General features: G+C 39.5%; 5 protein-coding genes across 9 annotated transcripts; 2 read left to right on the plus strand and 3 right to left on the minus strand.

Annotated features, from left to right (window-relative positions):
* Window positions 1-7,999: 7,999 nt before the first annotated feature.
* Window positions 8,000-217,461, minus strand: LOC135698531 (sodium/potassium-transporting ATPase subunit beta-1-interacting protein-like). 2 transcript variants are annotated; one of them, XM_065218551.1, is made up of 7 exons: window positions 216,216-217,461; window positions 89,414-89,551; window positions 83,108-83,188; window positions 62,993-63,190; window positions 62,698-62,758; window positions 29,939-29,993; window positions 8,000-8,136 (listed from the first exon to the last, which is right to left on the minus strand). In XM_065218551.1, the coding sequence occupies exons 1-7, from the start codon at window positions 216,267-216,269 to the stop codon at window positions 8,124-8,126; spliced, it is 600 nt and encodes a 199-aa protein (XP_065074623.1). In that variant the 5' UTR covers window positions 216,270-217,461; the 3' UTR covers window positions 8,000-8,123. The 2 variants fall into 2 exon arrangements, with proteins under 2 accessions (XP_065074623.1, XP_065074622.1); XM_065218550.1 differs by lacking the exon at window positions 8,000-8,136 and having other exon boundaries at window positions 28,025-29,993.
* A 10,882-nt stretch (window positions 217,462-228,343) lies between these two features.
* On the minus strand, window positions 228,344-230,024 carry LOC135698517 (spermine oxidase-like). Its single transcript, XM_065218526.1, has 4 exons — window positions 229,794-230,024; window positions 229,516-229,737; window positions 229,244-229,463; window positions 228,344-229,183 (listed from the first exon to the last, which is right to left on the minus strand). Exons 1-4 carry the CDS (start codon window positions 229,964-229,966, stop codon window positions 228,353-228,355), a joined length of 1,446 nt encoding a protein of 481 aa, XP_065074598.1. The 5' UTR covers window positions 229,967-230,024; the 3' UTR covers window positions 228,344-228,352.
* A 13,706-nt stretch (window positions 230,025-243,730) lies between these two features.
* On the plus strand, window positions 243,731-247,825 carry LOC135698518 (spermine oxidase-like). The gene is made up of 3 exons (XM_065218528.1): window positions 243,731-244,379; window positions 246,954-247,516; window positions 247,573-247,825. The coding sequence occupies exons 1-3, from the start codon at window positions 243,765-243,767 to the stop codon at window positions 247,808-247,810; spliced, it is 1,416 nt and encodes a 471-aa protein (XP_065074600.1). The 5' UTR covers window positions 243,731-243,764; the 3' UTR covers window positions 247,811-247,825.
* A 616-nt stretch (window positions 247,826-248,441) lies between these two features.
* LOC135698534 (RING finger domain and kelch repeat-containing protein DDB_G0271372-like) lies at window positions 248,442-257,612 on the minus strand. 4 transcript variants are annotated; one of them, XM_065218555.1, is made up of 8 exons: window positions 256,941-257,612; window positions 251,749-252,041; window positions 251,354-251,685; window positions 250,933-251,055; window positions 250,743-250,855; window positions 250,613-250,657; window positions 250,153-250,497; window positions 248,442-250,034 (listed from the first exon to the last, which is right to left on the minus strand). In XM_065218555.1, the coding sequence occupies exons 1-8, from the start codon at window positions 257,071-257,073 to the stop codon at window positions 249,919-249,921; spliced, it is 1,500 nt and encodes a 499-aa protein (XP_065074627.1). In that variant the 5' UTR covers window positions 257,074-257,612; the 3' UTR covers window positions 248,442-249,918. The 4 variants fall into 4 exon arrangements, with proteins under 4 accessions (XP_065074627.1, XP_065074628.1, XP_065074630.1 ...); XM_065218556.1 differs by having other exon boundaries at window positions 249,840-250,034; window positions 250,153-250,494; XM_065218558.1 differs by lacking the exon at window positions 250,613-250,657 and having other exon boundaries at window positions 249,840-250,034; window positions 250,153-250,494.
* A 12,241-nt stretch (window positions 257,613-269,853) lies between these two features.
* Strump (WASH complex subunit strump) lies at window positions 269,854-273,867 on the plus strand. Its single transcript, XM_065218533.1, has 6 exons — window positions 269,854-270,084; window positions 270,147-270,441; window positions 270,504-270,993; window positions 271,050-272,670; window positions 272,729-273,553; window positions 273,618-273,867. The coding sequence occupies exons 1-6, from the start codon at window positions 269,960-269,962 to the stop codon at window positions 273,769-273,771; spliced, it is 3,510 nt and encodes a 1,169-aa protein (XP_065074605.1). The 5' UTR covers window positions 269,854-269,959; the 3' UTR covers window positions 273,772-273,867.
* Window positions 273,868-288,358: the final 14,491 nt, after the last annotated feature.

Genomic DNA, 288,358 nt, shown 5'->3' on the forward strand with positions numbered 1-288,358 from the left:
TGTGCGGACGAGTTCAGAAGTTTCAATACCACTATATTTTTCATTGATCTTTAAAATTAAAAAAAAAAAAAAAATTTCACTAAATTTGGTTGCAATTTAAGATCACACGATTGAAAATACGCCCGAAAATAAATCGCGTAAAAACAGAATTGAGTGTATTCAAATTCGCAAAAACGCAGTATACTCGTAAACTGAGTAAAACTTTCCTCGATATTCCTTATCTTTGAGCCTATTTTACTCACTAACTGAGTAAACCCACTTTTTGCAATTTTGAGTCTAATTCGACGCAATTTTGAGCTACTCTCATCGGCCGTGTAAACTAGACGCATCAAATTCATACGATCTGTAATCACGAAGTCCATGGATCGAATCCTGGCAGCATCTTTTTTTCGATCAGTAAAATTATCATACGACTGCCATATGACTATTATAATCGTAAAATACCTAGATACTAAAATCAATAAAATAATCGTATAAAATACTATCGATTAGTTCGCTCAGCGTTGTGCTGCTGATTGGCATTACAGTCGTTTGGCATAATGGTCATTTATCATAATAGTTATTTAGCAAAATGAAGTGTAGCATGGTTATTTTAGTACAGTCAACACTCGACATTCTGTAACTCGATGGATGAGGTTTAAATAATTCAAGCAATAGTGGAAAAATTGCCAAAACCTAACAAGAACCGCATATCAGCAGAGATGCTCAAAGCTGACCCCATGCTATCCGCACAAATGTTGCATCAACTATTCTGTAATATCTGGGACACCGCGACTTTTCCGGCCGACTGGATTCAGGGCATCTTAGTGAAGGTCCCAAAGAAGGGGGATCTGACTGTGTGCGACAAAAGGCGAGGCATATCATGTTACTGTGTATTGTTCTCAAAGTTCTGTGCAAAGTTATCCTGAATCGGATACAGGAGAAGATCGACGCGACTCTCCGATGGCAGCAGGCAGGATTCCGTCCGGAAGATCTTGTGTGGACCATATTGTCACGCTCCGCATCATCCTGGAGCAGGTCAATAAATTCCAAGAGTCCCTTTATTTGGTATTCATTGACTACGAAAAAGCTTTCGACCGTCTCAATCACGAGAATCTGTGGGGCGCCCTGAGACGCAAGGGAGTCCCGGATAAAATCGTCAACCTCATCGAAGCGCAGTATGAGGCTTTCACGTGCAGAGTTCTGCATAACGGAGCCTTGTCCGACCCTATCCGGGTAGTCGCTGGTGTGAGACAAGGATGTATACTATCACCGCTACTGTTTCTCATCGTAATCGACGAGATCATGGTAGGTGCAATTGACCGTGTACCGAACCGTGGGCTGCTTTGGCAGCCTATCACCATGGAGCATCTCAACGACTTCGATTTGGCTGATGAGGTTGCTCTACTAGCACAACGGCGCTCTGATATGCAGAGTAAGCTCAATGACCTAGCCGAACGCTCCTCTGCGGCGGGTCTCACCATCAACGTCAACAAGACCAAATCGTTGGATATCAACACGGGCAACCCTTCCAACTTTACGGTAGCGGGGCAAGCACTGGAGAAGGTCGAAAGTTTCCAATATCTTGGCAGCCAAATAGCGTCGGACGGCGAGACCAAGAGCGACATAGGTGCACGAATCAAGAAGGCTAGGGCTGCCTTTGCGAGTTTAAGAAACGTATGGAGATCCAACCAGATAAGTCAACACACCAAAATCCGAATTTTCAACTCGAACGTGAAATCTATGTTTTTATACGCCAGCGAGACGTGGTGTGTATCAGCGGAGAACACTCAAAAGCTGCAGGTCTTCATCAACCGATGCCTGCGGCATATAATTCGTGCCTGGTGGCCTCAAAACTGGATCTCGAATGCCGAGCTCCATCGTCGATGTCATCAGAAGCCGATAGCAACAGAAATTCGAGAGCGAAAGTGGAGGTGGGTCGGCCACACACTTCGACGGGGCGGAAACGAAATCTGCAAGCAAGCGCTGGATTGGAATCCGGCAGGACATTGCAGCAGAGGTAGACCCAGGGGCTCATGGCGGCGGAGCCTCAATAAGGAAATTAAGCAAGTCGATAGGAATCTGACCTGTGCCCAGATCAAGGCAAAAGCGAGCATCCGCCCAGGATGGAAGTCTTTCACGTTGGCCCTTTGCACCGCTGGTGGTGCACAGGACCCTTAAGTAAGTAAGTAACAAGAACCAGAACCTTATATTACCATATCCAATTTTAAGCTAAATTACGTCAGCAATAGATCAATGCACGGTCCCTTACCTTACTTTTTGTTTCCTATCATTTTGCCTCTGAGTAAAAGAGATGGCAACGAATGGGAGGTAAATCAAACCATCCAAAACTGTCAAGATTTACGGGTGAGAGAAGAGTGCGGCACATCGGCCCTTTTTTGCATTTTTGGGGCAATCTAGTTTCAGATGCATTCAGCAATAGTCAGCATTGAGTGCAATTGTTCGTATTGACTGCATCCGGATAGGGGGCATCTTGCGAGTACACTAGATTTTCGCTAGGAGAAAGACCTTTAACTGAAATGTGTTTTAACTGGGAGCCTGATCACTGAAACTTGCGGCTCTTTTCTGTCTAAACTGTGCAATAGACTTCTCTGAAAGCCTAAGTGTTAGTGCAACCAGTGTTGGGAAAATATCAAAAGATCAATCTCACCAATGAGTATAATATCATATTACAAAGGCAGTTTTTCATGAAAAAAAGGGATGAATTTTATATCTTTATAGCTTTTTATAACATAGCGTTATCGTTGATCGCTTGTCATTTTGAGATATTTTCGAGATTCCTTGCTGGCAGCAGTAGCTTTGTATTTGCAATCTGTGAAGAGTAAAGAGAGATAGCAAACTAGTCTTTCTCTTTCTAAGAAAACGATGTGCAACAGAATCATTTTGGAATTGAGTCAACTCAAAGCTACAATTTAACATGTTGTGAATAATCTCGAAATATCAAAGGAGCTTGTAAAATCATTATCATGCTTGATATTTTATTACAATATCACGCGTGGAAATGAGGATTATGCCATCACTGAGTGCAACACCAAATGGATAGCTCTAAGTATGAGTACAGAAACGATTGTATGTACACGGTTTCTTGCACTTCGCTGACGATTGTCGTGTTGATGTGTGTGTCCATGTACATTAACTGATGCAAATTATGACATTTTCGCTCCATAGTGCTCAAACGGTTCCAAATCTGGTCCTGATTATGCTCCCAACATTTGAACCCATTTGGTAAGAAATTGACTTGGCTCAAACAATTTAAAGTTTATATGGAAATTACTATAAGATAACCAAACTTTTTGGTTAATTGTCTTTTAGTATATTGCATTTTTTTTTCCATATTGCATTATTAAGTAGTTCTATAGATATTCTTATTGGAAATTTTCTTAGCTACAACTTTAAATAGTTATTAATTGTTTAAGAGATTGATATTGTTTTTTGTGCAACACTGTATTCTGCACTGTGCCGCCTTTTCTACCCCGATAAAGTTTATCAGCTGTTCATCGCTGTGTGTTGTTGTTTACTTATTGCTCAGTAAGTTTGTGTGCACAAAGTGCATTTTTTTTTTTTACAAAATTATCATACGAGGCACAAATGGTGCACTATTCCCAACCTATCAGTAAGGAAGTTGGCGAAAATGGAGGAAGTAAGTATTAGAGAAGTCCAAACCGCCATCTGGAAGTTTGGAGGTTTGGTTACATTCGAGGACACATCGAAATCTGGCCGTAAACCAGGACCGGTGGACCGAATAGTGGACCAGAAGATCAACAAGCTTTCGTCAATAAGAAAAGTGCCTCTGTTCGAGATTTGGTCAAAATACCTCGCCGCAAAAAAACTGAAAACATCGAAGAGTAACGTCCAACATGCCAATGCAAGAAACGTGCTATACGATAGCTTACTATGTGAAAAATTGTTATTGACGATGAAGCATACGTCAAATTTGACTACAAGACGCTTCGCGGAGACCAATACTACACAGTCCTTGATGGTTAGGAAGTTGACCATGCCGATAAGGCAATTTGTAACGTAACAAAAAATGGTAAGAAGGCCATGGTTTGGAAAGCGATATGTAAGTCTGGTAAGTTGTCAAAAAAGCCATTTGTGACGAAGGAAACGATGAACACAGAAATTTACATTCGGGAGTGTTTGAATCGGCGTCTGCGTCCGATGATCCGTCAACATGATGGCCTAGTACTATTTTGGTCCGATTTGGTGTCAATGCACTACTCGAAAGACACGGTAGCTTGATACAAAGCAAACAATGTGCAATGCGTGCCAAAAGAGATGAATCTTCCGAATTGTCCGGAGGCCCGGTCAATCGAAACTTTTTGGGCCCTTTCCAAGCGATATCTACGGAAACACTTTAAGGCAGCGAATTCAATCGAAGAATTTGAAAAAGACTGGACAAAGGTGGTCAAAATTATCACCAAGGAATCTGTGCTGAAGCTCATGGACAGTGTTAAATCAAAAGTTTGCTCCTTGTCATACGATTAAAGGAACTGCGGATTATTTTCATCCAATTGAAAGAGAAAATTGCAGAAAACATATATATGAAATACAAATTTAAGTTAACGGTGTTTTATTCCAATAATAAACTTGCTTATACTTTCTGGTACACCCTATAGTAGCCATGAGTTTAGTGCTCTATTCCACGCGTCAGAAACACCAATATTACCTGCTGAACAGTTGATTAAGCAAAATCATAAGACATCAGTGACTTGAATTCCTTACATTTTATCAAAAAGTTGTGAATTGTTAGATAGATATGAACAACAAATTTGGTTTTCCTAAAGTTATTTCCATATAAACTTCAAATGGTTTGTGCCAAGTCAGTTTCTTACCAAATGAGTTCAAATTTTGGAAGGCTAATCAGGACCCGATTTGGAACCGTTTGAGCACAGTGGAGTAAATATTTCAAATTTGGTTTCAGTCTAATGCACATACACGAAGTGCAAAAAGATACTCGCTGTACATTAGACTGATGCAAAATTTGAAATTTTCGCTCCACAGTTCTTAAACGGTTCCAAATTGGATCCTGCTTAGCCTCCCAAAATTTGAACTACTTTAGTAAGAAATTGACTTGGCACAAACCATTTCAAGTTTATATGGGAATTACTATGGGAAAACTTATGTTTTTGTTGATATCTATCTAACAATTCACCACATCACTGTGCTTTTAAAAATGATAGCAGTGATTGTAGAAAATTCAGCTACAACTTTGTTGAAAACCAGTTTTCAATCAAATGCACGGAACAAAAGTTATTAATGATTCAAGTCACTGACGTCTTATGATTATGCTCATTCAACTGTTCAGCAGGCAACATTGGTGTTTCTGGTGAGAAGAATAGAGCACAAATATCATGGCTACTATGTGACACTGCAGAATACAGTGTTGCTAACAGAACGGCTGCTTGATCATGCCATAAGATTATCAATATCTTAAACAATTAATAACTATTTAATTTGACATTTGGCTGAAAAATGATATTCCTCAAAGTTGTACCTTAGAAAAATTCCCGTAAGAATAGTTATAGAACTTTTCAAAAAAGCAATAGGAAAATGTGTAGAAGACAATGAACAAAAAGTTTGGTTTTCCCATAGTAATTTCCATATAAACGAATGATTTGTGCCAAGTCAGTTTCTTACCAAAATGAGTTTAAATTTTGGGAGGCTTTTTTTTTCCTTTGGTTTGTTTTTTTTCCGTCGATCTTGTTTTCCGTGCTGAGCACCAATGCTACCGACGTGCCAGGAAGGCAGCTCTCACACCTGGACCCTACCTATCGACCCATCAACTCATGAACCGGGGACCAACGGCTTTACTTCCCATCCGAAGGAAGGCGTGATCAGAGATGTTATGCCTCAGAACATCCCGGCGGCGCCGACTGGGATTGAACCCAGGCCTGCTGGGGTGAGAGGTAATCACGCTTACCACTACACCACCGGCGCCGTTAAATTTTGGGAGGCTAATCAGGACCTGATTTGAATCCGTTTGAGCACTGTGGAGCGAAAATTTAAAATTTTGCATCAGTCTACTGTACATATACTATCGCTTTTACACTTATACATAGAGAGCGCCGCATTTGGTGCACTAGTACTTAGGCATTCAGAGATATCTATAGAGTTATCTGTGTTGTTTCATTCAGTGGATAACGCAGAACAGCTTCAGGTATAATGTTCCTTAAAATTATGCCAAATGACGGTTGTATGGCAAACGGAGTAGACCTTGTCCAACCATATGTCAGAAATGTGCGTTCCATCATTAGTCATTTTTAGCACATCCATTATAGGGAGCAATGGTGTTGATATAACCTCACTTCAAACTGTGCACCATCTTTCATTGACCTAAAATAAAGCTCATGAAGTTTTTTTTTAATAAAATGATAACAGATATTCAGTCAGATAGGCTATTGTATTCAATTTTTCAATCGATTCGAGTGATAATTTAGATGTATTCACTACTACTACCCTGATATAGAAAGTAATTAGGTTTCGGACTCTCTAGTTTCGTTTTTATCATAAAATTTACATCGGAGAATATTTCGCTCAAATATGTGATTATAAAATTTTCGAAACTTTTGCTATACCTGCTCCATTGTATGAACGATTTGACGAGTTTGTTCATATAATATAACCGAAGAATGTTTTATTCCATGTTCCAATTCTCTAGTTCACCTTGTAAAATTATTTGGAAGCATCATTCTAGTTCAACAGTTATTACTGTTGTAAAGTTAACCATTTTCAGTGCGTGAAAATATTCACAGTGCTTTCGTATTATTTCATATTGCTTCGTGAAGTTCATGCTCTCAATCCATACGATTTCCAGTCAGTGTTAGTTACTTAAACTATTTATGTACATTACACGGAGAGATAACAAGTTAAGTTCTCCTTCTATCAGATCATTGCGTAAAATTGTTGCACTATCTACACAAAACTCAACGGAGTAGTAGGACGGATTGATACGTATTTTGCTTACAAAGCTATAGCCTAAGTTCCCAGGTTTGAGATAGATTCCAGTCCATTAGGAGGGATATGTTAGTCCCGCACAGTTCCCGCAGTTGTGTATTTCTCTCATTATTTACATAGTGGTCTCCGAATCCGGTGGCGTATGGTAGTTCAGATTGTACGCCGGGGGTCCACTGTTAAGGAACTGCATCGCCCGAATACTTTCCCGTGAAACCGACCTTCGATTGGGCAGCTGAGGGATAGCCAAGGGATCGCTCATTGTGTCCACCATGGTGGCTTGCTGATGTTGATGTTGATGTTGTTGTTGATGTTGCTGTTGCTGTTGTTGGTGGGGTTGTACTTGCTGCTGATTGGTCAGGCTAGCGAATACGTTCTCTCCCGTTGCACCGGGCTGAGAGATGTTCATATTGCCTACAGTTGAGTACGAACTTAGCGGACGGGTTCCGTGGAAGTTCGAATAACTGGAACGCACGGAAGGTGGCCGGTTGCTTGTGTAGTATTCGTCATTCAACTCGGGACTGTGGTTCAGATTCGTGGTCGAATGCTGATAGGTAGGATTGGAATGGCCACCGATTCCTGCGGGGTTTGCTGATGTCCAGGATGTTTGCTGCTGTAGCAATGGCGAAGAGGAATTCATATTGTAATAAATTGGATCAATTGGACTACCATCGGGCAGGGTAGGAGTGTGAGTGTTGTGCCGTGGTGGGTGATTGAATGTGTTGAGATTGTTTGGTCCGCCTTGACTGAAATTGTTCAACATGGAAGCCGCTGTTTGGCCCATGATGTAATCGTTGTTCAGTGACTTGAGATTAGATTCCGTCAGTTCGGAGTTCTTACTGTGCACAAACTGAGGGAAGGTTTTGGTTAGGGTCATTGTTCCAGCACTCTGCTGGTTCATCAGCTTAGTAACCGGGTTTTGGTGTACTTTCCGGCGGGAGTTTCTCACGCTGCTTCGATTGTTGGAGTGACTTCGCCGGCTGGTCGTACTTTGGCGGCCGGTAGTGCCCCGTTGCATCACAGATCGTCGCTTGACACGACGTGGGGTCATCGGTTTGGGACTGAGCGATGGACCCCGGAGATCATCATCGTCGTGGGCTCCTCGAATCGCGTCCACCGGGCGGGTGAATTCGATTGAGTAGAGCGATTGACGGTGTTTGGATTTTTTGCTACTTCTGCTGGCTGTGGGTCGCAGATCGAACGCGCCGTGGTTCCGGAAAAGAAAGAGACCAGGGAGAGAAAAAATCGGGGGACAGAAAGAAAATTGCCGAATTAGTAATCGGAGATTGATTATTTACATTTTATTAGGCTGTGGAATAACAGTAACGCTAGCATTAAGTGTTTATCTCATGATTCGGCGAGTAACCCGAGCGACTTGAGATGCAGATTTATCGGAGCAAGTACGTGTTTTTATTGTTTCCCTTAGACCAACTATCATGTTCAATAAATTACCAATCACAGTTAAATAAGACAGGTGTTTTTTTCGATGTTCCAGATCCTCCGGTGGACCGAACTATTGAGTTTCAGATACAGATACAGATCTTAATCGATTTCCGTAGAATGATAATATTTTTTTTGATCTTCCGGAAATTTAGTCTGTCTCCTTAGGAGTGCGCATCTATCTCAGTAGTCCAACGATACTGGTTGGAACAAGGCGATTAATGCCAAGTAATCTTTTATAGAATGAATTTTAGACGCTTGCTTCGAGGTCATAATGTTTACTGATCGTATGAATATCATTCGTCTAGTTTACTGAGTATAGTGACCGTGAGTGTATCAATTACCGCTCATTGGTGTCAAATCTTCTATTTTTCAAATTCCATTTGTATCTAATGTGGCTACTGTTTTATTTTCTACCCCTCTTAGACCATGATTCACTAATATTTGGCTATTTATATTTCTCGACTAACAATACAAACCACAGCTCACCTACGCAAACAAACAACACTATCGGATAGGGAAAAAATCCCCTACTCGACGGTGTTGTTGTTTTGGCAAGATAAGCTTCGGTTTGCGGAAAAAAAACATTACAAGTTTTGCTTGAAAAAGCTGATATTATATTGTTGGACGAGATTTCCAATATCGCACTTTTTAAGCACCAGTGAGCGGTTATTACTTGGTGATTACTTGGTACACTGATGGTATTCAAAAAGAGCAAAAAAGAGTGAGTAGAGGAAAAATCTACACTTCGGCCTAATCGCCCATTCGCCTATCGAGTACAGAACATCAAATATATCGTTTGGTACGATGCTTCTATTCAATAGCTGCAAGATGGCTCAGCTCTGGTACTATTTTCGGGCCCAAGCTAATCGATGCACCCCTCGAAACATAGGAAAATCCACGAACCCCTCATTTTATCTGTCAAACTTTCATAGCGAATCAAAACAAACATAGTGTAGTACTAGAATTTCGACTAGAATGGGGTACGTTAATCGATTTGCTTGGGACCAATAGGCTAGTCAAGTAGTGAGTTAATTTAAAATCGTTAGTTTCCACCACTTGGTTCAGCTGCAGTACCCTGTGGTTGTTGTTGATAATATGCCCGGTCATGGGATCTTGCTGAACAGCAAATTACTTAGTGTCGTCATGCGGGACCACTGATCCCACCAAAACCTCCTCTGCCATGAATCAAACTTTCGAAACTGAGCAAGGCTTTATAATTGACTAATTGGTAGGTCACCCATCGCACCAGGTCCTTTTGAGCCGAACTAGTGCAACATAAGAGTGCATATTGGATCGTTGATGATGGGGGTTACTCACGAAATAGAATGTAATTGCATTTCTGATTGCATTTATCTGTCGTTTACTGTTTCGCTAAGACAGTCGTATATCGAACCAGATCTGATGGAATATTTGGAGTTAATACGTATCGACATCCCCCAGCAGTACTGGGACTTGTATGGACATCCCTACACACTACGAAAAACTCGTATAAATTTCGGTTTCCTGTGACTGACACATGTAAGTGGCCCTTTTGTCATAAGAATCAGTTGAAAGCAACGAGAAAATCAATTCAATCAAACGTTTTCTTCATCGAGTTGCTTATCTTTCGATTTGAGAAAACTTTATTTTACATTAAATGTTTATTTACGTTCCATGATTTACGTCCAATATGGATTACGTCTCTTTTTTTTCCTTGATTTGTTTTCCGTCGATCTTGTTTTCCGTGCTGAGCACCAATGCTACCGACGGCAGGAAGGCAGCTCCCACACCTGGGGATTACGTCTCTTGTAAAAGTAATTATTTCTAAGTGTGTGGATTTCCCATAAGTCCATACCTATTGAAACCAATTGAAACTTATGGGATATTTCGGTGGAGTGAATGGATAGTACGCAGTCCGCCATATTTCACGCACAGTCTGACGTTTGCTTATGGATTTTACCATAGGAGTAAAGAGCTACAGAGTCGCCGTCAACTCCAATTTGGGCAGACATGCCAAATTTCAGTGCAACTTATACTGTCTTAAGTTTTGTTTTAATAGCTGATTGTTATTGACGTGTTTGACATCATGTTGAGTATGGATAAAAACGATTTTCGTTCTCTCATAAAACATCATTTTTTGAGAGGCAAAAGCGGAGGAATCAAAAGAAAAATGGATAAATATTATGGGGCTAATGCTCCGTCAGATTACACCGTCAAATATTGGTTTCGAGAGTTTCGTGGTGGCCGCAACACCGCTACCTAACAAGTCCACAGTGGCAGGCCCTCCGATGCGGTTACAGAGGATAATGTCAAAAAATACATGAAATGGTTTTGGCTGACCGGAAAGTGAAGGTGCGTGAGCTAGCAGATACCGCAAAGATTAGTACTGAGCGCACACGCTATATTTTGAGCGAGATTCTGCATATGAAAAAGTTATCCTGCCGCTGGGTGCCACGCAAGCTCACTCCTGACCAAAAACACGAACGCGAGAGCATTTCGAAAGAGTGTTTGGACTTGCTGATGCGGAATCCGGCGGACTTTTGGCGTCGATTGGTAACTGTCAGGCTTACCAAAAGCTCAATCAAGAGTCATCAATAAGCTGAGCTCCAGCATATTTTGATGATGATATATTTTGCTCTCACAGAGCTGAACTTGATGCTCAAGCTGGGCCAAAGATATCTAATTAACAAGATATCCCACTAATCAATTCCTCATACAAGGCATATAATTACCAGCCGTATGTGATCGCAGTGCCATCTGTTGAGTGCACATTGAAACTGTTGGGAGTTCCCCGCCAACTTCACCACCTGGGCTCAATAACTGACAGGTGTCAGCATGATAGATGTCAATGCGGACGTTGATGATCAGCCGAGGAAAGAGGACGATATCATCCTCGAAGTCATCATCATTATATCAACAATCAATACGAAACTAACAATTTTAAATTGGCTCACTACTTGACTAGCCTATTGGTCCCAAGCAAACGATTAATCTACCCCTTTCTAGTCAAAATTCTAGTACTACACAATGTTTGTTTTGATTCGCTATGAAAGTTTGACAGGTAAAATGAGGGGTTATTGGTTTTTCCTATGTTTCGAGGGGTGAATCGATTAGCTTGGGACCGAAGAGAGTACCAGAGCTGAGCCAAAAAGTTGAGCACGTTTCTTCGGGACCTTCTGGTCTTAGAGTTACCTCTATGATTATATTGCGATAGCAAGATTCTTACTTGTTTGTGATTGTTCCGATTTTCAATCATTACCACTTTATACGCAACAGAAACACTTGAGAAAACAATCACACATCCAAGCGCGCATCATGATGTGCTTGTCATATGTTTTGCTTTCGAGCGAACGAGTTTCCAATATACCACCGGTATCAGTAAGATGCAAATCTCTAATAGTAATTGATGATTTACGGAGCTGGTGCTCAAAAGAATCTTAATAAGCAAAGAAGTAAACATGGGAAAAGCATTCACTCTCTCTAAAGAATTATTCCAACACAAACGCAAACGGAAGTAGCCGAAGCTGAATGAAGACGATGAGTGATGAAACCGCTTCGTGTTTTGATTTGCGCTGTACCGTCCGCTCAGTTGTGTGGGTTCGTACATGTATAGATGTTGGTGTGCGTGTTTTCTTCCAACGCTGCAGTTCAACGTTGTCTCGTCACAAACCGTTTGGCGCTGTTAGCTGTCTCTAAAAAATCGTGCTGCGTTGGCCAAAGAAGACGGCATATTTTATTACGTTTAGCAATGATTTCGATACGTTGCATTTCCAGTGACTGGGGTGTTGGAATAATTCTTTAGAGAGAGTGAATGCTTTTCCCATGTTTACTTCTTTGCTTATTAAGATTCTTTTGAGCACCAGCTCCGCAAATCATCAATTACTATTAGAGATTTGCATCTTACTGATACCGGTGGTATATTGGAAACTCTTTCGCTCGAAAGCAAAACATATGACAAGCACATCATGATGCGCGCTTGGATGTGTGATTGTTTTCTCAAGTGTTTCTGTTGCGTATAAAGTGGTAATGATTGAAAATCGGAACAATCACAAACAAGTAAGAATCTTGCTATCGCAATATAATGATGATGACTTCGAGGATGATATCGTCCTCTTTCCTCGGCTGATCATCAACGTCCGCATTGACATCTATCATGCTGACACCTGTCAGTTATTGAGCCCAGGTGGTGAAGTTGGCGGGGAACTCCCAACAGTTTCAATGTGCACTCCACAGATGGCAGTGCGATCACATACGGCTGGTAATTATATGCCTTGTATGAGGAATTGATATTGGGATATCTTGTTAATTAGATATCTTTGCTTTTAACAATATCTCAAAAGTTTGTTTCTCTTTATCACGGTACGTACGGAAAGGTGAATAGATTTGGAAGCCATCAGTAATAAAAACATTCCAATTGGTGCTAAACTACGCAAGATTAAGAAAGACTAAGTGCGGGTTGTGCTTAATAGGCCGAAAATGGGGTAGTTAACCTATGCATAAAATTTGATTTGCGTTTCGGCGACATCTTGCAACCAACTGAAGGTTATGAGGCGGCGGAACAACCAAACGTAAACAGTGGCTTTAAACAATTATTCCTCGAAAATCAAAGCACATCCAAGCAATCTAACATCATCATCTGATAGAGCAAACTTCTTTTATTGAATGGCAATATTAGTTTACGTGGTAGTATTTTGATTCTCGAGAATTTTATGTTTAAAGCAATTGCTGACGTTGGATTGTTCCGCCTATTTCAATTGTTGGCCCAGAAAGATTTTCGAGCTACCGTGTGTGCAGCGACAAGGGATAATCCATAAACGGAGTAAAGTGCTTTTACTTGTTTTCCCTCGTATATTCTTAGTCAGAAATATAATTTCGTTTATCCACTCATAAAGCACTTAGCGGAAAAAAACGATCAAAGATTTTTACGACTGAGTTTGAGTAACCCAAAAAGTGGTCCCCAAGTAAAACAAAAACATCAATCTCTCAAAATGTTACGTTCTCTGGGAATGGTCCTATAGTCCATTGAATGTATTGTTCTGTATCAAAATATTGAATGGAAGAACCGGGCATCAATCAAAGGCCGTGCGTGCTCTCTCCGAATGCATAACGATGCTCTATATTTACGGTTTCACCGAGTCCATCCCGAAGTTCAAAATGTTGTTTGGTGAGCAGAGCCGATGTAAATCACGATTCACTCAAGAAAGAACCGCGCATCACTCATCGTGATGCATGTTTGTGGAAGTCCAGCTTGAGCATCAATCTGAGCTCGAGCTCTTTTGCGCTCTTTGGATTTGACATCATTGCTCTTAATATGTGAGGGATGAACTAGCTCACGATGAATGAGCTGAGCATCTATGGGGCATAATCTGAGCTCGAGGAGTTTTGGAAAGCCTGGTAACTGTTGATGAAACCTGGATCCACTATTACACCCCAGAGAACAGAATGAGTGCCCGGCAATGTACTGAAGCCGGCACGAGTGCTCCGAAACGGCCGAGGGAGGCTCGATGGGTCGGAAGGGTTATGGCGTCGGATTTCTGGGATTGTCATGGCATACTCTTCGTGGACTACCTCAAAAAAGGAAAAACCATCAACAGCGAGTATTACCATAGAGGTAACTCTAAGACTAGAAGGTCCCGAAATAACGTGCCCAACTTTTTGGCTCAGCTCTGGTACTCTCTTCGGTCCCAAGCTAATCGATTCACCCCTCGAAACATAGGAAAAACCAATAACCCCTCATTTTATCTGTCAAACTTTCATAGCGAATCAAAACAAACATGGCGTAGTACTAGAATTTCGACTAGAATGGGGTACGTTAATCGTTTGCTTGGGACCAATAGGCTAGTCAAGTAGTGAGCCAATTTAAAGTCGTTAGTTTCGTATTGGTATTACTGTGCATAACTGTGCATTATTGAAGGCCAAAATCGCTGCAAAACGGCCTCACATGAGCGAAAAAAAAAAATGTTTTTGCAAGACAATGCGCCGGCGCACAAGAGCATCGCAACCACGGCTAAAATCAATGACTTACGGCTCCAATTGCTTCCGCATCCACCGTATTCACCCGATTTGGCTCTCTCAGACTATTATCTCTTCCCAAACCTCAAAAGATGGCTCATCAATAAAAAAAATCAGCTTAAGTGAGGAAATCATCGACGCCGCGGAGGAGTATTTTGCAGACCTTAAAAATTACTTTTCAGACGGGATCATGAAGTTGGAAAATCGCAGGAATAAGTGTATCGGGCTAAATGGGGGCTATATTGAATAACATTAAAAAAAAACAAAAAATTTCATTCCCAATGAGGTTACTTTTCACCCCACCTAGTATATGGGAAACGTAAAGAAAATATTCACCACAAATTTACATATTGTTTAATCGTTGCCTATCGTTCATATACCTGAGAACAAGATTTGGCAAACCACCCGGAAGAAAATAACCATACAATTACCATAAAATAAAATACAATTACAACAATGGATCTTATTATGCGTACATAGTACACGAAATTTTAACATATTGTTGTACAAAACAGTAAGAGTTTTCAACAATATTTTTATTCTGTTGTGCAGCCGGTGACTGACAAAATGGCCTTAGCTAGTTTTGTCTGCTTCTAATCTGTGCTCAATCAGCCAGCTGTTCTATACAAAGGACTTCAAAAACTATTTCTCTTCAAAGCTTTGAAACTAGAGAAATGTTTTGACCAAGTTAACACAATTGAATAGATTAATAGGTAGATCACTGTTAAATCAAAATTTTGTTGCAGAATGCATTCAAAAAGCCAGTCACAAAATTTTTATGTTATTGAGTTTTCAACAATAGAACAACAATGGCTGGTAAATGGCTCAAGTTTGTTCGGGAAAAAGTGATTTTTCTTATGGTTAAGATATATAACGACCCCCTTGTTCTATTGTATATTCTCCCATTTACCATACATTATATTGTAGAAACAATACATTCTATTGTAATTTTATCGTTGTGGAGAATACGATTTATTGTAATTACAATAAACTCTATTGTATAATACATTTAATTGTACCTTTACGGGCATACAGTATAACTTTTCCGAAGACTGCAAATTGATTTGATTACTGTGTAAAAAGTTTTTAACAATTTAGCTTAATCTTTTAAATTTGTCAAAACTCTTAACGGAATCCCTTTATAATTTGTATCCCCCGTTATAATTGCTTATCTTTTTACAGATACGCGTATTTCGTCTACTACTTGCAGACTTCATCAGTGCCAAGTACTCAACACCACTGAAGAATCCATCTTTTATCTACGAGCTATATACTAATCAATCGGTACTAAAAATCACCAGGTATCCACTGCCATGTCACAATTTACCTAACCAGGTACCTAAATTTAGTCTCCAACAGGTACAGGGGTTACTCAAAATAACTAGGATACTCAAATTTTTGGTCCAATTTGGAGTATTGTAACTTCGTCAAAAATGATCCGATTTTAAATCTTCCAAGAGCATTTGACTGGAAAACTAATATTGTTCTACGGTGTAGCCACGGCTTGCCTAACTTGCTAAATTTTTGGTGAAATTTTATATACGATGCTGGTTAAATATAAATATTTTTAGTAAATACCACAAAAGAAGAACCATTTCTAAAGCGAATCATATGCCAAGAACTAAAATTGGTCTATAATCAACCGAGATATGGTCATTTCCCTGGAATCGGTTGTGGTGAAGGGTTCTGAATGCGGGCAGATCATTTAATCACTCAAAACATGCCGTGCGATAGCTCATTCTTCATGGTTTCTCGTAAATAGACTTTTGATAAACTTTAAATGCATCATTGACCATATTGGCCACTCTCGGAACATCCAGTATGCCCCCGGGGGAACCTGGAGCAGGGGACAATGGCATTTTTACACCAAAACATGCCGTGCGACAGCTCATTCTTCATGGTTTTTAAAGATTAGGCATTCATTAAAATTCAAATGGATCAGTGACCACATTGGCAGCTCTCGGAATCACGAGATACCCCCGGGGGAACCTGTAGTAGGGGGCAATTGTATTTTTACTCCAAAACATACCGTGCGACAGCTCTTTCTTCATAGATTTTCATGAATATTCTTTCTATAGACTTAAAGTGAATCATTTACCACATTGGCCGGTCTCAGAACCACTGGGATGCCCCGAGAGAACCTGTAACAGGGGACAATTTCGTTTTAATTCAAAAACGTGCCGTGCGACAGCTCTTTCTTCATGGATTTTCATGAATATGCTTCACTTTTTCACAATTATCTTTTCATACATTGATTTCTCGCAAAAACTTTGTTCTAGACACTTTTAGAACTTTTGATAACGCACCCGAACTTTTGATAGTACCTTAATTGCCGAAGCAATTAAGGTGCTATCTCCTTTGTTTGAAGAGTTATGGCAGTTTTTTGCATAAACATACGACTTTTTTTTTAAATTAAATTAAATGCTTTAAACAAAAATCGCTCTCGCAGTTTTCCCACCGTTATTGAACAAAATAATGATCTTTCAAATGGAATTAAAAACTTGAAAATCGGTTTGCTCCTTTTAGAGATATTGACAATTGAAAAATGCCAGTTTTTTTTAAAAGAAATCGCCTTTAACTTTCCAATGAAAAAAGATATCAACTTGGTTGCTTGAGCAAAAATATTTGACATTGAAAGTTCTAAAAGTGTCTAGAACATTTGTTCTACGAGAAATGAACGTATGAAAAGATATTCAAAGAACCCCAATTTTTCTGGGACCACCCTAACTTGCTTGTTTAAAAAAAATCATAACTCATGAACCATAAGAGATTGAAGTTTGGTGACTTGAGCAAAGGTGCCGCAAATTGATTGTTCTGCAACTTTCTATAACATTGCACTGGTCTATCTCACATAATAAAAAAGTTCACATTTTCAATTCACCAATTTTATGGACCACCCTAATTTCACTAACATAAAAAAAATTGGCCAAAAATATGAAGTAACTTTCCGTAAGACACCATATGCCTAAAATCAACGGTTTTAGCGCAAACATTTTTGTCTTCCAAAATACGGCTTTGGGACCATTGTGCAATGGTTGGCAATGTTTTTGTCGAAATTCACCGCTACCCGTTTTAAACTCAGGCTTCCGGAAATCTCACGCGTACGCAAATGCGACAGCGAGCTGTGAGACGGAGTGTCGCATGACTCTCAAATCCATGGTGTGCTACATTAATTGTACAAAAGAGAGACCACAACGATGCGCGCGACAAGCTACACGCTCTCAACAAATTCGAGGGTTTCAATTTTGTTTTGTCTCATCGCATTGCTCTCTCAATGCGACGCATGTATTCAATCAAATGCGACTGTTTCATTGAAACATCTCAATGCGCTCTCACGCGGTCCCATCATATGTGATGTTGTCGGGTGACGAGAGAAGGGACTGCAAGGGTTTGTTCACAGAAGACTTGTGTGCCCTTTTCACATGTGCCTTTTGAAATGGGGTGAAGTTTTTAGATGGTTCCAGAAATATCTTCTAGTATAGATTCAAGCAGGCTCAACACATGGTTCCAGAGATATACTGGAATCACCGTAAGATCACCACTCATGCTCCTAGGAAGACGCAATTGCTTGTCGAAAGGATACTAAAGGAAGGTAAAGGAAGACTCCGTGAGCAGTGGATGGCAACCTTACGGTAGTTGGGATACCGTTAGCATGTTAGCACCCCAAATAATACCGGAATATCTCTGGAACTATGTGTCCTTCAACAAGTCCTTATGCGGAAATCTTCTAAAATACATTTTTTGGAAGCCTCTGAAGCTTTCAGCCCATTTGGTGGAAAAATATGGTCGGCGTTAAGTCAGAAAGGACTAAGTAGCAAAATAAAACCAAAAAATTAGTTAATGATATCATAAGATCAAGAATTCCCTCAGCTACAGTTCACTGTTTCAGCCAGATTTGAAAAATTAGAGTAGCAAGAGAAAACGGTCAAATGATTTGTCCCATTACATAAGACACAATATTGAACAGCCAACTTTAAATTCGTTTATCTCGAAATCAAATAAAATGTCACAGTTCGGTCTGACTATCATATCAACACGCTAGTAATGATCGAACTTAATAAGATTAATAAGAATAATATTTTTATTTTGTCTGGCTTGAGTGAATACTATTTTTAGGGATTATTTTAAACGCAGAAGTGTACTTTGCTGCAAAAACGTTGGTGGTGACTTCTCATTACATACACACAATTCTACACTTAAAAATTAACCAAGTTTAACATGTTGTGAATTTGTTCTGTTATGATCAATTGAGCTGAAATTTTGACTCAAAACTTGCTTTTCCATTGACCTTAGTCCGATCAGCTATGCACAAATTTTAATTTTATTGTCACCTTCCAGCAGGTGCTTCAATTTTTTTTTTATTTCTTACACGTGAAATACAACATATTTGTAGTTTTGCGTCAAAATTTCAGCTCAATTGATCATAACAGAACACATTTACAACATGTTAAACTTGGCTATTTTGTATGAAAACTACCTTTGTCCGATTAACTTTGCACCAGAGTGTACGTAGGTACGAAATGCTGGATTAATGTTAATGTAATAAATTTAGGAAAAAGTTATGTCATATCTGTATTACGGATTGTTGTTAAGCTTCTTGCTTCAGGAATTGTATTGAATACCTGTCAACCAACAAAACTTACTACGGCAGCATCTGAATTCTTCAGATGTGTTAGTGCTCATAGGATAGTTCATACCAGCCACCATGATGCTGAAACAATCAATTTGCGATAACAGATTTCCAAAAAGTTCTAGTGTTAGTACCTTGGACCCTCGGTGAAATTGAAAAAAAGCATATTAACGAGCAAATAAACCACAACTTGATTGTACACTTCGCTTACTAAAGCCACATCTCTTCCTTCGTTCGTCATGAATGGGCTATTTTTCAAGTTAATCCTTTAATCAACGAAGATTGCCGCTAGAAAAACTTTGTTGGTCATAGCCATCTGACACCTCTTCTCCACGTTCGATAAGAGTGTAGTAGCTAGGTCGCTTTCCATCGTTTTCAAAACAAAACAACACTTTTCCCACATCAAGAACACGAGTTGGTCTTCCAGTTGAGTTTGTTATTTCGATGTCGCATTGAAACGTCGCTTAGCGACGTCTCATTGCGAAAAGCGCATGAGCTTCGGCTCACGCGACGTCACATGATACTCGTTCTCATGAAACGCATATATCCGGAAATGTGCTGTGCTTACAAAACAGTGCGACACACAGACATTATGAGAATGCGAGATGCGACAAAACTGAAGAGAGAGAACAGAGTGCTACAAATCTCTTACGCATGAGACTGCTATGACTATGAGACTATTCGTATTGCGTCTCGCATACGGTAGCGCGAGCACTGGAAGCCTGTTTTAAATCCTCAGTTACTGGTGTAAAGCGAACCCCACACGTATCAATATATTGACGCGAAGGGGAATTATTGACATTAATATTGACGATGTGAATACAGAAATATTGTCAATATCGATGTATTGACGTCAATATTGAATGTATTGACAATACGATTATTGTCAATAAAAGCCATCGTGTAGGGTCCACTTAAGAGTTGTCGAAGTACGCCTAAAATGATCCCTTGTTCTTTTATCGGTTACTGCTGGAATTGTTTTTTTTCTTGATACCCATTAAGTCTAGCATTTAAAAAATAAATGTGAGCTATTTCCTTTGATTTGGCTGTATCGCTAAGAGGAAGAGTTTGCATCCTGTGAACCATGTGATGAAAAGCGGCCATTTTGTGTTGATGGGAATGGTTTGAAGTGCTTGGTATTACTCTCTTTGTGTTTGTTGGTTTTCTATAGATTTCGAAATCGAACGAAGACGTTTCCCGGATGATAAGAAGATCTAAGTAGGGGAGTTTGCCGTCTCTCTCTTCTTCGTGAGTATCTGTCAGAAGATAAGCAATTATAACGGAATCCACACTCAAAGCTCTTTATTTTAGAAATAATTGTAATGTCCCCCAGTTTCCTTTGGCGTATTTTTTGTTCAAACTCTTTTGCAAAACATATATTTTTCGAAAACGGAACTTATGCTTTTGTACATATTCCAACACTGGATTATTCGTCAGCCACCGCAAAAAAAAAAATAATTCTCGCGTTACATTTGAAAAGGTCTATCAACTTTTCTAAACTAAACTTTTAATGCCTCTTCCGCGCGAATCGAAGCTCGCCTATGCAAACCAATAATACCATCGGGTAGGAGAAATTCTTCAATTTCGAACGCGCGAAACTGGCCTTACAAGTTTTGTTTAGAAAAGCTGATATTTCGTTTTCAAATGTTGCGATAAAAATCATGTTAACAAACTTCACTTCGTAATAGAATCTTTGCATTTTAATCACAGATTACTTGGAAAAAATCAACAAAATATAGCAAAATATGTAATTAGAAAACTGATTTCATAGATTATGGATCCTCCTATTCTGAAAATCTTTGGGAGGTATTTGTTTCTGTAATGAATATATTGTTGGAAAATATTCAGGTTCACAATCTTTCACGCCCCTCTCCCCTTTGGAGCATGACATAATACATGCATGACTCCTTAACGGTATTCTGAATGTCGATATCTGCCTATCCTATATTATGAATTGACAAATTGTGTATCTTGACGAAGTTATCACTAACGGGTTATTTTATATGGATAGCTGCCATAACGAATTTTTAATAATTATTGTAGCACTGCAAAAACTATTTCTGTTTTCCACGATGGTGATGATGGATTTTTAATAGGTATTTGATTTAATAGTAAATTTAAAAAAAAGTAGTCTACAAAGGTTTGAGCCACGCGCTTATTATGGATATAAAGTACTGAATTTAAAATTTGATAAAAATGCAATTTTGAAGCTTATTTGGAAGATACCTTCAGTGAGTAGTAAGTTTTCTGGCAAATTTTGGGTGTTCGTGAGTATTCCTGACATTGTTGAAAATTATGATAGCATCAGATTGCGGGGTTGCAGTGTAATAGGATGCTTTGTTGATTGTTCATTAACTCTTGATTGCTTATAATACTTATGAATATTTTAGGTGGACAAAAAGGCGAACTAAGAGATGGACGCCTGAGATTTTTCACATTTATATCGCTGTGAAGCAACTGTAAACTCTAGAGGGAATTTATATCTTCGATTTTGTTTGCAAACCTGGTTAAATTGTCATATTTAATTATCTTAAAGATAAATCGTCCAGCTCAAACCTTTGTAGGGGTAAGAGGTGGGACCATCATCATCATCATATCCTTGATGGTCCCTTTGATATCGATATATGGGGAGCAGAGCGAGAGATACAGCAATGAAAACCATCTAGTTTCAGCGTTTATTTGAGAGAGGTAAATTTCTTCTTCCTCCCGAATGTTCTACACGCAGTCAAAAATCCCAAAATACAAGCAAGAAAAGGGAAACTGTCGAATCATGAATACTTTTGCCCAATAATCGAAGCCAATTTGCGGCCCGATGAGCTATGGCTATGATGCTAGTCGTGTTACTCAAGCCTTACGGACAATTCAACACACACGTGGGAATACACATGTTTTCAGGTCCGACCACAAAACAGTTGCTTTCCGAATTCCGAACCTTCTTTCTGCTCTTGCTCAATTTCGGACCATGAGATAAACACTTTTTTCTTTCAATCTTTACCAGTAGCCTCTGATTGGTGTGAAATGGGGAACACGAGGTGTGTGAAATGGTGTGGGACAATGCAGGAAACGGGGGAGGGATGGTCAATGTTAGTGGATTCGTTAGTACTAGTTTTAGCACACTGTTACCTGTTACAATTATGTAATACCTACGGTTAATTTGGTTAAAAGTAAAGTTATTGTAAGTACCTTGAAGCCTCCATCTAGAGTTGAGTAGTTGTGGTAGTAATTAAAGTGGTGGTAGTAGCGTGAAAACACCCATGTACATACAACTCGGTACAATCAAAACAACAATGATACGCAAAGTGTAGGCTGTGATCTAACTCTCTAATAATTAACCAACCTCATATTCATTTTTTAGAGAGTTTCCACAGAAATGGCCATCGTGCAATTTACTTCGGTGATAACAACCAAACCAACATTCGACAACCATAATGTCGATAGGAGTAGACAACAAAAGTGAAACCTTTTTCGAACGGAGAGGAAATGAAACAACAAGGTATGTGTGTATGTAAAAAAGAATGAAAATGAACGAACTCTTTATTTGTTTCACTTGGCAAAGGTTGATGATCTCTTCTCTGCGATTTGTTTTATTTTCGTTCATCTTTCTTTTTTTATGATTTCTATTCGAATCGCTTCTCATCTTACACAAATTGATCCTAAAAAAAATCGAACAAACTTACACAACATCTTCATCACTGAGTTCGCTAACCATATACCGATGTGACTTAAGTAAAAAGGTCTCTAAATTAGCTCTAAATGCGCAATTTTAGGCTCACGTGGCGGAGTGAGCTGTATGTCAGTTTTATTTTGATTTCGTAACTTGAGTTGCAAGTGTTTGATTAACCTCACTTTGTACGCCAATTTGTTTTTAAGGGGAAACCAAAAGTGCTTGTCATGCACTCCCTAATGCTATTCGTTTGTTTAGACTTTGGTTTGAAATCTACACCTCGTCGCCAATAAATATAACCTAAACGATCTCTCGTGAGGAGGATAAAACTAATTAGTTATCACTACTGATTAAACAGTTCTCAACTACTATACTCTAACTGTAACAATAATGTTAATCTATTACAATAGTAAAAATGAACATTCAACTACAACATATGCGCAGTGGTTTAACTACTGGATTAGTTCTACAATGCTATTATTTATTTATTGAACTATCGTATTTCAATCTCTCGCTAGACAGTTTGAACTGCATTTTTGATCTTGCAAAAATGTTTGTATCAAAACGATAGTAATACGTAAGGAACATCGAACATTTCTGTTACAAAAATAATCATATAAAGTAGTCGCTTTTGGTGCCATACGATGAAACGTTCTGCTGCGTTTTGGGATGATGAAATAGTGACAGGATATTTTTAGCTCCCCGCATTTGAAGCCCTCTCCCAGGTGTTTCTATTTTGGCTACGTCAAACGCACAATGCAGCCACTTCAAACGCCTCCGGCTGATGTACGATTCTAATTAATTATTGATACATATGGGAATAGCGCGGAAACTAACGAAGGCGGGGGGGAAAGTTTCTAATATGTATCGATATTATTCTGGTGCATGCGAATGCCACAAATTATTGTGACCACCACCAGCGCGGTTCATCACCATGTGGGGTTCATGTTCATGGGTTCCAGTTAAAGCGCTAAGGCGACTCGATGACGACACAAACGACACCGGATATGAAATATGCACAAGCAACCGGCACGACTGTCAACAGAATGCAGTTCAATTCAATAGCAGTTGAGTATCGATGGGTAGCTAAACAAGTAGCTGTTTGATTGGTTTTCATTGCAGGAGTTTATACAGTATAGATGGATCTCGAGATTTGAATTTTAGCACTGAAAATGTAAGTTGCCCAAAATTGAATATGTCGTGACTTAAAATTTTATTTACATCAGGTAGCGCAACAGTACCGTATGCGTGATAATGTTTGCACCATCGTACAACTAAGGTTCCCGTTTCACCTGTGCATACAATGCCTTGGTTTTCTTTGCATGCACGTAACCTATAGCTCATACCGTAGTAGGCAGTGTATAAAACAAAATGATTTACTTAGTTTGACAGTTGCACCATGACGAAGTGGCAGCGTATTCGTGATTTTTCCCACGCGCAAATGTCATAAAAAGACATTTCAATCGCCGTGGGAGTGTCCCGGTGGACCGTCAAAAGGGTTTTAAACCGGGAAAAGAAAGGACAACTATCTGCGAAGGTGGCCACAGGTCGTCCGAGGTCAGCTTGGGTTCCGCGGGTTATCGCTGCTATCAAAAGGAAGATTAGGGTGAATCCAGTGCGTTCAATAAGGAAAATGACAAAGGAACACGGGATCAGTGACTTTACGGCGAAATCGAGGGCACGTAAAAAAAAATTACATGATTACCAACCGCATCCGGGAGCTACGAGTCGAACGATGCAAGAAAATCTTGAACTTCCTTACGCGAAAAAATCCGGTAATCCTGTTCACCGACGAGAGCATGTTTAGCGTCGATCCCGTATCAGATTCCAGAATCGACCGGTATATTAGTTCTCTTCCGGTAAAAGACGTGGCCGACGAGCACAAGAACGTGTATCTGACCAAGCATCCTGCTAGCGTTATGGTGTTTGTCAAGGTCAACTCGGAGATCTACATCGGGATTTTAAGTAAGTATGTTCTTCCGTGGAACAAAAAACAGTACGGTCCGAAGCCAAATGTTGTATTTCAACAAAATGGGGCTCCGTGCCACACCTCGAACCGCACTCAGAAGTGGTTGCAGGAACATCTTCCGTTCTGGGCGAAGGATATGTGGCCGCCATCCAGCCTCGATCTTAATCCGCTGGATCACTCAATATGGCGCGTCATGAAGGCCAAGGCCTGTTCTAAACGTCACCCGAGTACAGCAAGCCTCAGACAAATATTGACCCGTACCTGGAGAGAAATGGATCCAGACTACATTATTAGAAACTGCGGAAAAGCGTGTGGAGGCCGTAATTGCAGCAAGTGGAAACTCGATCGATGATTAACATAGTTTAAGACTCTGAGAAACATCCCCCTTTAAATAAATAAAAAAAAACTCGAAAACAAAATTTTTGAGAATTTTTTTAATTTTGAAATTGTTTAATGGTGCAAACATTATCACGCATAGGATAATTGATTTTTAAATGCATAATAATGTTTGTTAAAGGATAATTTTTGAAAGAGGGTTTGAGTAATTACTTTTATAACAATAATTCATTTTGCTATACAGTGATCAAATTCAAATCCTTATCCTCTAATTAAAAAAAAAAATCATGAAAAAATGCTGTGATTTTTTTTTATATAGTAGAGACTAGAGAGGGTCCAGTATCAGAGAGGAGCGGATTCAAACAAACTACGTTGGCAACCTATGCCTAGGCAATTTCTAGAAACACTGCCAATGCAATCAAGATAGGCGCTGCTCGATTGGCTTTGGATTGACAGTTCGTTTGGCTCAAAATCAGCGAGTCCGCTCTTCTCTTATACTAGACCCTCTCTAGTAGAGACCTCAAGGAATGTGTAAACATTATAAAAGGGTTAGGTTGTTCTAAATGTTGATGCATTAGAAGTATTTGTTCAATTATGACTATCACAAATCGACTTTTTTCTAAAATCTCATCGGGCTACCTCTAAATTCCGTTTTTCAAAGTTGCCGCCATACAAAAGCTTTTTTTGTAACACCCTTAGCTATCACTTGGAGAGTGAGCCTCCAGATTTCCAGTCAAAGTGTTATTTTAGGCCACCCTCATGTGCATCCATCACACTTAGATTATTTCAAAGATTTCTGTGAAATTTTACCGAAATCTCAACAGCTGAACGTTCGGCAAACAGTTCGATGATTTTTCACAAATTTCTTATCAACCAGTGAGATTTGGTGAAATTTGAGCAATACTTGGATTTTTGGTAAGCAAATGAATAGGACCGTACATTTGCCCATGCAACATTTAAAATTCTCCGGCAAATTTAGATTATAACCAAATTCGTTCAAATTTTGCACAGTTGTTGGGGACCTCAAGGCGCGTGGAAAGAGCAGTTTGGATCGGGGGTTCTAAAGTTAACCCACCCTAGTGTCCACTCTGTACTTCACTGTATTTATAATAACATATGTAGAAATTTTTACAATTATTATATCAAAATTTAACAGCATATACGAAATTTACGAGTGTGCTAAGTCGCTTGTTGGATCAACACGTAACGGTTGAGCGTCACTTATTACCGATCAACGAATTAGGAAAATCGTATCAATTTAAGATTTAGTATAAGTTGTTTTATTACGAGGTTCACTGCTGTGATCAAGGTTGCAAATACGCATTTCAGCTAAAATAATGTTTTTCGGAATAATAAAACCAAAAGATGGTATGATGACATGTTTTACTTGTAACTTACAAGAAGAGGTTACACAGTATGCGTTTAAAACGTAAAACCTGTAAATTTTGCTTGAAATTGTTTAATGGTGCAAACATTATCACGCATAGGATAATTGATTTTTAAATGCATAATAATGTTTGTTAAAGGATAATTTTTGAAAGAGGGTTTGAGTAATTACTTTTATAACAATAATTCATTTTGCTATACAGTGATCAAATTCAAATCCTTATCCTCTAATTTAAAAAAAAAATCATGAAAAAATGCTGTGATTTTTTTTCATATAGTAGAGACTAGAGAGGGTCCAGTATCAGAGAGGAGCGGATTCAAACAAACTACGTTGGCAACCTATGCCTAGGCAATTTCTAGAAACACTGCCAATGCAATCAAGATAGGCGCTGCTCGATTGGCTTTGGATTGACAGTTCGTTTGGCTCAAAATCAGCGAGTCCGCTCTTCTCTTATACTAGACCCTCTCTAGTAGAGACCTCAAGGAATGTGTAAACATTATAAAAGGGTTAGGTTGTTCTAAATGTTGATGCATTAGAAGTATTTGTTCAATTATGACTATCACAAATCGACTTTTTTCTAAAATCTCATCGGGCTACCTCTAAATTCCGTTTTTCAAAGTTGCCGCCATACAAAAGCTTTTTTTGTAACACCCTTAGCTATCAATTGGAGAGTGAGCCTCCAGATTTCCAGTCAAAGTGTTATTTTAGGCCACCCTCATGTGCATCCATCACACTTAGATTATTTCAAAGATTTCTGTGAAATTTTACCGAAATCTCAACAGCTGAACGTTCAGCAAACAGTTCGATGATTTTTCACAAATTTCTTATCAACCAGTGAGATTTGGTGAAATTTGAGCAATACTTGGATTTTTGGTAAGCAAATGAATAGGACCGTACATTTGCCCATGCAACATTTAAAATTCTCCGGCAAATTTAGATTATAACCAAATTCGTTCAAATTTTGCACAGTTGTTGGGGACCTCAAGGCGCGTTGAAAGAGCAGTTTGGATCGGGGGTTCTAAAGTTAACCCACCCTAGTGTCCACTCTGTACTTCACTGTATTTATAATAACATATGTAGAAATTTTTACAATTATTATATCAAAATTTAACAGCATATACGAAATTTACGAGTGTGCTAAGTCGCTTGTTGGATCAACACGTAACGGTTGAGCGTCACTTATTACCGATCAACGAATTAGGAAAATCGTATCAATTTAAGATTTAGTATAAGTTGTTTTATTACGAGGTTCACTGCTGTGATCAAGGTTGCAAATACGCATTTCAGCTAAAATAATGTTTTTCGGAATAATAAAACCAAAAGATGGTATGATGACATGTTTTACTTGTAACTTACAAGAAGAGGTTACACAGTATGCGTTTAAAACGTAAAACCTGTAAATTTTGCTTTCTATGAGTCACAATCAGTGATTTGCTGATCGCTGAGTGAGTGAGTGAGTGAGTGAGTGTGTGAAAAATCGCTGATTGTGACTCTAATGAAGTGAAATAAACAGGTTTAAAATGTCAAACACATTCTTTGCAACCTCTTATTGTCTCTTACCTATTCAAAATATGATCATAGCATCTAATTATTTCATAATTGAACAAAACATTGTTTTAGCTGAAATGAGTATTTGCAACCTTGGCTATGATCCGAAAGGCCATATTCATTTTTAAATATTACTGAGGACGAAGGATCACATTACATCCATCCATCAGGAACTTTTATTAAAACAAACAAATTTTTATTGAATTCAACTTATTAGATTTAGCATAATTCAAACTGAACTGACTTTTGATTATAGAATATCCAATGCTGCGTAGATCGAAATCAATTACGTTTTCTAAATGTCGAACAATTACACCGTTACCGTCTACCGTCGAATTCACTATTGATAAACCCTTCGATTTTCACGTCATCACCAGTATGCCTCTTGCCGCCGCCGCTAAACTAATTTAACAATCAATCTTGTATGTCCAATCACCCACTCCCCATGGTCTGTCTACAGCCGACATCGGACGTAGACCCACCGGCGCCCCCTGTCACTATTTCATCATTACCATCTAAAAAGCGGTCAGAAAAGCAGCAGTATTAAACAGTTAAGGAAAAACAAAAATCAGGCAAGGCTTTGGAACTTCCTAATTGCCGGGATGTTCCATAATCACATAGTCCGGATAGGCTCCGTTATTGCTGCAGAACGACCGCGGGCGCTGTTGGTACTGGCCACGTGCGCCTCCGTGGTGGTGGTGGTGATGGTGTCTTCGAGAGCGGTGCGATAATCGATCCTGGGATTTGGCCCGATGCATCACCATCGCCGGATAACCACTCCCGCTGGCCGACGAAACCGACGGGGGAGGCGGAGGGTAATTGTTATTTTCGTGCCCCGGGTAGCCGGGAGGCCCCCCCGCAAAGTCGCGAATTTGATCGCAGTACTTGGGGCTCATGACACGGGGGTTATTGTTGTTATTGTTATTAATTAGGTTCACATTGTTCCGCCGCGCAATTCGGTTCAAGTTCGGCGAACGCGTTACGTACTGGTATGGCATCCGATAGTTTTCGCTGTTGCCGCTCTCGAAATTCTGTTGTTGCTGGTGCTGGTGCTGCTGGTGGTGGAAGTGTAACTGTGGCAGGGGTGGCACTGGTGGTGGTATCGGTTGTACTTGCTGTGGCTGTGGCTTAGTACCTATCCTGTGCTGGTGAGCACTACTAAAATCAGGTCGTGTCCCGTGGGGGAAATTTCGTTCAAAAGCTATCGCGTTGTTCTCGTTCATTGGTGTCGTCGTTGTGCTACTGCTGTTGTTGCCTCCACCGCCGCCGCCAATGCTGTTACTCGTCGATGAAACCGAGGGATGCCGTTTCAGCGGCGTCGAAAGGGCTAGTTGCTGCGAGGAGCCGGTAATCAGATGGCTACTATCGTCATCGTCTTCAGCTCGTGAATCACAATCGCCATCGCGATAGTATCGACTGGAGACGTTGTTGAAGGGATTGCTGATACCGAAGTTATTGCGACAGGAGGAGCTCTTTGGAATGAAGAAGGTATCGTCCTCGTTCGGGATCATGCTCTCATCCTGCTGCTGCTGCTGCTGCTGCTGTTGGGTAACGTCAGTGTACCGAATACTGACACTACTGCTATTTTTCCGCAGTTGTCCGCTGCGGGTTTTGCTAAAGCTAGAATTTCGACTGAGCGGATGTGGAAGTGGCTGTTGATGGAGTGGCACGTGCTGTTCGTGTGTCTGTCCACCGAGTGCAGATGGAGGCCTGCCATTGCCGATGCTACCGTTCCCATTGCAATTGGTGAACGTCGATGACGGTGATGATGATGACGACAGTAGGGTGTTAGTGTTTGAGGATGAGTTGGGATTCTTGTTATCGTGACCGTTAATCGACTTGAGCACAACACCGAGCTTAGCGCTAGTGTTACTGAGGCAATGGGAACTATTGCTGTTATGATGGTTGGCGGTGATGACGGTGGCGGCTAATGGCGCAGATTTGGCAGCTATAGCTGACTTCAGCTGCGTCGAGTTGGCGCTATTCGTGGTTGGTAAACTAGTATAGCTCACGTACATTGGATGCACGGCCGTGTGCTGTGGACTTTTCGCATCGCCACCCATAAAGTCGACTGCGGGAAAAGAGAGAAATTATTCCACACATGAGTCCCACTGAGGCTGATGGAGCTGGTTTTGCGGGAAAGCCGTTCGACAAAATTTCACCCTTTTCTCATCACACAAAGCGAGGTAAAACAGCGTTGGATTAAGTAATCATATTTATAATTGAATATTTAAAATGGAAAATATAATCTAAGCCAACACTGGTTTGCCTTCGCTTGTGAGCAGGAAATCGTGCCGAGCGGTGAAAAACAATTTTATTGGGATTTTTTTTTTTCAAGGGTTATGTTCAATACTCGAACCAGGGGGCAACATTCTTTCACACATATAGAGCTATTCGGTTGTGGGGCGGTTCATGTGCGTGCGGTTGTGATTGAAAGGCGAACTAATGCAATAATCTGATTGCCACGAACTTAAACGGTAATGTGGCTGGTTGGGTCGTTTTTTGAACGCAATTTTGTGGTTTAAGCGAGCGAAAATAAAGACGCGGTGGCATGTTGTTGAGGGTCTCTAACGTTTTGAGTGGCGGGAAAAAAAGGTGATCCGATAGCATGATATAGAAGGGTGGGATAATGGGAGTGGATTGCTGGAGCTTCGTTTGCTGTACAAATCAATAAACTGGTGGAACGAATTGTGGCGTACTCGTGATTGGTAAGTGGTACTTTCCGAGGAAAGGCCGCATGCCGATGTGTAGTACACTGAAAACAAAACTAACTCAGGGAGTGAGTCACTTTTACTCATTCGTATGGAGAGATTTCTAAAAGCGTAGATCACTCAGCGCAAGAGTAACTTACACTTTTGGAAATTTATCCATACGAATGAGTAAAAATGACTCACTCTCTGAGCAAGATTCATTTTCAGTGTACAGTGTGATTGATGAAATGTGGAGCATTAAAGTAGCGCCGAATTTGTTGTAATTTCAAGCAATTCCCAATACAACTGCAACGAAGCAGAAAATTGAGCACGGAACCAATAATGCCTCGTTTATCAAGATTAGAACAAACCGTGTGCTTCTCTACGCTTAGTCGTATCGACTACCTATGTGTGTATGCACTGCCGATGTGCTTGCCTATGTTTATTTATGTGCTGTTTGTGAGCGATTTTGAGAGTGGTATTATGCTGACATTTTTTAACCTTCGTTCCCTTTTTATATTGTGGATCTTGAAAGTTCTACAGCAGCTGTCAAGGCCCACGCACATTAGATCCGGATCGGACGCATTGCGGCAAAGTTACAGCTAAATCTATTGTCTAACTGTCAAATTTACGTCAACGCAACGCAAACGGATCTAATGTTCTACCAGTATGAAAATGAGCTGAATACTGAAAAAAACATAGTGTGCATTGACAAACTTGAAGTATTTTAGCTATTGATTCTTTGAAGCCTTGTTATTCTACAATGCACGACGTGTAAATATTTACATCATTGACAAATCTCAGGTAATCATTACATTTTGATCTTTAAAAACAACGCGAATGAAAAAAAAAAATGGTGGGGTTGTGTACAAGATACGACCGCATGGTTGACGTAGACTGTGTTGAGATGTTTAGTGAACTTCTTGTAACTTTTTCTTGATATTGATTTAAAATACAGTGGAAGTAACTTATTGCGCCAATTTACTACATTGCACACCTCAATGCCGATCACATCTCCGTTGAACATTTGATATGGATAACACGTTTAACCAAACGTGGAAAATCGTTCACAAGCATGTATTGCACATCCCAGCCCAAGTAACATTGTAAGTTTTATTAAGGTTTTAAAGCACTCAGTAAGTCTAAATCATGGTCTACAATACCCTCATAAAACCCAATTTTTTACTTGGAAGGTAACCAATAAGCCCGCTAATTTGGATTGATTTTGTTATATAAAGCTAACATACGACTAATAGAGGGCTTTGGCGCATTATTACTCGGATTATTACTAAGCAGGCTTGTTGATTACTTGGGATTGCCCCCTCACTTTCTTTCCAACAGAATATTCGAAAATTTGATTTTCAGAGTTGTGCTTTCACCAATTAGAAAGTTTGGTCCATGTTCAATATTTAATCATAATTTGCTACTTCAAGCAATAAAAAATTCGTCCATCCAAGCAGGATTATAATTCTAAATGTTCATTGGATAGCTTAACGTAGGAATTTATCCGCCTCTTAAGCACCTCATGAGGAACTAGAACTACAAGTATTCAGAAATATATCTCTTAACTTTTTGCCATTCTTGCATTTACACTAAGACGCTCCAACCCATTTTCAGAGGTTCAATTTTTGGTGGACCGAACTAGACACAGCGCCACCCAGAAATGCGCTAATCCACTTGGTGCATGAATTTTGTAACAAACAACAATGTACAACAATCTACGTTAAGATGCAAATGAATTTTTACCGTTCCTCTGGATCCCACTTCAACACAGGGACGGCCCAAAATCATCAAAATTCAGTTCGCTAAGCAGAATCTCACGAACACTAGCGTGTAAATTCATAGGAATTTGACAGTTCTTACAGAAATGCATCTGTAATTTGTATACAACATCCAAAGTCTCTCCTTTTTAAATATTCTGCACAAAAACTACTTTCTAAGCCCCGCCCCTGACAGGATTTCCCGCCGTGTTTTATGAATGGGGCGTGACAGAGGTAGGGGTTTGTTATATAAAAATAACATTTGTCGCGTTTCATATTATTTGAACGGGACCGAAAACAGTCTCAATAACTCTTTCTGTAAAATATTTGTGGTCCTGAAAAGGACCAATTGTTCGATCTCCACAAATTCCACATCCTCTCCACCCCATCGTTGGTTGTCATCAAGGTGATCACGCTGAATGCAGCTATTTTACCACACTGTCCGTCCGATGCGAAAATGAGCGGATTCACAACAGCAGCGCTATAGCCTGACTGCGGTAATGTTCAGCAGAGGCAGAGGGAAAAATTCCTCCTTTTTCTGATTTGCTCCTACTTCTGCTTGTCACGCCGTCCGAAGCTTTAATGAGCGGAGGAACAACAGCAGAGCTCTTATATAGTTTTACAGATTCAAGCAAAACGATGCGCAACCAAATGGTACTCGATTATGACGACTTGGTTTGGGGAGAACGTTTATTTCATTGAAACAGTGATAAAATTATCACTTTTTTTTGCACATTTTTCAACGATTAAAAAAAATGGAAAGCATTTATTGCAGATTGTGAGAGTTATTTCCTATCGATTGGTGTATTCGGATTTTAATTTCATCTAAAAATGACAAAGTTATAAGCGTTCAAAACTTTACATCTTTTCGTGACGGTTGCAATTTTAGATTTTCGATTTACCCCCAGTACCTTCTCGTAACACGTAGTCTACGTCAAAAGAGACTTACTGCGTCAGGATCTGTCATGGTTACCGGAGTTTTTGTCAAAAAACGTAAATATTTACGCTGTGCGCAGCTAAGAATTCGACGCTGCGGTGGATCTTCAAGCATCACAAAATAAAACTGATGATCGGATTAAAAATCGAAGAAAAATAAAGTTTGTGTGTAGTTTTATAGCGTTACAGCTGTGCCATCCTAGATTTGCATCATTTAGATAGAATAAAAAAAAGAGTTAACATATTTTAAGTACAAAGTGATGCAGTTGATAACCAGATCACAGTAGGCTGCGCTTAAAAGCTGACGTGTTTTTCTTTTGCTGCGTATTTTTCGTAAGCGAATTAAACACTTTTTGGCTTTTAATTTGTTAATTTGTGTGCTGAAATTTAGTTTCAAGTGTTCATAAAATCATTTAGTGATATATCGTGTATTGCCTGTGTTTGCTTCAAGTGGGTCGTTGACCTTGAATCTAACCTCCAAAATATACAACGCAGCTTCAGTTCCATTGTTCGGTGTCGATTTTCATTGCCTCCCGGGAGCCCGGTTCTCCGAGATAGGATGCTACACTTTCTGCGTGTAGTTCTATTGAGAGATCGGTCAGGTTAGTGAATTAGCCCGGGAACGTGTTGATAATGTGTTCGTCGCGAGTTTTGGTGGTGATTCGGTGGCCGACGTTGCCGTGAATCAACAAGTTTTCCGCTTGCAAAAGTGCTCGGCTGCTGGTATCTCGCCGGCGTTGGAGATTGCGAGCAATATGAAAGATACCTCGTTGGATACCCCCAAGACTGGACGGGTGGCAGTTGGTGGCCGCGAACTATTCCTGGGGAAAGCACTAGACGCAAACCACCTCCCAGATGACCATGGCAATGCAAGAAAATTTGTGTTCGTTAAAGGAAGTATTACGACAAAGGTACATCACGGAATGAGATGCAAAGCTAAGAGAAAATCAAAATTACGGAACCCATGGATTGGATGATCAAATTAACATGGTGAGACCAGTCCAAATACATTTTTCAATTTAAAAAAACATAAACTATATAGGTATGTGCCAGGTTTGAAAAGAATATTTTCGAACCTGGAAGCGTGTATGTAATACCAATATCCATTTGATAACGGTGATGCATACATGTGGGGCTTATTGTAAGTGAAAGTAACCTCGGAATGGGCGTGACTCTCCAGACATTCTGAAATGGGTTGCTGGATCTGCAATAGAGCTATCACTTTCTAACTCCCGGACTAAAGCTGTCTACCGGACTAAGCATGTACAATGACCATAAATGCGAAATTGTAGAGAGAGTTCTTCCATAATAACACTGCCGGCCAGTGGGGGTTAGAGGGAATACACACACACAAAGTAATGCAATCGATAATCGAGCTGACAATGCAACCACCGTTCAACCTTGCCAATCATTCCTAAAAATATACCGGAAGTTCATCCTATATTCTAGCCTGCAATCTAGTTAAATTAGGCAAACCGGATAAGTTTATACAGCGATCCTTGAGCGATGCAACTATCCTCAACACGTTCAAAGCCGTCAACCTAGCAGGTCAACGAAAAACAGTTCATGTTGTCCTTAAACGGACAATAAACGATATTTTTTACTCTCAAACTATCAAAATATATTTCTGAGCAAAATGCTTGGCATTTGGGACGAACAGAGTTCTTTGATATCCGCAGAACCTCACATAAAAGATAAAAAAATTAGGTTTAAGAATCAGATATAATTCCGGTTGTGATTACATATTAGCGTCAAATATGCCCGAACCCATGCCAGAAGGTGTCTGAGAAAAAATATTTCAAATAGATCTGAATTTTATAACACTTTAGAGTCTACATTTCATTTAATAATATGTTTTTATGACAGCTGCGGTTCTGCATTCTTCTTGTTTCTGAAAAATCAATGAATGCTAAGATTTCTGTGAACTGGCAATATCCCGATGAAAGTATTTATTTTAATCTTAGTTTCAGAGTGAAGAAGTTTCTAAAAGTTTTGCAAATCCCGAGATTTATAAAAATAGCAAAGATTTTTTTCAAATGTTTTTCTTTGATTATTTTGTGATTTTTTGAAACAAGCTGTATTAAATTTGGTAGAAAATTAAGATCAATTGAATTGATAAAATAGAATTGAGGGTACATCTAAATTATCCACAAATAAGCATATATTTAATAAATGCTGTATTACAGTGCAAAATGCTAAATAAAACGTGTTGTCGAGTTATGAGCTGAGAAAAACTCATTTAGATCGGTAGATGTACCTTTATTCGTCTGTTTGCTGTGATCCTATTAATTAATTTATTAAAAGCATTATAAACGTTGATTGTCTTCTCGATTCAACACCAGAAATTTCATCGACTAACAAACTAAATATGTGTAAATTGCACATACATTGACGCTTTGATTCGACTGTTTTCAATTGATTTATTAACATGCTTTATTATTAGATTTCATTGCATTGCTTTACAATATTGCTGAATAAAGGTGAATTAAGTCAGCATAATAGCTCTAATATCATTATGTCTTCATGTTTTAATCGCATGCTTTGTAAATGCTTTATAAACGACTTGTAAGATTCATTATTTCACAACACTGATTCAGCCTAACAATCAGACGGTTTCCGCTTTCCAAGTAGAAGGTCACGAGTTCAATCCCAAGTTCAACCCTTTTTTATTTGTGTTCTACGCCTAATTAATTTAAATCGTAATAATAGATCACTCACGACAACGAATTCTTAATTAAAACTAACTCAGCATCCTTTATTTTGGAATTGCAGAGGTGAAGAGGTAGCAATACTGGGCAGATCTTGAACATGCATGCAGTTTTGGTGTTATAAGCGAAAAATTTGTGTTGCTTCTCAGTAATAAACTTAAGAAGACGCATTCACCCCGACGGCTAATTTGAAGTGAAAACTTGAATTTAACGAAGTTTCTCCTTTTCCTTCTTGGTATTAGGCCGTGAAAGTTGAGTGAAATTTGGATCATTCTCATCATCTGTGAGCATATCAAATTGGTTGCTCAAATAAATTTCATCAGAAGGGGGATCAAGAGATTACCGTTTTCTTTTGCGTTTAGGTGGTAGAAGAAAGTTTCTCCAAATCGACTTCCAAGTAGATTACTATAAGAATCCTAAGGAACGAATTGTAATTTCCAAATCGATATTCAAGCAGGATTTCCTCGGGTAGGGTCCAAACAAGGATCGAAGAGGAATAAGAATCGAACACGGTAGAACATTTGTAGATAATATTTAGCACTGATAAGTGCTGTTTAAATTTGTTGCAGCTTTAGATAGCAGTAACACTTCCTTCAGAAAAATGCAAATAGATAAGGAATTCGGTTCAGATTCAGACTCGATTCAGAATTCGGATCTCGAAATTTTATGTGTTTCAGAATCTTAAATTGTTTAGCTCCAAAGCTCCAGGCTTCTAAACAATTAAATCTTAAAACTTCAAAGTTTTTGAAAGTGCTAAACTTTTAAAATTACCAGATAGTAGTTAACCGCTATCGTTGAAATGCGAAACTGTTCGGTTAAAATAAAAATAAAAAAGAAAATATATGCTGAACTTGTACATGCTTTGTTTCGTAAACCCCATTGAGTCGTATAAAAAAATGCTCGATTTTATTGACTCCTTACGTGTAACGATAAATTCATATTTCGCCAATATTTTCAGTCGTTCAAAAATTAAAAAAAAAAACTACAAGGGACAGCCCTATGGGGTTGTACGCAATGGTGACGTAGGACTACGTACAATGGAATTTGAGCGGGGTTCTCTCTGTTGATACTCTTTAGTATGACGCGCTTGACATAGATGACCCACAGCGACTCACGAAGAGCTACTGATTCCGGTCAATAGCGGTGCGGCTTCTTCCTCCTTCTATGGATGCTCATGTGGGCTGCAGCTCGCTGCTTGCAGGCAGTCTTTCGTTGTGTATTGGAGAACACCACCACTCACCACGCGGTGATTGAATAAACACCGTTTGGTGAGACTGGATGGAATTCAACTTTGAAATCAGTTTTAGGGAAAAAAAAATATCATAGCAGCAGTGCACATTCGTGCAATTTTTAATAGTGACATTTTGAAAAATTATAAGGTCGTAAATTTTTACAGGTGCGTAGAAATATTTCTGATCGATTGGTGATAAAATTATTGAAATTCTTCTCGGGGCAGCTGAGTTATTAATGTTCAAAATCTTTCATAATTTTGTTACATGTTCCATTTTCGGTTTTCACAAAGTGTACCCTAATATAAAAATCACAGGCGTAGTCCTATTTAAAAATAATGAATCCTGTAAAATAATCGTAGTATTTATGAACTGAAACAAGTCGCACGACCAGTAGTTATTTGGTTTCATTTCAAAATGTATCCATTTATTCAGTTGGACCCTTTAAAGACCTGTCTGAAATTGGATGTGGTATCTCCATTAGATTATCTCCTCTTATGTAACGAAAATCTGGTTCATTCCGAAATTCATGTGGATTCGGTTATCCCAAAGCTTTGTATTCGTCGAATAAAAGCTTCTTTCTTCGTTTTTCTATGCCCTTCCACACATGTATCGATGGAGGCTATGGAGAATCGGAGAAGTTTTTGCCGGTCGGCAGTTTACGGTACTAGGAAGCCGTAAATTTTAGGTTTATGACCGCGAACCTATCACGCAGCGGGAGCGTACATGAACAGATACATACATATATAAACGAAGGATGATAAGCAACATAGACTGTGGTATCTATACAACTGCGAATGTTTAGTGTTGTGCTTCTTCGAAATTGATAGTGCTGAGATTCATCATAACCTTGTGTGTATGTTACTGACAGGGTCTGTTTCGCTATGCTGAAGAGGGTCGAATTCTCTCAGTCTTCCATTGTATTAGGCAGAAAATCACTGCGAGTCACATTGTCTAGTAGCTAAACGGTAGTTTAAAAACTGACAGATACAAAAGATAGGGAATTTCAATAGGGAAGGTTTTCTGTCGTAAGTATCAATTTTCACAGCTTAGCCGTAGTTTAAGAGCGAATGCTATAAAAACCAATTACCAGCATTGACCCTCTTCCAGCATCGCATATAATGGTAGTGCAATACGGTACGACACTGAGTAGGAAGTTCCTTCGCAGCGCATAAGACAAGTGGATAATTTACGCTTGGAAATGCTCTGAATCACAACATTATATAGGAAAGTACATTGTAAAGGGTCATTCTGTCGCCTTCTAGAAGTGCCACTGACGAGAAGAACAAACACAAAGAATAAACCGATTCTCATAAACGACCTTTTTCAGCTTCAGTTCCCTGGAACCGATGAAGGATAGCTAATATCAGTAAATGAGTTCACTAAGCCCCATAAAAAGATAACGATAGTACCAACATATAAAACGCATCATCGGTTTTGCTTGCCTTATTGCTCCACACAAGGCATCATCATCAGAAGATCCAAATTGTCGTTACCCGCGGAACATCCCATCTCAACGATAAATTGCAGTCTGCTGGAGGAGTAGGCACATCGTGATCTCGAGTGCGAAAAACGGCCTTGTGCACCGGAAGTCAATGTCATCTCATCTCTCATCTTGTCGTCGTCGTACGTCTCAAAGCGTGTCGTTCTTCATCTTCTACGTCTCCCTCCGAACTGGAAATCAGAGGTAGAGCTAGTGGCAAAGATCGATGTTGAATGGAGGGAATTTGTAATGAAATGAGTGTGTACACATGTTGTGCATACCTTCATGCGTGCTACTTTTGCCTTCAAGGCAGGCGGCAGTGCATCTTCGTCGGTTGTGGTTGCATCGGAATCTTCGTTTTTCTTCAATTATCTGCTTATGGAAGTGTTGTTCAGCCTTCGCTGAACAAAACGATCTTTTAACGCATAGTGGGAAATGGCGCACAGTGTACTGCCGATGACGATGGTAAACCGACATTTTGCAAACACAGTTATATTGCAATAGTAATTTCTCTACCATGAAGAAGGGATCTCTCTTCAGGCTAGAAGCCTTGAAACATGTTATAACAATTGATAACATCAAGATAGCATGACACGAATTCCAAAAAACTAATGTGGTAAAGTGTCATAAGTAAATAAATAAATAATAATAATCAAGATAGCGTATTAATATGTTAGAACTCCCTGGTCTGAACTAATAATTAGTCTAGTCTGGAATGCCGGTACTGAAGTAAAGGGTTGTGTTTAGTCTTTTTATATCTGCAACTATGATCATATCCAAAAGTGAAACAAATACCCTTCATAATGCTTCCAATAAATTAGTGATCTTCTAGTAAAATTTTACATAATATTTTATTGAAATTTTCTTTTCTTTTTACATATTATTTTTGTTACATTCAATTAGCATACGATGCAAGAGATTCAATATTAGTTTTGGCGTAAAATATTTTTTTTCGTTTCATTTATTAGCTTTCAGTTAATTTTGAAGCGTTTTAATTTTGGTTTTATTTTTATTGTGATCTGTTAGATTACCCAGCTGGGTTTGAAGTTTTGAAGCTAATGCATGTCCATAGGTCTAATAGAAAGATAGGTAGAAAAAAGTGTATCTTGAAGAATAGCTGCGTGAAATACTTTTGTGAGAATATCTTGTTGAGACCATGATTAAGACTTGTAGAACGCTTTAAAACCTCCATAAAACTTGCAATGTTACTTGAGTGTAGTCACGTTTGGTCTGCAGGCAATATTTTATTTGATGTTTAGGAGTAAATTCGCTCATTCTGGTTAGATCCTTCCTTTTTGTTTGTTTACATTTTATTTAAAACAGGATTGGAATTGAAATTGAGGAGCCCGGCTAGCTTGACCGCTACCGCTTTTGCTTACTGAGTTTCTAGAAGATCGTGGGTTTGTTCCCAAGCTCCTCCATAACAAAACAATTACTGTGGTCGCATCGCCTGCTTATGCGAATCAATCTCCTACCCAACTATCCAACTCCGTAGCATCTATGGAAGCGTCGGTGAGTCGATGGCCTTCCGTTAAGTAAATGTTACATCAACAATATCCTTCCTTTCCCCGTAACGGAGAAGATGGGCGTGGCCGGTAATGATGATTGCCATGCTTTTCCTATTCCGAATTCTGATTGGAGAGCTATTCATTCCCAAATAGTTTTCCTTAAGCAATTAGAATAAGAAAGTTAAAGTAGATACATGACAGTTGCCAGTATGCAACCTACGAATTACTCCGTTACAAACGCAACACAACGCAACGCAACATCGTGTAAAGTTATAAAATATTTCATTAGTCCCCTCATTCACTAATGTATGGGTTAGGTAAAGGAGTGTGCGTTTGACCAATACTGTCGCATTAATGGCTCTTCGCTCAATTTCAACTTCTATTCAATTTTAACACTTCCGCACTCTAGCGGAACTATCAACCTAGCCTCGTCCAACCTTTCGCTAGCTAATAAATTATCACACTAAAGCCTCATGTTGATATTAGTATAGCATTTCAAACAAACTCTGAACATCGTAAATTTTACGTATGAAGTTGGTAACACAAAAACACTTTGAATGTTCATTAAATATTACAAATAGGTATTTTTTTTTTCTTTCCTTTATTTAACGTCGGTCTCTGTTCCGCAATGTAGTGCCAATCACCGACGGACATCGATTGCCATACATTGACGGCAATCGAATGTGCAGGAAGGCAGCTTGCATACCTCCCAAGTAACAATTTCGGTTTCATCAGGGTTCTGTAGACCGTGTTTTAGACTTGTAGAACGCTTTAAAACCTCGATAAAACTTGCAATGTTACTTGGGATATCACACCCATTCAACAACACAATGGGCCGAGACCAACGGCTTTACAGAAATTTTTAGGCCTCAGAAAAATCCCACCGACCTCGGCTGGGATTGAACCTAGACCCATTGGGGTGAGAAAGCAGTCACGCTTACCACTACACCACCGGTGCCGGCTCAAATAGGTAATAATCCGACTCATTTTTTGAGTTCCGTTTACTCAAATTCGCAAAAAACGCAGGTCATTCTGTAGCAGGCTATGTCATGTTATTAAGAAGTTGAAGACGTCATATATCTTACTACCAAAAATTTTCCTCGATTTTCCTCAAAAATCTGCTCGAATATGAAGAAAATCGAAGGTAATTTTACTCAGACTGCATTTTTTTTATTTACAGTAAACGGACTTCAAAAAATGTGTCAGATTCAACAACTTGAGACATTTAAAATATTAATTTTATAAACTGCGGAAAATTCTCAAGATTCAGGGGATTTGAGTAATTTTCGAGATCTTGAACTTGACTTTGACGGGGCTCAGGGACTTGGACATAATTGTTCATGCAAATTTCTCCTTCCAAGAAATATGAGTAGTTATCTCAAATTTTAGTCGGATTCAACAATAAGGACCCAATTTTGTCAGTTCCCTTTTTGAAAATCTTTTCTATGAAACCCATGCACTTTTTCAGTGGTCTTATTGCACCAAAGTATACCTTAAACGTCCATCTTAAAGATAAATGGGAAAGATTTGGAATTACGGATATGTGAAATTATTGATGCTCGGAGCGGCCCACAAAATCGCGTACTGTATCTCAAATAATTCCTTTAACCTGTTGAAATTAGAGAAGGTCTAGTATAAGAGCGGAGCAAGAGCCAAACGATCCTTCAAAAACCAAATAAAAAAGGTGGTGATATATTGTTCGTACATTGATTCGCGTGAGATTTCCCGGCCATCTTAAATTGAGATTTAGAAAAGCTGTAGTATCTTGTAGGATTTGTAATAGATCAATATACGACATATGAGAATAGAAATAAAGGTCCTGAATATCCAATCCATCCCCAAATTTGAGAGTTCAGTGAAGCCCGGATTAGATGTTTAACTCAATGGTCGTTGCCAATCTAGTCACATATTTACTGAATATCTTTTTTTGCTATAATCTCATGCTCAATCATAATAGCATTATGGCACTAGGGGTATCCCACTCTAAACATTAGTTCTAAGAGACATTACATATTTTCCAATCGCTTATTAGTATTCTCAAGTATTTTTAAGTATTTTAAATCTAGCCTTATGTTCATCATAGTGACCGGTTGCTATTGCAGTTGTTTGTTGTTGTATCTCACAGAAATGTGTTGGTAGCAGTGATGCAAAATATCATGACACTCACGTGACACTCGCCTACGCTTCAACCGACATTCGCTGACAGAACGTTTTGTCACGCAGTGAGAGGTTGAGCCATGGCAAACAACAATCACCAGCAGGGTTACTTCCACTCACTTGCTATAAAAAGATGTTTTTCGGAATTATGAAATCGTAAAAAAGTATAATGCTAATTAGTACTTGTTAGTTACAAGAAGAGGTTATGAAGTATATGTTTGACACATAAAATCTGTCAATATTGCTTTCAGTGCGTCACAATCAGCGATTTTACGACTCGTGAGCGCTCACTCAGAGTGAACGCTCACGAATCATAAGATCGCTGATTGTGACGCTCTGATTTTATGAATCAAACACATACTTTACACCCTCTTCCTGTTACTTAAAAGTAGAACATACCATTATAACATCTAATGATTGTATAATTCCGAAAAATATTTTTTTTATAGCGAGTGAGTGGAAGCAACCCTGATCACCAGTAATGGTCGCTGCTTACAAGCAAAACGTTACACTCGCTGCTGATGATGAAAAGCACAACGAAAACAGTGAAGACTTCTGCAGTACGATCATGAGAAAAAGCGAAATGAAAACAATGTCTACGCATTCCAAGTTCGTTTCGGCAGGCGCGGCTGTGTGAGTTCCAAACAAAGCAGGAAAAATTAAACGGAAGCTGTTGGGCTCACTCACCAACACACTCACATAAGTAAGCAAAGCAGCAACTGCTTCAAAACGAGCACAGATGAGTGTTGTGATTGTCGGGAATGACCAGATCGGTGATGGATTACAACCGAAGACGACATTCACCAGTTGCTTTTCACTTCTTTCGTCAACTTGATGGATGGTCATGGAGAGAGCTTCGACGAGCACATTGATAGAAATGTACAAAGCGTTACTACCATCAGCTGTTTGACGATCGTGATTGTGATAGGCCGCAACTCTGGCCACGAGAATAACGAGGATAGATAGAGAGATAGAAGAGCCGTCACGGAAAGTCCCAAAGCACGCGACCGGCTTGAGAACCAAGTCGAGGGTTCAAAAACGGAGTGAGAATAGTAAAGAAAAGAGACCAGAAGGAAGCTGGGTGAAGCAGTGGATGTGGAAGGACCAACCACGCTGAAGAACAAGATTATCTAAACAAAAAATACAGTGGGAGTTTGTTGTGTGGATTAGATATTTGAGTATTTTCTTGGCCGCAATATTCAAACGCGTATGCCGACCCTGAGGCAGTTTAGAGCGGGGTCTCAATAGTGCTGGGCAGGGAGTACCCCACCTGTTACAAAGTTTAGAATGACATCAGAATTTACATGGCGACGAAGAAACGCAAATTGTAGGTTTATTGATCTAATTTTCGTCCTACTAAGCATAACCCGCGCTTTACCTTGTTTTTTAACGGGTTTGAACAAAAATGGAGTATTTCTGTCAAAGATGGCTTCTACATTTATTCACCTTTCCATATTGAGATATTGTTAAAATCTAACAATGCTTCTTGATTCTAAATTCATTCTAAGAGTTTCAATTCCGTCCTATCGCATTGAAACTCCATTAGATTTTCTTCGTCCTACGGATAAACGTAGAAAAAGGGGATTCTCGCTAGGAATGCTTCTTTGGTTTTGAGAACAATGAGCGTAAATATTCATGCAATGCGCTCTAATTGGATTTATGTTGTAGCTTATGAACTAACGCATCGGAACAAACCTATTATTGATTTGTGCGTGGTGAAAACATTGATATTATTGATCTTTTCTGATCGACGAAGTAGTGCTCTACCGTATCTCACATTTCTCCTTCTGTCTGTTGTTCCTTTTTGATGGTGAAAGAGTTAGAACTGTCAATGTCCGTAAATATGGAAAGGATGCGGAGCATTGTTGGCACTGTTGCCGTGCATTAATCTGTTGTATTCCAAGTTGATTCAGGATTGTTTCTACTTCAAAGTGATTTTCACTCGTCGTTGTTATTGAATTTGAGTGGATATAACCGAATTGAATCAATCGTCAAATTCTAATTGTAGCAGGATTTAGGGATTAATTACTTTGTTATTCATCACTAGATGTTGTCTTAGCTTCTATTCCAAAATCGCCTTTAATCATTGTCGCAGAAATGCACATTTTAACGTAAAGCCATTTAATGACCTTTTCTGGAATAGCTAACATCAAAATCGCAGATATCTAACTAATTTAATGGATTTAAAATTATAACGAAATCGACTAAGTTAATAGATGTTGAAGTCAACTGAGCAGTTCCAGGCCAAATAGCGAGAAAATATTAAAATTTCAGATTTTACCTCTCAGAAACTTCACATAACTGTCCGCTAGGGCCAATGAACAAAGTTTGGGTAGGAATCTGAGCATTTGGATTTTTATTTAATTTTTCAGGAAAAGTATCAAGTATGCAATATTAACTGTTCTTGCAATTTCAAATACAATTTCAAGATCTTGAAACATAGAAAACCGGTAATATCCAGAATGTTGAGAGCCCGAGACTCAATTAAATACCAAAATCAAGCATTTTTGTAGCAAAAGTTTAAAAATTTCCTTTCCGTTACAATTGATTGATCATTTTTGATAAATTGAATTATTTAACCACTTTATTGCAAGTCACAGCACACAAAATTTCCGATTCTTGACCACATTTGACCACTGCACTGTGTTACAGGATGCGAATTTAACAAGAAGGTAGTCGTATTGCATTTGAATTCTGTTTTAGGTGTTTGTCTTCCAGAATGTTTTGTTTGCTTTAAGGTGAATCGCTGTGTAATCCTCATTTCTGACAAATCGAACTTATCATCTTGAAATTTCTAGAGCACAAAACTAAACTCTTACAAAACTATACTACAGTGGAACCAGGAAGATTAAATTTCATGAACGATTTCACAACAGTGTCCGAGATTTGTGCTCAAGAAAAATTGAAGTGGTAGGGCAAAACAGGCCATTTATGGACTCTTCAAGGAATCGCATTAAAATCTTTTTTGAAGAAAACATTGATTCTATTTCTCTAAAGAAGTTTGTCAGAATTTGTACGTCGTCTTTAAGAAACTTTTAGAATTGGTTAAAAATAAAGTTAATTAAGTCAATTTCTCTTGACAATCGCGAAATATGAACGGTTTTCTTAAAAAAAAAAACCTTTTGCTCAGCATGGGATGGATAGAAGAAAGCCCAGCTTCATCCGGTACTGTCAGATAGTAATATGTGATTAATGTTGCTCCGCGTAGGATAGATACACAAGAACTATAAAGTTATCATTTGTAAGGGCACAACCTGAAGTGCATTGTGTATGAATTATGTAATCGATATTTCACAAAGACCTATTTTTTTTTCAGAAAGTACCCTAGTATGATTACATTTGCAAAAATCACCATCATAGCGCCCCTCGGTGGTTCTTTGTACAAACAGCAAAAAAAAATGTAAGTTTGTTAGTTTAGTTATTTTTTGCTTTTAAAATCGAGATGAAAGTGCATCGCTGTGCTTAGAAAATGAAGCTCTTTCAGATGATGAAAACCAATAATTTTGTCAAAATTTAAGAACCCAATTCAAATTCATGCAGGTAGTTGGTTTATCTCTTAAGGTTTCCCAGAGTTTGAGTGCAGCAGAAAAATGAATTTTATTAGCACTACTCACGGACCACCCTAATGGATCGAGGTAGGCCGTGCATTGGATCTGACGTGTTTTGTTTATGCAGCTGCTTTATTTTTCGCGAATTTTAATGACTGTTTAATGAAAATTTAGTAGGAAAATTGAAAAACTCCTTCAACTGAAACATATTTAATAATTTCGTGTGTAAGTGCTCGGTTGTTACAAAAATAGGAACGAACGGATTTTTAGACAACCACGAGTGGACAAACCGGTGGGAGATCGAAGAGTGCTGTGCTTGTAGATGGAAGCGAAAAAACTTTCCTCCCGTATATTTTTGGATTGTGCGTTGCTCCGGATTTTTTTTTAACATATGTGGATTGTATCAGACGGCCAAGAGGTATTTCAATACTACATTCGGGACATTCCGTGTAAGCTCTACCACAAACAGGAGCGAACCGTCTACAATTGCGACTTCCCCTCTAACACATCAAGCCAGCTTGTTAGTTTCACTTGGCCAGATTTAATGAGTTCGTTCCATTTTGTCCTTTATAATATTTTCATACTTAATTTTTGAGTACTAGTACTAGTACTAGCGATACTACAAACATTTCCAACTCATTAAATACGCGTCAATGAAGCAATACCGCTTGATTGAAAGTTCCAGTACATTATTAATGATTCCCACATTGAAATGTATTCGAGCGTTGAAATGGGCTTTTGGAGTTGCGATAGAGCTGTCACCTTGTAACTCCCGGATTTAAGCTTCTTGCAATTATTTATATAAAAGATTGAGGATTCTATCCATGATGCCACTGTCAGTCAGTGGGAGTTAGATAGTAAATACGCACACACACACTACTCAAGGACCACCCTTATTTTTACAACGGTCAAAGGAAAGAGCTTTTTAAGCAAAAACCATTTTCTCTGAGACATCAAACTTAGAACAAAAGCACTAGAACTTTTGTCTCTCCAAATTCCCATCCGGGACCACAGTGCACTATGCACTGTGAAGCGATGGGATAACAGCAATGCCATCAAATTTCGACAGAACGTCAACCCCAAATTAATCGTCTGATTCCTAATTAAACTAACCAACTTATTGCTCTTTTCCATCCAGCTATCTTAATCGGAAAATCCATCGTTAAAACACACTGTCCACACGACTTCTTGTTCTTAAGTCGAAGCTACACATTTCACAAATGAGGCCAGCTACCTCCACTCACCGGGTGGTTGATGTATGCTCGGGATCAAGACGCGACATATTCTTCAACGATGCACAATCAAGCAGATGACTAATAGGCACGTCGGGATCCACTACTGTGGCAGAGCAGAGCAGCTCTAAATTCGTTCTGTCAGAAGTGGCGCACAGGAAGTTATGCTGTGTAGGAAAGCAGACGACGGTAACGGTGCTCAGAGGGGCCATACATATTTACGCAATTGCCCTGCCATGAATATTTGAATTTTATATCCGCTGGCGAATAAAAAAAAAAGGAAAGTCGGGAGCATCGCATCATTCAATCTATAACGGCGGAGATAGACGATGTTTTCAATTATTAATCTTTATCATCATCTTTGTTTCGTGCAGCGAATCCGTAGTTGGTGATTTCCGGGATTCAAATATTTGGGTATGGGTGTAGGCACGGCAAGGATAAGTGCGCAACAGTTTGGCTTGAGACTGGGTACCGCCTTAAAAGCGGATCAAAGCAATTTTTCAATTTAAAAGCATCCTGATATTAGCAGTGTGGCCAATGGTGGATTAGTTGAGTTCATTGGTAAGGATTTTTTTTTAGTTATGGATTGTGGATCCCCGTTCCATTTGTGCGTACTCCAGAAGGTTAGTAAATTCGATCAAATAATTTCAACCAAATACAATTGAATCGATCGAAGATGGAGTTGAAAGCAAATTTAATACTATTGAGGAAGCGGGAGGGATTGAGAGGAATATAAAATGAAAAACGGAAACCGTCTGGCATCTTTTTTTATCTTATTATTATACCCATCAAAATGGGATTGAGATGAGATTGAGATCATCGGGAATATTTGAATGATGAATTAAATTGATATTTATGGGGCCTGAAATAGAATACAGGAAAAATTTCAGTGTTGTTGAATGAGCCTTAAAAATTATTACTCGACGCAGATTTAGCCAAAAAAATAAACTTCTTGGTAATATGCTAGAGTATTTTTAATGAGAAAATTGTTTCCATCACATCCACATCATAGCCAAAAAATGTGCTGATTGATGCAGGTTCCGGAAAATGTTAAAATTTTGTGAGGTTTTTGGCGAATTACTTTAGGAAATTTTAAAATTTCAGTAATATTACTCAACCTTTCTGGTGATCCAAAAGTTTTCAAAATTGAATATGTTCAACAAGCTTATTTCAAGAGATTGAAATGTGTAAAAAGAAAAATTTATGAAATGATGAAACATCACTAGCTCAATTGCCATTCCCAAGTTTTATCGAGATTTTAAAGCGTTCTAAAGTCTAAATTATGGTCTACAGTGCCCTCATGAAACCAAAAATATTACTTGGGTTTGCAGCAAAGGATCATATTTTTGGAATCGAACTAAGAAGTGGCTGACATAATTCCAATCAACTTTTCCAAAATGAAGCACCGTAAAAAGAGAACATAAACCTACTAACGCATTGCAGAGCTTGTTAAAGAGTATTATTTCCGTGGACCGGGCCGTTCCATTTTTCGAATCTGCAAAACCTGGATGTAACGTTGCTGGCTTCTGAAGCGTATAGTGCACTAAAAATGTCCATTATTCTTGTTCATTCGCTATTTTTGTGTGCAAAACATCACGTAGCGCCGTTCGTAGTGGAGACCCGTACTCTAAAGAAAAATAAAAAAACAAGCTGCATCTAGGTAGTGGAATGAAGCTAGTCTCTGGTTGTTGGGCTGGCGGTTAGCGAAGAACGGTGTGAAAGAACCATGAGAAGCCATTGCCCGGTTGAGGAACAATTAAAAACTCACAATAATAGGATAAACCCAATGCAAACAGTGTGGTGCTGGTGGCACGATGTATAACAAGGGCCATTCCTTGCAAAGACAAAGTCCTAAACTGGAGATGCCTAACCAAGTGAGCATGTATTGCTGCAAGTCCATTGCATTTTTTTTAGGAGGATTATCTAGTTGGAATCTGCCACTTTCATGGGTTGAAGCTAATGGAACGGCTTTGTTGGGAATAGTCATCGTACTGTGTGCAGATTTATTGAACCGAAAGGTAAAGTGTATGTTTTGGTTACGAAAATGTATATTTTTTGGACACCGTCGTAGCGCCATGTTTGTTGTGATTCTTATTATAATATTTTTTCACGTCTGGGATTCTGAATTTTAGCTTAGCCCAAGATATAATTATTTTTGAGTTCTAATTTCTTGGATTTTTTTAAATGTTTTATAGCGTGAATTGCTGAAGATCTTAAGGATTCTGACACTGAAGATATATTTTGAATTAATCAAAATCCATATAATTTTAAAGTCTCAAGCACTTTTTTTTTAGATCGCAATTAATATTTTGCGAAGAAGCTATGACTTGACGGTTCAAGACAGAGTAAAATTCCCGGGAATCGTATGTAGGTCATTCCTGTCATTCCAGATCCCTCTCGACTACGACCCTGGATTTCCAAGATTAAAAAAAAACTTCTTTCAGAAGAGATTTCTCCACAACCAAATAAGCTATTCGTGATCTTAGAACGTCAATTTGAAGGTTTTTTTAATGGAGATTCTTATAGGTGTACCCATATTTTGTTTTTGTTATAGTAACTAAAGTAAACAGGATGATTACCGGTAGGTATCAAAATCGTCAAAAAATGGCATATTATCACCATGGGCGGGTTTTTTATTTCCTACTATTTTGAGCTCAAATTTTCACCACATTTTCAAAAATCTTTCTATTCGAAATGTTTTGAAGGGCAAATGATTTGGACAAATAGTTTTTGATATATGACTAGATGAGTGAGTGGTATTTTTGTGCTTTTCTGGTGGAATCAATGCTTTTTTTTTCTATTCTTAGAAGCAGAATATGACAGTTACGTTCATGAATGGAAAGTGTATTTTCAACAAATGAATCGAACTAGCTTAACTGGAATTGGGAAACGTGATTTTTGATGAAATTAGCGGTATTTGAATAAAAAAAATATTTTTTAAATAACGTAATTTTTATAAACCCCCGCCCCCTCGAATAGAACAGAAATCCTGGCGCCACCATTGCATTGGCTTAGCTAGAAAACGTAACGGTTTCTGTGACCAATAATATGTCATTCAGGCTTACTATTACCATAGAGGTAACTCTAAGACTAGAAGGTCCCGAAATAACGTGCTCAACTTTTTGGCTCAGCTCTGGTACTCTCTTCGGTCCCAAGCTAATTGATTCACCCCTCGAAACATAGGAAAAACCAATAACCCCTCATTTTATCTGTCAAACTTTCATAGCGAATCAAAACAAACATTACGTAGTACTAGAATTTCGACTAGAATAGGGTACGTTAATCGTTTGCTTGGGACCAATAGGCTACTAAAGTAGTGAGCCAATTTAAAATCGTTAGTTTCGTATTGATTGTTGCTATTACTGCCCATAAATGAGAAATTGGCTAATATGCCATTTTTGTCCAAATCGAGTAAATGGTGTTGCTTGATAGGTGATACTCTTGTTAAGTCACCACTGCATAAAATTGCCAAAACAAAATGATTTGCGAGGATAACGACTTGAAAAACTAGATGGCTAATGTGCAATATAAATGATAAATTGTCTAATGCGCATGATGAGTCCAAACATTACTTGTTGGTAGAGGAAACTTCCTTCACCACGAAATAGACAATCTACGGTCTTCACATTTTACCAATGTTCGTAGCACCTCTGATAGCGATGGCTTTGCTTTAACCTCGTTTGTCTGCTCAGAGCAGCAAATGACGATCGATATAATTATTTACATCATCGTTTTGAATGATTTGTGTTATGGGGCTGAACCAATACCAGATGCATTTCAATTTAAGATGACAATCATTCTGCAGAGAGCATTACGTATTCCAACTGAAGGCCCTATCCCTTCTCATAACAATGTTCATCCTGTATTCGAGAGGAAAATTATCTGATTTCAAAAAACCTTCATCCGGTTGCAGCTATCATTCGAAAAGGCGATTTCGATGTTTCGATTTGAATGGTCTGAGGTTTCATTCGGACGAAAGACGGTGTTTTGGTACGGTGGTAAGCGGAAATATTATGAGACGATTTGGCAACGTGTTTTGTTTACAAAAGCTGCAAACACTTGCCGCGGAGGAAACTGTGTCAGTTTTGTGCGTGACTTTATCATTGTCTACGCTACGAGTTTGTTTACGTTGTTTGAATTCTCAGCGAATTGATGAACTATGTTTCCTTAAATTTCGAATAACATTTAAGGAATATGAAGTACATTGCCGTGTTTTGCCCTAATCGCGGTCGTGGAAATGCAACGAAGTATAACAATGTGAGAATTTTACGGTTTCCGAAAAAAACGCTGAACTGGAGTTTTGTGGACTACCGTCGGATTTTTTCCTAGTTCATTCTATGCGTTTGTGCAGTGTATATTACAATGATAATTATTTTGTAGTATCTAGTTAAAATGTACTGCTTCGAGCACACGCAATTGTATTTTGGTAAAAAAGGTGGGAAAGTTCTGAAGCTGTCTGGAGCGATCCCGGTTCATCAGCACCAAATGCATGTTGTGCGAAAATCATTCCGTGATTTGACATCGCAGTGCTTTTGACCAACAATATCAAAAACTCTTTGATGTTAACATACGCATTTTACTTTAATTTATTTCACCCCGATTACAATACTTTTCAACTGAAGCATTCAGGCAAACGATAAACATGCTCGTTTGGCCCACATTTTGACAGTTATCGCTGCTCGATTGGCTCAAAATGGCCGCTTCCGCGAATCTCTACATCATGGTGATACAGCTTTGTCATTATATAGGCGAGGAGGTCGCGGGGGGGAAAAGTGCGGTTTTAGTGCAAATTGTAAACAAACTCGGTCGCTGTCCCATACAAAAATCCAACATGGCTGAATCATGAATTTGACACATTAGAACACCTATATGTAGTCACCTTGCTCTACATATTGAGCTTTTTGACGTTTAATCGGTGCACACTAATGCATCATTTAAATGAAAGGAGTGCGAGCAAGAGGGAAACAGATTAGTGGGAAAACAAACCATCCATTCATCCCTGTGTACTAGATAGAGAAAGACTATTAAACAGCAAAAAGGTCTATATGAGATTACTAGTCTATACCAGAGACGATGTTTAATAAGAGACGCACGAAGAATGAAACAAAAAGTTCCAATCAAACCGTCAAAAGCGGTTCCAATCGAGCAATGTAAATAAACACGAGCAAAAAGCGTGGAGCATTGAAAAAAAAAATTTTGAAATGTAAATAATAATAATTAATGCAATTGGCTACTATTTGACAAATAAAACACAAGTTGTTTATATTTCATCAATTCCAAAAAGCAAATATTAAAAAAAATACAAAGCCGCTGATCGACTGTCAAGTTTTTAATCACTATAAAGTCAAAACATTTTGAACCTATCATCTAGTTTTATGTGAACATCGTGATAGTCTTCAAAAATAGTGATTTGCAATAGCATCAGGTAGCTAACTAGGCTGGAATATTATTGTTATTCACCAGCTGTATTCTCGTTATGTTCTCACGAAATATGCGCTCCAGTACAACGAAAAACATACATATACACAGAGGCCCTGTAATGTTGATCAAGACGTTTCCGGTGTAATCTTTCAAGGTAGTGAATTTGGTGAAAGACTTCAAAAAAAGGGTTTCTCGATTACTTTTTTAAATTGTAGACAATGCATTTGATCGTCGGTTTGGCGTAAGTGATAGCTCACCCACTCATACTAACACCACTAGTTATGGTTATGGTACCGTGGATCCCCGCTAATCTGAACGACACCTCATTTATATTAACGGGGTTCATTTATAATTTGAACTTTTAGTTTTTTTCCTCAGCGTGTTTCTGGTTGCCTTATTTGCTGTTTTGTTTTGATTCTGCGTTCCGTTGTTCCTTTTCGCTTTACTCCGTTCCATGTGCAAAATGACGTTTAGGTAATTTTTAGTTTGCACGCCGTGCAGATAAGCGGGGTTCAAATTAAAAAGTGTTCAGATTAAAACCGGTCATATTACCGGGGGTTCACGGTAGTTATGGTAGTGTTAGCATGCGTGAACGAGCTACCAGTTAAGCCAAAACAACGAGCAAATACATTGTTTACAAAAGCAAATACGTCCCTTCGAAAAAGTAATAAAGATTTCATTCATACAGGGTAGGAAGCATGAATCGCAGATTGCATAATTTAGCGCAACGCTCTTTAAAATATTCCCTCCAATGTGGTATATTCGGTTTAACTCAGTGTTGCCAAAAATTAATTATTCAAATACTTCGTTTGAACAGGCCTTTTTAATGTACCACCAACGTAGAGGGCACCACGCGAGTTCGAGAGGAAACGTCAACCAAACCATTTGTTTACATCAGAAAAAATGATTTTTCACAACGCAAATTAAAGCATTTTTCATTGAACATCTTGCCAATTTCCATTATTAATTGTCTTATTTTACGATTTTCCACACATCTGAACTGATTTGCACCAAAACTATTCACACAAAAGAAATCCGGAAGATTATAACTACTAAGGAACTATTGCAATTTTACATTTTTCTCAACAAAAATATTCCCGAACCTTTGCAAAAATGATACAGAATTAAATTTTTCAACTATAGATCAAGTTTTCGAGCATCTCAGATAAATAATTTTTTCGGGAAAAGTGAAAAAGTGTTCCGCTTCCAATGTCTCACGGCAAACATTTCTGCTCACACTCTTTTTGACGTTCTCATATTCACCACCAGAGGTTGAATCGATCGCTTAGTTTCTATTAAAACGGCGGCCTACCCAACTAACAATTTTAGCTGCAGATTAGCTTATACAGCCAAAAATTGGCTTATACAGCTAATTTTTGCCTGTATAAGCTAGTCTGAAGCTAAAATTGTTTGTTGGGTATAAGGTCTTTTTAATGCACCACCAAAGTAGAGTGCACCCCGTGAGTTCGAGAGCAAACGTCAACAAAACCGTTTGTTTACATCAGAATAAGGATTTTTACAACGCAAATTAAAGCATTTTTCGTTCAACATCTTGCCAATTTACATCGGTAATTGTTTTATAGTAAAATTTTCCACAGATCCGAACCAACTTGCACCTAAACTATTAACACACAAAAAATCCGGAAGATCATAACCACTAAGGCACTATTCTAATGTTTCATTTTTCTCAACAAAAATAATCTTCAACACTAGCAGGATTTATGCAAAAACGATACAGAATTGAATTTTTCAACTGTATATCAAGTTTTGGAGCATCTCAGACGAATCAATTTATCAGCAAAAGTGAAAAAGTGTTCCGCTTCCTACAGGCCAGTGACAAGGCCTATACCAACAGCAGCGTTTGACAGTAGGCAGCATGTCCCGGGCTCAAAACGTTTATTTTGCTGTGCTGGGCCCGCTGTCATGGTATAATATATTGCCTACACGGTAAGAAAAAAGTACCCAACGGCCAGTTCACTTTTACGTACTTTTGACTAGTTTGTCTCCTTTTCTCCTTCTAATGTTGTCAAAAACGGAGGAGCAAAACCACCCAACAGGGGTTCTAAAGTGTGGGAGCTCAACGTTGAGTATAATCATATTTACCTACTGTTGGGTACAACTAACTTACTTTTGGTTAAAAAGCCAGTGGAAAATTCCATACGAACTGCACACAAGTAAATGAAAATTACTTAGACCCGCTTTACCTACTTTTGGGTTCCTGCACTATAGTGCCGAGATGAGTGAAAAGAACATAATTTTGGGTACTTTTTTCTAACCGTGTACGCGCCTGCCACTGGGCTGGCTTCCTATGTCTCACGGCAGAAATAGGCGAATCCAATAGAAACTAAGCGATCGTTTCAGCCTCTGGTGGTAAATAAGGGAACCATCAAAAGAGTGATGAGTGCTGAAATGTTCGCCGTGAAGCATAAGAAGAGGAAAATGTTTTTTACCTTTTCTGATTAATTTATCTATCGCAGGTGCTTGTAATCATCATCCACATGGAATATTTTATTTTCTGTATCGATTTTGGAGTGATCTAGCTGGTGCTTCACATATTTTTGTTAAGAAAAGTGAAGATTTATAAAACTATGCACGATGGAAATATGCAAGATACGCATAACAATATGCGTTAATTTGAGATGTTAAAAATGTCATTTTGATGTAAAAAAACGGTTTGGTTGACGTTTCCTCTCATAATCGCCTAGCTCACTCTACATTGGTGGTGCACAGAAACAGCCTTTTTATGCTCACAACACTCTTTTTGACGTTCTCATATTCACCACCGGAGGTTGAATCGATCGCTTAATTTATATTAAAAAGGCGTATAGTAGTTCAAATTCCAGAGTTTGAATAATAAATTATTGAAAAAAAGTTCAAAATAGTGCGAAACGATCATTATTATGGATGATACATGCAGGCTTCCGGAAATCTCACGCGTGCACAAATGCGACAGCGAGCTGTGAGACGGAGCGTCGCATGACTCTCAAATCCATGGTGTGCTACATTATTGTACAAAAGAGAGATCAGAACGATGCGCGCGACAAGCAACACGCTCTCAACAAATTCGAGCGTTTCAATTTTTGTTTGTCTCATCGCATTGCTCTCTCAATGCGACGCATGTATTCAATCACATGCGACTGTTTCATTGAAACATCTCAATGCGCTCTCTCAGGGCGCCATCGCCGTGCGCTGTTTCGCATGCATTGACTCTCGCGGTCCCATCATAAGTGATGTTGTCGGGTGACGAGATAAGGGACTGCAAGGGTTTGTTCACAGAAGACTTGTGGCCCTTTGCACATGTGGATTTTGAAATGGGGTAAAGTTTTTAGATGGTTCCAGAAATATCTTCTAGTATAGATTCAAGCAGACTCAACTCATGGTTCCAGAGATATACTGGAATCACCGTAAGATCACCACTAATGATCCTAGAAAGACGCAATTGCTTGTCGAAAGGATGCTAAAGGAAGGTAAAGGAAGGCTACGTGAGCGGTGGATGGCAACCTTACGGTAGTTGGGATACCGTTAGCATGTTAGCACCCAAATAATACCGGAATATCTGTGGAACTATGTGTCCTTCAACAAGTCCTTATGCGGAAATCTTCTAAAATACATTTTTTGGAAGCCTCTGAAGCTTCAGCCCATTTGGTGGAAAAATAAACAAGTTATTGCGCATTTGCACCAAACTAAACTCAGAATCCCTCAGAATACTTTTACTCAGACCAGTAAAAATATAAATGGACGATTTTGAATGTAAAACAGCACTATACTATACAAGATTATATGGTCGGCCTTAAGTCAGAAGGGACTAAGTTGCAAAATAAAAACAAAAAATGAGTTAATGATATCATAAGATCAAGAATTCCCTCAGCTACATTTCAATTTTTCAGCCAGATTTGAAAAATTAGAGTAGCACGAGAAAACGGTCAAATGATTTTTCCCATTACATAAGACACAATATTGAACAGCCAACTTTAAATTCGTTTTTCTTAAAATCAAATAAAATTCACATTTCGGTCTGACGTGACCGATCATATCAACACGCTAGTAATGATAGAACTCTGAAGATTAATATTTTTTTTTTGTCTGGCTTGAGTGAACACTATTTTAAGGGATTATTTTCAACGCAGAAGTGTGCTTTGCTGCAAAAACGTTGGTGGTGACTTCTCATTACATACACACAAGTCTGCACTTAAAAATTAACCAAGTTTAACATGTTGTAAATGTGTTCTGTCAGATCAATTGAGTTGAAATTTTTGACACAAAACTTGCTTTTCCATTGAGCTTTGTCCGATCAGCTATGCACAAATTTTATTTTTATTGTCACCTCCCAGCAGGTGCTTCAAAAAATTTGGTATTTCTTACGCGTGAAATTCAACATATTTGTAGTTTTGCGTCAAAATTTCAGCCCAATTGATCATAACAGAACACATTTATAACATGTTAAACTTGGCTAGTTCGTATGAAAACGACCTTTGTCCGATCAACTTTGCACCACAGTGTACGTAGGTACGAAATGCTGGATTAAGGTTAAAGTAATAAATTTAGGAACAATTTGTGTCGTATCTGTATTACGGATTGTTGCTAAGCTTCTTGCTTAAGGAATTGTATTGAATACCTGTCAATCAACAAAACATACTACGGCAGCAAATGAATTCTTCAGATGTGTTAGCGCTCACAGGATAGTTCATATCAGCCACCATGATGCTGAATTGAAACAATCAATTTGCGACGACAGATTTCTAAATAGTCTTAGTCTTAGTACCGTGGACCCTCGGTGAAATTAAAAAAAAAGCATATTAACGAGCAAATAAACCACAACTTGATTGTACATTTCACTTACCAAAGCCACATCTCTTACTTCGTTCGTTATGAATGGGCTATTTTTCAAGTTAATCCTTTAATCAACGAAAATTGCCGCTAGGAAAACTTTGTTGGTCATAACCATCCGACATCTCTTCTCCATGTTCGATAAGAGTGTAGTAGCTAGGTCGCTTTCCATCGTTTCCAAAACAAAACAACACTTTTCCCACATCAAGAACACGAGTTGGTCTTCCAGTTGAGTTTGTTATTTCGATGTCGCATTGAAACGTCGCTTAGCGACGTCTCATTGCGAAAAGCGCATGAGCTTCGGCTCACGCGACGTCGCATGATACTCGTTCTCATGAAACGCATACATCCGGAAATGTGCTGTGCTTACAAAACAGTGCGACACACAGACATTATGAGAATGTGAGATGTGACAAAACTGAAGAGAGAGAAACAGAGTGCTACAAATCTCTTGCGCATGAGACTGCTATGATTATGAGACTATTCGTATTGCGTCTCGCATACGGTAGCGCGCGCACTGGAAGCCTGGATACATGTAAGAAATTTGTCGAATAACGTAATGTTATGTTGATTTCCATTGAAAGATAATAAAAATGCGTTTTTTGATCCACCGATATTATTTAGGCTATGTTTTGTATGATTGCAGATTCTGATCCCGAAATCGACGTCCAAGTCAGTCAACTGGATGTACTGGATTATGTTGGGGACTCCGTGCTAGCGGATTTAGAGATCTGAGCTGGCGGATATTGTGTACCTGAGCTACATCAGTAGATCAGAAGTAAAGCAAAAATTAAATGTAAACTTTGGGACTTATATTCAACAAAGTCTGCTTCAACAAAATGATGGAAACATATCAGCTGTGTCCCTGATCCGTAAAAAGAGGCAACCTTTCTCCACTGCACGATTTTTTTGCTCCTCGAATTCGGAACCCGAAAAAGTTCAAATTTGTTCTCGTTCTGCAACATCCATGAAAATGTTAAGCGGTGGAACTTGTGTTTACGTAGTCTCAAAAAGTAACTATTTTCCTGATTGCAAGCGGTGATATCATTGAAGTCATTTATCATTTTGAAGTAGGCCACTTTTCCTACAATTTGACAAGCTAACGTACAAAACAAGACAAAATTTAAATTTAAAAAGTGAAAATTCTTATGTGAGTCACGTTTGACAGAAGTTTACATTTTTATCACCACTACGACATCAGCGCCACGGGTGGCCGGTGGTTGGTTGGATTTCACTATACCGATACTACCGAAACGATCAAAAAAGACAAAATAGCTTAGTTGGGCGTGCAACCAGATTTACTTTTATTCTATCCGCGCATCTCTTATAAAACATCGTATCTGGTCTATACAAGGTGTGGAGTTGAAGGGCTGAATGTGCTGGTGCACTTCATTTGTAACTCGACTTTCATTCCACTTTGCACGATTCGTTTCTTTAGTTCGCCCAATCACCTTTTCAGTGACGTCATTACGTTTGTTTCGATCAGCGTTATGAACTTTAATATGGATTATAGAATTTCTGTATGTTACCAAAATTTATGAATTTTCTTCCACTAAATGTTGAGATAATTGATTGATTACTTTCCGGCGACTTTAGAAAAGAATAGAAACAAGCGCAATCATCATGCAAACATAGCTAGGACTTGTTTTACTTCATAATTCGCAAAGTTGCTTTTGAGTGTTATGACGTCGTCAACATCGTCTCCGGCATTGTTTACATTTTTCCCTCTACCAACGCAGGGCTAGAGAGGGCTAGATCTCCACACCATGCATAGGCCAGGCTGAGCTGTATACGCGAGTGCAGTGTTCTTTTCATCTCCACACTTTACCTTACACTGAGAAGAATAGCAACTATAGTCCAATGGACAGGGTGATTCAGAATAACTGTCACCGATTTCACAAATATGCAATTCTTAATGGGTAGAAATATGTTCAAGTATTTTTGTTTTAAAGTGTATACAAATATTATTTTGTATTGATAGTAGGATTTGGAATTTCAATCGTTTTCGAGTTCAAGCAGCCATGGACATGAAAATAGAGCATGTCTTAAATCTGTATAAATTCGTGTGTTATCTTTTAGGAACTGAAATCTCTTCGAAAGAATGAAACATTTATTTTTCGCATCATCATAGAGGTAAAAAGGAACCATGCTTGAAAAATCCGTTCAATATCAGTGCTTAGACGCATCGCCAGGGCTCCAAAAGTTCTAGAACTAAAATGTGCGTGCCAGCTATGGTTCATTTTCGTGAAAAATGTGGCTGGTAATTAAAGGTAAAGGGAGAGAGATTTGAATTAAAGTATGATAAGTTGAAGGTTCTATTACATATAGTTTATCTGAAATATACTGATATAAAACAATCATAGAAGTTTTCAATCGTTATGACCATTTTTAAAAGTGACAATTATTCCGAATCACCCTATAGTTGTAGAATTAACCGATTATTCTGAGATTAGAATTCAATGGTAATTATCCTCAAGAAAACGATTGAAGGCGATTTTTTCAAGATACTGGGACTTGGAAATATGTTTTCAAAGCTAGATGCGTCTGCGAGTTTTATTTCATGAGTCAGATGATAAAGACGAATGATTTTTCAAATCTAACTTTAATGACCTATTTGACCTAGTGATTCCTTCAGTTTAACCATAATCGATCCAGTAATTTCAATCTGGTTACGTCCTCGATTGTGAATTGTTATGTTAAGGACCCTTTGCAAAATATATGTTTAGAGTGGTCAAAATATGTTTCAGGTCCTATTTGATTATTTGAATAAGTTTTCTGAAATTGTGTGAAGGAATGTCCAAAATACAGCATATACCCTATTTATCAAGTGCACTCAGTGTCCGTATTAAATCTCAGCATTACCAGCCGTAGACGAACGCTTGAATGGAGCCTGCTATCAAATTCCATCTACATTCATGAACTGCTGCTCCACGGAGTCTGATTTGATTTGGGCTTATACAGGCCATAAGGCGTCGCATGACATTCAAAGCTGAGCTGAGGTTGGAACGCAGAATCACGTCGAAAATGGCACCCAGTAAAAAGTAAGAACTCCGTTGCACAGTGGGGCGACTTTATACAAAAACCGGTCGCAATGGTTTTTTTTTGACGTAGGACTACGTCTGTGTTTTCTATATTGGGATACACTTTGTGAAAACCGAAAATGGAATATGCATATTGAACGTTGATAACTCAGCTGCCCCTGAACCAATTTCAATAATTTTATCACCAATCGATCAGAAATATTTCTACGCTTTCGACTGCTGAAACTATTAAAAAAGTGGTAATAGTCAAGCATTGTCCAAAAGCGTCGAAATAACTAACAAATTCACCAATAACGTACATGCATATGCTGTTACTCCAACACAGTCATCGTTGAGAAACGGGAATCGTTTCTAGACCAAACATGTCATTTTTGGCGCTCTAGATCAAGACAAAATCGACACCCTAGAGTGGCTCCTAAATATAACCGCTAACAATGGATCTTCATGAAAATAGTCCATTTTAACACAGAAGCACAAACTTGAGCAAAATGTAGAACGGATATTTAGAAAGGTCATGAAATACTCCTTCACACAGTACAAACCCCATATTGACGCAATTGGGTGCATTTTAGTCATACATGTCTAAACATTATTTTCAATTTACAAAAGCTTTTAACGGATTTAAAGTCATGTAGTTATATAAAGATATAGCTTTCTAGCTTCTTTAAAGATGAGTCATGAGTCATTGAAATGATTAAATTAAATGGTTTATTAAATGGATTAAATGGTTTATTAAATGGATTAAATGGTTTATTAAATGGATTAAATGGTTTAAAATTTACAGGTTTTCAAAGAATTTTCATCTGCACTGCTTTACAAAAAATTGCACATGCATTTAAAATCTATCAGCGAATCTGGAAAAAAAATAATGAAAAATAATTTTCATTTCGACCGGCTTTGACCCCACTGTGCGTCGCTCCATGTCCATATGTTAGTGCAAATTCAAAAAGCAAAACTTGGTCAAATATCCATTCCCAGTAGATAGCGGTGAAATTGAAGCAGCTCGAGGGTAACCGCATTTGTTGCGCTATTCCAATTTTGGTGGAAAGTTTAAAGTTCGTTGAAGGTTTTGAACATTATTGAATTACGTAGGTAAATCCAATTATATTGCATCCACGTGTACAGAGAAAAAGCAATGATTCCGTATGCCACAAGACGATTGCACCGCGATCAGCAGTTGTTCTAACCTGGGGTGAATCAACGCTGGCTGTAAGGGAAATGTGGGGCAGCACGATTTTTCGCGCCACCCCATTTGGTGCCTAAACAGCTACAGGTAAGACAAAGAAAGCATAACAAGCTAGGGTTTTTTTCAATCGAGGTCGGGGGTAAAAACGTGCTGGACTGGAGCTGGGAGTACGCTCCACAGACGTGGTTTGCAAATTTCATGCTTCACAGGTTGAAATATCTGCAGACCAGATTTTGGCTCACAAGACAGCTCACGGGATGCCCCGGAGGGCCATGTGTTCGTGATGGAATGAAAACGCGGTGTTTTTTTATTCCTAAAGAGAGTGCAGCGTACAGCTGAAAGTTAATAATTTAATAAGACGCGAGAGAAATTATTCCTCAATTTAACGTTGCTGTTTTAGAATTATTACACTCTACCGGCGCTACTTTTACGATGTTAATGGTTTAAATGCAAATGAGTTTATATAGAGGTGTAATGAACTACGTGGTGCAAGGTTAATGAGGATATGAGGCACAGTTGGAATAAGGTTGAAAGAGGATTTTTTTTTTCTTCTGAAGCTTGTACTAACGCTAAAATCGACTCCTTAACATTGCTTCCCCCTGTGCCTCGGTAGAAGAAAGTCTAATGAGTAAGGAAAATTACGATACCAATGAGCCCACCATAGTTCTACCAAATGACAAAGTAGTGACGAATGTTAGATTTCCTAAGGGGAAACAACCGTGAAGAACCGTTGTGAAAAGGAATTAATGAAAAAGGAATTTAAATCATCCAAAGTACTGATTATCAACGAACCTAAGTAAAACAAAGGTATGGAAGAAGAAGAAGAAGAAAAAGTCCAAGGACAAAAATGAGTTGCTGTTTGTGCTTTTTGGGTGACGAAAAATCGCTGAATTATAAATGAATGAATGAGGAGCGAAAATCGAAAGGGAACAAAAGACAGAATCAAATCAAGCGGATTTGTTTTTTTCAGAGTCGTGGGCAAAAGAGAACGGGATGGAAAGGGATGCGGATATAAGCGAGGATTCGGTTTCAGAACTTCGACTACTTACAGCTATCGTCCTCGTCCAGATACGTATGCCCCAGGCAGATGGCTCCAAAGAAACCGAGTAGCTGAAATGATGGAAGCAGACCGTGAGAAAAAAAGGATGAGCAAGCGAAAAATTACTGTATCCGAGCGAGAGCAAGACAATGTTAATCCTACCGGGAGGAAAAAGTTTTTCTTTTGACGCTGAAACAATACTCGGCTGCGATAAGGGCAGATTGGAAACATCTAGGCTTTCACGGTGGTTGTTGGTATAGTTGGAACAACTTTTCCGGGTGGAAATTAACGAAAGGGTCACTTACCGCCAGCGCACATTGCACACCGGAGTGGGCAACTTCCACTATGTGGTAGTCCAGCAGGCAGCCATCCACCCGCTCGGGCCTCACCGGCCGGTACGGATCCTCCGAGGTGATGTTCATCGGGTAGGTCGGCTTGCAGCCGTAGACGTTCACCTCGAACCATGACACGCTGCCGGTTCCTAAATTTAATAAGTCACTATCCTGAAATCGAACGAAAAAAGGATGGTTAGGTGTATGCGAAGACAATGGTTTTATGCAAAAATGGAGTAATTTTAAAATGGAAAATATTTTGTTTGAATTGATAGTACTGAGCAGAGCAACATTTTAAGCAGTGTTTTGATTCACTGTGATTTTACCTGTCAGGATGTAATATTTTTTGTTTATATTAAATTTTTTGAATTGGGTTGTTTAATTTCGAAAAACGTACCGGTTTTTATAAATCAGAATAAAAGAGCTTCGTGTTCTGAACATAACGACATTCAGACATTCATCTCGATTTTCAAATCAACATTATATTTATTGACATTAAATCTATTAGTTGACAGCTCGGTCCTACACTGAAACAAATCAACATGTACGGTTTATTTGATCCATCTTATAACATAGCCAGATGGTTTATTAATTATATGGGATGATTAATAGATTCCATTTGATTATCAGTTAAAAGCTGCGACTGCGATATGGAATGATTTTTATCGTTATTTCGTATACTAAGTACATGGCATTCCTTCGATTTGAAAGTCTTTAGCGATGGGTAAGATGTATATGAATATTGTTCGATATATTTTACATTGAAGAACTGTTGATATGCGAAGGGACGAAAGTTTCCATTCATTGAATGGATTTCAATACCTAAAGTTTACTTCATAATTTAGATTGTTTTGAATAATTTCGCGCATGCCGATATCATCCGATTTCATCCACTTTTCATACACTCAACAAATTCCACACGTTTGATCGAAGTGTTTAAACACTTGATTTTTTAAATGTACAATCACATATATGTATTTTAAGTGTATTTCACCTTGGTATACACGTTAATTTATAGTGTTTCCACCTTTGAAATGTTGAAAATCTTTCACTATCCATTCAAGTGTATTGCACATTGAATCACGCTACTGTTCAAAACAGATGGATTTAAAGTGTTTTGCATTTCAACGCGATGTGAATTGCTTGCTCAGAAAGGTATACATCGAAAACAAGAGTTGTGACTTTATCCTATCAACCCGCCTCATATATAAGAACAACCGTGGCACAGTGAGATCGAATCTCAAATCAGACCCATTAAAAAGATATGTGAAAGCTGTGGCCTCTGGCAGTTTTGTTTATATATTTGTCGATTCATTTTTAGAGTCGGTAAAGTAGAAGTCAATAAAGTAGAATATTGTAGAATATTGAACTATGATGTGCAAAGCTATTTATATCACCAAATGAGGCACATAGAATCCAAGTGTGTCACAATTCAAATTCATAGTGTTCAGGCATGATTCATAGCATAAGACTCGGTATAAGATTCACACATGAAATGGATGTGTTTCACAATAAGCGCATAATTAAGTGTGAGACACATGATGATAACGTTTGGAATTTTTTGAGTGTAGATAATCTTGAATTATCGAACTGTTCATATGAATTTTAGTGTGTATTACGGTGTGACTGTCTGTCACTTTCTTGATAGAGCCTCAGATCGCTCATAGTTCCATCGAACCCACCCACCTTTTTTTACACAGCAAAAAAAATGTAATATCGATCAATGTAATTCAAGCTGATGTATGAAATAATGATGTAATAGCAAAAAGCAGATACAATATTACATCAATGGATGTAATTTTGTTCGCAAAATCGATGTACATCGCACAACGTTATATTACACAACCGATGGATTGACCTGGTTGCAGCAGTTTGGATGTAATATTCAACAACTTTTTTTTCTGTGTACATTGAAGATCCCCAATTCGGTCAATCGCAATTGCATGGAACTGTAGTTTGGCAATAAAGTTCTTGGTGAGGAAAACTTGCTAATTATATTTGGTTATTCCACGAAATCATCACACTCGCCGGTTTCATCCCACAGTTGAGTCCACATGAGAATTGCAATGGTATTCGTCAAAGCACAGCGAAAGTAAAATGATTCATGATGAATGGCATGGACATTATCGCGGACTAAATAAGACCGGATTAGAGATCTAGCAGATTGCGTTTCTCAGTGTCATACCATCTTCTTCTACGGCCCATAAACCCCGATCGTGCCAACCCTTTCGAACCCTTACCCAACCCGTAAAAAAAGAACGATACAGGTACAATGAAATGTTTTGTAACTATACAATAGAATTTATTGTACTTAAAATAAATTGTATTGTCAACAACGATAAAATAACCATAGAATTTATAGTTAGAATAGAATCTATTGTAAATGAGGAAATCTACAATATAACAAGGGGGCTGTTATGTATCTTAACCGTACAGAAAATCACTTTTTCCCGAATAAACTTGAGTCATTTACCATTAATTTTATTGTTTTTCTATTGTTGGAAATTCATGCTCTATGGAACATATTGTAGATCTATTTTAATAACAATATTTTAAATTTACTTGTAGCATATACATACAATAGGATCCATTGTTAACAATAGATTTTGTTGTGATTTTATATTATTTTATGGTAATTGTATGGTTATTTTTTTCCGGGAAACCATTCCCCGATTGATAAACCAGAGCCGTCTTCCTACATTATGCTCCCGGTTTTCTTCCTGCTCCGCGCTTGTGATCCAATGTCAACCGGTCCTTTAACCTTATTAGTACTCTTGAGACGGTTGAACTACAGATTTGCAGCATTTTTTTTCCCAAAAGCACGATGGGACAGCTCCGGATTTGCCATGTGAGCATACAATATTTGTTTCCGCGTCTCCACTTGACTCACTTCCATCTTGGCCGCAACAAAACACACACAATGACGCAAATCACAGGATCACAACAAACTTCAAAGAGAAACTGTGCAAAATTTGGTTAATTTTTGTCCAGCGTGAAAAAAGTTACATCCAGTTGTAAGTATTGCAATAATTCCGTGATCACCATTTAAATAGTTCTAATTTCTTCGCCAAGTTATCAGTTGAATAAACATCGTATTCATGAATAAACTGTTTACTTCAGTGAACTGTGATAAAATTTATTGCACGAAGTCCTTGGTTCACTACCCAAACCTAGATGAAACATTCAAACAAATTCAAGATAAAACGCTATTTGTTTTGGATTATTGATCACCATTAATTTCATTGGACAGCGGTGGATGGCTGCTCATGAGTGCTACTGGTTTTGAAACAAACAGTTTGTAAGCCATACAATATTATATGACCTCCTTCTACCTTCGTAGTACCGAATTTGTGAATGAAAAGTTATTTCAGCAGATTCGTAGAGCTATTTCCTATCGACCGCTGTATTTGGATTTCAATTTAATCTATAAATGACAAAGTTATAAGCGTTCAAAACCTAACACCTTTCGTGACGGTCGCAATTTTTGATTTTCGATTTATCACCTGAACCTTCCCGTAAGAGGTAAAAAAAAACACGGGCAGGCCAGTAAATCTGAGTAGCTACGCAGTAAAAGAGCAAGATTTAAGGAGCATTTCATCGATTGGGTGTCCATAGCTGCTGCACTTTATGATGCCATAACGCTGGAAGACTACCTTTTCGTGGTGCGTTACTGGTATAAGATAAGATCTACCACATAGGAGCAGTTGCACGTAGACTCGCAAATCGTTTCAGATCCATGTTTTTAGAATTACTTGTAATTTTTTACAGATGTTTATTACTGCCCAACATGTCATTTCACAGCTTTGTTTCCTTATAAACGTATAAACGACTAACTTCTGGAAAAAAGGGCTCATGTAAAATTGAACCGCATAAATACAAAAACACATATCTCCAGAACGATTTCTAGATAAAGCTGGAATTAAGGCGTAACAGCTTTTGTAAACAATGACTTCTATCGACGATTTCTAGGAATTCAAGGCACGTACACGCAGACCAACCTAACCATCGGATAGGGGAAGTCTTTCCCTACCCGATGAGGATGTTGGTTTGCGTGGGCGAGCCTTGAATTTCTAGAAATCATCAAGAGAAGACATTGTTTACAAAAGCTGTTAGGCCCTAATTCCAGCTCTATCTAGTTTTGTTTGATTGAGATGGTGTCTTCGGTGAAGTTGTGTGCATTGTGTCTTTCTAGAAAGAATATACACTGAAAAAAATAATTGTGTTCTTTGGTATAATTTTGAAAATTATGTAAAAAATAAAAAAAAATCTCAAATTGCATACCTATTAAAATAATTGGTTTTTTTTTTTAAATAAAGTTGAAGCTCAGGTAACGTGTGAACTACTGAAAATGTGTTTAAGTTGGACATTTTTTTTCGAAATATGTGGCATTGTACAGCAAAACACGTAGTTGGGAAGGGATAGCTACTCAAAAGTTTTTCAGGTTGGTGAAGGGAACCTGACGCTTCGATGAAAAAATAATAATAGTCAAGCGCTTCGAGGCAGTGTTCCTCTGCACACATGCTTGGCATGCACAGTTGTACACATCAACTGCTCATTTGTTAATAACTTTTCATTCCGTTTGTGAAATTAGGATCATCGTTTTCAATAGACTTGCAAAGAGTAGGTATATCTTAACATTTAAATCAATACCAATGATTTTTTACACTTAAAGTCCGAGATGTGCAATGAGCATTTTTCACTTCAGATTTGAAACGCAAAAACAAATACAGTTTATTATAAGAATTACAATTTATTTTTTACGTATCTATAACAAGTTTAAACCCTATTATATATACTGATTCTAAGAGAACTATGTTTCCGCCCACTGTTTGCAAATTTATTAGCAAATGAGCAGTTCGTGACCAAAAGTGTGTATTCCAAGCATGTCTGCACACACCCAAAAGGACAAAAAGACATTTGCAACGGCGGCCAAGTAAGGGAATTTACGTATTCTCTGCAACCTAAGCAGTGACCATCTTTCCATAGCCTTTTTCTCTAAGGAACGCACACATATGCAGTATTGGTTTGTATACAATCGGTTGCTGCCAGCTGCTCTAACAATTTCAACCGAAATAATTGTCAAAAACTGTTTTGAAACGCATTTCCAAAGCTCCGATCTTCTCTAGTGAGAGTGACTATTGTGGGCAACCTTTCTATTTGAGCTGCGTGTTAAACAGCTGTGTTTTCATCGGCAACTCGAAATCAGTAGCATTTTGTAGTGCGTGTGTTTCATTTCAAGAAAACCCTGCTAGCTTTTTCTCAGTGGTAAAAATATAATCAAATTGAAGCTGAAAGCGTAAAGAATCGTTTGAATGCATTCAGCGAAGTGTTTTCGTAAGAAGATCCAGTGAAATAAGCGTTTAAATTTGGGATGCCGAAAAAAGTCTGTAATGCTGAAGCCGTCATTTAACCTATATTAAAAAGTGGAAAGCCTTTGTCGAGAAGTGGATGCATCGCTTTAAACAACATAAGAACGTCGTTAACCTTCCAGATCGCTTTACAACAGGTAAAGGGACCAAAAAGTACGTGAAATGGATCGTGACCATGTTTGCAAATAATTCTACCTTGTCTTTGCGCCAAGGACAATCAAAATTTAAGCAGAAAGATTTGGAAATATTGCACGTGACTTTTCGTGAGCGTGCAAATAATTTGAAATGGCGTAGTAGGGGAAATGGATGTATGCCTAAATGCCCCTAATTTAGGCCCATACATAAATTCAGCAATCGACTAAATGTTCAATAGCGACCAAAAATATCCATTAGTACCGTCCCAATGACGCGTTCATCTAGATAAAATTGATAAATAGCAGATTTTTAGCGATGGGCCCAAACTTAGATCCATAGGCCAACATTAGAGCCATTTCCCCTACTTATAAGAAACTATTATCATCCGAAAAACACATCGCGAAATGGCTTGCCTGGGCACAGGAGAACATTGATCGCGACTGGAGTAACGTAGCTTTCTCCGACGAAGCTTCTGTTTGGGGTTTTGTGATCACACCAGGGGCCTGGTGCTTCTCCCCAACCCAGTTCGTCCAGCGTACCGTGCAACATCCAATCGAAGTTAATCTTTGGGGTTGCTTCTCGAAAAAGGGTTTTGGCATGTTGCGTTGCACCTGTTTACCGAGAACCTGAATGCTCCCAGGATGGTAAAAATTTATGAGATAGCTTTGCTACCGACTGCCAAACGTCAATTTATTACAAAAAAACGAGGACTGGATCCTGCAGGAGGACAATGATCCTAAACACCGTAGTCGGCTCTGCACAGCCTGGAAACTGGAAAATGACATCGTCACAATCGCCTGATGCTAGTCCAATTGAAAACGTCTGGGCCTACATCAAGCACATGCTTAGAGGAAAATGTGTCTTCAATTTGAAGCAGCTATGTCGACAAATTCGATGCATTTGGAGAGCGCTTTCCACCGAATACGCTGAACAGTTGGTAGAAAGTATGCCTCACAAGTGCCAAGCATTTATTGACGATGGTGGTGGTGATTGGACACGCTATTAATAGTAATGCACATTGCTTCGGAACATGTAAAATGTATCTATGTATAAGAATATTTTTTTAAATAAATATTGCATTAATTACACTGCACACGGTCTTACTTAGTCAGTTAAGTACGACACGTGTAATTTGTTCAATTTTCACCCTTTTGGAATATTATTCGTGGGTGTCTAATCTTGAGAATATTTTTAACGAAAAGCGCAATTAGTTTCCTTGAATCTTGCAAGTTACAGTTCTTCAACCAGACGCTAAAGTAACGAGATAATAAATTATGAGTAAGAGGCCGTATGGGAAAAGTGCATTTTTGGCTTCATACGGCTTTAGCTAGTACCAAAATGAAAACCTATTTTTCTAGAAAAGCACAATACTGCTCCACAACTTCGCCAAAGACACCATTTCGATCAAACAAATCGTTATCATGATAGGTATTTATGAATCAATTGATTTTTGAATAAGCCCTTTTAAAAAGTTAGTCGCGTACAATACTAAGGATCCAAATGTGTAAAGTGAACTGTTGGGGAAAAACAAACAACTGTGCAAAATTTCAACTTAATCGGTAACGGTCGGTTGAAAAAAAAACATCGTTATTTGAAATGGAACCGCTCTCATCGCTAGTTTTTGTCGCTAAGAATACCGATTTTGATTGGTAAGGTCCCCGGTTCATGAGTTGATGGGTCGATAGGTAGGGTCCAGGTGTGGGAGCTACCTTCCTGGCGTCGGTAGCATTGGTGCTCAGCACGGAACAAGATCGACGGAAAATAAACCAAAGGAAAAAAAAACTTATTTCTTTTTCTGCAAGGTTTGGCAACCCGAAATTTTGTGTTTACTTCAAGTGACTTTTAATTTGAGCGACTATCGTCTGCTTCAGTATCCCGGTAAAATGAATACTTTTTTAACCGTATCGGTAGTATCGCTATTCAATGGAAGTATTTGAAGACTCACTTTTTGAAAACTCTGAGTGAATCCAAATATACCACATTGGAGGGTATATTGCACAAAATTATTCAATCTGCGATTGAAGCTTCCTATCATGTATGAGTAAAATCGTTTTTTTGAAGCCTTTCACCAATTTTACTATTTTGAAAAATTACACCGATCTTTGTAACAGAGCCTATGTAGATGTATTTCGTTGTGCTGGAGCAAATATTTCGTGAGAATACAGCTGGTGAATAACAATAATATTCCCTGTCCAATTTCACTTTTCATACGCAAACCTAATTATAATTATTTAAATCTCAACAGTTAACCAGCGTCTGGCTGAAAATCTCCTTAATAAAGACAACCAACCTCAAAAATTAAATTCAACCTCAATCTCAATACTTCCCATGCTTTTTTGTCGTGAAGCGCTTGTGTTTATTTACATTGCTCGATTGGAACTACGTTTGACGGTTCGATTGGAACTTTTGGCTTCAGTCTTCGCGCGTCTCTTATTTAACATCTTTGAGAAGAGCAAGTCAAGGTCCGAAGTAACATTGATCGATTCTCTTCGTCGACTTTCTATTTCGTTAATAGCTTGAGCACAGAACCGTTTCTTGATGTGTTTGTCTTATTAGATGCTAGATAAAAGCTGGTAATGTCTTTAAATGGCCGTGGGGATCAGCGTTGCCAGATATACCGATTTATCTGTATTTATACCGATTTCTGAACTAGATACCGATATACAGATAAGGTTCCTCAGAATACCGATTTTTGAGGTTTTATACCGATTTATACCGATTTTTTTTAAATAATCAAAATGGTTATTGCCTTCCCGCGCTCGAATTTCCGAGAAAATTATTGTGAGAGACTTGTATCTTTGAATTGTTTGAGCCTTTCAAATTCTAAAAAAAATCATCTTTAAAAATGTCTTATGGATTCTCTTTCGATTAATGTTTCAATGTACTCACCGTTTTAGGCTACACATGAATCGATAAACAATCGATGGCTCTTTCTGGTAATTCCAGGAGAATCAGAAAATACTTTTTAAACATTATTAACTTCCTGAATTTTCTTCCAACTTTCCCCTGGAATTTTTTCCCACCTTATATCGTAAATTATTTTTCGATTCCTCTCGGAAACTTTTTTCGACTTCCCTTGGAAGCTTTTTCAGCATTTGCTCGAATGTTTCTTCCATCTTCTCCCGCTAGTTTTTTTTTTTCAACTTTCCCGGAACTTCAGGGATGCTTCCAGATTTTTATTGCGGATCTAGCTGCAGGAACTTTTAAGAAGTTCTAAAACTTCAGAAAAGTCCAGACTTTTGAGTAAGTTTCGATAAATTAAAGAATGTTTCAATAACTTCTGTTAAAATTCTAAATCCGGAAATTTTAGGAAAGTCCAGCTAACTCCAGTGAACTTAAGGAAACATCATAAATATTTTGGATACTTCACAAGTCCAAAGAACTTCTGGAAAAATTTAATGGTTTTCAGGAGATTCCATTAGTTTCAGGAGAATTTAAAAAACTTTAGGAAGCTTCGAGAACATCAGGACAGATCAATAAATTTCAAGGAAATCGCTGTAATTTTAAAGGAGTTCCGAGAAACTCAGGCAATTTCCGAAAACTTCAGCAATGTTCCGAAGGGCTGCAAATTTAAGAAATGTAATTTAGCACATTGTGAGAACATTTTATGGGAAGTTCCGTGCTTATTAATGGCAGTGTCGATGAATTTTAAAAATTAGAAAACGGGAAGATCAGAGAACTTAAATGCTGGTGTAACAATAAATTCAAGAAAGTTGTGCGCTTAAGAAATTTCGCAATCTTCCTATTAACATAATCAGCCCTATTCACTTAAGGAAAATTTAAGAACTTTTAAGGAATTCCGAGGAAAAATGGAATATTTCTAAGTACTTTTCAGGAATGTTCCAAAAACATCAGGGGCATTGCGGAGTCTTCAGGGATGTTTTATGACCATTTGGAAAATTATCTGGGTCATTAGAACATCCCCCAAGAGCTCTTTCTTCCGGAATTATGTCCTTGTTTCTTTCGACTTTCGACTGCTCTGGTTTCCAACTTTCTCCAGATTTTTTTTTTCAATCTGCCTTAGGAAGTTTCTTCCAGTTGTTTTTTTTTTTGTTTGCCTTCTATTGGAAGGTTTTTCCGAGCTTCTTCTGGCTTCTCTAGAAATGGCTCCTTCTGGAATTTCCTTCCGCTTTCCGAAACTTTTCTGCCTTCCTTTGAATGTGAAATCCGATTTTTTTCTAAAAGTTTCTTTAAATTTTCGCCAGAAGTTTCTCAATGTATGTCTTGGAAGTTCCGCAGATGTTTCTCCGACTTCTCTCAGAACTTTCCTCAAATTTCCTCCAGGAGAGCCTCTTTCTTCTTTCGCTGGATGGTGTTTTTAGCTTCCTCCAGAAGCTAATTCAAACATTCCCCGGAGTTTTCTTCCGGAATTTTCCGAACATAGTCCAAAAGTTAAAATTTTCGCTTTAAAAACGGCAAAAACATAAAATTAATTAAAATCGTAATTACCGATAAATACCGATCTTTTAAAACCTTTGATACCGATAAGCTTTAAAACATTCTGGCAACGCTGGTGGGGATGCACAGAGAAAGTCGACGAAGAGAATCTGTCAATATTACAATGGTCAGTATGAAGTATGTATGATTTAACTGTATCGAAAATGAATACCTCATTACTTTTCCATAGTAATGAGATACTACAACATGCACTAAACAAAGCACACGGACATATCACAAAAGATCAATGTTTTGTGGTCGCAGTGAGTAAGACCCGAACAAAGGGGGAAATGCCATATTCATACACATAAAACTGTTTTGTAACTATTTCGTTCCGATGGAAGCCAAAGCTAGCTCTGCTGGCCAAATGCCAGGAAAAATCACTTTTTATCATCGTTTGTTCTGTTGTTATCCCGAAAACTGCATCACACATGCCGCAGACGCATACACTATTTTCCGGTACAGCCATTCTCATCCGATTGCTAAAAGCAATTCATACATGTTCCACAGGATGAATCTGTTGATTTAAATCTAGCACGACGGTTTTCGCTTCATATTTCCTATACGGGTAAACCCTACAAAGCAGTCTAGGTCAGGCCATTCAACCTTTCTCTTTTATTGCCCTTTTTTGTCGTTGCAGCATACTTACACAGCGTCGTACAACTTTCCCAGCTTTCGAGCGAAGTTAATAATTTTTGCTAACATATAGCGAAATTAAATACGTGTCATGATAGGACGGGCACTGGTACTGACCGCTCCGGAGCTGGTGTCACGATTTGACCTTGATCTCAACGGATGGGTAGAAATTCCAGCAACCAGCAATACGTGCGGAATTTCATTTCAGCAGAACTTTCCACTCATCAATAATCAGAATTTATTTGATCGAAACAGCCAAGTGAAGGTTCCAAATGAAATTTTAACTGAAATCACACCATTCAAACTCATTAGACTCTGGCTGAAACTTATCCGTCTAGTGGAAATGGTTGCTGTGGCGCCAAATGCATTAAGCACCAAAGAGTGGTGCACGTAACTTTTACAATAAAGTACTACCTACTACGAATTGAAATTCGTTGATGGCATTTTCCGTTGGGAACGACAAAGTCAAACTTTGGCGCAAACCACTCTTGTATTCAATTTAAAATTAATATTTGACGGTGTCACCCTGCCACGGTCACTTTTCAATTTCGCTGTGCTGCCTTCCATGGGACAAGAATTTTAAAGTGAAAAAAGGTCGAGTAAACATGTTGTGTTGGCAGCGTAGAATAAAACAAAATCAAGAATCAGGATTAACCGTTTTTCTCCGTAATACGCATATTGATCTACCGGGCAGGTATATAGAATCATTGTTACACAGCACAATATCGTTTTTGAAATTATCTACAAACATAAATTAGGCCCTTATTTTGGTTTTTGTTTGTCTCACAGGACAATCTAGATTTTTAAATATATGACAGGCAAATTTCACACGATGAATTTTACCATTTAGTGCGTCAGAGTACCCTTTCGAGTTGACAAACCGATTGGGACACTGGAAATCTAGGAAGGTGGTTACATTCAATTATTCCTAATGTTTCTTCGGGAGGGTGATTTAAAGGCTTGGGCTTAAGTCGTGACATCATTCGCGTGATGAGTAGGCTTATGTCCAACCACTTGCTAGATGCGCATCTCAATAGAATAAACCTCGTGGACAGCAACATCTGTCGGTGTGAAAAGGGTTACGATGATAATGATAATGACGCCACCAGACGCGATTTTTGAATACGTGTTTCTGCAAAAGTCTACATGCAAACCAAAAATCTATTACAATGAATGTTAGTTCCATTTCCTATCATCCTCTGTTCATGAACATCGCAGCGAATGTTAGAAGTTGACCTTACAGGCGATGTAATGGTTTTTTGCCTTTTTTATTTCGTGTTCTGTCTGTGCTTTCACCTACACAAGCAAGCATTTGCCTTGATTTTTATGTATAACATGGTAGAACGACGCACACCCTTGCCTCGAATCTCTCCAGCAGAAAAAGCATACGAAGTCGAGTGTGAGAGGAAAGGAACGCTTCTTGTTTGCTTTTAGGCTATCCTTATTCAGAAGCATGGAGAGAGCAGTGGAGAAAGCACAGGTCTCCCGAGCAAAGCTGAAGATCAAATTGAAATCAAAATTTGCTGTTATGATGTAACTTATTTTGAATACTCCAGTTGATCTCATTTTGGTTGACTTAACGGTTAACACAGCAAAAATGAGAGAAAAATTTTACACTGTTGAAGCAAACGGAAAACTAATCCTGCTTTCAATGAAATCAATTTGATTACTGATTTTGCATTCATAATGTTTAACTGAATACGGGCCTAGAGTAAATGGTTACCATTCATGTTTCTCAAGCTGAAAGACTTGGGCTCCAATCTCACCGCGGGCAAGTCACGAATGACCTAAAATGTGTTAAACAAATCAGATAAACGATAATCATTAGTTCAACGACAGATGAATTTCAATTAAATTTTAAACAAGACGTAAACAGCAGAACTTCAAGTTAAGTTGATTTCATTTAAAACGTCTTGACTGCATAATGAAAGCACAATATGATATCAGACTTATGTCGCAACATTTGAAATCAAAATGAGTTTTCATTATGATAGGAACTGCACACTTTAATATCGATTTGCTTTCATTTTGTTAACCGACTTTGCTCGGGCTGATAATCGCAACGTTCGTGGTTCGAGTCCAGTCCGGCAATTTGAGTCCTATTTTTTTCGACACAACTAATTTACCCCACTAATACACTCTACATTTTTCGGTCTCCAATTTTCTTGCATTGGACCGCAGCTAGGTATATCGCATCCTCGGTTCATGCGGTCTCCACTTACATCCTCTGATGATGAATCCCACATAATTGTAAGCGAATCTTACATCCACCGGTTGGGTGTAGTACAAGAATTGAATTCCTTTGTCTTTTGTCTCTCTTTAATAGTTTTTGTTTGCCTTGTCCTCTCGTCTCGATGAGTTGCCCACTGCACAGTGTGCCAGGAATTAAATCTAGCAGGACAAACATAATAATGCTCTAGGATTGCATCCAATTGAGTTGAAGTCTTCAGTGAAGTTTCTATGACTACTATTTGGTGGATAAAAATAGTTCAAATTTTGGCCGCAAAGATGGCGTTGCAATTTATTTCACAAGATAGATTTGCTGTCTTGAACAAAGTTGTAGAACGTAAAGTTTTATGAAAAGTTGTCGAAGACAAATAAGCTGTACATCTTCAAACAACTGAGATATACAAAGTTTTATAAAATTTGCCTGAAATTCACGTTTGTAGTACTAAATTTTGAATCATTTTTCATTTCCTCCATCGGTACTGATCAATCCAATCTTTCCCAGACCAATACTATTATTTTAAGAGTAGTCAAAAATATATATCACATGAAATTTAAAAAAAATACATGATTTCCTGAATGGATTTTCTAAAAAATGCGCAAGTGAATGCAAAATGTCATCAATTATTCAAAATGTACATCATATACATTTTAATTTTTCCAAATATTTCAGAGGTATATTGAGATATATTTGAGATAAATTTTATTTGAATCAAACAATATAGACGAACTACGGCTCGTACTGAACAAATTCGTGTATTTTTATTCACTTGCAAAAATTTCACTTATTTTTGGGCGATCAGTCGCGTCAGATCTTCACTTAATCGCCAATTGGCAAACGACACTCGTCGATGATTGGCACAAGATTACGGAAAAGAGACTGACGAGCAAAAAAAACAAGTAAGTTCCTCCACTATGGAAACCAGTTCAGGATGTATCAAAAGAGAACACTTTTATTTACATTTACAGCTTTAAAAAAAAAACTCTAAAAACTGAAACTAAATCTTATATATGTATAAAGGGAATTAATCGTTGCAAGTGAGGATTGCAACGATTTTTGCCTGAAATTATTAATTATTTTGTTGGACATTTGTTCTAAAGTCTCAACATTCGAAATTCTATGTACCTCGGTAGTGCTGTACGAGGGAGGCAACTTCAAAATCATCTTCAGAACTTTGTTCTGAATACTTTGAAGTGCTTTTTTTTCTGGTAGTGCAACAACTAGACCATATATTGGTACAGCGTAAAGCATGGCCGGTCTAAAAACTTGTTTAAATATTAGAAGTTTATTCGTCAGGCAAAGTTTGGATTTTCTATTTATAAGAGGATACAAATATTTCATATATTTGTTACAATTGGCTTGAATGCCCTCAATGTGATCTTTAAAAGTTAATTTTTGGTCAAGTACTAATCCAAGATATTTCACTTGGGGTGACCAGGAAATTGGAACTCCGTTCAAAACGAAGCTTTAGGCTTATGTGGAAATATTATAAGTTGAGTTTTGGAAGCGTTGGGAGAAATCTTCCATTTTTGTAAATAAGAAGAGAAAATATCTAAACTTTTCTGCAGTCTGCTGCAAATAACACGAAGACTTCTTCCTTTAGCGGAAATGCCTGTGTCATCAGCGAACAAAGATTTGTGGCAACCCTGAGGCAAATCAGCTAAAATGTTGTTCGAAGTGAAAATGTTGTACAATATAGGCCCAAGAATGCTAATTTTGAACTAATTTCATAATATACAGTGGAAAATTAAACTTTTTCAATTTAGCAATCAAACCTTCATGCCAATGTGTGTCGAATGGTTTTCTATGCCTAGAATAGCAACTCCAGTTGAGCAGCCTTCAGATTTGTTTGAACGATTTAAATTGGTAATTCTTAAGAGTTGATGAGTAAAGGGTGTCCACGATGAAATTGCCACACACAAAATTGATTCGCAAAATTCGAGTTTTCATCCGATTGCCATCAAATTTTCAGGGATTAAGAAATAACTATTAAACTTCATTTTACCATTTTACTCGTATTTTATTTACAGTCCATACGCAAATGCCCGCACCTTGGCCTTAACCCCGGCCATAAGATTCTGCACAACCTGTGAATCAACCGTTTTTTGCATGTAAACCCATACTTTCTTCAGTTCCTCAACTGTCTTCACTACCTTAGGTCGTTTAAGAAGGTGCTGCTTCATAATCGCGCAGTACTTCTCGATGGGGCGGAGCTCCGGAGTGTTGGGAGGGTTGAACATTTTCGGCACGAAATTGACCTTATTGTCCGCATACCACTTCAGCACGTTCTTGGAGTAGTGGCATGAGGCCAAATCCGGCCAGAAGATTGTTGGGACGTTGTGGGCCTTCAGGAGAGGAAGCAGCCGCTTCTGGAGGCACTCTTTTATGTACACCTGTCCGTTCATCGTGTCCTGGGTCACGAAAGGTGCACTCCGCTTCCCGCACGTGCAGATGGCTTGCCAAACCAGGAATTTCTTCGCAAATTTGGACATCTTCTGAGTGCGGACATGCTCCGGAACGCTGAACTTATCCTTGGCCGTGAAAAACAGGTTGCCGGGGATCTGTTTGAAGTCGGCCTTCACATATGTTTCGTCGTCCATGATGCAGCATTCAACTTTCGTCAGCATGTTGAGGTACAACTTCCTGGCACGGGTTTTGGCGGACTTGTTCTGCTTCTCGTCGCGATTACGGGCCTTTTGTACCTTGAACGTTCGAAGCCCAGCCTTAGTTTTGGCCTTCTGGACAAAACTTCGGCTTAGGTGCAGCTTCTTAGCCTCATCCCTAATGGAGGCGTTCGGATTTCGGTTGAAGGCCCCAACTACGCGGTTGTGATTTTTGGTGTTGTACGGAATACTTTTTCCTTCACTTCTGGGCTTTCGATCGGTGGTCATTCCTCGAACCGCTTAATCACTCGCGACACCGTGGAATTCGCGATTCCCAACGTTTTAGCGATGGAACGATGCGAGAGATCCTTGTTCTCGTGATGAATGCGCAAGATTTTATCACGCACGAGCTGTTCTTTCGACTACATTTCCGCGAGTTTTGATCACAGGACTTTAAAACTTGCAGGATGTAAATAATGCACTATGAACTAAATCCACCCAAATTTTCATTAAATTCTACCCAACGGTTAAAAAGTTAGAGCAATTTCATAGTGTGGCAATTTCATCGTGGACACCCTTTAGTTGAATCGAAACTACTCATCTGCGAAAATTGAGTTCTTATTGATGTGCAGCATCGTTATATTTAAAATTATCTTTTCAAAAAATTTACTTATTGAAGAAAGCAAACTTTTTGGCCGATAGCTAAAAGCTTCTGCTGGATTTTTATCCGGCTTCAAAATTGGAACAACTTTTGCGTTTTTCTTTCATCAGGAAAGTATGCCAAAAGGAAAGATCTGTTAAATAATTTTACCAAGAAAGACAAGGTACTCTCTGGGAGTTTTTTGATAAAGAAAATTTCATCATCACCTGGAGCTTTCATATTATGTTTTTTTTTAGTTATAGATCTTAATTCGTCCAAATCAGAACCCCACGAATCATCAAAAATATTTTCCTGAGAGAAAATAGTCAGATAATCCCAAACAACCTGATTCTCAATAAGACTAGTAAGACCCAAACTGAAATTATGGGAACTCTAGAATTGCTTAGCAAGTTTCTGAGCTTTTTCAAAAATTGTGATCAACATTTTACCACCTTTTTTAAGCGCTGGAATAGGCTTTTGAGGTTTTTTCAAAAATTTTGTTAGTTTCCAAAAGGGTTTGGAACTTGGGTGTTTCGAAATTATAAACATTATTTTCAAAAATTTTGTTCATCAGGGCAGAGAATCGCTTTTTAATTTGTTTTTATAAATCCCGCCAGATAACTTTCATAGCAAGATTGCGTGTTCTTTGATATTGTCTCCTACGGACATTTCTAAGACGGATCAAGAGCTGAAGATCGTCGTCTATTATAATTGAATCGAATTTAACCTCGCATTTTGGTACTGAGACAGCTCTTGCTTCAACTATAGAAGAAGTCAGAGATTCATAAGCATAATTAACATCATCTTTGGTTTGCAAAGGAATGTTGGGATCGAGGCTATATTCCATAAATGTTCGATATGGCTCCCAATCAGCTCTATGGTAATTGAAAGTAGAGCTGTTGGGATTGGAAATTATTTCATGAGATATTTCAAACGTTACTGGAAGGTGATCAGAACCGAAATCAGCATGGGTAACCAATTGGCTACAGAGTTGACATGAATCAGTTAAGACCACATCAATAGTCGAGGGATTTCTTGCTGAAGAAAAGCATGTTGGGCTATTTGGATATTGAACCTGCTGCGAGGGCGACCCCGGCGTAGTGGTTAACATCCATACCTCTCACGCCAAAGTCACGAGTTCAAATCACACCCCCGGACAAGTCACGAATGACCCAAGAGTGTTATAATAAAAAAAAAAACAAAAGAACAATCATCAAACAGAATATTACCATTGGAATTGCTTTAAGCATTATTCCATGAGCGGTGTTTTGCATTAAAATCACCAATAATGAAGAATTTAGACCTATGACGGGTAAGTTTCTGAAGGTCACCATTGAAAAAATTCTTTTGCTGGCCTAAGCATTGGTATGGCAAATAGGCAGCTATAAACGCGAGTTGTTCAAATTTTGTTACAACAGAAACTCCTAAAGTTTAAAAAACTTTGGATTCAAATGAAGAAAGGATTTTTGTTTGATACGTCTATCAACAATGATGACAACGCCACCACAGGGTCCATCAAGACGATCATTTCTATTTCATTCTATTACGACTTGGAATCGGTAGTAGATCTTACATCCCGAAACGTACCACGAAAAGGTGATCTACCCACGTTACGGGACAAGGGAAGCAGTTATGGATGAAGATTTGAAGCAGGGGTGATATTTGTACCTACGGATACGAGTGTAGAATTTGTTCCTCACTGATCGTTGTTAACAGCAGAGTAATTTGTACCTGTTCGGAAACGTGGAGCGTTTCCTACCTGTCGCTTAAAACGAGATTGTAGCATCGCTTTACGAGTCTTACATTCCCAAAAATTATATTTGTGATTTTCACCACATTTTGAACATTTAAATTCCTTAGGATCTTCCTTCAAAGGACAGTCGTCCTTTGTGTGAGAGGAGTCACCACAGTTCATGCATTTATCAGGTATGTAGCAATTTTTTGTCCCGTGACCCCATCCCTGGCACTTACGGCACTGGGTGAGGTTTTGGAAATTTCCTCCAGTCTTTCTGAAGTGTTCCCACTTCACTCGGTCATGGAGCATAAAGCTTTTACTAAGGCCTTAAGGTTGTTTAGTTCACTAGACTTGAAGTGAACTAAATAAAAATAATTAGAAATCCCGTTGCGCGAATCGCCAGGACAGGATTTTATTTTCATTTTGATTACTTGGACTGGCACAACTCCAAGTAATGTTGCCAGTTCAGCTTTGATCTGATCCAGGGATTCACCACTGGACAATCATTTCATGACAACCTTGAACACACATTCAGTTCTGGTATCGTAAGTAAAAAATTGAAGTTGCTTCTCAGAAGATACTTGAGAAGACGTTTGAATCCGTCCAAGGTTTCAGCCAAAACATGGCATTCACCAATTTGCAGTGAAAACTTGAATTTCACGAAGATGGAAACATGAAATTGGAAGTGGTTATCACAATAGGGGGAATCTTTTCCTTCTTGGCATTAAGCCGGGAAAGTTTACTAGATTTTTTCCTGGATGATGGATCATTCTCATCATCCGTGAGCAAATCAAATTGATTGCTCAAATTAATTTCATCAGAAGGGGGATCAAGAGATTGCCCTTTTCTTTTGCGCTTTGGCGGCAGTAAATTTTTTATCCAAATCGACTTTCAAGCAGATTACTATAAAAATCTGAAGGATCGAAGAGGAATTTTCCAAATCGATATCCAACAAGGATTACCTCGGATAGGGTCCAAACAAGGATCAAAGAAGAATAAGAGTCAAACAAGGTAGACAATTTACAGGTATATTGAGCACTGAAAAGTGCTGTTTAAATTTGTTGTAGCTTTAGGTAGCAGTAACACTTCCTTCAGAAAAAAGTAAATAGATCCGCACGGCAAGAGAGCACGATGCGGACTGTGAGAAAGCTTAGTAGTAAAGTAGTAAAATTATGTTTATTTCTGTTGATTATGATAGTACATTGATTAAACATTTTAATTTAGACGCGATCCCGGCGTAGTGGTTAGCATCCATACCTCTCACGACAAAGTCACGAGTTCAAATCTCACTCGGACAAGTCACGAATGACCCAAGTGACTATAAAAAACATTTTAATTGATTAGCCTACCTGGCTCTTCATCTTTGTTTAATTTAATATTTGCGTTTTTCAACGAATTTACAGAATACCCCTTTGGGGGTCTGTTTTGTTTGAATTGAAAGAAGTGAAAACCTACCTAACTACGAGTATAACTTAACCTAACGTGCTAGATCACGTATGATCTGATGATTTGATCTCAGACAGATGTCTCTGAACCTTTCCAGGATGAATATTCCCCGTTCTTCTAATGTCTGAATTCCAGCCAGGAGGTGGATCTCGGAATTTCTAGTCCGCGGGGGACGACTATGAGAAAGCGCCTATTAGTTCTAGCCGCATTCATAACGACCACGCGTATCAGATCAATGAATCTGTGCTCCAATGGATTAAATCTCCCACTCGCAACAGCTGTGTTATTTTCACCGAGCTGATCAAACTTTTCCCCGCATCCGTAGATATATGTGACACAAAATTGTTTTTTGCCGAGCAACGAGTTCTGGCAGATGAAGCCAGAAAACACAACAACAGGAAACTTCTCCGAAGAACTAGAGCAAAGATTTTAATTAGATTTTGTTGACAGTATGTACTACCACGCTAGCGAACACAGCTCAAATAGTCGAATCAAGTGAGCATGAGTGCGACGTGCGAGCAAAGGAAATTCCCACTCACAGTCGCTTCCAAAAGAGCACTTTGAGAGGAAATTGGGTAGACTAATGAGAAAGGAGTTGAAGAAAAATGTTGCGAATAAAGAAGCTAGCTAATTGCCAACTTTCATCACTTGGCCACTTCTCATTCCACGGCTCGGCACCGGCGATGGAAGCGAAATGACACTTTCCCGTTCATGGCTCCATAAAGATTCGTGTTCCTAGATTAGCTGCTCAGCACAGTTAGTTAGATGAGTGCTGTTTATCTCAATTTACGCTCTAATCAAGTCAAGAGTGTGCTGAGAGGGTAGTCTTAGATGATATACTGAGATAACAAGATACTTACCCTATCTAAGACTCCTACATTTAAATAGAAACATATTAGGAATACGTTCCATCCTATCCATAAAAGGTTCCATAGTGAGTACTGAAAAGAAAAAGAAAATGACATAAATCGTTACTAAATTACGTAATTGATTGGAAATAATTCAACAAAGTTAAATTTTCCCGGAAATACCGAACATTCTTCTGAGGTATGTAAACAACTTCCGATGAAATTATACGGTAATAACTCTTATATGCAGTCGAGCTCTTGATATTAAAAGCTTTTCCACCATATAATCATGATACACGTTCATAAAACACAACCCACAAGAGAAAGAGAGCTGTATAATAGGGGAGCTTACTCACTACCTTCCTGAAACTTGTTATCCGAAACCATGTGAATCAATTCTCACATTGTTGTGGGCTCCAGTCATAGGTGTAGGCACTGAAGTATCGGAGGTCGGGTATAAAAAAAAACCGGTAGTAACCGCCCACGGCCTACAGCTCAACTCGGTCATAAACGCGGGCACATAGTCTAGGGTACTAACGCGATGAGTTGCAATCTTTTATGACTACCTTGCCACTTGAAATTGAACCCGATAGGCTAGCTGGAAGGGTGGGGTTGGAAACCTCTGAGAACAATTAATAATTCAAACAAAGCAGTTATGTCCCGTAGCTCAGTTGCGTCCATTCACGCAATTTAAAAGTTAGTTGAACCTTTTTGTTTGTGACGTAACACGTATAATAAATGTTATAAAATTAGAAGAAAAATTAAGTGCTTGTTGAATCCAGCAATTTACACTCAGGAGCCATAAAAAACGCATCACCTTTTTTTGACAAATGGTTAAAGGGTGTATTCGTAAAAATAAACGACCAAAAGTCATATCTCCTGAACAACCCTAAATAAAATAAAATTAAGGAAAATTAGTTTAGTGTTATCCAAAACGAAGATGGTCCAGCGCAATTTCAGGTTTTTTGAGCTCATTCTGCATGGAATCTTTATAACATTTCCTCCCAACTTTAAAAATCGTAGACTTCACATATGAAGTAACAAAACACTTTGATTGGATGCAACTCTGAAGTGTCAATTCCAGAAAAGTTAGTATTTTTAATTAGCTAACATAAACATAAACATAACATAAGTTTAGAAATTTCAAAAAGGCACTGTTATTTTGATGTTTTGAATTTTTTTTTTCAATGTGTATTTTAAGTCTGAAAAGGTAAACCAGTTTCCATCAACTTTGTCTCAGACATCATTTCGATCCGACGAGCCTTCTTTTATTGCAAAATATCGAATAGGCCATTTTGAAAATTATTCGAGACTCAAAATGTTCGAATTTCAGCACAAACCTGGATCATTGCCTCTAGCGAACAATTATGCGAGGTAAAATTTAGGTAGGAATTCTGAGAGGTAAAATCTAAAATTTGTTTATTTTCTCGCTATTTTGGTCTGAAACTGCTCAGTAATAAATTTTGGGTGCTACTGAAATTCTAATTTTTTATAAAATGTATCAAATATGGTAGAGAACTACTTCGGCCTAATCGCCCATTTCAAATAAATCCATGATTTCGGCGTTATCAAGTTGATTATGCGTAGGGTACGATACTTCAGGTTAAAAGCTACCGAATGAAGTCAATAAGAACGCGTTATAGGGGAAATTTCTCTAATGTTGGCCTATGGATTTAAGACTGGGCCCATCGCTAAAAATCTGCTATTTATCAATTTTATCTAGATGAACGCGTTATTGGGACGTTACTAATGGATATTTTTGGTTGCTATTGAAAATTTAGTCGATTGCTGAATTTATGTATGGGCCCAAATTAGGGACACTTAGGCCGACATTACCTGCATTTCCCCTATGAATGTTTGCACACATTATTATCAAAAAAAAAAATCGCTCCGACCGAATCAATTTTTATCTTCATCCGATAGGCCAAAGTAAATTCAATAGCGTTTCAATGCGTTAGGCCGAGTTTAGAATCCGAAGGCCAAATGTGGGGTCAAGAAGCTGTGTTAGATTTTTTAACAATAGGGGAAATGGATGTAATGTCCCTAATTTGGGCCCATACATAAATTCAGCAATCGACTAAATTTTCAATAGCTACCAAAAATATCCATTAGTACCGTCCCAATGACGCGTTTATCTAGATAAAATTGATAAATAGCAGATTTTTAGCGATGGGCCCAATCTTAGATTCATAGGCCAACATTAGAGCCATTTCCCCTATTTCAACAATTTTTTAAGCTTCATCAAATCTTACGGCACGTACGGAAAGGTAAATAAATTTAGAAGTCAATTGCGGTAAAAACATTCGATTTTGTGAAAAAATCCACTCGAAAAACAGAGACAAAGCGCAGGTTGTGCTTAGTAGACCCAAAATAAGTTCTAAGCCCTATGACGAGATTTGAAAGTCACTGAATTTTCGGAAGCTCCACCAGTGCACAGTGTTCCAGAATGCAAATTTAGGTGGAATGATATGTTTTGAGCCTGAAATTGAAACTTTAGACTAAAAGTTTCATCTACAAAATTGTTCCTTATAGTTAGGCCCTCACTTTTATGACAATAAATTCTAGGGTGGTTCTTATCATCATTAAAATCAAGAAACTAACTTTTTTGTTTGAATAAATTAAGGTATACATTCTTGGGCAAAGTTATAGCTGAGCTAATTTCAAGTAAACTTTGTATAAAAACTTTTTTGTATCTCTTAAATTGATCGATTTAGAGCTATTTTCTTGAATTGAGTTAGGGCGTCTCTAGTTTTCTTATTTCAAATTTATCAGCAAAGGTGTCTTCAAATAACTTTTAGATCTTTAGAAGGCGCAAATTTTTGCTGCACAAAGCTTGTCAATATACAGTCAAGATTCCTATAGTAAGGTTAATAGGGACCGCACTGTAGGAACCGGCATTACCGAATACACGTAGCATATGGGATAAGAGCTAATTGGGACCAAACACTGATTGTACGGCAATTTGAAGAGATAACCACTACAATAACTTCCTGATGTCTTTTGAGAAGTTATTAAGCAGAAAGTTAGCCACCTTTTGGGACGATTCAGTTTCCGGTAGAACACAAGTCTGGTTCTGTGGAAGATCCGGAATATCCGTAAAAATGGTCAATTCCTGAAACTGATCCTAGAGCTCCGCGGTTTTTTCGAAACCACTCATAAACGTCTTATCAGAATGTATTCGGAGTTGTGACCGGAATATGGGCTCTGAGGACCACGGGATGGTTCACCGGAAGATCCGAAACATCCGTAGAAGTGGTCAATTCATGAAACTGATCCTAGAGCTCCGCAGATTTTTTGAAGCCACTCATAAACGTCTTATCAGAATTAATTCGGAGTTGTGACTGGAATATGGACCCTGGAGACTACAGGATGGTTCACTAGAATATCCGGAACATCCGTAAAAGCGGTCATGAAACTCATCCTAGAGCTTCGAAGATTTTTCGAAACCACTCATATACGTCTTATCAGAATGAATTCGGAGTTTTGACCGGAATATGGACCCTGGGGACCACGGGATGGTTCACCGAAACTTCCAGAACATCCGTAAAAGTGGTCAATGCATAAAACTGATCCTACGCGGTTTTTCCCAAACCACTCATAAACGTCTTATCAGAATGTATTCAGAGTTGTGTCGGGAATATGGACCCTGAGGACTACAGGATGGTTCAATAGAAGATCCGGAACATCCGTAAAAGTGGCCAATTCATGAAACTGAAATTAGGGCTCGACGGTTTTCTAGAAACCACTCATAGACGTTTTGTCACAATAAAATTGGAGTTTTGACCAAACATTTTATACTGGGGACCACGGGATTCTGATAAGACGCCAATGCACTTCTACAGGATCAGAAGGTCTCAAAAGGTCTCAAAAGGTGGCCAACTTTCTGCTTAACAATTTCTCAAAAGACATCAGGAAGTTATCGCTTCAAATTGCCGTTCAATCAGTGTTTGGTCCCAATTAGCTCTTATCCCATATGCTACGTGTATTCGTTAATGCCGGATCGACCATACTATAGTTGCATCAGTACTATAGGAATCCGGCAAGAACGAATCCGTACTATAGGAATCTTGACTGTATTTCGCTGATCAAGAGTTATTGTCGTTTTTCTACTAGGTATGTTATTTTTCAAACTCGTATAAAATCCATTTGAATTTATACATATTTTTTACTATATTTGGGTATACCGTTTTTTATTAGAAGAGATACAGACAACAAATTTTGCTATAAAACATTTGTCTTAAAGAGTTTTAAATGTCTCTAGAAAATGACTTTCACGAGAAATTTGAAATAAAAAAGTTAGTGCTAAAAAACTATTTTTTATCAGGAACACCCTGAGTCAACTCTGAAAAATAAGTTTAAAATGAGAACGTTAAGAGATACAATTTTTTTATCTTCGACAAAGTTGCTTGAAATCAACTTAGCTACAACTTTTTGGAACAACACATGTGTTGCGAACGCCCCTCGTCTGTGAGCCTACCTCCAAATCAACACTTCGGTACCAACTGAACAAGCGAAAGCTGACAAAACGAGATCATGGAGAAGAAAAAAGAGGGCTTATAACAAAGCGGAATTGGTGTGACACGATGTCGAAAAAGATTATCTAAATTTATTTGCCTAATTTTCGCGTATATATTTACATTTAAACTTAAATTTGTTATTCTACACATGCAGTGAGTTGAACAAATAACAGTTTTGTTTATTGAAGTGCTAATTAAAATGAAATTTATTAACCTAAAAATTGTTATAGGTTAAGTTGATTTGCACTCTGCCTTGAGCCGCCTCTAGACAGAAAAGAAAACTATAGTTATTCTGCACAAACCGGTAAATTTGATAACTAAAAGTTTAATTTGAGTATTTCCTAAATTTGATTAATTATATTCAGGATTCCCTAAGCCTAGCGTTACAAAGATTCCATTCCGGGTTAAAAAATGAAAGAAGATTACAAAACGTAAGTAATAAGATCATAGTAAACATTGTATTCTAAAACGCATTTTTTTTTTAGGTTTAGTTTCCTAAAAAAAATATGCGTTTTAGAATATAATGTTTACTATAATAAATACGTTTAAAATTTCGGAGCCAAATTCTCTATTAGTTGCATTAGCAACAACATGTTTTTATTTTGTAAAACAAAAAAAGTTAGTTATTAAAACCCCTAATTTGAGGACCAGAAATTTGAAATAAGAAAACTAGAGCAAAACAACTGTTTTTTTAGAGACACCCTAACTCACTTCAAGAAAATAGCTCTTAATCGGTCAATTTAAGGGATATAAAAAAGTTGCTTGAAAATAGCTCAGCTATAACTTTGCCGAAGAATGAATACCTTAATTTATTCAAACAAAAAAGTTAGATTTTTGATTTTAATGATAATAAGAAACACCCTAGAATTCATTGTCATAAAAATGAGGGCCTAACTATAAGGAACAACTTTGTAGAAGAAACTTTTAATCTAAAGTTTCAATTTCAGACTCAAAACATATCATTCCACCTAAATATGCATTCTGGACCACTGTGCACTGTGCAGGGCTGCACCGGGGAGTTCTAGAGTATCGAATGTTTCAAATAAATTTCAATTTTTCAAAGATTCTAAAATTAGGTTAAACATGCACATGCATGAGGCTCAAAAAGTACCCTTACTCCGGTAAATAACTCTAGAAACTATCAGAATTCCCGTAACATCTGTTATCGAAATTTCTGGTATGTATCTCGAGAAGGTTTAAGAAATTTAATACCATCAGAAACAGCTAGGTATACCGTTGGAACTCTACAAACAATAAAAACTTCGGGAGCTTTCCGTTGCGAAAGCTGGACGGGAAATATGTCATTATATTATGAGCTTTTGGAGGGGGCGACCCCGGCGTAGTGGTTAGCATCCATACCTCTCACGCCAAAGTCACGAGTTCAAATCTCACCCCGAACAAGTCACGAATGACCCAAGAGCGTTAAAGTGACTATGATTAAAAAAAAAAAAAAAAAAGAATGAGCTTTTGGAACTCCAGGCAACTTACTATCGAAACTTCAGCAAATCCAGAACATGAAGAGCACTCGATGCTTCCGAAACTTTCAGTACTCTGCACCCCCTGTTGGAAAAATCTTGCTATGCCAATGCAGACGATAATCCCAATTGGGATAGAAGTTAACAAATACAATACAAAAATACACCACAAAGAAAAGTGATGGCTAGTCATCACCCCGTGATGAACTCCGTGAAATGTCGCGAACTTTTCCAACACTGCTTCGTAGTACGATGCATTAGCAAACTATGTATCCAAGAACTAATACCATGATGATTAACTTAATAACTTATGCTAAATTACTTACCGTTACTAAATATTTTGGACGATATTGATAGGCACCAAAGAATCCAAATATCACAAATATTATATGAAAGAAGTTCACCAAGATCGGTGCCCACATATATCCGAGGAAGTCAAACACCTGTCGCTCGATGATGAATAACTGCAAGCAGAGAAAGCGTAGAAAAGAAAGACATTAGTTATCAAATTATGATCCATTAATTTTCGGCGCTCTCGGTCGATTGCGCCCGCGGCGATAAAGACTTTCCGATAATGGGCGAAATTTACATCAGACAGTTAGTAAGTAGGTAGGCAGTTGATGCTTTTGAACTCGCGATGGCGAACTCGTCACGGAAGCTGCCTAATGGTGGCATGAAAAACGAAGTCAGGCGAATTGATTACCCTGTAATTCAATCGAGGGAAAAATGCTATCAAGCATTTCGTGGTCGGAGACAATTTATCACCGGATGGTAGTAGTGTTAAATGTTAGCCTATATTTAAAATGTGTGTCTAATGGGGTTAAAACAAAACCAACTACATAAAACAGCCATCGATCGACCTATCATTAACTGTTTAATTCGGTTGAGACGAAAAGACGCACGCGAATGGGAACGACGACGTCGAGTTTTTTTTTAAAGTTGTTTATGAAGCGAAACCAGACCCAGCACGATGTCGGTCTGATTTTTAAAGCATAGATAACAGTCACAGCACGCGATAACGAAGGTCAATGGCAGTGTTGAAGCGCAAGCGTGGCAATAGGTCGATTCAAATGTCTGTTTCAATTGGATTGCAGGCTGGTTTATTGAAATTGAAACTTTCGTGGGAACGTATTTTAGATTTTTTTTTTAGATAACAATGTTTGTTGAAGCTTTTCTAATCCTGGTTTGAGAAAGATACTAAATATTATTTCCCTTTACAAACGTAACGGCAATTTCACCCAAAGCAAATACCATTTTACTTTGAATTTTATTGTGTCGAGTAGTAAAACCTTCCCAGTGTAAACCGCAAGCTTATACTCGGTTTCCCACCAGCAGAACTGACTGAACAATTATGACAAAAATAAAATCAACATTTGAAATTTAATTCTCCCATCTGATGTTGCTCGAAACAAGTTTGAACGTTACGTTTTTTGCCGGTTTGTGACATTCTGCTTGCCCCGTGACTTAATTATACACCTCTGGTGTCCAAATCAAACTGTCAGTCTGCGTCCAGCACAATCAGTCGGGTAGGATAGTGTAGACACACAAAAAAAAGGTTGTACTTTAATTAGCCAGATGTAATCCCCGGCACGATTACTGCTTCGTGGGGCTTCCTAGGGTGGGTAGGAAATATCGTTGAGGTGCGATGGTGTGTGTGGATGGATCGGATTATAGAGGATGGCGCCTCGTTCGTTTTAGCGAACGAGAACCTACAAATCATCAACCCGTCAGGTATAAACAATTGAGCGGCGATAATTGTGCCAACTGGTTCATTTGTGCGTGGGAAGGTTTCACACGATTTTATTTCCATAATCCCTCCCGTCCGAACCTACACTTCAGCTGTGAGTGCCATAATGAAGTTGTGGCAAATGGACAGTTTGCTCAAGCCGTGCACGCAACGGATGAAAAGCTTAGGATTACAAATCTGAGTTTGCTGAGTACGATTGCGATGTGATCGACATTTTGAGCTCGGTGTTGCATAATTTAACAACTTCAAGTGAAGACGGGTTATCTGGTTAGTATTAATGTAAGCAAGACGCAAGTAGCATTTTTCAATAAACTGAAACTACATTATGTTGCTCATAATTTTAAATGATAATAATGCCATTAAAATTTGAATGGCTAATATTTAATACAGACCCTCGTCCAAAGGCGTAGTCAGGTTTCGAAACATTATGTGAATGTTCTGAAAGCGAAGCAAAACTTACCTTCATGGTTAGCTTAGCTTAGCTTAGACTGACTGCACATATCAAATGGTTGCTACTCAGTGATTGATCAGAACCAGTGAAATTGTACAATGTATCAATTGAAGGGGGTTGGGAGTGACCTTCCATTCTCATTGTACAAGTTTCCGTAACTCCAAATGAAGATCAATAACGGCGCGGGTGAAACCCTTGCAATCAGGTGGGAGTAGCAAAGTACGGGCTAGGCAAAAATGTGCGTCTATCTTGAACACTGTCGCTTTAATGGCCCTTCGCTCATTTTCAACTTCTATTCAATTTTCATACTGCCGTACTCTAACGGAACTATCCACCTACACTCTTCTAAAGATCATTCTCTAGCTAATAAATCATCACACTAAAGCTTCATGTTAGCATTTCCAACCAACTCAGCAAAGTAATATTATAGCGACCTTTGGGTTTTTTTTTGGGACCGCGTTTACCTCTGCGCCCCCACAAAGGTCACAGGAGGGATATTTTGTTAGTACATTGCGTTCGTTGGATCAGGATTCACCTTGATAAGCGATGCGATCGTAGTTTTGATATAATGTATTGATTTCTTAAATCACCTTGATAAGCGATGCGATCGTAGTTTTGATATAATGTATTGATTTCTGAAATTGACGCGAACAAGACTTTCGATTTTTGGAATGGCTGGAGACCCGGAATCGATCAACTCAGTAATACAACGAGGTTTGGGTGCCAACCCATGATATTCTGCTCAGTAAGCAAAAATGGTTGCCATTTATATCACAACAAGCTACGACCGACGATTTATCAAGCCCGGGTAAAAAGGTATTCAAATAAAATGACGTCCCCGAAAGCAGTTAACAATATTTTTCAAACCGGGTCCAGCATGCGTCAAATTGTAATATACACAGTTAAAAAAAAGTGTAAATTTGCGTTTCTATGATGCACATAAAAGGAGCGTCATACATCGCACAAGTTTACATTACAGATCGTGTAAATTTATGACACATGTTATGAAATATTCCATATATTGTATGCAATTGGCCGGCGCCGGTGGTGTAGTGGTAAGCGTGACTGCTTTCTAACACTCCAATGGGTCTGGGTTCAATCCCCAGCCGAGGTCGGTGGGATTTTTCTGAGGCATAAAAATCTCTGGTCACGTCTTCCTTCGGAAGGGAAGTAAAGCCATTGGTCCCGGCCCATGTGTGTTGTGAATGGGTGCGATATCCTACGCAGGTGTGGAAGCTGCCTTCCTGCACATTCGGTTGCTGTCAATGGATGGCAATCGATGTCCGTCGGTGATTGGCACTAGATTGCGGAACAAAGACCGACGTTAAATAAATAAAAAAAATAAAAAATTGTATGCAACTGTTCTTCTTTGTAAGCAATATTTCTTGCAAGCTGCTAGTTTACGTGAAAAGGAAGTTTACATGCATACATTTTTGCATGCATGGATGTTTACATCACCAGTAAAATTCCGAATTTTTAACTGTGTACTTATTACTTTTTCCGTACCGTTACGCCCGAGTTATAACTGTTACGATTTTCTACGGCCTGGGATAGATCTTAATATCTTTTCCCAGCAAGACCCAAACATGTATTTGAACCTGGGTCTACCGAAAATAACGCTTTTGTATTCCACATCTATCCGACAGATTGCACGCACGTATACAATAAAACATTATTAATCAAACATCAAAATAAACCTTAATACGATTAAAGCGTAGCACACGGATCACACACGACTGAAACGTATATATACAAAAAACTACAAGGGACAGCCCAATGGGGTTGTACGCAATGATGACGTAGGACTACGTGGTATGCTATAATAAATATTTTTGTTAACTGCAGCAGGAGCTTGTGTTTTGTGTAGGAATAGGAAATTTTGCGGGGTTCTCTCTGTTTATACTCTTTAGTATGACTATGATTGCCCTGAAAAGAACCTTTTGATATGAATTTTAGTTGTTTCCAAGTTTGGTTACAAGATTACAACTCTGGAGAGCATTTTGTGTGGTCGTTGGGAGCGTGTGTTTCTAAATATGGCGATGAGTGTGTAAAATATTACGCAATTCCATCCTCCCTATTCGGACGCGCCCGAGGATCGGAGGCGAATGCCACTTCGACTTGTTTCGTCTACTCACTACTCTCTGACGACTGTGCTGGGAAGCAGCATATGCATGTAGGTAATTGGTGGATTTGTTAGTTAATTCGACGCCTTTGGACAAAGCTGGACATTTACCAGTTTTTCAATAGTTTCTTGTTGAAAATCAACATTCGGAAGCATTTTCATCTATGCGTAGCCATATTTCTGATCGATTGGTGATAAAATTATTGAAATTGCACCAGGGGCAGCTGAGTTATTAACGTTCAAAATCTTTCTTAATTTGTTACATGTTCCATTTTCAGTTTTCACAAAGTGTACTCCCATAAAGAAATCAAAGACGTAGTCCTACGTCAAAAATGAAACTAGTACACACCTACAACAGGTGCTGCCAAATCTCGACAGTACACGGCGATAGTGGCAATTCTGCTTCGGTCACTCATTTCAGCCTACTGTCATCGGCAAAGGCAAACCATGTCAATTGTCAGTGACAATCCTGTCAGTGACGAACATGTGTAGATTTTTGTATTAACTAAATTTGTAGCGAAATTAAATTAGGGGAAACAGTCCTATTGTTGCGGTACGCTAGAAGCGTTAGAAGCCTATTGCTGTGTATGGAGGTCTCCATACACAACAATGGGCTCCTAACGCTTCTAACGTATCGCATCAATAGATCTGTTTCCCCTACTTGAGCAAAACAATTACATGGAGCCGTTATAGTGAACATGCTTCTACGTCCTGAACTGCTTGGATAACAATAATGTGACACAGAATGCACGACATTACACTTTTTGTTAGCAGTTGAATCTTTGTCATTGACGAAAAAATGAATGAGATTTTGACGAAGAGTTTTTTGAGGATCAAGTCTGTCAGTGACTATGTGATCAGTGTTCACTCGGCTGTCGACAGAAGCAGACCACTCTCAACGTGTGTCACGCGATCGTCTGTTTACTCGGCAGCAACCATTGTGTGGTCCTGCTCATTGTTCTTCATCAGCAGTTCTTTCAGTTGATGCGTCGTCGACTTTGCAAAGCAACCGTTTCGTGATGAATGTGTGAGTGCTGACCACATTTTGCGTCAATTGCTACAATGGAAGCGCTCTGACCCTCGTTGGCGAATCTGCCATACAAGTAAACCACAGGAAGCGGCTCCCGTTCTGGTATAGGAGGATTATTGTAAAGCGGAAGATAAAATGTTTATTGTGTTGTACCTTTTGACTATAGTTTTAAGATGCATTGTATAGTGAACAAGAATCCTCGGCTCTGTAAACTTAATTCGGTTGAGCCTTATCAAATAAATTAATAATAATAAAAAATAGTGACTATGTGAAAAACAATTTTGTCAATATCGCGCGAAAGTCTGTCAATGACAAGGACTAATCTTAGCACTGTCTACAACAAATCAAAATCTAATCGACCAAGTGCCAATACTGCATGTTCGATGGCTATCGCGACATCAAAGTTTTTTTTTTTTAACTTTACAAACCAATGAACAACATGTGATCGAAGCCAAGCCGCCGAGAAACAAATGAAAATCGTGATGAAATAAAAATTTTAACTAAAACTTACTCACCAAATCACAAACTAGGTGGGGTGAAAAGTGACCTGATTGACCGCCAGAATGCGCTGCTACTGCAAAAAAGGTTATGGTGCCTTGTAGTCCGTTAATATTTAGGCAGACATGGCAAATTTCAGTGCGATACTGTCTTTAGTTTTGTTTTGACAGCTGATTGTTGTTGACGTGTTTAGCATGGCATTCATTATGAATTTAAATCCAAGGTTGCAGAACATATCTTTACAAAGGGGCACAAATTGACAAAGGATAACATTAATATCCTGCGGAGTGTATCTTCGCCTTGGAAACTAGACGTAGCCAGAAAGTTTAGAAATATTTAAACATTGCTTAATAGAGATCAAGGAAACGGATACTCGAGACTCTTTAGCATGCTACCTAAAACCACACATTGTAGTATGCCTCTATCTGGCACTGATGAAGTCTGCAAGTATTAGACGAAATACGCGTATCTGTCAAAAGATAAGCAATTATAACGGAAATAAAAGGAAATAAACCAACACACTCAAAGCTCTTCATCATGTTGAGTATGGATAAAATAGATTTTCGTTCTCTCATAAAACATTATTTTTTTGAGTCGGAAAGGCTATGGCGTCGGTTTTCTGGGATTGTCATGGCATACTCTTCGTGGAATACTTCGAAAAAGGAAAAACCATCAACAGCGAATACTACTGTGTATTATTGAAGCGAATGAAGGCCTCACAGGCCTGCAAAACGGCCTCACATGAAGCGAAAAAAAAAATATTTTTGCAAGACAATGCGCCGGCGCACAAGAGCATCGCAACCACGGCTAAAATCAATGACTTACGGCTCCAATTGCTTCCGCATCCACCGTATTCGATTTGGCTCCCTTAAGCTGGGTTTAGACAGGGCAAGTCAGTTTATCAAGTCAGTTGAATTCAACTGACTTGAACGCGAATTGAACGTGTAAAACAAGTCATTCAACTGACTTGATCAACTCACTTGAATTGAAAAAAGTTGAACCAGGCTCAACTTTTCATGCCAATCGAATTCAACTGAGCTGAACATTTGACTTGCCTAGTCTAAACCCCTAGCTTTAGACTATTATCTCTTCCCAAACCTCAAAAGATGGCTCATCAATAAAAAAATAATCAGCTCTACCCTAGGTTTCCATAAAAATAAATTCTGTACAGCTTGTGACGGTCCTCAGATAGGTTATTAAGTTAAGACATAGAGTTGGAGGTAGCACGTTCGATTGCCGGTTCAGTGTAGATTCTTGCTTCTCAATTTGCTCGATTTCCCTGAGCATAGGCATGTGCATGTAAAGTAGGGTGAGGCTTATTTTTCAAAATCTTTCGGGGACACGTTTTCTCATGTGGAAAATGATTACTAGGGCCAAACGAAGAACATATCCCAAAATGAGCGTTTTTCGTTTTATTTAAAGGTGGCGCCAGAGGCCTAAGTCCAATATATCGAACGAAGCTGATTTTCGAACAAGTCTAGTGCGTTTTTAAGTAAACACGTGATTTAACTTCAACAAGAAAAACCTCACTGACTTGAAGAAAAGTACTATTTTTGATAAGTATTCGTCATAGTGAGATCATATTCGAGAATTGAATTTTATGGATTAATAAAATTTAACACAAATATAATGAACACATTTCTAGATAAACATTTCAAAATGCCCTATCTGCATTGCAATTCTCTTCCGTTAATAACTCAGCTGTCAAAGCTTTCCCTATTGTATTTGACGTTTTGTATGCTAGATAAGAATCTCCTTTATCAAACTATGTTGTAAAATTAGCGCAAAATCTGTTTGCATAGCAGTGGTTATCAAAAGAGATAGTCGATGAAGAGAATCGATCAAAGCAGATAGGACCATTTGAAATGTTCATCGAGATTTAATCATACTCTCTCTCTTCTCTCGCTCTCTCTCTCTCACACTTTCGTGTTCTCGCTCGATCTGTATCGTACTCATACGCTCACTGTATCTAGCACTGCCAAGAATACTGTTTGCGCTAGATCATATTCGTGGGTGTAAGTCCAAACCTTCTATGCCGTATATCTCGAAAATGGTTAAAGATATCGCCAAACGGATAAAATTTTTGCCCTACAGGGTAACGAAATCACGTGTTTACGTAAAAACGCACTACACTTGTTCGAAAATCAGCTTCGTTTCATATATTGGACTTAGGCCTCTGGCGCCACCTCTAAATCTTAACGAAAAACGCTCATTTATGAATATGTTGTGCGTTTGGCCCTAGTAATCATTTTCCACATGAGAAAACGTGTCCCCGAAAGATTTTGAAAAATAAGCCCCACTCTAATGTATAGGTTGTCATAAAAACCTCTCTATTAATAACTGTAACAGCTTCAAAGAACTCTAAGATGGTTAGTGTGACTGCCGCTCCCTCCGAAGGGCCTGGGTTCATTCCCAGTCGGCACCGTCCGGATTTTCTGAGGCATAAAATCTTCGATCCTGCCTTCCTTAGGAAGGGAAGTAAAACTTCCTGGCGTCGGTAGCATTAGTACTCAGTACAGAAAACAAGATCGACGGAAAACAAATCAAGGAAAAGAGAAAAGAAAACTAAGTTGAGAGTAGGGATCGTGTCGTCAAAAGCCAAGAAATAGTAAGTTGGGATTGAGTATTAAATGTTATGAATTAAAGCATTTTGGATATCTGATAATCGCCATTGTGTGAGTTGATCCTAAAAAGGCTATACAATACAACCAGGTGTCATTTTTTACTCTTTCACTTTCTCTCAAACTTCATGCTTAATTGACCATGGTGTATGCTTGCCTCGTGAAACTCACCTTTCCTGTTTTGTAATGCAATTTTACGTTCAACACCATACAAGCGAAGACATCTTTATTTCACAAATGAGAAGGGTCGCTTTCGTTTGCATGGCATGGGTTCGTTCGACGATGTTGCTAATTAATGAGTGCCTAATTGCCAAACATTATCCAGGATGATGACACCGAAGATCATTAGTCCACGAAATGAAGGTCAAAGGAGAATACCATCAATTGGAATGGTTATCGTCTATGCTGACAGTATTACCTATTGTAAATGATTGTTGGCTTTCGACATAAAGTGTCAAACATGGGTGACAAGCGCTTTTCGGCATTCAGATTTAATCGAAATATTGTTCATATTAATTAATCGAACAAAGGAACCTAACAGGTTTCTAAGCTAAAATGCGCACGCACAATAGATGGTAATCAGATAAATTGGTTTTATTGAGCGGATATTCCCTAGAGTTCACACGAAACATGCACGATTAATCCTCAACATCGTCTTTTCCATTCATCGGATGAGCTACTCATCAAGTTGCTATAATCTTTCTTATAATACCTAATTGTATCTATAAACGGTAGCGATGGAGCGGAATGGCCTAGTTTGTCAGTTCACAGTAGCTGAAAAGCAGCTTAACAGCTCAGAAGCAGAAGCAAAGCTCATATCAACGATTCCTCACAACAAGGGCCAGGTATCATAAAAATCTTGTCGTGTTCGTTCAATTATTACAGCTTGTCTTTGATAACCGAACGGCTGGCTCCCGCAAAGAGTCTGTCTAGTATGGCCGTAGATCAACGACTTAGAAGTGGAACAGGCGTGTGAAGAAAGCTGGACGACATGTACAATTATTTAGCTGCTGCTCTCTTTATTTCTTTTTTATTATAATGATAGACCCACAAACACATATTCGAAGGCTCCTGCGCGCAGCATCTTTCTCCTCTAAATAATTAATGGCTATACGGACGCTGCTTGAATGCGCGCTATGGTGGGTCAGGTCTCTTTCTCTATTGGTTCACCATCCGTCGGCTGGGTTAAGTCAACACCATGCACGTAGATCGTATAGCTTCCTCTTCCAGGCATGAGATATAAATTTTATGTCCAAGCAGCTATTGCCGACCGTCATTAATTCATACTCAGAACTCCGGGTTGATTCCTCTATTGAGATCTTGAGATAACCGTCGAGGTAGGGTCTTGGACGTAATTTACGCGCCCACCAGAATTAGCCCAATTACAATTGAATTGAATGCTAAGCAATTCTCGGCATCACTTTGAAACTATTTTTCAGTCTTACACAATTTTTCATGGAAGTAAATTCAACCGAAATGGAGGGGGAATGATGCAATTTAGCTTGATTAAAAGAAATCTGATAAACGTGCGGCGGCTTCCCGGTCAACGAGGCGACATCGCACTCAGCGAAATGCTTGGGTAGCTTTTCGTATCAAATTAATATCAATTGAAAAGGGTGACAATGATGGTGGCTTGCGGAATGGAAGATGACTCGACGACGGTATCGAATTCGGGTTGTTGTCTACTGGAGAGCGGAGAAGCATCAGCGCACATAATGAAAAGAAATGTGTTACAATTTTTTTTTCTCGTTATCGCGTTCGTTGACGTTGGTGTCGACGACAGTGGCCACAAACGGATGCCGCCATCAATACCAACCCGGTTCCATCAGACGAAAGAGCGAAAAACTATTATTGTCGGAATTGATACATACAATGGGTGGCGAATTTCGTTCTTCGGAATGAACTTGAGCATCATTGAGAAAGCTTTGAGTGATGGGTTTTATGGATGGATTAAAACAAAAAGTATAGAGTTACCGACGTTTATCGTACACAGATACTACGTAAGCGTATAAATGATGGGGCTTCTATTAACTAAATAGAAGACAGTGGGTTCAATCCCAGGCCTGTCCGAAAATCCACATTTGTAATTTTGTTACACACTGATTCAATATTGCCGGTACAATTTCTCGTTTCAATTAGTGCTTTCAGAATATAGAGAATTCTGTGTGAGGAGCCGAGCAGAGTGGTCGTATGTGGTTATTAGTCCCGGGGCATGCGTGTGATAATTTTATTAAACTAATTTTTCGCATAATTTTCGGACTTTTTCGGCTGTGATTGAACTTTATAAGATTTAATTTAATTAGATTGAATATTTACTCCAGAGATATGCTAATTAAAGTTTGTTTTAGCTTAAACCTTACCACTACGAAAGCCTGGTTTACTATTAAAGATTTTGGAAAATCTGTCCCCACAACATTCTTTAAGAATTGTTGTACGTGGATTTTCGGAATAGAAGGACATCACAACCAACCGATGTTTCAATGTAAATCATGCGATCGTCCAAATTGGGAAGATACGCATATGGTTGCATGTGATGGCCAGTGTGACTCAATCCGTACAAAGTCGTCCATACATTTGTAAGCAGTGCCAGGAGAAAAATGCAGCATCCCTCCGAGTACTGCGGCCACGTTCAAGGGGTAACCAGTCCACCAAAATGTCTGAAGGGAAGCCATCCAAGACGTCAGAAGTAAAAGTGGCTTCAGACAGAGGAAGTAAACCGCAATCGACTATCCGGAGCACCATTACTAGGTCGTCGGCTGCACAGAAGCAGCTAAAACTGACAGAAGAAGAGGTCAAACTTAAGGAACAAGAGCTCAAGGAGGAAGAAGAACTCCATCAACGCGAGCTCAAAAAAGCACAACGTTAGAGGATGGCGGACAAGGAGCTACGTTCGCGTCAGCTAAAGCTGGAAGTGTACAAACCGCATTTGCTGAAACAGCAGCTTATCCGCAGAGAGTCTCTGGAGAAGAGGACTGAGATCATGTTGCAAATTTCGAAACGTGGTAGCGTAGTGAGTTCCACAGCAATCTCACGTGAAAAAGTTGCGGATTGGTTGAAAACTAATCAACCTTATGGAACGACTGGCGGGAAGGAATTGGTACAAGATGGAACCAACTTCAGATTGGTTCCTCCGGCCCAACAAGAGCTACTGCTCGAAGGAGTCTCTTCGATGTAAGTTCTTGTGCCAACTGGCCGTCCCAAGTAACACCAATTCATAGACTTATGTTGAATAAACTACTATAGACCTTTTTGTCGTCTTACTCTATCTAGCACACATGGGTGAAAGTACGATTTGTTTTCCCACTAATCCACTAAGCAAGAGGCAAATGCTCGCACTCGTTCGATTTAAGTGGTGCAGTAGTGTGCGTCGATTAAACGTCAAAAAGCTCTATACAACCAAAACCAGTCATACAAAGGTAATAGAAACTGTTATAGAACATGTGTGTTGCTTGGCACAAGTTATTGTTTTAAATGTTGGCTTGAATGTTTCATGTGTTGTCATTCCAACAAGGTTCCCAAGGCAGTCTTCAAGGAACGATTTTGGTTCAGTGTTCGAAAATCCCAAAAGCAGCTGTCAGTGACGATTGTCAATTTCGGTTGTGAAATCTGACGCCAGATGCTAATTTTTCTCTGAACTGGCAATATCAAACTCGGAACCTATTCTTCGAGCAAAATGGCCTCCCATCGTACCAGATACGTACCACCCACCGGTTTGTGGTCAGCGACACGATGCAGTATCCATGATACCGCCAAAGCGTCGCAGTCCATGGAACACACCCTTAGGACACAGTTTTTCGGCGGGTCCCGAACCGGTTGTTCCTCAACATGCCTCTCCAATACTTCATCACCATTCGAGAGTCGATGGACAGCAGGATTATCCGAACTCTAATCATGGAAATAGTGACGATGGAGATGTTCATAATCGGACCCCACCACAGCAAAGCCCACCGAGAGTTAGAAATCCTACTTTGCCACGTGGCCACAGTCGGTGCATAATTCATGGTCTTTGATCAACCCTCCGGTACTACGTGATCCTCCGATGCCACGAGATCCTCCGATGCCACGAGATCCTCCGATGCCACGTGATCCTCCATATCCGCGAGATCCACCAGGTGTTCTCGGACTCAATAAGGTGAAGCGGAAATTTGCATACTTTTAAAACTTTTTCGATTAAATTTATTTTGAGTGCAAGGGCACAATCATTTGTATGTATCTTTCTTGCCAAGCTGACCGTAACAACAACAGGCTTGTTGGTTATTGGCATGCCAACTACATATTTTTATTTTGACGTAGGACTTTAAATTTAAAAAAAATCAAAATTCAGACATGTAACGAAAAATCCCAAACAAGGACGCAACGATAGAGCGCAAATCGAACAAGCAAGCTCAATGCTCGGTTGATCGCTCACCTTTTCACCAATGAAAGGAAGGGAGAAGAAAAGCAGTGATAATAAAAACGCTAGCCAAATCGTTTTCTTCGTCACACCATTTTAGCGCCGGACTCTCCCACCCGGTTGAGCCGGTCTGGCGTACACTCCACCATCGACATATTCATCAGCAACATGGGAAACAACAGCTCACTACCTGGGACCCACCAGGAGTTGAGTTCAGACCACTATCCGGTGGTGGCAGATGTAGGCTCATCCGCCAACCGATTCCAAGTTTCCCGACGCAACTACCATCGTGTCAGCTGGGAGCAGTTCCAACACTGTGTCGACTCCACTGTCGACTACGGTGTCCTTCCGGAGACGCCCGAAGACGTTGACCGGTGTCTGCGTTCCATCTAGGAGTCGATATTCCGGGCCAGGGAACAACACGTGCAAGTATCCAGAAAGGTGAGCAATACTCTGAACCTTGATGATGGTGATGATGGTCCCACCTCTTACCCCTACAAAGGTTTGAGCTGGACGATTTATCTTTAAGATAATTGAATATGACATTTTAACCAGGTTGGCAAACAAAATCGAACTGGTTTCAGTTACAGATATAGATTCCCTCTAAAGTTTACAGTTGCTTCACAGCGATATAAATGTGGAAAAGCTCAGGCGTCCACCTCTTAGTTCGCCTTTTTGTCCACCTAAAATATTCATAAGTATTACAAGCAATCAAGAGTTAATGAACAATCAACAAAGCATCCTATTACACTAGTAACCCCGCAATCTGATGCTATCATAATTTTCAGCAATGTCAGGAATGCTCACGAACCCCCAACATTTGCCAGAAAACTTACTACTAACTCAAAGTATCTTCCAAATAAGCTTCAAAATTGCATTTTGTTTATCAAATGTTAAATTCAGTCCTCTATATCCGTAATACGCGCGCGAGGCTCAAACCTTTGTAGACTACTTTTTTTTTTATTAATCTACTATAAAATCATATATTAAAAATCCATCATCACCCTCGTGGCGAACAGAAATAGTTTTTGCAGAGCTACAATAATTATTAAAAAGTCGTTATGACAGCTATCCATATAAAATAATCCGTTAAGAGATAACTTCGTCAAGATACATAATTTGTCAATTCATAAAAAAATCACTGGATAACTGTTCAAAAGACAGTTTTAACGGGTGAAATGCAGTGTCTTTTAAATTCTGTAAGTGTTGCTAAACGTTTGATATGTCTAGGCATCGAATTGAAAACATTTATTCCTTTATAATATAATGAATTTTGTGAAGCACAAGTCAAGAAATGTGGTGTTCTTATTTCAACCGCGTTTCTAGTATTATATCTATGAAAGTCACTTCCTCTTTCAATTCGATCACACAAATATCGAGGCAGCAAACCGTTAACTACTTTAAAAATGAACACAATAGTCAAATATACAATTCTTTGCTTCACCGACAACCATTGTAACATAGAGGTAACTCAAAGACCACTGGGTCCCGAAGAAAATCATTATTATTTTTGGTTCACTCAGTACCAGAACAACGGTCCCAAGCAGTCCCAAGCTATTTCACTCACCCCTGCATGTTCTGCATGAATCCACATCCCTGATGTTATCTGTCAAACTTTCATAGCGAATCAAAACAAACATAGTGTAGTAATAGAATTTCAACTAGAATAGGGTACGTTAATCGTTTGCTTGGGACCAATAGGCTACTAAAGTGGTGAGCCAATTTAAAATCGTTAGTTTCGTATTAATTGTTGATTGTAAGGCGTCTAACATCAAAGTTGAGGAAGTGAATCTATTACATCTCAAAATCAAACGCATTATTTTATTCTGCAAGCGCTGTAATCTCGATATTTGTGTTGCATTGGCCAGAAATAAAATGGATCAAGATGAGGAGAGATGATTGATTTGTATAGCTGTATTTTACTGGCAATAGTTAAATCGTTTTTCAGTCGACATAGAATTCCATACTTCTTGGCAATTTTCTTGATGACATTGTCAATGTGAGAGTTGAACTTAAGTGTGTCATCAATAATCACGCCAAGATATTTAATCTCCCGAACGCGATCAATAGTCTCATCATCAATTACAACAGAGACGTTCTCATTTCCTCGATTCCGCGAAATTACCATAAATTTAGTTTTACTTGTATTCAATTTTAACTGCTTATACTTCAACCATCTACTTAGAGAACGCAAATCTTCATTCAAGTGTAAAACGGCATAATCTAAATCCTTAGCTGCAATGAATAACACAGTATCATCTGCAAAAAGATTAATGTCGCAAAATCGTAAAACACGTCGCAAGTCATTAATATACATAATAAATAACAGGGGCCCTAATACACTTCCCTGGGGCACTCCAAGGGTATTCCCCACGGGACTGGAAACAGAATCATTAAAAACAGTCCGTTGAGTTCTGTCAGACAAATAGCTTTCAAACCATTTATATGCAGTACTCGTAATTCCAAAGCGCTTGATTGATCTTAACAATAAGGGCCTAGAAATTGTTTCAAAAGCGCGTTTAAGATCCAAAAAACAGCAACAATCGTATCTTTACACTCCAAGTTATTTTTTCACTTCGCTAATATCAAATTCAACGCGGTTTCACAAGAATGACCTTCCCGATATCCCGATTGTTCTGGTATCAACAAACTATTACTATTTAAATACTCCAACAGCTGGCCTTTAACAACAAGTTCTAAAAATTTCTCTAATGTGTGCAACATGTTGATGGGACGAAACTCTTCGGCTTTAATCGTTCCAGCAACTTTTTGAATAGGGACCACTAAGGATTCCTTCCAAATTTGTGGCACATGTCCAGTTTGTAATGATTCATTAATAAGGTCCAGCAAGATGTGGCCAATGACATGAAAGCAATCTTGAATAACTCTAGCATTAACATTATCTACTCCAGCCGATTTTCCTAATGAAAAACAAATAACTCTAAGTTCATCTAATGTGATTGGGTGAAAAACTTCAAATCTACAACTACTATTAACTGGCTGTTTTATTTCGTCAGGTTCATCGACCAATTCAATAGATTGATTAATCAATGAAACGCTATCTACGAAATAATCATTAAACTTAGCTGCAATTACTTGTTCTGACTGTTCTAATGTGCCATTAAAAGTTATGAACCGCGGTTTGCAATTACTAGGTTTTAATAAAGATTTCAAAATTTTCCATAACTCTTTGCTGTTGTTTTGATGCTGATCAATCTTCCTTTGAACATATTCACAACGAGTTTTCTTTATCGATTGTGAATACTTATTACGCGCGATTGTGTACCTAGTCCAATGATTGTCATTATTAGATCTACAAAACTTTTTGTACAATTTGTCCCTTTTCCGTTTAAGACGCAAAAGATCCAAATTGTACCAGCTGTTCGAGTTTTTCAAAGAAACAAACTTTTGCTCAACTAGTTGATTGGTACACGTTTTCAAAGCGTTATTAAGAACAGCTGTAGATTCATCTAAGTTACCGGCCGCGAATGGAAAATCCAGGCTTCTCTCAACAAGATTCGAAACAGCTTGCTTCGAATATTTCCTCCAGCACTTCAATTTTACAAAATTATTGTTATCGTTAACATGGTCTAAGACATTAATCACTAAAGTCTCATGATCGGTTATTTTCAAATCAGTATCCGTAACTGAACAAATGGAATCAAAATTGGAATAAACGTGGTCAATTAAAGTTCTACTGTGCCTGGAAATACGCGTATACTCATTTACCGTTTGCTTTAAATTAAAAAACTCAGCTAAACGCTTCAAATGATTCGAATTATGGATAGAATTAACAAAAATCTCATCAAACTTCGTAGCTCCTTCCGAAGGCAATACCAGCGTTCTGGTTTGCGTGTCTTGACCCATTGCAATCATCTTAAAAAAACCATCCAAGCCAGGATGGTGGACCTTAGAAATCAGGATTTTGCTAACAAGATCCGCTCTCTCCCAAGTTGTGCAAAGCCATTCTGGAAACTAATTAACATTCCACCACTGACCCCACTGGACCGTCCCGGCGACCCAGTGGCACATCTGATAACTCCTGAAGAGAAGACTGGCGCGATAGGTCAATACTTCGACAGCTCCCATAATCTCGGACAAAACACCGTCAGCCCTCACGAAGCTGTCTTATATCAAATCATCTAAAAACATCATTCAACAACATCCTTAATCTAGAACTGAAACACTTGAGTTCCAGATTCTACAACCATCTGGCACTGATTTTTAATCTGTGCCTCAGAATTGGCTCCTCGTGTTGGAAGTCAGCTAAAATCATACCCATCCGGAAACCTGGGAAGGATCCGTCCTCTCCTTCAAGTTATCGACCAATCAGCCTTCTTAGGGTTATCAAAACTGTTCGAAAAAGTAGTCTATGACCGGCTCCTAACATCTGCCGAAGAAAACAACTTGTTACTCGAGGAAAGGTTTGGTTTTCGGAAAGGTCGTTCGACCGTCCACCAACTGACTCGAGTAGCAAACATTCTCAGACAGAACAAGTCTGTTTCGAAAACATCTACCATGGCATTGTTGGCCGTTAAAAAAGCGTTCGACAATATCTGGCATGCTGGCCTGTGTTCAAATTGCAGCAGTACGGTCTTCAAATTTTCTTAGTGAAGATAATAAACAACTATCTATAGGACAAGACGTTCCGAGTCTCTCTGAATAGCATCACATCGGTGCCGGGGTTCCACAAGGAAGCATCCTTGGCTCCATCGGTTCAACCTGTTCACCTCCGATATGCCGGCTCTCCCTGATGGCAGATCGTTGTCTCTGTTCGCAGATGACACATCCATCGTCTACAAAGGTAGGGTCATCGGAGCTCTGACTGCCAAACTTCAGAGAGGCCTGGACGTCCTGTCTGAATATTTCAACAGCTGGAAGTTCCGTATCAACGCGGCAAAGACCCAGGTCATCATCTTTCCACACTCTAAATCTCCCAGACTTGTTCCGTCGGAGAATAATAAGATCTGCCTGAACGGCACAGTGGTGGAATGATCGAAAAAGGTAGTCTACCTAGACCTAACATTAGACAGCAAACGTTGACAAAACCAAAACCTAGTGCAACATCTTGATAAGATCGTTGTATCCACTCTTCAACAGGAGGTCTACCCTCCCAAGTAGCATTGCAAGTTTTATCGCGGTTTTAAAGCATTCTACAAGTCTAAATCATGGTCTTCAGAACACTCATAAAACCAAAATTGTTACTTGGGCTGTCCCTGAAAAATAAGCTTGCTGTCTACTAACATATCATCCTTCCCGTAATATAATACGGGATGCCAATCTGGGAGAGTTGCGCAAAAAGCCACCATCTCAAATTACAAAGGATCCAGAATAAGATCCTGAAAATGATCCTCAATAGTCCACCGCGGACTAGAAACTCTGAGGTCCACCACCTGGCTGGTCTTCAAACACTGGAGTTACGGAGAGCTGACTCCATCGCAAGGTTCAGAGATTGCTTTAGGCGATCCGATCAACAGATCATCAGGGATCTGGCACGTTAGGTTAGGTTAAACTAAGTTAGGTAGAATAACAAATTAAAACATTTAGATCAAACATTCTTCACAAAATCAAAAATTTCACCAAACATGAAGAGCCCTTCTGATTAACCTTTTGTTCTGTATTAACAATTGTAAACCACGTAACAAATCACAAATAAGGAACAATTTTATTACTATAGCAACGGACGGATAAGCGTCGGACACGACGTATGAGTGGAACAACACACATCGCACGATTAAGAAGACGACGCAGTGTTGCCACATTATTTCAATTTTTCAATCTGTATTTTCACCGTAAAAAATCTTTTTAATCTGTTTCTGGCTGACAAAAATCTGTATAAATTCTATAGTATTATCTTATTGCTTCTTTTTCTTCGCATTACAAGTTTATTGCAAACCGCATATTAGCTTATTGCGTGCTCTCAACTTAGTGTTCTAGATGCACTTCCACAGTTATTAATTGAGAGTCGATGCCTGTACCATTTTTGCATTGGTATAATTGTGTGGCAAGTCCAATCATACTTCTATGCCCAGGGAAGTCGAGAAATTTTCCAACCCGAAAAATTCCTAGACCGGACCGGGAATTGAACCCAGCCACTTCCAGCATGGTCTTGCTTTGTAGCTGCGCCTTTACCGACTGAACTAAGGGAGGCCCTTATCTTATTGCGGATCGTCGTTAATATACTTTGAATTCATTTGAAGTTCAGAAATAGTTTGTTCATAGTTTAGAATCTTGAAGAATGACTTAAGTTTGCTTTCTAAATAATTAATATATTTAAAAGACCTCGAAATCCTGAATCTCAATTTCTTTGCGTGATTTGTATCGTTTTTAAAAGTTTAAAAATACAAAAAATCAAATCCCAGTAATTATAGACAAACCTGAAAAAAATTAAATGAAGAAACAATCAAATTTTCGTTAAATTTGGTTTTTTAAGTCCGAGATTACAAAAATCTTTGTCCGGTCATTTGTTATTTTTTTACTCAATAATTTTAGAAAATGAAAAAAAAAAGTAGTTATGAAGTATTAGTTGAAAAATGTTATGCTCGATGTTTCATTTTCTCAAATTCTTCTAATCAAAACAAATTTCAACTTTATCTAATTATTTGGCATATTGAAAGGATATTGAATTCGCTAGCTGTTGCTCGAACCATACCTAAGCATTTTTTTGTATTTCTCTATTTGCAATCGTGTTCATATGTTTTGTCTACTTTATTGTATTTTGTCACAACACATAACTTTTATTTGGATGTTTAGTAGAATTGCATAGAATATTCTTTATTTCTGATATTACGCTAGTCAAATGTCAAAATATCCAGTTGGCTGTTCGACTCACAAACTGTTATCAATCAGCTTGTGGGTTGTTAAAACGGTTTGTTTTCCGATTTGACAAATTAAAAAAAAAATCAGTACCTGTCACGATGTGATATGGTCAATTAAACAATAAGAATGAAAAACTAAAATCCATTCTAACGAGCAATCAGAAATCAGAACAGCTGAGCATCAGAAGTCCGACGATTACGAATTAACGAAGATAATAAAATAAAAAGAGACAAATTGGGATTTTGTTAGGTGCTCGTACCTACTCAAAAGGAAGAAAGGATTATGTATGGATATTAATAAATATAATCCATTGTTAAACATATATTCCACTTATTTGAAAAAATCTGAAAAATGTGAATATTTAAAAAAAAATCTGTAATCTGTATGTACAGATATCTGTTTCAAAATGTTGAGAAAAATCTGTATCATTACAGATAAATCTGTATATGTGACATCACTGAGACGAGAGCACCCACATCGACCGGAGGAAAGGCTTCCCGCAATAGGCAGCATGACTAGTCCGCCGTGATCCGCTTGGCATCGACTTGCACTGGTGTGGCCACCATTTGAATAACAGCCGGCCCTTTTCAGGGCCACCAATTCAAAAACGAAAAGAGTTAAGAACTAACTACCCGAGCAAAGTCTGAGATCAAATTGAAATCTAAATTTGATGTTGTGATTTCGCTGATAATGATTACTCAGGTTGCTGTCGTTTTGGTCGTTTTAACGGTTAAAATATCAAAATTGAGAGCAAACAAATTTTCCTGTGACATCACATTGAAAACTATTTCTGCTATCAGTGAGAGCAAACTGAAAACTAAATTTGATATCCATTTTTCCTGTTGATAACAAAACAAGTATTCAATTTGATGTTATGCTAAGGCAATGAAAAGAAACCCGCAACAACATATTTTTGAAGAACAAATTTACAGCAAAATGAAAACAAAATTAGGTATCAAATTTGTCAATTGCGTAAACTGAAATCAAATTATGATTTCAGTTTGATGTTGATATGAAAACTTGATTTCAAATTGCTGTCATTTTGATGCTGGACTTTGCTCGGGTAACCGTCCACTTGCTGCGGTCCTACGTCAAGCTTCCGTTCGTGCCCCTAAGCACAGACCCTTCTACTTTTTTTTAAATGTTTGGACAACTAGAACCAAAGTTATAGAGCAAGTAAAATTCAATAATTTCAAAATGAAGCACCCTAATGTACAGCTATGACTTTATTCCCTTTTTCCTAAGAAGCTCAAATTCATCACCAAAAATAAATGTATGATATCCTGCAGTACGAAGCAGTTGCTTGTTTATAAATGTTTTCGATGTAGAAGCAACCATTTGGATTGACATTGCGGCATGTAACAACCAAACAACGAATAAATCCAGCAGTAACAACATTGGATTAAAACAACACATCAATCAAGCCGGAACTGCGAATATAAATAATCCATCGATTTCTGCTACAAACGAACCAACCGAATCATATTGTCCAACAAGCCTATAGTGAAATAACAAGACAGAGCAACGTTTGAGGAAGAAACGTCTTCTATTGAGTTGATTTTCTCTAGCCCCAAAACAAGAAACAACAAACCGAAGCGACCTCACGAATCAAGACAGACATTGAGACGAATGTCGAAACGGTCGGTTCGATTGCTATATACTGCCATGGAAGTCGGTGCTCGCCTTTTGTGTCGACCATAATGCATTTCGATGAAATGGACATGCTCGAAGGAAATCCAACTCGGACAAGTGGTTTTGGCCTAAAATTATCCAAAAATTGGGCATAATTTGTCTATAATTGGCACGGGGAGGAAGTGTGAAAATATAGGTAGTGGAGTTGCCTCTGGTCAGAGATTGTTTCCTAAGCAAAAGATAAATAACCTTAGATGTGCACCTTAAAAACATCCACTGATCTATTGGTGCTGCTAGTGCTGCTGCGGAAAAAAGAAACTTTCCACTGTGCATCGTTCCCGGCGCAGCACCCCCGTCTGTCTGTGAGCATTTCCACCTTTCGTTTTCGTTTATTTAGATTTGGGATATTGGGTTAATAGAGTTTTATTTTTCCCTGCACCGAGGTGAGTCGGTGTACACTGCCGGCGTAGTGTGTTTTCATGTGGCAGAAGAAGTCAAAATACAATTTTTGCGACGTGCCATCATGAGGAAATCCAACCGGTGTTTTCGAGAGCATCCGTTGAAAAGCACCCACTCTAGGGTGGAGAATGCGTGATGATTTATGATCCATCGCAGACCGAATCATGCTGTATGTTTTTGGGAAAAGTAAACGTGTGGGTTGCTCAACGGTATGGGCCTACATTTGGAAAGTGTTCAAATTAGTAGCTTAGGTAGCTAAGCCTGCTAAATGTCACGATGAATTCCAAGCAAGTGAATGCCGTGCCATACTTCTTCGGAACGTGACTTTGTGACATTATGAATGAGCGTGTGGCAGTTATTATGAGGTATATACTAAAATTTGAAAAACACGGACTTCTTGGTATGGTGTGACCTCTACCTACGCAATAATAGATAAATTGAATCGTAGATCGATCAACTATTTTTTTTGTACATGGAACATTTGAAAATTTACCACTGATTTATAGAACCACATTCCAACCCAATCAACAAACTGAACGCAATTATAAACAACCCTTACTCCACACCTGTTTGTACCTGCAGCTAACCGAAGCGGTCGAATTCATCGTATGGCTGAATATAAACCAAGCTAGAAGCGTAACAGCTCTTCGTTTCTAGTGCTATGGATAAGGGGAAAAAAGTTCTCACAATTCTCACCTTCCTGATGAGGACGCATTCGTTACGGTTCGTCAATACCAGAAACAAAACACCTGAAAATTGAGCTGCTCTTGGAAGCATTCGATTGTTATTCGTTCATGTGGTGGCGTTGTGTTCATTTTCTTATCCTCACTCTATAACTAGGTTGCAATAGGTTACTTCATCTGTACACAATGATTATTAGACCGTAGCGATTCGGTATTCTAGATAGAATAGTGATCATTAGGGTGGGTCAAGTTTGTTAATAGTACACAACCCCCTGCTTCACACTGCTTTTTCGATCTCTATTAAGGTCCCCAACAGGGCTGGCAAATGTCATTTTCAGTTAAAGATCTCACGCGATATTTACAGAAATACTTCTGGCACTATCATCGGATGAGAAAATGATGATAGAGATTTTCTTCAAAATATCATTGATTTGATTGTCACGACAGGATGAGACAGTGTTGTGATCATCGTAATTACTAGCTCATTTTATGCTATTAATGTTACTTGTGCCAAGGATATCTGAATGATATATCAACTCTACCGATAACATACCGTTTCTTGCTTAACCTTCCTAGTGCATTAGGGTCTTTTTTGACCCGGCGTCACTTAAAAAAAGCTGTAATTTTGTAACGAAATATGATAGAGACCTGAAATTTCCTGACTTTCCCTAATTTTCGGAAACAAACATGTTGATGTCAAAAGATGCTCTTAGCGACCTCTGGGAGTGACGCTACAAAAAAAGTGACACATTGTGCATTAGGGTCAAAAAAGACCCAGACTGAAATTCACTCCCAAAAACCCATTTTTGAACCGATTCTTGATTTATTGGCCTCGAATGAAAGATAAAGGGTTATAGAATGGCATCCTTTCCAGGATTTCTCCAATTTGGCCATTTAGGCTACTTGGCACCGGTTCCGATAGGGCACAAAAGGACATTTCCAAAAACCTCATGTACTGGTACCGTCCGACGGCTCAAAATTTATGATTTTTCATCCAGAAGCAACTAGACATCATACCATGAACCAAAAGGTGAATCTGGCAACATTCGGATACCTAGAACCGGTTCCGGCAGGGCCCCAAAAAGGACAATTCCAAAACCTCATGTACTGGTACCGTCCGACGGCTCAAAATTTATGATTTTTCATCCAGAAGTAAATAAACATCATGTCATGGACCAAAAAGTGAATATGGCTACATCCGGATACCCAGAACCAGTTCCGGTAGGGCTCAAAAAGGACAATTCAAAAACCTCATGTACTGGTACCGTCCGACGGCTCAAAATGTACGATTTTTCATCCAGAAGTAAATATACATCATACCATTAACCAAAAGGTGACTCTGGCAACATTCGGATACCCAGAACCGGTTCCGGCAGGACCCCAAAAAGGACAATTCCAAAACCTCATGTATTGGTACCGTCCGACGGCTCAAAATTTATGATTTTTCATCCAGAAGTAAATAGACATCATGTCATGGACCAAAAGGTGAATATGGCCACATCCGGATACCCAGAATCGGTTCTGGTAGGGCTCAAAGAGGACTTTTCATAAACCTCATGTACTGGTATCGTCCGACAGTTCAAATTTATGATGTTTCATCCAGAAGTAAATAGACATCATGCCATGAACCAAAAGGTGGATCTGGCCACATCTGGATACCCAGAACCGGTTCCGGCAGGGCCCCAAAAAGGACAATTCCTAAATCACATGTACTGGTATCGTCCGACGGCTCAAAATTTATGATTTTTCATCCAGAAGTAAATAGACATCATGTCATGGACCAAAAGGTGAATATGGCTACATCCGGATACCCAGAACCGGTTCCGGTAGGGCTCAAAAAGGACCATTCCAAAACCTCATGTATTGGTACCGTCCGACGGCAATGAAACAAGCTGCTCGTCGATAGTAATATTCTCATGCGGTGTGAAGAGTAGCGCTTGTTGACCATTCCATAGATCCCAAAATTCTCTAATAGCGGTTTTCTTCTCACGAGATCGTTCAGCTTTGTCATCAGTTCGGATCATAGCGAAAATGTCTTTGAATCTGCGAGCTGACATTGTTGCCCGGAAGATCGGTCGTCCAAGCATCTCGTGCCATAATGTCTCAACTGGCTCCTTGTTTGACTTGAAAATAGATGACAATATAAGCAAACCCAGAAAAGCATCGAACTCCACCGCATCTATGATTTTTCAATTTTCTCTACATTTTTCAAAACCCTTTTCGTTAGCGTGGCTGATGACGAGAGTGATGAGACTATCATCGAAAGAAGCTTTAAAAGCTTGAACTTCATTGTTCACATGAGCAGTTGCATAGCTCGTTACTCCTGGGCGAGTTCGTAAAATCTCATAAGACCGCTTCCGTCCAACTTTGGAATCCGGCTTCACAATATTTTGTTCCCATCGAGTTCCGTCTTTAGACGTCCACGAGGAATCTTCTTCATCACTTATGGATAATTCGTCATCAGAATCCGAAAATTTTTCAATTGAATCATTTTCAGGTTCAGAATCAACTATTTCGTCATCTGATGAACCAAAATCAAAATCTTCGTTCATGATGAAATTTACCTGAAATAAAAGAAAAACAAGTCTCGTAGAAATAAAGAGAATGTGTTTCGGATTGACTCTCGTTTTCCAGGATTCTTCTTGAGATTACCCACTGAGACAAAGCCTGCTCATTACTGCTTGAGGCCTAAGAGACGAACCAACAAATAGCTCAAAGTCTCTATAATATAGAAAAAAGCCTCGTATCGGAACGTATAAGAATAAGTTATAAAATGTGTTTTAGTTATACAAATTATGTCCAGAGTGTTCCTGCAAGGTGAAGTTAAATCAAAATCATTTTATTTTTCTCACTTGTTTTTATTTATTTTTTTTTTCATTCACAAAAATTGGTCATGTCTACGAAGAAAAGGCAACAGTTTGTTTCGGGATGATAAATTATAACATTTGTACCAAATTTGAAGGTGAACAAAAAGATAATTTCAGTAGTGAAGGCGTACACAGAACATGGTTGCGTTTTTATTGAAAATGGTATTAGGAGTATCAGACTTATGATAAGTCAGTAGGATGCTAGAATTACTTATAGTGGAGCAAAAGTACGAGGCAGCGCACAATGGGCAAAAACTGACCCAGAGTCACACTTATTTCATATCGCTGGTTTCAAAGGGTGTGAGATCCTGTTCTAATGTACAAAAATTGGGGAAAACGAAAACTGCTAGTTTTGTCTTGCAGAGACTACCAAAAGTGCCGATTTCACCCGTTTCTCCCCATTTTCTGATGAAATTAGAAGTTATTTGAGTTCATATGTGACTACCGATTATCTACAGCCATAAAATGCATTGGGTGATATGGTAGTAAGCCGTGCCAATGATTAATTGGGTTGTTTGCTTGCCCAATAAGCCAATTGGCTTTTATAAAAAAAATTGATTCATCAATTTCGATAAATTTTTCAAATAATTAATGTTTGATTTCGATGCCACTTGGCAATTGCCAAGCGGATGTCATACGCGAGGTGTTATTTTTCAAATAAAATGAGGTTTAGGAAAAGTCCTCTTTGAGCCCTACCGGAACCGGTTCTGGGTATCCGAATGTTGCCAGATTCACCCTTTGGTCTATGGTATGATGTCTATATACTTCTGGATGAAAAATCATAAATTTTGAGCCGTCGGACGGTACCAGTACATGAGGTTTTTGAATTCTCCTTTTTGAGCCCTACCGGAACCGGTTTTGGGTATCCGGATGTGGCCATATTCACCTTTTGGTCCATGACATGATGTCTATTTACTTCTGGATGAAGCATCATAAATTTTGAACTGTCGGACGATACCAGTAAATGAGGATTAGGAAAAGTCCTCTTTGAGCCCTACCAGAACCGGTTCTGGGTATCCGGGTGTGGCCATATTCACCTTTTGGGCCATGACATGATGTCTATTAACTTCTGGATGAAAAATCATAAATTTTGAGCCGTCGGACGGTACCAATACATGAGGTTTTTGAATGGTCCTTTTTGAGCCCTACCGGAACCGGTTCTGGGTATCCATATGTAGCCAGATCCCTCTTTCGGTCCATGGCATGACGTCTATTTACTTCTGGATGAAACATCATAAATTTTGGCTGTCGGACGATACCAGTGAATGAGGTTTAGGAAAAGTCCTCTTTGAGCCCTACCGGAACCGGTTCTGGGTATCCGGATGTGGCCATATTCACCTTTTGGTCCATGAAATGATGTCTATTTACTTCTGGATGAAAAATCATGAATTTTGAGCCGTCGGACGGTACCAGTACATGAGGTTTTGGAATTCTCCTTTTTGGGGTCCTGCCGGAACCGATTCTGGGTATCCGGATGTGGCCATATTCACCTTTTGGTCCATGACATGATGTCTATTTACTTCTGGATGAAAAATCATAATTTTTGAGCCGTCGGACGATACCAGTACATGTGATTTAGGAAATGTCCTTTTTGAGCCCTACCGGAACCGGTTCTGGGTATCTGGATGTGGCCATATTCACCTTTTGGTCCATGATATGATTTCTATTTACTTTTGGATGAAAAATCATAAATTTTGAGCCGTCGGACGGTACCAGTACATGAGTTTTTGGAAATGTCCTTTTTGAGCCCTATCGGAACCGGTGCCAGGTAGCCTAAATGGCCAAATTGGAAAAAATCATGGAAAGGATGCCATTTTAGGATCCTTCAGCTTTATTTTGAGGCCACTAGATCAAGAATCGGTTCAAAAATGGATTTTTGGGAGTGAGTTGCAATTTGGGTCTTTTTTGACCCTAATGCACAATGTGTAACTTTTTCCTAATGCATTAGGAAGGTTAAATTCATCTAAATCAATTATAAATGTGGATGTCAAAACCGCTTAAGAATTGTTCTCAGAAGTGCTTGATCATTGAAAAATTAGAAGCAAGCTAATGATAGGTAGTTTCGTCTCAAGCTAGTGAAAGGACCTGTTTTCCAATTGTCACATGACGGCCGTGATATTTACCAGCTATGGTCCCCAACAACTATTTATTTTTCAATCTAAGTCTCAGGTAAAAATTGAACATTTTACGAATTATTGAAAACAAATGAATATTTTCATTCCGTTTCCCATATAAACTTAAGAGTTCTCCCAGATTTCAGATCATAAACAAATTCGTTAAAATTTGGTACAATTGGTGGGGACCTCAATACAGATCGAAAAAGCAGTGGGAGTAGGGGATTATAATTATAAGCTTGACCCACCCTAGTGATTATATTGAAAATTAAATGGGAACTTGTATAATACAGTAACATGCGTATCAGACTGATGCAAAATTTGAAATTTTCGCTCCACAGTGCTCAAACGGTTCCAAATTGGGCCCTGATTAGCCTCCTAGAATTTAAACTCATTTTTGTTAGAAAATGACTTGGCACAAACCATTTGAAGCTTATATGGTTTAGTTTCTGTTCATATCTATCTCAAAATTCACCAGTTCACTCTACTTTAAAAAATGATAGCTGAGCTTGTGGAAAATTTTCTCAGCTACAACTTTGTTCAGGACCACTTTTCGATCAAATGTAACGAACAAAAATTAATAATTACTCAAGTCACTGATGTCTTATGATTATGCTCAATCAACTGTTCAGCAGGCAACATTGGTGTTTAAGGCACGTAAAATAGAGGACAAAAATCATGGCTACCATGTCACACTGCAGAAAACAGTGTTGCCCACAGTTTTTATCTTGCCATAAGATTATCAATCTCTTAAACAATTAATAACTATTTCATTTGACGTTTGGCTGAAAAATGATTTTCTGCTAAGTTGTAGCTGATCAAAATTCCCATAAGAATAGCAATGTAATTTGTTAACAGTACAATATGTAAAAAGAGCAGCCGACAATGAACAAAAAAAAAATGTTTTTTTGTAGTGATTTCCATATGAACTTCAAATGGTTTGTACCAAGCCAGTTTCTTATCAAATGAGTTTAAACTTTCGGAGGCTTATCAGGACCTGATTTGAAACCGTTTGAACACTGTGGAGCGAAAATTTCAAATATTGCATAAGTCTAATGGGTATAGCCAGGTTTATGTTTATGCCAAATATAGCTCAAAATTGGCTCCGCAAAGCAACAGCAAATAAGCCTGGAAAATTAAACGCATTATATAAAAAACAGCTCAAAATTAAAGGTAAGAAGATTTTACGAGACAATTTAAATTTAGATCATTTTTCTGAGTACGTTTTACAGTCATCTCACTATAATGGGTCAGGTTCAATGCGGTAGTCAACTGAAAGTGATCCTCAAATTTATAACGATTATATAAAATAAACAAAAAGTCATTGACCGAGATACTTTAAAAAATCAATTTGTATCGCTTTTCTAAGCTTGCAAAGCCCTAAAACTTACTGAGCAACAAACATACAAAATTTGAAAATTAGTTCGTTTTTTTAATAAATTACTCCAAGCATGAGATGTTGCTATATCTGGAATGTTTTTAATATTCCAGAACCAGTGATTTTGTTTTTTTAATCAAGGATAATGATTTGAAAGTTTGTTTAACCATGGCCTTGATTTCTTTTCCATATTCCAATATCTTAATTAAGCTTTTTCCAAGTTCGAGATTTGAAGACAACTCTATGTTCCTATCAGATACGTGCTGGGCACTCGCGAGTTCCGCTATATGCAGTTGATTTATGTGTTTCTACAAATATCTAGAATACAAATTAATTCCTTTGTCTTTTGTTTTTCTTTATTAGCGTTTGTTTGTTTTGTCCCCTCATCTCGATGAGTCTCATCGTAGTCTACTGGTTACCACACTCAGACAAACTACAGACGAAGATGAATCTAGAACCACACTACTGTTCATATACTAGCGACAAAGCTCTGATGATACAACGAAACCTCACCCCCCAAGTTTCTCCCATGATCCTATCCTTCGACAATGTACCCCTCTAACCTCGGGTAAGCCGTGAGTATTTGACCCAAGTCCTACTAGACCTATAATTACGTAAATTTAGTTACGAAACAATGAATTATCGGCTCCGTAAAGCTAACGCGATTAAGCCTTTCAAATAAACGAACTAGATAAAAAAAGATCTGATGCATTTCAAATGATCCGTATGATTGTAATTCTATCTAATATGCAGGTTTTTTTTGCTTTGCTGTTGTGAGATGCACACGCGCTTAATAGATAGAAACACGAGTGATTATGATTTTGAAGATTTCCTGCAAAAAGGTGAAGAGCGAGGCGAGTAGATGGATTTAGATGCAACAGATGAAAAAAGATTTTCGTAGATTGTGTGAGATTTTTCGACCATTTGAAATCGAGATTTAGATGTTTCGCACCCTTCGGTTTTCCAGGTAGTCGACACCCTGTATTAGCAACTTTCATCAAAATGAAGGCCTTTTTTTATAAGCAACAACTTCATTTTGGAAAATTTCTCGACATCCCTGGGCAAGGAGTCCCAAGTAACCAAAGGTTCTGATAAAAGGTTATTTGTGGCTTAAGCAGCTGGGAAAACGATCGCAGTAGGCCATACTTGAAAGCTGACGTGTTTTTCTTTTGCTGTGTATTTTTCGTCAGTGAATTAAATAATTTGTTAATTTGTGTGCTGAAATTTAGTTTCAAGTGTTCATAAAGTTATCATTTAGTGATATATCGTGTTTTGATTGTGTTTGTCTTGAGTGACTCGGTTGACCTTGAATCCAAAATCTACGACGCAGCTTCAGTTTCATTGTTCGGTGTCGAAAATTGCCTCCCGGGAGCCCGGTTCTCCAAGTTCGGATGCCACATTTTCGACGTGTAGTTCTGTTCTATTGAGATATTCGTCACCGTGGGCGAGTTTGAACCCAGTTCGGTTGGTGAATTAGCCCGGGAACGTGCTGATAATGTGTCCGTCGCGAATTTTAGTAGTGATTCGGTGGCCGACGTTGCCGTGAATCAGCAAGTCGGTGTCGGTGATTGTGAGCAACATGAAAGATGCCTCGCTGGATACGCCCAAGACTGGATGGGTGGTAGCTGGTGGCCGCGAAAGGTTGTGTTCGTTGAAGGAAGTATTACGGCAAAGGTGAATCACGAAATTAGATGAAAACCGTAGAGAAAAACAAAACTACGGAGCCCATGGATTGGATGATAAAATTTACATGGTGAGACCAGCCCAAATACTTTTAACAATTTAAAAAAACGTTAACTAAATACGTGCCAGGATTCAAAAGAACATTTAGAAACTGGAAGTGTGTGTGTGTGTGTAATACTAATATCCAATTGATATATGTAATACATACATGCGGGGCTTATAGTAAGTGAAAGTAACCTCAGAATGCCCGGAAAAAAATAACCATACAATTACCATAAAATAAAATACAGTTACAAGTAAATCTATTGCCAACAATCGATCTTATTGTGTGTATATAGTACACGAAGTTTTAACATATTGTTATTACAATAGATGTACAATACGTCCAATATAGTAAGAGTTTTCAACAATAGAACAACAATACAATTAATGGTAAATGGTTCAAGTTTGTTCGGGAAAAAGTGATTTTTCGTATGGTTAAGATACATAACGACCCCCTTAATCTATTGTATATTCCCCCATTTACCATTGATTCTATTGTAGAAACAATACATTCTATTGTTATTTTATCGTTGTGGAGAATACGATTTACTGTAAATACCATAAACTCTATTGTATGGTTACAATACATTTCATTGTACCTCTACGGTTCTTTTTTTTACGGGTGGGTGTGACTCTCCAGACATTCTGAAATGGGTTGCTCGATCTGCAATTGAACTATCACTTTCTAACTCCAGGACTAAAGCTGTCTACAATGACCATATATGCGACATTGTAGAGAGAGTTCTTCCATAATAACACTGCCGGCCATTGGGGGTTAGATTGAACACACACATTTGTGGCTTAAGCAGCTTGGTTGAAGGTGGTCTATAGAATTTTAAGCAGCCTCATTTTTAAGTCGTTATAAGAACTTGAAAGTTCCGGTACCTTAATTGAAGAGCATTCTGAGCAGCTTTTGGCGGAACTTGAAAGGAACTTTTAAAAATTCGATTAAAACAAAGGTTTTTGTTCTCTACACCAAGGCTATATGTAGTTCGCACTTTTATGAATTCTAAAGTCAGGTCTGTATGAAAGTTATTTCTAAAAGCAGGTATTAATGTGTATTGATTTATCAGCATTAGCAGTAGAATTGGATCTGTTTGAAGAATTAAACCCAGTCATTCTGCGTGAGAACCCCAGCACGAACCGCTACGTCATCATATTTACGTACATTAAATTTTGTTACTGATAAAGACTTATGCGGATTGCTTCATGTAGGCTATGACGGACGTTTTTAGAAAGTTTCAAGTTGCCAGGGAACTTTTAAGATACTTTAAAGTTGCTTAGAAGTTCCGATGGGAAATTGTTCGGAGCTTTGTTGAGGCCATGTTTCCAGCCTTGCCTGAAGTTCCTAAGAAGTGATTAGGGATGCTTTTTGGAACTTTTTTTGAACTTCAAGTTGCTAGGAGTTCGCATCGTGGAGCCTGAAGTTTCTCGTGTGCTTTCTATAGCTTCTCAAGTAGCCAGAATGTTGTGTTGGAACTTTATATGCACTTTATGGATCTTGAAAGTGGGTTTTATCGTTGAATGCGGAACTTTTGGTTGCTTGGGACGAAAGTTCTGTCGGAACCTGGGGGCAAAACAGCATTTGATCATGAGTAATATTTGAGTTTATTTTGAGCAACTCTGAGTAACTCGAGTTGCTCAACATGCGATGCACAGTAACACAGCAACCTTTTTGTGTTTATTACTCAAGTGTCAAAGAAAGACGTTCAACGGTGATCAATATTTCTAAATTCTGCAGCTTCCCATGATCGAAAGGTGAATCCTAATGTAGAGTTGCGTTTTAGTGCAATATCTGTATAAATGAAGAGAGAAAAATGTGGTTTACACTGGATACCCGAGCAAAGTCGGTTAACAAAATGAAAGCAAATCGATATTAAAGTGTGCAGTTGCTATCATAATGAAAACTCATTTTGATTTCAAATGTTGCGACATAAGTCTGATATCATATTGTGCTTTCATTATGCAGTCAACACTTTTTAAATGAAAGCAACTTAACTTAAAGTTCTGCTGTTTACGTCTTGTTTAAAATTTAATTGAAATTTATCTGTCGTTGAACTAATGATTATTGTTTATTTGATTTGTTTAACACATTTTAGGTCATTCGTTACTTGTCCGGGGTGAGATTGGAACCCAAGTCTTTCAGCTTGGGAAACATGAATGGTAACCATTTACTCCAGGCCCGTATTCAGTTGAACATTATGAATGCAAAATCAGTAAACAAATTGATTTCACTGAAAGCAGGATTAGTTTTCCGTTTGCTTCAACAGTGTAAAATGTTGCTCTCATTTTTGCTGTGTTAACCGTTAAGTCAACCAAAATGAGATCAACTGGAGTATTCAAAATAAGCTACATCATAACAGCAAATTTTGATTTCAATTTGATCTTCAGCTTTGCTCGGGTAACCATCCATAGTTCCCATGGCTTTCCTACTTCTTCGTGCCAATCCTTTGTAAGCCGTTTTAATCCGAATCTAGTGCCTGGTGATACGGATACATTTTTCATGCTAGGCCATCTTCGGATATGACATTTATTACCTTATAGCAAACTTCTTAGATTTTGCTTATAAGGAAGATTCATGCTGGGAATTAATTCAATTGATTGAATAACGATTTGTATCCAGAATATAATAGATTTTCGTTTTCGATAGCTCTGATCGATTTCGACTTCGGCTTTTCATGATAAAAACGGTACTGGACGTTCCCCCAGCAACAAATCTCTCTAAGTTGCATGCTCATGGCGAATCGAGCGTAATACAACCACGGAACCATCACTCTGGGATTCCGTTAACAGGGGCGGCGTTGTCAATCGATTAAAGTTCCATCGGAGAACAGCACTTTGGTTCACAGACGATGAAGAATTCGTGGAAATTAATCCCTGGGAATGGCCGATTATATGCACTGAGCTACCAAAAACTGCCGAATTTATGAGAACAAGGAGCGGATTTTGGTGGCGGTGGCCAGCAAGATCACAAAGGAATGACTTGCCTCTCGCGTGGAATACATTTTCGATTAAACGAATGTCAAATGTACACTTAAAACCAAAATAGACAAAAGCAAACAAAAAACAACTGTCAGACTAAGTATAATATTCGCAAATATCACACTTATTAAAATATTTAATATTTCCACCATCGGTATTGATACTGATACTTGGAGCTATTCTTCCCCTAGTTCGGAACTTTATTTGAATTTTATGGAATTTGAAAGTTCTGTCTAAAGTTTCTTTGAACTTGATGAAACTTGAAAGTTCTATCGGAACTTTATTTGAACTTTATGGAACTTGAAAGTGTGTTTTATCGTTGATTGCGGAACTTTTAACTGCTTAGGACGAAAGTTCTGTCGGAACTTTATTTGAATTTTATGGAACTTGAAGGTTCTGTCGGAACTTTATTTGAACTTTTTGGAACTTGGAAGTAAGTTTTATCGTTGAATGCAGAACTTTTGGTTACTTGGGGTATGATTGTATTTGCCACACAATTATACTAATGCAAAAATGGTACAGGCATCAATTTATAGCTGTGGAAGTGCATCATAACACTAAGTTGAGAGCACGCAATAAGCAAATATGCGCAGGGGCGTTTCCTTAACCTCAATCTATCTGTGCACCAACTCTCAAAACATAAACAATTATCAAAATATTGCGAGTAAGCTAGAATACTAAGTGTATTTTTCAACCGATTCGAGTATTAATATGGCATTAAATCTGATTTTGAAAGTTGATGCACAGGTAAAAAGTGAGGTTACGGGACGCCACAGAATATGCTATAAGCAATAAGCTTGAAATGCAAATAAGAAGAATATGCTCTAAAACATGTACAGATGGTTCAAAATGGTAATAAAATCGTCTTATTTTCAATATGCAATAATATCAGGTATGGTCGCAAGCTGACATAGACTATGATTTCACATCGAAAGAATAAAACCACAATAAAATTTTACTCAATAAAACCCATCATTCATATAGATCCCACTTAAAACCTTCAAGGTTGTCAACATGTATTGCCTATCTAGATTTATCAACATTTTCAGGAGCAACTTATGCAGTTATAATACAGCTTTGTGATAGTTATTAAATAGTTGTTATAACTTTCAGGTCAAGAGAAGGTTTTATGCTTTAATTTTTAACAACCACGTGAAGTACGTGATAAAACTTCTATAAAACCTATTCTCCTAAAAGGGGTTTGGATATCTCATTGACCAAGACATGGATTTATAGCAATTATATAGGATTATAGCAATGTAGCATTGTAGGATTATAGCAATGTGATCGTCAGAGAAAGTTTATAATTTAGTTTTATCAACTGCAATAAAGCTTATATAAAACAAAAATGGTTGCTTAGGACATCCACAGAAGAGTTTATGGGTCGTTAATTTTGAACAGTTTATGACACAACTGTATTTGTACTGATGTTGAGCTGATAGAGCCGCAATCACCGATAGAATAATTTTCATTTTCAATCAAATGTTGGGAAGCTGTTGTACTAAAGCCAATATGATTACAAAGGTCCCTTCGATACCTCTGTAAATAATCATATCCTAAAAAATATAAACTGGCCTGACAACGACAACGGTCATATGAGGATTTCACTACCTTCTCAGAGGCATTACTGCTACTGCCCAAAATCAAATCATAGAAACGTAACACAACACAAAAGAGATTCCCGTTAAAGGTCCCTACAGAGTACGCTTCAAACACCCAAAAACCCAAATAGACAGTGTTGTTTTCCGTCCGCTTATAGCAGCCTTTCAACACAACACACACCTACGGAACGGGAAGTTGCGGGGCGGGAGTAGAATGCTTCAATATACCGCCGTCACCGCGAGGCGATCAAAGCCGAAACGGAAAGGAAAAGCATAACAGGTTCTCATCGTATGTATTTCAACATCCTTGCGTTTTACTAGTTTGTGCTTGCTGTTGGTGCACCTGAACCCATATTAAGGCTCGGAACCCTCCCGAAAAAGAACCTAGCAGAAAAAGGAAGGAATTAAGATGATCAACAACAACAAAAGCCGACCGGTCCGGAGCTACCAGTCAACGAAAGAAAAAAAAAACAGGACGAACACGACAGGTGATGCAGTTTTCGATGTCGTGTGTTTCTTGTTTCCACCCCTGACAGGGTTACCTAAATATGTACAAGGTTGTAGTTTGACGTTTTGGTTTGACTGGCCCTTTTTCGCTGACGTAATTTCTTCATGGGCGAAAGCAAGACTTGTTTGTTGTTTTTGACAAAGTAATGCAAAACTTGTTTAAACGTAACAAACAGTTCGGAATAACCCCACTCGAACTAAGTTGATGACCTTTCGCGTGCCAGATTAAGCCATAATTGTGTCGGGACCAGCTGCGCACCGATGCGATGGATCTTAATTTTCCACCAAAAAGCACATTATTAAACAACAGCATGTGGTTTGTTTGAAGTTTCAGCAGCAAAGAATTTCCTACCCGCCTGCTTTCGAAATTTGTTCGGCATAATTTTAATGTTTTTCGCAACCATACCTCGCTGCTACACGGGCTATAAATTGAAACAAACGCCGGTCGGTCTGAAGTTGAAAGCATGTGTATGCGTTTGACTCACCTGAAAAGGGGAAAAGAGAAAGAGAACAAAAGAATTGTCGTTAGAAGTGCTATCTTTGACGGTAATTTGATAAATTGTAATTTAATTATAAAACTTCGGTGCCAAGTACCTCGACTTTAAACGACGAGCATAAGATGAATAATTGCCATGCTCTGATTGTTGTTCTGTTTACTGAATCGACAACTCCTAAGCCTAAGCCGTAGCTGGAATTGGGGTTCTCAGAATGCAGACTCAAACGGAATCGACAAATAAACTAACCTGCGTATGACACATTCGACCATCCTTCGTCCGGACGAGTGAATACTTTCATTCTTATTTGTTTTTCCTCTGCTGTGTATCTTCCAGCGATGTGTGCGGTATTTCAAGGCGAGAAATACCAAACTTATGAGCAATCGTGAAGCTGTTGAAAGCTGCCGCACCGCTAAAGGCAACAAAGACGACCAATTTAAACCATCCAGTTGAGCGATTCTGAAGTGGTTCTCTGGTTAACGGTCATGCGTTTACGTATGTATGTACATATGTAAGTACCCTTTTTTTAATACAATTGAGCATATATGCATCGAATAGCGGGATACAATTGAGGATCTTAATTGACATGTTATGTCACACAATGTTTGCCGGTGCTATGGGGAATACAATGGTCTGTATATAACTTCAAACTTAAAGGCTGATAGGATTACTGTGCACCTATTTTCAGACTTGATTCCTTGAAGCTATTGCTTTTTTTTTCTTCGCTTTCCAAAACTGTATAAAAATCAAAAATCGGTTGAAAAATTATAGAGCTTTTCATGTCATTATGTGGTCACTTTTTAAACTAAACTTAACTAAATCGATTTTTTAACAATAACCTTTAATTTTGGGGTGTTAGGCCGTTTGCAATGCTGTTGTATTTTATATTGACTGTTTCAATTTAAAACTAGAACAGAAACGCACCCTTCGCAATGCTGAGTTTCAGTTTCTTTATTCGAGTACTAGTTTTCACAATATTTGCAACTGCTCGACTATTCTGTTTTATTTATGAGCGGGTTTGAAACACGAATGGAACCGAGGGGGGGCTGCACATCTAAATCTCAGTTCTTGATGCTCAACAAATTTCAAACTAGCGAATCAATCTCGAAAAATCTTCTTTCATTTCTCGCATCTACTTGCAGCATCGCTCATAATTTTGTGCAGGAAATCTTCAGAATCGTCATCAATCTACCAAGCGTGCACGGCCACAGCAAAACACAATCTTTCCTGAATTGTAGATAGAGTCACCCCCCTCGAATGGAACTATGTTTCAAATATCTATGGATATATTTTTGGAGCTTCTAATCGGACAGATGGCAGACGACCAGGAGACAACGAGGTGACGAAAAGAAATCTCATTCTGTTATTGTTCGGAGCAGTGCTGATATAATTCATTTCCTCTACACTCTACTTAGCTAAAAATGAAGACAACCGTAACAGGTAGACCAACTACCTGCATGAATTGTAATGTTGACATAACAGCATTCTCTTGATCAACGCAACCTCTGAGTATCGAAGTCAATATTTGCTTTTCTTCATTCGTGGCTGGATGTTCATTATCACCTCTGTTTTGTCAATATTAATATCCGTCTTCATCTTGGTGGGGCTGATTTTGAGGATCGCATTGCAAAATGATTATTTTCATTTTACACAAATATAGCGCTGAAGAACGTGTCGTGTAGGTTTTTACACACAGATCGATGGCAAATTATTACTTCATGCTGAATTGATGATAATATCTAGGTTTTAGGCTCTGGGATACTGTCATGATGCCCAAAATGAATTTGATTATTTACTTTTGAGGATCGCTTCTGATTTTGACAATTTAGGATTGGATAATCAAGCAGTGGTGAATATCAACATTCGCGTATTCGTTGATGTATAAAGAACTCATTTGTTCGTTTCGCTCGCAAGGATTTTCAAAACAAACGCAATTCATCTACACTGAGTTTTAGCGCTACTCCTTGCTTGTGATGGTAAATGACAAAAACAGACACTGGTTCGGAGTCGACAAATTGATCGAACAAATACTTTTGCTTTACATCATAGACATCTCTCAAGAAACAAGATGGCTCCTAATTTTTACAATATCTTCAATATCTTAGAGATCTACAAAAACTTATCTAGATATTTTTTAAATATTTCTGGTTCATCAATTATTCTGAAGATCTTATACTTTACAATAATTCAAATTGCGTCTCTCTGATATTATGATATATGTTCAGAAATTATTCCAAAGGCCATCAGGTATCAGAGATGTTCATTAAATCCTCAGGATATTTTTTTCATTCCCTTAGGTATTATTCTGAAGGTATTCAACAATTCAAATTGCGTCTCTCATATATTATATTACACCACGTGACTCAGAAATTATACCCATGACCTTCAGGTGATCGGATCTGATCAGATCGACTCTCCAAAAAATTCTATAAATATTATTTGCAATACTTCTGGATGATCAACAATTATTTTGAAGATTTTTAACTGCCCAACATTCAAATACCATCTCTCAGAGATTCTCTAGTGATACCAGGTGTTATTCCAAAGCCCTTCGGGTGTTCTAAGGTGTTCAAACACTTCTCAGGATATTTTCTCAATGCTTCCGGATGATCAAATATCAGAGATAAGCGGCGCCGAAGGTGTAGTGGTAAGCGTGATTGCATCTCACCCCAGCAGGCGTGGGTTCAATCCCAGTCGGCGCCGCCGCGATGTTCTGAGGCATAACATCTCTGATCACGCCGTCCTTCGGAAGGGAAGTAAAGCCGTTGGTCCCCGGTTCATGAGTTGATGGGTCGATAGGTAGGGTCCAGGTGTGGGAGCTGTCTCCCTGGCGTTGGTAGCATTGGTGCTCAGCACGGAAAACAAGATCGACGGTAAACATAAGTGTCTCAGAAATTATTGCAAAGCCTGCAGGTGCTCATAGGTCTCCAATAACTTTCATGCTATTTTTCAATACTTCAGGATAATCAAGGTTTATTCTAAAAATATTCATCTGTCCAACAATTCAAATAACGTCTCTCAGATTTTCTCTCGTGAGGTAGGTATCTCAGAAATTATTGCAAAAACCTTCAGGTGCTCACAGGTCTTTAAAATCTTATCATGATCAGGGTGGCCACTGAACTTTCATTTTGAAATTCCCGGGTTTTGCCCAGGTTCCTAAGTTCAAAATTCAAAAAAAATTTTGGTGTATAAAATTCAGTAAAACAAAACGAAGGTATTCAATTTTTTTTTTTAAACGTGATCAACTGCGAATTTGCGATTATATGTGTGGGTAGGTTATCTTCAGAAATCATTTTTCAAAGCTTAAACTACAAATCAACTAAATGGCTCGCTTTATATATTAAAAAATAAACTATTGATTTTAACGATGTTTGCATCCATTACACATCCGTTTTACATTCATCCCACCATTATGGGTCAGATAATAATAGTTTAGAATGTCAGTCCAACACGTCAGTCAAATGGAAGTGATCCTCAAATGTGAAGTGATTGCATGGACCATATCAAGTACAGGGCTATTACAATATCTTCAAAATTTAATCCGCGATTTCTCAAAAGAAATCAGCGACTTCAAATACTAATTCGCTACAGATAAAAAACTGTTTCCACATCTCTTATAAAATACCATTTGTAATACTACTACATGGCACTTCAAGCTTATTGCCTATAGCATATTAGCTGTTTGCTTGCTCTGAACTTAGTGTTTTGACGCGCTTCCACATTTTATCTAAGAGCCTTCTATGCCTGTACAATCCAATACCCAAGGAAGTCGAGAAATTAAAAATAATAACAATGTATCATCTTCAGTTATTTATGTTTTTAGTAATATAAATCCTGACTATTTAGTGAACATAATTAAACACATTATGAGATTCTAATTAATTAAAGTGGCATAGCTTTTCTAAAACATCATTTTAAAACATTTATGCATTTTCATTTGAAATTGATTAACATTCAAATCCCAATAAAAAATAGGGTGCACAGAATTACCATACAATAAATTAAATTTGCGGTTTACATCTTTAAGAAAAATAATAATTCATAATATGAGTATTTCAAAAGAGTTTTGAAGAAATTTTTAGGGTAAGCCAACGAAAATTCCAAGAAAATTTAATTCTGAATGAAGAATGCTAATATTCTCAGTTCTATCAAAATTTTGTGGAACAGTTGGAATTCTGAGGAGTATTCCAAGGATATTCTGGAGATAATTTTCAGATAGTAAAACAGGGATTTCCAAATAAATTATGAGGAGCATTTCTAAGAATTAATGGGAATTCTGAGTAGAACTAGAAATAAATTCTTATGGTAATGCTGAGGAGAACTTGAGGAGAACGTGATTTGTTCAGGGAATTGCTAGAATTATTAATAATATGATTTGCATTTCAGAGCGAATTCAGAGAGTATTCGGCAGAAGATTTCGAGCGTTCAATAATTCAATTTTTTCACAGTTAGACACAGAATTCAAGATTCAAGGTGTGAAAATCCTGCAGTTTAGGTTTTTAAAGATTCCATGCTTAGAAAATTGTGTGATCCTGGATTAAGAAAAATATTCATGGTTCAGGGTGTTTTATTTAAAATGAAATATTCCGGACATGGAGGGGGACTAACTTCTCCCTTAGCCCCCTCCATGTCCAGAATATTTAACGCAAGAAGTTTTCAAGTTCGTAAAGTAGCAAACATATTTGAAACGCCAAACATTGAAATTTAAGGTTGGGAACTTGAAATTAATCTAACAGCTGAGACAACATTCAGCAAATTTTGGGATTTTGGAACTTTGAAAAATTTCTAGATCTCATTCCGGTTTTTTCTCGATGCATGCCCGGTTGTGCAATATACACTACAATTAGGCATAAAACCGAAAGCCGAAAGCATCACTAGGTTAAATGGGTCATCAAGACAGCAGCATTTTTCCTGGGTCAAATTTGGACCTGTGTTCGAATTCTTCAAAGTTTGTCTATATGTTAACTTTTCCCAGCGTTTATTTCACAATTGTTCTGAAATAAGATTGAGATTCTCTTTGAGAGTTCCTGAAAAAATATATTTATAGAGATTTTCTGCAGATCCATTAAGAAAACATGAAATTCATTTTCAGATTTTCAGATTTTTCTAGGCATTCGCTGAAGATTTCTGCTATAATTATATTCAAATTTCGCTTTAATTATCTTTAGAATTCCCAAGCAATTCACTTCAGAATTGTCTTGAAATTTCATTCATAATTATTTTGGACTTCTCCTCTAAATTATTCTGCAATTTTGTTTATGAATTTCCTTAAAAATCTCTGGAAATTTGTTTCGTGATGACCTTTGGAATTATCCTCGGAATTTCTTTAAATTAACATCAGAATAATTCTCTTTGGAATTGTACGCTCAAAATTCGATTTATTTGGTATTATTCACGTATCTTGGGTTCCTCTTCACAATTGATTTGGAATTTTCCCCAGAGCTATTTCAAAATTCTACTCTGAACTCACACAAGTGACATAGCGTAGCATAGCATAAGCGATTGCACAAATCGTCGGGGGCTATATAATGGTCAACCAATACATTTTGCAGAAAATATTGTGTGTTGCCGTATATAAAGTAAAAGTTATGTGAAAATGTAAACAAAATTAAATTAATACAAAAAGAAAGATCTGCTATAAGCCTGTCTTTCCATGTTTTCGAAGCTGTTTCATGCATCATGCTTGCCAATACTCTCCAGCAAGCGCTTTCTTTTCACACCGAAGCATTGAGACCATTTATCACTCTTTCGCCTGCGTTACTGTATTGTTGTGGAAGCAAACCGCAGGATTCACAGCAGAATGCGCAGACCCTTCACTAGATGCCAGATCTACGGAAATCTCCGTGGATCTACGGATTTTACAAATTTTTGCAGAAATACGGACCCGTAGGCAAAAACTACGGAATTCGGTACAGTTTCTACGAATTTTTTTCTTCAGTGTACGTCTCCCTTCAGAATTGAGTTTTACAATCTAGAGTATAATCTGATTTTGAAGTGAAAAAAGCATAAAGTAGAATATACCCTTGCAACTTGTCAACCGTTTTCTTACTCACTTATCCGCTTTTTGATAGAATAATTTGGCGTTGACGGCGACTCTGTAGCTCTTCCCTCCAATGAAATATCCCGTAAGCAAACGTCAGACTGTGCGTGAAACTTGGCATCTCTTCACTCTGCCGAAAGTTCCCATAATATACTGTCAATCTTTGCTTGAAGAGAAAAGTTTTCGACGGTGCCGTGTGAAGGTGAATAAAAGTCGTGTCGAGACCAGTCTTGTAAGCGGTCACCGTAGTCGACACATGCCTTTGCTTCCGACACTTGCAAAACAAGCTTTCAAATTACAGTACAAAACTAAAATGTCATATGACAGACTCTGTCATACGACACTGTCGCCGAAGGCCGTCACGAATGTATGTATTTTAGTTTTTTTCATAATAAGAGCTGCTAATGTTGTGCTTGTGTGAATTCTGAAAATAGCAAGCAACGATGTCCTATTAATTACATTTCTGAACAGAAATGGTTTAATTTACACCAAATTGAGGAATCAGAACGAAATCACATGTGTCATATGATAGTTATTTGATAATTTTCTTTTTGATCAAATATTGTTCTACCGTTTGCGTTGTGTAACAGAGCCGACGCTCTCTTCCCCGTCAGCTCGATGATGATCAGGCCTTCAACGTTTTCATCAAAAAGCACGTAATCCATAAGTCGTCGTACTTGTCTGGCTTTATAAAGGAAACTACGACTAAAGCGTGGCTTTCTTATTAGGTTACGACACCACTGTACCACCGCTACGGGATCACAATTGATCAGATCGCAAAAGATGGTCTTGAAACCCCTGCAGTGGATCCTCAAATTGAGCTGGAAACCATTGCCGTGGATAATGAGACAGAATTTCTGCTTGGGCAACAGGAAACGCTCCTTTGGAATGAGAACAAATGCCTGGAGATCGCTCCCGCGCAAAACAGGGTTCCTTTGTCATTAATATATGACGAGCACGACGAAGAGATAGCTTTTCCTGCCATATGTTTCGGACATCTACGAAAATTCAAGCCAGGGGTTCGGGTTATTGTCGCTTTATTCATAGTTTGGCGGATAGAATCTCGGGAACCAATTGAGCTATCAAATAGCGGAACCAATCGAGCAAATCACGACCAACAACAGAAAAGAGCACATCAGCTATTGCGAACAAAATTTCGGAAACCGTTTTCTCGTGATTCAAGGCTCGCCTACGCAAACTAACACTATATTTGTGTTGGATAAAGATTCCCCTATCCGATGATGCCGGTAATTTGCGTTCGATTGTCGAGGAAAGAATAAACACCGTTTTGTTTATAAAAGTTAATATGACCTTTTAAATTGTTGATCTACAATATATTGAATTGGTTCCGCTTTTTGAAAGATCGAAATACTACCCGCCAGACTATGAATATAGCGCCTATAGTTCGGGTAACATATTTCATGATTGCATCCGGTGAAATTCGTCGTCAAGACACGCGTGTGGCCAAACCACAACATTTGTTGTATATGACAATAAAAGTTCTTCGCCTTAGAGTTTCCGAAGGCTTGCAATACATTTTTAAGTTCCCGGGGACCGTAAACATCACACGTGTCAATCTTAAGGGCCGCCTTATTAATGGAGCAGTGCATTGAGCGAAATCTATCCTTCTTCAAATCAATACCGAATTCAGTACAGTATTGGCTACAAAGGAAGAGAAATTTGTTCACCATGATGCGACAATTGGGAAAGCTTACGATGTTTCTCACACTCAGTGCAAATGAGATGAAGTGGCCCCATTTGTTGAATCTCCTACATCGATTGTCAGAAGGACACAATGGCAATGACTTAACAGATCCAATCCAGGAATTGACTGCTACTTCATAAAGCTGGTTGACACGATTGAATTTCAGCACCGTGGAAGTCCTCACGCGCACATCTTGCTATGGCTTAACAAGGATCCCCGGGAAGCAATCAGTGCAAGTATGCCAAAAACTACAGGTGCAACAGTATCATGGTATTCATGCCTGTACTACCATCGGCCCTTTTCAGGGCCAACAAGATTTTCCAAAAGAGTTAAATTTCTGAACATGTCCCAACTAAAATTTATATCAAAAGCTTCTTTTCAGGGCAATCATAGTCATACTAAAGAGTATAAACAGATAGAACCCCGCTCAAATTTCTATTCCTACACAAAACACAAGTCCTGCTGCAGTTAACAAATAACATTTACGTAGTCCGACGTCACCATTGCGTACAACCCCAGAGGGCTGTCCCTAGTAGTTTTTCAAAAGTTCTTTCATCGATTTATCATTTAACGTAAAATAACACCTTAGAACTAAAAAAAAATATCACCTTCGACTGAAAAAAATCCGTAGAAATCCGTAGATTTGAATAAGTCTACGGAATTGCATAGAAAAAAATCTGGCATCTCTGGCCTTCAGTGCTCTGATCACCAACACCATCATAGAACGATTAGAAAACCCAACACCTCCGACGCAGGCATTGATCGCTTAACTATGCCACACATTTCTGGTCCGGGAGCACACGCGAAGAAAATAAAACAAGTATGCAGATAGCGACATCTCTTCTGATTCTTGCAAACATGATGAATCACGTTTCTTTCTCAATTCGAAAACTTCCCAGAAAGCGAGAAAACCACCACAATCACACACGCATAACCGTCCGGGAGGCAGAGTGCCAGTGCTAATCAGCCAAATGCAACCGAAAACAATCAAAGCGAACACACACACAAAACAGAGAGCAAACTTAAAACAAAACCTATCCAACGGGTTTCGAAACTCAAATCTCCTCTGAACTCACACAAGTGACATGGACAAAAAGTCTAAAATCATTAAAAGTTTTTTTCCAAAACTCCCTTTGATTTTCTTTAAAAAAAAAACCTTGGTGTTTTCTTAGTCCAGTCCAAAGGTCACGTCACTCTCTGCGCAAATCAAATGGATAGTTACGTCACCACGACGTGATTTTTCTCATTTCTCTAGTGACAAAAGAAAATTCGACTATCGGAATATCCTCCAATGTTTTCCCGATTTGTCATCGAAAATTAAGGGTTTTTTCCCGGTTTTCTTCAAATTCCCGACTTTTCTAGGTTTTCTATATTTCTCGTTTCACTGCTTTGATATATTAGGAGATCTTAGACTTAAGGATTTTTTCCTTCTTCTTTATTATTGAAATGTTAACCAGATGCCTAGTTCATCACATAGTTAAGTAAATGTTAAACTTCAACTATTAATGGTTTTGATTGTACATTTGATCTCTTAAAACTGATCGTCATGTATTGAAATCGTTTGTGGAAATAAAGTTGTTGTTTTACAAAAATAACATATCTTTTAAGCAATCAGAAACCTGCAGATATTATCGAAAAAGATCTGCAAAAACCTGGAAATTTCAAAAAAGTTAATTAAGAAAAATGAGTAGATACCCTACATAAGAACTATCTAACATTTTACTTAAATTGCATTAAATGAATTCACTAGAAAAAAAAGGACGAAAGCATAACAAGCCCGGATAATTTCAAATAGTATTGGTAGATATGAGATGCATAATTAGGTTAACTTTGACATAAAGTTATGTTAACTGTCATAATGCCAAACCTGCAAAATGCGGGTCGATGCTGTGACACAGCCCACCTGTCTCGATGCCATGGTTTTTCTAGATTTCAATTGAATTATTGCATTTAAATTAAATACTGCATTTCCAGATTCCAATTTCAATACATAAGTTTAAAGTGTAAGCATCTTAATCATTCTGTAATGGTAAGCATACTTTAAAATATGATGCTATTAGTAATGGTAAATTGAATAAAACTGGATGCATTCTAAAAAAAAAAACCTGAATATTTCAAACTTCAAATGTTTGGCTGGATGCGTCCAAAAATTGAAAAAAAAAAATCCAGTTTAAACTGAAATGTTGGCACACGATAAAAAGAAAAAGATAATTTTTCCAAAAAAAAACCATGAACTATTCGCGCCATTAAAATAAATTCCGCAATCTTCACAGTCATACAAGTTGGACAGTTCACTGCCTAATGGCAGGTCCCTGCAACAATGAGTGGTATCCTTTACATACATACATACATATATAGATTTTTTCTGCAGATGTTTCATACATATATTGATAAAATAATGGATTCGTGAATTTCCTGATATGAGATGTAAAGAATATTAAGATAAGTTTCTTAATCCAGAACTTATCAAAATAGGTTACTTTAAATATCTTTGGGCTTGAAGAAAATAAATACCTGATAATAATATTTTTTCTATATGCCTCAGTTATTGGATTTTGGTTAATTCTAGACTTATACAGTTTTGTTTGAATACTAGGATTAGCAGAATTTTTTATCTTGTGAATATTAGTTTTGAGTTTTGAACATATTTTGTGTATTTATTATGCTGAAATTTTTTTATGGAAAAGCAAGGCTATTTTACAAAAAAATAATAGGGGCTCTGGCATCCATGCATCTTAAGCTAGAAGTCACGAGCTCAAATCTCATGACCGGACAAGTCACGAATAATCTAAAAGATGTTAAAGTAATTATAATGAACGAAAAAGAACACTGACCCCTCCCTAAAAAAATCCTAACTACGTTCACGCTGACTGTATTGGCCAAACTGGTACAAAGAGTGAGAGCACTCGTTCAGATTCTTTTCTTGAAAGGTAAAAGTAAATAGAAACACCATAAATGTAAATTCACCTACACCTATCACCAAGTCACACGAACCGACATGGCTGTGACCCGTGCGTGCAAATCGGCTGTAGTTGAGTATGGAATTTCATTCATACACAAAATGCTGTAGGCTGATGGTGATGGCCACGACAGCGCGGTAGGACCGCGAAAGCACTGTCAAGGTAACGCTAATACGTGCGATATAAGTGCAAATTGAGCTGTTTTTTTTCATACGTGGCCGCAAAATGTCTAGTATTTGCAGTAAACATAAGTTTCTGCTCACGTGGGCGATATAGCTTCTTCGAGCGAGTGTTTGTTATAGCTCGGCAGCCACAATATGCAACTATAAATATAGCTACGTTGTGATACATAACATAGCAGTCAAATGTTAGCTTTGGGTTCTATTGGCGGCGGAGGCCTACGTTGTGACTACATTACAGGGCTGCGTGCACTTATGGAAATATATGAATGATATAATCGTTAGCCACGCCGTCGTCACAGCAGTAGCAGTCATCGCTGGCGTCGCCGGCGGCGTCCCATTATAGAACACAACGTTCAAATTCTGTATAGGAGAGAAGCTTTTATGAATGTGCCGCCGACAACGAACGGTTGAATCATGTGACAACGGGCCGCACGTACGGATACAATATACATATTCCGGCTCCGATGCGGAAAATGGAATTGCATTCTGAACGTATCTTGCGATTAACATTACTTAGTACCACAGTGGAAGGGTACAGCTTTTCACCACGATTATTTAAGCACAAAATAATAGCCGTGTCATTGGAGAGAATTTAGGTCCTTGTATATTTAAGCTGTACTATGTATGAATTCAAAGCATCATAATGTTGTCTGAAAACGCCATTGTGTAAGACGGAACCGTGGCTTTTATAAGAGAGCTGGTACAAAAGCATATGATGAAGTTGACTAAGCGCATAGAAGTTAACATTTTGTAAACACATCAGCATGAACAAGATGCATGAACATTTCGCTTTGCTGTTGATTGAAAGAAGATTGATGAAGATTTTAAAGATTTAAGATTTTACGACCATCAAAAAATGAGATTGAGATGCGTCGTAGATGCTGGGGCCTTCCTTAGTTCATCGGTTAAGGCGCAGCTATATAGCAAGACCATGGCGGCTGGGTTTGATTCCCAGTCTGGTCTAGGATTTTTTCGGGTTGAACAATTTCTCGATTTTCCTCGATCGAAGAAAAAGGTTCAGGTGCATAAATTTCAAATTCAACAAAAAATCCTGGAGAATCGATTTCACCTATTAATACTATCGCTGCGAACACTGCCTGGCTAATCGTCCGCAAACGTTCAAAGGTTTCAAGACACAAGAGCTGACAGTGATCCTCGTAGGGAGGAAGGTTCATAGGATCATTCCAGGAAAGGTGGTGGAGGGCATTAAACAAACTAATTTATTTTGAGCATTCTCAATCCTCGCTATCCATACTGCTTGCTATGGGCACCAGACCATTGCACCAAATTCCAGGATTAAACGTACTAGAGAGCTGTATAAAGCTTTTAGGCAGACAATATCACGGAACTCGTCGGAAATCTTAAAGATGAAACCGAGTTGCCTGTTGTTACGCAACGAACTTAAATTCACCGTCGCTTCGACGGTCTCGCTCCAGGACCGAAACGTGTCGACCGTAAATTGAAGGCTGCTGCTGAGCCATAATCCAAAAATCATAAAAAATTAATTCCGGGACTGAGCATACATTGCAAAATTCTAATCATGGAATGAAAAATCCGCAGAAATTTCAAGGTTCTGAGGCTTGAAAAAAAATATGGGACTTAAAAAATTAACAAAATCCTTTGCAAAGCAAAAAATAAATAAAAATCTACGACTTTTAAAAAGTATTAAAATCCATAGGGTATCCCAGAAAGTATAAGCACACTTTCAACTCGCCGCCAATTCTACACCGATGAAGTTTATCAGTTGTTCATCGTTGTGTGGCATTTTTTACATATTGCTTAACAAGCTTGTGCGCGCAATGTACATCTTTTTTTTTTTAACAAAATCATCATAATGCGAGGCATTTCCCCGGAAAAGCACAAACAGATCGTCACAAATGGTGCACTATTCCCAACCTATCAGTAGGGAAGTTGGCGAAAATGGAGGAAGTAAGTATCGGAGCAGTCCAAGCCGCCATCCGGAAGTTCAGTGAAGAAGTTATTTTCAAGTACACATCGAAATCTGGCCGTAAACCGTGACCGGTGGACCGAAAAGTGGACCAGAAGATCACCAAGCTTTCGTCAATAAAAAAAAGTGCCTCTGTTCGAGATTTGGCCAAAAAAACTGGGAACATCGAAGAGTAACGTCCAACGTGCCAAGGCTAGAAACGGACTGAAAACGTTCAAGAAGCAGAAGAAGCCGAAACGGGGCTCAGGAACAAGTCGCATCCGTCAAACCGAGGGCTGGGAAGCTATATGTGTGATCATGGACGATGAACATACGTCAAATTTGGCTACAAGACGCTTACTTGAGACCAATACTACACAGCCCGTGATGGTCAGGAAGTTGACGATGCCGAAAAGTCAATTTTTACCGAAAAAAAAAAACTACAAGGGACAGCCCTACGGGGTTGTACGCAATGGTGACGTAGGACTACGTGGTCTTATAAAATAAATGTTATTTGTTAATTACAGCAGTCCCTTGTGTTTTGTGTAGGAACAGGAATTTGAGCGGGGTTCTCTCTGTTTATACTCTTTTTTTTTTTCCTCTGTTCGGGACCAAACACTACTGCGACCAGTAAATTGATCTATTGTAGTGTCCTTAGTTTAGTGCATGTCGTATTACTCCATCATTATTGAGAAATGATAAAGTATTCGATTTTTTTTTGCAGTTGCCACTCTTGCATTTATCGCAAGGATCCGACTCTAATTGAAAGGTCCCGCTATTTATACCCTTCGGAGTGTTGAAACACCCTCCAAAGGCGCGCCCCTTTGTCAGTCAAAATTGGATTCCTTAGCAACAAAATTAAGGTATGACACCGATAATGACCATGCATCAGAACCCTAGTCTTAACCACTTCAAACTAGGGAACAACGAATAGAAGATTAGGAATCACATAGATGAAGACAACTAACTCATTTTTTTTCCTTGTTTCAAGATCATCCTCGGTAGACAAAGCCGAGTCTTGTCACTATCAACAAGGCATAAAAAGTAACAAGGACTAAGATGTGTTCCTTGGATTACTGAAAAATCCTGTTCCCCTAGTTTGAAGTACTCAGGACTAGGAATCGGTGGTAGATCTTACATCCCGTAACGTACTACGAAAAGGTGATCTACCCACGTTACGGGGCTTTATACTCTTTAGTATGACTATGATTGACCTGAACAGAACCTTTTCATATGAATTTTAGTTGGGACATGTTCAGAAATTTAACTCTTTTGGAAAATCTTGGTGGCCCTGAAAAGGGCCGATGGTAGTAGAGGCTTAAAGCCTTTGGAAAATGATGATGACGTGTAGGCAGCTGAATCAGCAAATCGGACCGAACAATCTCATATTCTTCGGTTCAATGATTGGGCACTCGCCCATCTGCTGCTGGACAGGCCTTGAACTGGTCTCTGCGACAGGTTGGAAGGCTGCAGAATATCAGTGTCCATCCAGCTAAAGCTCCTCCTCTGTTTAGTTTTTCTCTTTAAACTCCTTCTCTCAACAAGTTGGTAAACCTTAGCCTTTAGCAGAAAGACGTTTAACACTTTTTTCGACGAATTTATGATCCTGTTTCACGTCATGGTTCTTCTCTATGTCTATTCAGATAAATTAGTACTTTTATTTATTTTCTCTACTGCGCTAAATCAAACGAGTAGAAATAAGAAAGGATGTCGGTTATGCACTCGAATAATTGAACATACGATAAATATTTAATCGACTAGCTGAAAAAATTAACGATTAAATCGAATAATTGAACTTTTAGGCATCCCTAATATGTAAATTTATGGTCTTTCGAAAATGTCGAACAGCAGAACCAAAGAACCAAAAGTGGTGCGATGCTAGTTTTCATTGCTATGACGAGGACTGAATTAAGGGGCTTAGAACCAGAGGGGTGAAAGTAAATTCTCTTCATCGATTTCCTCTTTTGATGACCTTGGCTTCACTAACCTATTTCGCACTATTTCTGGTATGCTTTTCTATCATCCAGAACAACAAACGAATCAATGAAACAGAACGTCGATGAAGAGAATCGATCAAAATCACTTGCACCCCTGCTTCCAAGTTTGGTTACAAAATTACAACTCTGGAGAGCAATTTGGCGATGAGTGTGCAATTGCATCCTCCTTATTCGTACACGTCCGAAGATCGGAGGCGAATGCCACTTCGACTTGTTTCGTCTACTAACGACTCTCTGATGACAGTGTTGAGGAAGCAGCATATGCATGTACGTAATTGGTGGATTTGTTAGTTATTTCAACGCTTTTGGACAATGCTTGACATTTACCACTTTTGCAATAGTTTCTTGTTGAAAGTCAACAGTCAGAAGTATAACTATCGATGCGTAGCAATATTTCTGATAGATTGTATGTATGTATGTATGTAAAGGATACCACTCATTGTTGCAAGGCACAGCCATTAGACAGTGGATCATCCTCCAAGTATGACTTGATCAAGTACGATACCTGGTTGTATTCAATTTACCATTGTAAGAAGGGCCAAAAACGGAGGGGCGGACCCGTAAGCAGATACACTTACGCGCAATCCGCGGGATCAGGAGAATCGCCTTCCAATGATAAAATCCTACAACCCGATGTAGAACAAGCCATCATACGAGGGAACGTCCCAATGAGTGGGGAGAAGAGCCCGCCGTCAATTCACGAAATGTTAATGACAGGGAGTTGGCAATTCCACTCTCCCCATCCAAATCGCTTCAATCCGGTGCCCTGGTGGTCCCATCCCTCCCCTTTGCATTTAATGTGTGTATATATATATATATATTAATATCGGCATTACCCGTTAGATTTTGTCAACACAATTTTGCCTTCTTAGCTTTTCAAAATCTTTGATAAATGCAAATCTTATCATCTGACCTATTCCGCGAGTCGTGCGAATCTCCACCACCAATGAGTCAACAACAGTCACGCACTAGTGGGGTGACTCTCCGTGCAATCAAATGAAGAGTCACCTCACACGAGGCGACCACCGTCACCCTACTAGCGACAGAGAGCCATACTACTCGCAGAACAGGCCTGCAGGTGACGTTTAAAGCTCCACAATTTTACTGAAAATCTAAGAAAATTATTAAACAGAATTTAATAATATAACTGCAGAGCACAAGCAGTTTAAATATACTGAGAACGTGTTGCCAAAATCGAACGGATACTTTATATGTTTATTAATTTATCTTACCTTGATGGACCAACTACTTACCTGTCCTTAATGGCCGTAAGCTCCAATCGGTATTTCCCGGTAAATCCGATCACGATCCTTTACAACATTTGGCCGACACCAACGCGCATCATCGCATCCACTCAGCACTTTCTTCCTCTTCACTAAATTGAAGGGCTTCTAGGGAAACTATTTTCTTGTGGACCGCGTTGCGGTCGGACTTCACTGTTCTTCTCCTTCTTTTTCTCTTTTAACCCCTACTACGAGAAGATGAAACACCTATGTGGCACTCACTCTCCTACTATCGGTTGTCGCTGCATTAAAACCGCTGCCGCTTTCTTTCACCGTTTTCTTTTTGCTTCTCTTTCTACTCTCTTCGTCTCACAGAATTTCACCACCGCTTTACTCGGTATTCCTTTAGGGTGCTCACTCACACACTACTGTTTGCCGCTATATTTTTGGCTTTTTATTTTCCCCGCACTATCAGCTTCTTCTTTTTTTCCCCTTTCCTGCCTTCTCGCACTCAAAATTATCGCTACCGTTCGGCGTGGAATCCACAATTTCCACTCTTAAACGCAGCTACCCTTGCGCTCCCCTCGCACACATATGCACACTGGGCCTCCCCGCATAGACCCTTCGCCCCTTCAGCAGCAATCCTGCCAAAAGCAGTCTCAATCACGCTTTTTCTTTCTTCTTCTATCACCGCCACCGATTGAAACCGTCACGCAAGTTATAGCGCATCACCTGCGGATGTTAACCGCCACCTTATCTTCGTATCACTCCACCAATCCGCCTCCTAATCCGTATTACCGGACCAGCCTTCCGTCGAACACTTTCAGCAATATTTCTGATAGATTGGTGATAAAACTAATGAAATTGGTCTAAACGTTCAAAATCTTTCATATTTTCGTTACATGTTGTATTTTCGGTTTACAAAAAGTGTACCTCACAGACGTAGTCCTTCGTCAAAATTGGTAAGAAGGCCATGGTTTGGCAAGTGATATGAGAGTTTGGCAAGTTGTCAAAGCCATTTGTGACGAAGGAGACGATGAACACTGAAATTTACGTTCGTGAGTGTTTGAATCGGCGTCTGTAGCCCATGATCCGTCAACATGATGGCTCAGTACTATTTTTGTCTGATTTGGTGTCAATGCACTACTCGAAAGACACGGTAGCTTGGTACAAAGCAAACAAAGTGCAATACGTGCTCCAAAATTGTCCGGAGGCCCGGTCAATCGAAACTTATTGGACCCTTTGCAAGGGATATATACGGAAACACTTTAAGGCAACGAATTCAATCGAATAATGTGAAACATACTGGACAAAGTGGCCAAAATTATCGCCAAGAAATCTGTGCTTAAACTCATGGGCAGCGTCAGATCAAAAGTTTGCTCCTTGGCATACGATTAATGAACTGCTGATTATTTTCATCCAATTGAAAGAGAATACTATAGAAAACATACATATGAAATAAAAATTTGAGTTCATTAACATACGTTGTTTTATTCCGATAATAAACTTGTACTTATACTTTGTGGAACATCCTATAAAGGGCGAACACGAAATTATTGCGACACCGAAAATGTCATGCCAATTTTCTTATAATGTTTAGAATCAAACCAAAATTTTAGGGTAGTTTTATACATATATTTACTTCAAAAATCAAAAGAAAAGTTAATCGATGGAGCCTTGAGTGTAAAATTTAACGCATTTTCGCTTGATGCCCTCCATCAAAGTCTTTACAGTGTCATCCGGTACCAGTTTCTCAGTTTTTTTTTTTCATTTTCTTAACATGTCCTTCTCGTCTTTGACTGCCTTCTTACTCTTCCGAAGTTCCCGCTTCATTATTGCCCAGTACTGCTCCACCGGGCGCAGGTCCGGACAGTTTGGCGGATTCATGTCCTATGGAACAAAATGGACAGTTTGGCCTCATACCACTCCAGGACACTTTTAGAATAGTGGCATGATGCCAAATCTGGCCAAAATAGCGGAGCTTCGTCGTGCTGCTGCAAGAACGGCAAAAGGCGCTTCTCGAGGCACTCAGATTTGTAGATCCCGCCATTTACTGTGCCCTTTGTCACGAAAGGCTCACTCCTCAGTCCGCAAGAGCAGATGGCCTGCCAAATGAGATATTTGGAGGCGAACTTCGACATTTTCTTCTTCTTAAATTTGTCGTCCACATCGAACTTGCTCTTGCCGGTAAAAACTCCCACCCCGGAATTTGCTTAAAATCGGCTTTTATATACGTTTCGTCGTCCATCACACAGCAGCCATATTTTGTCAGCATCTTCTCGTAGAGCTTCCGTGCCCGAGTTTCAGCCGTCGATTGTTGTCGCTCATCGCGGTTTGGGAAGTTCTGTACCTTGTATGTATGTAGTCCAGCTCTCTTCTTTGCATTCTGGACGTAGCTCTGCGACATGCCGATCTTTTTAGCCAAATCACGGCTTGAGACGTTGGGATTTGCTTTAATCATCCGCTTCACCTTTCCCTCCGTCTTTTTGTTCTCCGGTCCCGGTTTGCTTCCAGCTCCTTTGCCGTGGTCCAACGTCAACCGCTCCTGGAACCGCTTCAATACTCTGGAGACGGTTGAATGGTGAATGTTCAACATTTTTCCCAACTGCCGGTGCGACAGGTCAGGAAATTCCAGGTGTTTGGAAAAAATTTGTTCTTTCAACTCGCGTTGGTTCACCTCCATTTTCGTTGAATCCAAAAACACGACTTCGAGTTTGACAGCATATACACAATACACATCAATGAGAAAGTGTGCAAAATTTGGTTGATTTTTACCCAATGGTAAAAAAGTTATGCCCTGTTGAATGTGTCGCAATAATTTCGTGTTCGCCCTTTAGGACTCAAATACACCTGCATTTACACGATTGTGGGACTTAGAAAAACATCAAAATCTTTGATATAGAATAGTATTGATTTTTCTTTAAATTTGTATATAAATACAGGCTCAGTCGAATAAACTTTACAGAGCCGATATATTATTTTTCTTCTACAATAAGAATCTTAAAACTAGAGTTAAGGGGGTTTAACCGATTACTCGCAGTCGTCTCGAGGTTAGGGAGTTTTACAATTTAAGGATGGGAAAAGGTTGAGAGGATTACGAATTTCATTTGTTTTAATATGGTAACTATTTCTAAAACACTTACTTAAATCTAAAGAACTGATGATTTCAACATGAGATAAACATGAATACTACAGAAGGAATGTATACACACACACTCTTTCTCGCAAACACATTTATCCTGACAAACATACCAAATTAATTAAGAAAACAAACTATCTACAACCTAAGTTTAATGAATTTCAAAAATTCATATTAGTTTCATATATTCCAAATCACGCCCAGCCAATATATCTCAAACCGGAACATTGGGTTGTCTACCTCGAGTCCGAAGGGAATCATAAAAATGTGATCTGACTCCACGATACTCCGCACAAGACCAAAAGATGTGATCAGCGTCCTGGTAACCTTGTCCACATTCACAGAGATTGCTGTTTCTCAACCCCACACGGAACAAGTGAGTGTTTAGACAATAGTGATTGGACATGAGACGAGACATCACGCGTATGAAATCTCGACTCAAGTCCAACCCTTTGAACCATGCAAACTTCGACACCTTAGGGATAATTGAATGTAGCCATCGTCCCAAGCTCCCTTCACTCCATTGATGTTGCCAGCTAACGAGCGACTGCTGACGGTAAATAGAAAAAAAATCACTATAGGCGATTTGTCGATCATAAATGTCGCCTTCCATAGCGCCCACCTTTGCAAGTGAATCCGCCTTCTCATTGCCCAAAATTGAGCAATGCGAAGGGACCCACGCGAAAGAGCGCACGGATAAAGAACTAAGCAGCTCTCGTATTTTCAAGAGAAAATACGAGAAGTGCCTTACCGGCGTTATGGAACGGATAGCCTCGACAGAACTGAGACTATCCGTAAAAATAAAGTAGTGGTCTGGAAGAAGTGAAGCAATAGTTTCCAAAGTGTAGTGAATTGCTGCCAGTTCAGCCACATACACAGAACAAGGAGCTTCAAGTTTTCGAGAGGCGCTATGAAATTCATTAAATACACCAAAACCAGCGGACTCCTCTATTAGAGATCCATCTGTGAAAAACGTTCTTGCAGAATCAACATGGCCAAACTTTGCAGCGTATAATGACGGAGCAATCATAGGACGATGATGCTCTGGAATTCCGCGGATTTCCTGCGTCATAGATAGATCAAAATTCACTGAATTGCCGAAATCGGAGAAGACTACTCGTTTGGGAATATTTCTTGAAGGGCTGACATCCTGTGTTAAATATAGGTAGTACAAAGTCATAAAACATGTTTGAGGATTTAGCTCCAGAAGCTTTTCAAAGTTTTCGATCACCAGTGGGTTCATTACTGTGCAACGGGTGAGTTTTGAAAATTCTGGATTTTTCCAAGGATTTATGATTGAAAGAAAAATACAAGTTTGTGAAATTTCAAAACATTGCATCATCAAAATAAAGTCAGTTAACAAACTAAAAAATATCAACAGATTCAACAACTCCAATGAATCTACTTTACAAAAATTCCCTAATACTTCCAGGATTGCGCAGGTCTTTTGAGATACCCTGATAATTCCGGGGATTTCCAAGATTGTCCAGTTGCCATCCTGTGAAGGAACACCTTGTGAATCCAATGACGTTTCAATAAGTCGAATGAAATTGAAACTCGGGTGAAGAATTTATTAATCAAGCAGCAGTGATATATTTTTAACAATTTGTGTAATCGGATGATACCGTATCGTATTTAATTCGGCAACATTTTTTTATTAATAACTTTATTATCTTTTTCGGTCACAACAGCACGCAAGGGAGAACCTCCAAATTTTCTCTGCAGTACTTCAACTTTTGAAAGCCCCCTTCTCGTGCATCACCTTGCCTCTCGAGGGAACTACTCAAAGTGTGTCATTGCTGTGTTTCTTCTTCATCCATCATCGCAGACAGTACGTAAATAAAACGAAAATGAAACCCAAACCTTCATCCGCAATCTAGCTCAATATATATATTTACATCTTGGCCCTATAAACCTTGCCAATATTTTTAACTACCTATATTATGCAAACCAGTCGTACACGTCTGCATTTTTGTTTTCCTTCGCAACGCGGGCATCGCGTTCATTTCTGGAGACGACTATCAACTTACGGAGACGTGAATGGACATCGGTTACTTTGTTGCACCCATCTCCAATAGCAACCTGAGCCTTTGTTACCCAATCGTGAGCCATCTGCCGTCGCATATGGGGCAATTGTGCTGACCATCAATAATACAAATACGATCGAATGACGAAAAACAGAATCCTTTAAAACGACGATATCAATAAGTAAGTGCCATACATTCCCATATTTTCAGAAAATGAAGAGCATGAAAGGCACATGTGTCATGGAAGCTATTGCATTTTCCATTTTTTTTTTAAACTGCTTGCTTTTTGTCGATCTCTGGCTGACGATGCAATGCAATGGTGCTGCCCTGTTCTGCCAACAACAGCAACAACATTGACTGTGAACCCAGTCTGCTTGGCACGCAAGAAGGAATATAAATTGGTTTCGCTTTTCCGTTGCTCAGCATTTTACTGGCGATGATGGTTGGGTTGCATTTGTCGATATGTTCATCGTACATATTTACTGCTTATCGGCAAGCAGATGCAAAAAATGCTGATTATAAGTAGCAAGACCAGACGTGTGTTTACTTTTACACGAGTTATGTATCGTGTGCTATTCAATACCCGTTTATCCCTAGCGGACATTCTGCAGATAATGTCATATGCTGTGGATATGTCATTCTAAAAACGTATTTTCAGGATATTGAAGCTATTTTGCTTCGTAGCTTTATGATTTAAAAAAATCGGATCCCATAAAACATAAAAGAACAACGCACTGAGCCATAGCTCGACATTCCGCATTTCCACTCAGACGGGATGCCATACCTAAAGTAAAACCAACATTCCAGGCTACTGCCCGATAGTCCAAAATCACGTTCCCCAATATGCGCAAATTATCCAGACACATAATTCACGGCCAAGCCCCCGGGTTTGGCACAGAACACAAGTGGGCAAACATGTTGTTGTACTTAGGTATAATACTCAGCACGAGTCCCTATCCGAAAGGAAAACTACACTGACTAGGAAAGTGTCACCCCATAACTGGCTTTTCCCCGAGCCCAATTGGATTATATTGATATACGGAAGTGTGGCATCAAATTCGTCCGGTTGTCGTAGTTGTTGGGAAAGCGCTCTACCACACAATGTCGACTATCTGCTTTCCGGTTCTCCCTGTCTGCCCTGTCGGATTGTGACAACTCACGCTACCGCTTTGTGTGGCTGCTATTTGAACGATGTTGAACTCATATTTGCACTAGGTTCTCCTCGTCGCCCATTTAGTCAGCTCAACGACAGATGGCAAACAGGGGACGAAGCCTGGTGCTGCACTGTTGCAATTTTGCCAGTCAAGTCAGAAGAAACTAGAACATTTCTTTGGGCTTATGTTGAAATCGAGCCTGGAGAGTAGGAAAATATACAAAAGTTCGAACAACGACGACAACAGACTTCGGGTAGACCCCGGGTCATTGAAGGACCTGAAGTGTAGTAAATTGCTTCCGCTTCCCGTTTATGATTTGTCCATGCTTGATTGGGGCTGCATGCATGTGCTTGAGTGGCAATACACACTTTCGTTCACTTACGTGAGCCAATGAATGGTATTCATTGGTGAATTCTTTGGAGCCGTCCTTCTTCTGTGGCAAAAAGTGGTACCCATTTAGATAGTGCAGTGACAGAGTTATATAGATCTTCTTGTATTGACTTTTTGAGGTTTCCATTTGTTGCTTGGTCATCTTTATTAACGAGGTTTTCAGCCAAAGGCTGGGTCGTCTCGAGGTTTCCATTGAGTAAGGTTGCATTAGCTATGGTTCTTCTTCTTCCTTGGTTTTATTATGTCCCTACTGAGACTTTACACTATGAGCACTTCCACAGTTATTAATTGAGAGCTTTCTAAGCCTGTACCATTTTAGCATTGGTATTATTGTGTGGCAAGTACAATCATACTCTGTACCCAGGGAAGTCGACAAATTTGTCAACCCAAAAAATTAATAGACCGGACCGGGAATCGAACACAGCTGCCTCCAGCATGGTTATTCTTTATAGCTGCAGCCGGCGTTGCTATTGCTACTAAAAATACTGAATCACCGGACTTTGCACATTGAGAATGCATTACCAATTTCCCAGCTCCTTTAATTTGGTTCTTTGTGATAATTTTGCTGGATCAACAAATACGAACTAGAAACTACGAATTGTACTGTCATCAATGCTCATGTTCATGCTCAACCTCTATCTCTTCTAACGTTTGTCCATTGGACCTTCTGTCTTTCAACCCTCCCCTGTAAATCCTTTGAACTCACCCTAAAATACCTCCTAAGTGGACAGTTTGTCGTGCGATGGAATCGTCTAATGAATGCAAAATCGATTGGAGTTCTCTTGTGGTAGTGGATAAGATGACTATTTAAGGGTTTACAGCTTAGTCTTTGAATAGACAATTTCCGTTCTTGACACAATTCGAGAAATCAGGGGTCTGTAGAACATTGTTGACGGGTTCAGATGACATCCGATGGTGGTGGTCTGATCGATTTCTGGAGCAGGTCTGAAAAACTCTGGAGATAGGTTTAGTACTCTTTTATTACAAGGGAACTTCCCTAGTAGCACACTTGTCACAAACCGGTTGAAGTTTCTGCTATATGACTCAATGTAGTCACAATTGTGGGTTAAAGGATGACATACGGGACTTTGTGAACTAGTAAATTCGAAATTTTAGATGTATCCAGAGAATTTTTATGACAAGAACCCTGAAATTGTGGGTTTGTGAGAGTTTGTGAAAAACACTGGATATAGGGGCAGAATCAGGTAAAATTTGAACAAATTAAGAGAAACAGGTAGAGTTTATGACTATATGAATGAAACAGAAATTCAAAAAATTTTAGGTGCAAATTTTCCCGTGAAGTTTTCGGATTTACCCCCATCTCTTTTTGCCAATGGTGCCGGGGGAATACCCCTCACCATCCCTCCCCAACGGGGGAGTTTGGTAAAGAGAGATGATCAAACCGATTTGTATCTTCCTAAAGTTGTCCTTGCTCGCTTTCTACTCTCTATATGCAATTTTCACACTGCCTTACTCTAACGGAACTATCAATTCTATACTTTCATCTGCTCATCTATCGTGTAAAAATTACCACTTTAGTCTGTTATCTGAAATTAGCATCTTCAACTATAAGAAAAAAAAACTACAAAGGACAGCCCTATGGGGTTGTACGCAATGGTGACGTAGGACTACGTGGTCTTATATAATAAATGGTAATGTGTATCTTTATTCAGTCAGGTATTAATCTGAACCATATTTTAAATATTTTCCTTACCTCATTTTTATATTTTCATTTTCTGTTCTATTTACTATCGTACAGATTTGTCTTGAATCTGATGAAATATTGCTTGGAGCCAATGCCCATGATTGTGCTGGGTAATTAAAATATTTATTCAACAGATTGCGTTCAACGTATAATGGCCGCACCAAGCAGACCGCTCGTAAGTCCACCGAAGGAAAGGCTCCTCTCAAACAGATGGAGGAGTGAAGAAGTCTCATCGATACCGGCCAGGAACTGTCGCTCTGCGTGAGATCTGTCGTTACCAGAAATCGACCGAGATGCTGACTGCAAGTTGCCTTTCAAGCGTCTGGTCCGTGAAATCGCCCAGGACTTCAAGACCGATCTGCGCTTTCAGAGCTCGGCCGTTAATGGCCCTACAGGAATTCAGCGAGGCCTATCTGGTCGGTCTGTTCGCCATCCATGCCAAGCGTGTCACAATTAATTCATGTTCCATATTCGGTTTTCACAATGTAGTGCACAGACGTACTACGTCAAAACCGTACGGTCGTGTCAACCTCTTATTCTTTTTGTCAACATTATTTTCATAAGGCAAATCAACTGATTTCTTATCGCGAACTTTGCTAACGCTGCTTTCGAACATTTAAAAGTTCAATAAAGCATCAAAACCTCTTTCACGTTGGAAATCGATTTGTGGCCCTGAAAAGGGCCGATTGATTGTTTGGATGGTACGAATTTACTTGGAGCTAGTGTACTTGGTGACGGCCTTGGATCCTTCAGAGACAGCGTGCTTGGCCAACTCACCCGGCAGCAGCAGACGGACAGCAGTTTGGATTTCGCGGGAGGTGATCGTTGAGCGTTTGTTGTATTGAGCAGCAGCAATACGTTCGAAGATGTCATTGACGAAGCTGTTCATGATGCTCATGGCCTTCGACGAGACTCCGGTGTCCGGGTGGACCTGCTTCAACACCTTGTAGATGTAGATGGCATAGCTTTCTTTCCTGCGCTGTCTCCTCTTCTTCTTCTCTCCCTTGACGATGACTTTCTGCGCCTTTCTGGACTTCTTGGCGGCCTTTCCACTCGTTTTCGGTGCCATAGTTTAGCTGTTCGCTTCGGAATAACTGATAGTCGTTTCGTTTTGACAGTTAAATGATCTTTATTTCTTGTGTTTGTGTGGTTTACATGTATGAATTTTTCAAGTGACACAGATGCGTCTTTTCAACTTTAGTATAGTGAGATTTTAATTATTATTTACAGTTTCTAGTCCTATCAGGCCTATTTTAAAGTATGACCACCTTGGTGGGATTGGTATGATTTGAATTGGAAAAAGGAGTCTACTTATAACTACTATTTACAACTACAACTAACCTACAACTACTATATACACCTAACCTACTATATACAAATTGCTTATCAAAGCATGTTCTGATAAATTACATTTTTGTGCAAATTTAGTCTTAATTTCGTTAGTTTTGGAATCTATTTTGGCAATGCCTGCCTCTTCATGTAAATTTGTTATTCTAGTGTCGAAAGGACGATCAAGAACCATCCTCAGCACTCTATTCTGAGCGACCTGAATTTTGTTCCTGTGAGTCTGTGCACATGATTTCCACACCGGAGCTGCGTAGAGGATCGCAGGTGCTATGATTTGTTTGTAGACGGCCAGTTTGTTCACCCTTGAGAGGCGGGATCTGCGGCAAATCAGCGGATACAGACACCTAACCAAGGTAGAACACTTGACTACAGTTTTCTCTACATGCGAACGGAAGAGGAGTTTTTCATCGATCAACATCCCGAGATAGGTTACTTCGGCGGACCACTCAACCCTTGTGCCATCCATGATTACAGTACAAGATGGAGCCGGTTTCAGTTTGGGCGATTGCCGATGTAGGAACATGATCGCTTGTGTTTTGGAGGGATTGATTTTAATTTTCCACGTGGTGGCATAATCAGCAAAGGCGTTAAGGCATCGTTGAAGTTTGTTCGTTATTTCGCGAGGCATCCTTCCTTTGACGGCTATTGCGGTATCATCTGCGAACAGGAAGAACACGCAACCGTCTCCAAGGGGAGGAATGTCGGAAGTATAAATGCTGTAAAGCAAGGGGCCCAGCAGACTGCCTTGCGGCACTCCTGCTGGGATGGAAAACGTGTCGGAAAGACAACCATTCAACGATACCTTAAACGACCTTTGCTGAAGGTAGTTACGGGTGATTTTAATCAGATGTAATGGGAAGTTGAAGTTACAAAGCTTGTACACAAGTCCGTCATGCCAAACATTGTCAAACGCCTTTTCAACGTCTAACAAGGCCATGGCTGTGGACTTGGATACAGCTTTGTTACTTCGGATGTTATTCATCACCCGTACTAGCTGATGATTGGTGGAGTGCCCCTTTCTGAATCCAAACTGTTCCGGAAGGAGAATGTTATTTTCCTCGACAAACTTGAGCAAACGATTGAGAATGAGTTTCTCGAACAATTTGCTCAGCGCTGAAAGGAGGCTGATTGGTCTGTAGCTTGAAGGCAATGTTGGATCCTTACCGGGTTTGCGGATTGGTATGATTTTTGCTACTTTCCAGATACTTGGAAAGTAGTGCAGTTCCAAACATCTGTTGAAGATAGCGGTTAAAAGAGACTGCACTTTCATGCTGAGTCTCTTCAAGATCAAGTTAAATATACCGTCAAACCCGGGAGCCTTCATGTTCTTGGTGCATTTCAGCGCTGAGCAAATTTGTTGTACTGTAATCATATCCGCCGGAGGCACGACACAAGGGGAGGCATCTAGGTTTTGAACGCATTGCGCAACCTGATCTTCGAGCGGACTTTGGATATTCGAGCCAAGCAAATGCGATGAAGCGACATGCTCGCCGATCGCATTTGCTTTCTCCTGTGGGGTGATTAAAAGCCGATCGTCATCATTTTCGACTCTGAGAGGTGGAATGGGTTTGGGATGAGTTTTCAGGACCTTGGCTACCTTCCAGAATGGTCTGGAGCGGTCGTCCAGATTCTGGACAACACGCCCGAAACTTTCATTTCGGAGTGAGTCCATTCTGGAAGCAATCTGTCTGTTCAGATCAGCCATTTCACGTTTTTTGCCCAGATCTCCAGTCCTCTGAAACTGGCGTCTACGAACATTTCTCAGGCGAATCAAAAGTTGGGTGTGGGAATCAATGGCAATAAACTTACCCCTCACAGGAACTCGTCGGACGCACGCCTCGTCAGCCACGGTTATGGCTTGGTGGAGTCCCTCCAACGCTCGGTCGATGTCCTCCACGGTGTCAAGCGGCGGGTTGTCGATGATGTGCCTGTCTACCACGTGTCCAAACTGGGCCCAGTTAACGCGATGGTAGTCCTTGCGCAGGCTTGAAGCAGGAGCCACGTTGCAGCCCAGTTCAGCCACCACCGGTTGGTGGTCGGAGCTGAGTTCGTTCAAGGCTACCGGCTTGGACAAGCCGATATTTGTCAGGAACAGGTCTAGCGTCGATGGGTTGCCCGCCGGTGAGATGAATGTTGGTTCATCCGAAAACCAAACGGAATACAGCCCATGCTGTGAGTGGTCGAACAGGAGACGACCGTTCTGGTTCTGCTGGTAGTTCCGCCAGGCCTCATGGCGAGCATTCAGATCTCCTCCAACTACGAAGCGGGAACCGGTACGGGTGATGGTGGACAGGTCCTTCTTGAATTTAGCCGCTAGTCCACTGCTGGCGGCACACTGTCGAGGGCAGTAGACGGCGATGAACTGGACGTATCCAGTCAACGACTCCACCTCCACACCAAGGGCCTCGATGATAGAGGTGCGGATATGGGACAGAGTGTGGTATTTTATTCCTTTCTTGACGACGACCGCAACACCACCCCCCCTGGAGCTGGTGCGATCAAGCCGGATAGTGTTATGGTCAGGCAACCAGAAGCTGTCACCGGACTTTAGATGGGTCTCGGTTAGAAGGCCCACGTCGATGCTGTGCTTGCGGAGGAAGTCGGCAAGCTCAATCTTTTTTGCTCTTACAGAGCAAGCATTCCAGGTGACGATAGTTAGCGGTTTAGACGCCATACTGGATGATGAACTTACCGAGCACTTGGATCTGTTCGGGCTTATTGCGGCACTTACGAAGAGCACCGGACATGTTGACGAAAATTTCCATCAGTTCATCCGCTGTGAACAGATCGGGGTTGTTGTTTTGCGCTGTTGGTTGTCTCCAGAATCCAGGGGGGGATGGAGAGCTTTGACCAGCAGAATCACCGGAAGCTTCTTGAGGGGGGGCGGGTTGCACCCGCGAATTCGCTTGCCTTTGATGGGGAGCACGAAGAGGCGGAAAATCCTCCGTCCTGAATGATGGGGTTTTGTCCTTCTTGCGTCCTGGTTGATTGTTGCTTGACGCCAGCTTTCGGATGCGTTTGAAGTCCTCGCGTTTGGAGCACTGTCTGTCAGAGCCTTGATGTGCACCACCACAGTTAGCGCATTTTATCGCCACGGCTCCATCCGCAGGGCAGTTGGAAGTGGCGTGTTCTTGAGCGCAGTTGCTGCAGCGTGGCTTGATGTTGCAGTTGCGGGTACCGTGTCCAAAATTGAGGCACCTCTGACACTGCGTTACGTCACGATGACCACCACGGTATGGCTCCCACCGTACGATGATGGAGTAGATCGATCGGATGGCTTGTAGCGCATTGAGCGTCACCGTCCCTTTCTGGAAGTGCACCAGGAAAAGACAATCCGGGTACGTCTTCACGTTTTCATCTCTCCTTGTCATTCGGAAGACAGCGATTGGGGCTAGCTTGTACCGGTTGATTTCGGCTTCGACCATCTTGGGGTCGAAGTTTGGTAGGCCCCTGATGACTACCTTGAAGGGCTTCTCACCGGGGATGTCGTGCGTGAAGAATTCCGCCTTGGTATCCTTCAGATATTTCACGGCCACTTCGTACTCCGCTTTGGTTCGGAGCATCACCTTGGTGCCGATCCTGCCGAGCTTATACTCAGCTGCAACGCCCAGCGATGAAAGATCGCCAATCAGCGTGTTGAGTGGGACTTGCTTCACCACCAGTGGAGGAAGCTTCATTTTTGCTGCACTCGGGCTGGCAGCAGTTTCGTTGTCGACGGCGTCACCGAAATCACCAATGACGCTGACGTTCGTCGCGGTGGCATCGTCCCGTCCACTCGCACCATCGGACTGGCCTTGATTTTTCTTCCTCTTCTTAGACCGCTTCACCGTGGCTGAGGTGGGATTCCCTACATCGGTGGGAAGAGTAGCGTACCTATTCGAAATAGGTACACTCAAGCTACCCTCACCGCTGTTCTTCTTCTCCGTTTTCTCTCGGAGCCTGCTCCGGGAGCGCTGTCTTCCCATCACACGAAGCGACCGACACTACTGACGACGCGATTAAACTGCGAATGTTTGGAACAAACTAGAAACTTTAGAACAACTCGACAGAGCGAGCAAAGACCGAACTGTACTGCTTGACGTTCAAGCAGAGAATCTGATCGATAGTCGTTTCGAAGGTGGTGTCTCGTTTTGTGCCCGTAGCATAAGAAGCGAAACTCCTCCCCTTTTCAGTATTTTGCTTCCCACTGTATGTACAGGGTACACTCCCTGTATTAATAATATGCTACTCGACGTAGGTATAAGTATACCCTCGATGAGTGAAATAAACCGACGAATTAGCTCCGCGTTGTGTAGTGACGCTCTCGCTGACCCAGCCATGGGTAAGAAATCGCGCGGTAACGCGAGTGCCGGTTTACCGGGAAAACAGACTCTCCCAGGAGACGGCGCGACCACCGAGCCAGCCCAGAAGAAACAGAAGAAAACCCCATTGCCCATCCCGACAGGCGTTGCGGACCCGCAGCCGGGGCCTCCCGGAACTAAACGACCCAGACCTGAAGACAGCAGCGCCACCGTATCAGCAGCAAAAAAGCTGCTGAGCAACAATCCGTTCTCCGCCCTGCAGAACGGAGCCCAGCCGCAGTCGGACCCTGAGACGGTGCCGAAAAAAGTTAAGTTGCCACCCTTCTATGTGAAGGGCTTCCCTCCCGGGCTATGGGAGCAGCTGGATTTCTACATTAAGCAGGGCCTTCGCTGCACCATTCAACGGTGCACGGAAGGCTACAAACTGATGGTCCCGGCCGAAAAACACTTCAACGCAGTTCAGGCCCTCTTGGACAGAATGAAGCTGGAGTACTTCTCCCACGACATCGAGGCCACCAAGCCGCTGAAAGTGGTGCTGCGCGGGCTCCACGACATGGACACCACCATCTTAATGGACGAGATTAAGGCGAACGGCCTCAAGCCGGTCGAAGTCCACAAGATGACCCGCAGCAAGGCCATCAAGTATCGTGACCAGCTCTACCTGGTCCATCTGGAGAAGAACTCCACAACCGTGAAGGATCTCCAGACGACACGCACACTGTTCCACATCGTAGTGAAGTGGGAGCGGTATAAACCCACCCACCGTGGCGTCACTCAGTGCTCGAACTGCCTATTGTTCGGGCACGGCACCAGGAATTGCCGCATGGCCAGCCGCTGCATCAAATGCGGCAAAAACCACAAGATCGACAACTGCGACAGCATCGAGGAAGCCACTCCCACATGCGCCAACTGCGGTGCCGCCCACAAGGCCACGAGTAAGGCCTGTCCGAAGCGGGCCGAATACGCCGAGATCCGGAAGAAGGCCTCGTCCAACAGCCAGCCCGGTCGCAAGAAGGTTCCAGAAAACAACGCGCAGAACTTTCCTCCGTTATCACCGGTCCAATCACGGCCAATTCCAGTGTTGCCGCCGCTCCCGCTCAACCAACAGTTGGCTGCCGCTGCAGTACCCGGTCAAGCCTCCGGGCCATCGACGGATCCCCCTGCTCCGGGATTGGCCGGTACAACCGGTGAAGCTACAGACGATTCTCCGCTGTCAACGGATGAGATCGTCACACTGTTGGCCCAGGCCATCATCATCAAGCGCACCTGCGCAACAAGAACACAACAGCTCCAAGCTATCATCTCCTTCGTCGCTAATTATGGACCGTGAACCCATAAAGATCGCCAACTGGAACGCTCGCTCCGTAGGGGCGAAAAACATTGAGCTTGCAGACTTCCTCCGCAAGCACGACATTGACGTGGGCCTTCTCACCGAGACCCACCTCAAGACCGGTGACAGCTTCTGGCTGCCCGACCACAGCATTGTCCGGCTTGATCGCACCAGCTCCAGGGGGGGCGGTGTCGCGGTCATCATCAAGAAAGGCATCAAGTACTGCACCCTACCACACTACCGCACTACCATCATCGAGGCCGTCGGCGTTGAGGTGGAAACATCGACCGGAAACGTCCGGTTCATCGTTGTCTACTGCCCCCGGCAATGTACCGTTAGCAATGGTACAGCACAACAGTTCAAGAACGACCTTGCCATCATAACCCACACCAATGCCCGCTTTGTAATCGGAGGGGACCTGAACGCCCGGCACGAGGCCTGGCGGAACTACCAGCAGAACCAGAACGGCCGCCTGCTATTCGACCATTTCCAGCATGGTCTCTATTCCGTCTGGTTTCCGGACGAACCAACCTTCACATCACCGACGGGCAACCCATCGACGCTGGACCTGTTCTTGGCAAACACCAGATTAGCCAAGCCGGTTGCCGTCAACGACCTGAGTTCGGACCACCAACCGGTGCTGACCGAGCTGGGCTACAACGTGGCCCCTGCACCGTGCCAGCGGAAGGACTACCATCGAGTCAACTGGGTCCAGTTTCGACGCGTGGTCGACCGCCACATCGACGACAACCCACCGCTCGACACAGTGGAGGACATCGACCGGGCCCTGGAGGGTCTCCATCAAGCCATATCCGTGGCTGACGAAGAGTGCGTTCGACGAGTTCCTGTGAGGGGTAAGTTTCAAGCAATTGATTCCCACACCAAACTCTTGATTCGGCTCAGAAATGTTCGTAGACGCCAGTTTCAGCGGACTGGGGATCTGCAGCGTAAATACGAAATGGTCGATCTGAATCGGCAGATCGCTTCCAGAATGGTCTCAATCCGGAACGAGAGTTTCGGGCGGCTCGTTCAGAACCTGGACGACCGTTCCAGACCATTCTGGAAGGTTGCCAAGGTGCTGAAGTCTCACCCCAAGCCCATTCCACCACTTAGAGTCAATGACGAACGGCTTATCACCAACGAAGAGAAGGCCAATGCAATTGGGGAGCACATTGCCCAGTCGCATTTGCTTGGCTCTACAATCCCAAGTCCACTCGAGAACCAGGTTGTGCAGTGCGTCCAGACGTTAGATGCCTCCCCTTGTGCCGTCCCTCCAGAAGAACGGATTACAGAGGAACAAATTTGCTCAGCGCTGAAACACAGTACGAACATGAAGGCTCCCGGGTTTGACGGAATATTCAACCTAGAGTTGAAAAATCTCAGCGCGAGGGTGCACTCGCTGCTGGCTGCCATCCTCAACAGATGCTTGGAGCTGCACTACTTTCCAAGCATCTGGAAGGTGGCAAAAATCATCCCGATCCGCAAACCTGGGAAAGACCCTTCACTACCGTCAAGCTACAGACCGATTAGCCTGCTCTCAGCGCTGAGCAAGCTGTTCGAAAAATTGATCCTCAGCCGACTAAACAAGTTTGTGGAGGAACATGACATTCTTCTTCCGGAACAGTTCGGGTTCCGCAAGGGGCATTCCACCAATCATCAGCTAGTGCGGGTGATGAATAACATCCGAAGTAACAAAGCTGTATCCAAGTCCACAGCCATGGCCTTGTTAGACGTCGAAAAGGCGTTTGACAATGTCTGGCACGACGGACTTATATACAAGCTTTGTAACTCCAACTTTCCACCATACCTTGTGAAAATCACCCGTAACTATCTCCAGCAAAGGTCGTTCAGGGTGTCGTTGAATAGTTCCCTTTCGGGACAATTTCCGATCCCAGCAGGTGTTCCGCAAGGGAGTCTGCTGGGACCACTGCTTTACAGCATCTACACGTCGGACATCCCTCCTCTAGGAGACGGTTGCGTGTTCTTTCTGTTTGCAGTTGACACCGCGATAGCCGTCAAGGGTAGGATGCCTCGTGAAATTACGAACAAGCTCCAACGATGCCTTGACACCTTTACTGATTATGCCACCACGTGGAAAATCAAAATCAACGCCTCGAAAACCCAAGCGATCATGTTCCTTCACAGACAATCATTAAAACTTAAACCGTCTCCCTCCTGTACCGTAATAATGGATGGTACAAGGGTCGAGTGGTCCACTGATGTTACTTATCTCGGGATGTTGTTCGATGAGAAGCTCCTGTTCCGCTCGCACATAGAGAAAACCCTAGTTAAGTGCTCCGCCTTGGTTAGGTGTTTGTATCCGCTCATTTGCCGCAGATCCCGCCTCTCAAGGCAAAACAAACTGGCTGTTTACAAACAGATCATAGCCCCCGCGATCTTCTATGCCGCCCCGGTGTGGGAATCGTGCGCTCAGACCCACAGGAACAAAATCCAGGTTGCACAGAATAGAGTGTTGAGGATGATCCTAGATCGTCCATTCGACACAAGAATAGCAGACCTCCATCAAGAGGCAGAAATTCCCAAAGTAGATTCCAAAATTGATGACATGACAACTAAATTTATTCAAAAATGCAATCTTTCTGAACATGCTTTAATAAGCAATTTGTACATAGTAGGTTAAGTGTATATAGTAGAGTAGGTTAGTTTTAAGCTGTCAATAGTAGTATTAAGTAGTTTCTCTTCAAATTCTAAAAACAAAACAAACCAATCCCACCAAGGTGGTCGACCGTGTACTAAGTCGAGGACTAATCCTGTAAAACAAATTTTGAATTTTGCCCATACTTAAAGATGAAGAAAGCAATTAAATCACTTAGTAAAAATGTATATGGTAATCGTCCAAGTTAAACTAAAATAAAGATCATTTAAACTAAACTGAAATAAACCGACCTATCTGGTCGGTCTGTTCGCCATTCACGCCAAGCGTGTCACAATTATGCCAAAGGAAATTCAGCTGGCTCTTCGTATTTGTGGTGAACGCTCTTAATTTTTCCGTCGAAATCTATCAAAATCGGCCCTTTTCAGAGCCACTAAAAGATTCCACAAGAGAGTTGGGAAGGAAATTTCTGCTGCTTACAACTGATCGCATCACAGTGAATCCTGATCTAAAAATTGCAACCAGCAAATGCCCTAGAACCAAAAGCGATGCGATGCTATGACGATGACTGTAAGGGGCTTAGAAGCAGAAGGGTGAAAGCCAATTCACTTTTTCGATTTCCTCTTTTGTTATGACCATAGCTTCCTATTTCGCACTATTTCTGCTATGCTCTTCTATCATCCACAACAATAAACGTATCAATGAATGTGTTTGCCGTCGAGTTAACGTTATCTGACCGTGCACTTCGTAGTTGCTCCTCCGTGAATGATCACAACTAATCCACTTGCACAGAGAACTACATCGATGGGTGCATGGGATAAGCTTTCCATCTTCAATGTACAAGCACATTAATTCATTCTATAGATCAATTCACAGCGCCGGCCACGTCCTCCCGGTCTTTTGGGGAGGGAAGGATGATTAGTTCGACGTCCGGTTGTTACTAGAGACCGCGAATACCTCTACATCTCCACGGCTATCTCGGGAAGGATAGTAGTGTAAGTGAGCTAGGTTATTTTTAGATTAGGATTCACTGTGGTAAGTGATGCGATGGGTTAAAGCAGAATTTGTTCTTTATTTAAATCTAGTGGGGATGGAATAAGGCAAAGTGATTGCAAGGGGGGGGGGATTGAACTCTCTACCTTCTGCTCAGTAAGCAGAATCGGTAACCACTGAACTACAGAACCTCGTCGTAATGCTATATCGACATGTTTCGTCTACTTACTACTCTCTGACGACTGTGTTGGGGAAGCAGCATATGCATGTACGTAATTGGTGGATTTGTTAATTATTTCGATGCTTTTGGACAATGCTTGACATTTACTACTTTTTCAATAGTTTCTTGTTGAACATAAATAGTCAAAAGCATTAATTGATGCGTAAGTGTAGCCCTGATCGATTGGTGATAAAATTATTGAAATTGGTTCAGGGGCAGCTGAGTTATTAACGTTCAAAATCTTTCATAATTTGTTGCATGTTCCATTTTCAGTTTTCACAAAGTGTACCCCCATATAGAAATAAAAGACGTAGTCCTACGTCAAAAGTGAATAAATATTAAGTTAAAACAATAAAAAAATATCATATTTATTGATCAGAAAGATATGAAAGATGTGTATCCGATCTGTCGTTGAATCCGACCCTCTTTGAGAAATATCATAAACTCACAATCCACCATGAGATTTTTTTTAAATGTTAATTTATAACCTTCATTTCCTCACACAGCACTCATTCTTTGAATCGATTTTTTGAAAACCAAACATTTAATAAGATGAATTTAGATTTTGATCGCGAATTGGTTAATAGAATGAATTTCGGGATGTGAAAGATTGAATTTATTAGAAATCTTAAGACAAAATGAGGCGGAGAAAAATTGTCAAAGTCTAGGACAAATTTGTCAAGACAAGCAATTTTAAAGATCTCGAATACAGAAACTTTTGTAAAACTTCAAACATAGGCAAATGTTCATACCTTTGGAGCCTAGACAACTGTTCTAGATCGTAGTCTAAGGAAAATTATCATTATTCTGGAACGAGCAGTGCTGTGTTCCTAAAATTTGAGCTAAGTAGTCGCACCCAATATTGACCTGCGCCCTTAAAATATAAATCTGACTAATATAAAGATGCGCCCGCCTCTTGAAGTCTTAGCAAAATGACGTTATTTCAAATAGTGTATTATCTAGATGATATGGTTTTTCTTGTAAAACATATGAGCACAACAACATCGCACTCTACAGGTGGTGAAGGTGGCATTTATCACACAACAAAAACAACAAAGTGCCCTTGTCCTTACTTCTTGAATTTATTCTTACTTCCTAAAAGTTCCGTCAACATTTTTCAAGAACCATATTTTTTTTTTTAATTATCTCATAATACACTTGACCATTTCTATGAATTTTCCTAAGCATTTGTGGGAAAAAAAATTCCCAAAAATACCCTAAAGTTATGAAGTTTACCAAATCAAACCATAAAGTTTTAAAGAAGTATGGTGATCTTTAAAAAACCTGACCTGAGCTTTTATTAATTTCTCACAACTTCTACCACAATTTTGGCGAAACTTCTATGAACTCCTTTGAATAATTGTTGGTAGTGGTCATTAAGACCTATTAAGAATACGCCCTTGGGATTTTACAAATTATTACAAATTTGGTTTCTTCGTTGCTGTTCAATTTATGCTGGAGGTGGTGGATTTGTGACATCTTGAGTAGTTATGAGTTATGACTACTGTTCAGATAGCACAAATCAGTCTCCAGCAATGCAAAATGGCACATTCCATATGGCTCTCGCACAAAAACTTTAGTTTCGTACAGGAAACTTTTATCTAGGAAACCTCGTTAACCAAACTTTTGCTATTTTTAGCAAACCTGGAATGACCAACTCACGCTACGCACATCTTTGAAATAACAACCAGAGATGATTTGAGATTTGGGCGTAATTACATTTGTAAACAAACACGTCAATCGTCGATTTCTCGTGAATAAAACCTCAAAATCGAAATGTAATAACTCTATCAGGTAGATGATTGATTACTCTGTCATTTGTTGTAGTATGCTTACGATATTGAGCTTTTATTTGTGAGAAATCGGTGATTGGCGCGTTTGTTTACAAAAGCAATTACGCTCAAATCTCAAATCCCTCCGGAAATGGGTTAAGGATCACATAAATTTGTTCTCGAAAAATAAGAATGAATTTAATAAGGAAGATCACGGTCCAATTTTGAATCTCCATTTCCTCACTCTGCAGTCTTTCATCTACCTCGTCTTATTTTAAAAACACAATTTACTAAATGGATATGATATGCATATCGTGAATTGGTGATAAGATCACAAAATTTAGGTACAGAGAATATGGTCAAATTGATAATTTTAGTACAGTCAATTTTAAAGATCTCATTTATAGATGAAGCGACTGTAGTATAGAATTAAGTTTGCCATAAGTATTTTAATAAAAAGATCGTTCTCTCCCAAGTAACAATTTGACAGCCTTTTGACTTACTCTCTGATTAATTGTGGTTTTATAACGGCAATAAGAAATATTTTTAGTTTAAATACAGCATTTAATAGTGTGAAACATTCTTGATTAGTAGTTCAGTTTAGTGTTGTATAAAATCTGACGATGAAGTCAGAAAAAGTCTGGTTTTAAAAATGAATTTGATATAGCACCTTATCCTTTAATAAAACTGTTCAGTAAATCAATCATAAACCTGCTCGGTATTTTTTTTTATTGATGTCCCGACAAAATACTCTATAAAGCTGTTTTATCATTATAAAAGCAGTTATGAAACCGGTCGGTTTCAAACGGGAGCATAAAGCATATATTTTTGGTGTCAATAAAGGGAATCACAAAACCCTTACTGCTTACAAATTCAACTTAAAAGATGGATCCGCCTAGAGAAAGAGCTACAATAAATCGGGTGGCTTTCAAACGCAGAATCACAAAGGAATGCTGAAGGATAGTCGAGTAATAATTCTAGCGATAGTAGGTCGACTGCCGACTGAGGGAAGTGAATGTGGTTCACGAAGCACTGAATGCTGTCAAATTATACGCTTAACATTTATGGGAATGCACAAAATATTGTCGATGGTGTGTTTGTCACGTTCGGAATAAAAAAAGACCAGCTTTCTCCAGAAAACCTTCTCCAGACATGAAACTTCAGAAGCTGTCAGTCAGCTGGAAATTGGCTACCTTTCGAACTATAGCGGCGATTTCATTCGGCAAATGGGTTGACTGTTTTAAAAATCCAAGCAAGTGCACATAAACTTCATCACATCATCCGGGAGAAAGGACACTTTTCGGGAACGATTGGACTTCCACCTGTTCCAAATTATGTGGAAACACTTCGCAAGTAACAATTCTGCAATCATTTGACATCCACTCTGATTTATGATGGTTTTATAATGGCCAATGAACAATCTATTTAGTTTAAATACAGCATTTCACAGTGTAAAACGTTCCTGCTTAGTAGTTCATCTTTTCGCTGTTTTAAAAACCTTGTACAGTCTAGCGTAAAGTCAAAAATTGTCTTGTTTTAAAATTAAATTTAATATAGCTCTCAATCCCACCATAAAACTGTTCTATATCAATCATAAACTTCATTAGCGATTTTTTATTAATGTTTTGATAATATAATCTATAAACGTGTTCTATAATTATAAAAGCAACCATAAAACCAATAGGTTTTAAATGAGAGCAAAAAGCATATATTGTTGCCTTTAAGGCTTTTTAAAGTGTATTATAAAATCTCATATGTTTGCAAACTGAACTTTAAAGATGGATCCTCATAGTGAATAAAAGGGAATCTTAATAGTGAAGGGAAGTCGATTTCAATAATATTTAGTTCTTTAGAAGAACCAGCACGTCCGGCTGAACCGGTACCATCAACGACTGAGCATCTGGTGGAGAAGAGTGAAGTGAGCGTGGTCCTTAAATTCATAAAACATTGTCAAAACAGTCTGAAAACAGACCAGCCTTCTCCAGACCTTGCGAATAGATGACGATCGGAATAACTTGCGTCAGTACAGAGAGCAAACCACTGAAACTGTCAGTTAGCGGACACTAGCTGGTTTCCGATCCATAGCTGCTGTTTTATTCGGCGAAAAGGTCATCTCTTCGAAAAATTCCATTCAACTGTACATTCCTGCATTGTTTGGTGGTGCACTTCCAGAACTATCCGGAAGAAGGGGATTTTTTCGGGAATGATCGAGGTTACAGCTGTGCGAAATGCGAAATGTTGTAAAACAGTATCGCACACTCTCTGAGTAACTGCTTCCAAACCATCGGGAGAGAATCGCCTGGAAGAACGCTGGATCGCACAGCGCAACTATCGAAAGATAAACAAACTTTGACGTTTAACATTTTGTAGGCAACATTGCCGCCATGAATGCTGCCATAAATCTGAACGGGTTAGGACCAAGCAAAATGGCTTTAGATAAATACAATTCAGTCTGCAAGTTTTCTTCATAAAAGCCATTTCAAAACCTTATGAATTTGTTAGAGATTTCTTGAAAGCAAAATAACTTTTTCACAAATGGCCCATGAAAATCAACTTTTATGCCTCCGCCATATTACAATTATTTTTTTTTTGTTTTTTACAATCTTCGATTTTCAATCTATATTTCCTTGTATATAACTTTATTCTAGCCAATTTAGCAATGAGAAAATATTTACAATGCATCATATCATCAATCATGAAAAACAAATATCTCGACTAAGCTTAATGATCGATCTGAAGAATATATATTTTTTTCTTAACGTAAAATAATTAGTAAAATCGATTTTTTTCTTGGGCGGACTCAAGTTTTGCCATGTTTTCACGTGCATTTCACATAAAATTTTATATGGCACCTAAAACTAGGCCACTTCATGAGAACTATTTTATAATTTTGGAAATTCGACAGGATTTTTATACGATCAGTTTATTATAATTATGTTGATAAGATCGGAAGGTATTTATGGATCCTTTTTTATCTTGATTGTTGTTTTTCTAGTGGACTTAGCAAGCGGCTAGGGTAAATGGTTTTAATTGTTGCCAAATAACTTTTATTGTAGCTTAAATACGGTCATACAACCATTTTGCAGTAGATCAATCTTCAAGAGCTTCGAAAATACACCTTTCAGAACCTTCTCCAGGGTGGGCCAACTAGACAGATTCTAGCATCAATGAGGTTTTGGTGGATGCATCAATGGTAGCCTTGACCAGGGTTTTATGAATGTTGTTTTATAGTAGCTTTGTAGTATTTCATTAAACTTAAAATGTTACTTGGGTTCCTGAGTAACTGCTTCCAATTGATGAAAATCACACTTGTCAAGGATGATAGCACAACAAAACTATCGAAAGAAAAACAAATGTTGACGTTTAACATTTTCCAGGCCATTAATGCCGTCATAAAACGAAATGGAATAGGATCACGCAAAATGGCTTCAAATAAAAACAATTCAGTCTGCAATTTATCTTCATTAAAGCCGCAATGAAACGTTTTGCATTTGTTTGCGATTTTATGAAAGCAAAACAGCCTTTTCACAAATAGCCTATTAATGTTTTTGCAATCGCCATATTGATCTTATTCCATTTGTTTTCTTAAAATCTTCGTTTTTCAAGATATTTTTCCTTGAAATTAACTTTATTCTCATCAATTCATCAATTAGCAGTAGTCGAGATCACGGAAATCATTAAATTATCTCGGCTGGGTGTAGTGATTATTATAAAAAATAACTATAATTTATAACCTAAATTAAAAATAATTAGTAGTATTCAACGTTTTTCGAAGGCGGACTTATTTTTTCGATATTCCGATGCACATTTAGATTTTATCTGGCACCTTAAAGTAGGGCACAATATGAGAACTGTTTTGATTATTTGAAAAAAAAAATTCACTGATGAGGAAATGCGGATTTCTACAAATTCATTTTTCGATCAGTTTTTGTTGTTGCAATGAATTAATTAGGGGAAATGTTGGCTTCGGCAATACCTTAACCCATTATCATCAGGGGGTAAACAACGTCCTTGAGAGCTCAATTTTGGTATGTGGATACATTGTGTTTGAGAGCATCTATTGGCCAAATTTGAGTGCTCTAGGACTTTGTTTACCCCTCTGACCATAATAGGTTAAGGTATTGCCGAAGCCAACATTTCCCCTATGTTTTTGTTCATCGGTTAATACTTATGAATTCCTTTTTATCTTGTTCAACTTAAAAAACAAACTTAGCAAGCGCCTAGGACAAATGGCACAATTTTGGTTTTTATGTATGCCAAATTGCTTTTATTGTAGTTAAAATATGGTTCTCAAATGGTTCTCAATGCATTCGTCATATTACCATTCTGCAGGAAGTCAATCTTGAAGTGTCTCGAAAATACATACAGTCTTCAAAACCTTCTTCAGGGTGGGCCAACTAGACGGATTTAGTCTTAATGTGGTGTTGGTGGATGTAATAAAGGCAAAGCTGTCTTGATCAGGATTTTATGAATGTTGTTTGATAGTAGCCTTGTAATACTTCATAAACCATAAAATGTTACTTGGGCTTCTTTGTAGTCGCTATAACGGACTGGTCGATCTTTTTACATTGCTCCCAATAATAGCTTCTTCTGTAACACTTAAAACATAGATTTTTTTTCATAACTCTGAGACCTAGACAACTTGCTAGAGCAGTCTAAGAAAAATATCATTATTATGGAACAAGGAAAATTTTCCCTGATGGAAAGATCACGGACTTAAATAAAAATTTGGATGCGTCTTGATCGTGAAAAATTAGGGATTTAGGGAAACATTTGAGAGTTTTGAAACATTTTGTTTTATTGCTGGAACTTACAAATTCGAGATCTCTAAGGCAAACTTATTGAGTTTTTTTCCTTTGGTTTGTTTTCCGTTGATCTTGTTTTCCTTGCTGAGCACCAATTCTACCGACGCCAGGAAGGCAGCTCTCACACCAGGACCCTACCTATCGACCCATCAACTCGTGAACCGGAGACCAACGGCTTTACTTCCCTTCCGAAGGAAGGCGTGATCAGAGATGTTATGCCTCAGAACATCCCGGCGGCGACGACTGGGATTGAACCCAGGCCTGCTGGGTACTCATCCCATAGTAAGGGGGTTAGATTTAGATTTTGATAAGTTCTTTAGTGAGAATGACACTGATGTAGACTGCACATTGTAGTCGAAATACGTATCTGTCATGGATACCAAAATTAATTAAGTGGAATTAAATGGAAGATAACCTTTTTTGCTGTTTTATTTAAGCATTCCGCTAACAACCCAATTTCATTACTTCAATTTAAATGCTCCTGAAATATAGAAAACATTGAATGACCATACACATGTCTTTATTGGGAAATTTTTTGACTCCGTCTTTCTGGCTTACGGATTAAGAAATAGTGACTTTAGTGACTTTTCGATGAAAAAAGTGAATTTTTAGTGACTGACTTGAAAATAGTGACCAAGGCACTTAAAAGTGACCTGCTACCAGAATTGCAGTTAGTTCCAAACGCAGCAGTGGTGAGCCCATTTTGCAATGCATGCAGGCTAGAGTGATGCAAAATTTGAAATTTTCACTCCACAATACTTAAACGATTCCAAATCGGATCCTGACTAACCTCTCAAAATTTGACCCCATTTGGTGAGAAATTGAGATGGCACAAACCATTTGAAGTTTGTATGGGAATTACTATGGTAAAACCAAGATTTTTGTTCATGTCTATCTAATAATTCACAATATCGGTCTGCTTCAAAAACTTTCAATTGTTCTTGTAGGAAATTTTCCCAGCTACAACTTTGCTCAAGACCACTTTTTGATCAAATGCAAGGATCGAAAGTTATCAATAGTTCAATGCGCTGATGTCTTATGATCATGCTCAATCAACGGCTCAGCAGGCAACATTGGTGTTTCTGGGGCGTTGAATAGGACACAAAAATCATGGCTACTATGTCACACTGCAAAATACAGTGCTGCCTACAGAGCAGCTGCTTGATCATGTAATAAGTTTACCGATCTCTTAAATAATTAATAACTTTTTCCTGTCTCGTTTTACATAGAAACGGTTTTCAGCAAAGTTGTAGCTGAGAATGGGTGTCGAACTGTTTCGCAGCTCAATGTGGAAAAAGACTAGAAGGCAATGAACAAAAAGTTGAGATTTCCCATAGTAATTTACATGTAAACTTCAAATGGCTTGTGCGAAGTCTGTTTCAAACCAAATGAGTTGTAACTTTGGGAGGCTAATCAGGATTCGATTTGAAACCATTTAAGCACTGTGGAACGAAAAAGTCAAATCTTGCATCAGTCTAATGCAGGCCACCATTATTCGCTAACTAGATAGTATAAATCAAAATCACTAAGCATTTGCCGATAAATACTGCGTCGTGTCAGCATTGGATGGTCTCATTTTAATCAAACTTTCATTTGAAAGCTTACACTCAGAGAAAACTCATCCGCTATTTTCTTAACGCCTCAATGAATCACAAAATTGCTCATGCTTTTTGCCATATTCAAAGTAAATCTGCCTGCCTGCTGTATTCTGCTAAAAGCGGGATGGTAAGCGAACAGTTCACGACACTTTTCTCCCCAATCGACGTCGCCATCGTCGGCGTCCGTCGTTGGTGCAACTTTGCTCCCGTTTCCGTTTGATCTTGTCACGCTGCTTTCCTTTTTGAGATGCTGATTGCATAGTACAGTTGCACACAATTACAAGTGAGAGCTCTTCAAAAATACCGCAAAACAATCCTACTCTGAATCGGGTTGATTCCCGAGTTTCTCCTCGGCAGATTCCATTGCATTGTGTAAGTTGTGTGGTTTCATCTTTGTGGCATTCACCAAAGCTGTTGCATTGGGAACTGTAAAAAATATTCACCAAAATTAGAATTTTTTTTGTTTTGAGAATTCGATTATCACCCAAAATTTAGAATCTATTAATCTCATCTGAAAAAAAAATTCAACGATTCATGTTGTTTAGACAGGTTATGAAAAAAGACTTTCAGTGTACCTTGAATGCTTTCGAAAAGTATCACTTACGGGGAAGAACAGGTTGTCTGTTGAAGCTAGTCGTGCAGATGGAAAATATTGCTAGTGCGGAATCCAGGCGACAACTATCAGCAACTAAAATAGAAGCAAAAAACAACAACGTGGAAATGGAATTGCACCGAACCGGTTGATGCCTCTGTCGCACAGTGGAATGAAATCAAAAAAGTGGAACATGGCATTTTGACGTCTTCTAGAATGTTTCTTAAATTTTTAAGCACTTTATTTGTGTGGTGAAAATTTTGTCTTAAGAAGGGTATACCCTAAGATAAATAAAAATAACTTTTTTATGTCTTGTTAAAATCAATGAACATATATGAGGACGTTGTAGATGACATCATTTAAAAAAAACTTTGTCAAAGACAACACTTTTCTATCTCTCAACTGGACGAAGTTATAGGGTCGAAATGGAGTATGGACGGTAGTACCACCATATATAATGTTTTCTTACCATAACTTTTTTGTTACGTCTGGTCTTTTATGTCAAAGATGGATTCCGTCACATGTAAAATTAGTTAGTTTCTACGTGTGTACTGTTACATATACAATTCGTTGGGGAATCCAAGGGGATGTCTAATGAATTTTCTTATGAAGGACCTCAATGTTCTGTTACGTTTTGCTGATTGGCATGACCATTTTTCCAAATATTAACATTAGGATGGGTTCCCCACTGCTTTTTCAGATCCCCAACAACTGGGCAAAATTTGAACGAATTTGGTTATAGTCTCAATTTGTGGGAGAATTTTAAATTTGGTATGGGAAAATGTATGGGAAACAGAACGATCCTATTCATTTGCTTACCAAAAATCCAAATATAGCTCAAATGTCACCAAAACTTGGATTTAGATTGAGAATACTATACCAAACAACTTTGTCGTCAACATTCATTAGGCATCCCCTAGGCAGTTCAGCTTCGAACCTGTTCGGATACGGTTGTGTATAAGTTTATTTCTGTTTTGTGCGTGCGTTCGCTGATTTTGCCAGATTAGCGCTGGCACTCTGCCTCCCGGACGGTTATACGTGTGTGATTGGTGGTTTTCTCGCTTTCCGAGAAGTTTTGGAATCGAAAAAGAAAACGTGATGCATCATGTTTGCAGGCATCAGAAGAAATGTCGCTATCTGCGTTGTTTGTTTTTTTTTTTCTTCGCTTGTGCTCCCGGTACAGAAATTTGTGGCGTCGCGTGTGATAGTTTTTGATTTCAGTTTGTTTACGCGTTGTATGATTTTGTGAGCGGTCGCTTCGTGTTCGCGTCATGGAGCAATCGACTACATTCGACCAGATGATTGATCCCCGTAGGGCGGGTCTATGATCGGAGCTACTACACCAAGCGTGACATAGCTGCTTGCAAGGGATTCAGTTGGACTGATTTGGTGAGATTGTTCCATTTTCTACTTTTGTCTATTTAAACTTAATTTCTATGAATGCGTATCGTTTGGAATCATTTGATTCGGATGAGACTCTTAACTTTTATTTGTTTACATTGTGTTTCAATTGGTATTCTTAAGAACTTCACAAAATAAGGTTTCAATATTTAAATTGAGCACCTCGACTAGCCTGGTGGCTGCCGCTTTTGCTTACTGAGTAGAAGACCGTCGGGGATCCACATTGTAAAGATTCCCTATTTTCAGCTTTTTTACAGGCTGGAGTTGTTGTTTGAACCATTTAGTTTATCAATTTAATTTATCTGTATAACAATTATTCACAAGCATTCTTCCAGGTCAACTCAAGAATAGTTTGATGATGATAAATTTTCCTAATATTCACATTACAGTTATGACCCGATCCTGTCAATCTCTCCGCGCATCAGACTGTTATTTTTCAATAATTCCACATAATTGTAATTTCATACCTTCCTCCTTCAAGATGAATGTTTAAGATACACATACTTTGCTAGCTGACAAAATGGGGTCATTGCTGTATAATTATTCTCTTTTTGCAGCCTTCATTCAGACTGGATCTATTGATTTAAATTATTTGAGTTTTCTTCCAGCTCTTTGATGACGGAACATCACTAGATTTATACTGTAATGATTCACTCTTACAGCTTTCACCCTGGTTTTGTCTGTTGATTTGATTTGTTTGAATTGGTTTTCAGCTCTTTGGTGTTGGCAGTCACGGGCGATCAATTTTGCTCATGCTCATGCTCTAAGTTCATTTTCAGCATTTCGATGATGGAACGTCTTCAGATTTATATTATAATGTGGCTTATTACGGATGTCACATCACGGTGAAAAGTTGTCACTTGTCGTCACGGTGAAGTGATTCCCATTTGATTTGTACGGTAACCACGGCTCTTATTCTGAGTATCACTTTCTTATCACCGTGTAGTGACACCCGTAATAAGGCCCAATGATACACCATTTGGTTTTGGCTTAGGGCAAATCCAAGTATAATGCATGATAACACTGATTCATTTAAAACCATGGTCGCATCACTTATCAAGGTGAATCCTGATCCAACGAACCCAACTTACTAACAAAATCTCCTTTTCTGTGTCTTTTGTTGGAGTGCAGAGGTAAACACGGCCCACAAACAACAAAGGTCACTCTAATATTCCTTCCCTACTCCCACCTGATTGCAAGGAAGTGGCCGGCGCCGTTATTGATCTACAACATATAGAGCCACTGAAACTTGTACAATTGTCACTCCCAGCCCCATTCAGTTGATTCATTGTACAATTTCACTGATTCTGATCAATCACGGAGTGCAGTCAATCTAAGCTAAGCTAGCTATTGGTTATCCTATTTGTATAGTGTTTATAGTACTACATATCTTTCATTATTGACTTTACATCATTTAATATTATTGTAAATTACATTTTATTATACTTAATTCTTAATGTTAGCTATTATGAGCGGCTCCAGGGAAGCATAGTGTCAGCTTGAAAAGAAATCTGAATCGTTCATTATCTGTTTTGTAAAAATCTTGTGTTTATTGGCATGGCATTATAACGCATTTTCAATATTACATTACATTTAAATAAGTATTAACCCGGTTACACACATTTCAGGTCATCCAGGTCTTAAATAAGATGGGATCCGTTCCTTTTATTAACAGTTGTGATATTGCATCATATGCTGAAAATATATGAATTATCGCGTATTTCTGTTGTTCATTACATACCAGGTGAGGGCTTAATCATGTTTTGCCATCTAGTGTTTTGGTTTTGAGATGCTCGATAACCTTAGAGGGATCGGTTTTGCTTAATGAGCAGAACATCATGGGTTTAATCCCAAGCTCACCCACAACATAACACAACACAAACATATCAAGTATCATTCTAGCTAAAAATATTTATTTGCATAATATAACCTGGAAATTTCAGGGTTACATCTTTCTTATTGGGAGCTGAGGAGACATAGAGCTGCATCACATTGAATGTAAAATAATTATTATTTTCATTGCGGAATACCAGTTTTTTTTATCCATATAAATGTATTTTCATTATTACGTATTTTAATGTTCTGATATATTTCATTTCTCCATTACATATGTTTACTATATATATAAATAAATACTGGGTTGGGAGGGAGCATCAGGGTATCATTTGACATGGAACTGGACGATTGGAGTGGTATGACAACCGGAGTCTTGGAGGGAATAAACACTATTATTTTCTTTATCCTACCGATTCGATTGTGATGGTGTGAATTCTACTCCAACAGTTTCATGGAGATTGACTCGCCCTTCTTAACAAACCATCCTGTAGGAAGCTTAATAAGTATTGCGAATTGCGTTATTCGATTTGTTGAATCGTATCGTTGGAAGGAGATTCTTAAATTCCCGTGGATTTCGCGTAAGTGTCTCTGCTTACGGGTCCACCCCCCCGTTTTTGGCCCTTCATACAGCGATATTGTGAATTCAGATCGGTAGCTCAAATTGATCTTGCTATTAAGTGGAGCTGCATACAAGACAAGATCTTCGAAGGGATGGTGGCTACCTTACATACATACATACATACATAACATTCATTAGGCATCCCCTAGGATCCCATATGAATTGTATATGTAACAATATGGTATAAGTTGCTTAACGAAACTACGTGGAGTTAAGCTGCTACTACTTGCTAACCTGCAAGATACACTCCTTAAGGGAAAGCTCACCGGCCCAAAAATAAAAAATATTTTCGGTACGTTTTTATTTTTCTAAAAATATTGGGAAAAATTATCAAACATCCAAGAAAATCAGTTTCTTCCTTAGATTTTTGTCAAAAATTAAATGCAAAAATTTTTTTTCTATCCCATCATGAAAAAAAATTGGACTCTCAGAAAAACCGAAAAGTTGATGTTTTGTGGTTTTTTGAGTCCAACTTTATGCCATAATGACTTATAAAACATGTTTTTGCACGTGAATTTTCTTTAAAAAATTAGAAAAAATGTGATTTTTTTAGATTTTTGATACTTTTTTTTCAATATTTTTAGAAAAATCAAAACGTATTTTTTTTTTCGGAGCGGTCTGCGGAAGAAATGCGGATGTAAATCTTTTAAACGAAGAGATAGCGATTTGCTTTCTTTAGCAAAAATGTGCAATTTCAGAGCAATTTTGTAGAACATTGAAAAAATTGTAAAATTCAAACCAAAAATTTATGGAAAAAAAAAGGAGTTTTAAAGGAGAACTACCGTTTGTACTCCATGTTCACCCTATAACTTTGTCCAGTTGAGAGATAGAAAATTGTCGTTTTTGGCAAAGTTTCTTAAAATGACTTCATCTACAATATCTCCTAAAAAAGTTATATTTTTTATCTGAGTGTATTCCCTCTTAAGCAAAAATGTTTGCCTCTCAAATAAGATACTCAAAAAATAAAGAAGTTTAGTTTAGTTTTTTTTATTAACGAGACTTTCAAAATTCTGCACTCAATAGTCTCGTCGCAAATGTCCCACTTTTTTTTTATTTCGTCCCACTGTGTGTCGTTGTCTCTAATAATGACAACGAACAGAATAGTCTTGCCTAACCCCTTTTATTCCAGTCTCCTCTCGCTGCTATAGACACAGCCGGAAAAAGAAGTCAAAGCACTTTCGAAACTCATAGTGCTTTGTAGAAACAAAAATCGGGATTTTGCAGTTACGCTACAGTGAGCATTAAGTGGCTCTCACTTTGTTTCAACTTTGACTTGTTTCTCGTACGTCATGGAGAATTGAAGGAAAACGGAGAGAAACTGATGTTACAATAATCGCAAAACTTAATAGCTCTGCATAGCATCATCAGAAACCAAAGCTCAACGAAGCAGTGAAAGATCACACTTTCACCGGTTAGTATGTAAGGCACATGATGGGTTTTGTGTGGCGGACGAAGGGAAGCGTCGTGCACGAACACGATGTGATCTGATTCAAGTTCCCCGTGGCAGTCTTCGAGCCGCAGAAAACCGCTTGACCGGGAAGGCTGATTGTGGCGATAAAAGTGAGAAATTTAAAATAACTCTAGTTCAGTAGAAATGCTCAATGAAGTAAAATACAAGGTGTCAGACCAGTTTTGCAATCGAGCATCTCTTATCTGAGCTCCAACAACAGCCAAGTGCCACGAGTCGGCAGGGTGTGCGAGGCGAAAAAAAGGGAAGATCTCAGAAGAAGCAAAAGAGCAACAACCATCCGGCCGTTCCCGGAGTTTAATAATTATCGGCAAATCTACTCTGGATCTTGTTCTTTGGCTCAAGTAGGGCCGGGTTGAGGTATCTACTCACGGTATGGAATCGATCGGCCGAGAACTGGTTTGGCAGCCTGTACCGGAAATGCTTTCGGCGAGTTCGACGTATCTTTCCCTTAGGTCGTCTCCGTTCGCAGCAAGATGCTTGAGCATTCATTCCCAGCCAACCAGAGACTCGGGCTGATCCTGGATGATGCCGGTACAAGCTTCAAGCAAATTATGAACATAAAATAATCAATAATGATTGACTCAACAAGAGAAGGATCATAACATGTCTACAACGTTTCAACTGAAACTTATGCCGATAATAAATGTAGTGTTCCTTTGAGCACTTCCCTAGGTATTATTTAAGACCATTCTAATCCTACAATTACGTTTATTTGTATATTGTAGGTCAAGCTCAGGCCTCAGATATAGCCTAGTCAGTAAAGGCAAGGTATTAGAACCCGTACATATTCTTGACCATAAGCATGATGAACCATGCCGCTCATCGCAAATCGGCTCAATGGAAATGGTAGCAATCACCCTTATTTTCATAATACTGGATAAACTCAACAAATTTGTTCTAGAAAAGTTTGGAAAAACAACCGAACTTAGAAATCAGGTTGGACAGTGAATTTTCATTTTGGTATTCCCGGTTTTTTCCCCCGATGCAAATCTAAAAAAAATCCCGGTCTATAATATTCAGTAAAAAAGAAAATTACCATGAGTGTACCAATTTCCGGTCATAACGTTCACTCCTATGTTAATTCTAATCATCTCATGTAGTCTGTGTTTTGTTTTCTGCTTCTCTGGGGCTATGATAAAGTATACGACAATTCATGGATGTATTACAAAATAAAAAATAAATAAACGATGTTTCATCCATTACATCCGTTTACAGTCACCCCACAATTATGAATCAGCAAACATTTTAATAAACTTTCCCGGCTTAATGCCAAGAAGGAAAATATTCCCCCTATTGTGATAACAACTTCCGATTTCCATGCTCTTCGTATGGAACTTTTGAACTTCGTGAAAGTTAAGTTTTCACCACAAATTGGACGTCGGGGTGAATTCCGTGTATTGGCTGAAACCTTGGACGGATTTAAATGTCTTCTCAAGTATCTTACTGAGAACCAACACAATTTTTTTACTTACGACACCAAAACTGAACGTGTGTTCAAGGTTGTCATGAAAGGACTGCCCAGTGGCGAATCCCTGGATCAGATCAAAGATGAACTGGCAAAATTACTTGGAGTTGTGCCACTCTAAGTAATCAAAAAGAAAATGAAATCCCGTCCTGGCGATTCTCGCAACGGGATTTCTAATGATTTTTATTTAGTTCACTTCAAGTCTAGTGAACTAAACAACCTTAAGGCCTTAGAAAAAGCTAGCCTTATGCTCCATGTCCGAGTGAAGTGGAAACACTTCAGGAAGACTGGAGGAAATTTGCAAAACCTCACTCAGTGCCGTAAGTGCCAGGGATGGGGTCACGGAACTAAAAATTGCTACATGCCAGCTAAATGCATGAATAAGGGTGGCCAGTGACTTTTGCTTTTTGAAATTCCCGGTTTTTCCCGGTTTTCCCAGTTCAAATCTTAAAAATTTCCCGGTACGCATTTTTTAAAACGTGGCCAACTGTAAATTTTCAGTGGTTATTTGTGGGAAAAATGAAAGCCAAATTACAGAAAGTGTTTTTTAAACCTATAGGAAAAATTCAACTCTATGAGTCACTTACTGTATTGAAAACGATTTATTAATCTTTCGAGATACTTTGATAAATCTAATAAAAAGAGGTAGATTTTTATGATCAATACATCTTATGATTTCAAAGCCCTAGAATTTATTGAGTGACAGAGATTAAGGTCACTGGGCCAAATGCTATCTTGATGAATAAGTTATATAATAGGTGAATTGTGAAGAATGGGAGATTAAATTTTAAAAAATGTTTCAGAAAAATGAACCTGGTACAAATGAGAATTAGAGCAAATTGATAGTGATATCGGATAGAGAAGATGTGTATTCACTGAAAAATTATTTACTAAAAAGATAGATTCCCAAGATTCTGGGACTTTGAAATTTGTGTAGGGTCTGAAAATAGAACTTATCTTCAAAATTTGGGATTAATAACAAGCTTCGTGATGCAAGATTTAGAGAAAAAAAATGTTAAAATGTGAAAGTTTGAAAATTTTCCAAGATCACAGATTTGAAAAAAAAATAATATTTATTAAATAGTCGTGCAGTCATAATTGTCAAGGTTCTGAGACTTGGAAGTATTTTAAGAGTTAAAACAAATTACAGAACAATCGATAGAATCCTGCGGACAAACCCTGGAATTTTCAGTAAAATTTAAAAGTATTCAAAGTGTTGATTTCAAAAAACTATTGAGGAGGATCTCACATAGTTTTCGAAGGAGAAGTTCAGATCTGAATTCCAGAATTATTCTGACATGAAGTCCTTAGAAATTGCTAGAAGAATTTGGAGGGATTTCAGTGGAGAAGATTGGAAGTTTTAAATTAAATTATTAGGTAATTTTTGAAGAATCCCAAGAGAATTTAAGAGATGAGAATTCAACAAGAAACAGAGTTCTAAGTGTGTTCTGGCTATAATTTCCACCCTAGTGTGAATGATTCATCAAAGAGCTCCAACAAAATTTATTGCAAAAAAAAAATGCTAAAGAAAGAAATTCTTTAAAATACTCCAAGAAGTTTCTAAATAATTTCAAATTTCGAAAGATTTATGCTAGAGTTAAAAGAAAATTTTGAAAAGGATTTCAATGAAATCAAAGTTCCCGAATAGGTTTAAGTGAATTCTAAAATGGATTCCAAACAATTTCTTGAAGGGGTTTCATGGAAATTCAAAAAAAAAATCAAATGGTAATTATTACGCAGAGCTTTTTCTGGTTAATTTTAAAAGAATTCTATAATAATTCAGAGCAGAATTCCAAATTCATTCTGAAATTTATATCATGAGAATTTATAATAAAATTAAAACCCCGGGAAATAATAGTTCAGTATCAGTTTTTACAAATATTTGTTTCTTAAGTCCAGCATCTTCAATATTTTGTTTTAAGGCTCATGCACTTTACATCTGAAATTGAATCGCAAAAATCCATTTGAAATATTGCTGAGTGATAAAATTATAAAAACAATCAGGCGGGAATCTGGTGTGGGGGGGGGGGGTCAACGGGAGCGCAAGTCAATCCAAAGCCGAGGATAAAGGAAGGGTAATGGCTGAACAGTCTATGCGGACCACTTGAACGCCATGGGAAAAGGAAGGGATTGAAGAAGTCGGTTATTGTGGGGTTTTGAGGAAATGATACATAGTACTAGATTTGTGCTGCAAAATGTAAAGAAACTGAAAATTCATCTTCCACTGATTCATCCTTTCACATATACAGGATGTTTGGTTTCGGATTTTACATATTTTCAGGATAGATAGGGCTCCTAAAGTTATGAAAAAATCCCCATAAAACATACGGTCGGAAATGACTGCTAAGTGAGTTATTCAACATTCTATGTTTTTTTTAATTGCCAACTTTGGTTAGCTTTATTTTTTAAATCTTAATGTGGTTTACTGATTTCAACATACCAAATGAAAGATTAAAGTCTTAACTATCAATGCTCTTTAGTAAAGAACTCAATTAAAGTTAATTATCATACATTAAAATTGAAAAGTATGTGGAGAGTACCAAAACAATTGGTGAAATTTCACACATTTTAGTGTTTTTAAGTTGAAAATTTTCATTACTGTTAATTTAGTTGTTCTACAAAACATTCTCCTTGCAGTTCCCTAGATTTGTGCCTTTGGTAGTAACCTTGTAGGCTTTATGGTTTCTTCGTAATTATTGATTTAAAACAACCATAAAACTTATGACGTTTTCTTAAAATGCGCTATGGTCACTAGACTGATGCAAATTTTGACATTTTCGCTCCACAGTGCTCATACGGTTTTAAATCGGGTTCTGACTAGGCTCCCAAAATTTGAACTCATTCGATAAGAAACTGACTTGACACAAACCATTTGAAGTTTATATGGAAATTACTATGGGAAAACCAAATATTTTTTTCATATCCATCTAATAATTTACTATATTGCTCTGCTTTAAAAAATGATAACTGTGCTCGTAGCAAATTTTTTCAGCTACAATTTTGTCCAAAACCACTTTTCAATATAATGTAAGCATCAAAAGTTTTCAATAATTCAAGCCACTAATGTCTTGTGATTATGCTCAATCAACTGTTCAGCAGGCAACATTGGTGCTTCTGGCGCTTAGAATACGGCACAAAAATCATGGCTACTATGTCACACTGCAAGTTGCTCACAAAACAGCTGCTAGATCATGCCAAAAGATTTTCAATCTCTTAAAAAATTAATAACTATTTTATTTGACGTTTGGCTCAACAACTATATCCTGCTAAGTTGAAGCTGAGAAAATTTTCCATAAGTATAGCTTTTGAATTTTTCAACAGTGCAATATGGAAAAAGGTAAGGAGACAATGAACAAAAAGTTAGGATTTCCCATAGTAATTTCCATATAAACTTCAAATGGTTTGTGCCAAGTCAGTTTCTTATCAAAGGAGTTCAAATATTGGGAGATTTAACAGGACCCGATTTGGAACCGTTTGAGCACTGTGGAGCGAAAATGTTAAAATTTGCATCAGTCTAATGGTAGCCCTATTCGTTCGTACGTTCGGCTGTTGCAGTTGACTACGCACATGCAAATTTGGTAGAATGTTATTGTAAATGTTGAGCTACATTCTTAACTTTCGATTACCGTACATCTCCTGCGCCGAAAGAAAACATCACTGCGGAGATGTTTCGCGGTATCGAATATTGCTCAATCTCAGCAGAACACACAGCGAGAGACACCGAATCGGCGAATTCTGTGAGCGGAAAAGAGAGAAGTGGGTAGTGGTAATAAATCGATGTCCCTTTTATTTCTGGAAGAGTGAAGAGTGTGCAGCTCCGCTGCTTCTGTGTACAGAGAGTCAGAGTCAGTATTTTTTTACTGGATTTTTGGATTACTGACTCGGTTAAAATTCAAACGACTGTTATTCATAAAGATTGGATAAAATCGACAAATTTTATTTTTCATAATTACACGGTGTTAACAGAAGTTAGTCTGTAAATTTTCGAAACACATTTTCTCAACTTTGAATTTTTCACAGATTTTTTAAAATTTTGCTTTTTATTTAAATTTAAAATATACTGACTTTATAAGTGTGTACTAGACTGATGCAAAATTTAAAATCTTCATTCCACAGTGCTCAAACGGTTCCAAATCGGGTCCTGATTAGCCTCCCAAAATTTGAACTTATTTAGTAAGAAACTGACTTGGCACAAACCATTTGAAATTTATATGGAAATTACTATGGGGAATCCAACTTTTTTGTTCATATCCATCTATCAATTCACCATACCACTCTGCTATAGAAAATTATAAATGTGCTTTTAGGAAATTTCCTTAGCTAAAATGTAAGGAACAAAAGTTATTAATGATTCAAGTCACTGATGTCTTATGATTTTGCTCAATCAATTGTTCAGCAGGCAACATTGGTGTTTCTGGCGCGTCGAATAGAGCACAAAAACCAAAGACCACTATGACAAACGCGATCGGTCTGAAGGGATCTTTTGGCTGAATAATGAAAAGCGGGTGGCAGAACATAGAAAGGTTTCAATGCCAACCAATACATGAATCTGTATGATTACAAGCACAGTATGATACATGAGATGTACCTATATTCGAAATTAATAGAAATATTCAAAATGACGATAAAGGCTATATTAAATTTGTGGAGATCCGGGTATTAAACAGGTTGTGATATTCCACACTATTTAATCTAATTTAATCATACATATATTATAATCATCGCTATTATCGGAATTGTGCCCCCACTTCGTATGACTCTTGGAGCCGCCTATGATGATTTATAGATAGATACAAGATTTGACGATCGAGCACCAATAGTTACATTTTTACACCTAGTATAAGGGTGTGACCATAGTGACTGTTTTCGGCAACCAAAATCGAAATGTTAATCTCAACGGGTTTTCTCATCAAAGCACTTTGATTCAAACGATTTCTAAGTCTTACAACATCAATGTGATTATACTTTTACGACTTAGAAAACGCATCTAACCAAGTTTTTTCTTCTAACAATGAATCATACACACTACAAAATGCTGCTGCCGGCGCCGGTGGTGTTGTGGTAAGCGTGACTGCTTTGTAACACCCCAATGGGTCTGGGTTCAATCCCAGCCGAGGTCGGTGGGATTTTTCTGAGGCATAAAAATCTCTGGTCACGTCTTCCTTCGGAAGGGAAGTACAGCCGTTGGTCCCGGCCCATGTGTGTTTGAATGGGTGCGATATCCTACGCAGGTGTGGAAGCTGCCTTCCTGCACATTCGATTGCCGTCAATGGATGGCAATCGATGTCCGTCGGTGATTGGCACTAGATTGCGGAACAGAGACCGACGTTAAATAAAGGAAAGAAGCAAATAGATGCGAAAAATAAAAGAAGATTTCGCTAGTGTGAGAATTTTCGAGCATCTAGAATTAAGATTTACATGTGTCGACCTTGGTCCCTCGGTCTAAAACGCAGTTCAAATGGAAAGGTTGCCGTCAATAGTCACACTCACTTGAGAAGTCGATTGGAATGGATAGAGCACCAGGTAGCAGATGAATGTAAATAAACAAACACTGTATATGTGTGCGTTACACCGAGAAAAAGCCCATATAGATTGACGAGAATACGCAAATTCCCCTAGTAGTATTGTTAACTCCCGACTCTCCAATGCAACGCTAATCAGCACTGACATTTACCATAAAGACCTCTCAACCTACCTGTCAACGGTCTACGATCACGATAACAACTAACCATCCAATTATCCGGAATGAGTGAAGCAATTGCTAAAATCAGATTAATTTGGAAAATATTAGACTGTCACGCACAACCAACCATTTAGGTACGATACAAAACCAGACCCAAGACTCCCCGGAATCTAGTGAACAAAACAGACCAATTTTCCGCAGAGATTTCCATCGACAATGACAATATTGGCATAGTCTGAGACGGTGCGGTGAAACCCTCGCAAAGCATTCCGAGCATCCAAATCAGTTCAGCTGTTGGTCGCGTCACGGCCAGTGCGGCGGCGGTGCCCACTGATCGATAATAACCAGTGTGGCGTGCATGCTCTTGATTGAGTAGCATGATTGCTCCACCTTTCCGTCGCCATGACGTCACACGCCGGTCGTTCGCTCGATATTGAAAATATCCTTGCTAATTTGTATGCACGGCGGTTCATGCTACTCCTAGCGGAGAAAGGATTCGTTTGTTCCGAACTTGAGCTTTTCGGTCGTGAATTCCCAGCGCAAAAAGAGTAACAACAACATCAGCAATAGCACTCGTTCCACTCCAACTAGTCAGCTGTCGATATCGAATGACATGCAATTCGTTTTCTTCCGCTCACGATGCGGCCTAACACGATAAATAGGCATGTCCTTCAGAGAATTTCATCGAACGGCTATCGTCGTGCGATTAGGCTGATTTGGATTTGGGCGCTGCTCACAAACTGTTCACATTTTTCTGATTTGTTGAACTTGTCTAACGGGATCGCAAATTTTACTACGACAAGCACATGTAGCTTGTGGTAGGATATTTTCCGGTAGATAGTAAACTCGAATCGTTTTACTTACAGAGCTTGCGAGTGTTTCGAGACGAAGATAAAAGCATGTCTATTACCATGTGACAGAAGGCTAAATCGATTTACTTTGTCGAGATTTCCAGTAGCTCCTAATGTTCAGTAATTTAGATCCTCGCTGACGCCCTTTCTCGAAATATCACAGCAGTAGAATTTCTTGGTATCGAATTCAATATACAGAACACAAGATAGCGGATAGATACTCTGACGCAGCATAAATCTCGTCCATAATTATCTCCCGGGCAAATCTTAATGAACTTATTAACACACAAGCTGTGCGAGCTGATGCCTCCTGGATGGAAACTGTGTTACGCAATGGCACCAACCCTAGAATGGTGTAAACAGTTTTCCATGGCGATTGCTTCGTCATGTTGTGCGAGTATGAACGTCTAATTTTCGTGAAATGTGTGTCACTTTCATACCATGAGTTTCCATTGAACGATGATGCGATTAAAGAAGACGAGGAATGATTTTGCTACACAAACAAATTTCTCTAAGGTTTGATTTATTACGTCCTCTGCATGTGTTTTATACAACAAGGTTTTTCCAGAATGCGTATTTTTGTATAAAGTCTTCCCGAGATGATTTTCTAGAGGCAATGCATTTGGGGAAATAAACTTTGTTCGAAAAATAAGCTAACAGAAAAATGACAAAATTATATAAAAAACTTTCCGGCGACCACATTACAGAATCTGTTCATGTCGCAAAACATTGCAAAATCTACCTACTTTTCATCCAAATCTGTAACAGAATCTTACATTTCCCAGTTGGAAACAGTTAACAGAATATCTGTACATCTAGCCAGTGATATTTGATTTGTGTTTCATCGGAGAAAGTGGACAATGTTGCAGGTCATCATCAACCAATCCATACGGTATTTTATTCGTGCCTGGTGGTCTCACAACTAGATCTCGAACACAGAGCTTCATGGCTCCATCGTCAAATTCATCAGCAGTTGAAATCAAGAGAAATTCAAGGATGTGAATGAAGGTGAGTCGGGCACACACTACGAAGCGCTAGATTGGAATCTGGCATGATATCGACGCAGAGGCTCATTTCGGAGGAGCTTCAACTAAGAAATCAAGCAGGTCGACAGGGCGCCAGGGCCAGGACAAGGCGAAAACAAGTAATCACCCCGAATGGAAACCTTTCATGGTCCCACTGGATGCGTTCTTGATCTTTGATTCAAAATTTGAATGAGTGATTTATTCAAAGGTTTCTTGTAATTCACCTTATAATTCACCCGGGATAGCTTAGAATTCACCTCATAATGTCCATGGATTTTTTTTCCAAAAATATATCGAAAATCTACTCAAAACTTTCCTTAGCATGAAGTTTTTACAGTAACCTTAGAATTCTTCTTTTAAGTGTATTTGCTCTCAGTTATTGTCGTGACTGGCAACAGTAGTTTTAAGTGTCAATTTGGAAAGAGCATTGTTCCTGTGCACTTTTTTTTTTTTTTTCTCTGTTCGGGACATAACACCACTGCGACCAGTAATTTGATCTATTGTAGTATATCCCGTGTCCTTAGTTTAGTGCATGTCGTATTACTCCATCACTATTGAGAAATGATGAAGTATTCGGTTTTGATACAGTTGTCATTCTTGCCTTCATCGCAAGGAATCGATTCTAACTGAAAGGTTCCGCTATTTATACCCTTCGGAGTTGGAACACCCTCCAAAGGCGCGCCCCTTTGTCAGTCAAAATTGGATTCCTTAACAACAAAAACAAGCTATGACACCGATAATGACCATGCATCAGAACCCTAGTCTTAACCACTTCAAACTAGGGAACAACGATTAGAAGATTAGGAATCACATAGATGAAGACTAACTAACTCATTTTTTCCCTTGTTTCAAGATCATCCTCGGTCCAGGCAACCCGAGGACTTATCACTATCAACAAGGCATAACAAGTACCAAGGACTAAGATGTGTTCCTTTGATTACTGAAAAATCCTGTTCCCCTAGTTTGAAGAAGTTAGGACTAGGAATCGGTGGTAGATCTTACATCCCGTAACGTACCACGAAAAGGTGATCTACCCACGTTCCGGTGCACTTTCAGGGTGTTTACAAGAATCCAATTTTTCAATTCCCGGTATTTTCCCAGTTATGAAAACAGCGCAACTTCAATGGAGTAATAAAATCTGTCATTAAACCGATTCAATACTAGGGGGCCTTATATGATGCCTGCCCTACACGAAATCAACTATCAAAAATCATATAATGTCTTAAAAGCAGAATTACTCTACAATACGTCTACTTTGTAGAAAAAATATTGGAAGGCATTTTAATTACCATGTTGATGACCTAGATCTCCAAAATCTCATGGAATTATCACACAAAATCAAGGAGTAAATGACGAGCCAAAATTTTGCCTGTGTATGTTTGGAAAAGCATATATCAATGCAAGAAACCTGAGGAGAAACGCCGTATTAAATGTTTTTCAAATCATCCTGGTGTTTAGATCTTGAAGTTCTACGAGCCAAATAATATTTTGTGGGACACAAAGATGTGTTTATGATTCTCCAAATTGTTATGGAGATATTCTACAGGTTGATCGAAATCTTGTTCCATGCCCACCCTGAATTTTTAGCCTTTTGCACTTCACGAAGCCTCATAACATCATTTCAGAGGTGTAATCGTATTAAAAAATAACATTCCGGAGATCTGATCTTGAAGTTCTACAGACCCAACAAGATATTCTACGATAACGCGACTTAATGTTAAAACGGGTTGACCTTCGTGGTGGCTCATAATATCATATTTGTTTTATTAGGTTCCCCAAAATGCCTGGAAAGCGTAATGTTTTTTTTTTAGTTTGTTGAGTGTGTCTGATCTCGGACACCTGCATGCTAAGCATGATCGGGCATACATGGAGTTCGAGATCGGGCATTTGTTTATTGGTATTAATCTGCTTCGCTATCTTCAGCTATCTTCGTAACTACCTCGCTCAAGCTTTATACTGAAATACTTCACTCGGAAAACTTTAGCAAAAGAACTTACGCTCCAAGCATAAGCATAAAAAGCATGATTGACCGCCCACGATTGCTGCTCTGTTATTACCAGATCAGCTGCAATTACACAGAAAACCAACATATGATGTTTGGGACTAACATTCATCCTCAATGTGTAAGAACTGGTGATCTAATATTTTTAGCAATACCAGCGCCGGCCATGTCCGAATGCAGATCAACTAGGGAATGGGAAGGAATGTGTTGACGTGGTACTCGCTGTGAAGGAAACCGAGAAATCCTCTGCGCTTCCACGAGAAATCACTGGGATGTTGGATGTGGGGAAAGGTTGCACACGCACACGCAGGGATCGTTTTTGGTAGAGAGATTATAATACACAAACACACACACACGCGCGCGCACTCATCAAATTTCTATTTTTAGATCAGGACCCACACTGTGGTAAGTGATGCGATCGGTGTTAAAGAAGAATTTGTTTTCATTAAAATCTAGTGGGTATAGAATAAGGCAAAGTGAAAAATTGCAAGGAAGGGGACGGGCCTGGGATTGAACTCCCGACCTTCTGCTCAGTAAGCAGAAACGGTAACCACTGAGCTACCGAGCCTCGTCTATCAAAAAAAACTTACGCTCCAATGACAGCCAAAGAAAATTCTAAAAATTAACTCTGAAAGGCAAAATCCAAAAACGTGTTCGCCCCGAGAAAAAGAAGATTAGACAGTAGTGCTTTTGTCGTTGTTTAACACTGTTAAAGGCATGAATGCAATGCTGATGTAAAGTTTTTTTCCCGGCAAATCTAAATTCCTGATTTTTTCCCATATTTTCTGGATAGATGGACAGTTGCACTTTGCTCATTCCCTTCTGGTTACCGGTGGAAGCAAAAATGTGTGGTGTTGAAGTGAAGAATACGATCAAATTCATAGTTCTCAATGGGAGCGCAAGACCCACTTTTCACGAGATTGCAAATTTCGTGAAAGCACTGGATATGAATCCCGTTCAGATGCAAGCAAGTTACCGGATTGCGGAGGAGAAAGCACTTGTCATAAAGTCCTAGTCGGAAGAATCAACGCTGTATGCATGCATGCATTGAGGAATAAACTACGTAGACAGAATTTGAGAAGTTTTAGAGCCTTCTCCTCCTACGTAAACAATCGTCGATACAAGTTATAGTCGGTACAGGCGCAGCTATACGGCAAGATATGATTTTTTTCGGATTTAAAAATGTCTCGACTTCCCTGTGCACAGAGTATGCACCGCAGATTTGACGTAGGATTACGAAAGGTAGTTTTGATGTCACAGATGAAAAAATTAGGCATTTTCGTGCACAAAACGCACAGAATTTTTGGTTTAGTCAATAGATAAAAAATGAAAACCGAATATTGATTGGAGGTATTTCTTTGCTAAATTCTTCCACTCGCGAGATATTCACGATCATTCATATAAATTCGAGATTTTTTTCTATCATCCTGGAGAAGACCTTACGAAATGTTTCTGGTTAATTGACGCATTTGACGTTGTGTTGCTGGGTACATTATCAAAGAGCTTTGTGGGTGATGTGGCTGACAGCAAGGTGAGTGAACGTTCAATGAAAATTAACTCTTAAAAAACAATAATTTATGGTGGTCCTGAAAATAACTGTATGTTGTTTGGAACGAGGGTGATGCGCTGGGTATAGATGGCCCACAGCAACTCACGAAGATAAGATGGACAGAATGGACACTCATGTGGGCTGTAGCTCGCTGCTTGGGGCAGCCTTTCGTTGTGTACTATGTTCAACGCCACACGCCGAAAGCACTGCTGCTGCTGCTGACGACCGACCGGACACCACTACTCACGTTGATTGAATAAGCACCGTTCAGGGAGACCGGATCGAATTCGATTTTGAAATCTGTTTTAGGGAAAGCGCTTTTTGCAGGCAATCGGTGATAGTTTTGATTACTATTGCAACAGTTGGACATTTGTGTAATTTTCAGTAGTGACCTATTGAAAATTAATAAAGTGTTCAATTCAGCAGATTCGCAGCAAAATTTCTAATCGATTGGCTTGTTTTGAATTAAAATCCATCCGCTATTGACAGAGTTATATGTGATCAAAACCTGATCACTTTTCGTAATGTGGTCAATTTTGGTTTTTTGAAATATCACCCGCAATATGTTGTCGAAAGACGTAATCCTACGTCAAAACTGTGAAAGTGCTTAAAGAACGCTCGGTTGAGAGGCGATGTAAAGTCCCAGTGGGGACCTAATAAGTCAAAATAAGATGAAGGGTCGATTGTCATATACCAGTCGACTCAGAGGGCTGGTGGTGCTGTTGCGATATAATAGTAGTAACTTTAGTGACTAAAATTACGGAAATAGTGACCAAATAGTGACTTTTAAATAATAAATAAGTAACCAATAGTGACATTTATATGATGACTCAGAAACTCAAATTAGGATTAATATTGGAATAAACTGTTTTTGTCATGAAACTTAAGATCACATTTCATCAATTCCTCTAATTATATCGAAACTCTCAACGAAATCTCCTATGAAGAGCACTTGAAATGATTTGAATAATTTCCATTTGATTATGTTATATACGATGGCCAGCAAATACCAATTTCCGGATTTTCCCGGAGTTTTTTTTTAATGTTACTAGTTGAGCATTACATAAATTCTGCTTAGAATAATCTTGAACTTCTCCTCTGAATTCTATAGGAAATTCAATTCGCATTCTCCTCCGAATTTCCATGGTATTTCCTCAGAATTCTCAAAACAAAAATCCATTTCAGAATACACTTGAAACTCTTCGAAGAACTCTTTTGAGATTGAACCCTCAAAAGGTGATTCCATTGGAATTCTTCTCGGAATTTATTTCGAACTCTTTAGAGTTCTCTTGACAGTATCCTCAGAAATCATTCCAGAATTCTTTTATAACTATCCGCAGAGATCATCTTTTGATTTCGCGGGATTTACTTGGAATTCTCATCAGAGATCTCTTAACACTCCGAATACGGCGGGTAAAAAACTTTACACCGACTACGAAGCTTCCGAAAACCATAACATAACATAGCCATTTCTTGATGAATCTCAAAAATTACGGTACCTCTAGAATTCCTAGGGTCTGTAGATTATTTTGATTTTAGAAAGACTAAAAATCAGATTGTCTACTTTTTTAAAAAGCGAAAAGAGTCGTTACACGTTTTTTAAAGGTGTGTTTATGAGTTTTGCAAGTGGCTTCCCAACTAACAATTTTAGCTGCAGATTAGCTTATACAGCCAAAAATTGGCTTATACATACAGTTAATTTTTGCCTGTATAAGCTAGTCTGCAACTAAAATTGATTGTTGGGTTAAGGTCTATAATTTTGATCAATGGGCACAAATGTCCATAATTAGCCAGAATGCAGTCATGGTTTAAATATATATGGAACCTGAAGACCACGGAGCGGTCCTTGAAAAATCCTGAACATCCATAAAAGTGGTGAATTCACGAACGTGATCCTATAGCTCCGTGTTTTTTTTTTTCGAAAACATTAGTAAAAGTTGTCAACCCACGAATCTGATCCTTGAGCACCGCGGTTTATTTTTTTTTAAACATTTGGAACTGTGATAGGGGAAATGACGGCTTCGGCATGACAGACTATTTTCGGCAACCCAAATTGAAACACTATTTTCACTGGATTTTCTTACGAAAACACTTTGCTGAATGCATGCAAACGATTCTTTATGCTTTCAGCTTCAATTTGACTATATTTTTACCACTGAGAAAAAGCAATCTAGCAGGGTTTTTTTGAAATGAAACACACGCACTACAGATTTCGAGTTGCCGATAATAGAACAGCAGATTTACATGCAGTTCAAATGGAACGGTTGCCGAAGAAAAACTGGCTGCCGACAATACTCGCTCTCACTAGAGAAGATTGGAGCTTTGTAAAAGCGTTTCAAAACAGTTTTCGACAATTCTTTCGACTGAAATTGTTAGAGCAGCTGGCAGCAAAAGATTGTAAACAAACCAATACTGCATATGTGTGCGTTCCATATAGAAAAAGGCTATAGAAAGAAGGTCGCTGCTTAGGTTGCCGAGAATACGTAAATTCCCCTATAAGATATAATTTGTGATCGTGACATAAACATGGACCCATGGTCATCGAACCATCCTCCGGAAGATCTGGAACCTCCACAAAAGTGTTCAATCTATGAAACTGATCCTGATCCAAGATTATTTATATTAGAAAGAATTTGGGGTCGTGACATAAACAATGACCCAAATGACCTTGGGAGTATCCTCCGGAAGATCCATAAAAGTAGTCCATCCATGAAACTAATTCTAGAGCTCCGCAGTTTGTTTTCAAAAATATTAGGAACTGTGATATAAGAATGAATTTGGGATCGTGACATAAACATGGCCCGGTTGGTTATGGGCATCAGCCAATCAACGATCTTGTTTATATGAAATTCCTAGACATTTTTGTAAACAAAGTGTTCATCATCAGCTGAGGATTTCAAAATGGCTGAAGCTTATCCAAAAATCTTGAATTGAACCAGCTAACTTTAACTGTGTATGTGTGTCCATGCACATTTAGCAATACAGTTGAATTCGTGCAACCTGGTGGTGTGGAGATCTAGCCCTCACGTATGTGTTGGTAGAGGGAAAAATGTAAACATTTAAGAAGACGATTAAAAAAACAAGCTCTAGAATCAGTTTCATGGAATTAGCACTCTTATGAATATTCTCGCGGAGGATAGTCTCATAGCCATCCTTGTCCATGTTTATGTCACGACCCAAAATTATTTCTTATAGGGGAATTTACGTATTCTCGTCAATCTAAGCAGCGTGTGAACTTCTATTAGCGATTTCTCAGCGTCACACACATACATGACAGGTTTGTTTGTTGACATTTATCTGCTTCCTGCTGTTCTACCAATTCCAATCGACAGAATTGATCAAAACGGGTTGAACATGTTTTTACAACGCTCCAAACTTCTCAGGTGAGTGTGACTATTGTCGGCAGCCTCTTTTTCTTCGGCACCCTTTCCATTTGAACTGCGTGTTAACCAGCTGTTCTATTATGGGCAACTCGAAATCAGCCGTATTTTGTAGTGTGTGTATTTCATTTAAAGAAAAATATGGCATAACAGGATTGTACAGTCGTAAAAATGTAATCAGATTGAAGCTGAAAAGGTAAGGAATCTGCTTAATACATTCAGCGAAGAGTTTTGATGGAAAAAAACAGTGAAATTAACGTTTCAACTTCGGTTGCCGAGAACAGTCAATGAGTGCCGAAGCCATAATTTACCCTATCACAGTTTTTAAAAAATTAAAAAAAAAATCTGCGGAGCGCTAGGATCAGTTTTATGGATTTACCACTTTTACATACCAACATATCTTCCAGAGGATGGTCCCATGGCCATCCAGGTCCATGTTTACGTCACGACCTAATTTTTTTTCTCATATCACAGTTCCAAGTGCTTAAAAACTCGCTCTAGTATCAGTTTCATGGATTGGCCACTTTTACGAATGCTCCGGATCTTCCGGAGGACGGTCTCAAGGTCATCCAGGTCCATGTTTATGTCACGACTCCAAATTCATTCTTATATCACACTTCCATGTGTTTTAGAAAAAAACTGCGGAGCTCTAGGATCAGTTTCATGGATGGACCACTTTTACGGATGTTTCAGATTTTTCGGAGGGACCATGTTTATATCACGACCGCAATTTCTTTTTTATATCACAGTTCACGAGTTTTCGGAAAAAAAAAACTGTGGGGCTCTAGTAACAGTTTCATGGATGGACCACTTCTAGGGATGTTCCGGAGCATCCGGAGGACGGTCCAATGGCACTTGCCGTTACACGCTTTTCGGAGGCTTTGTATTCGGAGTGTTAAAAAATGTCCGAACTAGTTTTGAATTCTTATTCGAATTGGACCTAGAATCCTCATCCAATCATCATAGAACTTTCACAATTATATTGGAATTATTTCCAGAATTGTTTCAAAGCTGAATTTTGCATCTTTAATAATTTAAACAATAATCAAAAGCAACGCTCGTATGTGTCAGTCTCAGGGCTGGGATTTTCACCTCCGCTTAAGCCTTCAACCAGGTTTAACTATATGGATAAATTTGGTTTAAGATTTCAGCGAAGGTTAAGAAATCGGCCCTCAGAGCACTTTATTTTACATGAGACTTTCGTAGTCTGTATTTTGGTAGTCTTCTCTGAAATGTCTTGGTGTCATTCCAAGAATTCATTAAAAATTGTCTTAAAGTGTCCTTTGAATTTATTTTAAGTTCTTGATAATTCTTCAAAGACTTCTGAAAATCTAGCACAGACCTTTGAAAAGTTTCCTAGATTTAGAGTTTATTTTTGTAGATAGGAGGTATATTTTCCCAGATTTTTTATCGAAATTGAAGGCGTTTCCCAGTATTTATCCTGGTCAGTGTCTGTTTTTATCATTTATCATCACACGCGAGGAGTAGCGCTTCAACCCAGTGTAGATGAATAGCGTACGTATGGAATATCTTCGCTGTGAAGTACGAGCGGAACGAACAAATAAGTTCTTTATACAGCAACGAATACGCGTTTGCTGATATTCACCACTGCTTGATTATCCAACCCAAAATTGTCAAAATCATAAGTGATCCTCAAAAGCAAAATAATCATATTCATTTTGGGCAAAATGATTATTTTGAATATTGTCGACTCCAGAGCCTAAAACCTCGATATTATCATTAATTCAGCATGTGGCAATAATTTTTTTATCAATCTGAGTATAAAAATCAACAGAATACATTCTATAGCGCTATATTTGTGTAATATGAAAATAATCATATAAGGCTGTCCACGAGACAGTTGCGATCAGCTGACTTTTTTGTTTACCAAGAACTTTTGACAGATCACAGTAGAACTGGCAGTTTATTTTCATATGAATTTCTGCTTTGTTTATGTTCACATTAAGCACCATGAACACCAGATCACTCACACACTCTAGATTTATAGCTGTTAGTTCCACTGAGAAACGTCTCTTGCATCACCTTATTGCATTTGATCCTCAAAAACATCCCCACCAAGATGAAGATGAATATTGAGATATGAGATTGACAACAACTCAGGCGATAATAAACATTCAGCCACGAATGAACAATACTTAGAGGTTGCCTTAATCAAGAGAATGTATTTATGACAAAATTCAAATTCATGCAGGTAGTTGGTCTATCTGTTAAGGTTGTCTTCATTTTCAGCTAAGTTGAGTGTAGAAGGAATGAATTTTTGCGGTTCATTGGTCATCGTGGCTAAAATTGTTAATTTTTCAACAGATATGCATATTTTGTCATAACTACTGTAGATTTCCTTAGTGCCAAGCAGAGTTGCGACCTATCACAATCACGATCGCCAAACAGCTGATGGTAGTAACAATTTGTACATTCCTATCAATGTGCTCGTCGAAGCTCTTTCCATGATCATCCATCAAGTTGACGGAAGAAGTAAAAAGCAACTGGTGAATGTCGTCTTCTGTTGTGATCCATCACCGATCTGGTCATTCCCGACAATCACGACACTCATCTGTGCTCGTTTTGAAGCAGTTGCTGCTTTGCTTGCTTATGTGAGTGTGTTGGTGAGTGAGCCCAACAGCTTCCGTTTCATGTTGCCTGCTTTGTTTGTAACTCACACAGTCGCGCCTGCCGAGACGAACAGCAGCGAGTGTAACGTTTTGCTAGTGAGCACCGACCATTACTGGTGATTGTTGTTTGCCATGGCTCTAACTCTCACTGCGTGACAAAACGATCTGTCAGCGATAGTCGGTTGATGCGAAGACGAGTGTCACGTGAGTGTCATGATATTTTGCATCACTGGTGCCAAGTACTCAATTTAAAAATAATGTTAATATTTTTCCATTTCACTCTATGTTAGTTGTGAAAAAGTGACTATTTTTAGGTAGTGACTTTAGTGACTTTTTGGTGTGAAAAGTGACTTTTTAGTGACTGCCTCCAAACTAGTGTCAACAAAGTCACTAAAAATTGAGCTGCTACCAACCCTTTCAGGTCCACGACATCGGAAAATGTGTGTGTGTGTGTGTGTGTGTGTGTGTGTGTTGTGTGTGTGTGTGTGTGTGTGTGTGTGTGTGTGTGTGTGTGTGTGTGTGTGTGTGTGTGTGTGTGTGTGTGTGTGTGTGTGTGTGTGTGTGTGTGTGTGTTTGTGTGTTTGTGTGTGTGTGTGTGTGTGTGTGTGTTTGTGTGTGTGTAACGAAATAGTGGGACTCATGTTTCTCGGCTGCCACTGAACCGAATTGGACGCCAAATGATAGGTACTAGGTCCCATCGAACGGCATTGAATATCTTTGGTATCAGTCAATTGGTTCCGGAGATATGGACGGCACATGTTTCGGTGAGTATACGTTACTTTGCCAAACCCACAATGCGACACCTCATATAACATGAGAATCCAACTACAGGTTCATTGGTGTTCATTGGTGTTTGGTGCCCAGAACCACATTGATCACATCCGGTCATATGTTGGGTACTCCCGGGGAAGTTACTTGACCAAACTACATCATGTGCTACCTCAAATTACATGAGAGCTAAAAAAAAGTTCATTGATAGCCAAACCGGCCACATTCGGATATGTTCTGGATACACGGAGAAAATTGCTACTTTTTTGCTAAGATCAAAAAACCATTGCGACATATCATAAAATCATGCGACATATAAAATTACATCAGAATTCAAAAACAAGATCAATGCGAAAGCGTGAAAATTGTTCTACTCAACAGTTCGTAAAATTCTAAGGACTGCTAACCAGTGTCTGTTTTTATCATTTACCATCACATGCAAGGAGTATCGCTTCAACCCAGTGTCGATGAATTGCGTTTGTTTTGAACATCTTCGTAGGGTAACCAACTTGAATTGGACCCCTACATATTTTGGACCCTTTTCATATATTTTCCTCGCTTACTGTCTAGTTTCTTCAAATTCATCTGGGTTGATGTTGTAATTACATTCTTTCAATTACTTGCTATGTCTCAAGATCATTAGTTCACCTCAAATTGCTTACAATTGCTCAATTTATGCAGTTTTAGAAAATGTTATCGAAAAAGTTTCATGTTTCGACGTTTGTCAAGAGGAATCGGCGTTAGTGTACTTGTTTTAAATTTGGTCTATGTTTGAGGATTTTGTGACGACATCCCTACCTCCCGAGCAATCAGCATACCTACAATACCAACTTACCTTGCTGGCGCCAAAAATCTGCCAGCGCAAAGCGAAGAGAAAACAAACAAAACACTTGTATTCGAACAGTCGAAATATAAACTCGTTAAGACAAGTTTGTCTGCACATTTTATTTGTTGCAACCGATAGAAAATTCCGCCGTTCCGAAAAACGTGTTCTCGGGTTTCAATTTTTAGTCCAGGTTCGTCTCGACCTTTCGTTTCGGTTCGTACATAGTTTTTTGGTCCTTCGAACCGGAGAATGGATCCGCCAGATATGCAAAAGTTTTTGTCGAAGCGTTGCTTGAGAAGGTGGACCGAGAGACGCGCTCACTGTGGGCGCAGAAAATCATTGACGAAGAAAATCCGAAGTTCGCAGATTTCATCGAGTTCCTGCAAAAACGCTGCGATGCTCTGGAAACTTGTTCGTCGTTTTATAGGAAGCTGGGAGAACCTGCGAAGAAGGAGATTTCGAAGGCAACTGGAGCCGAGAAGAAGTTTCAAGCCTTTCATGCTGGTGCTGCACATGTGTCGTGTGCGAAGTGCAGTATGGATCACCCAACTTACCACTGCGAACAATTCAAGGCCATGGATGTGGCGGCGCGTAGGGAATTGGCACTTAAGTCAAAACTGTGCTTCAATTGCCTGCGTCCATCCCACACAGCGAAGCGGTGTCAGTCGAAGTCGGTATGTCGCACTTCACAGTGCAACCAACGGCACCATACAATGCTATGCCAGCGGGAAGTCAAGAAACCGGATGAAAAGCAGGAAGATGGTCAAGGAAGTTCGCAACCGGAACCGGAATTGGAGGTCGCATCGATCTCTACCAACGTAGCGCAGACGGTGGCCGAAAACCACGGACCGTTTGCATTCGCACTGCTACCAACGGTGGTGGCAAAACTTCGAGGAGGTGATGGGAAGCTACACGACGTAAGAATGCTAATTGATTGTGGTTCCCAGGCATCTCTCATCACGACAGCGTGTGCCAACCGCCTTGGGTTGAGGCGTAGCAACGCTTCTTTGGAGATCACTGGTGTCAGCGGTGAAGTCGTCGGTACCACTGCCGGCATTGTCACGCTGGTGATTTCATCGCGTTTCAACAAGGAAACTAAACTCACCACTCAAGCTTTTGTTCTTGGAAGGCTCACGGCAACCCTGCCGTGCCAGCGTTTCGACGTGGCAAGCATGCCATACTTGAAGGGTCTGCAACTGGCGGATCCCCACTTCAATCAACCAAGCTCGGTTGAGGTCATACTGGGATCGGATGTCTTCCTGTCCGTACTGCAAGCCGGCCAGGTCAAGGATCCAAACGGTATTCCTGTAGCACAACGTTCTATCTTCGGGTGGATGGTTGCAGGAAGAATCTCGAAGCAATGGTGTATGCACACACATCACTCGGCAATCAATCTTCATCAAGATTTCGACATCGATCGCACCCTGCGATTGTTCTGGGAAGATCAGGAGCTTCGTCAAGCTAAGCAATGGACAGAAGAGGAGCAAAGGGTCGTTGATCATTTTAACTCGACGCACACTCGCTCGAAAGATGGACGCTTTATCGTTCGATTGCCAATGAACGATTCAAAGCAGCAACTTGGAGATTCGCTGACCGCAGCAGTCCATAGGCTACGCGCAATGGAACGGAAGTTCGAGACCGACAGCAGCTTCAAGGAGAGATACGTTGCATTCATGCAAGAGTATCAGGATTTGGGCCATATGGAGCTGATTCCGGAAACAGAGATTCTGGTTAATTGCACGAAGTCATATTATTTGCCGCATCATGGGGTCGTAAAGGAAGATAGCACCACGACCAAACTCCGAGTTGTGTTCGATGCATCATGTGCCACGACTTCTGGAGTCTCACTGAATGATTTGTTACTGGACGCCCCGAACATTAACACTGAGATATTCGATATCACGATGGAGTTCAGGTTCTTCGAGGTGGTATTTACGGCGGACGCAGTAAAAATGTACCGTCAAGTACTTACGCACCCTGACGATCGAGACTACCTACGTGTGGTATGGAGAAGTTCGCCGGACAAGCCGATACAACACTTCCGGCTTAGCACGGTGACATATGGACTCAAGAACTCTGGATTTCTGGCCATGGCGGCGCTCAAGACGGCAGCGGAAGAATACAAAGGGAAGTATCCTGAAGCAGCTGAACGGATCATGAAGAATACATACGTCGACGATCTTACATCGGGAGCAAAATCGGAAGAAGAAGCCATTCGTTTGATCAAGGAGATCAACGAGATCATAGAGAGTGCTGGACTTACATTACGGAAATGGAGTTCCAATTCGGCGGCGGTTCTGAAGTCGCTACCTGAAGTCAGCATTACCGCAGTACAGATACAGTTTCCGGATGAACGCAATTCGGTGAAAGCCCTGGGAATTCATTGGATTCCGGACATAGACGCCTTCACACTCAAGGTAAATCTGCAGATTGATGGTCCCAATACGAAGCACCAGCTATTGTCGGATTCCGCCAGGCTGTTCGATTCATTCGGGTGGTTTGCGCCGGTCATCGTTCGAGCTAAAATTCTATTTCAACATTGCTGGTTGTACGACCTAAACTGGCACGATCCATTACCTCCTGTCGTTGAAGAAATGTGGGTCGATTTGAAGGCAAACCTACACCACCTGGAGAAGATCAGGATTCCAAGATGGGCAGCGAATTACGACAACCACATCGAATTACATGGCTTTTCTGACGCTTCTGAGGAGGCGTACTCAGCGGTCGTGTATCTCAGGTCCGTTGATCGCAACGGTGAGGTTCACGTTAGTCTACTTGCAGCGAAAACCAAGGTCGCTCCTGTACGTCAGGTGTCTCTACCACGTCTCGAGCTCAACGCAGCTGAATTACTTGCAAAGCTGCTGAAACAAGTTGCTGAACCTCTCAAACGCTTCCAGGTAGACCGGTTTGCCTGGACGGATTCGACCATAGTCCTGCAATGGCTGTCAGGACATCCGCGTAAATGGAACACTTACTCTGCCAAATAGAAGCGTGTCTCAACTCGAGACCTCTCTGTCCGATCTCCACTTCGCCGGACAGTCTCGAAGCCCTCACTCCGGGGCACTTCTTGGTTGGGCAACCGCTAAATTTACTGCCCGAACCTGATGACACGCACCTCAAGGTGAACCAGTTGGACCATTGGCAGAAAGTTCAAAGATATACCGTCGAGTTTTGGAACCGTTGGCGTGATGAGTACATCGCAACTCTGCAGCCACGAGGAAAGTGGAAAAACACTCGAGACAACATCAAGCTGGACCAGCTCGTCTTGGTCAAAAATGACAACACTCCGCCGTCCGCTTGGGAATTGGCCCGGGTATCCGCAATTCATCCCGACAAGCATGGCTTAGTTCGCACTGTCACGTTGCGTCGAGGCAAATCGCAATATCAGCGCCCAGTGCAGAAACTGTGTCCACTTCCGGATTGAGGTGTTACCTCAAGGCGGGGAGGATGTTTGAGGATTTTGTGACGACATCCCTACCTCCCGAGCAATCAGCATACCTACAATACCAACTTACCTTGCTGGCGCCAAAAATCTGCCAGCGCAAAGCGAAGAGAAAACAAACAAAACACTTGTATTCGAACAGTCGAAATATAAACTCGTTAAGACAAGTTTGTCTGCACATTTTATTTGTTGCAACCGATAGAAAATTCCGCCGTTCCGAAAAACGTGTTCTCGGGTTTCAATTTTTAGTCCAGGTTCGTCTCGACCTTTCGTTTCGGTTCGTACAGTCTAAAATATACAATTCAATGATTTTTTTTTATCAAATCAGTTTATCTGACTTTGGAAGATGTATTTCACGTGTTTATAAAGATTTCACCTTAAGATTTTACTTAAAAAGTATTAAATAAAAAGTGTCCAAAAAAGATCGTAAAAAAATGTTACCAACTTATTTTGGACACTTATCAAATGAGAATCATCAGAAGAGCGACAAAAAAAATTCCGGTTGGTCGATCGTGCTATTATCTCAGATTTCTGATTAAATTGGTAAGTAAATCAATCAAAATTATATGAATTCATTGTTTTTAAATATATTTCTTGTTTATCAGGCGATTCAAAATGGGAAAAACGGCAAAACACGTAGAGTGGTCCACTCTGAGTTTTCCTAGTTCCTAGTTTTCCACAAAAGTTTTCCTATCTCCCAAACGCATTTAACTAAGGGGCTGTTCATAAACTACGTAGACGCTTTAGGGGGGTGGGAGCGCTTGGCAGATGTCTACGGTCCATACAATTTTTTAAATTTTGTGTTTGAGACTGTCTTCTACGGAAGGGGGGTTGAAATCTCTCAAAAACCGTCTACGTAGTTTATGAACAGCCCATACAAAAAATAATATGGACTGCAAGCATAGAGTCAGGTCTCCGTATTAAGATTTACTTCTGAATGATTTTTTTTTTATGGTATGATCAGTTGTTTCCTTATGTTATATTATATTTCCTCCGTTACTCGCGCCAACTTTTGTAACACGTGTACTCACGCGTTGTACTTTGTACAACAGTGTGAGTTTTCCATTTCCATTTTGCAGCCGAGCTACCAATCGATCTGAAATCAACGAGTATTCCTCAAAAAACTTGCTTTTAACTAAACAAGCTAAATATTTATTACAGTTAACCCCCAAAATATGCAGATAATAGAGAAAATGTAAATGGAAACCGCGTAAATGGTGTCCATACTACGAGGGTTCTGACTTAATTGGTTACAACATGGAATATCTCGAGATCCTGACCAGATAGAAAGTTACTGTCTTTGCCAAAGTAGTTCTAGAGATCATAACCTTTTTGCTGGTGGACAGTAGTTCAAAATTTACTCACTACATAGCGCTAGTATACATGTGAAGTTCTCGCATGTGATATATCTCGAAATCCTGACCAGATAGAAAGTTACTGTCTTCGAAAAAGTTGTTCAGGAGTTCAAAGCCTATAGTTCAGAATTTTTTCACTATATGGTGCTAGTATATACGTGAAATTCTCATATAAAATATCTCGAAATCCTGATCATATAAAAAGTTACTGTCTTCGGCAAAGTTGTTCAGGAAGTCAAGGCCTTTTTGCTGGTGGACTTAAGTTCAGAGTTTTCTCACTTTGCAACGCTAGTATACATGAGGAATTCTCGCATATAAAATATCTCTAGATGCTGACCAGACAGAAAGTTACTGTCTTCGGCAAAGTTGTTCAGGATGTTAGGATCTTTTCGTTGGTGTACAGTAATTCAGAAATTTCCCTTTACGTGGCACTAGTATGCGGGTCATTCAGAGATATTTTATATGCAAGGATTTCACGTGTCTTTCAACGTCACCTAGTGAGAAAATTATGTACTTTCCACCAACGATAGGGTTTGATCTCCTGGACAACTTTGCCGATTACAGTACATTTTTAGCAGGTCTTGAGAGATATCATATGCGAGAATTGCACGTATATACTAGTACCATGTAGTGAAATATTCTGAACTACCGTCCACTAGCCAAAAGGCCTTGATCCCCTGAACAACTTTGCCCAAGACAGTAACATTATATCTTGTCATGCTCTCTAGATATTTTATATGAGAGAATTTAACGTGTATACTAGAACTACATAGTGAGAAAATTCTGAAATATTCTACACCAAGCAATAGGCTTTGACCTCCTCAACAACTTTTTCAAAGACAGTAACTTTCTATTTGGTCAGGATCTCGAGATATATCATATGCGAGAAGTGTATATGTATACAAACGCCACGTGGTGAGAAAATTCTGAACTACTGTCTACCAGTCGAAAAGTCTTGACCCCCTGAACAAGTTTGCCCAATACAGTAACTTTCTAGCTGGTCAAGAACTCGAGCTATTGTATATGCGAGAATTACACGTATATACTAGCGCCTCGTAGTGTGAAGTTTCTGAACTACTCCACCAACGAAAAGAGCTTGACTTCCTGAACAACTTTGCTGAAGGCATTTACTTTCTATCTGGTCAGGATCTAGAGATATTTTATACACGAGAATTTCACATGTATACTAGCACCACGAAGTGAGATAATTCTGAACTATTGTACACTAAGAAATAGGCTTTGACCTCCTGAACAACTTTGCCGAAGACAGTAACTTTCTATCTGGTCAGGATCTCGAGATATTCCATGTTGTAACCAATTAAGTCAATCCCACGTAGTATGGACACCGTTTACGCGGTTTCCATTTACATTTTCTCTAGTATCCGCATTTTGGGGGTTAATTGTAATCAAAGTTTAGCTTTTTTAGTTCAAAACTAGTTTTTTGAGGAATACAAGTTGGTTTCAGATTTTGAGGAATACAAGTTGGTTACAAGATGGTTTGGCAGCAACAAAATGGCAATGGAAAACTCATATGTGTTGTACAAAGTACAACAGCGCGAGTAACGGGGGGTTAACTTTTATGCATACCGTAAAACGGGGTGTAATTGATCAGCGGGGCAAAATTGATCGCTGAAATTTCTCGTGATATTTTTTCATGTGTAACATGTTTTTCGTTACTAAGCGTACGAATATATCTTTGTATACATTGTAAAAATATTATGCATAAGTACAATATTGGGTATACTCAGCGATCAAATTCACCCCGCTGATCAATTTCACCCCGTTTTACGGCACCTTCTTTGAAAATTTTCCCACCTAGACGGACCTAATAAATGCGAGATAGGAAGAAGTGACCGTCGTAATTAATTTTAGGCTCATAGGTTGAAAGAACTTCAGCATGTCCAAAATATATTCGCTCCCATTCAGTGTGTCCAAAATATATTATGGACACTGTCTAAAATTAAGTGGAAGGGTCCAAAATATGTGAATATCATGATGTGAAAAGAATTATTTTTCGAGTATATATCAATAAATAAAACATCTAGTGACATTTTACATCCAAGATGAGTAGCTTTCGAACACAACCGCATGTAAATTGCATAATAATAATAAACAAATAATATTATTTTGACATAAACGTGATCTCACTTCCTCTAGGGGTCCAAAATCAGTTGGTTACCCTAGTTACGAAACGAGCGAAATGAACATATGAGTTTATTATACATCAACGAATATGCGTTTGTTGATATTCACCAGTGCTCGATTATCAAACCAAAATTTTTAAAAATCAGAAGTGATCCTCAAAAGCAAGATAATCAACGACATTTTGGGCAAAATGATTATTTTGAATATTGTCGACCACACTGCCTAAATCATCGATATTATCATCAGTTCTACTTGAGGCAATAATTTGTAGTCGACTTATGTCTAAAAACCACGTTTTTCAGCGCTATATTTGTTTAAAATGAAAATAATCATTTTGCATTTGATCCTCAATATCATCCCGACCAAGATGAAGACGATGAGAATCCAGCCACGAATGAAGAAAAACAAATGTTATTTTTGATACTCAGAGGTTGCCTAGATCAAGGGAATTTGTTTAAATCAAAATTCAAATTCATGCAGGTAGTTGGTCTATCTGTTAAGGTTTTCTTCATTTTCAGCTAAATTGAGTGTAGAAGAAAGGATTTTTATCAGCACTGACTGCTAACATAATTATGAAGAAGGCCTGACCGACTATCATAACGAAAAGTCGAAAGATTTAATTTCGCAGTTGCAAGATGTTATTCCATTACAATGAAATCTTGAAGATTTGCCTTGCATTACGGATAAATCAGGTTAAATTTCACCTAATACGAAGACTCCATTTGTGCGATTAATAAAGTACACAAATGGAGAGCGCACTCTTTCTTTGATTGTTGTCTATATTTAAGAGACTTTCAGCTTTTTCTTTAATATTCCCAAGAGAGTTAACTATAATTAATATTTCTCTGGATTCAGCATCACTCACCAGTCACCATATACCCTAATACATCCCATAAAATGAAATAATCAGTTTGAGACTAAGTCAGCACCAATATGAATCACAGGAAGTAAGGAAGCCAACAAAGCTCAATTACCGTTCAGTTAATCATCGGTCCCAAACACGTAAGCAGCTCCCATCCGCCTTTGAACGTATGGCTTCCGGTTGCAAGGGATCATAAACATTTTTGCACGAATTCCTCACTCACCTCTTCTCAAATCTTCCTGATGGGTCGTGAGTCCTGGGAAAAGAATGATTTCAACAACCAACAACAACAACAACAACAATTGACGGCATGGCATGACTTTTCGACCCATCGCATCCCCACCTACCTCGAAGTCTGAAAAGTTCTCAGCGTTCCTTTGCTTGGCATTTTATTGGAACATATTTCGCGAGTCATTTCGCAGTGTATAGTGTGAACAAGTAAACTAGAATAAGACAGTAAAAGAATGTTTATAGAAGTAATTCCGGCGTCCGTCGGACGGTTGGTAGCAGCTCTAAAAAATGCGCCACTGATAGTAGAATGAAAAACTACTGTAAGACTGCGAAGAAACTTGTATCGAAGAATCCCTACAGAGAAAAGAAACACACGACGTTAGACGATACGCTTCCATGATCAAGAGCGGCGAATACGGGAATAAGACGAAATGCTCAGAAAAGTGAGCAGAAAAGAAAACAAAGGTCCAATGAAGAGCTGCAAAACAAAAATGCTAATAAGGAGACATAAATAAAAAAAAAGACGAGAGTGAGACAGTTGATAGAAACATAACCTCTCTTTGTAGGGTCGTCGTAAGTAAAGGCGAAGCAAGTAGGCATTGCCAGGACAGGATGTAAATAAATATTTTCTCTTATTTGCCGTGGAGGTTTTCTTCGCATTACAGTTCATCTTGAGACTGCTTTTTTTTCGTTTCTCTGTTGTTTCCTCGTAGCAACCCGTGGAGGCCTGCAAGTAGGCATACCAAATTTCATTCAATTGTAAAAGACGAGCGAAACCAGAAATCCCATGGTGTATGCGATGTTCGATTTCAATGAGTCTCATCATAATGAATATTGCGACATCAGCAGCCTGAAAAATTATCGTCCAACTTAGGCAAAAGCAGAATCTATTAACGAAGCGCTTCACGTTGAGTTTGCATTTTCGTGTCAAGCGCCTAAAGTATGATTATTGGCATTGATGCAAATATTGATGATGAACATATTGATGTCAATATTGTTGCAGAATAAAAAAAAATTCGATTCTGTTTTTCAATATTTCCCCTCATTTTCCCCTTCTGTTGAACTACAGCAGTAGTTGAGGCCAGATCCTGGGAATCTTTCGTCAGGAAAGTTGTAATTTTTCTTGCACATCGATAATAACCCAGCCAAAATATTTCTGGAAATATTGACGAAACTTGTGGTGTGATGTGCACATGAGAGCAGAGGTTCCTTTATTTTAAAGGATTTTTTTTTATGCATGTATTTGTGAAGGAAATCCAATTGTGGTCTAGCTGCTATAAAGCCTATTTTCCAATAGGCACAACGCTTTCTTTTTTTTTCAGACGAAATTTACAATTGATGCACTTTCAGTGAGCTGAATTGCTCTGTTAAGCAAGTGTGACGGTAGCATATAATCTAATTTAATGTTTCTAATTATAATATAATACATATATACAGCATAGCAAAACAATATAGTGGTTCTTAGAATTTCGTGAAAATTGGTAGTTTTGTTCCATATCGCAAAATTTTTACCCCGTATTTTTTATTTTATCATTAGGATGACCATTTCAATGTTAGGCTTTTCAAAAATGACAACGTCTTCATTGATTTATAGCGACTGTTACGATGCATTGTAGTCTAGTCGCATAGGAGTATTGAGCGAAAACCTAAAACTTGATAACTTCAAAAAAATATATCTCAAAAACGAAAACAAAGACACAGCGCTGATTTTTTTAAATATATGTTGTGGAAAAAAGCCCAAATTTTCGGGTAAGCCGCGAGTATTCGGATCAACTCCTACTAGACAAAGAATTAAGTGAATTTTCAAACAAACAAAGAACAATGAATTATCGGCTCTGTAAAGCTAACGCAGTTGAGCCTTACAAGTAAACTAACTAGATAAAAAAAAAGCATTTTTTAAGTAAAATATTTCAAAATTTCACTGAATCAAGCTAAGAGTGTATTAGAATCACAGTAGGCATTGGTTGTCAGGATAAGTTCATTTGTTTACATCATGGCTTCACCGGAACAAGCACGTCGCGATTCGATCCTGCCCGATCGAAATGAAAATCCCGGTCTATCCGCTCCTGGCAGTTTTCGATCAAATTTCTGGGCAGAGTGCCCCGGAAGAATGTAAATTCAAAAAGAAGTCGAAATTCCCCAAAAAAGTTCCTTGTCTGGCAAGCAATCTGCAGTTGTGGACTGATATGGGAAACTTTCAAATTTACCAGGAGGAGTGTCTACGGAAGAGAATACTGCCTTTTCTGGAGCAGCATGAGGTGGATTGCCTATTCTGGCCGGACTTGGCAAGCTGCCACTACTCAAATTCCACCAAACCGTGGTACAGCGCAAATGGCGTCACAATGGTTCCCAAGGAGATCCGGCCAATACTCCGAAACTAAGGCCAATTGAGGAATACTGGTCAGTTGTGAAGCACATCTATCTATATATATAATCTATCTATCTATATATCTATATATATATATATATATATATATAAATGAATTTCTGTCTTTCTGTCTGTCTGTCTGTCTGTCTGACCCTATCTATCTATATATCTATATATATATATATATATATATATATATATATATATATATATATATATATATAAATAAATTTCTGTCTTTCTGTCTATCTGTCTGTCTGTCTGTCTGATCCTTATAGACTCGGAAACTACTGAACCGATCGGCGTGAAAGGGGTTTTTGGGGCCGGGAAAGGTTCTGGGGAGGTTCCCATACAAATGAAACAGAAATTTCTGCATAACTCGAGAACTAATCAAGCAAATGCTTTTTTGCTTTTTTTTTTAATCGGCGCATAAACTCAATCTAATATTGAATTGCGAGCAAGACCGGGCACACTCAGCTAGTACTGAATAAAAAGTGTGGAACTGCAGTTGACATGAAGGATTTCTAGCGGAAATGGAATTTGGCAGCCATACAAGTCGCTCATGCAAAAGATGATGGACAGTGTACGAAGAAAACTTCGAGCAATGGCCTATGGTAAGAAGGAAGACTTTCGGTAATCACATTAAAAATTGATTAGTATTTATTTTATTTCGGTAAAATCTCCAACAGCCGATAATCTCGGCATTTACTTTTGCTGATATATCTGCAAAACATCTCAAGAACAACATGTGAAAAGGGCATACAAGCTTTTTGTAAACAAACATTCTTATGCCCTTTTCTCGCCACCCATATGACACCAACGCAAATCATCAACATCGCCGAATAGGGGAAGGTTTCTCTTTCCCGATGATGTTGTTAGTTTGCGTGGGCGACCCTCGGTTGGCGAGATAAGGACCTACAAAGGTTTGTTTACCAAAAGCTTGTATGCCCTTTTCACATGTGGCTCTTGATCTGTTTGTTATCTGATATCTCAGCAAAATGATATCTGTTAGCTGAATCTCAGCAAAATAAATTGCAGAACTACTCGGCTGTTGGAATCTCGGCGAAAAAATTTAAGTGTGTATTAATCCCACTTGAAACACATAGGGTAAATTATGGCTTCGGCACCCATTGACTGTTTTTGGCAACCAAAATTTAAACGTTAATTTCACTTTATTTTCTACCAAAACACTTTGCTAAATGTATTTATGCAAATACAATGTAAACAAACAAACATGTCATAAGTGTGCGCGACACTGTGAGATTGTTAATAGAAGTGCCAACGCTGCTTAGACTGGGCCAGAAATAGAATCTAGCGGAGCAAAATTAATAACTCCGAAACGAAGCATTTCTGCGACTTGGTGTCCTGGGTAAAGTTTCTCATCATAATAAGGACCATCTATTGACATAAACAAATAGTTCAAAACTCTTCCGCAAAGATGGCGCCACAATCTAACTTATTTCTCTGATGTTTTGGAGACTTGATGTCTTCGGCAAAGTTGTTTGCCTTGACAAAATAAACAACTCTTTTGAAGACGTAAAATTTCCACAGCCTACTGGTTTGGCCAGATTGCATTGCTGGGCCAGTGTAGATTGACGACAATACGTAAATTACCCTATATTGTTTCGTTTGTTCTTTTTTTTTCACTTTGTTGATTCAAAATCTAATAAATTAATTCTCAATCATTAAGGTTTTTTTTCTCTTCAATTTTAGTTTTTGTTTGTTTTGTTTATGGTTGAGTTTTGAATGTCCACCATGGAGGCTTTTGGTGTGGGGGAGAGTGGAGACACACTTAAAAAAAGTAAATTATATGAATTATCTTGGAAGAGGAACAAACCTTCAATCCTCCACTTCAACATTCTTCAAGGCCAACAATAGTCAGCCGCTCAGCCGAGTGTCAACAATCAACATTTTGTAAAACGATACAAATGGCCACAACATCTGACGCGTAACCAGAAGTTGAATCACATGTATGCAAATGATTCAGCCTACACACTCCAAAGTTAAAGCGCATTTCGGTACGATTTGTTGTGTTGTGACCAATACCACGGCACCATACGTCCTCTACTACACGTACCGGTCTCCTTTAATGGGGATTGGAAAGGAAATACATGCTTTGTGATTCAGAGCCCACAAAGGTGCACCCACGGCTGTCATCGGTCTATAACTGGCGTTTCTTTCTACCTTCACCTGTTTTCCACCCCATTAGTGTGTTTCCTCCCGTGCCGAACGTGCCATTCGAATGTTCAAATTGATGACACCACTCAAACCAACTAAATGCGATTCTTCACCTCACCTCATCGCCAATAACGAATCCCAACCACTGCTACTACTGATAACAAACGCCCCCACCTATTGAAAGGCTGTTTATTTTTTACTGCAGATTCGTCAACCCAAAGCCAATCAACGGTATTATTATCACCGTAACCTACTCCCTGGGAACGTTCGGGCCATTCTGAGGTTTCGCTTTATTTTCCCATTTGAGTCAAACTGAAATCCACTTGACTGGAGTGGTTGTCACTGATGTCGTTTCCAGGAAGTTACCGTCATTTCAATCGCCATTGATGGGTCCCATTGAACTGCTATAAGAGCTGCTGACTGCTGCAGACAGAACCCACGTTCACTACATTCTAGGACATGGTTCGCAGACATTCAACCCCACCCCCGAAAGGGTGCTCTGGTGTGAATAATTCATTCAGTAAGAACCATCTGTCAGGCATCAATGGGATCAGGACGGGTGAAGTGTTTTTGGTAAAATCATCGGTAGTTCATCATTTCCGCTAGGGTACAACAACTCTGCAGTCTATACAGTGTTTCCGCTAGTGCTGACGCATGGGTTGAACTTTTTCTCCGGAGGCAATTGTACCTTTTTCCGAAAATAAATAATTCCATTTTGATTATGTATACAGTCTTCGTTTCTCTGGCGACATGAGGGAATGAACATGAAAGTTTCTGTATATTGAATTCACGCTTGAAGAAAACATCCAAATCATTCGAAATCAAAGTTTGGTCACAGACAAACAGACATAACTCATTTAATATTATCCCATATAAATCATCGTCACTAAAACACTACCACCATGCCATCTGTTGAGTATACTGTAATGGGCAGTACGCTGAACAGATGGCGGTAGTGTGTAAACGTCAAATGCAAGGGAATTGACTATGCGCGCCACAGGTGTTGGAACTACCAACTAAAAACATTTAAATTGACCGTTCAAGGCGTGTTCGATGAGCAACTTGTGAATGTTATGTCTGTTTGTATGTGGCTTGGTGTTTTCTTTCTCAACAACAACAGCAAATAAACATACAGAGGCAAGGGTCTGAACTTTGTCAACAAACGAAATTTATCAACACTAATCATTTCCAGAAAATATTGATTTTTTAACGCACAGGTAGACTAGCTGGTTATCTTATCACGTTACGCAAGCCATAAGTTTGTAGCGTGGAAACCTCTAGATAGTGATGATGCGATGAACAGAGAAGCAGCTTCGAGGGGATTTGTGACGTAGATATATGGGTAAGTGGTGATTAGTTGCGTGTTGATTCATGAAGCCACATACCCATTTGAATCATATCGCAATGTACTAGGAATCTCCAGCCGCAAATATGATTAACTTTCTAGCAAATATTGTGAAGTTTTCAGTGAATACTATAATGCGTTCTTTTTTCAAGCATGTATAAAAAGGTGGTTTAATTTAACAGTGAAGCAGTGTGGAGTTCAGTACATTCTAAATCAGGTCCTGATCATCCCACAATTTGAGCTGGTTTGTTTGTTATCTCATACTGCACTGACTCTGAAGTTCATATGGAAATTACTAAGCGAAAAGTTAACTTTTTGTTCTCCTTGTCCTAGCTTTACGCCATAATGACTTATAGGTAAGAATTCTAATTTTTTCAGCTACATGTTTTCACCAGAAGACCACTTTTTGATTGAACATCAAGAAATTTAGCTATTGGCTCGAAGCTGTAAGATGTAAGATTCGGTACAAAAGATAAAAGATTCTAAATTAAGCACCTAATTACTTCAAAATAAGTTCAAAAAGTGTGTAAACGGTATTTTAGAAGGGTAGCTTCTTCAGAGCAATTGGTAGATTCTTAAAAAGTAGTTAGCAGTACAATGCACAGTGGCCCAGAAGAGCGAATTTCAATTTCGTGTGTTCAGAGAAGTTTTACCACTTGAAAATTCTAACTTGTTTGACTAACGTTTTTCGATATTGAAATGTTTTACAAATTTTATATATTTTGATGAACTTTGCGGTGCAAAAAGTGAGGAGGGAGAGTTAATCAAATATTGAGATTTTCACTGATGAGAAAGGAAGCAATCATTGGATGAAGCCAGCTATCATAAAAGCCTATGAAGATGTTGGAACTATAATTTTATTCATTCCCTGTCAAGCCATCAAGCTGAATAGTCCTATTTAATAAACTGTTCACGTTACTTGAATTACTTGTTTCACTGCGTAGTAGAAGAAACCTCAACAGGTTATAGGCGCCACGGAATTCCACAATTCGCTGGTCAAAACTATAACACCTGGCAGTTTCGCCTGAAGACCTTCTTAGAAACCTCCAAAGTCTGCCTGCAGAAGCGGCTCAAGCGGTGAAATTCCGAGAGATGGACCATAAAGCGAAGGCAATGATGGTGATTTTTTAGCCGATAAATAACTTGGCTGTGTTGGACACAAAACTACCGTGAAGGCCTCGAGGACACGTTTGCAAAAAAGTCAGCAGGGAAGCAGATTCTTATCAGGAAGCAGATTGCTAGGCTACACCTGACGGAAGGAGCGTCGATGCGCGCTTATCTCCTGGAGTTCGAAGACTTGATTCGTCAATTTCGATTGGCTGGACCTACCGTTGACGTTACCGGAATCCTACGACCCGCTTGTGACGGCGCTAGAGAATCTTCCCGAGCAGGATGAAGTCATGATTGCTCGACGAAGTGTCGAAGCGGAGAGATCGGATGCAGAATTCAGAGGAGAAGCCTACTGTGTTTGCCGGAGACAAACTGAAGAAGTTCGGCAAGTTTAACGGCAATGCCACATGAAGAAGGACTGCAAGAAGGCTAAAAGCAACGCAAACATGGCAGCTGGTTCGAAGTCCGTTGTATTCATGCCTGACAGTGCTGTTTCCAAGCGGGAGAACAACAGGAATATAACGTTCAAGCTTGACTCTGGATCGAGTAATCACCTGGTGAATACGAAGAACTTCTTCAAGTCTTTGAGCTCATTGGACCCAATGAGGTACAAAGAGAGGTGAAGCAGATCGTGAAATATCCCTAGTAGCACACTTGTCACTGAACAGTTGTGCTTATTTGTATGTAACTTATTTAAGTCACAATCAAGTTGCAGCAACTTATTTTGATGAATGTCTGCTGCTTGGGATGGTTGTATTAGTAATCCAAAAAATCAACGTAAACGCAATTAGTGACGTCACTGATTGCATGTATCGTACAGGGGTTTTACTCACACAACTTAACCGACTGCTCATTGCATTTGACCAACCTGTTGGCAACAATGTTGCTAAGCAAGTTGGAATGATTTCTGGAACCAGTAATCGTGGTGTCATGATGTTTGCTGAGGAGGTACTGTTTGTCCCGCGACTCCGAGACAATTTGATGTCTGTTAAGAAGTTAACGAAGGCTGGAGTTGAAGTAAGTTTCAACAAGCAAGTGGCAACGCTACCGAAGTGCAGCGAAACAATTGCTACTGCGTATCTCCGAGACAGTGTGAGGTCAACATGTGCAACATCGACGGCTCGGCCAGCTCAGTGAAAGTGGCATGGGAGCGATGATACGAGTGTGAATTTCAAGCCAGAAAAGTTGGAGTTCTGTAATGCCTGTGTTCAAGGAAAACAGTGCCGGGAACCTTTCAATGGCACACGAAACAAAGCGGTACGACCATAGAGGTAACTCTAAGACTAGTAGGTCCCGAAGAAAAGTGCTCAACTTTTTGGCTCAGCTCTGGTACTATCTTCGGTCCCAAGCTAATCGATGCACCTCTCGAAGCATAGGAAAATCCACGAACCCATCATTTTATCTGTCAAACTTTCATGGCAAATCAAAACAAACATTGTACTAGAATTTCGACTAGAATGGGGTACGTGAATCAATTTGCTTGGGACCAATAGGCTAGTCAAGTAGTGAGCCAATTTAAAACCGATACTCTCGTTTTGATTGTTGGTACGACCCCTTGAACGTGTACATTCTGACGCGTGTGGTCTTATTTAGCCAGCGACGAAGGACGGATATCGCTACTTACATACATTGATGACTACTCCCACTTTGCGAAGGCATTTCTCTTGAAGAATAAGTCAGAGGTGTTTGGTGTAGATAATCTCATGACTCAAAAAAAGGAGGAACTTATACTTCCGGTAACGTTCGAGCTAGAGGGAGATAACAGCAAGTGCGATGGAAGCAGTAATGAAAGTGATGTTTCGGAGACTTCAAATTTGGAACTCCAGATCGGAAGAAGAAGAATCCTCGAAGCTACCCCTGCGTCCCTTCTCAACAAGAACAGGACGTGAACTCCTGTGAGAAGTCCACGAGGCACAGCGAACGGGAGCGCCGATTCCCGGGTAAGTTTCTTGACTATCTTACCGGTTACGGAGCGAATTCTGTTGGTTCTTCTTCCCTCTCAGATGTTCCTGAAAACTATAGTCAAATCGAAGGTCGTGATGATCGGGAGCTCTGGTATAAGGCGGTACAAGACGAGCTGGAGTTTATGGCCAGAAATGAAGTGTGGAAGCTGATGACCTGTCCCAACGGATGAAAATGGACGGCCCGTTCGACACAAAGCCCGGCCGGTGGTGAAAGCCTTCCTGCAGCGTCTCGGAATCGATTTTGAAGAGAAATATGCTACTGTGGCGAGGCTGCCAACGATACGGTTGGTTCTAGCAGTAGCTGTGCATCAAGGATTCCATATACAACATCAGATGGATGGGAAGACCGCCTTTCTTCATGGCGATCTGAAGGAAGAGCTGTACATGTACCCGATGGAATGAAAAAGGAAGCGAATGCTATCTGCAAGTTATAAAAATCGATATATAGACGTTGTTGGAACGAGCGCCTCAACGACGTATTTTTGAAGTTGGGCCTGACCAGATCAAAGCGGGATTACTGCCTCTACGGGTCAATAAAAAAAATCCGACGAGGTTTATCTGGTGCTGTACGTGGATGATCTCCTTGTTGCCGGAAGAAACTAAAATTGAAATGACTGGCCATGGAATTTGAAATGTCCGACTGCGGTGATGCCAAACTTTTCTTGGGTATGAGACTGGATTAACTTCGGAATTCAGGTGAGCTCAAACTATCCCAGACGGTCAACGTGAGCCGGTTCCGGATGACAGAGTGCAATGCTTCGAATACTTCGATAGAAAATGCACTTCAGCTGAACCATGATGGAAAGAGGACTGCAGAGCCGTATCGGGAATTTATTGGAAGCCTGATTTATCAAATGACAACTGTTAGGTCAGATATGTGCTTCCCAATTGGATACCTGGGAAGATTTTAACTAAACCCTACGGATAACCATTGGCAATCACTCAAACGTATCGTCCGGTAGCTGAAGAAAGCTGAATCATTGGAACTGCTTGTGGGATTTGTCGACTCAAACTGGGCATCGGATTTGGTGGACCGGAAGTCAATCACTACATTTTAAGGTTTTTGGATGTTCTGTACCATGGGCGAGCCGAAAGCAAGCAACGGTATCAACTTCATCTAGTGAGGCAGAATACATCGCATTAAGTGCAGCGGTTTCAGAAGCAATCTGGCTGAGTGGCGCTCTGTAGAAACTGAATATTTGAAGACAACAGAGGCGGCCATTGGGATGGCAAATAATGCTGCATCGAAGCGGGTAAAACACATTGATGTCCGACATCATTTTATTAGAGATCACGTGGCAGCTGAAACCACTGGGATAAAGCCGATTTCCACAATTGACCAAGAAGCTGATTTATTCACCAAAGCGTTAGACAAGAATCGTTTCCCGGATCTTCGAGCAAGAATTTGCCTCATTAATCGAGAGGGGGTGTTGAGAAACGAAGTAATCATTGGATGGAGCCAGCTATCATAGTAGCCTATGAAGATGTTGGAACTATAATTTGATTCGTTTTCTGTTAAACCATCAAGCTGAACAGATTTATTTGATAAACTGTTCTCGTTACTTGAAGTAGAAGCAAAAGAAACCTCAACAGTAACACATTCATTTCCCTTTTTGAGACATTTTATGTTTGGAGAAGCTTTTAATTACATAAAATGACCGAACTTTGCTGGCGACTGTGGACGAGGACTTCCATACAAAATGGTCAACATTGATAAGTTGTTACTTTGTTCTGATACTTGGGGCTATTACGAATGTCACTTCACGGTGAAAACTTGTCACTTGTCGTCACGGTGAAGTGATTCACATTTGATTTGAACGGCAATCACGGCTCTTATTATGAGTATCACTTCCTTATCACCATGTAATAAAACCCGTAATAAGGCCCACTATCAATGAACCTGAGCTTTTAGTGACAGAACTCCAAATAAGTTGAAATTTACGTGTAAGAAATTTAAATTTTCATGTACACCTGTCGAAATGGGAGATAATCGGAGTAGGCCACGCTGCGAAAATGACGTATTTTTGAATTGCTGAGTCGCTTTCATTCTAGTGAAAATGTTAAAAATTGACAATATCGGTTTTAAAAGTGTTAACTGAAAAGTGCATTAAGTGAAAATCATCATGCATCCTGTCCGATGCATGCGACGCTGTCTGTTCTAACGCATAGCAGCTAAGTTTATTTGTCTTTTCTTTCCTATTTCCTCTATAGGAATTATCCATCTAAATTGAGACGATAATTTTTAAAATTACTAAATACGTGTCAATCGTTCGTTTGCTCAATCACCCTTGTAGTGACGTCAAAAAGTTTGTTTCGATCGGCGCTTACATAGAAAATTGATTATAGGATTTGTTGTACCTATGTTACCAAAATTTATGAATTATCTGCCAGTAAATGTTGAAATAATAAATTGATTTTTGAATTAGCACACTGTATACCATGAAAAAGCAGCCTGTTTGTGAGTTTTTGCTTGTTTTCAAGTAAGGAGTTATCATTAAAAAAAAAACAAATCGCCAGCTGGTATTTGCCGGCGACTTTACAAAATAATACAATCAAACAAAATCATCATGCAATACTAGCTAGGATTTGTTTTACAAATTATTTTTCTATAAAAAAGCTGCTAAAATGAATACTTCATCAATTTTCAATAGCTCACTATTGAAAATTACACAAATGTCCAACTGTTGCAATGGTTATCAAAATTTAACCAATTGCCTGCAAAAAGTGGTGATACTGAGCACGTAATCCTACGTAAAATCTACGGTTGAGTCTTGGATACAACCTCTTACTTTTTACATTAAAAGTCTAAGACCCTACCGCCCAAACCTGTTCGATAATAAAAATTAAATTCCCTCAATGTATAATAATATTTTTCAGGGAAAAAGCACATTTTTGAATACATATTTGTTAAGGGTTACCCAACATGTAAATTAATGGGGATCGCTGTTTAGGATGATAATGAATCTTCTTGGAGTCATAGGTGGTAAATGTATATTTTACTGCAGAGATATTACCACTAAATTGTATGGGAGAAACTAATTTCACGAAATGTTTTCCCATAACATCTACCCCGTGAGTACCAAAACTGAAACATGCAGATGAGATACCTATAAAATCTGAAATATTGTTGAAAAATTGATCAGGCATCTGATTTTAGGATAAACTTGTCAATTACGTGATCTTTAGAAAAATATGCACAATTTGTTTTTGTTTTTGCCGATTTTTTTCTAGACTTGATTTTTTTCTAGACGCTGATACAAAAGAGTGATATGCCTAGATGATTCGAGTAAACATAATTATCTCACAGTTTACTGCGATATCAAAACGTGTCATTGAGCACGCAATACAATACTCACAAAACAGGTATTGTCTCGTTTTGAGGTTTTATAAGATTATTACCTGTCGCTAAGGTATTTATAACAACGCAATATTGGAGGCGAACCAGCCCAAGGCTGAAAGCCTCCCTAATAAAGATAAATTAATTAATTAATTAATTAACAACGCAATATGAATTCTTCCGAAACCAATACAATAATACTTAATTCCAAATAATTCCAGTACATTGTAGATATAGTACAAACGGTTTAAAATAATAACATGTTTTTGAGTATACCTTCATACATGTTCACGCCATTTGTTTTTTTTCAAATTTTCTGACACTGACAACTGATGAAAAATTGTACTTTTTATAACTTTTTAAAGTAGGGTTAACTACCCCATTTTCGGCCTATTAAGCACAACCCGCACTTAGTCTTTCTTAATCTAGCGCAGTTTAGCACCAAACATAATGTTATTATTTCTGATGGCTTCCTAATTTATTTACCTTTCCGTATGTACCGTAAGATTTGATAAAGAGAAACCAATCGTTAAGATATTGTCAAAAGTCTAACACTGCTTCTTGACGCTAAACTCGGCCTACGGATTCTAAACTCGGCCTAACGCATTGAAACGCTATTGAAACGCCAATGAATTCACTTCGGCCTATCGGATGAAGATAAAAATTGATTCGGTCGGAGCGCTTCTTTTGTTTTTGGGAATAATGTGTGCAAACTTTCATACCACGCGTTCTCATTGACTTCGTTCGGTAGCTTATTAACTAAAGTATCGTACCAAACGCATAATTGACTTGTTAACTCTGAAATCATGGATTTATTTGAAGTTTTCTGCTCGATAGGCCCAAAATGGGCGATTAGGCCGAAGTAGTTCTCTACCCTATCTATTTCAAATGTTCATTGTCAGCCCACGTTTGTTTTCAACACCGACTCTAAACAAACCAATCTGAAAACTGTGTTGTAGTCTTATACCATGTTTTACTCGAAAATATTTTCTTTTTGTTTAGTCGCTTTATTACATTTTAGGTCATTCGTCATGTCCAGGATGGGATTAAACTCCTGACCATCTTAGATGCTAACCACTACGTGGGGCCTGTCCCATAAAATTTAATTTATTTAATAGAAAATATAACTAGTGCTACTTACCAACTGCAGGACGCATATTGACAACAAGAAATGTCGTCTCGAACAGGATCCCATGTCATAGTTGTTATTCCATCAGTGTGCAATCATGAAAAATTCTTGACACCCTTTCCGCCCAGGATGTCTGATTCAGCCGCACTCACGACTATTGGTTGCGTCGTTCAAAATAAATAAAACAAAATTCTGCTTCTTTGGCGCCGTTGTTGGTTGCGTTTCTTTCGCTAATCCGTACCGTGCTGACACCTAACAATACTACCCCAAGCACATAGCATAAGACAAGCCAACTGCCTTGTAGTGAAAATATTTACGCTCAATGACCTTTGCTTTGTCGTCTTCTTCGTACTCTTTGCTTTAATTCTGCTCAATCGCTATACACCGAGTGATTCACTCTAGATTTAAGCGTGCAACTCTTTTATTTCCCGTCACAGCGACACACTCACGCGCAAAGAGATCAAAAAGTAGATCACCGAATTTTACACATTTTGCAATAAAAACAACGCTACATACACGCACTAGGTGCACACTCTTTTCATCAATGATTAACTTTCTGGTACACTTTTAACCGACATACATCTCCGGCCTGTTGGTCGTTGCTGGTTGAGGTTGAGATTGCACTTTTCTCAAGTGCTCTTTTTCGGCCAACCCATACACGCACGTGTGTTTCTCTAGTGCACTGTACTGACTCAGCAGTGCCTATTCTTCAATCAACTCCACAACTGCTGCTGCTGCTGCGATCGGATTGTGTTGGTATGAGCGCAACCGAAGGTACCTTAAGCTTATTTTTCACGATTGATCTGACCACTACTACAAAGTGACGGTTGAAAATATTAACATTCAACACAAATACAACGTTGGATTAATTTATTATGTAAAATCCTTCGAATAATATTCTGCAACCAACGAACTCAACTCCTCAAATAGACTTGCGTTTCACAGAACAATAGAGATCGCACACCCTGAACGGTGCAAATGAAGAGATTCTCGCGCACACACTTCAAAGTGCTTCCAAAGCACCGTTACCGAGTGCGAAACTGATAGGCCGCTTAAGTGCAACCTGGGCAGAAGAAGAAGCCCGTCAAATCGCGATCACACATGAAACTGCACTCGACGACGTGCAACCAACACTGGGAAAAGCCTTCTTTATCGTACAACAATCAGCATTGCGAAGAAACAAAGCGAATGTGTGGAACCGTTTTGGAGCACAACGTCGTGTAAGCAAGAGCTCCACCAAAGCGAACCGTTTCAGACGATGAACGTAAACTGACTGATTGAATGGAGGCAACCCAAGTCGAGAAACGTTAGCCTGTGTGTTCTCGGTTTTGTTTTGTGTCTTCTCTGCACGTGTGGGGGTGTTCTGCTTTCCAGACATGAAACGAGACTGAAGATTTCCTATCACCCATTCGGAATATAATCCCAACCTTGTGAGATATGGTGACTATTTCTGATTATATCGTTCGTATGGTACCCGTTTGTTAGGGTTTACGAATTTGGCAACTAGTTTGAAAATTAAAATGCAAAGTAAACATATTTCAGTTACCAAACGTTGACACAGAAACATGACAGAAATCATGACAAATTTTATTATTTAATAAACCATTAGATTGAACATCTCAATGCTCCGCAATGGTTCGAGTGTGCGTACAACGGACGCAATGTGAAGAAAATTGATCAAAATAGAAACCGAACAACCACTTGTTGAACCGCCCGGTTGTGGCAGAGCGATAGAGTTTGGTTCAGGGAAAAACAGGGATACCACTATGTAGCGTGGCTGCGGGTGAATGAAATGGCAGGTAAACAGTACGCAACTGCCACCCTTTATGGATGATTCAAACCGTCCAACTTCAGTTCAGTGGATGTGGGGATGTTGATAGGTTGAATGATCACCTATTCGTAACTGAGTTCCAAATGTTATACCACATCTTCTTTCCTTTATTTAACGTCGGTCTCTGTTCCGCAATCTAGTGCCAATCACCGACGGACATCGATTGCCATCCATTGACGGCAATCGAATGTGCAGGAAGGCAGCTTCCACACCTGCTTAGGATATCGCACCCATTCAACACACATGGGCCGGGACCAACGGCTTTACTTCCCTTCCGAAGGAAGACGTGACCAGAGATTTTTATGCCTCAGAAAAATCCCACCGACCTCGGAAGTGTGGAGTGTTATGCCACATACTGGCTGTGATTATACCAACAATCAATACGAAACTAACGATTTTAAATTGGCTCACTACTTGACTAGCCTATTGGTCCCAAGCAAACTATTAACGTACCTCATTATAGTCGAAATTCTAGTACTACGCAATGTTTGTTTTGATTCGCTATGAAAGTTTGACAGATAAAATGAGGGGTTATTGGTTTTTCCCTGAGTACTGCGGAATCACTCAAGGTGCTTGTCACTTGGGAGCCAGTGTGAACTGTCAAGCGGGAGCCAAACATTCAGAAGCAGCAAATGCAGTTACTGTTCTTATCTACCGTCAAGCATTGTAATCTCCTAAAAATGTTCTATACTTTTTCATAACCCATTCTTAATTTTAAGCTCAAAGATAAAAACCAACAGGCTTAGTGATGAAAGTATAAAAACCAGCATAGTTTTTATGAGGCAGCTGAGTTTTCTATTACAGTAAAACATACTTTCGCGAAACATGTATGTAAACAAACTTTGATAGAGTCATGGGGGCTCGAGCACTCCTGGCTCAGAGCTTTTGGCGGGAATCAACGGAGAAAGAGCAAATCAATTTTAAACTTGAGAAAATTTTCAAGCAGTTTTCCATTGGCTTGCAAAATAAAATTGGTCGACTCCGCAGTACCCAGGTTTTTCCTATGTTTCGAGGGGTGAATCGATTAGCTTGGAACCGAAGAGAGTATCAGCAACAATCCATACGAAACTAACGATTTTAAATTGGCTCACTACTTGACTAGCCCATTGGTCCCAAGCAAACGATTAACGTACCCCATTCTAACCGAAATTCTACTAATACACAATGTTTGTTTTGATTCGCTATGAAAGTTTGACAGATAAAATGAGGGGATATTGGATTTTCCTATGTTTCGAGGGGTGAATCGATTAGCTCGGGACCGAAGAGAGTACCAGAGCTGAGCCAAAAAGTTGAGCACGTTATTTCGGGACCTGCTAGTCTTAGACTTACTTCTATATGGTTATACCATCTTGAATAAGATTTTAAATTGCCAAGGTTTTTCTAGTCTTTTTCATTATTTTCGGTTGGGTACGCTGATTTGAAGTGTTATGAACATATTTAGGACGTTTAAAACATAAATAACAAGGAACGAGGCTCGGTAGCATAGTGGCCAGGGTTGCCAATAGCAAATCTGTATTTTTGCTTATAAAAATCTTTTCATCTGTATTTCTTCTTCGAAAAATCTGTATCAATATCTGTATAGTTTTAATATTGCGTATTTCACTCCAGTGTTGGAAGTGCGGTAACGGTCATTAAAGTGCGCTTTTGCATCAAATCGTGTTAGCATGTTTTGCGCCGAATACATGAATAGCGGTAAGCTTCAACTCGGATTTACTTTTATTTATTTTTTCTCTTGGTTTGTTTTTTCCGTCGATCTTGTTTTCCGTGCTGAGCACCAATGCTACCGACGTGCCAGGAAGGCAGCTCCCACACCTGGACCCTACCTATCGACCCATCAACTCATGAACCGGGGACCAACGGCTTTACTTCCCATCCGAAGGAAGGCGTGATCAGAGATGTTATGCCTCAGAACATCCCGGCGGCCTGTTGGGGTGACAGGTAATCACGCTTACCACTACACCACCGGCGCCGTTAAGGATTTACTTTTAATACCGTCCCTGTTTGGAAAATCTACCAAATATTTGCTTAAGGTGAGGTTCTCATTCAAAATGTTCAGTACATCGTTTTATTTTATTATTGCATTTTTTAAAAGGTATAGGGGAATTTACGTATTCTCGGCAACCTAAGCAGCGACCTTCTTTCTATAGCCTTTTTCTCTATGGAACGCACACATATGCAGTATTGGTTTGTTTACAATCTTTTGCTACCAGCTGCTCTAACAATTTCAGTCAAAAGAATTGTCAAAAACTGTTTTGAAACGCTTTTACAAAGCTCCAATCTTCTCTAGTGAGAGCGAGTATTGTCGGCAACCAGTTTTTCTTCGGCAACCGTTCCATTTGAACTGCATGTAAATCTGCTGTTCTATTATTGGCAACTCGAAATCAGCTACAATTTGTAGTGCGTGTGTTTCATTTCAAGAAAACCCTGCTAGATTGCTTTTTCTCAGTGGTAAAAATAAAGTCAAATTGAAGCTGAAAGCATAAAGAATCGTTTGCATGCATTCAGCGAAGTGTTTTCGTAAGAAAATCCAGTGAAAATAGTGTTTCAATTTGGGTTGCCGAAAATAGTCTGTCATGCCGAAGCCGTCATTTCCCCTAAGTGTCTACTATATTGTGTTGAAAGGGTTTTTCGATCCGCGCACAAGAAAAGTTTCTATAGGCCATTGTTCAGAGCGGAGTCCCAGCACTAATATTCGATCGAAACTGTTGCCAAAACTTTGAACGCGCTTATCTCGAAACATGATTTTTCAAAATTGTGTACAATCTCATTTGAAAATGGTTCAATTTAACGACTTCTACCTTTGACCATTCGCAAGAAAACTTTTTTCATTGGAGGAATGACCTATTGTCCATTCCTCTAATAAAATTAGTTCACTTTAAATCCTCATTAATCATGTTGTGTTTCCGATCGATCCTGAGGTACCAGACTGTACGCAGTTTGACAATTCCAGGCGTACACTACCTTACTCAAAACGTGAGCACTAGCACCAGTTTGTTTTTTTCGCCTTGTAAAAATAAATAAAGACGAAGTTCTAAGCTTTATGAATGTAAAAACCGCGTCCTTTTATGTTTTTTCATTGGCCCACAAAAAAATGTCAAACTTTGCTTACTTTTTGGCCATTTGAATGAGAACCTCCCCTTAAGATTGAATTGGTTAATAGCCACGTCGATACCAAGTCAACCCAACATTCGTAATCGGGATTTAAACCGAGGATAATATCAGTTGGTGCATACCACCATAAGACCATTCAAGTATTAGTAATCCAAAAACCAATGTATATGCAATTTGTGACGTAAGTAATTGCATGTACGCAACAATCAGGGACAGGGTAGACCTCCTGTTGATGAGTGGACTCAGTGATCTTATCAAGATGTTGCACTTGGTTTTGGTTTTGTCAACGTGCTCCCTGATAATCAGCTTGCTGTCTAATGTAAGGCCGAGGCAGACTATCTCTTTCTACCATTCCACCACTGAGCCGTTCAGGCAGATCTTATTATTCTTCGACGGAACACGATTGGGATATTTAGAGTGTGGAAAGATGATTACCTGGGTCTTTGCCGCGTTGATACGCATCTTCCAGCTGTTGAAAATTCAGACAGAATGTCTCTCTGAAGTTTGGCAGTCAGAGCTCCGATGACCCTACCCTCGCAGACGATGGATGTGTCATCTGCGAACTGAGACAACGATCCACCATCAGTGAGAGCCGGCATATCGGAGGTGAACAGTGTCGTGACCGGACCGAGGTTTCCAGCCTCGGTCACGGCTACACGAATCTCGGCTGATCTGCTTCCTTCCACTGCTGCTGGTATTTCTGCTGCTGCTGCTGTTCCTGCTGTTGCTGTTTCTGATGCTGCTGCTGTACATCCGTTGCTTTCAACAATCGTCACAAGAATGCTTCAACGAGCTCAACTAGCCCGTATTTATACCCTACTTAATTTCCCCTTCTTTACCCAGTGCTACTAGCTGTGTCGGGATTTCCCCTCATGAAGTAATGGGATTTTGTTCTCACGCTCTCTTTTCTACTATCACCTCTGCCATGTTCCATGCTAACTGGATTCTGCTCATATAGAATGTTTAATTACTTGATTTAATTGTCAAATTGATTTGCCTTCAAATAAAGTTTTCATTTATCATTATTATTCCACATCAACTCTATCTACCACAAACAGGTGGAATAAAATGGGGCCAAGAATGCTCCCTTGTGGAATCCCGGCACCGATGTTGAAAGCATCCGATGTGATGTCATTTAGAGAGACTCGGAACGTCCTGTTCGATAGGTAGTTGTTAATTAGCTTCACTGATAACCAGGTCATCATCCCAGACATTGTCGAAAGCTTTTTCAACGTCTAACATCGCCATGGCAGATGATTTCGAAACAGACTCGTTCCGTCTGAGAATGTTTGTTACTCGAGTCAGCTGGTGGACGGTCGAACGACCTTTCGAAAAACCAAACTGTTCCTCGAGTAACAAGTTAACATGTTACGAGCCGGTGATAGACTGCTCTTTTGAACAGTTTTGATAACCCTGAGAGAAGGCTGATTGATCGATAACTTGAAGGAGAGGACAGATCCTTCCCAGGTTTCCGGATGGGTATGACTTTAGCTGACTTCCAACAAGTCGGAGACACAGATTGAAAATCAGTGCCAGATGGTTGTAGCCAGATTCAGGATGTTGTCGAAACGTGGGCCCTTCATGTTTTTAGATGATTTAATATAGGCCAACAGTTCGTCAGCCGTAATCTCGGATTCCTCGGGAAAAATGTTAGGAATCTGAAGGAGGCTTGTTTGCTTTTTCAGTAACCTCACGATGTTTTGTCCGAGATTATGGGAGCTGACGAAGTGTTGACCTATCACGGCAGCCTTCTCTTCAGGAGTTATCAGATAAACCACTGGGTCGCCGTGACTATCCAGTCAGTGATGGAATGGGTCTTTGGCTTATTTTTAAGGATTTTTTTTAAGGTTCGTTTCCAAAAGGGTTTTGCACAATCTGGGAGAAAGCGGATCCTGTTAGCAAAGTTCTGATTTCTGAGGTCCACCATCCTGGCATGGATGGTTTTTTTTAGGCGATTACAGTGAGGAAAGGCAAGCCAAAACATTGGTAATGCCTTCGAATTGAGTTGCGGAGTCTAACAAGATTTTTGGTAATTCTATCAAGGTTCAGAGTATTGCTCACCTGTCTGGATACTGTACTCAAGACACCGTAGTCTACAGTGGAGTCAACACAGTGTTAGATAGCGATGGTTGTTGCGTCGGGAAGCTTGGAATCGGTTGTCGGATGAGCCCACATTGACCACCACCGGATAGTGGTCCTAACTCAGATCCTGGTGGGTCACAGGTTGCGAGATGTTGTTTGCCATGTTGCTGACGAAGATGTTGATGGTGGAGTGTCGACTGTTGCCCCAAGCCTGGTGTTTGGCGTTGAGGTTGCCAGCGATGATGTACTTCTCACGCCGTCGAGTTAGTCTGATGATGTCTCTCCGCAGGTCTACTGCTGACCCGTCCTTGATGGTGACTTGTTTGGGACAGTAGGCCGCAATGATGGTAATAGAGCCGACAGGAGTGGAGACTTCCACACCCACCGCTTCGATCATCTTCAGCTGGATACTCGGTAGCAGTCGACAGCCAATATTTCGCCTTAATGCAGGAGCTGGTCCAGTCGAGCCGAAAATTGGGGAGGTGAACATTTATCTCCGGCTTCAGGTGTGTTTCGGTGATGACGGCGATGTCAATGCTATGTTCATTGAGGAAATCAACGAACTCAATGATTTTGCTCTTGAGCGAACAAGCGTTCCAGTTGGCTATTTTGATGGCTTCACGGTCCATAATTTTGCATGAGGGACAAAACTGCAAGAAGCTGTTCAGGCAGTGTCTTGATGGTTCGCAAGATTATGATCACCTCAGTCACGAGGATCACTTCGTCGCTTGTGAGTGGAGAATTGTCTTCTGACTCACCTGACACAGCACGGGTGTTCGAAAATCCCGGGCAGTAGAGCCATGGCTCGGCTGGGCCGCAGCGGCAGTGAGGCGATGCTGAACCACAAACGAAGTGACAGACGACTTACTGGTGAAGAAATCCATTAAAATAATGTGGTTCACTGTAATAGAATTTTCTTGGAAGCTTGTGCCATCATCCACCAGATGGGTTAGTTTTTTTGTTTTGATTTGAACAAAGTTGATTTTGTGTACAATGATTCTTTGACAGTGTGCAAAGAGTGCGTATCATTTTGTCATTTTTTTATGCATTTCAGTTTTGAGTAGAGTGAAAGAGATAGAACCAAAACATTCTAGTACATTCGGTTAAAATGCTAGTTCAATCTAGTAGTAGCAACAATCAATACGAAACTAACGATTTTAAATTGGCTCACCACTTTAGTAGCCTATTGGTCCCAAGCAAACGATTAACGTACCCTATTCTAGTTGAAATTCTATTACTACACTATGTTTGTTTTGATTCGCTATGAAAAATTGACAGATAACATCAGGGGTGTGCGGATTCATGCAGAACATGCAGGGGTGAGTGAAATAGCTTGGGACTGCTTGGGACCGTTGTTCTGGTACTGAGTGAGCCAAAAATAATAATGATTTTCTTCGGGACCCAGCGGTCTTAGAGTTACCTCTATGGTAGTAGTGTTGCCATGTGGTACAATCCAGTAGTAGTGGTGTTGCCATGTGGTACACTGAAAAATTGCAATAGCAGGTTAGTCACCAAAGTTTTCGAGCCGTTCCGTCTGTCACTTCGTTTGTGGCTGAACTGAACGGTGGCTGGGACCCACTTGATCTGATGGTGGATACGCAACGGGGGCGGACGCTGGTTTAGTGGAAGCGTAAGTGGTACTATCTTCGGTCCCAAGCTTATCGATGCACCCCTCGAAAAATAGGAAAATCCACGAACCCCTCATTTTATCTGTCAAACTTTCATAGCGAATCAAAACAAACATATTGTAGTACTGTAATTTATACTAGAATGGGGTACGTTAATCGATTTCCTTGAGACCAATAGACTAATCAAGTAGTGAGCCAATTTAAAATCGTTAGTTAGACCGGTTGGTGCATATTTGAACAAGCCACTAATATGTTAATGTTCCCAACTCTGAACATTTAGGAGCCTTTTTAAGATTTTAGGAGGGAGAAGTTCATCTTAAGATCTAAGTCCTAAATTGGGAGAGGTTTAATAATCACTCAAAACCTTTGCATAATTTGTGAATGACCCTTTACAGTAAAATGAAAACGACATGTTTAAATTAAAACAATAGTTGAAATCCTCTACACGGTGACTCACCCCAGTGAGGCAGTCTCTGCAGTGATTGTTCCTGATAATTCAAGCGCTCCGTCTCTCGAAACTGGTGCCGATGCTAACCTCATCGTCACCTACTAACCTATCAAAATTTTCAAACCAATGAGATTTCGTTTAAATACGGTCTATCACGCTTCACGCTCACTTACTTCACACTAGCTCTATCTACTATACAAGAAACTTGTTATTATCGGAGTTCATTTTTATTCAAGACCTTAACAAAAAAAAACGTTAGGCTCTCTACTTAATCAAAAGTTCATGAGCTCTCAGACAGCTTCACAAATTCAGACATTTAAAATAGTCGGCGATAATGTTTAATGCCCCTGGCAGATTGAATGCGAGTGTCCGAGCGCACAAAAGATCAATTATAATTTCATTTACTGGTAAGCTCGGCTTCTCGCATTTATTTATTTATTTATTTATTTCTACTTGGCAACAGATAAAATAGTTACCCTAATGACAATTTTCTATATCTAAACATCAAAACTGCTTCAAACACAAAATTAACGCAAACAACTCTTAAAGCTACGCTTATTTTTCTCGCGGGACACATTAAAATCGAACACATAATAACAACTATTGAAAACGCGGCACATACTCAACATTGGTTCGTGTACGCCATAGTTGGTCTTCGAACGCCGGTTGTTGAAGAACGCATGCAGCCGGAGGTCCCGTCGTTGAGTGTTGATGTCAAGAAGACTGAGAAGTGTGGAGCAGTCGACGTTCCCTTGCAGAAGATCCGCAACGAAACAAGCCTTCGCCACATTACGCCTTCCTTCCAAGAGCTCCAGGTCGATGAGGTTACAGCGACTTTCATAGCTCGGCAAGTTACGCGGGTCGCGCCAACGAAGGTGTCGCAACGCAAAGCGAATAAATTTTCGCTGAACAGCTTCAATTCTATGGATGGCATTCTGATAGAATGGCGACCAAACAACTGCAGAGTATTCTAGTATAGGTCGAACCAGGGAACAGTATAAAGCCTTCAGGCAATACACGTCCTTGAAGCTTTTGGCGAAACGGAATAAAATTCCTATCTGCGATGAAGCTTTAGATACAACATAAGCAATGTGATCCTTGAACGTTAATTTGCAATCGAGCATGACTCCCAAGTCCTTGACAGTCGATTCGCGTTTCAAGCTTATTCCTCTTAAGGTGTAATCGTGGAAATGCATCGCCCGTTTACGGCCAAAGGAGATGACCGAGCACTTGGACACATTTAAAGACATCCTGTTTATCCGGCACCAATCATCAAAGACTTCAAGTTCTTGGTGGAGGAAATGAGCGTCTTGAGGCCCTTTTATTACGTAGTAGAGCTAGAGCTTCATGTCGTCGGCGTACGAGAGTTTAAGGCATTTGAGGATCAAGTTCACGTCGTTCATATACAACAGGAAAAGCAATGGCCCCAGGTGGCTGCCTTGAGGAACACCAGATGTAACAATGAAGGGTGGAGAAGCGTAGTCACCGATCTTAACAGACATAGATCTGCCAGTCAGATAGGAGCGAAGCCAGGTAAGTAGACTCCCATGAACACCCATTTTGTCATATTTAGAGATGGTAATTTCATGGTTCACTCTATCGAAAGCTGCAGAGAGGTCGGTGTATATGGCGTCAACTTGATGGCCACGTTCAATCTCACGAATAATGAACGATGTAAAAACAGTTAGATTAGTCGTCGTCGAGCGCTTAGGCATGAAGCCGTGTTGATCCTGAGAAATACTGTACGAGCAGTCTTGAACCAACTTTTCCAGGACAATTAGCTCGAATAGTTTGGAGATAGCACTCAATGCAGCTATTCCGCGGTAATTGGCGACAGTCTGCTTGCATCCTTTTTTGTGAACAGGGAAAACAAACGAATCCTTCCAACATTCTGGAAAAACTCCGGAGGTCATTGACAAGTTGAAGACCTTAGCTAAGGGCTCTGAAAGAGTGTCTAAGCAACGTTTCAGTACTAATGAGGGAATGCCATCTGGACCAGATCCTGTTGATGTTTTCATCTGTTTCCCGGCTGAAATCACCATGTCGCTGTGGATGGTGAATGGAGAACCAAACACCGACGTACGAGGGACATTACTCGTGGCAGCAGCAATTTCCTGAGCATCAAGAACTTCGTCTGAAAAAACGCTGCTGAATTGTGTGCGAAACATATTGGCGATATTTGCGACGGAGTTGGCATCAGTAACGCCATCAGTCATATTGGACGGCAATCCCGTTTCTTTCCGTTGCTCGTTCACATATCGCCAGAATTCCTTAGGATTAGCTTTGAGACGACTCTGCAAGTGAGACTGATGTGCGTTGTACAAGCTTGCATTGAGATCTCTGTACTCGTTGTTGGCGCGGACGTAATTAGCCTTCGTAGAATCTGTGTGATATTTACTGTGTTTCCTCAGTGCAGCCCTTTTCACCTTTTTCAGATGCTTAAGATCAGAGTTCGACCAGGCGGGTTTGGCAGGTTTACACCGTAGTTTTTTAGGCACAAACTGATCGATAGCGTAGAATATGATACCACACATGATCAAGGCAGCCAGATTCGCATCCCCGGAGTCTAGTGTCGCATTCCAATCCACATTAGCGAGAAAGTTATTCATTCACTCTGTCAGGGGCCTAAGTGTGTAGTGAGACATACACACTTAGAAATTATCGCTGACACACTTAGAAATTATTACCGAAATCTGAACAGCTAAACTGTTCGGTAAAATTTATGCAATTCAATTCAATTGCTTTTCATCTACTTTGAAACTAAATCTCCACTATAATGACAAGATTTGATTAAATGACAAGGTTTAACATGTTTTAAAATTATTTTCGAAATTCAATAGCCTTTAAAATTAAGGTCAAAGTTTTACCGAACATTCAGCTGTTCTGATTTCGGTAAAATTTACCGAACACGGAATTAAAATCTTAGTGTGTAGGGCGTGGGACTATAGAAAAAATTAGACAGGTAGTCGGACGAAAAATGCTTCACGTGTATTAGGATCCTAATCATGCACAATCTAAATCTATGAATACTGTATGTTCCAATTATTGCTTACAATTTGCTAAATTCTACTGTCATTCGTTTGTTCCTATAAAGTTCAATTATTCTGTCCGCTTCTCTCCAGCCACTTCCTACAGCGCCTTGCACCGTTGAGTAATACTCCGGATGTGAAGCCTCACCTGCGAACTGCACCACCGGAAGTCCGAGTGAGTTTACCAAAGGTTGGGCCAAGTGAGCTGCTTTGGCATTTAGAATGTCCGATTTCATCGAGCGACTGGTGTACGATCCACGGAAATTCCTATTTGTGTACCAGGTACTGCGGGTGAAAGATTTTGCTTCAGGTATCTCATATTTTACTAAAAATTTCCGGAGAGTAAACAGCAGTCCATCGACGACTTCCTTCTCTGGAAGACCTTCCATAGTCCTAGCATACTTTCCGTAAACCCATCCGACAAGTAAATTGGGTTGGTGTTCCGGAACGAAGAAACTGGCAACGCCTTCTATCCAACTTTTATCGGAATTGCGGAGCTCTTCCAGATCATTCTTGTTCCACAACATTGCAAAACCGTGCCATCCATTTGGCCAGAAAGGTTTCTCAAATTCCAATACCATTTTATCGATTACTCCAATGTAGAGTCCTTCGATTGCATTCTGATGCAGTTGAGGTAATTTTGGAGTGAACAGTGTGTGATAGACCTCTTTCAAAACTCCAAGGGAGACAGTAACTATCACATGGTCTACTACATAACAACTATCGTCACTGCACGTCACTCGGACGGGTTGATCGGGGTCCGATGGGTAACTGATATTCGTTACACGCTTGTTGAAAAATACATGGTTCTCGATCGGTATGGGCGTCGCTTTTTGCTCCGGAAGTCGTTTCTGCAATTAAACATTTAATTAGAAGACATTCAAACCAATCAAAGCATGTAGATTACATGCCATCATAAGGTCTAGAATCGTTTTGAAGCCACGTGTTCGCCAGTTGATAAGATATTCATCCTGATGATCGGTAAACTCCAATAACCCCGGTGCGGACATCTCAAACACACTATCTACGGCATTGTAGGTATTGTGGTAGTTTAAAAAGGATTGGTAAATTTGATAGCACGTTTCGCTGTCGATATCTGCAAATTTCCCGTCTTGTAGAGCCTTATGGAAACTAATACCTTCGATTAGATGTGTACTATTGTTATCTTTAATTGGATTGATACCTTTCCGAATAATAATCACCCAACGATCTACTATATCGTTTCAAATCATCGACATCATCTACAGAATGTTCTAGTACATCCACAATTCGATTCGATAGTTCCACCGGAACTTCCTCTCCATTTGATTTGATGCATAGCTCGTCTTCGCGGTGAGCTTCTACTTCAACCAGATTATACTTTGCCGCCATATCGTACACAACGTTGTCTACGTTCGAGTGAACCCTAGAACGGTATGTTTGATGAATAATGTTCATTCAACCATTTGAAATTAATCCTACCATTGGGCACCGTAATCCAGTACATTATCTGCGTAGGGTACCGTGTGAATTCGTCCTCCGATTCGATTCTCAGCTTCCAGTATAATCAAATTTCGGTATCCATTTTCGTACAAACGTGTAGCAGCAGCAATTCCGGACGCACCGGCGCCAATGATGAGTATTTTCGGACTCATAGTGCTCACCCGTGAACGTCACTAAACTATGCTTAGCAGTAAGTGTGCACGAAACCCCTAACGCGTCGAGAGTCAACCAGCGACTGAGATAGACTGTGTACGGGCAGCCAAGATTTTGAATCTTGTGATGGTAGTGGTTCGCTCGCGAAGTATCAAAATACTGTGGAATATGATAATCGATCTGTCGGAGTGCCATGCGGTGGGCTATAGCAACAAGCAGCAAAACAAATATGTTTGATAATTCTGATGATAATAATACAAGCAACAGCTGTTCTCCTGGTCGCTGTTGTAAGATATGACGGCATCCTTTACTTATCGTTATCATTGAAAATGAAAACAGTGTCGTCGACTAAATTTTTTTATTCAAATTGTATGAACCATAGTCACTTGGCAAACTGATCTGGTTTATGGCCAGCCCCAACATCAAAATCAATGGTAGATGCCTGATTTTATATCAGGGCATAATTGCGTACGTCTTGTGAATATATTGAGGAGCTTCCAACATGGACGTAGATCTCTACGAATTATCCAAATCCCAGAAATAAGTTTTTTTTATTTTAGCCCCAGGATTTTAGTGATATTTATCAAAGTTTCACAGCTTTCTGAGCTACAAAACCATTAAAAAATTAAGTCTGTTAGGTTAAACGTTACTGAGCTAAATGGATCGAATTTTGAGATTCTTTTTATATTCAGCGTGATAGAACTTTAGATCCATGGATGAAATCACAATGTGTATATGGAGAAACTTTATAACGAAAAAAAGTAAGAGGTTGTATCCAAGACACGACCGTAGATTTGACGTAGGATTACGAAAGGTACTTATGATGTTACAGCAAAAGTATAGTAAATATTAAATTGATTTCTTAACTCGTTATTAGTGAACAATTTCGATAGGTTGAAATTCGGAAGCAATTTGAGAGTTCTGTTTTTAAGGTGCTCTGTCGTTGTTCATGTAGTACAAGCCAATCCTGGACGATATGTCTTGGATTCAAGCTCTTACTATTTAGTTTATTCTTTTATTAGTCATTTGTGGTCCTGAAAAGGACCGATGGATTGGAAGCTTGGAAGCTAACGGGTGTTCAATAAAAAAATGAGAATAATTTCAGTGTCGTCCAGTGCTCCTGTGAGAGCATTGCGACTAAGTTGCGTCGTACGGCTGACCACGGTCCCTTCTCCAATATTCATTGACGTTTTTTTGAAGAATAACATGATGTTTTAATAAAAAATACCGAATTCGTTGAAAAAAGTAAGAGGTTGTAGGGTAAACGCTCCTATAGTAGCGGTACGTTAGAAGCGTTAGGTTCCTATAGTTGTGTATGGAGACTCAATACACAACTATAGGAACCTAACGCTTCTAACGTACCGCAACTATAGGAGCGTTTACCCTATCCAAGACAGGACCGTAGATTTGACGTAGGATTACGAAAGGTAGTGATGATGTCACAGCAAAAGTATAGTAAATATTAAATTGTTATAATTAAATATAATTAAAAAATAACGTTATCGCAATGCAATTCCGCAATGCAAACAATAGGTTTACTCATGTTGTTTACCAATTTATTCTTTTGAAACGTATTTTTCTAGAAATAATCGTGAATTATCACTTACCTCAGATGCGTTACAAACAAAACTTACCTTACCAATCAGGCTAAGGCCTTGTTGTCCTCTGCTGTCCGAAGAAGTCGTCTCCACTCTACTCGATCCATGGCCACAGTTCGCCAGCCTCGTAGTCTGCGAAGGGTCCGCAGGTCACCTTCTACTTGGTCGATCCACCTTGCCCGCTGCGCGCCTCGTCTTCTTGTTCCTGTTGGGTCGCTTTCTAGAACCATTTTCACTGGGTCGTCGTGCGGCTTTCTTACGACGTGCCCAGCCCACCGTAGTCGCCCAATTTTTGCGATGTGGACGATGGATGGTTCTCCCAGCAGCTGATGCAATTCGTGGTTCATTCGCCTCCTCCACGTTCCGTCATCCATCTGCACTCCACCGTAGATGGTACGCAACACCTTCCGTTCGAAAACACCAAGGGCGCGTTGGTCCTCCACGAGCATAGTCCAGGACTCGTGGCCGTAAAGGACCACCGGTCTAATCAGCTTCTTTTAGACAGTCAACTTCGTGCGGCGGCGAATTTTATTCGACCGGAGCGTCCTCCGGAGTCCAAAGTAGGCACGATTCCCTGGCATAATGCGTCTTTGAATTTCTCTGCTGGTATCATTTTGGGCGGTCACTAGTGAGCCCAAATACACGAACTCATCGACCACCTCGATTTCGTCACCGTCAATCTGAACTCGGGGTGGGAGGCTAACATTGTCTTCCCTAGAACCTCTTCCTTTCATGTATTTTGTCTTTGATGCGTTGATGGCAAGTCCAATAAGTCTAGCTTCAGCCTTCAGTCTGATGTACGTTTCCGCCATCATCTCAAAGTTCCGTGCCATAATGTCAATGTCATCGGCGAAGCCAAGGAGCTGGATGGACTTCCTGAATATCATGCCACTCGTGTCTATCCCAGCTCTTCTGATCACACCTTCTAACGCGATGTTGAACAGCAGACACGAAAGTCCATCACCTTGCCGTAACCCCCTTCGAGATTCAAAGGGACTCGAGAGTGTCCCCGATCACTCGATCCATCGTCGCCTTGACCAATCGAGTCAGTTTGTCCGGAAATCCGTACTCGTGCATAATCTGCCATAGCTGATCTCGATCGATTGTGTTGTATGCGGATTTGAAATCGATGAACAAATGATGTGTGGGCACGTTGTATTCGCGGCATTTCTGCAGAACCTGCCGAATCGCGAAAATTTGGCACCCATGAATCCCGCCTGGTATTGCCCCACGAACTCTCTTGCATATGGTGACAGACGGCGGCATAGAATTTGGGAGAGTACCTTGTAGGCGGCGCTCAGCAGTGTGATCGCGCGATAGTTGCAGCAATCCAACTTGTCGCCCTTTTTGTAGATTGGGCATACGACACCTTCCATCCACTCCTCCGGTAATATCTCCTCCTCCCAAATCTTGGCAATTACCCAGTGCAGCGCTCTAGCCAGTGCAGCGCTCTAGCCAGTGCTTCACCACCGTATTTCAATAGCTCACTTGGTAGTTGATCTACACCAGTTGCTTTGTTGTTCTTCAGCCGACCGATCTCCTCCTCAACTTCTTGAAGATCAGGGGCCGGTAGCCTGTCGTCTTCTGCGCGTGCTCCAAGGTATGTTGCCGTGCCACCTTCGTTTTCTGCTGCTTCACCGTTGAGGTGCTCGTCATAGTACTGCTTCCACCTCTCAATCACCTCACACTCGTTCGTGAGAAGGTTACCGTCCAAGTCCTTGCACATATCGGCTTGCGGCACGTTGCCTTTGCGTGAACTATTTAGCTTCTCGTAGAACTTCCGTGTGTCGTTTACGCGGTACAGATTTTCCATCGCCTCGCGATCTCGGTCTTCCTGCTGACGCTTCTTCCTTCGGAAAACCGAGTTTTGTCTGTATCGCTCCACATTCAATCTCGTGTGGTGTTTAAGCATTCTCGCCCGTGCTGCATTCTTCTCCTCTACTAACAGTTTGCATTCGCCGTCAAACCAGTCATTTCTTCGGTCCGGGATTGCAGCACCTAGTGCCGCTGCAGCAGTACTACCTATGGCTGAACGGATGTCCCTCCAGCCATCTTCAAGAGAAGCTGCGCCAAGCTGCTCTTCCGTGGGTAGTGCAACTTCCAGCTGCTGCACGTAGTCCTGGGCAACTCCGGCGTCCCGTAGTTGCTCAATGTTGGGTCGCGGCGTTCGACTTCGACGTGTGTTATGCACCGTCGAGAGTTTTGAGCGCATGCATACTGCAACTAGGTAGTGGTCCGAATCTATGTTCGCGCTGCGGTACGTGCGGACGTTGATAATGTCGGAGAAGAATTTCCCGTCGATTAGAACGTGATCGATTTGGTTTTCTGTGTGTTGGTCAGGTGATCTCCAGGTGGCTTTGTGGATATCCTTGCGGGGGAAAAAGGTACTTCGAACTACCATACCCCGAGAGGCTGCAAAGTTCACGCATCGTTGGCCGTTGTCGTTCGATACGGCATGCAGGCTGTTTGGCCCGATTGCCGGTCTATACATTGCCTCCCGTCCTACCTGAGCGTTCATGTCGCCAATGACGATTTTGACGTCCCGTTGCGAACAGCCGTCGTACACCTGCTCCAGCTGTGCATAGAACGCTTCTTTCTCGTCGTCGGGTCTCCCTTTGTGTGGGCAGTGCACGTTGATGATGCTGTAGTTGAAGAAACGGGCCTTAATCCTCAACTTGCACATCCTCGCGTTGATCGACTGCCAACCAATCACGCGTTGGCGCATCTTACCCAGCACTACAAAGCCGGTTCCCAGCTCGTTGGTGGTGCCACAGCTCTGGTAGAAAGTAGCCGCTCGATGCCCGCTTTTCCATACCTTTTGTCCCGTCCAGCAAAGTTCCTGCAGTGCTACGACTTCGAAGTTGCGTGGTTGAAGTTCGTCGTAGATTAACCTATCGCAACCCGGGAAGCCGAGCGATTTGCAGTTCCATGTTCCGAGTTTCCAATCGTAGTCCTTATTTCGTCGCGTAGGTCTGTGCCGATTGTTCCGATCCGTATTTATTTCTTCGGTATTTGCAACTTTGTTTTTTTTTCAGGGCGGCTTGTTGGGCCTTCCCCAACCCCCTGTCTCGCCGGGGGACCATCGTGCACAGCTCTGTTTAGAGTCCCACGCTGGCACTAGGACCAACAATCAATACGAAACTAACGATTTTAAATTGGCTCACCACTTTAGTAGCCTATTGGTCCCAAGCAAACGATTAACGTACCCTATTCTAGTTGAAATTCTATTACTACACTATGTTTGTTTTGATTCGCTATGAAAGTTTGACAGATAACATCAGGGGTGTGTGGATTCATGCAGAACATGCAGGTGTGAGTGAAATAGCTTGGGACTGCTTGGGACCGTTGTTCTGGTACTGAGTGAGCCAAAAATAATAATGATTTTCTTCGGGACCCAGTGGTCTTAGAGTTACCTCTATGATACAAGTGCCGATCACGTAAACGCGCAAAGGAAGAGCAAGCGGACAAACCTCCGAAGAACCAGCCAAAACTGATGCTGAAAGAAATCGGTGTTACCGAGACAGGATCAGAATAAGGGGGGGAGGTGGTTGTCAAATACGAACAATCGTCGCCTACCCCTCATAACTGGTTCCAAACGTAAACAAGCCATAAGAAACCTACAGGGGTTGTCTACGTTTGGAACCAATTTCATACAAGAATGATCAGTAGGCTAAATTTACAGCACGTGGTGAGCCAATTTAAAATCGTTAGTTTCGTATTGATTGTTGCTTGTATTGTGTAGCCAAATGCTGCGACATGGCTTTATCGATAAACTCGCAAACAATTTCTCAATTATCATTTACTTCGTACAATTGTAGAAATTTGAATAGACTGCCCATAAATTTTGGTATTCGGAAATTAAATCTGCATATCGGACGGTACTTACCTTTATGCTTTTAGATGCAAATTTTAAGCCCCTCCTATTAAGAGAATTCGGCAAGATTTGTTTTTGGCATAATTCTCTTAATAGGACGGGCTTAAAATTTGCATCAAAAGGCATAAAGATAGGTACCGTCTAGCATGCTATCACGGTATCATGGAAAAGCCTCGTTTTATGATGACGTAATTACGCATTTCCGTGCAAAAAACGCCCGGAATTTTTGGATTTTTTCCATAAATGAAAAATATGCGAAAATTGATTGTAGGAATCTAGGATGGATGACCTTGACAAATGTTCAAATAATACTCTTTATGGTGGTCCTGAGAAGGACCGTTTTGTCGTGATGGTTGAGTAATGCTGAGCTGGGTGTTTAACACGGATGAGGCTGTCGAGCTGTATGTTGTTTGAAGCGAGGGTGACACGCTTGGCATAGATGACCGACCCGCAGCGACTCACGAAGGGCTACTGATTCTGATTCCTAGCGGTGGGGCTTCTTCCTCCTATGGTTGCTTATATGGGCTCTGCTGCTCGCTGCTTGCAGGCAACCTTTCGTAGCGTACTGGAGAACAATGTTCAACGACACGCTGAAAGCATTGCTGCTGCTACTACTACTGCTGCTGCTGCGGACACCGTCGACCGGACACCACCACCACACACGGTGATTGAATGAGCACCATTCTGTGAAACATGATCGAATTCGATTTGTAAATCTGTGTTAGGGAATGCGCTGATTTCAGGCAATCGGTGATAATTTTGATCACCATTGTAACAGTTGGACATTTGTGTATTTTTCAATAGTGACCTATTGAAAATTAATTAAGTGTTCATTTTTAGCAGATTGGTAGATAAATTTCCAATCGTTTGGTTTGTTTAGCATTAAAATCCATCTGCTATTGGTAGAAACCTGACCAATTTTCGAAATGCGGTCGATTTTGGTTTTTTTGAAAATGCGTGGATTTTATAGATCCTGTGGAGATCTATCTAGCCCTGACGTATGTGTTGGGAGGAAAAAATGTAAACTTTGCGGGACACGATGTTATAGCACTCGAAAGTAATTTGTGAAATATGAAGTAAAACAAATCCTAGCTAATTCTGCATGATGTTTTTGTATGATTGTATTATTTTGTAAAGCCGCCGGGAAATACCAGCTGGCGATTTGTTTTTTTTTTTATGATAACTCCTTACTAGAAAACAGGCAAAAACTCACAAACAGGCTGCTTTTCATGGTATACAGTGCGATAATTCAATAATCAATTAATTATCTCAACATTTAGTGGTAGACCATTCATAAATTTCGGCAACATACAAGAAATTCTATAATCCATATTAAATTTCCTATGTAAGCGCCGATCGAAACAAACTTTTTGACGTCACTGCAAGGGTGATTGAGTAAACGAATGAAACGAATCGTGCGAAGCGGAATGAACATCGAGTGAAAACGAATTGACCAGGTTGAGCCTTGATAGTTAGCTGCTTGCGGGAGCTGACATCCGATTGATGACCTTAACAAATGTCCAAAACATACTCTTTAACAAATTTTTGGTGATCCTGAAAAGGACCGTTTAGTCGTGATGATTGAGTAATGCTGAGCTATTAGGGTGTTCAACACGAATGAGGCTTGCGAGCCGTTAATTGTTTGGAGCAAGGTTGACGCGCTAGGCTTCTTCTTCCTTCTATGGATGTTCGCTGCTTTCAGGCTGCCTTTCTTGGTGTACTGGATAACGATGTTCAACGCCACACGCTGAAAGCACTGCTGCTACTGATGCTGCTGCTGCGGACACCGTCAACCGGACACCACCACACACGGTGATTAAATGAGCACCGTTTAGTGAGACAGGATCGAATTCGATTTTTAAATCCGTGTTAGGGAATGCGCTGTTTGCAGGTAGGGTTACCATATGGTATCCTAAAGGAGGACATGTCCTCCTTTTTGAATAATATTTCTGCATCCTCCTTTTGCCCAAAAATGTCCTCCTTTTTAATCCTTTCATTTTCCAGTAACATATTCATAAAATTGTTTTCAAAGAGCGTTGTTTGCAGAGATTATTTGTTTAATTATGTCACAACCTCATCTTATCTAGCAAATGTCATTCGATGGTGGGACTAGGGGTATACTACAGCTGTCAACCCCCCTACATTTAGGCTGCGGTTCATTTGATGAATTTTAACTTAAATTTGACAGATGGAAAATTTTCGAATAAACCTGCTATTCTACCAGGCATACTTCAGACAAACCAGGAATCAATTTTGACAAACAATTTCTCGAAAATCGGACGATCGAACATTATAATTTATTTGCGAAGTGTCAGTGAAAATTCATCGAATGATGTAATTTGATTATGTACATGATAAAATTTGGGATGGATTTAAGACTGTAAAGCTGTAGTTTTCATCCAAATCAGCTAGACTAGATCATTTCCAAGTATAAACAATGAATTATGAAGGCTAGTTTGATGCATTTCTCAGAAGTATAACAAGAAGATTAACTGAATTGGTAACGACTACAAGTTATGACAATCTCAATTGAAACTTTGCAAATCTTGAATTTTGTGATAGCGCACATATTATTAAAACGTTTGATAAAAAACTCATTGTCCTCCTTTAATGTTAAGAAAAGGAATCATTGTCCTCCCTAATCTCCAAACCTCAAATGAAATGTCCTCCTTTTCAAGTTTTTTATATGGCAACCCTATTTGCAGGTAATCGGTGATAATTTTCATTACCATTGCAACAGTTGGGCATTGTGTATTTTTCAATAGTGACCTATTGAAAATTAATAAAGAGTTCATTTTAGCAATTTGATAGATAAATTTCCAGTCGTTTGGCTTGTTTAGAATTAAAATGCATCTGCTATTGACAGAGTTATATGTATGTGATCAACACCTGACCTCTTTTCGTAATGCGGTCGAATTTGATTTTCTGTTGCCGAAAGACGTAATCCTACGTAAAAAAATACTCTTTACCAAATTTATGATAGTCCTGAAAAGGACCGTTTTGTCGTGATGGTTGAGTAATGCTTTAAACGAATTGCACCAATACATTCAGGCCTACAATTCCACACCTTCTATATACCAGGTTGCGCTTTGATAGTTAGCTGCTTGCGAGAACTGACATCCAATTGATGACATTTACAATATCCAAAACATACTCTTTAACAAATTTGTGGTGGTCCTGAAAAGGACAGTTTAGTCGTTGAGTAATGCTGAGCGGGTGAGGCTGGCGAGCTGTTAATTGTTTGGAGCAAGGTTGACACGCTTGGCATAAATGACCCACAGCTACTCACGAGGAAACTGATTTCGATCCGGCGGCTTCTTCCTCCTTCTATGGGTGCTCATGTGGGCTCTGCAGCTTACTGCTTGCAGGCTGCCTTTCGTCGTGTACTGGAGAACAATGTTAACCCCACACGCTGAAAGCACTGCTGCTGCTGATGCTGCTGCTGACGTTGACGGTCGGACACCACCACACACGGTGATTGAATGAGCACCGTTCAGTGAGACAGGATCGAATTCCATTTTTAAATCTGTGTTAGGGAATGGGCTGTTTGCAGGTAATCGGTGATAATTTTGAACATTTGTGTATTTTTCAATAGTGACCTATTGAAAATTAATAAAGTGTTCAATTTAGCAGATTGGTAGATAAATTCCCAATTCTTTGGCTTGTTTAGAATTAAAATTCATCTGCTATTGACAGATTTATATGTGGTCAAAACCTGACCTATTTTCGTCATACGGTCGATTTTGGTTTTTTTGAAATTGCACCCCCAATATGTTGCCGAAAGACGTAATCCCACGTCAAAAATTTTTTTTACTAGCTAGAGGAAATGCAGGTAATGTCGGCCTAGGTGTCCCTAATTTGGGCCCACACATAAATTCAGCAATCGACTAAATTTTCAATAGCAATAGCAAAAATATTCATTAGTAACGTCCCAATAACGCGTTCATCTAGATAAAATTGATAAATAGCAGATTTTTAGCGATGGGCCCAATTGTTTTTCTTCATCGGACTTAACGTGTCTAAATGAAGCCTGATGGGGAAAAGCCTAGAAAAGGCGTAAAACCCCATATCTTTTCGAAATACATGAATCACAATAATACAATACAATTACAACGAACATTAATCAAGTCTATAGCATAAAAAAAGTTATCCTCCTATGGCATAGAGTTGTCCGTGAATCAGGTAGAAATCCTCGTCATGCAGTTGAACCGGAAACAAAAAATAAACAGGTAGCACAATCCTCACACTCACCTTCTCAGGAGTCTGCGTTGAATACGGTGACGAAAGGTTTCCGCTGCACAGTTGAAGTCGAAAAACTCGTAAAACTCATTGAAACGCCCAGACATGAACCGTATTGGGTCATGCAAGCTGTAGTTCGCAGCACGAGGTCCAAGATGCAGGAAACTCCTCGACCGAAGAACTCGTTCGGGTGCGTAGATTTCGAATTCAGCCTAGATTCCTGGAGAGTCGATATCACCAATAAGTACTTTCGCTGCGAACACGGCCTGACTAATCGTCCGCCTATGTTCTAGTGTTTCAAGACCCAGAAGTTGACAACGATCTTCGTACGGCGGAAGGTTCACAGGGTCATTCCAAGGAAGGTGACGAAAGGCATACCGAACAAATTTCCTTTGAACAGATTCAATCCTCGCTATCCAAACTGCTTTATACGGGCACCATACTACCGAGCTGAATTCCAAGATCGATCGCACTAGAGAGCAGTATAGAGCTTTTAGACAGGCAGGATCGCGAAACTCGTCAGCGATATTGCAAATGAATCCGAGTTGCCTGTTAGCTTTCGCAACGATGCCCGAGTAATGAAGCTTGAATGTTAAGGCGCAGTCCAGCGTGATTCCTAGGTCACGAACATTGTCCACACGTTGCAGAAGTTGGTGATTTATCGTGTAGTTGAATGCCACTGGTTTCAGCTTGCGATGAAATGAGATAATATTACATTTTTGTACATTCAACGTGAGATAGTTTCTTGAGCACCACTCTTCGAAAGTATCGATTAGGTGCTGAAGCCGCAAGCAATCGGCGAAGCTACGAACAATCACATAGATCTTCACATCATCCGCGTAGAACGATCGTCAACCAGTTGGGAGGATCAGTCCGGCCTCATTCACAAAAATCGAGAATAGCAATGGTCCCAAGTTGCTACCTTGAGGAACACCGGAGCTGTTTGTAAAATAGTCCGACTGCTCTGATCCGATTCTAACACAAAGTTCCCGATTGGTCAGATAGGACTTGAACCAACGAGTTAAACCCGAGGATACACCGAGTTTTTCAAGTTTAGCTAGCAGTTTGGAGTGGTCAACCCGGTCTAATGCAGCCTTAAGATCTTTATATACAACGTCCACCTGCGCTCCAGCTTCCATACTCCGAAGACATAAAGAAATGAACGGAGCTAGATTTGTTGAAACTGATCTCTTGGGACAAAAAAACCGTGTTGGTCAGGAGAAATGTTATTTCTGCAGCTAGAGAATAATGCGTCCTTGATGATGATTTCAAAAACTTTAGAGCAGGCACTGAGTGATGTGATCCCTCGGTAATTTTCGACGTTTCTCTTGTCTCCTTTCTTGTAGATCGGGAACATGAATGACGATTTCCAACGCGTAGGAAAAATATCAAACAGCTTCGAAAGCGGTGTTGTAAGCTCTGAACAGCATAGCTTCAGGATGCTTGAGGGGATCCCGTCAGGGCCAGCAGCATTAGAAAATTTCAGCTTCTTGATGGCGGATTCGACGAGGTCTACTGTAACCGAGGTTATCGAAAAATTGAAAGCATCACTGGGAGTGTCCCTCACCGCTTCAGCAACTTGGGACAACGAAGCCGTAGTGTCATTGAAAATGCTTTTGAAATGTTCTGCCAGAAGATTGCATTTCTCAAGGGAATTGCTGGCGATTCTATCACCCAGGTGAATTTCGACTGGTAGCCCCTCCTCGCTTCGTTTGGTCTTCACGAATGACCAGAACTGCTTTGGATTAAGCCGTAAATTAGCCTGCACACGCCTTGTGTAGCTCTTGTAAAGAATGCGGTTATATGTGCGATATTCGTTGCTCGCTGTTGAAAGTAATCGTTTGGTGAATGGGTTACGACTATAGTCGCTAAATTCATAGTCTGGCGAATAGAATTTCGATTTATCAAAAAGCAGAACCAATTCAATATATTGTAGACCAACAATTGAAAAGGTTCTATCAACTTTTATAAACAAAACGTTGATTATTCTTTCCTCGCCAATCGAACGCAAATTACCAGCATCATCGGATAGGAGAAGCTTTCCCCAACCCAAAGATGGTATTAATTTGCGTAGGTGAGTCTTGAGTCACGAGAAAAGGGGTTCCGAAGTTTTGTTCGCAATAACTGATGTGCTCTTTTCTGTTGTTGATCGTGATTTGCTCGATTGGTTCCGCTATTTGACAGCTCAATTGGTTCCCGAGATTCTATCCGCCAGACTATGAATATAGCGACTATAGTTACGACTGAGTACTGCGGAGTAAATCGATTTAATTTTGCAAGCCAATGGAAAACTGCTTGAAAATTTGTTCAAGTTTAAAATTGTTTTGTTCTTTCTCAGTTGATTCCCGCCAAAAGCTCTTAGCCAGGAGTGCTCGAGCCCCCATGACTCTATCAAAGTTTGTTTACATACATGTTTCGCCAAAGTATGTTTTACTGAAATTGAAAACTCAGCTGAGTTATAAAAACTATGCTGGTTTTTATACTTTCATTATTGAGCCTGTTGGTTTTTGACTTTGAGCTTATAATTAAGAATGTGCTATGAAAAAGTATGAATCATTTTTATGAGATTGCAATGTTTGACGAGAGGTAAGAACAATAACTGAGTTTGTTGCTTCTGAATGTTTGGCTCCCGTTTGACAGTTCTGACTGGCTCCCAAGTGACAAGCACATTGAGTGAGTCCGCAATACCCAGGGTTACTAGTACGAGAGTATTTACGGAGGGCCTTCGATCTCAGATGCTTCAAATTCCATAGTCGATCATTGGACCATGCGGGTTTGGGAGAGGGTCTCCTCAATGGGACAGAATCAGTTACTGCCCGGCCAACGACCTCAGCGAAGTAGTTGACGGCTTCATCAATAGATGAAAACGTGTCAAGGAACTGCAAAATCTGCATAGGCAAGCGAGTGACTCAGCGCGACGAAAGTCGAGCTCATATACATCAACAGGTGGGTTATCGTAGCGAACAGGAACAGATAGGTTGATGGAAACTTCCAACGCAGGATGATTGGTGTCGATGCCAATGAAAGGCTCTGGGGCTTCTAGGATAGAACATTCCAGTCCTGCAGCTTCGTTCGCCAGAACGAGATCAAGCAGCCGAGAGTTGCTATTCAGTATCGAGTTGATTTGCGTTAAGCCATGCAGGTTGAAACCATCAATGAGAGCACAGCAGGATGCGAGCATGTTCGAGCGAAGAACATCAATGCTAGGAAGATCGTTTGCAGGAACGTTCCATGAGAGCCCAGACTGATTGTAGTCACCAAATACCAGAGCTAGGTCGTTTTGTTTTAGTCGAGAGAACACGGTACCAATCGAACTGATGTGGTTTGCAATGCTGCTCGAATCAGATTTCCGGTCTGGAGGTAGATACATAGCGCCAATACTTAGAGGTTTCCGATCAATAATAAGCTTCCCTGAAATAAAATAATGTTCCCTTAACTTCTACGAAGCTCTTAAACCCACTGAGGTGAGAAAGCTGTCACGCTTACCACTCAACCACTGGTGCTGTCAATTTCTGGCACGTGTTTTTTTTTCATTTGGGTAAGGGACGTCTTTTCCAAAGTTTGCCAAAGGCTCAGTAAACCCTCACTACGCCTTTGCACTCAACAACATCATTTTGTGCATAAATTGCCCAACTAAAGAATAATTAAATTTCTTATATTTTTACAGAGAAAATTGACCTCCACCACCTCTAAGATATAATTTTTCGTTCTGATTATCCCGCTTAGAAACTAGAAACGGATATTTTTAGCAATTACTTTGTCGTCACACACCACATTAACCGAGATAAGTGATATCCACTTGTGACTTGTGGTGTAGTGAAGCTTTATGCTATAAATTGATTAAGTTAGACGGACGTTCATAAAACACGTTTATTTTTCTTTGAATGTCTTCATGAAATTCATTGAACGTTTTTCTTGAACCATCCCTAAAACATTTGATCGGTCTTGCTCGATGCTACACAATCACAAAAAAAAACGCAAACTGTAGGTTTATGTTATATGACAGTGCGATAAAGAATCGTAATCGGCAAATCGGCCGTAGGTTAGTTAATAACCAGTGCTTGACTAGAACGGACGCTCGTGGAAATGAGTGCTAGAAGAATACTAATCGTGGGAGCGGGTGCCTCTGGAATAGCCGCAGCCGCGCGTCTATATGAAAATGGATTAACAAATTTTCAAATTCTGGAAGCAACGGATCGCATCGGAGGACGCATCAATACAATCCCCTTTGGTGTGAATATGATCGATCTGGGAGCTCAGTGGTGTCACGGCGAGAAGAATAATGCCGTACATGAACTTGCTGGCCCTCTGGGGTTGTTGGAATCATCGATCGTTTCGAGTGGTAACGTTCTGGTGAAGAGTACTGGTGAAACCGTTCCAAATGAAATCACCGAACGGCTAATGGCTGTCGCTGAAGGGATCATGGAGGCAGAAGATATGAGCTCGTACGATGGCACATTGGGAGACTACTTTACGGAACGGTTCATGAAAATCGTGACTGATGCAAAGATGAAAGATATCAACCGTGAGCTGATACAGCAGTTTTTGAGGTTCTACGAAAATTATCAACAAGGATACATAGCGATTGATTCGTGGTACAATTTATCTGCTTCGAGTTTGGCTGCGTACGAAGACTGCGAAGGAGATCAAGCGCTAAGCTGGATGGGGAAGGGATACAAAAGTGTTTTGGATTTGCTAATGGTAAGTTCACATAGCCTTGTGCTGATTCAAAATAGTTTAAAAGCGGGTCTTGATCAGCCTTCAAAATTACCCAAGTAACCCAACAAACAATTCAAAGTCACAAATAGCATACACATTGAATAAATGCTGTATAACCAACAATCAATACGAAACTAACGATTCTAAATTGGCTCACTACTTGACTAGCCTATTGGTCCCAAGAAAACGATTAACGTACCCTATTCTAGTTGAAATTCTATTACTACACTATGTTTGTTTTGATTCGCTATGAAAGTTTGACAGATAACATCAGGGGTGTGTGGATTCATGCAGAACATGCAGGGGTGAGTGAAATAGCTTGGGACTGCTTGGGACCGTTGTTCTGGTACTGAGTGAGCCAAAAATAATAATGATTTTCTTCGGGACCCAGTGGTCTTAGAGTTACCAGAAACTGTCTATATTTGGTGGAAGAGCAAATTTTTCGACGGTGCCGTCAACGCCAATAAGCTTACACAGAGAAAAAAAATTACCCTAAATTTAAGTTCTTTTTACTTAATTTTAAGTAATTTTGAGTTTTGCATCCCACTCTCACTTTTTGTTGTTGTCAAAAACGGAACGAGAGATTCGACTTTCGCATGACTATCGTTCAATAAGCTACTAGTGAGTATATGAGATATTCTCAAATTTGAGTCAATTGAACTTAATTTTGGGTAGAAAATACATACGAGTAAGTAATTATTTTTGCCGTAGCCAAATGCAAACTACTATAAGCGGTTTACTGAAGATTAGCTTATTGAACGGAACATGGGAGATGAGTGAAAAGAACTTAATTTTGGGTAACTTTTCGGTTCCGTGTAGTTTCACGTACCCACTTATAAATAGTAGATGTCACCACACAACATAAACAAAATGATTGTCCTTCAGCGCTGCAACGGTTTTTTTTTCTATGGGAAACCAACTTTTTGTTTCGCCATGCGTGGACGTCAAACAACAGACAAGAAAAGATAGAATTTTTACTTGGGTTATGATTTACGTGGCGAAGATCAATAAATCCAAACGAATTTAAATTGATAGAGGTTCACATTCTTCTATAATAATATTACAATAAAATACTTTGGTTTCCTCGATTATATTTTGCTCACGAATATAATCAGTCTTCAGATTTATGTTTTTGTGTACCAATAAAAAATGTTGACTCTCCAGTGTTTCTCTTACGGGGTAAGTAAAGTAAACGGTTTGAAACACTGAAATTGAAAATTAGTAAAATTTAATAATATATTACATATTTAGCTTAAATGCATTTAAGGCCTTCGTCAGATGTACAAAGTACACCGATGTACCATAGGGCCTGTTCATAAACTACGTAGACAGCTTTTTTGGGATTCTTGCCCCCCCCCCCTCCCCCTGCGTAGACAATTGTCCATACAAAATTTTTAAAATTTGTATAGCCCGTGGATAATTGTCAACCCCCCCCCCCCCCTAAACTATCAACGTATTTTATGGACAGCCCCATAGAGGTTACTCTAAGAAAAGAACGTGCTCAATTTTTTGGCTCAGCTCTAGTACTATCTTCGGTCCCAAGCTAATCAATGCACCCTTCGAAACATATCGAAATCCACGAACCCCTCATTTTATCTGTCAAACTTACATAGCGGATCAAAACAAACATAGTGTAGTAGTCGAGTATTAGTACAAGACACTCCCCCTTATTCTGCGAGTCACGTGACTCTCTGTCACCGGTGAGGTGACAATTGTCACCTCGTGTGAGGTGACTCTCCGTGCAAATCAAATGGAGAGTCACCTCACACGAGGTGACTATTGTCACCTCACCGGTGAGAGAGAGTCACGTGACTCGCAGAATAGGGGGGACTGAAGAAGTCTGCACATTGTAGACGAAATACGCGTATCTGGCAAGGATAAGCAAATAAAGTAGTGGAATTAAATGAAAAATACTAATCCTTCTCTCTCTCATTATAGTGTAGTACTAGAATTTATCCTAGAATGGGGTACGTTAATCGATTTGCTTGGGACCAATAGGCTATGCAAGTAGTGAGCCAATTTTAAATCGTTAGTTTCCACCGGTTGGTTGTACTATTTTAAGCTAGTACCTCAAATGATACATTTTGCAGTACTAGCTGCATTTACAGTATCTCCCCAATCCGGCTCTCGTTAATCCGATGAGTCGATAATCCAACACCACGGTCTCGATTGGGCCTTTTTTTTACAATATTGATTTGATGGATTTGACACTCGGATTATCGGATCAACCCTGCTAATCCGACCACAAATTTGTCAGATTATCGGGGGGATACTGTAATTAGTACGCTCTTATTAGCTGCAAAACCATTCTTTCTTTGTTTATCATCGATGATCGGTTTGATCATCTCTCTTTTCCAAACTCCCCCGTTGGAGAGGGGGGGTGAGGGGTATCCCCAGTGGTGGAGAGGGGTCCTCAATTTAGACAAATTCACCCCCTCCCCCTTTTTGTCACGTTATTCCTATACCTAATGCTTTGCTTGCCACAAAATCCTACAACCCTTAGAGCGTGACGTAATATATGCATCTCCCCTAAATATTAGGATTACTTGATTTCAGAAAAAGCACCCTGCCCAATCGAGCGAGCCCATCCCGATCGAAGATAAAACCCTGTTCAACAAAACCGTATCGAATATCAATTGGGCCAAGGTTCCCGACTCTCCAGTCACTGTTCGTTGCACCGACGGATCGAGCTATGACGCAAACCACGTCATTATAACCACCTCGGTAGGAGTTTTGAAGGAAAACTTCACTACGCTATTCAACCCGGAACTTCCTATGATCAAACAAAACGCTATCAGAGGAATCCATTTGGGAACTGTCAACAAAATTATAATGGAATTTGAGAAGCCTTTTTGGACCGACAAGGGCAATACTTTTGGGCTCCTGTGGGATGCGGAAGAGTTGGAAAATATACAAGTTTCAAACTATGCGTGGACTGAAGGTGCTTCGGCGTTCTTTAAAATTGATCGTCAGCCTAATTTGTTGGCCGCGTGGATGATTGGCAAGGAAGGTCGTCAAACTGAACTGCTGAGTGATCGAGAGGTGATAGAGGGCATGATGTTTTTGTTGAAAAAATTCTTCAAAAATGAGCACATAGAGGAACCTGTTAAGATCGTTCGGTAAGTCATACTTAGCTGCTCAATATGTTATTCTAAATTTACTTACGCTTAAATAGATCAAAGTGGTCGACGGATCGTAACTTCCGAGGATCGTATTCAAGCCACTCTCTGGCTACGGATCAATTGAACACATCCTCAGATGATTTGGCCGTTCCGCTTACAGACTGTTTGGGAATTCCGGTACTATTATTTGCTGGTGAAGCCACAAACCAGAAGCAGTATGGCACCGTTCATGGAGCTATCGGAAGTGGGAACCGTGAGGCTGATCGTCTCATTAAATTATACAAAAAATAAATTGACTTGAAATAAATGCTCGGATGTGTTTCAAATGCTGTTTTTTTTTTTGTTAATCCACATTTCCTCCTGCATGGTTTGACTGAAATAAAATAAAAACAAACAGTCTGCATAATGATGAAAGCTACGTAATAACGCTGTCCAGACTGGAGAGTTATAACATGTTATAACGGTTGTCAAATAATTGCAACACAGAAACCACCGTTAAGATAGCGCTATAACATGTTATAACTCTGTAGTCTGAACGTACTATAAACAGCAAAATCCGGAGCTTGAGGAAAAAATATCAACCATGACCATGAGTAATCTACCCACCGGTGAAAGTTCTGTTCTCCTGTAATAAAAAAAAAATAGTTTGAAGAATCTATTGAGCAAAAATACAGAATTACAATTCGTAATCCCTCAATTCAGCAGCTTACATTTAACTTCAAAATATTGCTTCTCTGAGTAGGTCGCTTTCTTAGTTATACGGCTAAAACCGGCCTTTTAGGTTTCGTGTCCTATTTGCAAAATATGCTTTTTCCCATCAGTCTTAAATTAGACATCAAAAGTTCGAGGAAGAGAATAAATAATAAAACAATAGACCCAAAATGAGAGTGATAGTTAGGAAATAAGTTAAAGTAGCGTCGTATTTAAATTTTTCGTGAGGGTTTTTATTTAAATTTTTTGATTATTTCTATAGAATAGTTTTTTTACATTTATTTATAAAATGTACTTATTTATGAGAGTTTCATCATTTTTCTCTAACTGTACCGAAATTCACTGCTTTCTATTCTTTCTTTCTTTTTTTGACTGAACATAAATCGATAAATAAGTAAATAAAATCAGACACAGGGGCAAATCGTGCCAATTTCAACCAGAGGAAAATAAACCGCACAGGGGAAACTATATAAAGGACCACATTGTATTGTAGACACGTGACTCGATTCAAATAGGATACACTTACTAACTTCTCGATAAATGACTGAAATGGATCTAGCTCACTGCGTAAATGTGTGATCTGTGTATATGTTGCTATATTGCAGAAGGAAGAAAACAAAAAATCGAATATTTTTCATTAATTGTTCAACAACTAAACAAAAAAAAAACTAAACCTGACACAGTAATGACTACACGCGCTATGAATATAATGTAAGCAAGAAACAAATTCCCAGGTCCACGGGTTAATAATTATCGTCGTTCTATAAAACACTAACACAGGCGGCTAGCAGCGGAAGAGATCCAGGACAGTCAACTTCCTGCACTCACCCACTCGTGGCTGCTTCCGAAAGATAAACCATAGCACAGAGATTGGAACGCTTCGACTTTTGCTGCTGCAGCAGTTTTCTTCGTTTAAAAGCTTCTTTATTGGCAAATCTTCTTCCATCTGAGGTCTCTAGCCATTTTGAAACTTAATCGAAGGACCGCGCTACGTCAAATCACTTTGTTCTTCGGTTTCTCGAATCTGCATTGCAAATTATTAAAAAAACAGGATAACGGAAATGTTTCTGAGCTGACTAAAATAATACGGTGTTGTAAGACTGGAAAGTGGTTGGCTTTAAAAAAAAGTGTGTTGTCGTGTAACGGACAGATGAAATTACGCGTTCGCTCTCTTTCTCTCTGTGTGTTTTTCTCTACGATGTCTTATTAACTAGTAGTAATAGTTATTTTTTAATAGTAGTTCCTTCCGATCCGTCGTAATAATGATCCTTTCTGCATTATTCTGTATGCCCTATGATTAGGAGTAAGTGTATATAGTTCATGTATATACAGGTTGTTTTGTGTGTTTCTTGTTTGCTGAATTGTGTGTTTGTGTGTGGGAGGGGAGGGAGGGGGGGGGGGTTTGTATTCTCCTCGGCGTACGTAGATTTACCTCATATTATCACCTAGCTTAAATTTGTCCTTATAAAGTTATAGTAAAATTCTCATTTTCAGGGTTTCGCTTTTCTATGTTTTTTTTTATAGAAAAAATAACAAATCTGCTTATACGATGATACTCTACTGGGGATGATGGGGGATGGACCGTCAGATGCTTTTTCTCGACCTTGGATGAAATGTACGAAGAATGACGAAGACGAGAAGGAGGAAAGGGGGACAAGATGGGTTCCTTGTAGGTTTTTGCGTCATTCTTAATTACCGAGAACGTGCACGTCGTCCTGTTCTTTTTCTCGCTGGCGGACGGCCACGGCTGTTTCCACCAAAAGATAGAGACATTTGAACTGATCCTTGTCGTCGCGGATGACACCTGCAAAAATGAGGACAGGGAGGATGATAATCAGAATGATTTTCATACATCTGCATTATACACACGGTACATAAATCGGTTGAAGCTGTGATTTGAAAGATTTGAGCTAGACACTCACCTTTTACTTTGACGGCAGTCGTCGTGTGCTGGGAGTTGGCTTGTGTGGTGTTGTTATTGCTGCTACTGTTATTATTATTATTATTGTTGATGTTCGAGTTGACCGTCGTCAGCACTGCGGTTCCTGTTGTCGTCGTCGTTATTGGAGCTATCGTTTTGGCGTTCGTTTCCACCACTGGGGTAGTGATTAGTTTTTTCACCGTCGTCGTTTTACTAGTGACCAGCGGTGTCGTTACGATGGTAGCACCCCCCGTCGATTTAACGGTCGCCACAATTGGACTGCTCGCGTTGACGGTGGTTGCCGAGGAGGATACCACATGTACCCGGGATAATCCAACGGGAACTGCTGAAAGAAAATTATAACGTTGGATAAGTTAACACGGTTTTGCGATTGGCAGAGACAATAAAAGCAAAATCAAAGAAACAGAGCGAGCAGAATATGAAAGGCTTCTGATTAGTACCTGGATTGGTAACGACATGCGTTGCCTTGGTTATGGTTGCCCGCACTGATGTTGTCACACACAAAAAATAAAGCACAGAAAAAGTATGTCAAGAATACAACCGATTTGGCGTCACCTAAGTTCTACATACCGGATGTATTGGCGTTCAACGCTTGTGGCAATTGTGGCAGATGGGTGATATTGGCTTGCGTTGCAGCAAAGTACTCGGGACTATCCGACGCGATTACTTCTTCTTCTGTGATTCTGGATTAATACAAAAGAAAAAAATATATTGTAAATTGCAGGTGGTTCACTCTCCATCCACGCTGTTGGAAACGTACTCTTCGGGAATCTCGTCATCTTTGTCGTTGGCATATCGAATTATACCATCCCATTCGGTTTGTTCGGTTTGTAGCTCTTCTTCTTCTTCGGGATACTCATATTCAATATTGCTTTCGTCCGATCTGCATGAAATAGATAAAAACATTTATCAAAATACTTATTCTAGCGCTATTTTAAATGATTGAAAGGAGATGAAAGATTGCTTATAACCTGCGCAGCTTCTTCAGACGTTTGAGATTTGCTTGATATTTCTTGCGCCTTTGATATTTTCTTTTCTTGGGAACATAGTCGAAAACGGGTATTTGGGTACGGTAGGAATGGATATTATAGGAATAGCTTCAAGAATTCAAGAGGGTTAATGTAAATTTTGGGTTGGGGGTTTTCTGTTAAAGTAAATTAAATTTACTGAACCATGCTCACCGATAGATAATGTGATCCTCAAAGTCGATATCCTCCTCAACCTTAACCAGGCCAGACGGTGTCTGAACGTACTGTTGACCAATGCTGGAAGTAATGATATTGGGTACTCCTTCTTCGATGACTTCCTCCTCTTCGATAATCTCCTCAGTGGCACCAACAATCACCTCTGACGCGGGGCTCATAGTTATTGGATTCGGGCCTTGCATACTGGCCAGTTGATTGTTCAGCTTCTTGCCTCGTCGCGAAATGGTGTAGTGCAACGGGTCATGGCCTTCTCGCCTAATCATTTCCGGAAGAATTCGACGCCGTGCATTGATGAACCAGTTACAAACCTGCACGTAGAAACGATCGCTTATGACTATGTTTTCTTGTTAGAGACTCAATAGACCCATTACCTGTAGAACCGTCAAGTTGGCTTCCTGCGAGAGGGTAACCTTTTCTGCATCACTTGGATAAGCGTTGTACCGATGCTCGTAGAGCCAGCGTTTCAAGATCTTCACAGAATGCTTCGGAAGATTTCCGCGACGCTTACGAATCGCTGACTGATTGTTTGGACTAATACCCTCCATGTCCATATGGTCTCCATCATCATGCTCGGTACTGAAGTTGTGCTCCCCCATGGTATGCTCTTGATCGGAGCCCTCCGTGTCCTCGGCACTCGATGCCGGCTGGAAGTTGAGCTCTTGAGCTGAAAAATTCGAAAAATAAAACCATGGCATAAATCATTTTGCAAATCGTAAATTTTGGTCACAAAACAAACTCAACAACCCACTGTTGTTGTCACTGTTTGACAACTCACTGCTGAAGCAACAACACAACCAAGCATCGAAACATTTTTAGATGAACACAGCTTTCCCTCTTCGAGTGACTGTCAAATTCAATGCAAGAGCATAAAAAAGCTCTCCCACCCGAACGGGGACGGACAAAAGGAAGCCGAAGTTTGACAGCACAGAACGACGGATGAAAGCCGCTCGGGTAAATAGCTTCGCTTTGTTCGTAAATAAACATGAATTTGGAACGTCAACCAAAAGGAAATACGGAGAAAAACATCACGAAAACTAGCAAAGCCAACCAGGTTCTTCGTCAAACCTACACATTCAAAAGACTGCCTCGGCAAAACACATATGAATGCAAAAGAAAAGTCAAAATCAGCTTTTACTGTGAGTAAAGCAAAACAACTACAGTGTTGCCTGCTTCTGTATTACAAATAGATTAAAAAAAAAAAAATATTGTGCATACAACTACCCTGGTATGTTTTTTTTTGCCTAACGACGTGTTCAGACTATCATCCAAACCATTTGTGGAATAGTTCGATCATTTGAGTTATCGTTCGGGTACGGTAGTTTTTTATTAGGGTAATGCCATAGAGGTAACTCTAAGACCAGAAGGTCCCGAAGAAACGTGCTCAACTTTTTGGCTCAGCTCTGGTACTCTCTTCGGTCCCAAGCTAATCGATGCACCCCTCGAAACATAGGAAAATCCACGAACCCCTCATTTTATCTGTCAAACTCTCATAGCGAATCAAAACAAACATGGTGTTTTACTAGAATTTCGACTGGAATGGGATACATTAATCGATTTGCTTGGGACCAATAGGCTAGTCAAGTAGTGAGCCAATTTTAAATTGTTAGTTTCCACCGGTGTAATGCCTTGTTCAGACTGCAGAATTATAAAAGGTTACAATTGTTATAAAAATTCCCTAATAGACGGGTACCATACACTAATATCCCAAATTGGTGATTAGGCGCTTCTTTTGGTTATTGTATATGCGGATTATCAACAAGAAAAATGTCATCAAGATAACAAAGTGTCCAATTCAAATTATTTAATGCCCGGTTTTTCCCGGATATTAAAAAAAAAACCTAACCCAAACACAACCCCTGTCTTAACAAGAAAGGCGTTCAAATATATAGATAATCATATATCTTTTCAGCAGAATTGCTCTACAATACGTCTTAGACTCCTTTGTAGCAAAAAAGTGATAGGTTGTATCCAAGACACGACCGAAGATTTGACGTAGGATTACGTGCTCGGTATTGATATTCGGCGATTGTGTTAGGGAAACCACTTTTCCCGTCACGGAAACGCCTCGTTTTCTAATGACAAAATTACGCATTTTGGCGCAAAAACGCACAGATTTTTTGGTGTATTCAATAGATCATAAAAAAGCGAAAATTGATTGGAGGAATTAAATGTTCCAATCGCAAGATATTCGCGATCAATCATATACATTCGAGATTTTTATGCTTTTTTTCTAGTCCTTTCCTTACTTTGAAGTGCTTCTGGTTAATTGGCATGGTCATGTGGTCTTCGATCACATCAGGCATAACATTTGATAATGGCACAAAAGCATTTGTAAACAAACTTTCTAAGGCCCTTTACACGCGAACCAAAGAACACCCACGCAAACCAATACCACTTTCGAAAAGGTGATATTTGCCCCCATCCGATGATGTCGTAGGTTTGCGTGGGCGTACTTTGGTTCGCGTGTAAAGGGCCTTAGAAAGTTTGTTTACAAATGCTTTTGTGCCGTTATCAAATGTTATGCCTGACATGAAGTTCTTATTTATTTATTATTCTCTTCATCAAACTTTTGTTATCTAATATTTTCGAAATACAAGGAAAAATATCAAACAGATGTTTTCCTTAATTATCTTAAAGATAAATCGTCCAGCAAACAAAAGTAGGGGTAAGAGATAGGACCAGCATCATCATAAAAAGGACTCAAAAATGGAACATTTATTAAAAAAAAAACACTGAATAATAATAATAATAAGGTCAAGTCGAGGCCATCATGGCAGAGTTGACCGTTTTGCAACAATGTGTAAATTGACAGCAATTGCATGAGTCGAACAGTATCGTCATCTATCCACCTATTGTGCAGGGTAAACCTTCGTGAAGCCCCAAAATATCATTGGTTTGGTTTATTAGGTTTTCCAAAATGCCTGGAGTACAGATCTTTTTTTTATTATAGTCATTTTAACACTCTTGGATCATTCGTGACTTATCCCGGTTAGATTTGAACGCATGACTTTTAAGTAAGTATGGATTCCGATCTCACTGACTTTCATTTTTACTATTACTTTAATGTTATAGTTTAAAGTGATAATGAAAGTAAATAGTGAAAGTGATAAAATAGTAGAATTAAAAGGAAAAACAACGTATTCTACTCTACTCTGAAATCTGTGAAAGGGCATCTAGTATCACAAACAAACAAACATAACCGTGGCAAGTTGTTTATCTAACAAGCATTTAACAGTCAAATTAATAGTATCGTAGTTGGTAGTATCGCCACTTGTGACGCGCATAGTCAATTCCCTTGCGTTTGACGTTTATACGCTCCCTAATAAAAAATAACCATTATCGAACGATAGCCCAAATCATTGAACTATTCCACAAATGGTTTGGATGATACCCAGAACACGTCGTTAAGCAAATTAACCATACAATTTTTATTAGGGCTACCACCATCTGTTCAGCGTACTACCCATCACACTGTACTCAACAGATGGCGGTAATGTTTTAGCGACGATATTTTACAGTGAGAAATATTCAATGTGTTATGTCTGTTTGTCTGTGCTAGTATCATGGGAGGGATGATTTTGAATCTAGAACAAAACGTCCAATGTAACACTCATTGATTATGTCATTGAGAAAAATCGTCCAATGTAACATGTCCGATGTACAGCTTGACTAGTCAAAACGTCCTATGTGGTTTTTTTTTCTAAATTGTAGTATGAAATTCAACGTATTATTCACTGCCTACATTAAAAATAGTATAGCAATACATTTAGTTTCTAATCAGTTAAAATAATAATTTATCGAACTTCAACATCGATTTTCTCAAAATGGTGGATATGTTACATTGGTTGATTTGAAAAGTGACGCGAGACGTGTCTTCCAATGACACCAAAAGAAAGTCTAAAAATTTATTCTGTACAGGGTAAGGCCGTTCGCAATGCTGTTGTATTTTATAAGGACTGTTTCAATTTGAAACTAGAACAGAAACGCACCTCTCGCAATGCTGAGTTGCAGTTTCATTATTCGAGCACTATTTTGCACCAGATTTGCAACTGCTCGACTATTCTGTTTTATTTCTGAGCGAGTTTGAAACACGAATGGAACTCTGTTTCAAATTTCTGTATGTATTTAAAGATGTTTCGAAGAGCTTCACAAAAAAACTCTATGAACTTCATAGAGAACAGTAAATTTTATGGAACTTGGTGATTACAAACATCTTTTAGAACTGTGCGTTGCGCTGATCGTGTTGCAGTTTTATTTTTGACAGTTTCAAATTATAGAATTGTCAAGTCGTTTAAAACAATTTTGAAACTCAGCATTGCGAACGGCCTAAGGAATTTAAATTAATTGGAAACATAAGTTTTATCGAAGTATTAAATACCAAGTCTAAATCATGGCCTAAAACAGTGTGATAAAACCAACATTGTTATCTGCTTATTTTTTCGGATCACTTTGGACCCATGTGTCACCCCCACATCCCTCGCAAAACTTACTGAACTCGAATTTGCGTAAACAAACCAATTTTGATTTAAAAACCCACTTCGCCAGTGCTTAACAAAAATTAGTTTAGCTCGCCATTTTTAACCTCGAATAAACCGCAACCCTAATAAAAAAATATCATACCTGAACGATAACCTAAACGATAACCACATATGGTTTGGATGATACCATGAACACGTCGTAAAGCAAAATAACCATTCAAATTTTATTATTTATTGCATTCATCCCTACTAGACGTAGTATTTAGATATTTTTATAAATCTACAACCAATAAATTATCAGCTCCGTAATGCTAACACCATTGAGCCATTCAAATATATGAATTGAAAAAAAAAAAGTTTTTTTTTTCAATAATGCTAAGTTAGAATTTTTGAATAAAAGTGACGCAATTCTGGCAACCCTGCATCAAACACCAACCCGTTTGTGTGTGTGCGCGTTCAAGAAAGTTCACCAAAACTAACGCACACTGAATGACAGCTTGCTTTCGGTCGGAAAAAATTCGAATCCGTCACAAAATTTCAAAATTCCAAATCAAATGAAAGATGCTTCCATAATTAAACACTAACATTACTTTTACAATTTCCACAAACCACACCGGAGGTAATTCAGATGAAATTTTACAATTTTAATGAGCACTTTAATTCACTATCTGAAAAATGCCCACCCAAAATAATGCAATATCTGCTACGTCGCCATATTGGATATTGAAATGTCATCTGAAAAAGTCAGCTAGCAATGAAATTTTGTTCGCAACAAAGCTTGAAAATTGAAATATTTTTCGTACAATTGCTGCGTTTTGCCAAAGTACAAATTTAGTACCAGGAGGTTTTAAGAATTAGTCGTTATTTTATTTGAGTTTCCCATTAACAAGGATATATGAATTTCAGGCATTATTAATATTAACACGACATTGACAAATTGACATTTGACGGACGGCAGAAGCGACACCGAAAAAGTCGGAATGAAACATGAAATATCTGACAAATTATGCAATAGATTTTGATAGATTCTTGTTTACGAACGGAGCGACAGTACAAGCATCAAGACGGTTGAATTAGTCTCCTACCTTCATTTTCCTGCTGCAGCAATTTGGTCTGATAGTGAGCCTCCCGAGTCAGGTCCCGAATATCGGTCCGCTTGACGTTTGACACAGTAGTTTCGATCGGAACCGAGGTGATTTCATATTCTTCATGCTGCATTTCATCGGGAGAGAGGATGACCTCCTCGGTCTCCACGATTTCCTCTATTTCCTCAATTTTGACGGCTTTTGTGGAACTACGCTAACGAGAAATTGCTTCCCGGATTGAACCGGAGCACACAAAGTAACGTCTCTTCTTTACGGGCAAACGAAAATGGTGTTCGCCAGAGCTTCTAGCAACAGCTCTAAATTCGAGCGAGGCTTGCTGAGTTTTTCCTTCACACAAACTCGTCCCCACTTCCAAACGCCACCTTGAAACTAAAACGACCCCTTCCGAGTCCAGTTTTTACAGCATTTTTTCAACACATTCAATGGGCAGATTTCCGGCCGAATTGACCCTAAAAATATCAAACCCTTCTTCCAACTACACTCGTTGCACTTTAAAGTTGAAGTTCACACAAATTGCACCAGCTTTTATCCGAATTAAACTGCTTTGAAAATTTCCACTTTTGCTGCTAAAAACCAGAGAGCTGTCAAAAATGTGACGAACTAAGCGGAGAAATAACAAAAAGCCTTCCACACAATGCAACACGAACTGTCAGAATGACATAGTCGACCAGAGCGTCCGCGGTAAAAAACTACGATGAATATCGCCAGCCGAAGAAAAGACAAAATGGCGGAATACATAGCTGCAGGAACGAAAGCTTCTCCGCACACACTCAACCACCACCTCAGTGTGTTGGTATGGGCCGTATGGGCAGGTTAGTTTGTTTACGGTGTGTAGACTGCATTTTTTATGCTACATGTTTACAAGCATAAAATCTGTAGGGGAGTTTGGTGCGCTTGTTGTAATTCATATCAGTCGGACGAACGATAACACTCGACGAAAGATAAAAAATATCAAATAAAAGTACAATTAATGTTACTGTTGCTGTATCCATGTTATATACTGAAAAAAACATTGGACATTTTTATTGTTTATTGTTGCCATACATCAACAGGCTGGCTGTAGCCCAAATGATGTTAAAAATACTAATCATAAAAATAATAATAGTAAAATTACATGTCAAATAATCACAGAAAGAAAAACAAAGCAACATGGTCAGAATGTAAAAAAAACATAAATGGAAATACACTAATTTTCTCTGTCAGTCACTGCGGCCGGCGAAAACAGATGAGAATCTCCGACGAAGCGCATCACGTGTGAGGTGAAAGTCGAATACAGATGCGACTCTATTGAACACACGCTGTAGTCCACAAATCGCACCATATGCCCCGTAGTTCGTGCGACGCAGTGGCAGTCTCAGCATGAGGTTGTTACGGAGTGGTCGGGGTTGCACGTTTAGGTCAATTTGCCTTAGGATAGCCTCACAATCTATTCGTCCCTGTAGAGTGTCGGCGATAATCAAAGCTCTGTTGGTGTCCCTTCTAATCCGGAGAGGTTCAAGGTTTATCAGTTGGCAGCGACTCTCGTAGCTGGGCAGCCGAAGCGGATCTCTCCAGGGCAGTCTACGAAGCGCAAAACGAAGAAAGCGACGTTGAACAGATTCGATTCTCTCGGCACCATTGTTGTAATTCGGATTCCAAACCGCAGAACAATACTCAAGCGTCGATCGTACGAGGGAGCAGTAAAGAGATTTTAAGCAGTAGACATCGGTGAAATTCTTAGCTATCCTGAAGATGAATCCTAAAGTCCTAGACGACTTATTGATGACATAAGAAATGTGTTACCTGAATGTTAGCTGTGAATCCAACACCACACCCAGGTCTTTCACCTGATTCACGCGTTCGAGTGTCGTTCCAAGCAGGTCATAGCTGAATACAATCGGTTGCTTTTTTCGTGAGAACGTTATGGCAGAGCACTTTGCTGGGTTCACTACCATTCGATTTAAAGTACACCAACTGGCAAAGACATTAAGCTGATGTTGAAGATTGTGGCAGTCAGCGATCGAGCAAATTCGTAAAAATATTTTGAGGTCGTCTGCATATGCTAATCGAGGTCCTTCGATAACCAGGTTCACGTCGTTGAAGTAGAGTAGAAAAATCAACGGTCCCAGATGGCTTCCCTGCGGTATACCTGATGTGGCAAAGAAGCTAGCTGATTTGCAATCTCCTATAGCAACCATAAGTTGGCGACCAGTAAGATACGAACGGAACCAACTCAAAAGATTTCCGCTCACCCCAAGCCTGTCAAGTTTAGCAATCGCAATGTCATGATTCAACTTATCGAATGCCGCGCATAGATCGGTATATATAACGTCCGTCTGTACCCGTTCAGTCATACATTGTCCATTACATCAAAAATCTTACGTAATTCATGGTTCACAACAATACAAAAACATATTTGCAAAATTTACAGTGAAACCGGACCCTAATAAAATTGGTATGGTTATTTTGGTTAACGACGGGTTTTGGGTATCATCCGAACAATTTGTGGTATAGTTCTATAATTTGGGTTGTCGTTCGGGTATAGTATTTTTTATTAGTGAGGGGATCATAACAGCAGAAAAAATCGAATTTTCCCGACCAAATGATGTTCCATATCAGTAATTTTCATTATTTACTTATTTATTTACTTCGTCAAGCAAAGTAGACTACATACAATATTTACAATGTTTTACTTACATACTTTGTATTATTTCTATTTCCTCTTAGTCGAGTTTTTATTGGGTTTTTGGACATAGTGATGTTAATTTCTTCGCAATTTATGTTATACAGACGCATTCGATTGATGGGACCATTTTTGAGTTCTAAGAGGTCCAAATCCGCATAAATGCGAACCATTACTTGACCTTACCAAAAATGGTTAAACAAAGGGGTAAGTCACTCCGTTTGGGTCATATTTTTTGTCAGTATGCCGCATTTGAAATCGCAAGGATAAACCGGATTGAAGATGACGCGGGAAGTGGCGGGTATGCAAAATTTCGGTGTTTTGAGTTCATAGTATAATAAAAGTCCTGTGTTTTAGGGTTTTATAATGCCCTCAAAGGCAGACCAAAAACATAGCCTTTCTTGATGTGAAAAACAACGGTCTAATAGCAACCGGAAAGAGTTGGAACCGTTGGGGAACATTGTTGAAGACTTCTGTAGTTTTTGTTATATGAATTGCAGCATTATTTGAATTAAGGGTATTAATGGGGTTTAATTAACTGCCTCTTTCTCTTGAGCCCACTCTAGAACCAACATTTGATAATTAGATTTATAAATGAACAGCTGGTCTGAGTTCCTCAGTCAGTCAAACAGCACGCAATGTTGTGAACAACTTCAATGACAGTTGTCCAGCATTTGTGTGCTCTCATTTTATTTACAACAATCCAATGCCTACGGATGTACCCAAGCTGTGCCGGATCTAATTTCGGCACAATATGCTGACAAAATTCTAATCCCTTGGGTTAAACATTGTTTATAATCCCTGCTAAACTTTAACTGAAATGCTGAAATGGTTATGGAACTTTACATGAACGTTTGTGTGATAAAGTTTTAACCTTATGTATTATGGTTTTTTGCGAGGTTTTTTGGAAGTGAACCTTACGAATAATGGATTGTTAAGAACCATTACCATTCCAAATTCTTGTTTTGTCCTTAAACATTCAGGGATTTCTTTATTGCTCATGTTGGTGTCCCAACAAGATTACGGTGGTACCCGGTCTGGTTAGGAGCAGCAGAGTTCAAGTTGAAATTTGAAGTCATAATGAATTGATTTATTTTACATTATTTGGTTTATACACATGATTGGTTACAGGTGTGACATCGTAATTATTTAATGTTTCAATTAGAGCAGAAGAGATAGACGTCTGAAGTGAAAAATTAATGTAGCTTCTAGGGGAGTCTCACTTCTAGCATAGAGGTAACTCTAAGACCAGAAGGTTCCGAAGAAACGTGCTCAACTTTTTGGCTCAGCTCTGGTACTCTCTTCGGTCCCAAGCTAATCGATGCACCCCTCGAAACATAGGAAAATCCATGAATCCCTCCTTTTATCTGCCAAAATTTCATAGTGAATCAACATAGTGTAGTACTAGAATTTCGACTAGAATGGGGTACGTTAATCGATTTGCTTGGGACCAATAGGCTAGTCAAGTAGTGAGTCAATTAATCATGTTTTGTTGTTTTTGACACCATCCACATCCAGAGGGCCAGTCACTTTCGAATGTATGGGAATGGTAGGAAACCATTTGCAAATGGAAATACATGAAAATTTTCAGTTTTTATTCATTATCGTCTTTATGGGCAGTTTTAGATGCACAAAAATTGCACGAGTACATTACTATGGTGATAAGGTAAACACTCATTTATTTGTTTCCTTCTGTGAAAGCATGTTTAGTCACAAATCGTGGATTTTCCGAGGGGGACGACTCTATCTGCGATACAGAAAAGATTGTGTTTTGATGTGGCTAGCTGCGCGCACGCTGGGTAGATAGAAAGAAGATTGACGACGATTCTGAAGATTTCCTGCAAAAAGATGATGCGCGATGCAAGTAGATGCGACAAATGAAAGAAAATTTTTCTAAGATTGATTCGCTAGTGTGAGATTTGTTGAGCATCTAAACTTAAGATTTAGATGTGTCGCCCCCTCGGGATTTTCTGATAATTCCCATACTGCAAAAATGATTTTCCTACCACTGAAGGGGCGACATCTCTCGGATCTTCAGTATAGCTACTCCTCAAATCATACAATTAATTTTAAATCGTTAGTTTCTACCGGTTGCTTCTAGCCTTCTCACTTTTAGAATGCCCATTGAATAAGCATTTAATTTAAATCAAACGCATTTAATTTGCATCGTTTGCATCAAATATTCAGTATGCTGTGGAAATCAAAACAAAGCAGCATGCGCTTTTTCGGTGACACCTATACATACATAAATGCATCGAGGTGAAGATAAACAAACACAACAGGAAAAGACAACTCGGATTAGAGAATTCACGAAAGCCGGTGCCGGTGGTGTAGTGGTAAGCGTGACTGCTTTCTAACACCCCGATGGGTCTGGGTTCAATCCCAGCCGAGGTCGATGGGATTTTTCTGAGACATAAAAATCTCTGGTCACGTCTTCCTTCGGAAGGGAAGTAAAGCCGTTGGTCCCGGCCCATATGTGTGTTGAATGGGTGCGATATCCTACGCAGGTGCGGAAGCTGCCTTCCTGCACATTCGATTGCCGTCAATGGATGGCAATCGATGTCCGGTGATTGGCACTAGATTGCGGAACAGAGACCGACGTTGAATAAAGGAAAGAAGAAGAAGAATTCACGAAAATCTGCCTGTAACCTTCTCCGGCAGCAAAGAAACTCTCTAAAGAAATCGTGCAGAAGCGCCCTCTGGAATGTCCCCGGCCAACATCAAAATCACGCAAAACCTGCTCCACCGAGAATGCGAGACAAGTCCGTCGAACCTCCGTTGGCAGCATCGGAAATCTCTACCGGAATCATGCGGAAGCTCCTCCACCTAAAACACGAGAAAATACCGTACAGATTTCCTCCAAATTCCGTTGGCAGCACCGAAAATCACCACCGTGAATATGAGAAAACTCCGTCGAAACTGGAATCTCCGCTGGCAGAATCAAAAACCTCCACCAAAATTGTGCAGAACCTCTTCCACTGAGAACGCGAGAAAACGCCGTTAAAATTCCCTGGAACCTCCGCTGGTAGCATCATAAATCGCCACCAAAACCGTATGGAACTTCGTTTGCTTTTTTTTTTTTTTAGTTCTTTATTAAGGAGATTTTTAGCCTATGGCTAGTTCATCTCCGACTACCTCGTCTGCCATGATTGCAAGAAAATGCCATCGAAATTTCGCATTTTTTAAATGTAATTGTAATGTATTTATTTGTCAACATCAACGGACTCAATGTATTTTATTTAGTCAAACCAACCAAAAAAAAATTACAACAAAAATACATTAAAAAACAATGTAACAATAAGACGAAAATTATTGTCTTAACAATGATTTATATTGTTACGTCTACAATAAATTTACCTTGATTTATGTTGTACAAAACAGTAAATTTCGTGGTAAATGGAAAATTTACAATAAAAAAGGGGGGGGGGGGATTCTTGTTCACTTTTTTATGATTTTGCAGTTGTGTTTTTGAGATCGATAAAGAAGCAAAACAAACTTTATTTAATATGTCGATAATGAAGAGCAGTTCGTTTAATGAACATTGTAAAATTTTGCTTTTCTAACAATAGTTTTCTTGAATCAACTAACGCATAGTTGTATTTTGAAGTTTGGCGTTTGTTCATCTACACAGCAAAAAAAGTTGTTGAATATTACATCGAAACTGCTGCAACCAGGTCAATCCATCGGTTGTGTAATATCACATTGTACGATGTACATCGATTTTGCGAACAAAATTACATCCATTGATGTAATATTGTATCTGCTTTTTGCTATTACATCATTATTTCATACATCAGCTTGAATTACGTTGATCGATATTACATTTTTTTTGCTGTGTACTGAAAAATATTGTTGAGCCAACCGAGGAGCCAACTATGGACTATAGTTGTTGCCCTCTATATATAGTCAAATCAACTATAGTTTCGGGTTATCTCTAAAAGAATTGAACAATATAGTTATTTTGACCGGAAAAATAATTGCGTCTGCTATAATTTGTTCTCCGTGGATTCTATGTGCCTCATTTGGAGATATCAATAGCTTTGCACATCATAGTTCAATATTCTACAATATTCTACTTTATCGACTTCTACTTTACCGACTCTAACAATGAATCGACAAATATATAAACAAAACTGCCAGAGGCCAGAGCTTTCACATATCTTTTTAATGGGTCTGATTTGGGATTCGATCATGGACTGTTGGGGTGTGCTGCTGCTGGAGACTTCGTTCGATCTCACTGTGACACGGTTGTTCTCATATATGAGGCGCGTTGATAGGATAAAGTCACAAGTCTTGTTTTCGATGTTTACCTTTTTGAGCAAGCAATCCCTAATAAAAATTGTATGGTTAATTTGCTTAACGACGTGTTCTGGGTATCATCCAAACCATTTATGGAATAGTTCAATGATTTGGGTTATCGTTCGTTTATGGTTATTTTTTATTAGGGATTCACATCGCATTGAAATGCAAAACACTTTAAATCCATCTGTTTTGAACAGTATTGAATTAACGTGTATAATACATTGAACCAAGGTGCAATACACTTAAAGTAAATGTGATTGTGCATTTAAAAAATCAAGTGTTTAAACACTTCGATCAAACGTGTGGAATTTTTTGAGTGTTGGATGAACCCTTTATCAGAACAATACAAAGTTTCTAGAACCTTCCTTGGCAGCTGCTAGAATCGTCTTCGAAATCATGCAGAATTTAATTCGCCGAAAAGGCAAAAACATCCGTTGAAACTTCCAGGAACTCCCGCTGGCAGCATCCAAAATCACCGAAATCACGCAGAACTTCGTCCATCGATAACGTGAGAAAATGCCTGGAGCTTCCGTCTGCAGCATCCAATCTCTTCACTGGTATCGTGCAGAACCTCTTTCGCCGACAATGCGTGGAAACTTCGTCGAAAGTCTCTGGGAATTCTCCGTTGGCAGCATCTGAATTTTTGAGGAGAGTTTCGACGGAGTTTTCAGATATTCACGGCGGAGAGGGTTCCGAGAGATTTCGGTGCTGCCAAAGGAGGTTCAAGTGAGCTTCGACGGAGTTTTCTCGCGTTTTCGGTGGAGGAGGCTCTGCACGACTCCGGTGGAGATTTTTAATGCTGCCACCGGAAATTTCGACAGATTTTTTTTCTGCGGAATAATTTTCTCAAGTCAGGAGTGTAGATTTGAGCGAACAACAAAACAGGACAAAACCCTTTATGTATACATGGTTGGAGGTGTCGCTTAGAACTACACACAGCAAAAAAATGCACTGAGAAAATGCATTTTTTTTTTGTTTTAATAAAAGCACCTCAAGTGATCTGCCCCTAGTGTAGCATACAAATTACAATCAACAATCAATACGAAACTAACGATTTTAAATTGGCTCACCACTTTAGTAGCCTATTGGTCCCAAGCAAACGATTAACGTACCCTATTCTAGTTGAAATTCTATTACTACACTATGTTTGTTTTGATTCGCTATGAAAGTTTGACAGATAACATCAGGGGTGTGTTGATTCATGCAGAACATGCAGGGGTGAGTGAAATAGCTTGGGACTGCTTGGGACCGTTGTTCTGGTACTGGGTGAGCCAAAAATAATAATGATTTTCTTCGGGACCTACTAGTCTTAGAGTTACCTCTATGTTATAATTGCACCTACTCGGACGTCGTCATTCTGAAAGCATATGTAATAAATTTCAACACCGGGACGCTTCGAGTCGATCGCTTACTGTGTAAATGACAACCGATCAAATTACTCGATCGTTCTCGCCGAATGCAGTTAATTATGCTGATTGCCGATTTATAGTACGTTCAGACTACAGAGTTATAACATAGAGGTAACTCTAAGACCACTGTAAGTCTGGACAGCGTTTTACCAACAATCAATACGAAACTAACGATTTTAAATTGGCTCACTACTAGACTAGCCTATTGGTCCCAAGCAAATCGTTTAACGTATCCCATTCCAGTCAAAATTCTAGTACCACACTATGTTTGTTTTGATTTGCTATGAAAGTTTGACAGATAAAATGAGGGGTTATTGGATTTTCCTATGTTTCGAGGGGTGATTCAACTAGCTTGGGATCGAAGATAGTACCAGAGCTGAGCCAAAAAGTTGAGCACGTTTCTTCGGGACCTACTTGTCTTAGAGTTACCTCTATGGTTTTACTGCAACAATATCGTGAGGGCAGGGATGGATCTTTTAGGACTGTTTCGTTACTTTTTAATATAGAATGCTTAATTTAAATCCAATTGAAATTTTAGTTAAACCATCTTAAATTAGATAGTTTAGTGCTATTAATATCCCTATTAAAATTCAAAATATGCGCACTGTAGAGCCACACTCTGTGTTGTCACTGAAGGAACACTTGAGAGCGCTCTCGAGTATGGCTTCAATGAAAACGCAGAGTGTGGCTCTACGGTGCGGATATTTTGAATTTTGATAGGGATATTAATAGCACTAAACTATCTATTTTAAGATAGGTCCACTGAACATTCAATTGGATTTAACGTAAGCATTCTATATTAAAAAAGTAACGAAAAAGTCCAAAAAGAGCGATCCATCACTGCGTGAGGGTAAATATTTACCTATGAAGAGGTCTATTAATTTTAGTCGGAGAGAATGATGGTCTAAATGACCATTACACTAGCAGCCCGGTAAGTTTTTTTAAAGAACACTTGTCTGTAGAAATTCTGCAACATCAAAATGTCAGATGGTGTCGAGTGGTCTTCAATTAATTTTAAAAGCAATTAACAACCGCAACGGTATTGACTCATAAAATGCATTTCAATTAACGAATATCGTTCTCTTGGGAAAACAAACAATATTCACTTACCGAACGTTGCATATTTAAGGTGACTCTCCGTGCAAATCAATCGGTTTTACGGGCAATCGTCACCACACCGGTGAGAAAGAGTCACGTGGCTCACATAATAAGGGGAGAATGTTGCCTAATTTAATTTTAAAATTAAAGATAATATTGAAAAAAATAATAATTCAAATACAAAATAGGGCTTAGATTTAATTTCGGGACTACTAAGCCCTACCTAGGGTAAATGTCGGCTTCGGCACCCATTGACTGTTTTCGGCAACCAAAATTTAAACGATAATTTCACTATGTTTTCCCATCGACACACTTCCCTGAATGTATCCAAACGATTCTTTAGTCTTTCAGCTTCAATCTGATTATATTTGTACGACCGAGCAATCCTATTATGCCAGATTTTTCTTCAAATGAAGCATACGCACTACAAAATGGGGCTGATTTCGAGTTGCCGATAATAGAACAGCTGGTTAACACGCAGTTCTAATGGGAAGGTTGCCGAAGAAAAAGAGGCTGCCGACAATAGTCACACTCACCTGAGAAGTTTGGAGCATTGTAAAAACGCTTTCAAACCATTTTGAAAAATTCTGTCGATTGGAATGGATAGAGAAGCAAGCAGCAGATGAATGTTAACAAACAGACACGTGATATATATGCGTGACGCTGAAAAAATGCTAATAGAAGTGCGGACGCTGCTTAGATTGACGAGAATACGTAAATTCCCCTATATGAATTTGAATTGAAGCTTTTGAAATTTTGTTTAAATGGAGCACCAAAAATAATCGCAGTCCTACGTCAATAATGCGGTCATGTCTTGGCACAACCTTTAAATTTTTTTTTATAAACGGTTATTTTCATTGTTAAAAACTACAAGGGTTGTACGTAATGGTGCCGTAGGACGGACTTATATAATAAATCTTATTTATTAACTGCAGCAGGAGCTTGTGTTTTGTGTAGGAATTGGAATTTGAGCGGGGTTCTCTATGTTTATACTCTTTAGTATGACTTTAGCTTGACATAGATTCCGATCAATAGCGGTGCGGCTTCTTCCTCCTTCTATGGATGCTCATGTCGGCTGCAGCTCGGTACTTGCAGGCAGCCTTTCGTTGTGTACTGGAGAACACCACCACTCACCACGCGGTGTTTCAATAAACACCGTTTGGTGAGACCGGATGGAATTCAACTTTAAAATCTGTGTTAGGGAAATCGCTTTTCGCAGGCAATCGGTAATAATTTTCATTCGTGCAATTTTCAATAGTGACATTTTGAAAAAAAAAATGATAAAGTCTTAAATTTGATGCGTCGAAATATTTCTGATCGATTGGTGATAAAATTATTTAAATTGGTCCAGGGGCAGCTGAGTTATTAACGTTCAAAATCTTTCATAATTTTGTTGCATGTTCCATTTTTGGTTTTCACAAACCTACGTCAAAAATGCAAGAAAAAATGTATGTACATAAAAATCAGTTCTGTCAAGTAGATAATAGCGATTGGTAGATATAACCCACCGCACAGCTCGGGAGATAGCTGTATCTTGCATATGAATTGCTGTATGAACCGTCAAAAACCTATGCTTTTACGCGGTTGCACTGGTGTTCGTGAAATCCTGCTTGGAGTATTGGTGCTTTAGCATGTAATAATATAAATATTAACAAAATAATGCCGTTTCACTAACATCAGTAAACACTATCGAAAATTGTCGATACAGTTGACATCTGTCAATGTTTTACAAAACACAATGTTAATACCGTTACCATTATGAACTGTAAACTAATCAGTAATGTACCGTTAAGTACACTACCTTTTATCATCGTGATTAAAATTTGGGATCGCTTCGTTATAATAAAGTAGTGATTTTAGGAAAATGCCATTTCATGAACATTAAATTAATTACTAGCAGTAACAAGGAACATTCCAGTCGTCATCAAACATATACGTCATGTAAAATTTTAATTCATCTTATCTTGCCGCGAAATCTTACTGTCATCCGAAGAGCTTTCGAAGCTTCCATGTTTTTATTTTCTTTCGGATTCGGAGTTTTTTATCACGAAATGCAGAAAACATTATCGACTAATCGTACGTAAGAAAAGGCGCAAAATAAGAAACTAAATTTCGTGTGGCCCTGAAGAAACAATTTTGGGACATTCTACTCTGTGTCACAAAAAAGGCAGATTTTGAACGGCGCCGTTTATTTTATATCGAAATGGTGCAACATAATTCTAAAAAATCACTCTACTCACTCATCATTTCAATAGCGGTCATTTCTACGATTTCAGGAAAACCGCAATCACTTTGAATAACTTTTATTGGTCACTTTTTTTTACACACTACACTTGCACACCATTGACAACAAGATTCGGATGTTTATTTATGGACGCTGATTTTGACTTTTCAAAATGTCAAAAGGTGTAGCAGCATATCCTCCCAATTCCACACCACCCACCACCCTCCTGTTTGCTAATAGAAAACAACTATCGTATGTGTGTGTGTGAGAGAGTTGGTACGTTTCATGTCGCACGTAGCTGGGGTTGTTTATGTTTTGGAGCAACGAAAGCTTTTGAACGCACATTCCCCGGCACAAGTGCAAGTGCGTTGCGCATTTCACACCAAACTGGACAAATAGGCGCATTTTCACTTATTTATTATTATGTGTGATAAAAGTGTCTAATCGTCCTGGTGTCTTCGATGCAAGCAAAAAGTACTCCTAAGGCCGTTCGCAATGCTGAGTTTCAAAATTGTTTTAAACGACTCGACAATTCTATAATTTGAAACTGTCAAAAATAAAACTGCAACACGATCAGCGCAACGCACAGTTTTAAAAGATGTTTGTAATCATCAAGTTCCATAAACTTTACTGTTCCCCATGAAGTTCATAGAGTTTTTTTTTGTGAAATTCTTCGAAACATCTTTAAATACATACCGAAATTTGAAACAGAGTTCCATTCGTGTTTCAAACTCGCTCAGAAATAAAACACAATAGTCGAGCAGTTGCAAATTTGGTGCAAAAAAGTGCTCGAATAATGAAACTGCAACTTAGCATTGCGAGAGATGCGTTTTTGTTCTAGTTTCAAATTGAAACAGTCCTTATAAAATATAACAGCATTGCGAACGGCCTAAGACACCAAAACAATTGCACTTTTATCAAACTTTTTTTTTCTCTTTTGGGGAATTCGCTAATAAACACGAGGCGCATTTCTTATAGCAAACATGCCATAAGAAAATGGGCATGGTTCATTTAAGTAAACAAACTAACACTTCTTCCGACTGTTACACCTATGTATTAGCCGTCTCGATGCTAGCTGCTGTGCCTATGCATCTGTCAAAATGAGGAGCTTTTATGCGATATTGCCATTATTTTTCCTTGGGTCGTGGGTAGCATTCTGGTGGGGTTCGTTGTTTACATGTTTTATGCTGCGCTCATCCTAGACGTATGCACTTGATGGTATTCTTATCAGTGAGTTCGGTGGCTTTTTGCTCGAAGAATTATTGCTTGTGGCTCATGGTAATTATTATTCGGTACCTCAAAGATGGCAGCTGAATTCCTGGCTGAGAATAATGTTTGCGGTCAGACGATTCTGCAGGTAGTCGCCGAAGGAAATACGATTATTTGCGAATTGCTGCGTTTGAAGGAATTCATTCCGGAGGTGTTTTGGTAAGTGGATTGGATATTTGCTTCGAAGAGTTTCCGTTCTTGACTATCCTTTTCTGTTCTAGTCTGAAAACTAAAGAAGAACAACAGAAATATGGAGAGATTATTATGGACTTTAGCTATTTCCAAATTTCGGATGCACAGGAAGCAAAGATTGAAGCTGATGAGAAACTGCAAGCTCTGGACGAGGAGATCCGGGAGAACTATTTGGTCATCTTGAATCGATTCTACATAGTGTTTGAGAGTATGCATAGGTATATCAAGGATCTGAATACGTTTATAGAGGAGCTGAGTATGGGCATGTTTATTCAACAATCAATGGAGAAAGTATTTCAGGACGAGGAAGGAAAGCAGCTTATGGTAAGGGATTTGCAAAATATGACCAATAACTTTATAATTTAATCCTCGTTTTTCTTTGTCAGTGTGAAGCTCTGTACCTGTACGGTGTCATGCTGCTGGTAGTTGACCTTCAAATACCCGGCGTGGTTCGTGAACGCCTTCTCGTAGCGTACAACCGGTACAGTGCCTTGAAAACCGACGGCGACAGTAACATCGACGAGGTGTGCAAACTTTTGCGTTCCACCGGTTTCAACGATGGTAGCTCTAATGCGAAGAAGATCCTCACCTATCCGGAGGACTACTTCAATCGTATCCCGGTCAATGCAATCTACGTGGAGATGGTCATCGGGAGACTTCGATCGGACGATGTGTACAATCAGATTTCGGTATACCCGCTGCCTGAGCATCGTTCGACGGCATTGGCCAATCAAGCCGGTATGTTGTACGTGTGTTTGTTTTTCGCCACCAATACATTGCACAACCAGGCGGCCAGGATGCGTGAGATTGTGGATAAGTTCTTTTCCGATAACTGGATCGTGTCATTCTATATGGGAATCACCGTTAGCCTGCTGAGTAAGTCTTTGATAGTGCGTATTAGACGAAATCTGATTCTGATTGTTTTTCCCCAGATGCATGGGATCCATTCAAGGCGGCAAAATCTGCTCTTCTCAACACATTCGACACTGCAAATTTGAAAGAAATTTGTACAAAGCAGAAGCGTTCGTTGGACACTTTGCTCAATCGAACGAGAAACATTCTCAAGGAAGGTAACCTTACCGAGCAAAAGCTACTGGATAACATTCCAAAGGTAACACCACTGATCCGCGAGTGCAACTTGACCGTACGTTGGGTAATGCTGCATACCGGAACACCAGTGATCGACATCGGCAGTCCGGCTTCGTTGAAGAAGTGCAAACAGGTAAAGGATCTGATAGAGGCTGATATTGATTTCAAAGGGATCGAATTTTTTGAACTGTTGTTGAACACTGCGCAACTGGAATCGAAGATAAGGGATATTCTGAAGACTTTACTGGATGAGCGGTTGCAACGATGGGAGAACTTCAAGAAGGAAGCTTGTGAACGAATACAGGACCTGGTAGATGCTTATTCTGGTGAGAAACCTTTCGGAAAGATGAAGAAAAATACCAGCCTTAGCAAGTGGTTCGTAAACATTCGAAAAGAGATTGACACGCTTAGTAACGAGGACAAATTGCTGAGTGTTTCTGGCAGGACAATCATCCAACTGATTCAGGCTCTGGAGGAAGTGCAAGATTTTCATGATCTGAGCAAAAATATGCAAGTCAAGCAAAACATTGTGGAAACTCGACAATATCTCCATCAGATGTTCCACACAATCAGCATTAAGGAGGATGATTTGATAAATCTACAGTTGATTGGTGATTTCAGTTACGCTTGGCGATTAATCGACAGTTACACCCCGATGATGCAGGAGAACATCAAAAAGAATCCAAGTTTGGTCATCAAATTACGATCCACTTTCTTGAAATTGGCTTCCGCGCTAGAAATTCCACTACTTCGGTTGAATCAAGCTGAGAGCGAAGATCTCATGGATGTTTCCAAATATTACAGCAACGAGCTGGCAAACTTTGTCCGAAAGGTAGTACAGATCATTCCGGAAACCATGTTCACAATCCTGGCCCAAATCATCGCCCTGCAGACGAATGTGATCAAACAGATTCCCATGCGATTGGAAAAGGAAAAGATGAAGGAGTACGCTCAGCTGGATGACCGTTTCATCATCGCCAAGTTGACCTACTCGGTTTCTACGTTTACGGAAGGGATCCTGGCCATGAAAACCACACTGGTAGGGGTGGTTGAACTTGATCCGAAGCAACTGCTCGAAGATGGCATCAGAAAGGAATTCGTAAAAAACGTTTCCGATGCCTTTCACAATAATTTAACCTTTAATCCGAAAGCGAAAGAATCGGAGCTTGATGCAAAACTAGCTGCACTGCACAGAATAATTGATGGCTACAAGCGATCTTTTGAATACGTCCAGGACTATCTGAACATTCATTGCCTCCGCATATGGAACGAAGAAATGCAGCGGATCATCAATTATAACGTGCAAAGGGAATGCAATCCGTTCATGAAGAACAAAATTCAGGAATGGAATTCCGAATACCAGAGCGATACGATACCGATTCCTAGTTACGAACCAGCGGATATGGCATCGATTACATTCGTAGGCAGATTGGCACGGGAAGTTTTGCGTATAACCGATCCCAAGTAAGTTCCTAGCTTTCAAGCTTCATACCATTTCCTAAACGACATTTCCAATTTTCAGAGTAACCACCTACATTGAAATCTGCAGCACCTGGTACGACCACAAAACCCACAAAGCTGTCCTGACGAACAAATTTGCCAGTCGCATAATCGAAACCTTCGGGCCACCTGGCTTAGTCGGGCTGGATAAACTCTACTCATTCTTGATAACGGCAGAACTTGAAAATTTCCTGCTCACCATTCAGCGCAAACTTCAACACGAACCCGTTTGGTACGACGCTCTGAACAATGTCGAGTCCGAACTGCATAAATCGGACTTTATTGAAACCCCAGCAAAAACGTACGCCAATCTCACAACTACCTTCACTCGCATTTGGCCGCAGCTGCAAGACTGGATCCTGAGAATCGGTCAGAAGCAGATTCTTCGAACGCACATTGCATTCGAATTGAACTGCAGCTGTAAGGTTAAGTCTACCAAGCTGGAATCATCGCTAAGGGCGTTGAACGACGCGATCCTGATGGATGTCAAACGCCATACGCTGGACGTGAACAAGCCTCTTCCCAGTGCTGATCTGGCGTTCGAATTGAATCAATATCTGGAATGTGCCGGGTTGTACAACCCTTACAGGAAAAAGTACATCAGCACAAAGAGCCCCCCATTTCTACCGCTGTTGGCGTTCCTGTTTGTAATTGTGCATTTACCACGATTCCAGTACATGAAAAACGTGGACAGTTTGATAGCCAAGAAAAAGAATGATCTCATCGATGGGTTTCCCAGCGTGATTGGTTTGCTAACATTGTTCAGACAATTCCAAGTGACGGAGATGGATGTTTTCATCCAGTATTTGTGCCAGTATGTGATGTCCTTCGTAGATGTCAACCTGAAGTAAGTACAATGACAGTGTAATAGTAATTGGGGGGAAATGTAAAATGTTCGTGTTTCATTCTAGAGCAAAGCAAGAAATTTGTCACGAAGCGGTGATGACTTTGCGTTTCCTGGAGATATTTACACGCGTAGCGGAAATTCAACGCAAGCAACTGGAGCGATACATTCCGGATTCGGTTTTGAACCAGTATGAATTTCTCTCCGGGGGCAAATCTTGACCTTCGGGCGATTGGTGGTGTATTGGGAGTTGAGGAAAGATTTATATTTGAGAATGTAAATACAGTTATCAATTGTTCTATGTATTTGAATTTGAACATACAATAAAGTATCAATTGCGTTGTTTTATTATTATTATTGGTTACCTTAAGCATTTAACAATGTATTTCAAGAGAACCATGTTTGTTGAGACGTAAGTAAGTATTGGATAGAATTTTGATGTGGGTAGGTTATTAATCCGTGAAAAGGGGGGGGGGGGTTGGAGGTAGCTCATCGATTCTTCCGGTTCGCCTCCTAGCATCGTGCTATAAGGTACCAGGCGATAACCAGGGTAGTTGATCGATAGCTCGATGACGTCATTTCGTTGGCGTCTGCAATGGGAAATTCTCATAGCAGGCGTTGACGATGGGACGTTGTCGAGTTGTTGAATAGCAACTATCGTGGTAACTCACCGATTACCTGTCGATCTGCCAAATTTGGAAAGACGTCTGCATTGAATTGTCTCATATAATAATATTCCGCCCACTATATCACAAGAAATTGCGAGTAGCTGAGTGGAATGGAGATAAGTTAAGCATTGGGTACAGGACCAAGTCTCCCCTGGGTGGTGCCAGAAGATGAGCGCAATAGAATCATCAAGTTGCCATAAGGCACGGAATGAGACTATTGCATGGCTGGGTAGTCAAAGTCTTCCATTCGTTAGTCATTTCAGGTGGATTAGAACAGGTTTAGGTTTAGGGTGGGCGTTGGCCAGATTTGGATAATCCTAAATAGGACCTAGATTATTTAATACACTAGTAACCTCAACTTCTGTCACAATGTTTCATTGTGACTAACCAACACTCAATGGGTAAAATATCAAATTTGAGGTAAATTTGAAAAAAGGTAACTTGGAGTGTAGAGCGCTCTGCCCACTGGACGATTCTGAAGCCTGACCAAGTGAGTGGGTTACCGGTTTATTTGATTGTACGTCATTTCCAAGTTATATATAGATACATTCATACCATTGGCATTTTGTATTTGAGATAAGACAGAAACAGGATGCGGAGGGCCCGCTTAGGGGGAGCGTAACCCATGTTATGGCTTCCATTTATTAAATAGTTCAGATAGGCTGGAAATGATAGGTTCATGGTGAGAAAATGTACCATATGGTGCCCGTTCACTGATCAAAATTAAATTAGATTCAAATCGTCAGGCCCTGCCCTGTAATAAGGGGATTGACGATGATTTGTCAAGTTTCATTTTGCATTTGCATATAATTGTAAGTTTAGGTTTGCTTTTGTAATTGTAAGATAGATAGTTTGGCTCAATTGAAACATTGAGTTGTATTAACTTGACGAATCATACCTCTAAAATAGTAGTAGTTACAGTGCCGCATTATCTAACAACCACTGCCTGCAACTAATGTTGGAGGGGTCAGCAGGGCTGATTACGGATCAAAACTAACATAACTCTAACACTGAAATGATCCCGAAACTAACGCTCATTCATTGCACTTTGAGTCATAAAGTAGTTTTATTTATTTTCCTACTAATCTATCTACACACTTAGTTTTTCAACCAAGCTCGGCTGTGCGGGTCTCGGCGGGGAGGGGGTTTCGCTGAGATCTCGGCGGGAGTGACATTTGATTGCTGAGTCTCGGATCACGATGGAAAATGAACAGGTGGGCAGGAACTCACAGTCTCCCAGTGTTGGTGAGTTCTTTGCCGTTAATGTTCACGAAAAGTTCACTATTTTGCTATACAGAAATTCAAAACAAAAATTTTATCTGCGGATTTGAACAGTTTTTGACCTGTTTCATACTACCGGAAGGTGTATGCTGGTCACAAATGCCGTGCCAAACTGATTTCCTACTCAATTAATCAATCTTTGATGTGAAATTCGCTAATAAACACGAGGCGCATTTCTTATAGCAAACATGCCATAAGAAAATGGGCATGGTTCATTTAAGTAAACAAACTAACACTTCTTCCGACTGTTACACCTATGTATTAGCCGTCTCGGTCTCGGATAATGCCTTTTCTAATAATCTGCCTACATTTCTTTTCTTTATTACCTACTTCATCCCTTTTTTGTTTTTCTGCTCTTCTTTCCTCTTCTATTCTTTTGTTTTGTTTGTTTATATATAACTAATACTAATACCTCCTTGTTTTCTCTCAAATTTGTCTACTGTGTCCCACCATCACGATGAGAGATGAGCTACCGTACATGGTACACGCTACTATACACTCCCAAAATAGTATGCCGCAAGTAAGTATATCACAGAGGCAACTAAAGATCCAGAAAACCGATAACGCTGAAGATAATGAGCTGTGGTGATTTATATGACTATATAGTATTATTTATTTATACTAACCTAAACACAACGTGGGGTGACCCAAATCCAAACGATCACTAACCAAAATAATAGACTTATCTTTTTTCAGCAGCACTACACCAGCCAGCAAAGTACAACAATCCACCGTTGCTTATGCCTTTGTTGTCGTTTGGAACCAGTTTTGCGAGGTAGGCAACGATTGTGCGTACTTCTCGCGTAACTTTTTAAAAGAGCCTATTTATAGCCTGAACAATACGTAAAGAGTAAATTGAAACATTGAACGTCGCGTGAAAGTGGAAGTTAATGAATGCCTAAGTACTTTATCGTAGTTTTTAGTTTTCGGATTTGAAAGATCATCGGTTACAGTGGCCAGCTTACAGAGCAGAAAAACGCGGTCCCAGGTCCTTACATATCAAAGAGATTTATGGTAAAATCGCTTGTGTATCGTGTATTTTGGGAAACTCGTTGTTGTCGTTGGTTCCGGGTTTGAATGGATACAAAAATTTGAGCAACGGTATTATGTGATATGAGGGGCTCGGTGGCCTTAGAGCAACCGTTTTTGCTTACTGAGCAGAATATCATGAGTCTAATCTCAGGCCCATCCGCATTCAAGATTCGTCAATCGTTTTATTTGTGTTCGGGCGCGGCCGGCGCTGGTATTGCCTAATTTAAGATCACCAGTTTTTCCACATTGAGGATGATTGCTAGTCCCAAACATCGTCTATTGGTTCTCTGTGTAATTACAGCTGATCTGGCAATAACAGAATAGCAACCGTGGGCGGTCAATCAAGCTCAAGCTCAAGTAGGTTATTAATCCGTGAAAAGGCTTTGCTATGATAGGGAGGTTAATATTAATTGGGGCCTTTCTTAGTTCAGTCGGTAAAGGCGCAGCTACAAAGCAAGATCATGCTGAAGGTTGTTGGGTTCGATTCCCGGTCCGGTCTGGGAATTTTTCAGGTTGGAAAAGTTCTCGACTTCCCTGGGCATAAGGTATTGTACTTGCCACAGAATTATACCACAGACAAACAGACATAACACTCGTAAGTTGTTCATCGAACAAGCATTTAACGAACAATTTAAAAGTATCGTAGTTGGTAGTACCGCCACCTGTGGCGCGCATAGTCAATTCCCTTGCGTTTGACGTTTACACACTACCGCCATCTGTTCAACGTAGTGCCCACCACTGTGTACTCAATAGATGGCGGTAATGTTTTAGTGACGATGTTTTACAGTGAGAAATATTCAATGTGTTATGTCTGTTTGTCTGTGATTATACTATCGCAAAAATGGTTCAGGCGAAAGCTCTCAATTAATAACTGGGGAAGTGCATCTAGAACGCTAAGTTGAGAGCACGCAATAAACTAATATGCGATAAGCAATAAGCTTAAAATGCGAGGAAGAAGAAGGGAGATTAACAGCAGTAAACTATCTGTTTTAAGATGGGTCAATATAAAATTCAACTGGACGTCAGCATTCTATAATAAAAAGTAATGAAAAAGCCCCAAAAGAGCGATTTATCACTGGTAAAGAGTTATGAGTGAATTTTAAAGGTAGTTGAAACATAGACACATTTTGAAGAATTCGAACGCAGAATCAAATTCGAGCCAGAAAAAATGCTGCTGACTTATATTGAAAAAAACTATCAAGAATCTTAGACAAAATATTTGAAACACCGAATTTGGATTGAATTTTTAAATTCTTATATGATTTTTCAAAACAGATATTTCATTTGAAATCTATATGTAGGTATATAAATTAATTTCTGTCTGTCTATCTGACCCTTATAGACTCGGAAACTACTGAACCGGTCGGTGTGAAAATTTGTATGCAGGGGTTTTTGGGGCAGGGAAAAGTTCCTATGATGGTTCGAGACCCCTCCCCTCTTTTTAAGGAGGGCTCCAATACAAAAGAAACAGAAATTTCTGCATAACTCAAGAACGAATCAAGCAAATGGAACCAAATTTGGCATGTGGAGGTCGAATATTGAGCAAGGCCGAGCACACTCAGCTAGTTTAATATAATAGTGCTGTTCGATATAATAGCAGCGCATGTCGATTTTCATACAAAATTGACAACGTTTACACGTTGTAATTTTGTTCTCTTAAGATCAAATGAGCTGAAACGTTCGCCACAGAACTACACATATGTTCAATACAAAATACCACATTTTTGTAAGCACCTGCCGGAAAGCGAGATACTTGGTAAAAATCTTCGAAATAAAAGCAGTTTTTGATTTGAAAACTTATGTAATGCAAATAGATTAAACGTGTTAAACTAATATGTACATTTGTTGATTAGATGGGGATTGCTTGGAATTTGAGAAATTTAAAATTTAATATCTAAAAATTGAGCTGAAATGCAAATTCATAAAACTGCTATTATTATGTCACCAAACCTCGGACTTAGCTTAAGGTTCAATTTACTTTGATGCATTTTTTAAAAATTCAAAAGCAGTTTTTTTCGACGCATTATTTTAGATTGCAAAAAGCTCGCGTCATTTTGTGTAAAATATCAGAAGGAATCGAATAGTGCGAGCTTTTTGCAATCTGAAATAATGCGTCGGAAAAAACTGCCTTTGAAATTTTCCAAAAAGCATCAAAGTAAATTGAACCTTAAGAACTCTATAAACGTCGAACAATTTTACCTAGTATTTCACTTTCCGGCAGGTGCTTTCAAAAATTTGGTATTTTGTAATCGTAAAATTGAACATATTTGTAGTTATGTAGCAGACGTTTCGGCTCAATTGATCTTAAGAGAACAAAGTTACAACATGTCAAAGTTGTCAATTTTGAATGAAAATTGGCATGCGCTGCTATTATATCGAACATCACTGTATTTATAGATTTTGCATCACTCTATTACCAAACCTGACTCCCCTTTTGGTCAAGGATTACCTTCTGGTGTACACTCTAAAAAATCTTCACATCCGATTTACGTGAAATATCACGTACACTCAAAAAATATTGAAATCTAAATAGTATAAAAGTTATGCTAAATCGCAACTCTCCGTACCGACGCAAAGGTCGGTATAAAGGGAGAGAATGCAAACTTAGTATGAAAATGGTTTCTGCGTGCCATAGTATAAAATCGAAATATACTTACAATGCATAGATACGGTTTATGCGAGTGAATGTATTTTTCGCTTTTTTATTTTATTTATGGTAAATATTATTGTTTTCAAATCAAATATTATTGTTTTCAAATCAAATATTATTGTTTTCAAATCAAAATTAAAATTGTCTCAGGAAGGTTTTTTAATTATTTTATTTTAATGAATTTTATTTAAAAAATACATACCTTTTCGATGTTCATTAGGATGAGCTCGTGCTCACGCAGTCTAGCTGCACAGCTGATCACATGCGCTGTGTAAATCCGCCGAGACGAAGCTCTTCACCAGCACGAAGCTCCGAAGATCAACCAGATGATCTTTTTCCTATCATTTAGTAAACACTGATCGAATTCCACTCTGTTATTCGGACTTAGTATAATTTTGACGAAAATTTTAATCGAACCAGTGTATAAATTTTGAAAATCCATTTGCATACATTTTAATCTATATTCGTTTCATAATATTTTTGAGTGTACCTGATCTATGTTTATAAAATCTCAAATGTTACGTGACGTTAGTAGCCTTGATCTGCATTACACGTCATGTCCACTAAAAATGTTGGTGAAATTGACCATATATTCACGTTAAAAGATTTAGTGTATTTGTGTTTGGGACTTCGATATTTCCGTGAAACGAGATTTACGGTATTTTCAGGTAGGAAAAAAAATTATATGTAGCCATTTTCTAGTTTTTTTTTAATTTCAGACGGTTACATCAGCATTTTGAGTCTGCAAACAGGTGTTAATATTTTGTCAGAAATAAAAAACGCACACACGTTTCTACATTATAATAATTAATTAGTCAATATTTTACAGTTTTATGAGAAGATATAAGTATAAATTTAAACACGTGAAATTTATATCTTTCCGAAATTTTTTTGCATGATATTGACTGCTTCTTTATTACTCTCATTAAAAATTCACGTACAAATTACATGAAAAGCATTTTAAACAAAACGTAATGTCACGTAAAAGTTACCAGAAGTCCAGTTGTTTTCACCCCGATTTCACGTAAGCAGTACGTGGAAATCAGGTCTTATTTACCTGACTAATCACGTAGATAATTTTGAGCTGAATTTTGATCGGCTACGTGCAATTCCGGAAAAAAGTTACGAGCAAAATAGGGTGGATGAAATCCACCTATGTTTTCACGACAATCGGACGTGAAGATTTTTCAGAGTGATAGTGATTGTCGTTCATCACTTTTTCGAATCTTCAAATCATCCTCTCATCGCACTGAGCCAACTTCCACGTTCAATGTTATATGGTAGGCATATAATTTTGCACTATTGGAATTTCCTATGAAATTCATCTTAGAATGAAAATGCTGGTTATGATTTATATGCAATGCATATGACATGACTCTCAAGAAGTCATGTTATTATTGTGTTCAATAGATTTCATTTTAACAAACGGTGAGAGTATATGGAAATAATTAGCTTATACAATATAAATCAATATTGCTCGTTAAACAAAATACATTCAAAATAAATTTTATCTATATGCAGTTCCCATGTTATTTATTCATACTCTTCAAATAACCATAGTACAGTGCTAATATTCAATATAATGGTAATATGATACAAATATTTGGTTTAAATATATTGACATGTTCATTGAGCTAAAATATTCATCTTTACACGTTTTATACAAAATCGGTTCAGAATTTACAGATCGTTGCCTTCTTCGTAAAAATTATACTTTTTTTTTAATATTAGTGGTTGTTTACAGAGTGAATGCTGACAGGAGGTCCATCAAAATCATTACAGCTGTGAATCTGTTTCAATCCACTGCAACGAATAGCTTCATGCGCCAAAATATGATCGCTAAATGGACCACATTGCCATAATTGACCTACAATAAATAAGTTTTGATTGACAGTTATTGTTTCCAGTATCTCATATAATTCAGTGACATGATCTCTAGTTCTTGTTACAAACGATACTGTCTTTAAAGAGTTCTTTTAAACCGACAAGTATACGATACTAATATTTAAAGTTTAGTATCAAAGGGAATAGGATATAACAAACTTTCATAATATGATCTACATGAAAGCTTGATTGCTGTAAAATCGCCTGTAACTGAAGACTTGAAAAAACTGTATGTAATAACACAGACAAACAGATAAAACTCATTGAATATTTCTCACTGTAAAACATCGTCGCTAGAACATATCCGCCATCTGTTGAGTACACTGTGGTGGGTAGTACGCTGAACAGATGGCGGTAGTGTGAAAAAGTCAAACGCAAGGAAATTGACTATGCGCGCCACAGGTGGCGGTCCTACCAACTAATATACTTTTAAATTGACCGATAAATGCTTGTTCGATGAACATCTTGCGAGTGTTATGTCTGTTTGTCTGTGGTAATAACATTGTAAGAAATCTGAGCGGTGCCGGTGGTGTAGTGGTAAGCGTGATTACTTCTCACCCCAGCAGGCCTGGGTTCAATCCCAGTCGGCGCCGCCGGGATGTTCTGAGGCATAACATCTCTGATCACACCTTCCTTTGGAAGGGAAGTGTTACCGCGAGGCAATTAATTTCAAACCAAAACCAAAAGATACTCACAGTTGCATCCCGTTTGCATAGCCCTAGCTGACGTTGATACCAAGGCCAAGAATATGAAATGAAAAGTAGGGCAAAAGGAGCGAGAGCTCGTTTTACATAATCTAACTGCAGTATTTACTTAGGAACGTTTCTGCGTTCAAGTAGGATAAACACGCCCACGCATGGCATGCTTGCGCATCTAGGTTACGTTTAGCTTTCCCTCTCTGTTTATCCTTAACGAAGGATATAATTATAATGTTTAAACGTTACAAATGTCTCATTCTTATTTGTAGAGCCATATCAGATCTGAGTTACAAAAAGAAATAAACTTACAAGATAACCCGAGAAATCCCAGATCTGAGAGGGCATAGTATATAAGATCCAAATAACACAAATTTACCCTTTCAAGGGCGATCGAAATCCTAGCTAATAGAATAGGCAAAATTAGGTCAAAAGTCCGGTATTGAAAGGGATATGTAAAACCCTGGACGAACCAAGTAAAAGTTTTACATAATTATAAGTTGCTAATGCAACACGTAGCCGTAAGATCACTTTGTACAATTTTGTTGAATAAAATTAAGTTTCGTAGGTTACTCCAGATTCTTCTCTTTTTTGAATCCGAAAGAACTTTCGGCCTAGAAGTGAAAACTTCTCTCCTTAACCGGGGAAAAAAGTAGCTCCTAGAATCGAGAAACAGTGTCTGACCTGAAAGCGAAAGACTCTCCCTAACCGGAGAAGAAAGTAGCTTTTGGCGGCGACATTTCATGGTGGCTCCAGAGAGGAATCTTGGAGGACGTTTTCCGACGTTTTGAGCCCGCGAACTTCCAGTCAGTCGAAATCTGACTGCAAAGAACCGCAAAGTTGGCGGTTTAAGTGGGCCGTTGAGCCAAAGTGTCAATCTGACAAAGTGTGGCGTTAAGCCAAATAGCAGTCAGTCGAAATCTGACTGCAAAGGACCGCAAAGTTGGCGGTTTAAGTGGGCCGTTGAGCCAAAGTGTCAATCTGACAAAGTGTGGCGTTAAGCCAAATAGCAGTCAGTCGAAATCTGACTGCAAAGGACCGCAAAGTTGGCGGTTTAAGTGGGCCGTTGAGCCAAAGTGTCAATCTGACAAAGTGTTGCGTTAAGCCAAATAGCAGTCAGTCGAAATCTGACTGCAAAGAACCGCAAAGTTGGCGGTTTAAGTGGGCCGTTGAGCCAAAGTGTCAATCTGACAAAGTGTGGCGTTAAGCCAAATAGCAGTCAGTCGAAATCTGACTGCAAAGGACCGCAAAGTTGGCGGTTTAAGTGGGCCGTTGAGCCAAAGTGTCAATCTGACAAAGTGTGGCGTTAAGCCAAATAGCAGTCAGTCGAAATCTGACTGTAAAAGAACCGCAAGTTGGCAGTTCCAGTGGGCCTTTGTGCCAAATAGTGTGGCGTTAAGCCAAATAGCAGTCAGTCGAAATCTGACTGTAAAGAACCGCAAGTTGGCAGTTCCAGTGGGCCTTTGTGCCAAATAGTGTGGCGTTAAGCCAAATAGCAGTCAGTCGAAATCTGACTGTAAAGAACCGCAAGTTGGCAGTTCCAGTGGGCCTTTGTGCCAAATAGTGTGGCGTTAAGCCAAATAGCAGTCAGTCGAAATCTGACTGTAAAGAACCGCAAGTTGGCAGTTCCAGTGGGCCTTTGTGCCAAATAGTGTGGCGTTAAGCCAAATAGCAGTCAGTCGAAATCTGACTGTAAAGAACCGCAAGTTGGCAGTTCCAGTGGGCCTTTGTGCCAAATAGTGTGGCGTTAAGCCAAATAGCAGTCAGTCGAAATCTGACTGTAAAGAACCGCAAGTTGGCAGTTCCAGTGGGCCTTTGTGCCAAATAGTGTGGCGTTAAGCCAAATAGCAGTCAGTCGAAATCTGACTGTAAAGAACCGCAAGTTGGCAGTTCCAGTGGGCCTTTGTGCCAAATAGTGTGGCGTTAAGCCAAATAGCAGTCAGTCGAAATCTGACTGTAAAGAACCGCAAGTTGGCAGTTCCAGTGGGCCTTTGTGCCAAATAGTGTGGCGTTAAGCCAAATAGCAGTCAGTCGAAATCTGACTGTAAAGAACCGCAAGTTGGCAGTTCCAGTGGGCCTTTGTGCCAAATAGTGTGGCGTTAAGCCAAATAGCAGTCAGTCGAAATCTGACTGTAAAGAACCGCAAGTTGGCAGTTCCAGTGGGCCTTTGTGCCAAATAGTGTGGCGTTAAGCCAAATAGCAGTCAGTCGAAATCTGACTGTAAAGAACCGCAAGTTGGCAGTTCCAGTGGGCCTTTGTGCCAAATAGTGTGGCGTTAAGCCAAATAGCAGTCAGTCGAAATCTGACTGTAAAGAACCGCAAGTTGGCAGTTCCAGTGGGCCTTTGTGCCAAATAGTGTGGCGTTAAGCCAAATAGCAGTCAGTCGAAATCTGACTGCAAAGAACCGCAAAGTTGGCGTTTTAAGTGGGCCGTTGAGCCAAAGTGCAAATCTGACAAAGGTCAGATAGTGCGAACATTTGGGCTCGTCAAAGCCAAGTAGGCTTATAGCCAAGTGATCTGAAAAGTTTCAGAAAATCCGGACATCGGTGGAAGTGGACATGAACGATTTGCAAAAAGAAATTGATGAATTGGTCGAGTATTTCAACGAAATCGACATTCAGGTTGCAAAATTAAAAAAAGTAAAGAAATATAAAAAGTGGCTAAATGAACCCTTTCCAAAGGGAGTGTATTGTGTAAGCAAGGCGTTTCCAGTGACCTTGTGGCGCGGTACCGATAAAGAAAAAGTGTTCCGGCAACATATTAGCAAATTCACTTTACACCACGCCACAAAGAAGTAGCTCAAGCCAGAGTAATAAAACGCCGCACTTTCCCACGGCTGAAGGCCAGAAGCAGACCACAAGCAACAAGGCTACAAGTTCATCAAATCCGGACTCCCACGGCTGAAGGCCGAAAATATCACAAAAGCTATAGGCCAACCGAAATCCTAGAAGGACGTCCAGTGGCAAGGAGCAGACCAATGGCGAGCTGTTAGGCCATTAATATCAACAAAGTTCAAATTAAAGTGTGAGTAAAATCAGAGTTGACGCTATTATATTATCAGGTAGAAATTTATAAATTAAAAAAAAAAAAAAAACAAGATGAGTGAAAAATTTGTTGTTAATAAAAACGGACACTGTCGTCTTTGTTTTGAGAAAGACGACAGTGATAACATGGTGGCCTGCGACGATTGCGATCGCTGGTTCCACCTGACCTGTGTAGGATTAGATCACATACCGAAGAAAAAAGAGCCTTGGACATGTACAAAATGTACTAAGATTAGAGTCCATTTGGCTACACAGGAAGAGCAAATACAAACTCTTCAAAACAGGAAAGAATACAAGACTAATGCAGATAGCCAAGTAGAAGCTTTCGAAGCGATCATTAAAAAAATTAATGGTATCAATGCTAGCGGACAAAACACAACGGAAAAATACATTTTAAGACAGTCATTACTGGAGTTGCCATATTTTGATGGAAACTTCAAAGCTTGGCCAAGATTTAAAAAAACATACCTCGAAACCACACAGCGGGGAAATTTTTCGGACCTTGAAAATTTACACCGTATACAGAAAAGTCTAAAAGGAGATGCATTGCGCGCGGTTAGCGCACTTCTTCTCGACTCCGATAATGTGGATTTGATAATACGAAAATTAGAGGACCAATTTGGAAGTGTAGAATTGGTTTATTCTGGATTATTGCAAGAGGTTCTTGCAACTAGAAATCCTCGTTTTGAAACCCCAAAAACAATGGTGGATTTCATCTCTGCAATTGGGAATTTGGTAATTAATATGACGTGTCTTGATCATAAGGAATATCTAAATGATCAAAGATTAATTAGAGATCTGGCGGGAAAATTACCCAATGGGCTGCATCAACAATGGTTGATGCATGTAAATGAAAATAAGACATTGTCAACTATATTAAATCCATTTATCGCTCCAACACTATGTGATTTCTATGAATGGTTAAAGCCCCAAGAAAAACTGGCTACAATGTTGATAGCTGATAAGGGGATTAAAAATGAAAAGTTTTCCAGATTGGAAAGACCCGATAGAGTGAACTACCACAGTACAGGGTATCCTAAGTGCCTTAAGTGTGGACAAAATCACCGATTAACAGGATGCAATGAATTTAGAGGATTGTCTTCCGAAGAAAGAAGACAGTTTATAATGAAGAAGAAACTTTGTTTTTCATGTTGCAATCCAAATCATATATTAAAGGATTGTAGAGTAGCACGACCATACAATATTGACGGATGTACCAGTAAACATAATCGATTGCTACATCCAAGAACTGATAAAAAAGAAAAATTAAGGAAAAGTTCTGAAACCACTATTGCGTCTGACAAAGTAAACTGTCACGTACAAAAACACAACATGGTGTATTATCAAATTTTGCCTGTTACTTTGAACAACGGAAAAGACAGTTTAAAAACTCACGTATTTTTCGATTCAGGTTCATCGGTAAGCTTAATTCATAATAGCGTAGTTGAACGATTGAATATTTCAGGATTTAATAAGCCTATGACTATAGCTTGGACAAACGGAGAGGTCCAAGAAGAAACTAAGAGTATGACCGTTCAAGTCCATATCAAAGGTGAAAACGAGAAATCGTTTTTGCTTAAGGATTTACGTACAATTAATGAACTGGCTTTACCCATGCAATCTATTGATTCAAAACAAATACAAGAACAGTTCCCATATCTAAAGGGAATAGAACTGCAATCTTACGATAAGGCAGTCCCAACGATATTATTAGGATTACCACATGCATATCTCTTTAAGGGTATTGAAGAAAGATCGCGTGGATTCTCTGAACCTATTGCCAAGAAAACAAAGTTGGGATGGGTTATATTCGGTACCAGCCGAAATAACACCGAAAACAAAAATCATGTGTTTGTAATGAATGAGGTGAATGAAGAAGAAAAAACAATGAAGGAGATAATGGCAGATTACTTCTCTACAGAAGCCTTTGGCGTAAAGGTACCTCAGAGCGAATTAATATCAAAATTAGACGAACGCGCTCTAAAAATTATGCAAGAAACATGGAAACCAACTGATAAGGATTACGAAATCGGCCTCTTGTGGAAAAATGATAAGGTCGAATTTCCAAATAGTTTTTCTACGGCTCTGAATCGCTTTCTGTTATTAGAAAAGAAATTAGAGAAGGATTCTTCTTTAAAAGAATGGTATAGTACACAAATTGATGAGTATGTAAGGAAAGGATATCTTAAAAAGTTAAGTCCTGATGAGTATATGATTGATACTGCGAGAACCTTTTACATACCTCATTTTATAACTATCAACCAAAGTAAACAACCGCCTAAACCAAGAATGGTATTTGATGCGGCAACTAAGATTGATGGAGTTTCTTTAAATTCACAATTATTAGCAGGACCTGACATGACAGAGTCAGCTCTTGATATAAAGATGAGATTTAGAGAAGGTCCAATAGCAATAACCGGGGATATTCAGGAGGCCTTCCATCAGGTGAAAATCAGAAAAGAAGATCGAGAATCACAAAGAATGGTATCTCGAAAGCAACCTAATACAAGATTGGACATCTATGAAATGCAAGTAATGACCTTTGGAGCTACTTGCTCACCAGCTTGTATGCAATTTGTCAAGAATGAAAATGCTAAACAATTCATAAATGAAAGACCTAAAGCAGTTGAGGCTATAATTAAAAATCACTATGTAGATGATTATTTAGACAGCTTCAACGAAGTAAAAGAAGCTGTAAAAACTGTATCAGACATCATTCAGATACATGATAAAGCTAACTTCCGAATAAGGAATTTTATATCAAATTCGAAGTCCTGCTTGAAGCAATTACCAAATGATAGAATCTCTCCAATAAAGGAAGTGAAACTGGATGATAACGAAAATGTATATGAAAAGGTCCTGGGTATGTATTGGGACACGCAAAACGATAAACTTACATTTAAAATCAACATTCCCAATTTAGTAATGTTGGAACCGACAAAAAGACAAGTGTTGTCTTTTATTATGAGTGTGTATGATCCTCTTGGGTTAATCGCACATATAACAATCGAATCTAAAATAATAATGCAAGATTTATGGCGACGTGGTATAGACTGGGATGATAAAATTCCCGATGACATAAATAAGACTTGGCAAACCTGGATTAATAGATTGTCTTCCCTATCTAAGATAAAAATCCCAAGATGTTACTCTTATTTTAAAGGCGTGATACGTCGAGAACTTCATGTTTTTTGCGACGCCTCACTGAATGCTTTCGCTACTGTTATATATATGAGAACAGTAAGCAAAGACGGCATTGATGTAACGATTGTTGCTGCCAAATCAAAGGTTGCTCCCACGAAAATAATGTCAATACCTCGTTTAGAACTACAAGCTGCTGTATTAGGGACAAGATTATCTAATACAGTACAGAGAGCATTAAGACTACAAATAGACCAGGTTATATACTGGTCCGATTCAAAAACAGTCATAAGTTGGATCAAATCTGAATTAAGAAAGTTCAAACAATTCGTTCAATACCGTGTTAGTGAAATCCTCGAAAGCACCGTTGAATCACAATGGAAATATATTAGTTCAGCAGCAAACCCGGCTGA

Source organism: Ochlerotatus camptorhynchus, unplaced genomic scaffold (genome assembly GCF_037179485.1).
Source record: "Ochlerotatus camptorhynchus isolate MF236.1 unplaced genomic scaffold, CSIRO-AGI_Acam_v1.1 ptg000089l, whole genome shotgun sequence".
Taxonomy (NCBI): domain Eukaryota; kingdom Metazoa; phylum Arthropoda; class Insecta; order Diptera; family Culicidae; genus Ochlerotatus; species Ochlerotatus camptorhynchus.

Excerpts from the sequence above, each read along its gene's own strand:
- LOC135698531 (XM_065218550.1), bottom strand. The coding sequence starts at position 216,269 with ATGGGATCCTGTTCGAGACGACATTTCTTGTTGTCAATATGCGTCCTG. Across the intron at positions 83,189-89,413 it reads GTCCAAAATATTTAGTAACG|TACTCACTATGGAACCTTTT; the intron begins GTAAGTAATTTA and ends TTTTCTTTTCAG. Across the intron at positions 62,759-62,992 it reads GTGTGCAATGTGCGCTGGCG|CTACTCGGTTTCTTTGGAGC; the intron begins GTAAGTGACCCT and ends CCATCATTTCAG.
- LOC135698517 (XM_065218526.1), bottom strand. The coding sequence starts at position 229,966 with ATGAGTCCGAAAATACTCATCATTGGCGCCGGTGCGTCCGGAATTGCT. Across the intron at positions 229,738-229,793 it reads CTGGATTACGGTGCCCAATG|GGTTCACTCGAACGTAGACA; the intron begins GTAGGATTAATT and ends ATACCGTTCTAG. Across the intron at positions 229,184-229,243 it reads CGATTCTAGACCTTATGATG|AAACGACTTCCGGAGCAAAA; the intron begins GCATGTAATCTA and ends GTTTAATTGCAG.
- LOC135698518 (XM_065218528.1), top strand. The coding sequence starts at position 243,765 with ATGAGTGCTAGAAGAATACTAATCGTGGGAGCGGGTGCCTCTGGAATA. Across the intron at positions 244,380-246,953 it reads GTGTTTTGGATTTGCTAATG|AAAAAGCACCCTGCCCAATC; the intron begins GTAAGTTCACAT and ends ACTTGATTTCAG. Across the intron at positions 247,517-247,572 it reads GAACCTGTTAAGATCGTTCG|ATCAAAGTGGTCGACGGATC; the intron begins GTAAGTCATACT and ends ACGCTTAAATAG.
- LOC135698534 (XM_065218555.1), bottom strand. The coding sequence starts at position 257,073 with ATGCAGCATGAAGAATATGAAATCACCTCGGTTCCGATCGAAACTACT. Across the intron at positions 250,658-250,742 it reads GTTGAACGCCAATACATCCG|TGCGGGCAACCATAACCAAG; the intron begins GTATGTAGAACT and ends TGACAACATCAG. Across the intron at positions 250,035-250,152 it reads GACTGCCGTCAAAGTAAAAG|GTGTCATCCGCGACGACAAG; the intron begins GTGAGTGTCTAG and ends TCATTTTTGCAG.
- Strump (XM_065218533.1), top strand. The coding sequence starts at position 269,960 with ATGGCAGCTGAATTCCTGGCTGAGAATAATGTTTGCGGTCAGACGATT. Across the intron at positions 270,085-270,146 it reads TTCATTCCGGAGGTGTTTTG|TCTGAAAACTAAAGAAGAAC; the intron begins GTAAGTGGATTG and ends TTTCTGTTCTAG. Across the intron at positions 272,671-272,728 it reads TTGCGTATAACCGATCCCAA|AGTAACCACCTACATTGAAA; the intron begins GTAAGTTCCTAG and ends TCCAATTTTCAG.